At 45.5% G+C, this 288,358-nt stretch overlaps 9 protein-coding genes, 3 long non-coding RNA genes and 6 pseudogenes across 49 annotated transcripts in view; 12 read left to right on the forward strand and 6 right to left on the reverse strand.

Annotated features, from left to right (window-relative positions):
- Positions 1-33,073: 33,073 nt before the first annotated feature.
- LOC147957255 (uncharacterized) lies at positions 33,074-47,389 on the forward strand. Its single transcript, XM_087535467.1, has 6 exons — positions 33,074-33,098; positions 33,208-33,209; positions 41,744-41,896; positions 42,618-42,720; positions 46,227-46,307; positions 47,352-47,389. Exons 1-6 carry the CDS (start codon positions 33,074-33,076, stop codon positions 47,387-47,389), a joined length of 402 nt encoding a protein of 133 aa, XP_087391593.1.
- Positions 47,390-51,060: 3,671 nt separating this feature from the next.
- On the reverse strand, positions 51,061-51,597 carry LOC125518174 (prefoldin subunit 2 pseudogene; annotated as a pseudogene).
- Positions 51,598-67,444: 15,847 nt separating this feature from the next.
- On the forward strand, positions 67,445-78,289 carry LOC125521700 (disease resistance protein Pik-2). Of its 2 annotated transcripts, none has more exons than XM_048686756.2 (2): positions 67,445-68,402; positions 75,267-78,289. In XM_048686756.2, the coding sequence occupies exons 1-2, from the start codon at positions 67,519-67,521 to the stop codon at positions 77,305-77,307; spliced, it is 2,925 nt and encodes a 974-aa protein (XP_048542713.2). In that variant the 5' UTR covers positions 67,445-67,518; the 3' UTR covers positions 77,308-78,289. The 2 variants fall into 2 exon arrangements, with proteins under 2 accessions (XP_048542713.2, XP_087391264.1); XM_087535138.1 differs by lacking the exon at positions 67,445-68,402 and adding an exon at positions 74,521-74,669.
- A 4,891-nt stretch (positions 78,290-83,180) lies between these two features.
- LOC147957256 (disease resistance protein RPM1-like) lies at positions 83,181-89,285 on the forward strand (annotated as a pseudogene). Its single transcript, XR_015612398.1, has 6 exons — positions 83,181-83,513; positions 83,619-83,868; positions 83,943-84,194; positions 84,346-84,426; positions 85,892-88,731; positions 88,838-89,285. The product of XR_015612398.1 is annotated as a disease resistance protein RPM1-like (transcript).
- Positions 89,286-91,658: 2,373 nt separating this feature from the next.
- Positions 91,659-94,227, forward strand: LOC125521931 (disease resistance protein RPM1-like; annotated as a pseudogene). Its single transcript, XR_015612399.1, has 2 exons — positions 91,659-93,718; positions 93,830-94,227. The product of XR_015612399.1 is annotated as a disease resistance protein RPM1-like (transcript).
- Positions 94,228-103,013: 8,786 nt separating this feature from the next.
- Positions 103,014-116,137, forward strand: LOC147957257 (disease resistance protein RPM1-like; annotated as a pseudogene). Its single transcript, XR_015609680.1, has 12 exons — positions 103,014-103,258; positions 103,711-103,746; positions 103,837-104,009; positions 104,517-104,596; positions 104,697-105,685; positions 105,775-105,853; positions 105,942-106,000; positions 106,155-106,243; positions 107,399-107,649; positions 112,987-114,827; positions 114,891-115,533; positions 115,573-116,137. The product of XR_015609680.1 is annotated as a disease resistance protein RPM1-like (transcript).
- LOC147957258 (uncharacterized) lies at positions 110,382-111,158 on the reverse strand. Its single transcript, XR_015609900.1, has 2 exons — positions 111,096-111,158; positions 110,382-110,817 (listed from the first exon to the last, which is right to left on the reverse strand). It is a non-coding gene; the product is annotated as an uncharacterized LOC147957258 (long non-coding RNA).
- An 833-nt stretch (positions 116,138-116,970) lies between the features above and the next one.
- On the forward strand, positions 116,971-119,784 carry LOC147957259 (disease resistance protein RPM1-like; annotated as a pseudogene).
- Positions 119,785-129,914: 10,130 nt separating this feature from the next.
- Positions 129,915-133,330, forward strand: LOC147957260 (disease resistance protein RPM1-like). The gene is made up of 2 exons (XM_087536066.1): positions 129,915-132,835; positions 132,934-133,330. Exon 1 carries the CDS (start codon positions 130,056-130,058, stop codon positions 132,801-132,803), a length of 2,748 nt encoding a protein of 915 aa, XP_087392192.1. The 5' UTR covers positions 129,915-130,055; the 3' UTR covers positions 132,804-132,835; positions 132,934-133,330.
- An 814-nt stretch (positions 133,331-134,144) lies between these two features.
- LOC147957261 (disease resistance protein Pik-2-like) lies at positions 134,145-153,990 on the reverse strand. The gene is made up of 4 exons (XM_087535257.1): positions 153,092-153,990; positions 147,074-147,503; positions 139,435-140,956; positions 134,145-134,233 (listed from the first exon to the last, which is right to left on the reverse strand). The coding sequence occupies exons 1-4, from the start codon at positions 153,973-153,975 to the stop codon at positions 134,145-134,147; spliced, it is 2,925 nt and encodes a 974-aa protein (XP_087391383.1). The 5' UTR covers positions 153,976-153,990.
- Positions 153,991-163,995: 10,005 nt separating this feature from the next.
- Positions 163,996-167,645, reverse strand: LOC147957262 (uncharacterized). Its single transcript, XR_015611730.1, has 3 exons — positions 165,274-167,645; positions 164,882-164,926; positions 163,996-164,193 (listed from the first exon to the last, which is right to left on the reverse strand). It is a non-coding gene; the product is annotated as an uncharacterized LOC147957262 (long non-coding RNA).
- A 16,498-nt stretch (positions 167,646-184,143) lies between these two features.
- On the reverse strand, positions 184,144-213,070 carry LOC147957263 (uncharacterized). Its single transcript, XM_087531623.1, has 2 exons — positions 212,851-213,070; positions 184,144-184,634 (listed from the first exon to the last, which is right to left on the reverse strand). The coding sequence occupies exons 1-2, from the start codon at positions 213,068-213,070 to the stop codon at positions 184,144-184,146; spliced, it is 711 nt and encodes a 236-aa protein (XP_087387749.1).
- A 9,510-nt stretch (positions 213,071-222,580) lies between these two features.
- Positions 222,581-224,890, reverse strand: LOC147957264 (uncharacterized). The gene is made up of 4 exons (XM_087537184.1): positions 223,362-224,890; positions 223,186-223,284; positions 222,894-222,959; positions 222,581-222,803 (listed from the first exon to the last, which is right to left on the reverse strand). Exons 1-4 carry the CDS (start codon positions 224,720-224,722, stop codon positions 222,581-222,583), a joined length of 1,749 nt encoding a protein of 582 aa, XP_087393310.1. The 5' UTR covers positions 224,723-224,890.
- Positions 224,891-237,396: 12,506 nt separating this feature from the next.
- On the forward strand, positions 237,397-238,653 carry LOC147957265 (uncharacterized). The gene is made up of 4 exons (XR_015612265.1): positions 237,397-237,572; positions 237,724-237,800; positions 238,302-238,404; positions 238,563-238,653. It is a non-coding gene; the product is annotated as an uncharacterized LOC147957265 (long non-coding RNA).
- Positions 238,654-250,705: 12,052 nt separating this feature from the next.
- Positions 250,706-255,092, forward strand: LOC147957266 (disease resistance protein RPM1-like). The gene is made up of 5 exons (XM_087535363.1): positions 250,706-251,068; positions 251,188-251,479; positions 251,628-251,710; positions 251,885-254,861; positions 254,959-255,092. The coding sequence occupies exon 4, from the start codon at positions 251,965-251,967 to the stop codon at positions 254,818-254,820; it is 2,856 nt and encodes a 951-aa protein (XP_087391489.1). The 5' UTR covers positions 250,706-251,068; positions 251,188-251,479; positions 251,628-251,710; positions 251,885-251,964; the 3' UTR covers positions 254,821-254,861; positions 254,959-255,092.
- Positions 255,093-261,247: 6,155 nt separating this feature from the next.
- On the forward strand, positions 261,248-271,051 carry LOC125519134 (disease resistance protein RPM1). Of its 30 annotated transcripts, none has more exons than XM_087532074.1 (15): positions 261,248-261,424; positions 261,503-262,219; positions 262,325-262,644; positions 263,247-263,317; positions 263,379-263,512; positions 263,600-263,658; positions 263,782-263,873; positions 264,288-264,363; positions 264,473-264,517; positions 265,632-265,986; positions 266,138-266,214; positions 266,678-266,780; positions 266,939-267,024; positions 267,762-270,614; positions 270,700-271,051. In XM_087532074.1, exon 14 carries the CDS (start codon positions 267,842-267,844, stop codon positions 270,581-270,583), a length of 2,742 nt encoding a protein of 913 aa, XP_087388200.1. In that variant the 5' UTR covers positions 261,248-261,424; positions 261,503-262,219; positions 262,325-262,644; positions 263,247-263,317; positions 263,379-263,512; positions 263,600-263,658; positions 263,782-263,873; positions 264,288-264,363; positions 264,473-264,517; positions 265,632-265,986; positions 266,138-266,214; positions 266,678-266,780; positions 266,939-267,024; positions 267,762-267,841; the 3' UTR covers positions 270,584-270,614; positions 270,700-271,051. The 30 variants fall into 30 exon arrangements, with proteins under 30 accessions (XP_087388200.1, XP_087388197.1, XP_087388205.1 ...); XM_087532071.1 differs by having other exon boundaries at positions 263,782-263,863; XM_087532079.1 differs by having other exon boundaries at positions 263,782-263,851.
- Positions 271,052-275,269: 4,218 nt separating this feature from the next.
- On the forward strand, positions 275,270-279,762 carry LOC125520650 (disease resistance protein RPM1-like; annotated as a pseudogene). Its single transcript, XR_015609754.1, has 4 exons — positions 275,270-275,514; positions 276,190-276,341; positions 276,650-279,263; positions 279,378-279,762. The product of XR_015609754.1 is annotated as a disease resistance protein RPM1-like (transcript).
- Positions 279,763-279,901: 139 nt separating this feature from the next.
- The window catches only part of LOC125523352 (disease resistance protein RPM1-like), a 16,704-nt gene continuing 8,247 nt past the window's right edge, over positions 279,902-288,358 (forward strand). Inside the window, exons 1-5 of one of the 4 annotated variants that reach the window (XM_087532054.1) lie at positions 279,902-280,659; positions 281,156-281,213; positions 281,340-281,419; positions 281,513-283,580; positions 283,700-283,973. The gene's annotated coding sequence lies outside the window, so the exon portion shown is untranslated. Of the gene's footprint in view, positions 281,214-281,339; positions 281,420-281,512; positions 283,581-283,699; positions 283,974-288,358 lie in introns of all 4 variants that reach the window. The other 3 variants (XM_087532057.1, XM_087532055.1, XM_087532056.1) reach the window with 3 other exon arrangements.

The raw sequence follows: 288,358 nt of genomic DNA on the forward strand, positions 1-288,358 counted from the left end.
CAGCTGAGTCTATTCAATAGATTTACCACTCCGAGTGGTTAGCTAATGTTGTCATGGTTCCTAAGAAGGATGACTCACTTCGCATGTGCATTGACTTCAAGCATATCAATCAGGCCTGCCCGAAGGATCACTTTCCTCTCCCTCGCATCGACCAAATAGTCGACTCGACTGCGGGGTGTGAGCATTTGTACTTTTTGGATGCCTATTCCGGGTATCATCAGATCTGTCTGTACGAACCCGATGAGATAAAAACAGCTTTCATCACCCCATTTGGGTGCTTCTGCTATGTCACTATGCCATTCGGTTTGAAGAATGTTGGAGCCACATTCATGCGGATGATTCAGAAGTGCCTGCTCACTCAGATCAGTCAGAATGTGGAAGCATACATGGATGACATTGTGGTCAAGTCACGTAAAGGTTCCGACCTACTGGCTGACCTTGCTGAAACCTTTGCCAACCTCAGAAGGTATGATATCAAGCTTAATCCATCAAAGTGCACGTTTGGAGTTCCAGGCGGAAAGTTACTCGGTTTTCTCGTTTCCGAACGAGGGATCGATGCTAACCCAGAGGAAGTCGGTGCCATACTCTGGATGAAACGCCCTGTGCGTGTGCATGATGTCCAGAAGCTCACTGGTTGTTTGGCCGCCCTAAGTCGATTCATTTCTCGACTCGGTGAGAAGGCACTGCCTCTCTACCGACTGATGAAGAAGTTAGATAAGTTCGAGTGGACTCCTGAAGCTGATGCAGCATTTGCAGAGCTAAAAGCCCTGCTTTCCACCCAGCCGGTGCTAGCTGCTCCAATCAGCAAAGAGTCTTTACTGCTTTATATAGCAGCCACTGGACAAGTCGTCAGTACAGTACTTACGGTCGAGCGGGGAGAAGAGGGAAAAGCCTATAAAGTTCAGCGCCCGATTTATTATGTTTCTGAAGTTCTGACTCCATCAAATCAGAGATATCCACACTATCAGAAGCTTGTTTATGGGATTTACATGACCACGAAGAAGGTTGCACACTATTTCTCTGATCACTCTATTACAGTCGTCAGCGACGCTCCATTGTCGGAGATTCAGCACAACAGAGATGCAACTGGTCGAGTGGCAAAATGGGCGATTGAACTCCTTCCCTTAGATATCTAGTTTGAGGCAAAGAAAGCTATCAAGTCCCAAGCAGTGGCACATTTCCTCGCCGAGTGGATCGAACAACAACTGCCGACTCAAGTTCACTCGGAGCACTGGACCATGTTCTTTGATGGATCCAAGATGCTGAATGGTTCTGGTGCTGGGGTGGTACTGGTATCCCCCCACGGAGACAAGCTTAGATACGTCCTCCAGATTCACTTTGATTCCTCCAATAACGAAGCAGAATATGAAGCAGTCCTATATGGGTTACGTATGGTCATTTCACTCGGTGTCCGTCACCTCATGGTTTACAGCGACTCAGATTTGGTGGTCAATCAAGTGATGAAAGAATGGGACGTTAGAAGCCCAACTATGACTGGTTACTGCAATGAGGTGAGGAAGTTGGAAAAAAAGTTTGAGGGGTTAGAGCTCCATCATATAACCCGTCTAAAAAATCAAGCAGCCGATGATTTGATAAAGATAGATTCCAAGAGAGAAGCCATTCCCAGCAATGTGTTTTTGGAACATATTCACACATCGACAGTTCAGGAAGATCCTTTCACTGAAGAGCCCCCGCAGCCTAAGAGCACCACAGATCCGACTGAAGTCGAGGTCCCAGCCGTGGTCGATCTAATCATGGAGGTTCTGGTCACTACTCCCGACTGGACAGTGTCATACATTGCGTACATCCTTAGGAAGGAACTCCCAAAGGGCGAAGAAGAGGCTCGACAGATCGTCCGTCGATCCAAGGCCTTTACTGTGATAAGAGGACAACTATTCAGGGAAAGCATGACTGGAGCCAGTCAGAAATGCATAACGCCAGAAGAAGGTCGAATGATCCTCAACGACATCCACTCGGGGACCTGTGGTCACCATGCGTCCTCTCGGGCCATCGTGGCTAAAGCATACTGACGGTGTCTTGGACTAGGGGGTACTCAACACGTCATCTCCCGATCTGATAGATTGGGCCGAGGACCCCCGTGGCCGTATACTCATGGGCCAGTTCGGACAACTGCCGCATACAAGGAAGATTCCACAAGACTTGGCGATCAAGACAAGGACTTCTCCCCACCGGCGCATTCTGCTAGGACTCTTGTTAACCTAGGCCTCTGGTGCATTATATAAACCAGGGTCAGGCTAGTCGATAGATCATATATACATACAATCATACCATAGGCTAGCTTCTAGGGTTTAGCCTCTACAATCTCGTGGTAGATCAACTCTTGTACTACCCATATCATCAATATTAATCAAGCAGGACGTAGGCTTTTACCTCCCTCAAGAGGGCCCGAACCAGGGTAAAACTTCGTGTCCCCTGCCTCCTGTTACCATCGATCAAAGAAGCACAGTTCGGGACCCCCTACCCGAGATCCGCCGGTTTTGACACCGACACTGGTGCTTTCATTGAGAGTTACGATGTGTGATCGACAAAAGGATCGATGGCTCGCCTGCAGATCAACTGCGACTTCGGCATCTTCGTCACCAGTTCGATTGGTCACCTTGGTTCGACCAAGAATTGCGCCCCGTGTTCGGATCACCTTGTTCGGACAAGGGCCTTCATCAAACATCAACTCCGATCTCTATCAAGATCATGGAGGAATCGTCCATGGAGCTCGGGGGCTCAACGTCAACATTGCCCTCGGGCGACCGTACTATTTTTCCGGACAGCGAACGCGTATCCGCCGCCACCGCCTCCTCGAGCGTTGCTTTAACAATTGCTTCAGTGGAATTGTGCGGAATCGAGTCTACAAAAACCCTGGAAAATTTCGTCGAGTTTCGATGGAGGAATCTCTGGTAATCTATGATATACGGGAGCCCTGTCAAATTTGGACGGGAATCTGGATGAATTTAGGGCGTGGTGTCCAGCTTCTATCTCGGACGTCCTTTGAAAGATCCAACCGTTGATCGGCTGCGGAATTCCTATATCTACCACCTCTCAAAATTTCAGCTCGATCCGACCGTCCAAACTCCGGGAACCTTCCGATTAGTGCATCACTTTTCGGATCTGTTTTCTGCGCGAAAACGAATCCGACCCGAGTTCGTCTTTTTTATGAACAGGATTTCGGACATCCCTTTTGAAGTAAGTTTTGTATGGGGTATTGTGTTTTGTTCCCGAACAGATCCCACTAACTTTAAGATCTTTTGAACATGATCTTCAACATCATGCTGGTGTCAAACCAGTCCGGTAATATCACTCCACGGCTGCCGACCTGCGCTAACTTTAGCCGAGCTCAACTTCTTCGGATCATCATCATCTCGGCAAGCCGAACAAGAGTCCGGCATCGCGAAGGATAAATCATCATCAACATCGCCGCCCCACGGATTACACGGAGCGGGCATACCAGCATCTCCGCACGGTCGCTTCATCAAGCCGGCATCGACCACGTCACGACCTGCATCGACAGGGCCGCACTATTGCTTCTTCAAGCTGGTGTCCATCACGCCGACCTACTTCGACTCATTGGCTGACGTCGAGGCTTCGACATCTCGGCTGGACCGGGGGCTTCGCCATCTCTTCATCAACCTACTCCGGACACTTCGGCGTCACTAGCCGACCAGCTCCGTCACGTTAGTTGGGCCGAGGGTTTTGCCTCGGCGAGCCAACCTTTGCCAGCATTGCCATGCCATTGTTTTATCGCTCATCAGGCAATGGGTGTGCGGATCGAGTCCCAATTTTGGGAATCACCTTCCTTCAGATTGCTACAGCAAATAAACCAGGTGCTATTAATCCAAGTATTTTTTGCTTGTTTGGGTTCATTTTTCCCAAAGAATTATTACTCTGGTTTGTCCATCATATGTACACAGGTCTATCAAATGGTGGTCGCATTGACGACAGTCGCATGGTGGTTCGGTCAGTTTCCGTACATAGTCCGGCGAACGCCGCATCCGGAGCTCGGACCGACCTGCGAATTCAGGCTTTGCCACGCCTTTACCGCATCACGCCGATGCCCTGCATCGACATTGACTTCGGCGGCAGGCCATATTTCTTTTATTACTCACTTTGCATAAATTATTTATTATGAAATGATTTTTTTAATTATCATTATTACTATTATCTCTGGTTTGCACTATTTTTTGTGCACAGGAAAATGATCCGGGGACTTCGGCGTCACTCTGCCGGTCTGCATTGATTGTGCTATGTCACCACTTCGTCGTGTCGAGCTCTCCGCTCCGCCACCTCGGGACCGGCTTGGGGGATGGAACCTTGCCCCGCATCAAGCTCGGACCGCGTCATCAATTCCGAACACATTAACCAGCTAAGTCGCTTTCATGCTCAAAGCTTTAATTTCTAACTTGTGTTCGGTTCGACCAAGCATTATACTTTTTTGGAAAAAAGTTGCTTGTAAAAAATTTTCCTTGTCCAAACTTTGTTTGTGACACACAAATTCAAGGACCCAATTCACTTGGGGGCTTCCTTTATGAAGCTTTTCCTCTTGCATATGATTATACTTGTACGGCTTCGTTCCTTGTTTGTGTATTATGCCACAATATGTACCATATTGACTTAAGCGATTTTCAAGCTGGGTTGCCTCGCTCCTGTGTTTACCCCTACGTTCCCGATTGTTCGGCTAGGGAGTAAAAGGAGCACCTCTGCGATTGTCACGATCGGGTCACCCGAGCCGGACCTCAGACTGGGTGAAGCCGAAAGCTAGCGCTCTTATAGTTTTCAATGATGGTCGGCACACAACGGAACTCATGAGTACAAAAAATCTATTGCACAAGTCTCATAATAACAATGAGCACCGAAGAAAGGTATCGGTGGGGGTACTATTTTCTTCGAAGATGCTTCTTACACTTCATGGTAATATAGCATAAGTTCCCTGAGCGCGCTTTGTCTGTTACAGCCTTATGGCCTGATTGCCTGGTTATTGGAAACACCGTCGATATTCTCAACAGATGGAGTACATAACACTTTTCGGTCCTTGACCGAAGAAGGAGAAGCCGACGGTCGGTTAAGACGCGTTTAAAGTTCGGTTGAACATAGATATGATATAAGTACTTCGGTACATGTAATCATTCTTCTACCCAAGTCACTTGGGGGCTCTTAAGTTTATTTGAGCCGTTTTATAATAAGTGTTCTTCTTCTTAGTCGTTGCAAAGTTTTATTATTATTATTTATCACTCCTTTTTTCGACATGAGTGTGCGGTCACTAGCCGGGGAGCCTAATTTCTCTCTCAAAGCCGCTAGAGTTTAGTTTGCTAAACTGGCCTGATGAGAAGTACTCCGCCCTCGGGATAGGAGGTTGAAGCCGTAGGCTGACCCGCTCAAAGTCTTGAGATAGGATATATCATGTTAAAGCACGACAGAAGCACTTCTTTTTTCTAAGACCAACTTTCGGATTGGCACCAAACACTTGATATTGTTCGGACATCATGTTTTTACTGACGTTTCTTGGTTTTCCAAGCTTTTTGGCACTTTTAAACTATTTGTGCTTTTCCAGCATTAGTCTCGCAGTGCCACGCCAGACACCTTTAGGGATTCGGCAAAAACATTCTCAGATATTGCTATATATGCATCGGTTTCGAATTGTGTCTTCGGTCAATAGTTGGGTTGCCCGGCTCCTGCACTTGCTTCCTACGTTCCGTTTTGTTCGGCTAGGTGTGCAAAGGGAGAACCACTGCGATTGTGCTTCCAGCTCACATGGTTAAGCACCTCAGTGGAGAAAGCCGAAAACTGACTTTTACAATAAGCGTAAACTGGTCAGCGATCCGATGACTATGTTAAATGATGGGCCGTTCATAACATTGGCCGAAGTGTTTACGGCTTGACCCTGACTGTCGCCAAACACTACCGGGGGCTATTAACTGGCCTCCCAAACTAAATCCTCAATATTTTGCTCTTACATTAGAGCTGAGGTTTAATGATCATGCTTAGCATGACCACCCAAAGAAAGGAACCGATAGCGGGACTATTTTCTTTGGAAGACATTTCCTCTGTTAAACAGTAATATAACTCTCTGCGTACCTTTGTTTATAAAACCGTATGGCCAGATTGCCTTGTTTGTTGTAAATCTTTGCCCTCATAAAGGCTTTATAAAGTAGGACAAACACTCCTCAGCTACTGGCCGAGGAGGTGGAAGCCGATGGTCGGTCAACAAAGTTTTGTACAATGCGGATCTGAGAATTAATGACGTAAAGTACTTGGATACATAGAGTCATTACACATAATTTGTGATTTTACTATGGTTATTGATCCTTAATTCGGCCACCCGTGCCCGCATTAAGGCTCGGGGGCTACTGGGCTTCGGGCTTATTATTTACAAATATTAAAGGGGCACATTGATCCCCTGATCTGGTGTTACCACCCGACCAGTGTCTCGGGGGCTACTGCATTTCTTGTCCAATGCAGAAAATTTTATGTGCAATATAGTTTCTGAGGAGATTTTGATCCTCAGGTTGGTCGGCCACACCCAACCTGAGTCTCGAGGACTGAGCATGCCGCTTTTAGTGTCCCGAAGTATTCTGCCAAGCTTGGACTTGATCCTCAGGCCGATTTTGCAAATCAACCTGAGTTTCAGCGGCTACTGGGATCAGCGGTCTTACGTCATCCTTCAGGTGCATCTCGGGTTTTAGACCGATACACACCGTGAGGGCTACTGGCTATATATCTCGGCAGAGAATAAATTGCACCAATAAAAAATATTCACAAAAATCGGCCCACATTCGGGGTGGTGCACCACCTCGGAAGCAGCCCGGCATAAAGCTCGGGCACTAGTGGCTGGCTCCATAGAGGGCATTTCCGGCATTAAGCTCGGCTAAACTCCTTCAACTTTTTTGAACCAAGGTGATATGACACCACAGATATAGTCCGGCGTTGGAGCTTGGACATAGTCCGGCGTTGGAGCTCGGATACATTCCGGCGTTGGATCTCGGAAGCGGTTCGGCATTGGTGCTCGGCTGCAAAAGATACCTCGAATGCAGTCCGGCATTAGAGCTCGGACGCAAGAGGACACTGCCTCCCGGGAACAACTTCAAACCCGAGGTGTGGCATAAAAATAACAAGGCATTGATAAAGGCCGGAAACTTAAAGGGGCTCCTCGGATACCCGATGTATAAACTTGTCGAATTCATTTCGGCGATCCTCAAGATCGAAGATGAGAATTTTTGTTGAACCAGTTTTCAAGACCGTCAACCGAAGATGAAGAACAGTTTGGAAGAATCGAGGAGCGTCCCTAACTTGAAGACCGGTTCAGGGGGCTACTGACGGTGTCCTGGACTAGGGGGTACTCAACACGTCATCTCCCGATCTGATAGATTGGGCCGAGGATCCCCGTGGCCGTATACTCATGGGCCAGTTCGGACAACTGCCGCATACAAGGAAGATTCCACAAGACTAGGCGATCAAGACAAGGACTTCTCCCCACCAGCGTATTTGGCTAGGACTCTTGTTAACCTAGGCCTCTGGTGCATTATATAAACCAGGGCCAGGCTAGTCGATAGATCATATATACATACAATCATACCATAGGCTAGCTTCTAGGGTTTAGCCTCTACGATCTCGTGGTAGATCAACTCTTGTACTACCCATATTATCAATATTAATCAAGCAGGACGTAGGGTTTTACCTCCCTCAAGAGGGCCCGAACCTGGGTAAAACTTCGTGTCCCCTGCCTCCTGTTACCATCGATCCTAGATGCACAGTTCGGGACCCCCTACCCGAGATCCGCCGGTTTTGACACCGACACATACCGAGCCGGATTTTATTGGCCACGAGCAAATGAAATGGCGAAAGATATAGTTGACACATGTGAAGGCTACCAGTTTTACTCTGACATGTCTCACAAGCTAGCGTCAGCCCTGAAGACCATTCCCCTCATCTGGCCCTTTGCTGTTTGGGGATTGGATATGGTTGGACCACTGAGAACTGGTAGGAGCGGCTTCACTCATGTGCTCGTAGCAGTCGACAAGTTTACCAAATGGATTGAAGCTAAACCTATCAATAATCTTGAAGCCAGCACCACTGTCAGTTTTACCAGAGAATTGACATTCAGATATGGAGTTCCACACAGCATCATCACTGACAATGGGTCGAACTTCGATTCTGATGAGTTTAGGGCTTTCTGTGCTTCTCAAGGCACATGAGTCGACTATGCTTCAGCCGCTCACCCACAGTCGAATGGACAAGCAGAAAGAGAAAATGGCCTAATTCTCAAAGGACTGAAACCCCGACTGATGCCTGATCTCAAACACGCAGCAGGCACTTGGGTCGATGAACTCCCATCAGTTCTTTGGGGTTTGAGGACAACTCCTAGTCGGTCGACTGGACGAACTTCTTTCTTTTTGGTCTATGGAGCTGAAGCTATTCTACCAAGTGACCTGCTCCACAACGCACCCCGAGTCGAGCTCTTCTCTGAAGAAGAAGCAGAATAGGCTCGGCAAGATTCAGTTGATCTCTTAGAGGAGGAAAGAGAGATGGCCTTGATCCGGTCGACCATTTATCAGCAAGACTTGCGTCGATTCCACGCCAGAAACGTGAGGGGTCGAGCCTTTCAAGAGGGAGACTTGGTTCTTTGAGTGGATCAACAGAAGCCACACAAGCTCGCCCCTGCTTGGGAAGGCCCCTTCATCACCACCAGAGTTCTCCATAATGGAGCATACCATCTTTACTGTGTCGAGCATCAGAAAGACGAGCAACGAGCTTGGAATGCGGAGCTGCTCCGCCCCTTTTATACTTAAATACTCGTTCGAATAAAGTGTAATAAGAAATACCCTTGTAATTTGTTTGTCAAAGACAAGAGCTTTACAGTCCTCTGGCACAACTGTTGTTGCTTTTGTTTACGTCTGAAAACCCCCAGTGGGTGACTTAGCTGTGAATCCGTTTCGCCTAAGTTTTCAAACAACCTACCGAGTGGTGAGCCAGCCTCCCACTCGGGGGCTTAGCTGCGAACCTATTTCGCCTAAGTTTTCAAAATCCTACTGAGTGGAGAGCAACCCTCCCACTCGGGGGCTTAGCTGCGAACCCATTTCGCCTAAGTTTTGAAAATCCTACCGAGTGGAGAGCAACCCTCCCACTCGGTGGCTTAGCTACAGTCCAGTACTCGCCTAAGTTTGAAAAATCCTACCGAGTGGTGAGCTAGCCTCCCACTCGGAGGCTTAGCTGTAGTCCAGTACTCGCCTAAGTTTGAAAAATCCTACCGAGTGGTCAGCCAGCCTCACACTCGGAGGGTTAGCTGCAGTCCAGTACTCGCCTAAGTTTGAAAAATCCTACCGAGTGGAGAGCAACCCTCCCACTCGGGGGCTTAGCTGCAGTCCAGTACTCGCCTAAGTTTTAAAAAATCCTACCGAGTGGAGAGCAACCCTCCACTCGGGGGCTTAGCTGCAGTTCAGTACTCGCCTAAGTTTGAAAAATCCTACCGACTGATGAGCAATCCTCCCACTCGGGGGCTTAGCTGCAGTCCAGTACTCGCCTAAGTTTGTAAAATCCTATCGAGTGATGAGCAACCCTCCCACAAGGGGGCTTGGCTGCAGTCCAGTACTCGCCTAAGTTTGTAAAATCCTTTCCCTAAGAGCTGCACCACAAGTACAACGTGTGCTCCACCCTTGTACGCAAGGACGACGAGGCGCAGGTCGACTTCAACCCTCTTCTCCGAGCTATGCCACAAATACAACGTGTGCTCCACCCTTGTCTGCAAGGACGACGAGGCACAATTTGACCGAAGTCTCCATTTCAAGGCTGCATCTCAAACTCGAAGGTCACTCCAAGTAGGGAGCAGATCCCAAAGGCAATCATAAGCATAATCAAAAGCAGTTCGGATAAATCCTAAAGTTCCAAGCAACAAGTCAAAAGTATTCGAGCATCAAGCCCGAAGGAGTTTAATGGTTACAGCAACCACTCGGCATTCCGAGGCAAATTTAAGACATGTTTAAATCTCGTAGTTTGTTCACTCGGCAGGAGGAGGGCTGGCGGGTTCGACGAATTCGTCCAAGTCGATTCCATCTGCAATCCAAGTGGTAGCAGCGATGAAAGTCTCCATAAAGGACTGGAAGTCGTGCCTTTTGGTGTTGCCGACCTTGATCGCCGCCAGCTTGTCTTCACGAGCTTCCTTGCAGTGGACTCTTACCAAGGACAACGCTATGTTAGCACCACACCGGGCAGAAGACTTCTTCCATTCTTGCACTCGACCAGGAATCTCATTGAGTCGAGCCATCAGAGATTCCGGGTCATTTTGAAGCGTCGTTGTCGGTATCAAAACCGGCGGATCTCGGGTAGGGGGTCCCGAACTGTGCGTCTAGGCCGGATGGTAACAGGAGGCAAGGAACACGATGTTTTACCCAGGTTCGGGCCCTCTTGATGGAGGTAAAACCCTACGTCCTGCTTGATTAATATTGATGATATGGGTAGTACAAGAGTAGATCTACCACGAGATCAAGGAGGCTAAACCCTAAAAGCTAGCCTATGGTATGGTTGTTGTATGATGAAGTTGTCCTACGGACTAAAACCCTCCGGTTTATATAGACACCGGAGAGGGTTAGGGTTACACAAAGCCGGTTACAATGGTAGGAGATCTTGAATATCCGCATCGCCAAGCTTGCCTTCCACGCCAAGGAAAGTCCCATCCGGACACGGGACGAAGTCTTCAATCTTGTATCTTCATAGTCCTGGAGTCCGGCTGAAGGTATAGTCCGGCTACCCGAACACCCCCTAATCTAGGACTCCCTCAGTAGCCCCTGAACCAGGCTTCAATGACGACGAGTCCGGCGCGTAGATTGTCTTCGGCATTGCAAGGCGGGTTCCTCCTCCAAATTCTTCATAAAAGTTTGTAAACACCAAGAGTAGTGTCCGGCTCTGCAAAATAAGTTTCCACGTATTGCCACAGAGAGAATAATATTAACACAAATCTAATCCGCTGACGTATTCCGCAGCGTGACATCACACTACGGCCAAGCCTTTATTCGAATCGTTTTTACTTTTCCACCTCAGCGTGTTTTGCGAGGCGGTTTCCTTGGCACGTCTTGTCAAAGCAGAGATTGTGTCCCCTTTATTTACAGGATTCTCATCAATACGGACGTGGGTAACCCAATCGTGCCCTTTAGCATGTCTTCTCGATTAAAGGCGAGTCCCAAATGGTTACGGGGAGGGCTCCTGGTATTCAACCTCTTATAAAGAGACCAAGGCCTTACTCCTTTTCTCCAATCTCAAAACAAGTTCGCCCGTCACCTCGAGTTCCAACACCCTACGCTCCAGATTCCAGGCGCTTCGGACCTTCGACAATGTCCGGTTCCGACCTTCAAGGCCGATGGATGCCCTCCTCCGTCACGGGGGAGGACGTGCTAAAGTTGAGAGAGGCTAAGTTCTTGACCGCCGAAATTTTGCATAGGTTGCCTGCTCAAAGGCAAGCTATTCCCAGTCCCCAGCCCGGTGAGAGCGTAGTGTTCATGTCTCACTTCCTTCGGGGGTTAGGCTTCCCGATAGATCCCTTCGTGAGGGGGCTGATGTTCTATTATGGGCTGGAATTTCATGACTTAGCTCCGGAGTCCATCCTCCACATTTCCTCATTCATCGTTGTGTGCGAAGCATTCCTCCGTGTTACTCCTCACTTCGGATTATGGCTCAAGACTTTTGGAGTGGAGCCGCAGATGATCGAGGGACGGCACGCAGAGTGCGGAGGCGCTGTCATAAGTAAGAATGCTGATGCTCCATGGCCCGAGGGCTTCTTTCAAGAGGAGCTCAGCTTGTGGCAACGAGAGTGGTTCTATATCACCGCTCCCAGGGGCACCAAGTGGGTGGAGCCTCCTGCCTTTCGCTTGGGTCCCCCACCACGGCTAGCGTCATGGGTCAACAAAGGATTAGATTGGGGGTTATCCAAAGACGTGCCCTTGTTGCAGGGCCGCATTAGAGATCTCTTAGAAAGAGACCTCAACCTGGTCAAGGTGACACAGGTCATGCTGATTCGCCGAACACTGCCCGGCAAACGTCGCTCCCTTCGTCTGTGGGAGTTTAATCCGGAGGGACCACGAGCTCTCCAGCATTTTATGGGCGCAACGCCCGTGGAGATGTATAAAATGTTCTTCGGATCACAAGCAATGTGTCTGGATTTGACCGAGGATGCAGGTTTAAGCTGCAATCGCCCGGATACTCAAGTAAGTAACCTTGTGCCCGGACTCACTGTCCATAAAATTGTCATAAATTCGCCCCTAAAAGAGTTGTCCTTTTAAACAGGAGTGGATAGCGAAGGCAAAGCTGATCAGGTGTCCGGCTCCCCTTCCTGAGACCAGGCCGGATCCCGTGCTAGTCAGGATGTTGAAGATCGTGCCTTTGGAGGGAAGTGAGGGGGGGGACAAGGAAACTATGGCCTCCTCGAAGGAGGCTGCTCCGAAGGGAAGAACCAACAATTCCTCTCCTAAGGGGAAGAAGAGGGCCGCCTCTGACAACCCAGAGACCATGGCCTCAAAGTGGGGGGGAAAGTCCTCGTCAGAGGGTCCGACGTCCGGGAGATCCTCGGCCGAACTACGCCCTCAAAGGGATCTGCCCTCCAGCGAGCCGTAAGTAGAGAAAGATTTTCCTTTAGAGGGATGAGAGAAATCCTTGCTTTTTATCTGAGAAGATTAACCGAAATTTTACTTTGTAGCTCTGACCTCAGCCCTTCTCAGCTGAGCTCGTCTTCGGGGGATCTTCTTCCGGAGATGATGGAGAGTGGAACGCCTCCCCTTGCCGTACCGCCTAGCGAGGCGGGCGACCCTGAGGTGTCGTCGCGGAGGGCTTCTCCGAATCCGGCAGGGGTGGAAGGTAGCCATATGTCCCCCCAAGGTTCTCCGCGTCCGGCCTTCGATGGAGGTCATAGGATGAGTCCGGCATCGTCCGATGCGTGGTCGGAGGAGCTGATGATTCTGCTGGGGCGAGCTTCTATCTCAGAGGAGCACCGTGCATTGATGGGTACGGTGATTGGAAGGATTTCGTCCACGGAAAGCGGATTGCATGAGGCCGTCAGAAGTTTGCTGACGGGTTTTGAGGTACGTTTGATAATGTACTTCTTTGTCAATTGCGCATAAACAAGATGTGCCCTGTGTAGATAGTAGCCCCTGAGACTCTGTGCGTTGTCAAAATTGACGTCGTGCAGAGGATCATAATCCCAGGTCTAAAATGTCGCCTTTGTATACAGGTGGCGAAGTGTCCGGAATCGAGCCGAACTGATGATTTTGCCGAACTAAAGCGGCAACTTGACATGGCAGATGCCGACATCGCGCTCGTCAATGAGCGGCTTGATGAGGCTCAAGGTATGCAATTCCTCGGGCGGGCTCTGGTAAGAGGAGCTTTATGCCAGTATCTTACAATGTGTGTGCTTGACGCAGATGGTGCGGCCGCCGTGGAGAGCCTTCGGGCGGAACTTGCCCGAGCTAAGGAACAAGCCAGGAAAAGTGATGCGGCTGTCGAGAAGGCCCTTGAAGAGCTGAGAGCCGAACAGGCTGCTCACTGCCGAAGCAAGAAGGAGATGGCCGTGATGGCCGTGAAGTTAAAAAGTGCTGCTGACCATTGCAAGTTTCTTGAGAAAGAAGACCAGGCGAGACAGACGGACTTAGAGAAGGCCGTTGCTGATGCCAAGGACGCTCGCTCTGTGATGAGAGCTGCGAAGGAGGAGCTGCATCAGGCCGGACAGATTGCGGCTGGAAAGCCCTTTATGCTGCGGAGGAAGTTTTGCGATCCGAAGTTTGCTCCGTTGGACCGGATGTGGAGTGCGGAGGACACCTATCTGGATTTGGCAGCGAGTGCTGGTGATGCGACCGAATACTTTCGAGATCAAGAAGATCGCGAAGTGGAAAGGCTTTTCTGGTCGCAGTTCCAGAATCCAGAGCGTCCACTGGCAGTGGACGATCGTCTGGCTCAATGGGCCGAACTGAATAGATTGTCCAGACTCGCCATGAAGTACGTCATGGGTCATTTGTGGCCAGGGAGATCGGAGCCGAAGAGTAATTTCAGCTTGGTGCAGCAATTCCTTGACGCGGTGCCACGTATCAATGCAATGAAGAGGTCAGCATGCATAGAGGGCGCACGGATGGCTCTTGCCCGTGTCAAGACATACTGGGCAGAGATGGAGACCACCGTTGTTGCATCCCGAGATTCGGACAAAAGCCGAGTACCCTCCGAGCACTATTTTCAGGAAGTCCTTAAAGGCGCTCGTGTAATAGAGACGCAGTGCTCGAAGGATGCTATGTTCTGATAGCATATGTAATTATAAAGGAATATTTTGATGAATTGTAGTAGCCTTTTATACTTGTGCCTTCAAGTATTTGGAACACCTCCTGTGCGGCTGTTTTAAGATATATATACAAAATCTGAAAGATTGCAGTCGTTGGCTTCAGCCCCCGCGCACATAGTGTGGGGGTGCTCGCAGAAGGTGCATTTTCACACTTAATCCAACGTCTTGGTCCTACAAAGGAGGTGATAGCGCAGCGAGCTAGGAAACCGGACTATAATGCTTTAACACTTTCACTTAGCCATAGGAGCTTGACAATGGGACTATTTAGGTAGCCCCTAGTGGCGACTGCGCTCGCCCGAATTCGGGGCGCGTATGTGCCTGGCCGGGAAACGGCCCTTCGTTAATGCGGAGGAATCCTACAGATTCCGGAGAGTCATCGAGTGGTTGACCAGTCTCATGCCATATCATGGCAGTCGGTTTTCGGCTTTCTCTACTGAGGTGCTCGCCTGGCCGAACCAGGGCACAATCGCAGTAGTTCTCCTGGTGCCGCCTTAGCCGATAGAGCGGAACGTAAGGCGGCCAAACACAGGAGCCGGGCAACCCAACATTTGACCAAAATCATGACTCAGAGCTGATGCATATAAGGCCAAAATCGCGACGCCGAATACTCCCTAAGGTATTTGGTCTTTATGAGAACAGGCGAGGTAACGCTCTGAGGTATAAGCCCCTAGTGTCTAGGTACGTGCAAGAATTCTGACGTGGCCACATGCCAAGACGCCAGCCTCCTCCTTGGTCATAGAACCAGGGGATGTGTATCAACAAGAGACAGTAAAAAAGGTTTACGCAGGGTCTTAATCTGAAAAGAATCCTTGGAACGGGTCCCTACTGCACGTCTGCGCCTGTGTCTCCGTTGTGCCGTATCCTGGACGGGCGCAGCATGACGTTCATCTGTAAAAAAAGAGCAACTAAGTTGAAAAAGGGGCGTGCCGAACAAAAGTTATATGAAATAAACAAAGTGTAAAGTAAAATATGAAAAATTGAGCTTTATTGTCTCTTATTTTATATGTGTGAAGCCCCTAGTGCAGGGGTATATGGCCACTAAGCCTTTATCAACGATACTTTTGTGTCGGACTCGTCTATCCGTGTCCGTGGTCTTAATGACCTGTTCCGATGTTCTGGCTGGTGAAGCCATTGTATTGTGGGGCTGTTAAAGCGGCCGAACAATCCTCCGCTTGGGGGAGGTGTTCTCACTACTTCCCCTTTAAGGAGATGATGCCGTGTGGACCGGGCATCTTAAGCGTAAGAGTTGCATAATGCGGTATTGCGTTAAAGCGGGCGAAAGCTTCGCGTCCCAGTAGTGCTTGATAGCGACTTGAGAATGGGACGATGTGGAAAGTCAGCTTTTCGCGACGAAAGTTATCGGCAGAGCCGAAAATAACCTCGAGCCGGAGAAAACCCATGCAATGGGTGTCCGGACCTGGCGTTACTCCTTGAAAGGAGGTTTTGCTGTGGCGAATTCTTTTTGGGTCGATCCCCATGTGGCAGATTGAGTCCTGATATATCAGGTTGAGTCCGCTACCACCGTCCATAAGGACATTTGAAAACTGGAGTCCGCCAATTATTGGATCGAGTACCAGGGCAGTCCCGCCTGGGTTCCTGACACTTCTAGAATAATCCAGATGATCGAAGATGATTGGTTTTGACAACCAGTGGCGGGATTCCTTTGGGATAGGCCGTGGGGCGCGTACCTTTATGGGCGCCGCACGTTTTGTTATGTGGAGTAAGTTTACTGTTTTTACTTCTTGTCGGAAATTCTTTTGTTTCCTGGTACTCTTCTTTTGGGGTTCGTCCTCGTCTTCGCTTGGTGTGTCGAGCCCCTTTTGTTCGGCATTGAGTCTGCCGGACTGTTTGAAAACCCAACAATCCCTATGGGTATGGTTAGCAGGCTTTTCGGGAGTGCTGTGTATTTGACATATCCTATCCAAGATTTTGTTTAGGTTGGATAGGTCGCCCTGTTATCTTGGAGGGGCGGCTTTTTCTGATTCTGTCGTGAGCTTTTGAATCCGGCGTTGACTGCCGTGCTCTTCGGACTTTTTCCTTAGTCCGGTGACGGTCCTTATTGCGTCGCGGTTTTCCGTTTCCATCCCTAGTTTCGGATGTACTTGGGTCACTGGTGCTGCATCTTGCCAACCAGCTGTCCTCTCCTGCGCAAAAGCGGGTCATGAGGCTTGTTAGTGCGGCCATTGTTCTTGGCTTTTCTTGGCCGAGGTGTCTGGCGAGCCATTCGTCTCGGACATTATGCCTGAAAGCCACTAAGGCTTCAGCGTCCAGACAGTCGACTATCTGATTCTTTTTAGTAAGAAATCTATTCCAGAATTACCGAGCTGACTCTCCGGGCTGTTGAGTTATGTGACTAAGATCGTCTGCATCCGGAGGGCGGAAATATGTCCCATGAAAATTTGCTCGGAAAGCGTCCTCGAGCTCTTCCCAACTTCTGATTGTGTTTTCAGGAAGGCTTTTGAGCCAATGCAGGGCTGGCCCTTTAAGCTTGAGGGGTAAGTATTTTATGGCGTGGAGGTCATCTCCTCTAGCCATATGTATGTGGAGGATATAATCCTCGATCCAGACTCCAGGGTCTGTTGTTCCATCATATGCCTCTATGTTTACGGGTTTGAATCCCGCTGGTAATTCATAATCCAGGACCTCATCGGTGAAACATAGGGGGTGTGCGGCACCCCTGTATTTGGGTGTGCCGGATTCTGATAATGGCTTTATTGCATTGCTTACGAGAGCTTGCTTTCTTGGCCCCTAAATGGACCTGGCTGGGCCATGATGCGAATCCTTAAGTGGGTCGCATGCCGGCTTAAGTGCGGCGCTGCTTGCCGCTTTATGCTGGCCATGGGGTCGTCTATCCGACCGTGTGGCATTCTCACTTTTGGAATGCGAGGGCTCTAAGGCCTCCTCATCGAATTCAGGCAGTAGCTTTCACTTCGGATAGCTTTTAGTGCAGCGACTGTCGCCATATTTGTCTGCGGTATTGATTACTTTACTCCATCTGATCCTGAGTGCATATTCCGCAGTTTTTAGCTTCCGCTTCTGCTTTTTCAGGCTGCGTGCGGTTGCAACGAGCCGTTTGTGGAGGTTCTTCTGCTTCGTGGGCTTGTCCGGCGTAGGGTCGTCCAGAATGCCATTTTCGCCGGGGGAGGGATGTTCGGTTTCTCTATCCGGGTTGGCCTATTGGGACGGTTGCTCTAAGGCATGCTCATCGTCTACCGGCTCATCCTGCTCTATGGTTGGGTCTTTATCGAGGCGGGGCTTGGGTCGGCGTTTACGCTGATGCTTTGATTGTTTTTCGAGAGATCGATCCCTCTTTCCATCCCCGTTTTCATCGTTGTTGCTTCCTTTAGGGGTATCCACCATGTACACATCGTGAGATGAGGTGGCTGTCCAATGCCCTATAGGCGTTGGTTCTTGGTTGTCTCCTGCATCGTCGTCCATACCATTGATGTCTTCGGAGTCGAAGTCGAGCATGTCAGTTAAGTCGTCGACAGTGGCTACGAAGTGGGTGGTGGGTGGGTTTTGAATTTCTTCATCATTCGAACCCCATCCTTGCTGACCGTAGTCCGGCCAGGGCTCTCTTGATAAAGAGAGAGACTTTAGCGAATTCAGGATGTCGCCGAAGGGCGAGTGCTGAAAGATGTCTGCGGCGGTGAACTCCATTATCGGCGCCCAATCGGATTCGATCGGCAGGGGCGCGGGGGGCTCGGAGTTCGGAAAGGAATCCGGCTCGTCGGAGTCACGGACCATGCGGAGTGCGGGGCTGGAGTTCGACTCGATCGCCTCTGAGATCGCAGCCCCTAAGGCAGCGTCCAACCGCTGATCCTCGATCGGCGCAGTAGGCTCTGAATCAATGGTCGGAACCGATGCGTGTGCGGCCTCCAAGGCACTGTTCGGCGGCAGAGCTATATCATGCCCATCGAGATAGTGCGGCGCGCTTGGCTGTGGCTCGAATCCATCGAAGATCAAGTCCCCGCGGATGTCAGTCGTGTAGTTTAGGCTTCCAAACCTGACCTGATGGCCAGGGGCGTAGCTTTCGATCTGCTCAAGGTGGCCAAGCGACTTGGCCCGCAGTGCGAAGCCGCCGAAGACGAAGATCTGTCCGGGGAGAAAAGTCTCACCCTGGACTGCATCGTTGTTGATGATTGAAGGAGCCATCGGGCCTAAAGGCGACGACACAGAGGAACTCTCAATGAAAGCACCAATGTCGGTGTCAAAACCGGCGGATATCGGGTAGGGGGTCCCGAACTGTGCGTCTAGGCTGGATGGTAACAAGAGGCAACGAACACGATGTTTTACCCAGGTTCGGGCCCTCTTGATGTAGGTAAAACCCTACGTCCTGCTTGATTAATATTGATGATATGGGTAGTACAAGAGTAGATCTACCACGAGATCAAGGAGGCTAAACCCTAAAAGCTAGCCTATGGTATGGTTGTTGTATGATGAAGTTGTTCTACGGACTAAAACCCTCCGGTTTATATAGACACCGGAGAGGGTTAGGGTTACACAAAGTCGGTTACAATGGTAGGAGATCTTGAATATCCGCATCACCAAGCTTGCCTTCCACGCCAAGGAAAGTCCCATCCGGACACGGGACGAAGTCTTCAATCTTGTATCTTCATAGTCCTGGAGTTCGGCTGAAGGTATAGTCCGGCTACCCGAACACCCCCTAATCCAGGACTCCCTCAGTCGCACTTGGCCAGAGTGATGAGTCGATCTGTGAAACTGCCACCTTCAGACGTGCGAGTAACTTGCGACGCTGGCGAGACGGGATTCCAGTCGAAGCACATTCATAGCAGTTTTGTCGCAAACCGGAGAAACGATAGGGTCCAGACCCGTCTCGATCCTTCCGGTTTCCTCGTCAAAGTTTTGGCAGAATTCTGTGATCAAAGAGTTAGTGAGTCGACTGGACAGGATTAACTCGCAAGCAGCAAAGCAGTCGGATTAAAAGGAGTACCTTCCAGCATAAGATAGAGCTTTTTAGCAAGAGTTCTCAGATAAGCTTCCGTGTCATTTCTCTTACGGACCGCGAACTCCAGGTTCTCATTCAGGGCAATCTTGTCCTTCTTCAGACGACTCACTTCTCGGTTAGACTCATTGAGACAAGACTTCAGCTTGTTCACCTCCCCTTCCAACGCTCCGACTGAAGCCAGCTTCTGGTCTGCAAGGGCAGTCTTATCTTGAGCTTCCTTCTGCGCAGCTACAAGGTCCAAGTCCTTCTTCTCCAGAGCCAACCTCATTTTCTCTGCAAAAGAAGCAATCGAATCAAACAAGAGACCGAAGAAATATCTTAAAAGATGATCGACGTGAACAGTCAACAGGCAGTTACCTTCCATACCAGCAGCTTCATCTTGAGCTTTCTTCAACTTCTGTTGGGACAGTTCCAAGACGAGGTTGAGTTGCCTCTGCTTCTCCTCAAATTCGGCAAACTTAGAAATGAGAGTACAAGATTTCTACAGGAGGTAAAAGACGTGTCAAATGACAAGATCAAAGGTTATTTACTTCCGAGTGAATGAAACTTAAAAGTTTACTCAGACCCCAGCCGACTGCCCGCAGTCGACTGCGGTCTCGGGGACTACACCCAGCGGGTGCACTTGGCGTGCCCCCACTGATTCAGACCCAACTCGACTGGTCTTCCTGGGTCGAGTAAAAAAAGAGAGAACTATTCAGACCCCGGCCAACTGCCAGCAGTCGACCGCGGTCTCAGGGACTACACCCAGTGGGTGCACTTGACATGCCCCCACTGGTTCAGATCTCATTTGACCAGTCCGCCAGGGTCGAGTGGAAGAAAAGAAAGAAAAAAAAGAACTCAGACCTCAGTCGTCTGCCCGCAGTCGACTGCGATCGTGCACTTAGCATGCCCCCACCGATTCAGATCCCACTCGCCCAGGCCGAGTGGAAGAGCGCAAATACCAAAGACAACAAAACACCCAGTGGGTGTACAAATTCGATGCAAACAATAAGAGATTGTATGGAAGAAAATATTTCAGGTAGCATATCCTAATAGAACAAGGTCAGTCGAAAGTTTACTTACCTGGACATTGGCCCAGAGAGCAGCGCTGGCGTCGTAAGCAGCCTGGCTATTCTCGTGCACCGTCTTCATCCGCTCCATCATCACGTTAGCCTGACGGATGGCTTCCGCAGCCGCGTCCGACTGGTTTGCCGGAACATGGTAGTTGGTGAAGAAGGGGGTAGATGACCCAGGTGCGGCAGCTTGGAGCTCCGAAGCGTGAGGTTGGATGACTGAAGGAAACACCGGTACAATCGACGGTGCAGGGCGCTCACTCGACAATGGTACAGCGAAAGTTACAGACGCCTCGCCTGCGTCTTTAGACTGTCGGACGGTTGGTTTTGTCGTCGGTCCCTGCTGAGACGTCTTGCTAGCTGCTACCTTTTTGTTCTTTCTGGGCCTAGGGGCCGCATCTTCATCATCATCTGGAAGATCGATGATGTTGGGTGGAGCTGCAGGGAAATCAGTCGACCCCAAGTGAATCGCCAGAATTCAATTGACAAGTAATCAAAAGAACGAGATCATAAGAGTTTTTACCTGGGCTGGAGGTAACCGCGTCCTCCATCTCCTCGTCTCAATATTGGTAGGAAGAAGTTCCAGATGTAGCAGCACTGCAAATGTCAACATTCAGCCGGTTATGTTCTGTTGCTCGAGTCGACCAAAAGAACGGATCTGATGATTACCCGGAGATGGTGGGGACGGTCTCTTTGATTCTGGGCAAAGCCTTCGGTGGTTTAGAGGAGGTGGCTTTCGATGCTTTGGGCGCAGGAGGCGGCACAGTCTTGAGATGTTTAGATACCTTCTCAGTTGGCGCTGGGGAAGACGTCCGAGGGCGCTTCGAAGAATGCCGAGTCGGTGTGGCCGCCAGGACCGGGGTGCTTGCCGAGTCTTGAGCGTGCTTGGACCTCCTCTCTCTGCGAGGACGCGAGTCAACCTCTTCGTCATCACTCGAGTCGTCGCTCTCCTCGTCCTCCTCTGCATCCGAGTGCCACTCGCCACTCTCGCCCCCGCTCGCCCCTTCCTTGACGTCTTGCTCCTGCACTCCATTGGGCATCGAGTACATATCAATGAGAGCCTGAAAAGACAATGAACGAAAGAAATACAATCGACCGTCAACAAGGTGTTACACAGTGAATCGAGAAGATACTTGACAATGCAGAATCATACATGTTCTGGCTGGCGCGAATGGTCGAATGGAATCACCCTCCTAGACCTCCGGGGGTTATCTTTGTTGCCGGTGATTCCTCTCAGCCATTTCTCCATCGTGTCTTCACTAACGTCCTCCGGGTGGATCCGAGTGGAGTCCTCGAGTCCCGAGTACATCCACATAGGATGGTCACGGGCTTGGAGTTGTTAGATGCGTCGACTGGGGAAGACCTCCAGCAGGTCCATTCCAGTCACCCCGTCGCAGACAAGTTGGACGACCCGCTCGACCAACGCCTTCACCTGCGCCTTCTCTTCCGGGATCATCCTCAAGGAGGAGGGCTTCTCCACTCGAGCCAAGGAAAAGGGGGGAAGTCCAGTTGACTGACCCGGGGTCGGCTGGTCCTTACAGTAAAACCAGGTCGACTTCCAGCCCCGGACCGAGTCAGGAAGGATCATAGCTGGGAACGTGCTCTTATTCCTCATTTGGATTCCATGGCCCCCGCACATCTGAATCACGTGCGTCCTCTCGTCACTCGGGTTGGCCTTCTTGACCGACTGGGAGCGGCAGGTGAATATGTGCTTGAATAGACCCAGTGCGGTCGACAACCCAAGAAATTTTCGCACATCGACACAAAGGCGGTAAGATACACTATGGTGTTTGGAGTAAAGTGGTGGAGTTGATCCCCGAAGAAGTTCAAAAAACCACGAAAGAAAGGATGGGGAGGCAAAGAGAACCCGCGGTCGACGTGAGTGGCGAGGAGAACACACTCACCCTCCAGCGGCCGCGGTTCGGTCTCGTTCCCCGGGAGCCGCGCCGATTCGTGGGGGATCAGTCCCCCCTCAACCAGGTCGTCGAGGTCGTCCTGGCTGATCGTCGAGCGGATCCAGTCGCCCTGGATCCAGCCCGGTGGCAGGCCGGATCTTGACGAGGATCCACCCCGGCGGCAGGCCGGATCTTGACGAGGATCCACCCCGGCTGGTCCTTTTTCCTTTCGCCTTCGCGGTCGCCTTCTTTGCACGCTCCAACGCCACCGTCTTCTCCTTTCCCATGGCGGCGGATCGAGTCCGAGCGAGGCTACGACGCCGAGAGCGGAAGCGGGTGCAGCGGAGAAATCTGAGGAAGAAGGAGAATGAGGGTGCACTGTTCAAAAGCCTGATCCGGTGCCTTTTATAAGGACACTTTCGAGTGACTGACGTGTAGGCCCAGACGATCTTATCAAACCCCGCAACAGTCGCGCGCGCGATACGTGGCAAAAAAGGTGGCGCGGGAATCGAGGCGACCTGCCTAATCTGTCCCGATTACCACGGCCTCGCCCGTCCGGCGCGCTTCCCAAAATTCAAATCCCGCGAAATCCGCGGACAGCAGAACAACTTGTCAGACGAAAGACATCCTTCGCATCATCATTCGGAACTCTTCCGTAAAAGTTCACTCGACAAAAACTAAGAATGGACCAAGGCGACTGAAAAAGAAGTTAGTGTCATCCCCTCAGTTCATTGATCCAGAGCAAGATATACTCATAGCACGAAAAATGAGTCGGAAGTGTTCTCAACTCCTTCCTCACTCAAACCCTGATCCATTCGGGGGCTAATGATGAAGCTATGTACCTAGGGTAGGGTCATGGATCTGTTCAAGATACCCTCCCCAAGGACATCCCTAAAGGTACCAGGAGCATTCGAAGAAAAATCATCATCCACTCGACCATGAAGTTATGTTCCACTCGACAATCCTGAAGACACTCGACCGTATAGATAATCACTCGACTATCAGAAGATCTAGAGCCTCTCCACTCTGCAACGATTGGGAATTAAGTCATAGCTTTAATGGTCATTATGTATCTTTATTGCAGGCGTTACCAGTAACGTCTCCATCTTTATGTACCTTAAACCCTTTGTAATTGAGGGCGGGAGGGGTCTGGCGAACTCTATATAAGCCACCCCCCTCCTCAGGGACAAGGGTTTGCACCCCCTATAACACACACGCATATAATCCAGTTGACTGCCTACGGGCTTCGAGACGTGGGGCTGTTACTTCCTCTGAGAAGGGCCTGAACTCGTAAAACTCGCGTGTACAACTCCTTCATAGGTAGGATCTTGCCTCTACATTCCTACCCCCCATTCTACTGTCAGACTTAGAACCACGACACTATGCTCAATTCTGTCAATTGCTCAACAGTAATTCATCCACCCACCGTAAAATACTTATGCTCTTGAGAGAAGCCACTAGTGAAACCTATGGTCCCCAGATCTATCTTTATCATATTAATCTTTCAATACTTAGTTATTTCCTTTGCTTTTTACTTTGCTTTTATTTTACTTTGCATCTTTATCATAAAAATACCAAAAATATTATCTTATCATATCTATCAGATCTCACTCTCGTAAGTGACCGTGAAGAGATTGACAACCCCTTATCGCGTTGGTTGCGAGGAGTTATTTGTTTTGTGTAGGTACTAGGGACGCGCGCGGAACCTTCTATTGGATTGATAGCTTGGTTCTCAAAAACTGAGGGAAATACTTACGCTACTTTGCTGCATCATCCTTTCCTCTTCGGGAAAATCCAACGCAGTGCTCAAGGGGTAACAGTGCTCCATCCCACGACATCACCATTCACCACCATTCCTTTGCATGCAGATTCGGATCGCTGGCTTTAGATGCTTTGTATTAGGTTTTGTATCCCTAAAGTATCTCTAAACGTATATATTTATGTTACTGTACCTGCCTACCAGCTGGAACCACCCCATTAAATTTCCATTCCCGTGTTAATATTTGCAGCCGCCCTCTACTGTTTCTCTGTCCCCATCGTTATCTCCTCCCCCACGCCCACGACCCGCACCATCACGATCCCTCTGCCTTCCTCCGTCTCGGGCTCCCGGCGAGGAACCGCCGTGCTCCGGCCCGCGCCGCCGTGCCCTCAACACACAGGTCCAACCACGGCTACCCCTACCTCCTGTTCGGCCTGGCACCATCTCCAACACCAACCACGCGTCGCTGGTGCCCGAGACGAAGCTCCGCGGCCACATCGCCCATAGCCGCTGATGGACCGGACCTCTCTGCCACCCCGCACACGGCCACCGATGAATCCAGGTACAGTGGAAGCACGTTGCCGACGACCTGTCACTACAGATCCAGAACAGGCTGAAACTTCGGGGATGAAGGCCGGCGACAAGGCAAGGACTATCCAGCGAGCTCTTCTCCAAGTCATGTTCGTTCCTCATTATTTTTCTCTCTGAATATTTTCTTTCCTCGATTTTAAGTCCGATCAAAAATATAGAAACCAGCAAGTATTCATCCACGTTTTCTTACGAAAAGCCTCTTTCTTTTATTTTGAATATAATTCTACTTACCTTTTTCCAATCTTTTTCAAAAAATCTATTCCTGCTTTTTTGATCCAGTTTCTATTATTCTTCTCGATAGATTCTATCTTAAAACATACATTGTTAACACAATAAAACTTCCCATTTCTTTCTATTGAGATGAAAAAGAAAAGTTTCCTGGATTTTTTTTGTACGAGCGAGATCTTCTCGAAGTCATTTTCTTTCCTCTTTTTTCTCTCCAGATTGTTCGGTCCACCTCTTCTCTCTGAAAAGTTTCCTAAAATCCTTGTGTACAAGATTAGATTTGTGGTGTTCAAATCTGTTTTATCGACGGGGATGAATCTGGGAAATTAATAGTTTTTCGTTATTGTGATTTGCAATTTTCACATTCAGAATTTTTGGGACGAACTATCATGGTCTTATCCGAAATTTTGTCTATTAATCAGTGAATTTTCACTGTGTGCTTTTTGAGTTTGCCTGATTAATGTGTCTGCTAATGGATCTCTAATTATACTAATTATTTTTTGATGCATCATAGAACAATGTCATCAAGTACTATGACCGTCGATGTTGTAAATTACCTGACGGGTCTATCGTCTTGGAATGTATTTGCTGATGAACCATGTTATCTGAAATTTATGTGATGATGGTTAACCAGTGCATCAAGATTCAGTGTCAAGTTATTTCTGTGCATCGATGGTTCTGATAAAGAGAGTTGTTTGCAGCTAATCAAAATTAGGCAGTGAATTTTCCATGTGGTTGTTAGTCCCCATTCGCAGTGTTAATCCCCAGTTTGATTAGTACTCCCTCCGTCCCATCATATAAGAACACTCTTATATTATGGGATGGAGGGAGTACTTTCTAGCTAATTAACTACCCAGCAAGCATGGTCACTAATGTAAGCTTCGTTTTTCTGCTTTTCACTTGCTCACTGAACATATGTTGTCTGTAGTTAGCTGTTATGTAGCTGTCGGACAGGTCGCTCGACGGCGAAGCTATTTTAATTACTAGTTAAGTAATCAACCAGGAAGATCATGTTTTGATATTATCCAATAGCATGTTCAGTGAATCGTATGTATAGAACCTTGCTCTGCATGTGTTTTGCCAGCATGTATGCTTGACAATTCCCCTAGTCAGCGCTTAGTCATTTGGTTCATCTAATTTAGTACCCAGACCAGATTATCAGGCAACTATGGTTCATCTAATTAACATGATGTACCCAGACCAGATTATCCAGCAACTATGGTTCATCTAATTTAGTATCAAGTATCTCTGTTATGGTGTTGTCATCTTTGTGTAACGCTTGCTAATTCAGGTGTTAAATTCCGAACCTTCCTAGTGACACTGTCTCATTTGCTAGGTGATCAATAAATATAGAATTGTTCTCTGGAAGTCAGCTTTTGTTTTTGCTATTTGTACAGAAATTGACAGTTTTTAGATGGACCCACTAGGGATGGTATTTGGAAAGAAATTGTTCTCTGAAACTCAACTTTTGTTTTTGCTATTTGGACATAAATTGACAGTTTTTAATTCTAGAAGGTACTGACAAGTTTGCTATGTGATGAAAAACAGAGTTGTCTCTCTGAAAATTGATTTATTTAATTGCCGCATCAGCAAAAAAAATTGAAATACCCCCCTGAAACAGTGCCGGAGCCAAGGGGGGACGAGCAGGGGCCAGCCCCCCCCCCCCCCAAACGATCGAGCGAACATCACGTATCAACGGTTAATTAGCGATAGGATTTGCACGCACAACATTGTCGGCCCCCCCTATCCTTACGTTTTTTTTAGAATCTTGCAAAGCTTTATTACTGAATCATAATGTTCATAGGTACAAAAAGAAGATTGCCGGGTTGTCCTAGCCTGGTGTGTCGGCCAAACCCTAAAGATAAAGCATGCTTTGCGAGATTATGGGCCTCTGTATTGGAGGTCCTATACTCATGAGTAAACGAACATGAAATAAAGGTAGTTGCTCTAGCCTTGATTTCTTCGACAATGGCTCCAAAGTCTGCTGAGCTTCCTTGCCTGATTGCATCTACCACCACCTTGCAATCGGAGGCCACCAGTAATTGGTTGATATAGAGATCTTCTGAAAGAGCTAATGCCTCCCGAACAGCTAGTGCTTCTAGCACCTGGGGGTTGCGCAGTCCACTGATAACGAGAGCTGACGCTCCCATGAACAAACCCCTTTCCTCCCTGCAAACCACACCAACTGCGCCAAACGTGCCCGAGCATGACACAACCGCGTCCACATTGAGCTTGTAGTGATCTGTTGGTGGCGGAATCCACGTATGATCTCGTGGTACTGCTATCCCATGTGCTTTCTCCTTCTTCAAAAACTCTATATCTGATAAGTAAGCTTTGATGAAGTTGTCAGTGGCAAACGGAGTCTGGTATATATCTTCATGTATAGCTTTCCGCCTTGCACTCCAAATAACCCACATAGTACAATCATCAACTAAAATTGCTCTGGTGGAAGAGACTCATTCATAGCAAAGAGCCATAACCGTGCGTCAGGCTCCGAAGTTGCCAACATGTGCTCGACCATCTCGTCTTCTGAAAGTGCCCATACACACCTAGACGCATTACACTCCAACAAAGAATGTCGCCAGCTATCCTGCCCTCCACAGAGGGAGCAAGCACTCGTAGTGTCCATATGACGATGGTTTAGGACATCTCCCGTAGGGAGTGAGTGTTGCGCCAATCGCCAAGTGAAAAAACGCAGTTTCCGTGGCACTGGCATGTTCCATAGCGAGTTCCAACCCCTCATCTCATGTTCAGAGTTGGAAGGATCCTCCCTTTCCTCCAGCCATGCCCCGCGCCCAATCTTGATCTTGACAATCATCTTATAAGCTGAGCATACGGAAAAACACCCCCTTGGGTTAGCATTCCACGCCCAGAAATCGTCCACAAGCCGTGTACAGAGCGGGATTTGCAAGATGGCCTCCACGTCAATAGGTATGAACACCTGTCTGAGAAGGTCCTCTCGCCACGCAGCTCTAGTATGGTCGATCAGATATGAAACCAGTTGCGGTGGGTCAGCAACTAAAGAGGCAACTGGCTTCATCATTCCATCCCTTGGGATCCAACTATGTTGCCATATGTTCGTGGTAGTTCCATCACCAATACGCCGGATAGCTCCTTGGGGTGATAATATCTCTCCCATCAAGGATAGATTGCCACACCTGAGAAGGATGTGGACCTAGTTGAGCTTCCAGGACTGAACATTGTGGGAAATATGATGCTTTAGGGATTTGTGCACTAAGGGAGGAGGGATCATTCAATAATCTCCAAACTTGCCGAGACAAAAGGGCCAAGTTGAAGATCTCTATATCCCGAAAGCCAAGTCCTCCCAAACTTTTCGGTCGGGTCATCAAATCCCAAGCTACCCAACATGGTTTCCTCTTGCCTCTCTTACTTCCCCACCAAAATTGGCGAATGAGTGACGGAATGCTTTCACAAAGGCCTCGAGGTAATCTGAAGCAAGACATCGAAAAAACTGGTAAAGCTTGAGCCACAGATTTTATGAGAACCTCCTTTCCTGCCACTGGTAAAAGTTTCTCCATCCATCCCTTTATCCTTTCCCAAACTCTGCCTCGTAAATATTTGAAGGTGCCATTTTTGGACTGTCCAACATCGGTCGGCAGACCCAAGTACTTTTCACTCAAAGATTCATTATGCACATTAATAATATTCTTTATATCCACTCTAAGGGTCTCCGGACATCCCTTGCTGAAAAAGATGGACGATTTATCATGGTTTACCCCTTGGCCTGAGGCCAAGCAATATGCATCAAGTAGGTTTGAAACCTCATTTGCCCCCTGGACACTAGACTTGAAAAGCAGCAGGCTGTCATCTGCAAACAAAAGATGGTTCACTGCCGGAGCTGTGGGCGCCACCTTTATGCCACCGAGCACTAATGACTGAGAACTGTGTTTTAAAAGGCACGAAAGGCCCTCCGCTGCAATCAAGAATAAGTAAGGGGAAATAGGATCTCCCTGCCTGATACCTCTGGAAGGTGAGAAACTCTCCAATCTTTCTCCATTAAACAAGACCGAGAACGAAACAGAAGTGATCATTCTCATAACTGTATGGATCCAATCTGGTGCAAAGCCAAGCTTAACCATAATTGCCTTTAGATAAGGCCACTCTAGTCTGTCATATGCCTTCATCATATCAAGCTTAAGTGCACACAAGCTGTTTGTCTTGGATCTGTTTCTCTCCATGAAGTGCAAACATTCATACGCACATATAATATTATCTGTGATTAACCTCCCGGGAACAAAGGTTGATTGCTCCTTCGAGATAATATCTGGCAATATCAACTTCAATCTATTCGCCACCACTTTAGAAGCAATTTTATAAATTACATTGCAAAGGCTGATAGGCCTAAACTGGGTAAGGATAGTGGGGTTTTGTACCTTGGGTATCAACACGAGTACCGTATCATTAATACTTGCAGCAGTCTCCTCTCCACGGACAATCCGAAGCACCACTTTAGTTATTTCATCACCACAAATGTCCCAGTGGCGCTGATAAAAGTGTGCAGGAAAACCATCTGGGCCTGGTGCCTTCATGGGAAACATCTGAAACAGGGCCTGCTTTACTTCCTCATTTGAGTACGGGGCACAAAGCGAAGCATTCATCTATGGTGTTACTTTCCGAGGCACATGTTGTAATATGTCATCTACCCCCTGCACACCTTCCGTCGTGTACAAAGTTTTATAGAAATCTGTCACAAGTTGTTTCATCTCAGCCTTGTCATCTACTCGTATACCCAGCGCATTGTATAGAGCTCGAATCATGTTCTTCCTTCTCCGCATATTAGCTCTCATGTGAAAAAAATTTGTGTTGTGATCACCTGCAGTCAGCCACTGTATGCGAGATCTTTGTCTCCACATTATCTCCTCCCTATGATAGAGCTCAACCAGTCGTTCATTCAACTTTTGCTCAAGGTGATTTGGAGCAGTCCTAGACGGGACACTACGGAGCCTCTCTAGCTCCGCTTTTGCCTTCTTGATCTCTTTCCTAACACTTCCAAAAGTTGCATCATTCCATGCCGAGAGGTTCTTTGACAGCAGCTCCAATTTTCTGCGAATCCCCTCAACTCCTTGACCAGCTTGCAGTTCGCTCCATCCTGAGCTGATAGAGTCACGCCACGATTCATGTGACTCCCACATTACTTCGTACCTGAAGCTCGGTTTAGGACGTGGTAAAACCTCTTCAAACTGTAGGAGTATTGGTCCATGGTCTGAGGAGGCCGAAGTTAAGTTTGTAACCTTGTCCATAGGGTAAAGCGCAGCCCAATCAGCTGTGGCCATCGCTCTGTCTAGCCTCACGCGTGTGTAGGATCCCCCAGTCACTTTTTTCTCAAAGGTCCAAAATCTGCCATGATAACCCAAGTCCATCAACATGCAAACGTCAACCGCATCACGGAAACCTTGTATTTGTGCATTACTCCAATTAGCAACACCCTCATGTTCATCCGGACATAACACTTCGTTAAAATCCCCCAAACATAGCCAAGGGAGGTTGCTGAAAGACGCCAACCCCTTTAGAAGATCCCATGTTTGGTGTCTCAATTGTGTCTGGGCCTCGCCATACACACATGTCAACCTCCATGGGTCTTTTCCATCCTCTATAACCTTCGCATCAATATGATAAACAAAATCACCCAAGATCTCAATGTTTGCTGTATTATTCCAAAAAATTCCTATTCCTCCACTTCTTCCTTGACTATCTATCGCATAGGCATTATCATAACCCAAGGAGTTAGCTAAAGCTTCTACACGTGCACCTTTTAATTGTGTTTCAACAATACACAGCACGGTAGGGGTAAATTTCTTCACATAGTCACGAAGCTCACGAACTGTCGCGGCTTTACCCGCACCGCGACAGTTCCAACAAAATGAACTCATTGCGTCTGGCGGCACTCCTCGAAGGAGCCCGCTGATCCATCATCTTGGTCCTTGCCTTCTTCCACTCCATCTGTCCCCATACTCGGTGTCCCTGCATAAGACATGTCCTTAAATAGGGCTCCATTTTTGCCAACATCTTTCTTCGGTTGTTTCACCTCTTTCCTTGGAGATACATATACAGGCGGCATCGGTGGAACCCCGGCCGGCTTTATAGAGATTACAAGAGTTGTAGAGCTCACTGGGGCCACAGCCCCTTCTCTGCCATCGCTCGACTGAGTTGTCTCCAGGTGGTTCTTGTCAGAAGATTGCCTCTTGTTGCTTGCCATCACTACCCCCAGCGCTGGAGCACATGGTGCCTCGATCATGACCTGGGGCTCGCTTGGCCCCGATCCATCTGTGGTCATTGCATTGTCCGCTCTTACATCCTGCCTCTCAGCCTCCCTGCGAGGTTCATTCTGATATGCATTGAAGCGCCAGCTTTGATTGGGGTTATATTGCTCTCGTCCCCTACCTCTTCCTCCTGCATTCCTTGGGCCGCCTCGACCCCTCTGGTTACCAAAACCACCTCTGCCCGGTTGCCTGAAGCGAATATTGTCAGCTAGAACAAAGTCACCCCACTCAAATTTTGTCTCATCATGAACACCATCACCACACTCCTCGTGCCAATGCCCGCATTCACCACAATTAAAGCAAAAGACAGGTAATTTCTCATATTTTACTTGGTATCTGACTCATTCATCCCCCTTCTTTCCAGTGACAAACCTCTTAATTTTTGCGTTGATATCGATTTTCACCCTCACCCGGACAAATTCACCAAAAAAACCTGCCGGTAGCTTGAGCTGCACATCTTCCACCTCGCCAATTCGCGATGCCATCCCCCTGACTGCAGGTTCGATCAAAAAGTTATCAGGTAAACAATGGATTTGCGCCCAAACTGCCAGCTTATCCAACTTGATGCTATCAGGGTTTTTGAACCCATCATACTCCACCAAAATCACTGCTTGGTCTCTGAAAAGCCATGGCCCCTCTAGCATGGCCTTATTCCAATCCCATAGACAACCAAACTGAGCTGTGAACAAGTTGTCCTTCACCTTCCTCCAGACCATCGTCTTCGCTGGGTTCCAGGCTGCACGCATGTCCCCATAAAGAGCATTAGGGCTGAAAGTCCTTGTAGTGTGCACCCTGGCTATGGCTAGCCACTTCGCCGGCGCCCCCAGATCCGGCAATTCCTCTTCCCACACGAAATCATCATCTTCCTCCTCCTGCAGATTCAACCTGGCTAGCAGCTCCTCCGTCGTCTCCTTGCCCTGCCACCCCTGCGAGCTTGATCCCCACGCCATGGATAGAGAAGTCTAGTCGTTACCAACAAAAACCATAGATCGACCTGCCGGAGAAACCACGAGAACCAAGGCCGGGTAAGGTCACCAGGGCCTCCCTTGATCAGCCCGAGTCCAGGGGATCACCAGCAAGATCGCCGGGGAAAAGAAAGTAAGATCCGGCCGCGGCGCCGGAGTATGTCGAAACCCTAGGCTATCGCCGTCGGGGAGAGAAAAATCGTGCGGTCTTACTTGTATCTGAAAATTAACACAGGTTAAACCCCCCCCCCTATCCTTACGTGAATACTGGAAGAAAAGAAAAATGGTTCTATCATGCCAAGACGGATTGCAACATGGGCCCTCGCTAAATCTCCTGGCGCTGGGCATTATCTCTGTGATTAGCCTAAAAAACAACCTAAATTCTAAAAAGTGCAGCTGTGCTGTTTAGAGCTCCCGAGCACACATCCTTCTGCGTCGTCCGATCGAAATCGCCGCATCAGGTGCTGGGCGGTCGGGTCCGTGCCGCCCAAAGACCAATTCCTCTCTCTCGTCTCACAAGCTCACCCCCACCCCCCACTGTGCAGACCTGACACCTTCCTCCATGCCCCGGCGAGATCCGATGCGCCCCGCCTCCGTTGACCTGGCCCTCGTGCTGGCCCGCCTCCACCGAGCCAACCCTGCGCCGGAGCTCTTCCTTCCCTAGCCTTCTTCCCCGCTGACGCACCCACACCCCGACCGGCAGCAAAGCATCCCACCCGAGCGGACGCGCTCCTTGCCCACAGACCGGCGCCAATGCGGCCCCGCGCCCAACTTCTCCCTCCCGTCGTCGTCCTACGTCCCGCCGCGTTGATCCCTCGCCGGGTCGATGCATCCCGCGGCTGGGACCTTCGATCCCCGTCGGATCTAGGCCAAAGGCTGCGGCTGCTTCGGCTGGCCCCTGCTGATTCCAACAATCGACGACGCCCCTGCTCGTTGTGGACTCGTGGACCTATGAATCCACAAGTCAACATGCAGTGCCGGAGCATGGGCTGCATCGGCAAGGTCGACAAGGCCATCAGGCCATGGCCTTCGTGAGAACCTTCACAGGTACAGACATGCATAGCGTGGCCTTCCTGGTCTGACCCCTCTTGCTTGGTTTACTTGTTTTCTCCATGCACTCAGGGACATCCACTTCTCTTGATTTTTGATTTGACAGAGGTGTGTTGGGGAACGTAGTAATTTCAAAAAAATTCCTATGCACACGCAAGATCATGGTGATGCATAGCAACAAGAGGGGGAGAGTGATCTACGTACCCTTGTAGATCAACAACGGAAGTGTTAACTTGGTTGATGTAGTCGTACATCTCCACGGCCCGACCGATCAAGCACCGAAACTACGGCACCTCCGAGTTCTAGCACACGTTCAGCTCGATGACGATCCCCGGACTCCGATCCAGCAAAGTGTCGGGGAAGAGTTCCGTCAGCACGACGGTGTGGTGACGATCTTGATGTTCTACCGTCGCAGGGCTTCGCCTAAGCACCGCTACAATATTATCGAGGACTATAGTGGAAGGGGGCACCGCACACGGCTAAGAATATGATCACGTGGATCAACTTGTCTCTAGGGTGCCCCCCTGCCCCCGTATATAAAGGAGTAAGGGAGGAGGAGGCCGGCCCTAGGAGGAGGGCGCGCCAAGGGGAGTCCTACTCCCACCGGGAGTAGGACTCCTTATTTCCTAGTCCAACTAGGAGAAGGGGGGAAAGGAGGGAAGTGGAGAAGGAAGGGAGAGGTGGGCCGCGCCCCAAACCCCTTGTCCAATTCGGACTGGGCTTGGGAGGGGCGCGCGCCACCTCCTGGCTCCTTCCTACTAAAGCCCATTAAGGCCCAATACTCTTCCCCGTATTCCCGTAACTCCCCGGTACTCCGAAAAATACCCGAATCACTCGGAACCTTTCCGATGTCCGAATATAGTCGTCCAATATATCGATCTTTACGTCTCGACCATTTCGAGACTCCTCGTCATGTCCCCGATCTCATCCGGGACTCCGAACTCCTTCGGTACATCAAAACTCATAAACTCATAATATAACTGTCATCGAAACCTTAAGCGTGCGGACCCTACGGGTTCGAGAACAATGTAGACATGACCGAGACACGTCTCCGGTCAATAACCAATAGCGGGACCTGGATGCCCATATTGGCTCCTACATATTCTACGAAGATCTTTATCGGTCAGACCGCATAACAACATACGTTGTTCCCTTTGTCATCGGTATGTTACTTGCCCGAGATTCGATCGTCGGTATCTCAATACCTAGTTCAATCTCGTTACCGGCAAGTCTCTTTACTCGTTCCGTAATACATCATCTCACAACTAACTCATTAGTTGCAATGCTTGCAAGGCTTATGTGATGTGCATTACCGAGAGGGCCCAGAGATACCTCTCCGACAATCGGAGTGACAAATCCTAATCTCGAAATACGCCAACCCAACATGTACCTTTGGAGACACCTGTAGAGCACCTTTATAATCACCCAGTTACGTTGTGACGTTTGGTAGCACACAAAGTGTTCCTCTGGCAAACGGGAGTTGCATAATCTCATAGTCATAGGAACATGTATAAGTCATGAAGAAAGCAATAGCAACATACTAAACGATCGGGTGCTAAGCTAATGGAATGGGTCATGTCAATCAGATCATTCACCTAATGATGTGATCCCGTTAATCAAATAACAACTCTTTGTCCATGGTTAGGAAACATAACCATCTTTGATTAACGAGCTAGTCAAGTAGAGGCATACTAGTGACACTCTGTTTGTCTATGTATTCACACATGTATTATGTTTCCGGTTAATACAATTCTAGCATGAATAATAAACATTTATCATGATATAAGGAAATAAATAATAACTTTATTATTGCCTCTAGGGCATATTTCCTTCAGTCTCCCACTTGCACTAGAGTCAATAATCTAGTTCACATCACCATGTGATTTAACACTAATAGTTCACATCTTTATGTGATTAGTTCACATCTTCATGTGACCAACACCCAAAGGGTTTACTAGATTCAGTAATCTAGTTCACATCGCTATGCGATTAACACCCAAAGAGTACTAAGGTGTGATCATGTTTTGCTTGTGAGAGAAGTTTAGTCAACGGGTCTGCCACATTCAGATCCGTATGTATTTTGCAAATTTCTATGTCAACAATGCTCTGCACAGAGTTACTCTAGCTAATTGCTCCAACTTTCAATATGTATCCAGATTGAGACTTAGAGTCATCTGGATTAGTGTCAAAACTTGCATCGACGTAACCCTTTACGACGAACCTTTTTGTCACCTCCATAATCGAGAAACATATCCTTATTCCACTAAGGATAATTTTGACCGCTGTCCAGTGATCTACTCCTAGATCACTATTGTACTACCTTGCCAAAATCAGTGTAGGGTATACAATAGATCTGGTACATAGCATGGCATACTTTATAGAACCTATGGCTGAGGCATAGGGAATGACTTTCATTCTCTTTCTATCTTCTGTCGTGGTCGGGTTTTGAGTCTTACTCAATTTCACACCTTGTAACACAGACAAGAACTCTTTCTTTGACTGTTCTATTTTGAACTACTTCAAAATCTTGTCAATGTATGTACTCATTGAAAAAAAACTTATCAAGCGTCTTGATCTATCTCTATAGATCTTGATGTTCAATATGTCAGCAGCTTCACCGAGGTCTTTCTTTGGAAAATTCCTTTCAAACACTCCTTTATGCTTTGCAGAATAATTCTACATTATTTCCGATCAACAATATGTCATTCACATATACTTATCAGAAATGTTGTAGTGCTCCCACTCACTTTCTTGTAAATACAGGCTTCATCGCAAGTCTGTATAAAACTATATGCTTTGATCAACTTATCAAAGCGTATATTCCAACTCCGAGATGCTTGCACCAGTCCATAGATGGATCGCTGGAGCTTGCATATTTTGTTAGCACCTTTAGGATTGACAAAACCTTCTGGTTGTATCATATACAACTCTTCTTTAATAAATCTATTAAGGAATGCAGTTTTGCTTATCCATTTGCCAGATTTCATAAAATGCGGCAATTGCTAACATGATTCGGACAGACTTAAGCATAGATACGAGTGAGAAACTCTCATCATAGTCAACACCTTGAACTTGTCGAAAACCTTTTGCGACAATTCTAGCTTTGTAGATAGTAACACTACTATCAGCGTCCGTCTTCCTCTTGAAGATCCATTTATTCTCAATTGCTTGTCGATCATCGGGAAAGTCAACCAAGGTCCATACTTTGTTCTCATACATGGATCCCATCTCAGATTTCATGGCCTCAATCCATTTTGCGGAATCTGGGCTCACCATCGCTTCTTCATAGTTCGTAGGTTCGTCATGGACAAGTAGCATGACCTCCAGAATAGGATTACCGTACCACTCTGGTGCGGATCTCACTCTGGTTTACCTACGAGATTCGGTAGTAACTTGATCTGAAGTTACATGATCATCATCATTAGCTTCCTCACTAATTGGTGTAGTAGTCACAGGAACAGATTTCTGTGATGAACTACTTTCCAATAAGGGAGAAGGTACAATTACCTTATCAAGTTCTACTTTCCTCCCACTCACTTCTTTCGAGAGAACCTCCTTCTCTAGAAAGGATCCATTCTTAGCAACGAATGTCTTGCCTTTGGATCTGTGATAGAAGGTGTACCCAACAGTAACTTTTTGGGTATCCTATGAAGACACACTTTTCCGATTTGGGTTTGAGCTTATCAGGATGAAACTTTTTCACATAAGCATTGCAACCCCAAACTTTAAGAAACGACAACTTTGGTTTCTTGCCAAACCACACTTCATACGGTGTCGTCTCAACAGATTTAGATGGTGCCCTTTTAACGTGAATGCAGCTGTCTCTAATGCATAACCCCAAAACGATAGTGGTAGATTGGTAAGAGACATCATAGATTGCACTATATCCAATAAAGTACGGTTATGATGTTCGGACACACCATTATGCTGTGGTGTTCCATGTGGCATGAGTTTGTGAAACTATTCCACATTGTTTTAATTGAAGACCAAACTCGTAACTAAAATATTTGTCTCGGCGATCAGATCGTAGAAACTTTATTTTCTTGTCACGATGATTTTCCACTTCACTCTGAAATTCTTTGCACTTTTCAAATGTTTCAGACTTATGTTTCATCAAGTAGATATACCCATATCTGCTCAAATCATCTGTGAAGTTCAGAAAATAACGATACTTGCCGTGAGCCTTAACACTCATCGGACCGCATACATCAGTATGTATTATTTCCAATAAGTCAGTTGCTCGCTCCGGAGAACGGAGTCTTAGTCATCTTGCCCATGAGGCGTGGTTCGCAAGCATCAAGTGATTCATAATCAAGTGATTCCAAAATCCCATCAGCATGGAGTTTCTTCATGCGCTTTACACCAATATGACCTAAACGGCAGTGCTACAAATAAGTTGCACTATCATTATTAACTTTGCATCTTTTGGTTTCAATATTATGATTATGTGTATCACTACGATCGAGATCCAACGAACTATTTTCATTGGGTGTGTAACCATATAAGGTTTTATTCATGTAAACACAACAACAATTTATTCTCTTACCTAAATGAATAACCGTATTACAATAAACATGATCAAATCATATTCATGCTTAACGCAAACACCAAATAACACTTATTCAGGTTCAACACTAATCCCAAAAGTATAGGGAGTGTGCGATGATGATCATATCAATCTTGGAACCACTTCCAACACACATCGTCACTTCACCCTTAACTAGTCTTTGTTTATTCTACAACTCCCGTTTCGAGTTACTAATCTTAGCAACTGAACTAGTATCAAATACTGAGGGGTTGCTATAAACACTAGTAAAGTACACATCAATAACATGTATATCAAATATACTTATGTTCACTTTGCCATCCTTCTTATCTGCCAATCACTTGGGGTAGTTCCGCTTCCAGTGACCAGTCCCTTTGCAGTAGAAACACTTAGTCTCAGGCTTAGGACCAGACTTGGGCTTCTTCACTTGAGCAGCAACTTGCTTGCTGTTCTTCTTGAAGTTCCCCTTCTTCCCTCTGCCCTTTTCTTGAAACTAGTGGTCTTGTCTACCATCAACATTTGATGTTTTTCTCGATTTCTACCTTCGTCAATTTCCGCATTACGAAGAGCTTGGGAATCGTTTCCGTTATCCCTTGCATATCATAGTTCATCACGAAGTTCTACTAACTTGGTGATGGTGACTAGAGAATTCTGTCAATCACTATCTTATCTGGAAGATTAACTCCCACTTGATTCAAGCGATTGTAGTACTCAGACAATCTGGGCACATGTTCACTAGTTGAGCGATTCTCCTTCATCTTTTAGCTATAGAACTTGTTGGAGACTTCATATCTCTCAACTCGGGTATTTGCTTGAAATATTGACTTCAATTCCTGGAACATCTCATATGATCCATGACGTTCAAAACGTCTTTGAAGTCCCGATTCTAAGCCGTTAAGCATGGTGCACTAAACTATCAAGTAGTCATCATATTGAGCTAGCCAAACGTTCATAACGTCTGCATCTGCTCCTGCAATAGGTCTGTCACCTAGCAGTGCATCAAGGACATAATTCTTCTGTGCAGCAATGAGGATAAACCTCAGATCACGGATCCAATCCGCATCATTGCTACTAACATCTTTCAACACAATTTTCTCTAGGAACATATCAAAATAAACACAGGGAAGCAACAACGCGAGCTATTGATCTATAACATAATTCGCAAAATACTACCAGGACTAAGTTCATGATAAATTTAAGTTCAATTTAATCATATTACTTAAGAACTACCACTTAGATAGACATCCCTGTAATCCTCTAAGTGATTACGTGATCCAAATCAACTAAACCATGTCCGATCATCACGTGAGATGGAGTAGTTTCATTGGTGAACATCGCTATGTTGATCATATCTACTATATGATTCACGCTCGACCTTTCGGTCTCCGTGTTCCGAGGCCATATCTGTATATGCTTGGCTCGTCAAGTATAACCTGAGTATTCCGCGTGTGCAACTGTTTTGCACCCGTTGTATTTGAACGTAGAGCCTATCACACCCGATCATCACGTGGTGTCTTAGCACGAAGAACTTTCGCAACGGTGCATACTCAGGGAGAACACTTCTTGATAATTTAGTGAGAGATCATCTTATAATGCTACCGTCAATCAAAGCAAGATAAGATGCATAAAAGATAAACATCACATGCAATCAATATAAGTGATATGATATGGCCATCATCATCTTGTGCTTGTGATCTCCATCTCCGAAGCACCGTCGTGATCACCATCGTCACCGGCGCGACACCTTGATCTCCATCGTAGCATCGTTGTCGTCTCGCCAATCTTATGCTTCCACGACTATCGCTACCGCTTAGTGATAAAGTAAAGCATTACAGCGTGATTGCATTGCATACAATAAAGCGACAACCATATGGCTCCTGCCAGTTGCCGATAACTTGGTTACAAAACATGATCATCTCATACAATAAAAGTTAGCATCATGTCTTGACCATATCACATCACAACATGCCCTGCAAAAACAAGTTAGACGTCCTCTACTTTGTTGTTGCAAGTTTTACGTGGCTGCTACGGGCTTAAGAAAGAACCAATCTTACCAACGCATCAAAACCACAACGATAGTTTGTCAAGTTGGTGTTGTTTTAACCTTCGCAAGGACCGGGCGTAGCCACACTCGGTTCAACTAAAGTTGGAGAAACTGTCACCCGCAAGCCACCTATGTGCAAAGCACGTCGGGAGAACCGGTCTCGCGTAAGCGTACGCGTAATGTCGGTCCGGGCCGCTTCGTCCAACAATACCGCCGAACCAAAGTTTGCATGCTGGTAAGCAGTATGACTTATATCGCCCACAACTCACTTGTGTTCTACTCGTGCATATAACATCAACATATAAAACCTAGGCTCGGATGCCACTGTTGGCGAACGTAGTAATTTCAAAACATTTCCTACGCACACGCAAGATCATGGTGATGCATAGCAACGAGAGGGGGAGAGTGTGATCTACGTACCCTTGTAGATCGACAACGGAAGCGTTAACTTGGTTGATGTAGTCGTACGTCTCCACGGCCCGACCGATCAAGCACCGAAACTACGGCACCTCCGAGTTCTAGCACACGTTCAGCTCGATGACGATCCCCGGACTCCGATCCAGCAAAGTGTCGGGGAAGAGTTCCGTCAGCACGACAGTGTGGTGATGATATTGATGTTCTACCGTCGCAGGGCTTCGCCTAAGCACCGCTACAATATTATCGAGGACTATGGTGGAAGGGGGCACCGCACACGACTAAGAATATGATCACGTGGATCAACTTGTCTCTAGGGTGCCCCCCTGCCCCCGTATATAAAGGAGCAAGGGAGGAGGAGGCCGGCCCTAGGAGGAGGGTGCGCCAAGGGGAGTCCTACTACCACCGGGAGTAGGACTCCTTCTTTCCTAGTCCAACTAGGAGAAGGGGGGAAAGGAGGGAAGTGGAGAAGGAAGGGAGAGGTGGGCCGCGCCCCAAACCCCTTGTCCAATTCGGACTGGGCTTGGGAGGGGCGCGCGCCACCTCCTGGCTCCTTCCCACTAAAGCCCATTAAGGCCCAATACTCTTCCCCGTATTCCCGTAACTCCCCGGTACTCCGAAAAATACCCGAATCACTCGGAACCATTCCGATGTCCAAATATAGTCGTCCAATATATCGATCTTTACATCTCGACCATTTCGAGACTCCTCGTCATGTCCCCGATCTCATCCGGGACTCCGAACTCCTTCGGTACATCAAAACTCATAAACTCATAATATAACTGTCATCGAAACCTTAAGCGTGCGGACCCTACGGGTTCAAGAACAATGTAGACATGACCGAGACACGTCTCCGGTCAATAACCAATAGCGGGACCTGGATGCCCATATTGGCTCCTACATATTCTACGAAGATCTTTATCGGTCAGACCGCATAACAACATACGTTGTTCCCTTTGTCATCGGTATGTTACTTGCCCGAGATTCGATCGTCGGTATCTCAATACCTAGTTCAATCTCGTTACCGGCAAGTCTCTTTACTCGTTCCGTAATACATCATCTCACAACTAACTCATTAGTTGCAATGCTTGCAAGGCTTATGTGATGTGCATTACCGAGAGGGCCCAGAGATACCTCTCCGACAATCGGAGTGACAAATCCTAATCTCGAAATACGCCAACCCAACATGTACCTTTGGAAACACCTGTAGAGCACCTTTATAATCACCCAGTTACGTTGTGATGTTTGGTAGCACACAAAGTGTTCCTCTGTCAAACGAGAGTTGCATAATCTCATAGTCATAGGAACATGTATAAGTCATGAAGAAAGCAATAGCAACATACTAAACGATCGGGTGCTAAGCTAATGGAATGGGTCATGTCAATCAGATCATTCACCTAATGATGTGATCCCGTTAATCAAATAACAACTCTTTGTCCATGGTTAGGAAACATAACCATCTTTGATTAACGAGCTAGTCAAGTAGAGGCATACTAGTGACACTCTGTTTGTCTATGTATTCACACATGTATTATGTTTCCGGTTAATACAATTCTAGCATGAATAATAAACATTTATCATGATATAAGGAAATAAATAATAACTTTATTATTGCCTCTAGGGCATATTTCCTTCAAGGTGGAAATGGCAGTGGGAGATGTCGACACTGGAGTCGTGGCCGTGGCGGGGAAGACGAAGCCGGCGGAGCTATGCCAGTGGCTCAAGAGGAAGACAAGGAAGGATGTGAAGATTTTTTGTCCTCGTCCACCGGCTGAGAATCTTGTTAAGCAGGTATGCATCCCTCTTGTCTACTTGTACTACAGAATGAAGGCAATGTGTGTAATATCCAAATTAATGTACGTTTACTTTGCTATCCTCTGCAAATGGCGAGAAGAATCGTGTCTACTCTGTTCTTGCCAGAATGATGATACAAACACCAATTATATGAACCTACAGATGAACCTACAGGTCCAAGGAATACCTGTCCCGATAGCCTACCTAGCCATTGTTGCTTTGTTCCATTTTCTCATGGACAAGATGGATATGTAATGTATGGTAGTCTGTAGTTGCCCTTTCGTCAGACTCGTCGAGCAAAGGCGGCATTGTATCTCTGAATTTTGACAACAAGCAATTTTTGGGAGGGCTCGAGGTGGAAGTTGTTTGACGGTGGGGCATGAGTTGCCTTCTCATGTATATGTTATCTGAGAAACTGATAAGTAGAGTGCACAAGTTGGAGTGCCTCGGGAAAATGCCAAAAATTGCCCAACTTTGAGGAGACAGTTTCTACACATGCTGGTGCGAGTTGCCCAAAGTATTTTTTTCTAGAAAATGATAGGCAATCCTTGCTTGTTTTTTCTTACACAAATGTGTCGCTAGATTTTACATGAACCTTGATCATGTGTTTTAAACTTGCCTAACCATTTTTGTGAGTGTATTATTTGCCTCAAAATGATGCAAAACTTTGTCCTCAAAATGTAGTCCCCTGATAATTCAGAAAATACACACATATCAGGGGCTAGGCAACTTCACACTGCTAGACGAAGGAATTGACACACACAGTTCAAGCAACTTCAAAACTATTCTAGGCAAGTGGCAGACATCAGAGAGAAAGTCAGGTAAGTGACATGGTAGGCACACATTTAGGGGGTAGGAAGGGTTTTGGGTGTCAGACATTTTACGCATGTGGAAACAGACAATTCATAATTTTTTGTGTGGCGCTTGCTTGATCACTGTGTGGCGCTTGCTGTAGTTTTATGTGAGACTTGCCACTTAAAATATTTGTGGACTAAAATAGATTTGCGAAAAAGTCTGTTTCCACAAATCTGATTGATCCCAAAAAATTTCCCCACAGCCTAAAAATGTGTGCCTAAAGATGTCATTTACCTGCCTTTCACTTCTCTAAAAAATGCTAGATACTTAACACAACCCCCAAAAAATAGCAGGACTTGCTTGACAACTACATGGGGCTTGCAAAACACTTTATATATGTGTGGCTTACAACTACAAAAAATTAAGATCTGCTTGCCAAAAACTGCATGGGGTTGCTGGAGTTTTATGTGTGACTTGCCTACTATTGTATGTGATTTGCCTAGACTTTTTAATATGTGGGGACAGGTGGGCATTGTGGATTTTGTTGGAGATTCCGGGAGGGCTGAGAGGGGGGATCTGTGGTGTTGCTGTTGAACCGACCAGTGGTAGTGGTGTCGAATCTCCTCCTGGCGACGCACGCCGTGACCGGCAGGGCCTGCTGCCCCGGTCCCCTACGCCAGCCCGTTCTACCTCCCTTCGGTGTCGGTTTCCTCCTCGATCGTGCTTCAGCGTGCTGGCAGTCCAGTGTGCCGACCGAGCTCACCCCTTCGAGCTTCGACATAGAGGACTACCTAGGTCCCAGATCGAGCACGGCCGTAGCGAGTACGCACCACCTCTGCCTTGTGTGTGGTTCCATGGTTGGCAGTCCCAGGAAGAGCAACAATGAATTGCCACCCAAAATAGACTTTTTTCTAGTGCAAGCGGGGCAAGTTGCAACCAGCATTTAGGCAAGTGGGGATGCTTGCTTACACAGTGGCAGTAAGTTGCCTAAAAGATTCCAAACAAGTTGTTTTAGGTCTATATACAAGGTTCCTTAGTTTTTATTTCTCCCCACGTCACAAAAATGACGCAACTTGCTTACACACTGGCAGTAAGTTGCCTAAAAGATTCCAAACAAGTTGTTTTACGTCCGTATACAAGGTTCCTTAGTTTTTATTTCTCCCCACGTCACAAAAATGACGCAACTTGCTTACACACTGGCAATAAGTTGCCTAAAAGATTCCAAACAAGTTGTTTTAGGTTCATATACAAGATTCCTTAGTTTTTATTTCTCTCCATGTCACAAAAATGACGCAACTTGCTTACACACTGGCAGTAAGTTGCCTAAAACATACCCATCAAGTTGCTCTTTGTCATCCATATACAAGTTGCTTTTCCACAACTTTATCTTTTTCATTTCTTAGTCTGCACCACAATAATTGACACAACGTTTTGTTTACGCAGTTGCAATGTGTTTCCTAAAGGATACCCATCAACACGAGTAGTCAGCCCTATAACACATCCATTTAAAAATGACCAAATTTGCTTACAGCGGTGCAGTAAGTTGCCTAAAAGACACCGACAAATTGCTTATGTATCCCATATATAAGTTCCTTTTAGTTAAACCATATCTTTTTTGCTTATTCGACGCCTTACACTATTGGGGAACGTAGTAATTTCAAAAAAAAATCCTACGCACACGCAAGATCATGGTGATGCATAGCAACAAGAGGGGGAGAGTGTGATCTACGTACCCTTGTAGATCGACAACAGAAGCGTTAACTTGGTTGATGTAGTCGTACGTCTCCACGGCCCGATCGATCAAGCACCGAAACTACGGCACCTCCGAGTTCTAGCACATGTTCAGCTCGATGACGATCCCCGGACTCCGATCCAGCAAAGTGTTGGGGAAGAGTTCCGTCAGCACGATGGTGTGGTGACGATCTTGATGTTCTACCGTCGTAGGGCTTCGCCTAAGCACCGCTACAATATTATCGAGGACTATGGTGGAAGGGGGCACCGCACATGGCTAAGAATATGATCACGTGGATCAACTTGTGTGTCTAGGGGTACCCCCCTGCCCCCGTATATAAAGGAGCAAGGGGAGGAGGCCGGCCGGCCCCTATAGGCGCGCCAGGAGGAGTCCTCCTCCTAGTAGGAGTAGGACTCCTACTAGGAGGGGGAAAGAAGTGGGGAGGGAGAGGGAAAGGGGGGCGCCGCCCCCCTCTCCTAGTCCAATTCGGACCAGGGGGGAGGAGGCGCGCGGCCCACCTCTGGCAGCCCCTCTCTCTCTCCACTAAGGCCCAAATGGCACATTACTTCTCCCGGGGGGGTTCCGGTAACCCTCCGACTCTCCGGTTTTCTCCGAAATCACCCGGAACACTTCCGGTGTTCGAATATAGCCGTCCAATATATCAATCTTTATGTCTCGACCATTTCGAGACTCCTCGTCATGTCCGTGATCACATCCGGGACTCCGAACTAACTTTGGTACATCAAAACTCATAAACTCATAATATAACTGTCATCGAAACCTTAAGCGTGCGGACCCTACGGGTTCGAGAACAATGTAGACATGACCGAGACACGTCTCCGGTCAATAACCAATAGCGGGAACTGGATGCCCATATTGGCTCCTACATATTCTACGAAGATCTTTATCGGTCAAACCGCATAACAACATACGTTGTTCCCTTTGTCATCGGTATGTTACTTGCCCGAGATTCGATCGTCGATATCTCAATACCTAGTTCAATCTCGTTACCGGCAAGTCTCTTTACTCGTTTCTTAATACATCATCTCGCAACTAACTCATTAGTTGCAATGCTTGCAAGGCTTATGTGATGTGCATTACCGAGAGGGCCCAGAGATACCTCTCCGACAATCGGAGTGACAAATCCTAATCTCGAAATATGCCAACCCAACATGTACCTTTGGAGACACCTGTAGAGCACCTTTATAATCACCCAGTTACGTTGTGACGTTTGGTAGCACACAAAGTGTTCCTCTGGCAAACGGGAGTTGCATAATCTCATAGTCATAGGAACATGTATAAGTCATGAAGAAAGCAATAGAAACATACTAAACGATCGGGTGCTAAGCTAATGGAATGGGTCATGTCAATCAGATCATTCACCTAATGATGTGATCCCGTTAATCAAATAACAACTCTTTGTCCATGGTTAGGAAACATAACCATCTTTGATTAACGAGCTAGTCAAGTAGAGGCATACTAGTGACACTCTGTTTGTCTATGTATTCACACATGTATTATGTTTCCGGTTAATACAATTCTAGCATGAATAATAAACATTTATCATGATATAAGGAAATAAATAGTAACTTTATTATTGCCTCTAGGGCATATTTCCTTCATGCACATATATAAGTTCCTGTTAACCATATCCCACAACATCCATATATCTAGTAGCGGTTTATCTTTTTTGTACTTTTTATTTCTCTTGCATGATAGTATGCAAAAACACCCAACAAACACGTCATCCATATATCTACTAAGTTTTGAATTTTGATTTTTGTTTTGTATTTTTCGCAGGACCCCCAAACAAAACCTTTCCAAGCTATCAAAGTAATGCCCAAGTAAGGAAACCTCTACCAGCAATCACCTACTCTCCAGGTAATTTCTCACCCCCTGCTCCAGATAATCAGGTGTTTTTCAAAACAAATTCACTAAAACTTGCCTAAGGGATCCCCGGTACTTGACTATAGTTAGTTCCAGTGTGCCAGCAAATAACAAAAGTTTGCTTAATGGGTAACACTGGATTTTTGTTTAAACAAACCAACTACGTTTGCCTACAGTTTTCTTTTTATTGAGTCCAGCATGTCAGTACATGACAAAGAATCTAACCAAAATTTTGATTTTAAATCATAACACTGATTTTTTTCTTGAACAAACCAACTACTTTTACCTACAGTTTTCTTGTTTAGAGCCCAGCAGGTCACTACATGTCAACAAAATCTACATAATTTTTGCTTAATGGTAGCACTGGATTTGCTAACAACCTCACTGCTTGCCTACAGTTTTTTAGGGGGATACATGAGTAGCTCACTTCAGCCCAATTTCTTGCTTAAAAGTGCACAAGTAGTTGCTCACAAACTTTTTATTTCTGGACATAAAGTTTTCTAGCACCCATGAGCTTACTTGTAACACTTGTTTTCCCTAAATAACACCTATAAGTTGCTTCTTTTTTTATTTATTCCTAACACACTTCTTGTTCCAAAACAAATCTAAGGAAAAACAAGTGTCGTCCGGTAAGTACATAACAACAAATCTACAAAATTTTGCTTAATGGTAACACTGAATTTGCGTAAACAACCTCACGACCTTCCTACAGTTTATCAAGGGATACATGATTTTCTCACTTCAACCCACTTTTCTTTTGCTCAAAAGTGCTCAAGTAGTTGCTCACACTTTTTTTTGCACCCTGGAGAACATAGGAGTTGCTCGCTGGCAACACTGTTTTTGCTTAAACAAACCCTACAAGTTGCTGCTTTTCTATTCTAACATACTTCTGATTCCAAAGCAAATCTAAGGAAAACAAGAGGGGTTTCTCTGGATGTACAACAAATCCAGTAGTTGTCGGGATTTTTTTATTCCTCCCTACAAAAACCACTATAGCTGCTCACTTTTCCCCCTCTCCCTGTGTTTTTGTTGCAACAGGACGCAGTACAAAACATTGCAGGATATTAGAGAAATGAGGGAAAACGCAATGGGAGAAAAGTTTGCACCCACGATGAACAAAGGTGAGAAGAGATCACACTTTTCTCTCTTGTTCTCTCTTTTGGCTGTAAATTTGTAGATCAATATGTTCAATTTTTAAGCTCTAATGGCATAACCATTGCAGGTCCTTTCGATGGGGTGGATTCACTGCCCCCGTCCTCCTTTTGCATGTGGGAGAAGAAAAGAAGAAGGGCGTGGGGACAGGTGGGGAGAGAAGAAGAAAGGAGGGAGGGGCCAATGGGCGCAGGGGCAGTTGAGAGGAGAGAAGCTGGGTGGAAGGGGGGACATGGGAGACGGTCGTCCCTTTACTTTCCAAATCTGTATTGAGGGGGGACCGAAACATGCCTAATAGGGGAGGCTGCCAGGGGGCACTAGCGGGCAAACGATTGCCCACTAGACGCGTCCAAAAAACAAATCTCTGTGACTAGCGTGTGCGAGCATATAGCGCTGAGCCCTACTGTCCTATGCCTTCGTAGCCTGCTTCTGGTCTTCTTCTTTTTTGCGAAAGAGCCTGCTTCTAGTCTTTGATCTAAAGATGTGATTCATACGGTGACGCGGGTCGCTTCACCCACCAATTCTTCATGCTATGGCCAACGAACTAGCCGAGGCACCCGCAATAGTTTGAAAGCTTGGCCGAGCATCCGTAAACAATTATGGTTGTGGCATATGCCCGCCAATGATGACTAGCCGATCTACTTGGACCTAGCAGCAAAGGGGCAAAGGGGATCAGGAGGGGCGGATTTGGTTCTCTAGGTATGTATTCTAGCAACCTTGATCAATTTTTGCTAACTAAACGATAAAATTTCCTATACAACCAGTGATGATTTCTCATTCAAACATATATAAATGCAAGTTAAAAGCCAACCATGTGATAATACATGATTATTTTTGTTCGTATATCTTAAATTTCCATATGACAATGTTTATTAGCATGTCGTTTCATCTCGTATTTTATAGTAATTTGATTATCAACTTCGTCTTTTTGGCGCGTATGTGGAATTATTGACCAATATTAGCTATCACTACACACGCTCCAGCTGCCAAAAAGAAAACTTATGTGTCCAAGCTAAGTTTCATGCGAATGATACTTGAGTATAAACTATTGGGCAGTATGCGAGGCATAATATTTGCTGGCTTCGTCGCCGTTTGGCCCCCCTATGCCTAAATCCTGGCTCCGCCCCTGCTTATGTGTCCAAGCTAAGTTTCATGCGAATGATACTTGAGTATAAACTATTGGGCAGTATGCGAGTCATAATATTTGCTGGCTTCGTCGCCGTTTGGCCCCCCTATGCCTAAATCCTGGCTCCGCCCCTGCCCTGAAATTCATGGAAGGAATTGCTAGGGGAACACAAATAAGTCTCTGAATGTCAATGTCTGATGCATAATGCTAAAAATTCCAAAACGCCTAACTGTTCTGCATTTACTGCGTGGAATTTATAATCGTAACCTGGTTCTCACCCCAAAACTTCCGTGGTTCACAGCAGGTTTTCGCTGCAGCACCCCCACACCACTTCATAAATGCAGCTACTGACACGAGTCATTTAAAGATGGACCCACTAGTTCTTGGTATTTAGATGATGTATCCGGGGCGTATCTCTGAATTGTAAAATGATTTCAGCATTCAATGACATGATCTGCCTAAAGTAATGTGAGGCGTGGATATCAGTGTAATGTGAGGCGTGGATATCAGTGGGTGGAGCACCTCGGTGCCACAAATCCTCATCCTTAGTGCCTTGCGCTATATTCTTTTATCAGATCATCCAACAAACAACTAACAATTTAGCTCATGTCCTGAAGGAGATTCTTTGGTGAGTAATTTCCAACAAGTCGACTAGTGGCTCTTTTTATTTCCTCTTATAAAGCCTAACATTCCACTTCAGCAGGCAACACCCTCAGAATAAACCTAGAGTACATTCAGATGAAAATCTATAAGCAAGAGAATAACTACACACTCTATATGAGCACATAAATCATATCTTGAAATACGAGACTTACTGGGAACAAGGAATGATAGATTGCAATAACATCAATTGTGAACCTGAACATATGTTTGCGAGTTGAAGCAGCCAAAGACATCATGATATGTACAATCTCAAATGAACCAGGGTCTCCATCTCCTTTCTGCATTTGAATGAGGATGCCACCGTTGCAACCGGATCAACGCTTACAAAATGCCTTTGTTTGAAGTACGATGGTTTTCATCAGATAAGTTGTACTCCCTCCGTCCCAAAATTCTTGTCTTAGATTTGTCTAGATACGGATGTATCAAGTCACATTTTAGTATTAGATACATCCGTATCTAGACAAATTTAAGACAAGAAATTTGGGACAGAGGGAGTACATAAACAAGAGTGAGGCAAACGAGAAAAATATATGGGTCTAACACTGTTTTATCATTTTCTTATATTAGGGAGTTGTTTCTAGAAGAAACGGTCATGCAGTATGGAAGATTCTGATTTTGAATCGACAGCCTCAGCGCCACGTTAATTAAAAATAGTGCCTAAAATGCATATTAGCTGAATCCTCACAAGACTTTTCACCTAACTAAGAAATGTGGTAACCACTAATCAAGTACCATTGAACAAATAGTTAAGCTAGGGTTAACCTCTGAAACTAGTTATGAAGAGGCTGAAATACTGATATGGGCAAAGGATGTGGAGGAAGGCAGGACGTTATGAGCATCCCTAAGTCTGAACTAATTCAACCTTCTTCCGTGTGGTTGTGGTTCAGGAAAAAACAGTGTCAAGAAATGTACGTAGGATCCAGCAAAACAGCTAATTAGGAGCTACGAATATACATTCCATGCTTTGATCTTAAAAATAAATATATTTATTTACTTAAGGACGCACCAAGAATTTCTTTTTTACCACATGTGGCTAAATCTAATCAGTTGCATAGATTGTTATATGGATTAGTATTTTCTAACAGAAACGAGAACCTTGTACCACATATTTTTAAACTGTAACTAAATTCAGAAAACAAACATACTTTTTTCCTGTTCCCCAGTAGTTTCAGGTCCTCGTCAATTGAAGAGATCATCAATAGGTTTATCCTTGCACGGTTTGTCAGGTTTACCACTGATCTCTGTTGGTTTATCGGTGGCCTCTGTTAGTTCATCTGTGGACTCTTTTGGTTCTGTGTTGAGAAAGCAGAGGATCTTCTGCACGTTTCATGAGCAGTTTCAGTTGTCCTTGCTGGCTACTCCCAAGGTAACAAGCAATGCAAGTACCTCTTGTTGCTGCTCAGATGACTTGGCTTCACCTTTATCTGCATCATTCCAATTGCTAGCCTATCCTCCTCCACTTGGCGGTATACGGCTTATTACATGGAAAGTCTTATCAGGTCCTGTTCAACTCTGATCTAGAAAAAATCATCGATCTTGTCATTTATTTATTTAAACAACAGATCGAAACATTTGATATTGCCTAACATTTCATTGCGGTAAAATTTCTATGAAATTTATCTTAAACAAAACATGAAAAATTTCTCAAGCACAAAACCACAAACACGACCAAAGCTGTGCGAGTCATGCCACAACCTGCGCAAAATCTGCAGTTACCAGCATATAGCATAATCTCTAGTTTTACACATGAGGATTCGAGACTACCATCATAAGTGCAGCATGACAAAATACCGCGCTCGGAAACAGTCAGTCAGGTTGGTACATAGCAATCTGCCTTTGATAAACAACTATGCAAAAGTCTCCTTTTTGTCCCGTCGTTCTGCTGTACTGGCCTGCAGGGCCAACAAGAACACGCTGAGCAGAGGCTTCCTTCATGCTGCCTTCCTCGGCACCGCTTTCGCCCCCCTTCCGGTTCCTGATCTTGTACTTGAGCTCAAACTCGGTCATCTCTTTCTTCTTCATCTCCAGAGCCTCCTTCATGCGAGCCACCACCTCTTCAAGGCCCTCCTTGTTCCGGTGCACCGCGGGCAGCACTTCCTTGATGGTCCTTTCAACCAAGACTCCACCAATCATTCTGTAGCACCGCCTCATGGGGTCCAGGGGCTCTATGGCGCCAAGCACAAGAGAGTGCTCACTGACTTCCATTTCCAGCTCCGTGATCTTGGTGTAGAGCTGGTTCATTTCAGTGCCCATGTTTGCATAAGTGTTTGCAACCACTTGCTCGTTTGTGGGTTCGCCCCCTGCCCTGCTTACCATTTTCCCTGTGATGCACTAACAACAAACAAAGAAACCTGCGGGAGAAAATGAACATTCCTTTTAGAATCAAAACTAGGTAAAAAGTACTCCCTCCGTCCCAAAATTCTTGTTTTAGATTTGCCTAAATACGGATGTACCAAATCACGTTTTAGTATTAGATACACCGCAGAGAGTGATCCATCCAATATATGTTGTTAACTGTAACATGATGAAAACTTTGACTTGGCCTACACAAACAAGTACGCTCTGGCATATAACTGTTTCCGGAACCAATGTAAAAGATAGTTCACTAATATTTTGAGTTTATGGGCCCCACGGATCCTGATTGAGCTATAGAGGCCCACCACTAATCAGCCAACCAATACAGCAAAAAAATGTTTGAGCTAAGCAAGTCCACTGCGACTTCCTTGGAGCTCACATGATTATCTAGAACAAAAGCAAAACACCCAGCCATACATGACTATTATGGCATAAGCATTGTTCGCCTATGTATCTTGCATGACGGGCAATTTACACAAAACATTAGAGAGAGATAACATGCAATCAAGGGCAGCAATACATCTGGAGTGGTAAAACCTCTGGCAAACATGGATTCAAAGAAGAAGTTAGAAGTTACTCAGTAGACAACTTGGGGTCCATGAGAATAATTAAAAATGATAGCGGTGGTGGCAGACACGGTTAATAGGGAAAACGATGCAAAAATGTGCATCATTTTTTTGTCTCTTGAAAAGCTGTGCCACTGGCATGGTTAACCGTGTGCTTTATGGAATTTAGCGATGGTATTTGATTCCAGTAGATAAACTAGTTTAGCATCCGGTTTGGTCCCATGGTGGACACTGGACACGTTTTGTCATGTCAGTGGAAGCACCATCAATCGAGTAAATAGAATAATTCCCCTTGGCTAACACTGGCTCGAGATGGCAATGCAGCTTAACTAAGGTCAAGGCCGTGGATACATACAGAGAGTAATAAATTGGGAGCTTAATCTGGGGCAGATCTACTGGTAGTAAGTTTAAATCGTCGCTCACGTCCTACGAACGAGACAAAGGGGCATGGATATATACAAGGGCTCCCTAGCTTACCTCGCCGTCGCCGCGGCCTGCCGGGCAGGGAGGTCCTGTCGCCGCGCCACCGGGAGGAGGGGTTCTTCTACCCTAAGCCTCGCCCGCGGCGAAGCCGTCTGCTTGCCCCTGCCGCAGTCTCTGCTCTCTATTTTTTTAGGGCCGCTCTGCAGTCTCCAGTTTGGCGTTACTGTTAGAGTTAGATCTTGACCGGGTTAACGGACCGATGTACTATACACAAATTTCGGGGGTGAAAAAAGAAGAAGAAAAAAGGTTGGGTGATGGCCCAAATCGATGGGCCCGGCATGCGTCTGGTGCGAGGATTGATGAGGTGACCGGCATGCGTTGGTCGTGGTCGAGACTCGAGTCACCCAAGTGTGTTGAAAAATCTGGGCAAGAATCTAGTGTATCAGTACGCTACTTAGGAGTAAAAGCCCTCACAATTAATTGTGGTGTCCGACTGAAATTGGGTCATCCGATTTTGATCAACAATTTCTCAAAGCTCTTATTCAATTTTTTTATACTATACACTATGCTTCCTAATTTTTAAGTCCTCGCAATTAATTGAGGTCTTCAATTCAAAACTGGATAGGAGCAGCGACAGATGTTGCCTAGACGGTGGCTTTAGTCTTACTTTTGTATGACTTTGTAAGGTCTTCTGTGAATAATTAATAAAGTGACTGCATGCATCGTCCAGATGCAGGCCGGGGTCCTCCTCCATTTCTAAAAAAAAGAAGGGAAAAGCCACCCGGCTGAACTGAAACGTATGGAGGGGAACCAGATTAAGTTATATAGTTTGGGTTCCATGTTTTTCAGCTTACGACCGTATCTCTGTTTAAGCTACAGAATGCTAGCTAGGCAAACCTGATGCCAATAATAGCGCTCCAACTTTAAAACTGGAGCAAGTAGATATGGATTTATTTTTTTTCTCTCTTTCAGAATCATACCATCATCAATTTGCAACCTTGGATTTTTTACTTTGAAATGGACTTCTGATCAACTGGTTGGATATGAACCCTTATTTGTGCTAATGTGTTTATGGAGTTCTCCTACAGTTTGAGAATTTTTTAGGACCATTTGTTTAACTGAAACTAGAGGCGCGGTTATGACAATTTGTACTTAGAAGAGATCTTGAGAATACTAGAAACCTATGGACTGGAACCGGAGTAGATGAGTTCAGTTTATTGTTTTTTTTTTATCTTGGTAGCATGGGATGACCAGGAATGTTTATCGGTGCACTCTTGTATAATGTGGGATCCTTATAGTGAGACAATGTATTGAAGACAACTAACCAGACGAAACATATGGACTGAAACCGGAGTAGATGAGTTCAGTTTATTGTTTTTATTTATCTTGGTAGCATGAGATGACCAGGAAATTTATGGGTGCACTCTGTATAATGTGGGATTCTTATAGTGAGACAATGTGTTGAAGACAACTAACCAGACAGAATACTATGTTTTCTTATTTACTCTTTATACTTTATTTTTTCTATATTAAGTGTAATGTTTAGTAATTTACGGGTCTGAAGGTTGATTCTATTGTAGTTTATGGCTTCCCCGTTCTACAATTTTGATTCATATATGGTGAGCATGGCCTATTAGGAGCGACATCGTTCAAGGGAAGACGACAGTAGCTGCGTCGTTTAATGAATCAAGTGCCCAATGATTCTCATAAAAAGGGAAGGCCACTATAGTCAGGGTAAACCCTCCGCCTGAGAGTTCAACGGCGAAACTGAAACATGCATGCATTGTTCCAAGTGACAACTTGATTAAACTGAACGTGGATGGTTCTTTTATGGCGGCAACGGGACAAGGAACTAATGGGGCCATTGTAAGAGATTATCGTCCACGCATGGTTCTTTTATCTTGCGAGCGATGTCTGGAAAACTGCACAGAGGCATAAGAAACAGAAGTGGCTGCACTGTTACAGGGATTCAACCAAATACGCACCATATACCTGGGCCTGTCCTGGCTGAGACGATTGTGGTACCATGCTGATGAATTTAAATGAAAGAGCTACCAACGTGATTGAGATAGTGGGATGTTTATGGTCAGGTGAGCTAGGATTGCTAGCCGGGCGTCTGAAGGCTCCCAAAATAAGAAGGTTCATCGTGAGTGCAACTTGGGAACCCACGAGCTTGCTACCCATGCCAAACGCAACGGTGGTTTAACCTTTTGGGATGGTGACAATGACTTTATCCACCTGGTTAAATCCATGATTTATATACGTTCTGTTAAAAAAAAGGCTCGCGGTAGGTTCTTCAATAAATATTTGTATTTATTCATGACAACACACTACACATTACTAGATTTATCTAGGACGATAATGTACGTACTTGCAGACTTTCAGTTTGTTGCAATTTGTTGTGATTTTCGTATCTCCTCCACGCTCCAACCCAGTCCTCGTACATAAAGGAATGTGTCTCCGCAGTCAGCACTCACACACTGCCACAGTTGCTCGGAAAACAAAACAAAAAACACCACCACAGTCGAGAACCCCGCCGGTGCGCCGCCTCACGAGTAGGGACTGGTGCTATGTATCCTTCCTTGGCCCTAGATGAGTTAGAACTGCGGATACTTGCACAGCAAGCGGTTGCTATTTTTCTAGAAAGGCAGATTTTTTTAGGAAGTTGTATGATGCTATGTCTCTTATTTAGTTTTGAGAGAAGTGCATATTTCAACCCTGAACTCTTGCCCTAATTTAATTTACAACCCCGAACTTTAATACCGTCTAAATTACAACTCCCAAGTCTCAAAATCGGGCAGGATTCAACCCTCCCCTTTCTGTTGACCGGTTTTGACCTGGGGTGACCAGTTTTGACTAGTCAACGGGTCCAATCAGCATGCCACGTCAGATTTTTTTTTCAAAATTTCAAGAAAAAGTAAATAAAAATCTGTAAGATTAGGGAAAAAATATAAAAAAGCAAAATTCCGAAAAAATTGTTCGTGAAAAAAGCTAGGGAAAATAAAAAATGATTTTTTCTGGAAATATTTTTTTCCTGGAATGTGAGTTTTTGGGTTTTTTTTGGATTTTTTTTGGAAATTCGTTTTTTTATTTTCCGTGTTTTTCAGAAATTGGATTTCTTATTTCTTTTCCTGTATTTTTTTTGATTTTACAAGTTGTTTCCTTGGAAATTTTGCATTTTTTGCTGATGTGGCATGCTGACTGGACCTGTTGACTGGTCAAAACCGGTCAACCAGGTCAAAACCGGTCAACAAAGAGGGGAGGGTTGAATACTGGCCGGTTTTGAGAGTTGGGAGTTGTAGTTTAGACGGTATTGGAGTTCAGGGTTGTAAATTAGACTAGTCCAAAAGTTCGGGGTTGAAATATGCACTTCTCTCTTCAGTTTTTATCTTGAGTTTAGCTCTCTGCTCCAAGCAAAGCCATATCCTCCAACTAAGTGGTGCATATATGAATCAAATAGAAGGAGGAGCAAGTTATGCTTGCAACTTCACTTTTCAAGTATATTCTACCTCTCGATTAATCCAGTAGCATCCAATGATTAACTGTAAAAGAAAAGTACAATATTGCTTGACGTGCATAAGGATCCTCAAGGTATATATATATATATATATTGCACAATAAATATTGACAGGTGAATTTTTTTTTTCAGCAACGACAGATGAAAGAAATATGCACCCGTTGCAACGCACGGGCATTTTTGCTAGTATATTAAAAAGGCCCAGTGCATCAGGGTGGCCCAAGAGCAGTGCATCAGGGTCACTCCTCGTTCAGCTATAAAACTGGTCAAAACTTGCTTGCGCAATCGCCTCAATGAAGAAAGTTTGAGTGATGATGTTATTTGTTTTGTGGAGAAAAAATAAATGAAAAATGTCACCAATGCTCAAGTGGTTGATTATTTCATGGCTCAAAGGAATATAACGTTAAAGGTAATTTTTAGATTTTTAGCCATCTAAGTAATTTTATTTGGGCAGTTTATTATGTTCTACTAGTAAGTTTAATTCTATTTGTATCTTGCAGGTTACCGAACTTTCTTGTCTGACAATGTACGTTGGAATTTGGAAATGCAAGACATCCTTTTCAAGTAATTTTGTCCCTTGTTTTATCATCATTGTAAGCATTTTGATAGCTACATTTTGTGTTTAAAAATCTCTTTCGATTATATTCAATAATGTGTGCTAGAAGTAATGTAATACACCTTTTATGCAATACATCATTGCTTAAAAAATTTATCCCTTGTTAAAGTGGTGCATCGAGTAACAACTGCTCCAACTCCGCCCCTGTAGCATACTATCTGTCACCACTGGAATCATTGTTACTAACTGACAAATTGGGGTCCATGGGATTAATTAAACATGATGGTGGTGCTGGCAGGCACGGTTAACAGGGAAAACGGTACAGAGTAATAAGCAACTCAAGATGCTGAACTTAATTTGTTCATTGTTCACGGACGTACAGTGGTCACTAATGAATACTAAAATGTGCGTCATTTTCTTTTATCTCTTGATGAAAACCTGTGCCACAGGCATGGCTAACCGTGTGCTTTATCAAATTTACCGATGGTATTTGATTCCAGTAGATGATAAACTAGTCAGTATCTGGTTTGGTCCCATGGTAGCCACTGGACACGTTTCGCCATGTGAGTGGAAGCAACATCAATCGAGAAAACAGAATAGTTCCCCTTGGCTAACGCTGGCTCAAGCTGCGAATGCTTAACTAAGGTCGAGGCCGTGGATACATACAGAGAGTAATAAATTAGGAGCTTAATCTGGCGCAGATCTACTGGTAGTAAGTTTAAATCGTCGCCCACGTCCTACGAACGAGACAAAGGGGCATGGATATATACAAGAGCTCCCTAGCTTACCTCGCCGTCGCCGCCGCCTGCCGGGCAGGGAGGTCCTGTCGCCGTGCTGCCGGGAGGAGGGGTTCTTCTACCCTAAGCCTCGCCCGCGGCCCGTCTGCTTGCCCCTGCCGCAGTCTCTGCTCTCCATTTTTTTAGGGCCGCTCTGCAGTCTCCAGTTTGGCGTTACTGTTAGAGTTAGATCTTGACCTGGTTAACGGACCGATGTACTATACACAAATTTCGAAGATGAAAAAAGAAGAAGAAAAAAGGTTGGGTGATGGCCCCAATCGATGGGCCCGGCATGCGTATGGTGCGAGGATTGATGAGGTGACCGGCATGCGTTGGTCATGGTCGAGACTCGAGTCACCCAAGTGTGTTGAAAAATCTGGGCAAGAATCTAGTGTATCAGTATGCTACTTAGGAGTAAAAGCCCTCACAATTAATTATGGTGTCCGACTGAAATTGAGTCACCCGATTTTGATCAACAATTTCTCAAAGCTCTTATTCAATTTTTTATACTATATATTATGCTTCTGAATTTTTAAGTCCTCGCAATTAATTGAGGTCTTCAATTCAAAACTTGATCACCTGATTTTCATCTGGTCAATAATTTCTCAAGAAGCTCTCTCATTTAATTATTTTCATTCACCATATTCCTTAATTTTGAAGCTCTTTTATTCAATTGAGATATTCAATTTTGAATTTGGTTTATGATTTTGATCGGGCCAACAAGTTTTCAAATCAATCAACACCAACCGGCTAGAAAAACATATCAACCCTGTGCATCCTCTTACCACCTACAAAAAAGAAGTGCCACCATGCGATGATACTATAGCACCAATATAGTACATATAGCCACCGACGCAGAAATTTACCCACAAAAATATGAGTTGATTAGTGCATAACATAGAATCACATCATGAATGGCCCATCAAATAACCGAATTATAAATAAACATACAACACACTCCATCATCTCCCCCACCCGCCAAACTAATATTCCACCTGTTTCAAAATACAAGGGGTATTAGTTCTGTGGAAAGTCATTTTTTTTAACTTTGACAAGTTTAGAGCCAAAAATACCGACACCCATAATATTAAGCCAAAAAATTATGAAAATTCATTTCATTACGAATCTCATAACACCAATTTGATATTACGAATGTTGATATATTTCTTCATAAATTTGATCAAACTTAAATAGGTTGGGCTTTTCAAAAAAAGTAATACACCTTATATTTTAAAACAAAATGAGTATTTCTTTTCAGAATCTCATCAACACCAAGGATGCAACAAAGCGCGCCCAACCCTTCTAGTACATGATAAGGCTAAAGCCAGTGTACTTACATCATTAATTTTCATGAAAGAGAGGCAATCCATGGGTTCAATTTAAGATGCAATTTAGTTGATGTTCATTGTGGCATTCACTGTCTGAATGCTCCATGGCAAAACTCATCAAACCAAACGAACCGGCAAGAGAAGAAGTACCGTCGCAACTTTGGTATGGTGTGCCTTTCACTGGGCCGGTACAATATCAGCATTGTGAAGTGAAGGAAATGCAAAATCAGCTGGGAGGCCCCACCTCCACAAATTTTCTATGCTGTTAAGATTGCAATGGTCACCATGGTGTAAATTGAACACCTAAAAAACAGTGAATCTAAGAGACCTGTCCTTGGGAAAGAGAAGACGGAACTAGACTTTTAAGCGTTCAAAGTCTTACACAGGGACATAATAAAGACTGAACTTGTATGTTGCGTCACTTTGTGAAGTCACCCTTTCACCCATCGATCGAGATGGATCTAGGCCTAACAATGCTTACAGAAATTATTAATTCCAACTTGAGAGTAAGATAAGAACGAAATGGCCAAGCACCAAACAGTCCGATCCAAGTCATTACTGGGTTTTATCAACCGGGTGGGTCAAGATAAGATCAAATGATGAACAAGTTGGCTATCAGATAGATCTGGTCTTACCCTGTAATGTACACCAAATAATGTATGATCAAGTTGAGTGCTGACACGATTCCATCTGCCCCCGCGCCGCTCCCTCACCGGGGCGACACGGGCGGCGAACTCCCCCCGGCCTCTCCTCACCCCACCCATCCCATCCACCCCCTCGCCATCGCCGGTAGCCTCCGGCAGGCAAAGCCTGCATGGAGCCGGGGGGGGGGGGGGGCTCGTGCCCCTCGTCGGCTGCTCTTTTGATGGAGAGATCTCAGGCGGCTGGTGACTGTCCGGAGCTCGTATTCACGGCGGCGTCCTCGATCATGGCAGCGGTGGTCGCTGGCGCATGGCGCGGCGTCTCCACGATGGGAGATCTGTCGCAGGCATGCGGACGCGATCTTGGCCGCCTGTGCGGGCCCGATCTGGGTCCTCGCGGGCCACTGCTGGCGCAGGTGGTGGGGGTGAGATTTGGGCTCAGCCGGCGTGCTGTGCGCCGGATCTGGTATGGCGCGGTGTTGCGGCTCAGCACGTGGGCTGATGGTGGCATCGGCTGTAGGTATCGTGGTGGTGCCACGGTCGGTCAGGCAGCGGCAGCCTGGATCCTTTCGTCCAGGCCCTGACACAGATGGAGGCAGACCGTGCACGACATGCTTGAGGGAGTCTCTTCGAACAGATCCGGGTGAAAACCTGCTCTTAGCTAGCTGCCAAGGCCGGCGGTGGCGGCGCTGTCTGCGTCGTTCCCTTCTTAAAGGCATCGCCGTGGAGAAGTTCATGGCCACACTATGCTACCTCCGGGGGAAACCCTAGATCAGTAGATCATATGACAGCAATGCTCTGGTGTCGTTTCCCTCTTGGGGGCGTCATCCTTGGAGGTGTACACATGCCGAGGGACCAGTGGAAGGTTTCTTTGGTGGAGCGGTGCTTCAGCTTACGCATTGATGGCATCGGATCTCGGCAGCATGGCGCAGTGGAGATTAGGCGTCTGATGCGCGGAGATGGACTCGCGTAGAAGGAGGAAACGTCTGGCGTCATGGTGGTGTCGATAACAGAGAGGCCTGGCAAGGTCGGTGCATCAGTTCTGTTCTGAGGATGGATCGATGGAAGATGGAGGTGACAACCCTCGCAGCGTGTGGTGCTCACTGGGAGTGTGCCAGACCGGTGTGTGACCCAATCCAGGTAGTGGCCTGGATGGGGCATCCAGCTTTAGATGTTAGACTTTAGTGCGATGTCTGTTTGGTATTAGGCCTAGACATTCGGCACACCTTCATCAAACGGATAGGAGTAACAACAGCGTTGCCAAGATGGTGGCTTTAGGCTTATTGATGTATCAACTTGTATGGTCTTTGCGAATAATTAATAAAATGGCTGCACGCATCGTCCAGATGCAGAGGCCGGGGTACATCCTCCTTTTCTAAAAAAAGGTTGAGTGCTGACATTATTAGGGCTTCGGTTTGAGCGATGCATGTACTATATTTATTTATGATGATTAACTACCAAGGACCAATTAATGGTTATACTTGACTTTTTAAAACATAAAGACTTGAGTAGAGAACACTTAGGCTGGTCATAGTGGAAGTAACTTAGCAAGTAACATAGCGCATTTCAAGACAAGTTTGCTTATGTGGCATATAGTTAATGAGGAGAGATGTGTTTGGAGTAACATAATATGTTACTGTAACATAACGCAACCTAAAGTAAAATGAGTCTATAATGTAATAAATGTTATCATCTATGATACTACTTATATGTTATTTTGCATTATAAAGGTAGTAATAAAGATTAGTGTCATATGCATGACACTAGTCTAAGTTACTCTCCACTATGACTAGCCTTAGTCACTACAAATTAAGATCGCCTGCTGGTGGCTACCTCTATCAAGTCTTCCTTCAGACATGTAAGACAAATGTAATAATTTAATGGTATGCGCTAGGCTGGTCATAGTGGGGGGTAACTTAGACTAGTGTCATGCATATGACACTAGCCTAAGTTACAATCTTCATAATGCAAAATAACATAATAGTAGTATCTTATATGGCTTCGTTTATTAGCTTGTAGACTCATCTTGTCTTGGAAAGCGCTATGCTAAAGTAACATATTATGTTACCACCTCTCATTAATTACTTGCTACATAAGCAAAAATTTCTTGGAGTGCGCTATGTTACTATCTAAGTTAGTCCCACTATGACTAGTCTTATGTTTCTTTTAAAAGTGGTACCGTTAGAGCATCTCCAGCCGCGCCCCCAAGAAGGCCCCCCAGGCGATTTTTCGGCCGCCGGCGCCAAAAAATTGGCACAGTCGCGCCCCCAAGGGTCCAGTTTTCGCCGGCTCGGGTCAAAATTGGCGCCGGCGGACCCAACCCGAACTCGGCGCGCTGGGGGTCGCTCGGGGGCACCGGGCAAATCGCTTTTGGCGCGAAGAGCCGCGAGCCAGCTGCGTCAGCGATTTGACTCCCTTCTCGCCGCTTCGTCGTCCTCATCGCCTCGTTTCCCGTGGCGAATCAATGCCAAAGCCGGAGCCGCCGCCCCCCACCGGCCACTTCGTCCTCGTCGAGCCCAAGCCGGAGCCCGGCCTCCCCGTGGAGTACGAGGAGATAGCCCGGCGCGGCTTCTCAGACGAGGACGCCCTGCGGTGGGCGCGGGACGACTACCTCCGCGACGAGATGGTCCGGCAGCGCCGGGCCTTGGAGGAGATCGCCGCCCGCAAGCGTGGGCGCGAGGACGAGCGCGGCATCGTGGTCCTCGACAGCGACGACGACGACGACACCCTCGGACCGTCCAACCCGCCGCACCAACTGGGGAAGGGATGCAGCAGGGACGGCGGCGGCGGAGATGACGACGACGACGACGGCGGCGGCGACTACACGCGGTTCTACCGCCTCCTTGGCATGTAGAACTGCAAAGGCGGGCGGCGGGCGGCGAGCGGCGAGGTAGACGTCAAGGTAGACGGCGAGGAGCGGCGATGGAGACGGCGGGGGCAGCCCGTGCTAGTTTTTTTTTTGTAAAATATGTTTAAATTTGAACAAACTCGCCGATGTTTGCGTTAAATTTAAGCCGTATTTGCGCCGTATTTGACTTTTTCAAAAAAATGTGGGCGCCGCGACTGGGGGGTATCACGCTCCCAGTGCGCGGTTTAGCGTCGGTGCGCCCCAGGGGGCGATTTTTAGCCCCTCCTGAGGGCCAACGGCTGGAGATGCTCTTAGGAATATCTTTGAATGCAATTCTAATAGTATAATTTTTTGGGTATCTAACTCGTGTATTTTGTTAGTTAAAGTGGTTGTCAAATTTACTGTCAAAACACAAGGGGGGCATGTATATCGGATGGGAGTATAGCTTGCTGGAAATGGCAATTAGAGCTACCAAATGATAAAATTAATGTGTATTAATTAATTTAACGCCCATGGGACATGTTGTATGTGTTACAATTTGCTTGTTGAGATGCCATCTAGTGATCCATTCCATACTTGTTAAAGTAAAATGCTTAGAAGTTTTGCTGGGTAGGAGAAGTAATGCTTAACTAGATGTGCTCATGTCTAAGTTCATGGAGCATTTTTTGGAAAAGGAGGTTAAAACCCCAACCTCTGCATCAATCGATGTATACATCCATCTTTATTAGTTATTCAACAAAGGTCTGACAACAACATACATCAAGCCACCCGAATTCAGCATTCACACCTACAAACTTAATAATGTGGAGAGCTCTCACTCCGATATCTAAAACCGGTGTCGTCGTCAATCCATAGCAAAGCGTATCGAAACCTACAGCCAGTGCAGCAAATCTAAAGTATACACCACATGCACACGTTTTAGAAGTCATCATCATCATCGAACCGCTGACCCATCAAAAACAGATCCGCATCATCCTTACCAGTCCGGCCATCCATTGTGTACGCTAGAATAGCAGCACAGTTGTATATACTATAACAGCAGCGCGGCCTGACGGGCATAGCTATAACCACCAGAGAAACTATTTGTATAGATCAATATAGCCTACACTTAGCTGGTTCCATTTACAGGCAGGTACAAGGAAAATGGCAGAATAAGTTATCTCATGCTATATACATACATCGAAGTAGCGAACATCGGTAGCTACATAAAAATATAGCACAAAGTAAAGACGGAGTAGACAAAGGCCGTAGTGAAATAATTGGCAGCTATACATATAGTAGTCGAGCAAAGAGGGGAATATGTTACACACGACAATCATTATTCAGTTCTAGAGCAATATAGCCTACACTTAGATACACTTAATATGACGAGGGGCGGCCTCTTGTGAGGTTTGCCACAAATCAACCAAATAGCTATTGCTGTCACTTTCTAGGTCAGATAAATGCGGGGTTTCGATAACTGCCACACATGTGGTGTATCGGGTAGTTGTGTCACACGTCTCGTGTGACATGGACAGCAACCAGCTCACACACCTACGTGTGGGCAAAACAACTAATGCCCACACACATCTTTTTTTCCCTTCTGAACCCTCTCACACGCGTGTGTGTGGACGAAGTTGATAACGCCCACACGCCCGTATGTCAGGCCTCGTACTCTTCTGGTCCCGCACGCGACGCGTGACGCCCACCGCGCGCCCGCAGTTGCCATGGTCCAGACCCTCGTCCATGTTCGTTTATCTGCAGTTGCCATGTCACTGAACTACGGTTGCCATGTCGGACAACTGCAGTTGCCATGGTTGCTCAACTGGAGTTGTCATGTATGGTCTGATCTAATGTAGTTGCCATGATTTCATAACTTTAGGAGTTGCCACATACTAACACTAGGCAGTTGAGAGAGTTGTCATGTGCTAACAAGCATGCTAGGGCAGTTGCCATGTAAAAAGGAAGAGTTGCCATCTGCTTACGTGCACGTTAGGGCAGTTGCCATGTACGTGCACGTTGGGGCAGTTGCCATGTATCATGCAAAAACACATGGCAACTCGGTAAAAGACAGTTGACATCTGCTTACGTGCACACTAGGCAGTTGCCGTGTACCCTGCAAAAACACATGACAACTCGGGTAGAAAAAGAGAGTTGCCACCTGCTTATAAAGCACACTAGAGGCAGTTGCCATGTGGGCTGCAAAAACACATGGCAACTAGCAGCTTACGTGTGGGAGAGAAGACGGACGTGTGGGCGAGATGGCAAATGCCCACACACCAACCCTTGTGCGTGACTGAAAATTGGTGTGTGGGTGAACTGCTAAACGCGCACACACCGGCCCCTCCGTGTGGTAAAACGAATGTGTGGGCGAACTATGTCACACACCACACACACGCCTTGTCCTACGTGGCACAGAAAATCAGCCAGATTGTGTCAAGATTCGTGCATATAGTACTGGACGATAATGGATGTGTGTGGTCGAGATGGTCAACGCCAATACATGTGGGCGTTAACATTTTCGTAAATGTGAGGCCTTCTATGCATGCACATAGTAACTTGTCACAGGTTGTAGCACTTGAATGCAGCCAATTTTTATGTCAATCCCATTATTGCCAGAAAGGCCAGCGACCATCGGGCCATGGCCCCGTGCTCGCAAATCTCCAGCACTGCTATTGCTTCCGAGTCAACAAAGTTTCTTTTGCAGGGAATAGAAAATTTGCGTTGCATAGCAATACATTTTGGAAAGAAGAGGGAGTACACATAAATAAGAATTATATATTTGGTCACCCTATGACGGCTTTCTCTTTCATCATTGCTTGATATGTATCCAAGTCTCATGAAACAGTAATTCAAAATTGAGAGTAAGATATCAAAAATGCCAAGTGTATTGTACTACTCTTTCTTAGATGTCGATACATCTCCCCTTTATTTTACAGGAACCGAAACAAGTTGCCCTATTTGTGTATGCATGAACCAATTAGTTACAATTGACTGTACAAAATAGGGAAACGAGCAAAAGACGCACCTTCCTCGCTAAATATGTAGTCCTAAACAAGACAGCGCACCAGCAAAGTTTCTTTGTAAATTTAAGTCAAATTAATGTATATTGACCAAAAGATGCTAGTAGAGCCTACTGGCAATTGATGGCGATCGGGAGATGAGCTATATGTGCCAAATGAATGACGAAGACCACGGTACTATTTTTATGCCTACGAGATGTTGTCATCTAGCAACCACTAGGTATTTAGGACAAACTAGCACAGTGCATCACCCATATAAGCAAGGGCGACATCTTAGTTATCTGTTGTTTAAGACAAGGTACTAAGTATAAGAGCATGCACATTCTTAAAGCCATAGAGATATCTTAATTTCGCTATCATAGTTATGTAATTACTTCCTTAATAACTATATTGCTTTTACCATGAATTTATTTTGAAAAGTGATAGCACACTACACACTATTAAAAATACATCATTTTGTCCCAAATACCCTAAAAGAATCCAACAGATTGTACTACCTCTTTTTATTTCTTAAGCACGGTCCTCAACGGCTGATTCGTTAAAAAGGTTAGCAGAGAGTTGCCCAGTTAATTAACACAAACACGGACGAAGATCGTTACAACATTCCCACAAAGATAGGCAACCGGTCGATCTGGCTACCCACAAGACCCACCCACACACACACACCGTTGAAGAGAGGACTAGTAAATAGACAACTTTCTGAAAACCCGCTACATATCTTCCTTAAATGCCACGTCCTTAGTAATTTTCTTTGTGGAAAAGGAGTGTTCAATCTAGCCACATCTCATGTTGCACCGTATAGCATAGCAGTACATATTCAAAATTAGTAATGTATTCTTTATCTATTGTTTGTCAATTGACTCTACGGGAGATTTAGCCCTTGTTTGTATGGTAAAAGGCAATAGAAGAGGAATTGCATGAGAGGGACTCGGTTTCGTGGTTGTTCTCCGCAAGAAATACATTTGGAAGATCAAAATGCCGTTAAGAATAAAGATTTTCATGTAGTACTTAGACAGCGGTCTGATTTTATGAAGGAAAATCTGGCAAAACACCGAACGCTGTCTACTATAGGATATTTGAGTGTGTCATGTAACCTTATAATCGAATTATTGGCTTGGCCTTTTTCACTTAAAAAGTCAGATGGTTGCTATGTTGATTTCATAAAGTTTATTCCGCACATCGACTGATGCAGATGCAGGTCATGGGGTTTTAATCTCCTTTTCGAGGGGGGGGGGGGGAGGCTGATTCATGTATTATATTATGTTTAGAAATGGGCATGCTAGGGCGAATTGCCATGCTATGCAAAGAAGTTGCCATACATACTTAAGTAATTTCCAAGATGTTACGTAGAGAAGTTGAGAAGTTGTCATACATAGTTAAGTAATTGTCATGCTACATCAAATAGAGTACCATGCTACACATGGGATGTTCGCTTAGATGATGTATAAGAGCGAACATTTATGTATTTCGCTCAGGAGGGTGCATGGGAGCGAATGGTGCACCCACGGGGATTGCCACATGTATCACTGCTTTGAGATTCACGTGCAGGATTGGACGCATCAGAGAACGTTTCATTAAAAAAACTACTCAGAAGCTTAATAAATACGTATTAGACCTTATGTATTTAGATAAAGGTAGTACATGATAAACGATGATTTGCTAAGCCTAAGGGGTCGTCTTACCCTTCAAAATTGACAACACATATATGAAACTAGCGGTCGGAGTACAAAGAACGTCATATTATATATGAAATATGCCGCACATCGATCATCGAGGTTACTGTGGACCGGATGCATATGCTACTCCCAATAAAATTGCACCATTAGTTAATCATCTTGGTCAGTGGAAGTATTTTAATCACCTAAGGCTGCTTGTAGTGGAGAGTATATTGCATTAGTATCGTGGAGAGTATATTGCACTAGTATCATGCATATCATACTTCGTTGTGTATAGTATTATATATGTTACTCCCTCCATTCACTTTTATAAGTCATTTCAGACAACTTAAAATAGGCTGTTTTGTACATTATTTGGAATGTTTTCGAGGTTTTATAAAAGTGAACAGAGGGAGTAGTATTTTAGATAATCTTATTTATTGTTCTCTTCACGGAGGGAGTATCTATCACTTTTCCATCAAGCTAGGTAGCTATCCACAGCTACTAGTCCCGTCCCGACATCCAACAACAAAAGGCCATTGCCATGCCACCCTTCCAGAGAAACTAGCCAGAGAAAGAGGGAGAGAGGGGGAAAGAATGGAGGGTGTGGCGCAGGCCCTTGTGGGCAACCTTGGGCAGCTAGTGGGGTCGGAGTTCCAGAAGCTCCGCGGCGTCGGCAGCGAGGTCGCCCAGCTGAGGGACGAGCTGGCCACCATGAACGCCATCCTCCGCATGCAGTCCGAGGCGGACGACAGCGCCGTGGACCATTTCGTCCGGGAGTGGATGAAGCAGGTCCGCGAGCTGGCCTACGATGCCGAGGACTGCGTCGACCTCTACGTCTTCCGCATCCGCTGCCTCCTCAGCGACGCCTTCCTCGCCCGCGTAAGGCGCGTGCTCACCACGCTCTCCCTCCGCCGCCGCCTCGGCAGCGACGTCCAGGCCCTCCGCGCCCGCGCCGTCATCATCAGCGAGCGCCACGCGCGGTACGGCGTCAGCCGCGAGGCGCTGCGCCGCTCCCCGCACCTGGCCCCCGTCTCCACGGGGTCGGCTGCCTCCGCGCGTGCGCTGCGCGCCGCCAACCACCCCGACCAGTTCGTCGGCATGACGGACCAGGCTAGCACCCTGGCCAAGAGGGTGAAGGGCGCCGTGGACAGCAACGACGACCTCCAAGAAGGCGGCGAGCGGAAGCTCGGGGTGTTCTCCATCGTCGGGTTCGCCGGGCTCGGGAAGACCACGCTGGCCATGGAGGTGTGCCGGCGGCTGGACACACAGTTCCAACGCCAGGCGCAGGTGTCCGTGTCCCAGGCGTTCGACGGCAGGAACGACGTCGGGGGCCTCCTCAAGCGCGTGCTGCAGCAGATCGTCAAGCCCAAGGCGGGAAATGAGAAAGGCATCAAGGAAGAAGACTCCGCGGGTGACATCGACCACATGGATTTGGACACGCTCGCAAAAACGCTCAAGGAGCTTCTCAAGGACAAGAGGTACACACATACACATGCATGTCAACATTACTCTATTACTTTCTACTCCCTCGGTAAAGAAATATCCTTCAGTGATCTAAAATGTCTTACATTTGATGTTTACCGAGTTTTAAGTGTGCGTCAATTAATATGTGGATCTGAGATGTAGTACAGAAATTAACTCTGATCGCCAATGCATATTTAAAGCTGCCAGTACTTCCTCCATTTGAACTATAGTGGTGTATTAGATTTTTTTGAAGTCAATAATTGAAAATTTGGCCAAATTTGTAGAAAAATTAATCAATTTCTAGACTACCAAATCCATAACATTAAATTCATTTCTTTTCATATATTTGGTATTGTAGGTCTGGATAATTTCTCTAAACACTTGGTCATAATTTATTATGCTTGATTTTAAAGTTTTAACTTTTAATAAGAAAACCAGTGTGCCCAGTTCTCCGTGTTGTACTCCCTCTATGAACATGTAGTGTGTATAGATTTTTGCAGAAGTCAAACAATGTAGTGTTTGACCAAGTTTAAATAACAACAATAAGAAAGTGTGTCTCATAATATATATAGGGATATTTATTTGGCACTGTAGATGCACATATTTTTTTATAAACTTGGCTAACATAAAGTTGGCAAATCTTCACTTTTAGAAAAAAAAACCAATAATTTATGATAAAACAAGATTTTACGTAATAATTTATGATAATAAAACAGAGAAAGTATGTGATAATATATGATTTTAGGAGTGCAGTGTCAATTAATCTTTCATGATAATATAAGATTTTAGGAGTGTAATAATCTATGATAACATATAATTTGAATCATCAACTCATCAATCCTATGTCGTGTTTGACCCAACTTTAATTGCTATCGAGATTTTCTAAAAATGTATACATAGAGCCAGGATGAATCTAGGTCCAAGAAATGCCTGGGTTTTCATTTCCCTTTACATGTGACAAATACATGAGTTGAAGCCTATGTTGAAGTACTCACTCCGTTCCGACTTTGTTAGAGAATGTATAATAAGGGTTTCTCAAAAAAAAAGTATAACAAGGGATTATGGCCTACTTAGGTGATAGTTTTGTCTATATGAAGGAGGAAGACAATTAGGAACAAAATGAACGGAAAATGTGATCAAATTTTGACCCAAACTATGTTGGGGACTAATAAACAAGGACAAAGGTAGTAGATCCCACCCAATCAATGTGTTCTCCCTTTCTTCCCATGTGCCATATCTTTGGAGAGCTCGGCGTTTCAAGCGCCAAGTAGTCGCTATAATATCTGCAGCGCACACTAGGCCAGATCCATTAGGGCAGTAGCTTGTCACTTGCCTGCTCGTTGGCTCACAAGCCAGAAAGAACACCAGAGCTACTAGTTCTGGAAAAACAATCAACCCCGGTTTTCTAGAAAAAAATCAAGAATTTGAAAATGGTTCATAAATTTAAAATAATGTTCATAAATTCAACAAAATCATGAATTCAAAGAATGTTCACATATTAAGAAACAATCACGAATTAAAAAAATTCACTATTTGAAAAAAAAGGTGAAAATTTCCATGAATTTCAAAAAAGGTTCATGAATTTGGGAAAAAGTTCACAAATTTGAGAAAAGTTCATAAATTTTCAGAAAGTTAGTATATTTGGAAAAAAATCATGAATTAAAAATGGAAAACGAATAAGAAAAGAAAGTAAACCAAACAAAAAACTGGTAAAAACAAAGAAAAGAAAAACCGGTTGATAGCTTCATAAAAACAGATTAAAGCTTCTAGAAGCTTCAGAAAACTGGTTTGGAGCTTCATGTAAGGAGATATTACATGGGCCGAGCCACTAAAGAAAGTGAAATACGAGGTGTGAGGAGCACACTATGTCTGGCTTCTAGCGAGACGTAGTGGCCCCCTATTTGTCACTTTGAGCAAGTCTAACTTCCAGACTCACTGAAGGGGAGGTGGGCCGGCCCACTTGCCCGAAAAACCATACCCTGCTTTCTGGGTTTTTATGTTTTATGTTTATGTTTGTTGCTTTATCTTTTTCTACACTTTAAAAGATTATAATATATATTGAAAAACACTCTATAAAAATATTTTTAAAATGTTGAACAAGTATTTGGAAAAAGTTGAATTAGTATTTGAAAAATGTTGAACAAGTATTTAAAAAATGTTGAACAAGTATTTGAAAATATTGAATGAGTATTTGAAAAATGTTGAAAAGTATTTGAAAACACTGAATGAGTGTTTGACAAATATTAAACAAGTATTTCAAAATGTTGAATATGTATTTGAAAAAAGTTGAATAAGCACTGAATATGTTGAACAAGTATTTAAAAATGTTGAACAAGTATTTGAAATTTGTGAATAAGTATGGAAAATGTCGAACAAGTATTTGACAAATGTTGAATAAGTATTAACAATTGTTGAGCGAGTATTTAAAAATGTTGAACAAGTATTTGACAAATGTAGAATAAGTATTAACAATTGTTGAACGAGTATTTAAAAATGCTGGACAAGTATTAAAAAATGCTGAATGAGTATTTAAAAAATGTTGAAAAATTATTTGAAAAAAATGTCGATTGTGTATATAAAAGACGTTGAACAAGTATTTAAAAATGTTGTACTAGTATTTAAAAAGTGTTGAACAAGTATTTGAAAAAATGTTGATCATGTATATGCAAATGTTGAATAAGTATTTTAAAAATGTTGAACAAGTATTTGAAAAAATATTGATCATGTACATAAAAATGTTGAACAAGTATTTGAAAAAATCTTGATCATCTATATTAGAATCTAGAATGAAAATAAAAAACAAAATGCAAAAAAGAATGAGAATAAAGGAAAATAAAAAAGAAACAAAATGAAAGAAAGAAATCAGAGAATAATGAAAAGCCAAAGAAAAAAAATAAAAATCTGTGAAAACCGCATTGTACATTTGAACCATCGGTGCAGGGATCGATCCCTGACAGCGCCCTTTTTATTCCTCTTTTGTTGATATATGCAATATATAGTGGGCCGGCCCAATTACAGTTAATGCTTTAGCAAGAGCAAAAGTTGTCATCTTGCTTAAAGGGCGCTGATAGGCCCCGGCGCGTCGGCCAAACAGTTAGATGATTAAGCATTTGATTCAGCAAATTTGATCCGTTTGATCTGGGTCTCGTAAGAGAAAAGAAAAGTGTATCGTCGCTCCTCTTTTGACCTTGGTTCCCCCTTCCTCGTGGAAACGCAACGCTGCTGTCGTGGCCTGCAGCAGGCGCTCGTGTCTCGCGGTCACCGTCCCTCACCACCGTCATTTCCTGTGTTTCTCGGGCGGCTCCGTGCATGCAATAGCGTGTCCCCGTAGTTGCAGCTCCCCGTTATGACGGTCGCAACTCTGGTGGCGGCGGGCGCAGCTTCGGCGTGCATCGGTTGCAGGTCGCAGCACCTCCTCCGACAAGATCGTAGAAGAAACTGTACTCTCCCTCAGGTTGCCGGTAGCAGAAAAAAATCAGCCGATTGTAGCAAAAAAAGGATCGGTTCCAGAAAAATTTAGCTTGCCGGTGCCGCATGTGGTCGCCATTGTAGCAACATTTCCATGGCCTTCCCCAGATGTATCAATTGTAAACACCATAGTAGCGAAAAACTACAACGGTTGCAGCAAAAATACATCGTCACGGGTGTCGGCGTGTCATGAAAAATGAATGCAACAATTGACAACGCGGATAGTAGCAAAACTCAAAACGGTCATAGCCAAAAAGTGGTAGACTGTTTCCACCAAACAAAGACATGTAGCAATTTCTTTGATTGGTTCGAGCACTAATGGGTACACTGGTTACACCAAATAAAAATTGATGGTAGCAAATTTTGCGATAGTTCCAGCAAAAATTGAAGATGGTGGTAGCAGATTGGTACATTGGTTCCAACAAAACACACAACATGGTAGCAAAAAAATGACTGGTTCCAGCAAAAAGTGAAGATGATGGTAGCAAAAATCAGGGCTGCTTGCTGCAAAAAACTCGCCGGATCTCCAACACTTTTCGCCCTGAACGTCGGTCGCCGCAGTTCTCTGACACTTATCGCCACCGACTCCAGCACCGATGGCTACTGGTTACAGCACTTCTCGCCATCGTCTTGAGTATTGTAGCTGCCGTCCCGGCACCACGTAGCATTTGTCCCAGCACCAGGCGGCGCCGGTCCCCGCTCCGACACCGGCGCTCGGTTGCTCCTGGGAGGCAGGGATAAAGGAATGGAGGTGAGAGAGGGAAATTTGCAGCAGCGTGCGGTGCCAACGGCGCCCAGACTGATCTATCACGAGGGAAGTTGGGGTGTGAGGAGATGATAAGAGCGATAAGTGCGGAAGGAACAAGGCGAATTCTTCAGATCGTAACAGATAGGATGACGCGTGTGGTCCACTGGACATGTGTCTAGCGTAGGGTGCTGGGAGACGCACAACCTAAGTCAAATCCAACGTGGTACGCGACCGGCCGAACGCTCGGCCGGCGGGCCATACCCAAACATTTCCCTTGCTTAAAGCGAGAAATAGCTTTTGCGAACCTAGAATAGCCTTGCCTATAAGCAGCCTCCCAGAATGGGCCGGGCCAGCAAGGTCACAGGGTTTAGCGCTTCTTTCTTCTTTCGTTTTATTTTCAATTTTTTTACTTTTACTTAGATTTCAAAATATTCTAAGTGATATATATTATAAAGTCACTTTACGTAGCGAATTAAAAAAGATAATCATGTATTTAAAAATGATAAATGTGTATAAAGTCATGTTCTTGATGTATACAAAAAATGTACCAAGTGTATGAAAAAAACTACAGATCAAAATACATGTCTTAAAACATGTTAACCATTATTTCAAAAAAATTAAATGTGTATATAAAATGTTCTCGATGTATACAAAAAATAAAGAATATGTATGGAAAGAGTAGAGATAAAGAAGTGCAAGTTTTGAAAAATGTTAACCACATATTTGGAAAATGTTAAACGTGTCATGATGTATAACGAAAAGGTACAGTGCTTCCAAGAAAAGTAGACATAAAATATAAGTTTAAAAATATTAATAATGTATTTGGGAAATATTAACATGCATAAAAAGGTTCCTAATGTATAAAAAATATACTCCCTCTGTCATTTATTTTGAGACGAATGGGGGTACAAATGATGGACACATAAAAAGTATGTTTGAAAAAAATGCTAATCACTAGCCGTGGAGACGCATAGAAGTGTTCAACAAAGCGTATGAGCTAAGAGTAAGTTTACTCCGTTATATTGGCTAAGGTCCATCAAAATTTAATGGAGTAAAAATACTTCACTAAAGATTTACTTCACCAGAATATGCAAGTTCCCGCAATTTCTTTTACGGGATGAATTGTGAAATCTATTTGGGATGAAAAAAAATGTTCTCGTCCCATTAATCGACGATTATTTTGTCAGATGACCTGTTTTACGGGATCCAGTATAGGTGCTCTTGGAGCATCTCTAGCAGAGCCCGTATAACACCGACCCGCAAAACTGGTTTACAGTTCGCTGTAGATCCGATTTGCGGGGCGAATTCATGCGCTCTAGGTGCTCCTCCTGCCCCCAGAGGAGGTAGTCCTCAGGGCCGATTACTCCTCGACGCGACAGCGCGTCGGCCTCGAGCTTGACGGCGAGCGGCCCGAGCTCCTCCAGCTCTCTCTTGACCGCAGTGAGCCACGAGCTCGAGGCGCCCGCGGACGAGCTCCCCATGGCAGAGGAGCCGGATGAGGCATGGCGTCGGACCGCGAGCTTACGGTGTTCGAACGCAGGCAGTGGCAGGCTCCCGTGGTTGAGCCATCTCCGCGCCCCCCACTTCTGTGCAGCGTCGGATCTACGGGGCGGCGACGCTCCTCGTCATCCCCCGCTTTCGTAGCCATCCATGGATCGTTAGGCCTTTTTTAAGCTCGCTGGGGCGAGAAATTGGAGCGGAGAAGAAGGGGAATCATGACGGAGCGGCGGCAGAGGCGGATAGGGTTTGACCCGTATCCGGGAGGTGAAACCGTATATATAGCGGTGGTGAGGGACTTTTTTCAGGCCACGGTAAATTTTTTACGAGTCAGGCCACAGATACGGTGTCTATAGTGTGCTAGAGATGCTCTTAGACACCCGAAAACCAGAGATTGGGATCAAGATTCCCCTTAATACCTCTCTGTGATTATTCCCCGACCAAAAGCACTTTCCTCTTTGGATGGGATGGGATACTTCATCTAGTGCCGGCGGCTGGAGCGGCGCGGCGGCACAGCTCCCAACACAACCTGATTGCTGCCGCCGCGAGCCCCCTGTTCCTCTGCCAGGTACGTATGTTTCTGGATCGATTTTGATCTGGTGGTGTTTGCTACTGCGCTAGAACTCGAACCGCAAGACAGGGATGGATTTGCTTCGATCCGTTTTGATCTGCGCTTTCATCTGAGGCAAGTGGAGTAGTGAATCTCTGCTCTGCAAGAGTTGATATGCTGGACAAACCAAATTAATCGATTGAATCGAAAGCGGTTGGGGATGGGAAAACATTCTCTCTGTGTGTGTGCTCTGCAACGCCAGCCATGCTTGATCCATTTCTGGTCCCAACTACCACTGTAAGATTTAATTAGATTGAAATGCTATATATGAAACTTCCGAGCTGGGAAGAGTGGTTTTAGTTGCACTTTATTCGTACTAGTATCAATGTAGAACTTGTGTTGGAACTTGTCTTTATCACGAAATTGCAAAACAGTGTATTGCACAAGTATTTTCACCTTGTTAATCTAAATTTGCTTGTGGAAATACTAGTCAACAAAGTTCAAAGTAAGTATAACTACTGTATATTCTCTAAAATGTCAGACGTTTTAAGGTAATTTCCTTTCTTTTTTGCTCGTAAAACTTCTCTAACACTGGCATACTTATGTCGAAATCAGGTACCTCATTGTGATTGATGATGTATGGACAATAGCAGCGTGGGATGCTATCCGATCCACGCTGCCAGACAACAACCTCGACAGCAGAATCATGGTGACCACTCGGATAGAGGCCGTGGCCGTAGCATGCAGTGATGCTAGTGAAATTTGTGGAGACAACATCTATCACATCGAGCCCCTCAATTCAGAAGACTCCAAGAAGTTGTTCCTCAGCAGAGCATTTGGCTCCAAGGATGCCAGTTGCCCCACAGAGCTGGAAGATGAAATGAACAAAATTCTCAAGAAATGTGGTGGGCTGCCATTGGCCATTGTCAGCATCGGCAGCCTTTTGGCCAGCTATAAATCAGCGGAGCACAAGGATATGTGGGACAGAGTTTGCAAATCAATTAGTTATCATATGGATACCAATCCCACCCTTGACGGGATGAGGCAGATACTCACACTCAGCTACGACCACCTGCCCTATCACCTCAAGGGTTGCATGATGTATCTTAGTATTTTCCCGGAGGATTTTCTCATCAACAAGGATCGGCTAGTATACAGATGGATCGCCGAAGGATTGGTTGAGGAGAAGCGGGGGATGACCCTGTTGGAGGTTGCAGAAGCCTATTATGAAGAGCTGGTGAGCAGGGGCATGATTAATCCCGCTGGCGAAATAATCAGCCATGTCTATGGAGCTGTGGAGACATGCCGGGTGCATGACTTGATGCTGGAGGTCATGGTGTCCAAATCCTTGGAGGCCAACTTTGTCAGCCTGATAGGTGGGCAGTATGATGGGATGTCCTATGACACAATACGCCGCCTCTCCGTCCATGCTGGTGGGCAGAGGCCCAAGGAATCTCCATCCAACAAGGACTCTCCATCCAAGAAAACCAAGGAATCTACATCCAAGAAAATGGTTAAGAAGAATGACTTAAAAGACATTAATGTGCAGCATGTCCGATCACTGAGTATGTTTCAGCTCGAAGGGAACAAGCTGCTTGATCGTCTGGGTGACTTCACTCTGCTGAGAGTACTAGACCTGGAAGACTGCAAGGGTGTAGAAAACAAGCATATGAGCCACATCTGTCGGATGTACCTTCTAAGGTATTTGTCCCTGAGAGGTACAGATATCAGTGTGCTGCCTACAAAAGTCTGTGATCTGGAGCATTTGCAGACACTTGATGTACGTGCCACCGGCCTTGCTAGACTTCCAGAAACCCTGATAAAACTAGAGAAACTTGAGCGCTTGTTCTTCTCCCAGAAGGATGTTTGGTCTACCATGTGGAAGCCACCTCAGGGTCTTTGGAAAATGAAGGCGCTGCGGGAGGTGGGCTGGGTGTTGCTAGAAGATGATGCTGTTGAGGTTGCCCAAGAGGTAGGTGAACTAGAAAATTTGCAAAGGTTAAGTATCTACGTCGATTGTGAGCGGCTCAATGGTCCCAAGGTTCTTGAAGAACTTGCCCTGTCCCTGAGCAAGACGCACTCTCTCCGGTCGCTCGACATGGGCACCATGAGTTATGAGGCCAATGCGTTGAACTTTCTCCTTGAGCTCCCCTCGCCGCCACGCCTCCTCCGATTCCTCAGGATCGCTGGTGGCATTGACAAATTGCCCAACTGGGTCGAATCGCTCACATATCTTGTTGAGTTTCACATGTCATGGGCACACTTTATCGATGACCAACTGTTTGGGGTTCTGTGTAAGCTGCCCAACCTGAAGAGCATCTGGATGCAGCGGAACTGCTACACTGGCCGAGAGTTGGTTGCACGCGCTGCGCACAACTTTCCGGCGCTCAGGAATCTCAGAGGGACCTGTGATCAGGAAATGCCCAGAGTCTACAAATTCGAGGAAGGATCCATGACAAAGCTCGAGAAACTTTCACTGAATTTCGACAACTGGAGTGAGAAGAGCATTGTCGGCATTGAGCACTTGACGAGCCTTAAAGAGGTGCAGCTCGCAGGTAAGAGAGGGAACCCTGCGCTGGACCAGACTCTGGAGCTGCTAAAGTCGGAGAGTGGGAGGCACCCCAATCATTTCACAGTTGGAGTGAAGTACGACTGACCTCGTCGCTCTGCTTGCTGTAAGTTTGTTGTTTGTTACCCTTACTGTTTCTGTTGGTCACTGGTTCTTGTGTGGTTGGTTCTTGTGTTTTAAAAGATGGAGCTTCCAGCAGTTTAAGCATTGTGGTTTGTAATAAATAAATTTGGAGCATTTGGACTGTGGTCTAGGAAAAACAAAAACAAACTATCTGTTATGGTGCTGCTAGAAGGAGGGCGCGAGAGGGCCGGCCGGGGGCCTTTTTGCCCACGGCCTGACAAGAGGGAAGGGATTTCCTTCTTAATTCTTGCTTGATTAGATTGATACATCTCTCTCTTTATGTAGAGAGGTTTACTTGACTCCCAAGCAAGGCTTATTTACATGGCTAGCTACCTTTTGACAGATTAATTATTGATCCCTGTTCATTGGCCACACATTTTACAGGTCACTCCTGAATACATGTTTTTTCTGTTGCTCCGTGTCAACAACAGACCTCTGACAAAGGATAATCCAACACGTGTAGGCCCCTGTAGACCTGTCTTTTGTTTTCTTTGATGTGCCTGAGAGCGTTCACCATTTTTCGGTTTCAAGTTTTCGGTTGGTCACTCAAGTAGTCAACACGCATAGGCTTCTATAAGTAGTTCTCTGACATAATTACAGCCAACAGTCTGGAAAAAGGTTTCTTATTACTGGTTGCATAAACGAGCCCTGAAGCACTCACACCCTGATGGGTGATGTTGAGCGGTTGCAGTACATATGGCAGGGTTGGGCACCATCTGCCGAGGGATTACTGGCGTTGCTCGCCTCAGGCTGCTGCCGAGCAGCTGGAGTTCGTCTAATTGGCGTCACTCCTGACTGCGGCGGCCCATGTCCAGCTGTAGATTGGCGCGCTCGATCTTTTCTGCACCGGAGCGACACCTCTTAATTAATCAATCAATTAATTTGGGGATGCATTCATGACATTCAGAATATTTCTAGAGGAGAATCTTGAGACCGTTCCCTGTTATTCCTTTGCCATCCCTTTCTTGGATGTCAAATTTGACGAGTGTACAATTCATTAGAGCATACAACGGAGAGCAGGGCATTTCTCCCGGGTTGGTTTCCCAATTTAATGATTCTCTCTCTGGGAGACCTGCCTAATCTGAATCGGCTAGTGATACGGCAAAGGTGCCATGGCAAGCCTGGAAGAGTTTTACAGCAACATGACGGAGGTCCCAGCTGGCATTGAGTTCCTCCCGTCCCTCCAGTATCTAGGCTTCCACGAGATCAGCTGTGACTACTTGACGGTGCTGCAACCATGCTCTACAACTCGAGCGAAGTGGCGGTATGCTCTCCGCCACATCGCTCGTGAAGTGTGTAAGCTATAGCTACTCATCTACCAACTAGTACCATTACTTGATTGCTCCCCGTCGTCTCTAATCTTACTAGTCGTTTAACATGCTGATGTGATATGGTGTTAGTTATGCAGGTCACTAGCGGCAGGGAAGATGCTTCATTGTTTTGGTCAGCATGCTTCAGTGAGTTACAAGTTCGTGCCGCTGCTGTTATACTATGTTAGAAGGAAGAGAAAAGTTTGGTGGAATAGTTCGTTGTATTGCTTGAGCCTCATGGGCATATATATAGGAGTACATGATCTACTTGGAGTACAAGGCAAGCCGGAATATTTCCTAGTCTATCTCGTCTTTCCTAATAATCACGATACTCAACACCCATCCGCAGTCACAACGGTAGCGACGGAGACGGTGAGACTGGAGAAGAATCCGAAGGCTAGCCGTGGACACACCCCCACAGTCGTAATGGTCGTTGCATCGCGGAAGGCGTGGTTGGAGTGGAAACCGACGAGGTTGCTCAAGCAAAGCGGTAGCCCTTTGTGCCGTTTGTCGATGTAGCCGAGAGCGTAGGTGGTGTAGCCGTAGTCGAGGTAGTCGTGCGAAGAACGCCGTGGTCGGTGTCGAGTCAGGGGTCGCCGGTGTTGAGGTAGTCGCCGTGGTGCCGCGGAAGAAGAGCAGCGGCGGCGGTGGCCCAAGGAGGCGGCGGCGGCTAGAGAAGGAGTGCGGCGGCGGTGCTCGAAGTAGGCGATAATGAACCCGACAGCGTGACGAAGAACGGCGCGGACGGTGACGTTCCCGCGCCAAGGGAGGCGGCGCGACACATATCACGTGAAAGTCAACGCGCGTGGACGGCGGTGGACCGGTCGGGGCGACGGCGGAGAAGACCTCAGGGTGGTTGCAGGGATCGCGTGCCACGCTCGCTACGGCCCAACGGGGCGACTCAGCGGCAGCGCGAGGGTCGGTGCAGCCTCGGGGACGTCCTGGAGCGGACGGCCTCGGTGCGGCGGTTGACCGCGGGCCGTGGCACTACGGCCCGAAGGGGCGACACAGCGGCAGCGCGCGAGGTGATGCAACACTAGTAGAAAAAGGGTCAAATGTTCACCCCTTTAGCCCCGGTTTGTATTTGAGCCGACACTAATGTGACCATTAGTGCCGGTTCGAATGGCTATGCATTAGTGTCGGTTCGTAATGAACCTTTAGTACCGGTTCATGCCACGAACCGGTACTAAAGGGGTGGTGGCAGGCTGGCATCAGGCCAGGGCCCCACGAGCCCCTTTAGTGACGGTTTGTGACATAAACCGGTACTAAAGGTCTAACCTATAGTATCGGTTTGTGTCACCAACCGGTACTAAAGAGTCTTAACCTATAGTCCCGGTTGCAGACACAAACCGGCACTATAGGGCAATTTTCAAACTCTACCCCCCCTCCCCCACGTGTATCGCCATTTCAGTTTTGAAAAAAATCAAAAGAAAATGATAAAAACTTCAAAAAATAAAATCCTTCGAGAGGTAGTTATATTACTACATCTACTAGTTAGGAAAATTTGAAAACTTAAATTTGGACATGTTTTGCAAAAAGTATAGGGAAAATGTTAAATGGCTATAACTTTTGCATACAATGTCGGAAAAAAACGTATAATATATCAAAAAATTCAGCACGAAAATCAGCATCCGATGGAGACCGCCTACGGCCTGTTTGCAATTTTTTAGAATCCTCAAATTCCAAAAGGAAAAAAAGATATGGTCAAATTTCAGTTTTTTTAAAAAAAATTTGGTTAAATATGGTCAAACTACTTATTCAAGAAGTATTAATATTACTACATAATTATTCAAGAATATTAGTGTTAGTAAATAATTATTTCAATTTTTTGAATTTTGGTCAAATCTGGTCAAACTATGGTCAAACTATGGTCAAATTTATTCAAGAAATATTAGTGTTACTAAATAATTACTGTTTTTTAAAATAATAGTTTCAAATTCAAACGGTGAAACGTGTGACCTAATTCTCAAGCTAAACTGCTGAGGGTTAATAGGATTGACAGCTTATATTTGTCAGGAAAACAACAAGTGCAGACTTAGAATGTAGGGGGAATAGAACTCCAAAGTTAAGCGTGCTTAGGCTGGGGGAGTGGCACTTTAGCGCCGGTTCGTGCCGAACTGGTACTAAGGGGGGGGGGCCTTTAGTGCCCATCCTTTAATGCCGGTTATGGAACCGGCACTAAAGACCCTTACGAACCGATTTTAAAACTCCGTTTTCTACTAGTGCAACCACGAAAATGGTCTCAGGGCGGCGGCAGGGATCATGTGCCGCGACACTACGGCCCGAAGGGGCGACGCACCAGCGGCGCGGCTCGATGCAGCCACGAGGAGAACCACAGGACGGCGACGCTGCGGCCCGACGGGACGGCGCTGCGGCAGCCTGTTGCTCGGTCGGAGAGGGCGCTATACTCGGGGTTGATACGGTGTGCGGGCGGACGTAACAGACGCGTGCGACCAGACTCCTTGCAGACGCATCAGGGACGCGAATAACCAATACGGACGCAGTGGCATTCAGCCATCGACGCGTACATCGGTTATCCAGTTGATGTGCGTTGCGTGGAGTCTAACGCAGATGGGGTGCACATGTTGTGCCACCCAACCAGGTGCAAGCCAGCGTGGGGCACTGTACGCACAGGGGGCGCCTCCGTACACGAAGCGTAGCGAGGCAGCCGGTGCAGACGGGTCGGTGGAGAGTCCATGGCGATGTAGTGCAACGCGTGGATGGATGCGCGCGAACGACAGGCGTTCTGTCAAGCGCCGCATGCTGCACCAGACTGCACCGTTGAAGATGACCGGAGTACAGGCGCGGTGTAGATGACGAATGGCGGCGGGCGACGCAAGTCGATCTTAGGTCGGAAAACGAAAAAGAACCACTGATCAAAACGACCGGTGAGAGAGAGAAAAATCCGGATTAAGCGACCGGCGAAAAAGATTTTCTAGGGCAGCCGGTCAACACGACCGGCAGACGAACCCTAGGTACGGGCAGCGCGGCCCCCGCTGGCGGTCATGGAGGCCGACCGCCCCGGGGGCGGCGCGCAAGGCGGAAGCGGTGGCCGATGGATAGGGTTGAATCGGTTAGGCTGATATCATATTAGAAGGAAGAGAGAGGTTTGGTGGAATAGTTCGTTGTATTGCTTGAGCCTCGTGGGTATATATATAGGAGTACATGATCTACTTGGAGTATAAGACAAGCCGGAATATTTTCTAGTCTATCTCGTCTTTCTTAATAATCACAAAACATACTACAGTATGGTGTTTCCTCTACGTTTGCAAGACGCACTACTGCCTGTGTTTGCTGCTGCTACTCTGCATTTACCAGATGTACCTTGAGGGTATCCTCTGTTTTTTCAAGGCGTACGTACGGAGCTCTTCACTTCTGATGCCGCTACTACCTGTGTTTACCACTGCTCCTGTTACTTCTGATGCTGCTTGCTTTTATCTTGCTTACGACGAGGTAAGCCAGCCGACCAGCTAGCCAAATCCATGCCCGTCATGTGTTCTTCTTAGGACGCAGCTGAGATTCTAAACTTGTAGATTTGCTGAATCCGGACCGGCCTTAACTAAAGCAGCATTCTCTGTATCCCCAAATCATTCCCATCTTGAGCTGCTGATGAAGGGGAATTGTTTCATTTATTTATTTAATCGATTTAATGCTGCTTCCACTGGCAAAACGAAACATGTCTGATGGCTATCATGGGGGCATGGGGCCGAATCGGATGCTGCATCGAGGAAAGGCGCAGATATCGCCGCGAAAGAGACGCTGTCGATCTCCTTTATCCACTGGAGTCAAATACTTTCAGTATTTTTCACAAAGCACACCGCTTAGTGGGCAAAACTTTTTAATAAAAAAAATGCACACTAGCATTGATTAGTTAGTGGTAAACCGTCCTTGAGCAATGAACCAAGTTCAGCATCTTGAGTTGCTTCTTTTGTACTAGTTTACCTGTTAACAGGTCTCCCATCAGGATCAGGTTGTTCACATCAACCATGCCTGCCAGCACTAACTAGTAGTACCTGTAGCTGGGACATGCCTCCGGGCTGTTGGTTCTGAACCTGGAATTTGATCTCGTTTGATGGTTTCTTTAATGAAATCGGAGGGAAACCCCCTCTTTTGTTCAAAAAAAAAATTTACTGGCAAGGGTCCTAAGTTGTCTACTTAGCACTAATTTCAGTGGTGACCGGTGAGCAGATATGTTCGGTGGCTACATTTGATACTAAAGGTGCTTCCCGCTGCCATGCTTAATTCACACACACACACTGATAGCCACATCATCTTTTCCAAAGTTTAGATTAACAAATCCGAAGGGTTGGTAAGAGCAATTACCGGGTTGGTAAGAGAGACAAGAGCAATGTGAACCAGCCAAAAGCACATTTAATGCATTGGGCCTAGGAAAAGTTGGATGTGTACGCCACACAGGCACAGTAGTTTCAAGTAATGCAGCATGTGGGCAAATAATTGAGCTTCAGCCAGAGGAAGACTGTCACCGCGAGCATCAGCCACAGGAAGACAGCCATTGCTCTGTGACTCTGTCACCGCGGTGAGTGCATAAAGCCATGTACCATAAAGGTGGTTAAGCACCTTTGGTGCATCGGGTCCAGGAAAACGTTGGACGTGCTTTCAAATGATGCAGCATGTGGGAAAATAATTGAGCTTCAGGCACAGGAAGACTAGCATTATTGACTTGACTTGTAGGTCCAGTGGCAGTGGGCAGTGGCTGCCTCTTGAGATGGCTTTAACAAGCAATTGCATTCCCCACTCTAGCCAAGCCATGACACTGTTTTGGTGATTGTTCAGATCTTGAAGCAAGCGCAAGGTGCAGCTCTCACCAAATCCTTCCGGATCTTCATCGATTAAGGCCAGGTGTGTTGCCCTTGATTTTCTTTTTCGTTCCTAGTTCTCTTGTCGGTAACCTAGGAAGCTAGGTCGATGCAAAAATAAGCAGTTTTCCTTGCCCTTACAAGCCAGGCATGGTGGTTCTTCTCTGGTTTTGATGGGCCATCTCAAGTTGAAGAACAAATCCTTTATCAACAACTTGCTAGCACACTATCAGTCATACCAAATTACCCATGGCTCCATGAGGGTTCAGGATCTCCACTGTTAAGCTTCAGTTACCACAAGGCCAGCCAAGCGATCGATGAGGTCTCTTCATTTCGAGATTGTTGTGATGGTTTCAGATTCAGAAGTGCACATGGTGGTCTAAGCTATTACAAGCCAGGTGTGTGGTCCTTCTCTAGTTTTCTGGCGATCTTTCGTTGTACCCACAAGAGCACGCATTGACTTGACTTGCAGGTTCACTGGCTGGCTCTTGAGATGGCCTCAACAGCAACAAAATTAGCATTCCCTACTCTCGCCAAGCTCACAACGAGGAAGTCACTACAGGTCCATATCTAGCAGGATCTACATCGGTTACAAGCCAGGTTCGCTGCCCTTAATTTGGTTTTGTTCCTGGTGAGGATCCATCAGATTACTCGGACGGTTTCAGATTCAGAAATGCACAAGGAGGTCACCAACATCAGTCAGATGTAAGCCATTTCGAGGCAGGTGTGTTCTCCTTCCTAATTTTCTGGCTATCTCAGGTTGTAGTAAGAACAGTGTATCTCCCTTGGTGCAAACAGGAAAAACTCCTGATGTATCTTTTCAAGTTAACAAGCCTTGTATACTTTGTGACTTGATGCATTGCCATTTCTTCCAGCTTCGTATGCACAATAAAGATTTCTCCTGGAAAGCCGGTCTTCTTAATTTGTGACAACACCAAGGTCTGGCGAGCCTGAAGGTATGTTCAGGTTTTGGTTTCCATCCATCATTTCTCCGGGATTCACAAATAATCTGGAATTAATATGTATGTAGTGTTGTTGATGCACGTTACTGAGACAAACTTACCACATGACGAGCATCTACTCTTGCACTGAACTTACAATAATGTGGGAACTTTGGCCTCCTAAAGTCACCATACTTCTTGTGTGAGGATCCCCTAAAGTGAAATTCATGACTCCTTTATTTAAAGTCGTTTTAGTTACCACAAAATTTATTGGTTTTCCCTAATTAATGACAAATATGCATCACAGCCTTGTTTTGTCATTCATTTTCTTTTCTCTTTTGCGAGTGGTCTCATTCATTTTCTTGATTGGGATAAGTCTGTCTTGCAGCTTAATCAACAGCTACCTATTTGTTTCTCCATGCATCTGGAGATACTGTTAGATAGAGTTTTAACCAAGTAACATGGAGCTGTCACATTAGCCCACTCTCTGACATTTGAATATTCATATTGGTGAGCCGGCCTTGCAAGTAGATTGGTTCACAGTGTTTTAGTTGGTTAAATTTCAATATTCTGTGCATTTTAATTTGCTTTGCCCCTTGGGGAAGCAGAGCATACATTGCCAGTTATTTGGTCAAGTTCACACGTTCTTGTCAGCTAATAATAACATGAAGTTTTGCTTCTGTTGACTATAGCACAGTGCCAAGTGTTTTAAAATTCTCACAGGTGTGCATGTTGCAAGAACGATATTCTTTGCTTATTTGGGTTAGAGTTAGATAGGTTAATTAACAGTATGAAATAATACTGTAGGAGGATTACTTTGAAAGGTTCTTTTGAATTCACTTTTCTCTTGTGGTTGGAGAGTTTTGGGTAGTGCTTGCTACTAGCACAATGCACCGACAATTTGATTTAATTAAACAACTGTAGCTATTTGCTCCATACATCTGGAAATATTATTAGATAGATATTGAGAAAGTTACCTGACACATTTGGCAGCTAACTGAAAGTAGAATATTCATATCGGGCGAGATAACATGTATATCAGATATCTTTCCTCTTTGGCTTGCTCGGTTCAAATTTAAACATTTGGGCCATTTTAAGCTGAGCTGCCCCTGTATGGAAAAGCATGTAGAATCGGTTATTTGGTTCATTGTCACTTGTGGTGCCCAGTTAATAACATTAAGTTTGCTGCAGTGGACTATTGCACAGTCCCAAGTGTTTTAAATTTCGCACTGACCTGCCTGTTATAAGTACATCTTTGCTTGATTGTGTGGGTTAGAGTTAGTAAGGTTTTTTGCGGGTAAGAGTTAGATAGGTTAGCAACAACTAATAAGAGTTTGGGAGGATTTCTTGGAAATGCTCTTCTTATTTAACTTTTTCATTGTGGTCGGGAGTTCTGAAGTGTTTTGGCAAATGATTGGTAATAGCATAATGCACTAACGGTTTAACTAACACATCACTGATCACTCATTTCATTTTGCAGTGGTTGTTCTAATGATATTGAGAAGTATACAACTAGGCGACCACCCAATAATTCTTAGAAAGTAATGGCGGAGATTGTGATTCTACTAGCCATTAAGAAGATCGGCATTGCCTTGGCAAATGGAGTAGCACACCAAGCAAGCACGCAACTTGCGAAGTATGGGACACAACTATTAGAGCTACAAGCCAGCATGAATCGTCTTGTGCGGGAGCTTAGTGTAATGCATGATGTTCTCTGTCAAATGGACATACGAAACCACACCAATCCAATATATGAGAGCTGGTTGGAGGGGGTGCGAAAGGTAGCACATGATATGGAGGACATGGTGGATGAGTACTTGTATCTAGTTGGTCAGGAGCATGATATAGGGTGTTGCTTTTACCTGAAGAAAGGATTCCGCAAACCAAGCTCTCTTGTTTCATTGAACCGGATAGCTTTCAAGGTGAAGCAAATAGAGAAAGACCTTACACATCTGGCAGAGACAAAAAACCGTTGGGTTACCCAGATAAACAATGGGGATACTAACAACTTGAACTACATTGTCAGGACGGCCCAAGATCAGGCAAACATGGCACGTTCCCTTGATGATGAAGATCTAGTGGGGGTTTATGAAAACAGAGAAAAACTTGAGAAGTGGTTGGCAAATGATGATTTGGGACACTCTGTGATAGCACTGCTTGGGAGGGCTTGGTAAAACAGCTTTGGCTGCAAATGTCTACAAGAAGGAGAGGGAGAAATTCCAATGCCATGCCTGGGTTTCGATCTCCCAAACTTATTCAAAAGAAGATGTCTTGAGGAATATAATCAAGGAACTTTCCAGAGATAAAGTCAGTGTTCTATCTAACACTGCAGACATGGACATCACACGCCTTGAAGAGACACTTAAGACATTTTTGGAACAACAAAAGTGTTTGATCATTTTGGATGATGTTTGGGCTCCAGAAGCATTTAATGGTTTGTCTAGGGTGCTTATTCATAATGATAAGGGCAGTCGACTGGTAATCACAACAAGGGAAAGCCGTGTTGCTGCACTAGCCTCTCAAGGACACATCTTAACACTGCAAGCTTTACCAAAAGATAAGGCATGGGATCTTTTTTGTAAGAAAGCCTTCTCAAGAGATACAAATCATGAATGTCCGATGGAGTTGAAGCCTTTGTCTGAGGAAATAATTAGCAAATGCAAAGGCTTGCCACTTGTCATTGTGTTAGTTGGTAGCCTCTTGCGTGTGCGTGAGAAAACTATTGAAGAATGGAGAAGGATAAATGTCCAATTGAGTTGGGAGCTAATTAATAACTCAAGTCTCAGTGACATAAGGAATGTTTTGTATCTGAGCTTCATATACCTTCCAACACGCTTGAAAGGTTGTTTCTTATACTGCAGCTTATTTCCGGAAGACTATCTATTCAGAAGGAAACAACTTGTACGGTTATGCATCGCCGAGGGATTCATAGAGGAGAGGAGTGAAAGCACACTAGAAGAAGTGGCAGAAGGCTATCTGAAGGAGTTGATTGACAGAAACATGCTACAACTTGTTAAAAGGAACCACTTTGGTAGAATTAAGGAATTCAGAATGCATGATATCTTACGTGAATTGGCAGTTGATTTGTGCCAGAAGAACTGTTTTGGTATTACATATGAGAATAAATATGGAGGGTCTCATGAGAAGGATGGACGTCGATTGGTACTACACAAACTACAAGATGATATTCAACAACCATTTTCCAATATGCACCAACTTCGAACTATCATTACACTGGGTAGCAAGTCATCATTCACTCTACTACCTTTGCTGTGTAATGAGTCAAGATATATGACTGTGCTAGAATTAAGGGGTGTACCCATCGAGAAGATTCCAGATGCTATTGGAGGTCTTTTTAATCTCCGCCATTTGGGTTTGCGTGGCTCAAAAGTGAAGATGCTCCCAACGTGTGTCGAGAAGCTTTCAAATTTGCTGACATTGGATCTTTTTAGATCTGACATACATGGGTTGCCTAGTGGGATTGTGAAACTGAAGAAGCTTAGGCACTTATTTGCAGAGAGACTAATTGATCCAGGTTTTAGACAGCTTGCATATTGCTGTGGGGTGCATATCCCCAAAGGTCTTGGAAATCTGATAAACCTGCAGACACTACAAGCATTGGAAGCACATGATGATTCTCTTAGACTTTTAGGGGAGTTGAGGCAACTAAGAAGCTTGAGGTTATTGAATGTGAAGGGAATCTACTGTGGATGCATCAGTGAGTCTCTGGCTCGGATGCAGTATTTGTCCTTCCTAGATGTAAATGCAAGTGATGAGAATGAGGTTCTCCAGTTGAATGTTCTCCTGCCAAACCTGCAAAAGCTAACTTTGAGAGGACGACTAGCCGAAGGGGCGTTGGACGAGTCTCCTTTGTTCCAAGCTGTTGGCGGCCAGAACATGTATGAATTGTCTCTATATTGGTCACAGCTGAGAGAGGACCCTCTGCCATCCCTTTCTCGGTTGTCAAACTTGACGCATCTAAACTTCACGAGGGCATACAACGGAGAGCAACTGAAGTTTCTCACGGGGTGGTTTCCCAAGCTAAAGTTTCTCTATCTAAGAGACCTGCCTAATCTGAATCGGCTAGAGATACAACAAGGTGCTTTGGCGAGTCTGGAAAAATTAATCCTAACCAACCTCAGCAGCATGACGGAGGTGCCAGCTGGCATTGAGTTCCTCACTTCCATCAAGTATCTAGGCTTTCACCAGATCCGCAGCGACTTTTTGACATCCCTGCGCCAGTGGTGTGCAATTCAAGGGATAATGTCACGGGTGGGGTATTCCCTCCGAGATTGACCTGCTACTCTGGTCAGGAAACGTGTAAGTTATCGCCAATTAGCAAGTGTACCTTTACTTGCGTGCTTCCCCGTCTGTAATTAATCGTACTAGTTTGACATGTTGACATGATATGGTGTTGGTTCTGCAGGTCACCTGCCGGAAGGAAGGAAGGAAGATGCTTCACTTTTGATCTGCTTTACAGTCCGGGCTTCCTCTGCTGTTGGAAAATGTTGGACAGAGCTTCACTCCTGCACGACTACTGCCTGCGTTCACTACCGCCAATTGTGATAACAAGACAACACTTGTCATGAGACTGCGAGCGAGTTGTGTTTCCACATTAATTCAAACTACTTCACGTACTGCTATTCGTGTGTGCTTATTGTCAGACTGACTGAGTCGTGCTTCCTTTTTCAGACCTTTTTCTTTTTCTTTGCATTACCTGTGTGCTTCTATTCGTGTGTGCTGGCTGAGAAGTGAGAACCAAGTACGATTTCACATATTTCAGCCGTGGCTCGTAAATAAAAGCCTTTGTTAGTGATTCTTAATGTTCAGGCATTCTTTTACTTGTCCAAAAATAAAAATTTGGTTGTGATTCATTACTGCCCAGGTATTCATTCTCACTGTCATATGGTTACTGTCAGTAAACCCTTGATGCTATGGTCTGAATGCTATGCTGCGTGCCATGAAAAGAAAGGAATGTGATGGTGTTACTGCAAGCTTCAAGTTCTTGGGATTGTAATGTAGCGCGACTGGAAATTCTTGATGCAGGATGTTTACCATACGACGCTACCCTGTAAATACTTGCTCTACCTCTGCATAGGCTTTTGATCTGCCAACTAGTGCTGCTTTTGTCAATTTGTTGTTCTAGCTGTAGCTCTACAATTTGTTGTTTTAGTTATCGGCAGGAAGCATTCTGCAAGCGTACATCTTGATTGTGTTATTTAGCACCTTGGTGAGGGGGCACAGATTCTTAATGTATGTTGTGGGAATTGCACGATGTATTGCTCATGTGCAAACGCACGTATATATGATGTACAAAGGTGGGCCATGACCTCAACTATACAAGGCAACTAGGAGGTGGGCATAATACACAGATATGCACAACACCCCCCCACCCCCACCCCCTGCAGTCGAAGCGGCACCGCTGCTGACGCAAAGACTGGACCGGAACTCCTCAAATGACGCCGTAGGCAAGCCCTTAATCATGATATCTGCAAATTGTTGGAAAGTAGGAAGGTGTAGAACACGAATATGGCCAAGAGACCACCTGGTCCCGAACAAAACGAATATCCAACTCAATATGCTTGGTTCGACGATAATGTGCCGGGTTAGTGGAGAGGTAGACCGCCGAGACGTTGTCGCAGTAGACCACCGTAGCACGATCAACAGGGCAAGAGAGTTGTCGGTGTAAAAACCGGTGGATCTCGGGTAGGGGGTCCCGAACTGTGCATCTAGGATCGATGGTAACAAGAGACGGGGGACACGATGTTTACCCAGGTTCGGGCCCTCTCTATCGGGGTAATACCCTACTTCCTGCTTGATTGATCTTGATAACTATGAGTATTACAAGAGTTGATCTACCACGAGATCGTAATGGCTAAAACCCTAGAAGTCTAGCCTGTATAATTATGGTCGTCGCCTAAGGACTAAACCCTCCGACTTATATAGATACCAGAGGGGACTAGGGTTACACAATGTCGGTTACAGGGAAAGGGATCTTCATATCCGGTCGCCAAGCTTGCCATCCACGCCAAGGAGAGTCCTATCTGGACACGGGAGAGAGTCTTCGGTCTTGTATCTTCACAGCCCATTAGTCCGGCCCACGCATCATAGTCCGGACGCCCGAGGACCCCTTAATCCAGGACTCCCTCAGTAGCCCCTGAACCAGGCTTCAATGACGAGGTGTCCGGCGCGCAGATTGTCTTCGGCATTGCAAGGCGGGTTCCTTCTCCGAATATTCCAACACAGCCTTTGAACATGACGAGCGTGTCCGGATCTGCAAAACAAATACCACACACAACCGCAGAGAGTATAATATTCCACGAGTCCAATCGGCTGACAACTTTTAGCAGCGTGACATCACGAACCAGCCCGGTCATTATTTTGAACCGTCTTTTAGCCTCCCGTTCCAAGTTTCAAGATGCGGCTTCGTCGACACGTCCTATCAGAGCCGAGTTCGTGTCCCCTTATTAAGGGATCCTCATCAATATGAGCGTGGGCAACCCAACCGTTCCGTTGGCATAATCCCTTAGGAATAGGCAGGTTTTTCGGCCTGCAAGGAGGCGCTTGATATTCATCGCCGTTATAAAGGGGCACAGACCCGTCTTTTTCCTCAGCGCCTACTTCTTCCTCAGCCTTTCCAACTCCGAGTTCCACCACCCGGGTCTCGATTTAGTCGCTCCGAGTTTCCCAATCATGTCCAGGCCCAGCCTTCAAGGCCGGTGGGTGGCCTCCTCTATTACAAAGGAGGATATCGCGAAGCTCCGGGCGGCCAGATACCTGACCGCGGAAATCCTCCACAGGCTTCCTGCCAAGGGGCAGGTTATCCCTACTCCCTGATCTGGCGAGAAGGTCGTATTCATCTCCCACTTCCTCCAGGGGTTAGGGTTCGCTATCCATCCCTTCGTGCGCGGACTCATGTTCTATTACGGGCTAGATTTTCACGATCTGGCTCCGAACACCTTCCTTCATATCTCGGCGTTCATTGTCATGTGCGAGGCCTTTCTCCGTATTCCCCCACACTTCGGCTTATGGCTCAAGACCTTTAGCGTAAATCCAAATATAGTTGAGGGGAAGCAAGCGGAGTACGGCGGTGCTACGGTGAGCAAACTCACAAACATTCTTTGGCCAAAAGGCGCTTTCACGGAAGCTTCCAACTTATGGCAGAGGGAGTGGTTTTACATCACTGAACCTCATAGTACCAAGTGGGCAATCACACCTGCGTTCTGCTTTGGCCCTCCACGGAAGATTCCTTAAGGAACATAATCAAGGAACTTATGAAAGATAAAGCTAGTGGTCTATCTTACACTGCAGATATGGACATCACATGCCTTGAAGAGACACTGAAGAGATTTCTGGAGCAACAAAAGTATTTGATTGTACTGGATGATGTTTGGACTCCAGAATCACTTGATGACTTGTCTAGGGCGCTTATTCATAATGATAAGGGCAGTGGACTGGTAATTACAACAAGAGAAGCCCGTGTTGCCACACTTGCTTCTCGAGGACACATCCTAACACTGGAAGCTTTACCAGAAGACAAGGCATGGGATCTCTTCTGTAAGAAAGCCTTTCCAAGAGATACAAACCATGAATGTCCAATAGAGTTGAAGACTTTGTCTAAGGAAATAGTTAGCAAGTGCAAAGGCTTGCCTCTTGTTATTGTGTTAGTTGTTAGCCTCTTGCGTGTGCGTGAGAAAACTGTGGAAGAATGGAGAAGAATAAATGTCCAATTGAGTTGGGAGCTAATTAATAATTCAAGTCTCAGTGACATAAGGAATGTTTTGCATCTGAGCTTCATATACCTTCCAACACACTTGAAAAGCTGTTTCTTGTACTGCAGCTTATTTCCGGAAGACTATCTTTTCAAAAGGAAAAAAATTGTACGGTTATGGATAGCCGAGGGGTTCATCGAGGAGAGGGGTAGAAACACATTAGAAGAGGTTGCAGAAGGCTATCTTAAGGAGTTGATTGATAGAAATATGCTACAACTTGTTGAGAGAAACCACCTTGGTAGGATGAAAGGATTCAGAATGCACGATATCTTACGTGAGTTGGCAGTGGACTTGTGCCAAAAGAACTGTTTCGGTGTTGCATATGGGGATAAGTGTCGGCGTTCTCTTGAGAAGGATGGACGTCGATTGGTACTGCACGAACTAAAAAATGATACTCAGCAACCATTTTCCAATATGCACCAACTTCGAACTGTCATTACACTAGGTGATAGCAAGTCAACATTCACTCTACTACCTGTGATATGTAATGAGTCAAGGTATATGACAGTGCTAGAATTAAGTGGTCTACCCCTTGAGAAGATTCCAGATGCTATTGGAGATCTTTTTAATCTCCGTTATCTGGGTTTGCGTGGTTCAAAAGTGAAGATGCTCCCGAAGTCTGTTGAGAAGCTTTCAAATCTGTTGACACTGGACCTTCTTCTATCTAATATACATGAGTTGCCTCGAGGGATTGTGAAACTGAAGAAGCTCAGGCACTTATTTGTTGAGAGACTACTTGATCCAAAATGGAGAGAGTTTGCATGTAGCAGTGGTGCGCATATCCCCAATGGACTTGGAGATCTATCAAACCTGCAGACACTACAAGCACTTGAAGCACATGATTAGTCTGTTAGATGTTTAGGGGAGCTGAGGCAACTGAGAAGCTTGAGGTTACTGAATGTGAAGGAAATCTATTGTGGACGCATCAGTGAGTCTTTAGTTCAGATGCAGTATTTGTCCTTCCTAGGTGTGAGGACAAGTGATGAGAATGAGGTTCTCTCGTTGAATGTCTGCCTGCCAAACCTGCAAAGGCTTGCTTTAAGAGGACGACTAGCGGAAGGGGCGCTGGACGAGTCCCCTCTGTTCCAAGCTGTTGGGGCCCAGAACTTGTATGAATTGTCTCTATATTGGTCACAGCTGAGAGAAGACCCCCTGCCATCCCTTTCTCGGCTGTCAAACTTGACTTATCTACGTTTCACCAGAGCATACAACGGAGAACAGCTGGCATTTCTCACGGGGTGGTTTCCCAAGCTAAAGGTTCTCTCTCTAAGAGACCTGCCTAATCTGAGTCGTCTAGAGATAGCAGAAGGTGCCATGGCAAGCCTGGAGAAACTATTCCTTACCAACCTCAGTAGCATGACGGAGGTCCCATCTGGCATTGAGTTCCTCCTGCCCCTCCAGTATCTAGGCTTCCTGGAAATCACCAATGACTTCTTGACGGTGCTGTACCAATGTTCTGTACTCGAAGAGCAGATGTGGCGCTATTCTCTCCGAGACTGACCGCCATGCACACTGGCCAGGAAATGTGTAGGTAGGCACGTAAGCTACGCACTAATCTGCCAGCTAGCCAGTACCACTACTTCCCCCCTCATCTCTAATCTTACTAGAATGAAGATGTTGACGGTGATATGGTATTGGTTATGCAGGTCGCCGGCCGGAAGGGGGATGCTTCATTGTTTGGGCCGCATGTTCAGTGAGCGAAGGGGGTCAATGCATCTGAAGGTGCATTATATTCGTGTTGCTGCTGCTGATATACCATCCACTATACCGGCCACCTGCGTCTCCTCTGCTTTTATGAGACGTGCTACTGCTGCACCTGTGTGCTTTTACGCTTACTGTATGACAGCGAGCGGGCTGTATTCCCATATTCAGACTTGTTTTTGTGTTGTTTGTTTCTCGAATTAAGGAGCTCTCTGCCCCCTATGTTTATTTCAGAAACTGATGAACGCATGATTTGTTTCATCTATATATGTACTGATATTTGCGAGTGTGCTTGCTGTGAACTCATTTCAGCTGCGGCTGTTAAATAAAAACATTTGTTTTGTGATTTCATAATTATTGCTGGGGTATTCATTTTCATCGTCCTGTGGTAACGTATTGCCTTTAGCTGATGCTGTTTTAACTTACTTGCTGGCTGGGGGAATCCTTGAAAAATGTTGTACCAGTGTACACATGCCTGTCTGCTCTGCAGCTAGCCTTGCTGTGTTCCTTGGTTCTTATTCTGGACACGTGGGCATGCTACTTCCTTTCTGGATTACGTCCCGCGTTTCTTGAGCGATGCATAATTACTTGTTTACTTATGGATCATCATGCCAATACTGTACGTACATGCTAAGGCTAAGGCTAAGGCCAGTGTACTTGTGCCATTAATTTCCATGGAAGAGGAGGCAGTCGACGGGTTCAAATAACATGCGGTTTTACCAGGGACCAGTGCTACTTAGAATCTTATTAGTTGATGTCTATTATGTCATTTACTGTCTGAATGCTTCAGTTGCTAAAGACCACTTCTTAGGAAGGACGACCACCGCATAACACATCGAACCAAACCAACCTGGCTGTTTGACACCAAAAAAGTAATGACTTCACTCGTACAAAAAGATAGAGGTTTCGTATAAGCGTCTCCCTTTGACCCGGGGTACAAAGTGTTGCGGGCGTGCCAGTGTACATACTACACAAATACAAGAAGAAGAAGAAAGGAAAAAGACGAGGCCTGCTGGCGCGGCCAAGGGATCAAGCGATCATGGTCTCCTGCTTCCCGGGGGCCTCGGAAAGCCCCCGGTTAATTACTCCCGCGGATAGTGCCGCGGGACACCTCCGATTAAGCTGCGCAGTCGTCGTCTTTGGTCTTCACTTCGCGCTCCTCATGCATGGTGGTGGTGTGTGTGGCAGCGGCAGAGTCCGTGTACAAAGTGGTACGCGCGTCGTCGAAAACGTGGCCTTTGCTCCGGCCACGCCCGCCCACGCCGTCTTGCCTCGTCGGCCTTGAGCAGCGTCGATGTGGTTGTTGAAGTAGCATGCATGGTTGGGCCTGGCTTGCACGTCGTTGATGACATTGTAGATTCGCCGGGAGTGCGAGGGGTATGCCCCGCGGAAGTAGATGTCGAAAGGAGAAAAAGGGACGGATGGACATGCGACACATGATATGCACACATCCGTCGATGACCGCATACACCGCCACCAATTGCGGAGAAAGTCGCCACCTCGTGCCGCTCGGCACGTGTGACACGTGTTCGTGCCCACGAAGGGGGAGGCTGCAAGATACGCCTAAGCGTGTCCCGACCGTAGCAAAATGTTGTCTCCGCCGCCATAGCTACGACGAGTCATCGTGACTCGTCGAGCGCCGCGCCGCCTCCATGATTACGACAAGGAGAGGTGTCTCGTCGAACGCCGCGATGCGCCACCTCCATGGTTACGACGAGGAGAGGTGTCTCGTCGAACGCCGCGCCGCCACCGACGCGTCGAATGGACCATGTCGCCGAGTCCCGGCCAGCCCATGGCGCCTCCATGGACCGGCAAGACAGCGGCGAAGTAGACCTCGCGATGCGGCGGAGCCCCGCCCAGGCGTTGCCGATGGTGTAGGTAGAAGGGGTGGCGTCCTAGATGGAGTCGAGTCGAATGATGCGTGTCGACGAGTCCCGACCAGCCCATGGCGCCTCCATGGACTGGTGAGACGGGGCGAATATGACCTCGTGATGCGGCGGTGTCTCGCCTTGACGCCGCCGATGGTGTAAGTAGAAGGGGTGCGCCGAGTCGAACGAGGCGTGTCGCCGAGTCCCGGCACAATGAGGTTGCCAGCGGACTCGACGATGGAGGGTACACCGGGGACCGTGCATGGATGGCGGCCCCGATACGTTGCCGTCTTGCATGGAGGGTGCGCTGGGGGTCGCTCATAGGCGGCGGCCCAGCACGTTGTCGTTGTGAGTAGCGCGCCGGGGACCACGCACGGGCGGCAGTCCCGGCACATCGTCGTCTTGCGTCGGGGGTTGCGCATGCACGGCAACCCCGGCACGTTGTCGCGGTCCTCGCGAGAGTCGTCATTGCTGGGTAGTGTACCGGGGTCTACCCCTGAACGGCACCCCCGGCACGGCGTCGTCACCTCCAGCGGCCCGAGACGGAGCCGGCGATCGGCCAGTCTCAGGCTGTCCGGTCGTAGCCACCACCATCGAGAGAGAAGAGAGGGGATGCGAGGGATAGACTAGTTACGGTTCTCACCTTGAGAGAAGATGATCGGCATGCGGCTCCGGTGAGCCTCACCCGGCTGCGACGGAGTCTCGGCCGCCTGCACGAGCTCCCCGTATAGCTGTGTGCCGTCGGGAGCAGTCTGGGGTTCCTCCTCCTCTCCAGATGCGCGCGTGGTAGATGGAGATGAGAGATGGATGTATGCGTGGGTTGATGGATGGATGGTGCGTGGAGCAAGGATGGATGTGTGCGCCGTGGATGGCCGGCTTGTGAGTTGTGTGCGTGCGTAAGTCCCCCTGGGTCCTCTTTTTTTTTTTCCGGCCGTGCGTTGTGGCTCTGGTATTTATAGAACCATATTCGGCAGTTTTTCTTTATCTTTGGACTCGACTTCAAGACATTACTGTGATTTAACACTAATTTTATAAAACTATAAAACTGTGCATTATTTTCAGTGTCTGAACTGGATTTGGATTCTAGATGAATTTCGTTTGAATTGTGCCTCCGCCATCAAGTCTCCAGAATAATATTTGTGATTATATTGGTAGTATTTTAGTTTCAAGAATTTAACAAAACTTCTATTTTTTATATATGAGATTTATTTCTTCCATTTTTTTGTGGCATGGCAACCAACGTCAGCTGCCACATTGGCCTTCTAATGTGGATTTTACAAAAATAAATTCAGGATTTTTAAATACTTTTGCCTTCTTCAAAATTTTAGTGTCCCATTCAGGTGCATTAGGAACCATGTCCACCATAGCATTTTCAAGTGGTAGATTATACTCAACAATTTGTGAGTTTTTGCTACAGGCGTGAGTAGCGTTGCTTATCCTTTTCCAAATTAAAAATGTGCTAATTTCACAAGCTATATTAACCAAGGTGTAAATTGAGCATCTAAAATAAGGTGAATCTGAAAGACGTGTCCCTGGGCCAGGTAAGAGAAAGACGGAACATGACTTTTAAAAGTTCAAAATCTTGCACATGGATATAGACACTGAACTTGTATGTTGGTTTACGTTGTGAAGACTTATCCTTCCATCCATTGGTCAAGACGGATCTAGACCTAACTATGCTTACAGAAATTGTTAGTTCCAACTTGAGAATAAGATAAGAACGAAACTGCGAAGCACCAAACAGTTTGATCCATGCCTGAACAACTCTTTACAGGGGCTTTGTCAACCGGGCAAGTCTGTTTAACATTTTCAAACACACAGTTGTGTCTACTTTTTTTCAATAGACATGATACATTTTTCATATACATGTAAAACATTATTTGTATGCACATTTAACAATTATTTCAAATACTTTATTATTTATGAAATAATTATTTTTGATGTTTACTTTTCTCATATATATTGTTCATTTGTCGTATACATCTGAAACATTATTTTTCATGCACGTTAGACATTTTTCAACTCAATGATGTACTCTTATTTTTCTTAAATACATATTTTGATGTCTGTTTCTTACATAAACATAGTATATTTTACATATACATCTGAAACATTATTTTTATACATGTTTAACATTTTTTAGATACATGATCAACATGTTTTTCAAATACATTTTTTGATATCTACTTTTTCAATAGACATTGTACATTTTGCATATACATCTGAAACAGTACTGGTAAACACATTTAACATTTTTTTGAAATACGTGATTTTTTCAAATAAATATTTTTATGTGTATTTTTTCATAGACATTGTGCATTTTTTATACATTTGAGACATTATTTTAATGCATGTTAGACATTTTTCAACTACATGTTGTACTTTTTTTTCTTCTTAAATGCATGTTTTGTTGTCCACTTCTTTTCACACACATTGTATATTTTTCGTATAAATCTGAAACTTTTTTTCTCTAGAAGTTTAACATTTTTTAAATACATGATTCACATTTTTTTTCAAATGCATTATTTGATGTCTATTTTTTCAATAGACAATATTAATGTATATTTTCTTCATACACATCTGAAACATTAACTTTATACCCATTTAACATGTTGCAAATGCATGATTTGTTTTTCAAATAACTATTTTATATGAGTAGTTTTCCATACACATTATACATTTTTCGTATACACCAGAAACATTATTTTGATGCATGGTAGACATTTTTCAAATACATATTTAACATTTTTCCAAATACATGTTTTGATGTCTACATCTTTCATAAACATTGTACATTTGTTACATACATGTGGAACATTATTTTTCTTCATGTTTAACATTTTTCAAAAATATGACTAATATTTTTTTAAATAAAATTTTTGATGTTTATTTTTTAGTAGACTTTGTACATTTTTCATATACACTTAAAAATTATTTTTATACACCTTTATCATTTTTCAAATAGATGGTTTTTTAAATACCCTTTTTTATGTGTACTTTTTCATACACATTGTTCATTTTTTGTATACAAAAAATATTTTTATGCACATTTAGCATCTTCCAGTACATGTGTTTGAATTATTTTTGTGAATACACATTAAAATATTTTTCAAATACACACTGAAACATCTTTATAATGATACGGAAAAAATAAAAATTTCATGAAAATATTAAATTAACTTAAAATTTAATTAAAAAAACATAGTGGAAAAAATGAATAGGAAACAACTCCTGCTTATCGCCCGTTGGGGAACGCTTGCTCTCTTATCGCTTGTTGGGCCAGGCCACTCTACGCGAGCACTCACTTGTGCGGGAGCGGAATCATGAGCGATGCAACTTTAGCTACCGCGTTAAGCGACATAGAGTCATGCTCTATGATTCGGAACAACGCAATTTTAATGATCAGAAGAAGGTGTAGGAGAGTCGAGCTTGACCAGTGGGCGACCTTCGGTTCAATGAGTAACACCGCGAATAAGTTAAACGTCGATGCTGCATTCAATGAGAAGGCTGCAACCGAGGGAGCTGGCTTGGTTCTGCGTGACGAAAAGGGCCATCTCATTCTCATGTGTCTCTTCTTGTTGATATCTGTACACATGTAATAGCCCTCCTCGAAGCTGAGCTTGCTCCCTGTATGGAGAGCATTAGAGGATCTCTAGTAGTACCCCTAAACCCTCAAATTTGTAAAAATTATTGATTTTTTACAGTTTAGACAGAAAAAAGTGTGTAGACTAGACCCCTTTAACCCTTAGACCCTTAAATTTTTTTAGAGGCCCAACCCGGAAACACATCTCCAACCTGTAGAAGTGAGGGTTTGGGAGGAAAACATGGGTCGACTTGCAATCGTAGCAACAACGCGCGGGAGGGAAGTTTCATCCTCCCCAACCTCCATGCCGCCGCCGCCAAGTGGATCCGGCCGCCCGCCCGCCGCCCGCCGCCGTCCCGCCGGCGCCTCACGCCTTGGCAGCGTCCATCCCCGGCCCCGGACGGCCGCGCCTCCTCCTCTTCGCGCAGATCGCCGCCCCTGCCCGCCCTCTGCCCCGCCGCGATCTTTCCCGGCCCCGGCCGCCGCGCGTCCTCCCCAACCCGCCTCGGCCGCGCCCCCGCCACGCCTCGGCCTCCGCCCCGCCGTGTCCTCCCCAACCCAACTCTGCCGCGCCCCCTGCCCGCCTCGGCCTCCGCCCCGCCGTCCTCGCCCGGCGGCGCCGTCCACGCCACGCCTCGGCCGCGCCCCCGCGCCGCCGCCTCGGCCTCCGCTCCGCCTCGGCCGCGCCCCCGCGGCGTCCTCGCCTGAAGGTATGTTAATTTTTTCTTTTTTGTTTCATTTTCCTTTTTGTTTCAATTTGTAGCGCTAAAAATTGAATGCCTTTTGTAGATGGAGATGAACAATGATGACGTTGCCATGGACTCATTGTCCGATTCGTCGGGTTGGTCGTCATCCGACGATTCGGGCATCGACGAGTTGTTGCAAGATGACGACGTCGAGATGATGAGCCTCCTCGTCGACATGCAAGCGTTTGAAGACCGCGTGAAGCTTATGGATCAGAGTAGAGGGTCGAAGATGGGGTGAGTCACCATCTACCGGAACTGCGCTCTTGGGCACGAGCATTTGATGCAAGACTACTTCGCGGAGGTACCTACATACCCTACTCGTCTCTTCCGCAGAAGGTACCAAATGCGTCGTAGTTTGTTTGTGAAGATTGTCACCGATTGTGAGGCGGCCTCCTATTACTTTAAACATCGTAGATCCGCCGCCGGTATCATGGGGTTTAGTGCATATCAAAAGATATCGGCGGCAATGCGGGTACTCGCCTATGGCATACCCGCGGACTATACCGAGGAGTATCTTCACATTGGACAAGATACAACCACAGAGTCCGTCCGTAGGTTTGCAAAGTTGGTTATCAAGTTGTATGGTGAGAAGTATCTTCGGGCACCAAACGAGGAAGATACAAAGAGACTGATGGAAATCAATGAAAAAAGGGGATGGCCGGGGATGCTAGGTAGTCTTGATTGCATGCATTGGAGGTGGAAAAATTGCCCAAAGGCATGGCACGACATGTATTGCGGTAAAAACCGTGATGCTACCATTGTGCTTGAGGCCGTAGCATCGGAGGACACATGGATTTGGCATGCATTCTTTGGGTTGTCGGGAACACTCAATGATATCAATGTCCTCAATAGATCTCCTTTGTTCAAAAGATTAATTTCTGGGGATGCTCCAGCTTGCAACTACAAAATCATGGACAATGAGTACTCAATGGGATACTATCTCACCGATGGCATCTATCCCGAATGGGCAACTCTTGTGAAGTTCATCAAGGAGAAAAATGGGGTGCCCTTAACAAGAAAAGAGGCTCATTTCACCAAGGCACAAGAGGCAGCCCGCAAGGATATTGAGAGCAAGGTTTGCCATAGTTCGGGGTCCAGCTCGGTTTTGGAACAAAAAAACCTTAGTGAACATCATGAAATGTTGTGTGATTATACACAACATGATCCTAGAGGATGAGAGAGGGTTAAACCTCCCTTGTTTCTATGACAATATTGGTAGCTGTGTGCAACGGGAAAGAAACCCTTCTCGCATACACGCTTTTCTTCAAACACATCGTGAGATTGAGGATGCAATCACTCATGGTCGGCTCCGGGATGATCTAGTAGAGTACCACTGGCAGTTGGATGGGCAGCGCATTGGCCCATGATGTATCTTTGTTTTACTTTTCTATATCCTATTTGATTCGAACAATTATTGTAATTTGCTCAAACATTGTTGTAATAATTTGAATGATTATTGTTTTATTCGGTGGTGTAATAATAACTAGAATGATTATTGTTTTATATCAAATGTGATGGAATTTGTGATATGTCATATGATGAAATGTGTGATATGTGAAATGACAGTTTGAAAGGTTGGGGTTGAGGCAAAGACTAGAACCCTCAAATCCAACCCTTAAAGTAGTTTAAGGGTTGGGTTTGAGGGTTCTAGTCTTTGCCCCTATTTTTCAACCCTTAAAAGTGCCAAAAACTGACACTTCTCAACCCTTAAAACTACTTTAAGGGTTTGAGCATTTGAGGATTCTACTAGGCATGCTCTTACACCACCATATGTCACACTACCATATGCATGAAGCTCCAAAAACCTTTCGTCGCCGAGAATGATTCTGGCTGCCAAAGCGATCATGCAAACTGAAGTTGGATCGCCGAATCCTTCTATTGTTGGTGAGATCAAGTGACTCCTCCAATTAGATCATCAACATTTTTCCACGGTGGTGCGTCATGTGTGCAACAATGTGGCTCATTGCCTTCCTTTAATAGGACACCCTAACATGAGAACCGTTGTGTGGTTGGGTTCGTGCCAGAAGGAGTGCAATTCCCACAGTTATGCAATGTAGTCGTCTTTTCCTCACAAAAATGTTTTCTTTTAGTTTAAATAAACTCTGTAGCTTGGGGTTGGGCAAAATCACTAGTTAAGGGACAACCTAGGTGTTTCCAACCTTTTTGGCACTGACAAGTGGTAACCTAGGTGTTTTCTTTTTTTTATAGATTCATTTATTTAAAATGTTTTATTTCTTAAACCAAGCATCTAAATCACAAACCGCCTTCATCATTAGATTTTTTATGTTGAGATCTTCGAAACTAGATCCCATGTTAATAGGTTTCGACGAAGATCTTTTTTCACAACAAACCAAAAAAAATACCTAAAAAGTATATCCGGTAAAAAATGAAACCGAAAGTACTGGCAACAAAAAAATTTAATAAAAAAAAAGAAAAACCAAAGCCCGCAACATGTTTTTTTTTACTTTTTCTTGAGAAGCACCTTTCCTTTGCATTCTCACGGAAGCAAATCTGTGCTTCTGCTGGAAGAACATTTTTTTTCGAGAAGCATAATGCAGAAACAAATCTATGGTTCCACGAGAAGTAAATATGTGCTTTCTCAGGGAGCATAGTTTTTTTTTTCCTTTTTCAAGAAGCAAATTTGTGCTTCTCGCGGATGCAAATATGTATTTCCATGAGAAGCAAATCTATACTTCTCATAGCAGCACAAAACTTTTTTCTTTCCAAAAAGCACAACTGTGCATTGCCAAAAAAAATAAAAACAAAATCTAGGGATAACTAGATAAATACTGAAAATAAAAAAAATAAAAATAAAGGCCATCTAAAATCCGAAAACACATATAGAGAAATAAAAAACAAAATTCAGAAGAAGAGCCCAACACGCAAGGGGTAACCATTTGGGCCAGGGTTAACGATCTGACTATCAAAAACTGGTACCAACTGGGCTTGGGCCAGGCACTGTGGCACACCAACTGGGCCGGAGAGCGGATCGACGGAGGGGGGAGGCAGACGACTTGGCCGCCGGCGAGGGTTAGGGGTAGGACGATGCTTCCTCTCCGGCCGACCACCCACCCGCTGTACAGCGACTGGACCACCCTGCCCGGCCAAGCCCCCACCTCGCTCGCCGCGGCCGCCGCGAAGTGGAACCTCCGGCCCGGCGCCGGCGGCGACGACGAGGTAAACCAGCCAGCCAGCCAGCCATGATTTATCCTTGTAATCCATGGGCTACAATTAATCCGATCGAGAATTTGCACTCAGTAAATCTGAAGCGAATTTCTTCACCCATGAGCTCCACCTTGATATAAGCATCCCCACAATTATTTGTTCTGTTTTGATGCTGCCTCCACTGACGAAATGTGCGTCATTGCTTTTGGGGTTAGGAACTCGTGACATTGCTCACAGGCTCCTGACTTAACTAGTCAGTACCTACCTTTGATAGATTATTAACAGTCCCTGCATCTTGTTACTAGTATTACCGATGGTAGCTACCTGTGACAGACTCCGGATTTACCTTTGACACATTTGGAATCCCCGAATACATGTTTTTCTGCCGCTCCTTGTCAGTAACTGACCTCTGACAAAGGATAATTTCGACATGTTGCGGTTTCTCACTATTGGTTGCATAATAGGAAGCCTGACGTTGAGCCTGCACCTGCACAGATGTGGTAGGTTTTGACGCCATCATCACCGAGACAAATGATGTGGCTCCGTTTACTGAAGAAAGAGCTTGAATTCTGGCTGTTGCTTGCCTCAAGCTGCTGTAGGTTACTGGAACCATGCTGCTGCCGAGCAGCCGGAGATCGTCTCATTGACGTCACCCTTCACCTTGTGTGAAGTAGAGTGGCGCCAACAATCGGCGCCATATCAGTGCCAACGACCTGCGACAATGCCTGCCCCCTCCCCCCGTTGTCCTGAATGGAAATCAGAGGTAGTTGCTGATGTGCTTATTTTATTTTTCTGTTCTGCCATTAACTAGTATATATATCAGATTTGATGAAGGATTAATTTAGAGATGCATTCATGTCATTCCGAAAATAAAGCGCGTAAAAATCTTTATCCCTTCCCAATTATTGCTCTCAAGTTGCCAGCAACCATACCTTGGTAAGCTGTCCAGTCAATATTCTGAAGCAGGACACATTGTGTTTGTGTTATGGCAAATCGACTCTGAATTTCAGTCTCTCAAAAGTAATCAAATTTGGGTCTCAGATTTCCACCATTTCTTCTCAAAGTAATTTGCTTTTGGATTCTGTATGTATATAGCTTAGTTCATTGCTCCTGCATACTTTTCTGAATATAGCCTTATTTACCTAACAGTGTGTAATTCAGAAATCCTTGTAAGCCTCCATTTCTACTGCTCCTCATGATCAATATAGCTTAATTATCCACTATTTGTGCATACGTTGCCAACCTTCAGAATCTCTAAATCTTCTCCTAGAAAACAAAACCAAAGGAGAGCCCGCTATTTGAAGCAGAAAACTGAAGCAAGAGAAGTTGGTTGCCCGGAATTGCACATGGGTAAGCTGTCCAAGGCTTGAAGCTATTCCTCTGTGATTCTGTATCACTGTGTGCATGCCACAGTACGGATTGCACCTTTAAAGCATGACTTTTAATGCAGAGGTCCATGAACGAAGTGATTGGTGGAAAAATAATTGAGCTTCAGCCACCACGAGAAGACTGTCATTGACTTGAGATGGCTTGCCTTCCCTGCTCTCTATGTCTCTCCAAGAAATTAAACTATTTTGATCATCTCATATCCTGAAGTGCACAAAACTGTGAGTCCATAGTCCATACTAAACTGAGATTTCCACCATACTCTTGCTACCGCAGGTGCTTGGCTTCTGGAATGATCGAAAAGAGAGGGAGCAATAGACGAAAGAGTTTAAATACAGAGGTGGACAAGAATATAGTTGTTCCTTTGGATTAATGCTTGCTCTGTCAAAACATTCCTTTTAATCTCTGTGAGCATATATAGCTTAGTTTGCTGCCAGCGGGTAAGCTACTGTACTGCTCAGGCATATCTGAATATATCCTTATTGTTGTTATTACTTAACAGTGGGTGTTTCACAAATTGTATGTGCATGTGCTTAAAATTCTAAACATGCTGCCATCCATGTCTTTTCCAAACCTTGAGAATTACTAAATCTTCTCCTAGAGAATACCTTGTTAAAAACAAAACAAAACAAAATGAGAGACACATTATGGACTCTGAAGCAAGCAGGCAGAACCTTGGTATGTCCAACGGTTTTATGGCTCTGCTCTGGGCAGAACTCTGCTTGGTTGCACATGGGTAGGCAGCAGGCTGTTGAAGGCTGCATCACTCTATGCATGCCACACCGCAGTAGAGACTGCTATGAAGCACCTTCAATGCATGGGGCCCATTGAACGCTGAAGTAGTTGGATGTGCACAAGGAGCTTCAGCCACCACGAGAAGGCCAGCTTGCATTGACTTGACTTGGAGCTTCAGCTGGCTACATCCCCTCTCGAGATGGCTCCATTCTCTGTTCTCACCAAGCCATGACTCTGCTTTGGTGATTTCAGATCCTGAAGCAAGAGCACAAGGAGCAGGTCACCAACATCCTGGTCCAGATCTACATCGATTTACAGGTCAGGTTCGTTGCCCTTAATTTGGTTTTGCTCCTGGGTAGCTAGGTTAATGCAATAATCATCAGTTTCCCTTTGCCATTACAAGCCAGGTATGGTGGCCGTTCTTTAGATCTGATCGGCACACTCTCAGCCACACCCATGACTCCATGATGGTTCAGGATCTCCATGGTTAAGCTTCAATGACAACCTCAACAGCCCCAAGTCATTAGGTCTAATTTTTTTGTGAGGATCCATGAGATTATTCTGATGGTTTCAGATTCACAAATGCACTAGGAGGTCGCCAACATGGATCAGATCTAAGCCATTTCGAGGCAGGTGTGTCGTCATTCCTAATTTTCTCGCTCTCTTAGGTTGTAGTAAGAACAATATATCTCCCTTGGTGCAAGCAGAAAACACACCTGCTGTAACTTTTGAAGTTAGCAAGCCTAGTATATATACTTTGTGACTAATACATTGTCATTTATTCCAGCACCAGTAAGCAGGATAAAGATTCCTCTTGGAAGGACAATCTTCTTAATTTGTGACGACCCCAAGGTCTGGCGAGCGGTGAGAGGGAAGGTATGTTCAGGTTTTAGTTACGGTCCATCATTTCCCCTGGATTGACAAATAATCTGGCATTAATCTGTAGCATAGTTGTTCATAGTGCTCATTACTGGTGACATACTTGGCAGTTAGGAACTAGTTGCCGTCCATGATGGGCATATGCTCTTGCAGAATCATCATTCTTGTTTTTTTTTAACCTGGTGTTGTGTGTTCATTAGGAATTATAGTTTGGAACTTTGGATTCAATCACACAAAACTCCTGTCATAATAGCCTTGTTTGCCAATCACAAAAATATTCTTCTCTTGGCACACCAAGGTGTTGACTACCAAGCTGCAGTCACTCTGCACAACCACAGGGGTATTATAGATTACATTTATGCACCTATTCTAGACGTGCTAGAGCCTCGACTTCCTCTGCACTTATGCATCCGTTAACTGAACTCCAAGCAGAAAGGATTACTCTTGCGAGTAAAGCCTGGTTAAAAAAGGTGCAGTTTTCTGAACCAAGTTACACCTTGCTAAAAAAGGCGCAGTTTCCTGAACCAAGTTCCACCTAATTAAAGTCGTTTTAGTAACAGCAATAATTTATCGGTTTCTCCTAATGACCTCTATGCATTACAGCTTTGTTTTATCATTCATTTTCTTGATTGGAATGAATCTGCTTGCAGTTAACTCAACAACTCTACCTATTTGTTTCTCCATGCATCTGGAGATACTATTAGATAAAGGTTTAGAAAAATATGGAACCAAGTAACCTGGAACTGTCACATTAGCCATCTCTCTTAAAAGTAAAATATTCATATCAATGAGCTGGCAGCTATGTCAGATTAGTCCTTCTTTGTCATACTACGAAAAAGGGTTTCCCCCCGCTTTATATTATAAAGCAACATCGTAACATCCGAGTGCACCAATACAAACACACGCCAACACCGCACACACCCAAGTGATTTAAAATTCTCGTGAACCTGCTTGTCATAAGTACTGTTTTCATTGATTATGTGGGTTAGAGTTAGAGAAGTTAACAATACAAAATAAGAGTCTAGGAGTATTACTATTTTGATTTTTTTTGTTTTGCTTATTTCACTTTTCAATTGTGGTTGTAGAGTTTGAAGTGTTTGCTACTAGCAAAATGCACTAAATGTTTAATTAATGCATCACTTCATTTTGCAGTGGTCATTCTGATAAACTGAGGAGAATATAGAACTACACCACCACTCAACAGTGAGACATTAGCAATTCTCAAAGTAATGGCAGAGATTGTGATTTTTCTAGCCATTAAAAAGATCGGAATTGCCTTGGCAAAGGGAGCAGCAGACCAGGCTAGTGTGCAGTTTGCGAAGTATGGCACACAGCTACTAGACCATGGGCCGTGTTGCTAGTGAGCTTCGTGTAATTCATGATGTTCTCTGTCAAATGGACATTCGAAACTGTTAGGAATAAGCAACTTGTATTCCCATGAGGCCATAGGCCGATATATATATACATGTACAGGTGTGGAACATATGCAGGAAACCCCTCATACAACGGGATAAATACAAAAGGGGTACATGACTTATATTATAACTCTAACACCCCCCCTCAAACTCATGGTGGATGAACAACACTGAGTTTGGAGAGATAAAAGCCATGTTGTGCTCTAGTCTGAGCCTTCGTCAGGAAATCCGCCAACTGTAACTCGGAAGGCACATACTGAAGAGCAATAACCTGATCCTGCACACCAGCGCGCACATAGAAAGCATCAACACCAATATGCTTGGTGAGCTCATGCTTCACAGGATCGCGTGCAATGCTGATAGCACCTGTACTGTCAGATAAAAGCAGAGTCGGTGTAGTGACAGAAACACCAAAATCCTGAAGTAACCACCGTAACCAAGTCACCTCTGCCGTCAAAAGAGCCATTGCTCGCAACTCAGCCTGGCACTCGAACGAGAAACTGCAAGCTGTTTCTTCGTCTTCCAGGCAATGAGAGAACCACCAAGAAAAACACAGTAAGCAGAAAGTGAACGGCGATCGGAAGGATCACTAGCCCACGTAGCATCCGAATAGGCCTGGAGCTGTAAAGAATTGGAGCGAGGAAAGAATAGACGGTGAGAGATCGTGCCTCGAAGATATCGAAGAACACGAAGGAGATGACTATAGTGAACCGAGGTGGGGGCAGAGACAAATTGACTCAGAATATGAACCGGATAAGAGATGTCCGGACGAGTGACAGCTAGATAGACAAGACTGCCAACAAGATGACGATAACGCGTCGGGTCAGGGAGAGGATCACCATCAGTAGCACGGAGGTGAACATTGAGCTCCATAGGAGTCTCAACAACGCGCTCGTCAGTAAGAGCAGCACGAGCAAGAAGATCCTGGATATACTTTTCCTGGGATATAAAAAAGCCATCAGAGGTAGAAGAGACTTCAATCCCAAGAAAGTAGCGAAGGGGTCCAAGATTAGACATAAGAAACTGCTCACTAAGACGGGCCTTTACAAAGGCAATATACTCGGGGTCATCCCCCGTGATGATCATGTCATCAACATAAAGAAGAAGAAGAGTCCGACCACGAGGAGAAAGGTGAATAAACAATGCTGGATCATGAGCACTTGCTAAAAAACCAGCAGCAGTGATCACAGAGGCAAAGCGCTCAAACCAGGCGCGGGGGGCTTGCTTAAGGCCATAGAGAGAGCGACGAAGACGACATACCATGCCATCAGGAACAGAATACCCAGGTGGTGGCTGCATGTACACCTCCTCACGCAGCTCACCATTAAGAAAGGCATTCTTAACATCAAGCTGAGATATAGACCAGTGGCGTGCAGAGGCAACGGCAAGAAGTGTACGAACAGTGGTCATATGAGCCACAGGAGCAAAAGTCTCGTCATAATCACGACCATGCTCCTGCTGAAAACCACGAGCCACAAGACGAGCTTTGTGACGCTCAAGAGAACCATCGGAGCGAGTCTTAACCTTGTAGACCCACTTACAAGTGATCGGACGGACTCCGGGAGGAAGAGAAACAAGATCCCAGGTACCAGTGTGTTCAAGAGCAGCAATCTCCTCTGCCATCGCAAACTGCCATTCAGGATGAACAACAGCCTGACGGTAAGAAGTCGGCTCAAGAACAGCAGCACCAACGGTGGGAAATCCAAAGCGATCAACAGGCGGACGAGGACGAGAGCGCAAGCCATAAGTAGGCTGAGAGGAAGATGACGACCCATCCACAGAGGCATCGACTGGTCGTGGACGACCAGTGTAATGCTGAGGAAAAGATGGAATAATAGAAGGAGGAATCGGCAAGGTAGAATCAGGGGGTGGCGACGAAGAAGTCACCGGAGATGAAGGTGTAGAATCCGGTGACAGGCTGGGAGAGGAGACCGGGGAGGAAGTCACCGGAGATGAAGGTGGAGAACCCAGTGACATGCTAGGCGAGGAGACCGGGGAGGATGGTGGCTGCAAATCAACTAGATGTGGAGAGGGAGAGGAAGTGGAACGGAGAGGTACATTCTCGGCGGGGGTGATAGGTGAGTCAGGAAAAGTGAGGAAAGAGATATCCTGCACTGAAAAAGTCGAGGAAGATGGGCGTGGGTAGAAGGGACGAGACTCTTCAAAAGTCACATCTCGAGAGATACGCATCCGACGACCAATAGGATCCCAACAACGATAGCCCTTATGCTCATCACTGTAGCCTAAGAAGACACACTCAACAGACTGAGCGGTCAGTTTGGTGCGTTCGCGAGGGGCAAGAAGAACATAGCAAACACAACCAAACAAGCGAAGCATCGAATAATCGGGAGAACGATCAAAAAGTCGCTCGAAAGGAACACCACCCTGTAGAGCAGCGGAAGGCTGTATATTGATAAGATAGGTGGATGTGGAGACGGCCTCAGCCCAAAAATGAGGCGGGAGAGAGGCAGCAATCATCAATGCACGTGCCGTCTCAAGAAGATGTCGATGCTTTCGCTCAGCCACACCATTCTGAGCATGAGCACCAGGACAAGAGAATTGAGAGAGAGTCCCGTGCTCAGCAAGAACACCACGCAACATCTTAGAGATATACTCGCCAGCGGAGTCAGCACGAAAAACACGAATGGGTGAAGAGAACTGAGTATGAACCATGGCAGCAAAACGCTTATAAATAGACAACACCTCAGAACGAGAAGTCATGAAATAAAGCCATGTGTAACGAGAGAAATCATCTATGAAAATAATATAGTATTTATGACCACCTTTCGAAGCGAAAGGGGCCGGACCCCATACATCAGAATGGACTAAATCGAAAGGACGCTTAGACACTGACTCACTATGTGAATATGGTAACTGAATCTGCTTGCCAAGACGACAACCCTGACACTCTAAAGAGACATCTCCTGAGACAGACCCCAGAAGGCCTCGACGAACTAAAGAAGACAACCGAGAACCACACAGATGACCAAGTCGATGATGCCACTGCTGGAAGGAACCAGTGACGGAGGCAACAGAAGCGGAAGAACTGGCGATGGTGGTGGCAGCAGAAGGAACATGAAGCCAGTCCAACTCCCAAAGACCCTGAGAATCACGGCGGCGAGGGCCAGCCCCAACCAGAGTGTGCGTGTGACGGTCCTGGACAGAACAAGAGTCAACGTCGAGGATGACGCGACAACCAGAATCCGTAAGTTGACCAGCAGAAAACAAATTCATGGTAAGTCGAGGAACATGAGCAACATCAGGAACAGAATAAGAAGGAGTAGTAAGATTGCCTCTACTAGCAACAGAAAGTGGAGTACCATCAGCAGTGAAGACATGAATAGGAGAATCCAGCGATCGAAGAGAGGACAAAGTGGAGGAATGAGAAGACATATGAAAAGAAGCTCCAGAGTCCAGAACCCATGGGGATGTACCTGACTGTGTAGAGGGTGATTGCTCAGTGCGGGAAGCATCAGTCACAGAACCGGCAGTACCCGCCGAGGAAGAACCTGAAGCCGCGAGCAGACGCTTAAGTCTCAGAATATCCTGCTCAGTCAAAGCAATGGTTGAAGCTGTCGAGGTAGATGACGAAGTCCCTAAAGATGATGATCGAGCCTTGCGCAGGTGTTTCTTCTTCGTGTAGCACTGAGACTCAAGATGACCATCATTGTTGCAATAGGCGCAATGTGGACGGGGGCGACCTGAGCCTCCAGAAGGAGTGGGCAAGAGCGGCGGAGCACTCGAGCGAGAAGTGGTCGATGGAGCAGGTGGCGTAGGAGCACGAGTAGCAAGCACAGAGGGAACCTCCAGCAAACCAGCACCACGTAAGCGAGTCTCCTCAACACGAATCTCAGAAAGCGCCTCCATGAGAGAAATACGGCCACGAGCAAACAACTGAGCACGCCGGGGCTCAAAATCCTTACGGAGCCGAGACAAGAACTCATAGACGCGATGAAACTCCAAATTGGCCTGGACAACCTGGCAACAGGGGCAGGTACGACACCCAGCACTACGGAGAGAATCAAGCTGGCGCCAGATAGCAGAACTCTGTGCATAGAAGTCATCAACAGTAGAGTCACCCTGCTGAAGAGCATGCTCCTGACGGATCACAGAGAGGTATAAGGCATCACCAGAGGGCTGATAGCGCTCACGAAGACGGGTCCACATCTCAAAGACAGTAGGAAGACCTAGAAATTCAGAAGCAAACTGAGGCAGAACACTAGCAGTGAGAACAGCTGCAGCACGAGCATCATCATCAAGCCACTGGGTGTAAACAGACAGAGCACCATGATACGTCTGAAGAGCCTCCTCCTAAGCCAAAACCCTCTCATCATAAGCACGATCAGCAGCCTCATCAGCAAGCTTAGTCGCATCCTTGGCGGCCTGATTAGCATCCGTAGGAAGAACCGATGGAGTTGGCGGAGTAGGGGCCACCGGAGGAACTGGACGTGGCGGACAGCAGACCTTGCCAGAAAGAACACCCCAAAGACGGATGCCACGCATGTGAATGCGCATGAAGCCAGTAAACTCGGTGTAGTTAGTACCATCAAAGATCACCGGACAGCGAGGGACAGCAACATAGCCCGATGCAGCAGACATTTTTTTTAGAACCGACTAGACTTGGCGAAGTGCGCGGGGCTGGCGAACGACGGCTGTAGCGCGCGGGGCTAGCGATGCTGTGCACGCGAAGTGCAAAGCTAGCTAGACCAAACCTGATGGATTCTCAAGCAACAAACACGTAGACGTAGATGACGTATACGTGAATTTACTTGGCCGGCTGCTGGATCGGACGGGGCTAGCGGCGGCTGTGGCGCGCGATGGATAGAACGGAGTAGCTTGGGCGGGAGGGCGCTGGCGATTGGTGGAAACGGGCGACCGGATCGGGCGGGCGGCCGTCCGCTGGAGATAACGCCGGCGACTGGATCAGAACCAGGGAAATCACGGCGGTAGAATCCAGCAAGGGGAACGACTGGCGGCTTGATCCGGATCAGGGAGCATGGTGTGGACGCGATCAGGAGGAGAGGGAATCGCACGGGCGGGAGCGAAGGCAGCGGCCCAGCCTGGCGATCCACACGGCGGCGACGGAGAACAGAGCGATGGCCACAGAGGACGGTGGCGTCGCGAGGCAGATCAATCAGCACGAGTTGCGGCGTGCAAAAAAAAATTGACCTAGCTCTAATACCATGTTAGGAATAAGCAACTTGTATTCCCATGAGGCCATAGGCCGATATATATATACATGTACAGGTGTGGAACATATGCAGGAAACCCCTCATACAACGGGATAAATACAAAAGGGGTACATGACTTATATTATAACTCTAACAGAAACCACAACAATCAAGTATATGAGGGTTGGTTGGAAGAGGTACAGAAAGTAGCACATGTGATGGAGGACATGGTGGATGAGTACTTGTATCTAGTTGGTCAAGAACATGATATAGGTTGTTGCTTTTTCCTGAAGAAAGGGGTTAAAAAGCCAAGATCTCTGTTTTCCTTCAACCGGTTAGCTCTCAAGGTGAAGGAAACAGAGAAACACCTCACCCACCTGTCAGAGATAAAAAATCAATGGGTTACCCTGATAAATAACGGGGATACTAACAGCTCCAATTACAGTGTGAAGATATCCCAAGATCTAGCAAATATTTCACGCTCCCTAGATGAAGAAGATCTAGTGGGGGTGGATGAAAACAGAGGAAAACTCGAGCAATGGTTGGCAGGTGATGATTTGGAATGCTCTGTGATAGCTCTGCTCGGAATGGGAGGTCTTGGTAAAACTGCTTTAGCTGCAAATGTTTACAAGAAGGAGAGGGATAAATTCCAATGTCACGCTTGGGTCTCCATCTCTCAAACTTATTCTAGAGAACATGTCTTGAGGGTTATAATCAAGGAAGTTTTTAAAGATAATGCTAGTGTTTTATCTAGCACTGTGGCTATGGACATTGTGTGCCTTGAAGAGACACTGACGAAATTTCTGGAGCAACGAAAGTATTTGATCATATTGGATGATATTTGGACTCCGGAAGCATTTGATGATTTGTCCAGGATGCTTACTCATAATGATAAGGGCAGTAGGTTGATCATTACAACAAGAGAAGGCCCTGTTGCTGCACATGCCTCTCGAGGACATACCATAACAATGGAAGCTTTATCCGAAGACAAGGCATGGGATCTATTTTGTAAGAAAGCCTTTCCAAGAGAAACAAATCATGAATGTCATGCAGAGTTGAAGCCTTTATCCGAAGAAATAGTTAGCAAGTGCAAAGGCTTGCCTCTTGCTGTTGTGTCCGTTGGTAGCCTCTTGTGTGTGTGTGAGAAAACCATGGAAGAATGGAGAAGAGTAAATAACCAACTGAGTTGGGAGATAAATAATAATTCGAGGCTTGGCCACATAAGGAATGTTTTGCATCTGAGCTTCATCTACCTTCCAACACACTTGAAAAGTTGTTTCCTATACTGCAGCTTATTTTCAGAAGACTATCTTTTTACAAGGAAAAAGCTTGTACGGTTATTGACAGCAGAGGGATTCGTTAAGGAGAGGGGTAGAAACACATTAGAGGAAGTTGCAGAAGGCTATTTAAAGGAGTTGATCGACAGAAATATGCTACAACTTGTTGAGAGGAACTCATTTGGTAGGATGAAGAAATTCAAAATGCATGATATCTTGCGTGAGTTGGCAGTGGAGTTGTGCCAGAAGAACTGTTTTGGTGTTGCTTATGGTGGTGAACGCGAGGGATCTCTTGAGATGGATGGACGCCGATTAGTACTCCACAAACTAATGAAGGATAATCCCGAGCCAGTTTCTGGTGTGCACCAACTTCGTACTGTCATTACACTAGACAATAGCATGCCATCATTCACTCTACTACCTCTGCTATGTAAGGAGTCAAGATATATGACAGTGCTAGAATTAGGTGGTCTACCTATTGAGAAGATTCCAGATGCTATTGGAGATCTTTTTAATCTCCGCTATTTGGGTTTGCGTGATTCAAAAGTGAAGATTCTCCCGAAGTCTGTTGAGAAGCTTTCTAATTTGTTGACACTGGACCTTTATGGATCTGATATACATGAGCTGCCTAGTGGAATTGTGAAACTAAAGAAGCTTAGGCACTTATTTGCTGAGAGAGTAATTGATCCAACTTGGAGAGAGCTTAAATGCCAACGTGGTATTTGTATCCCAAATGGTCTTGGAAATCTAACAAACATGTAGACGCTACAAGCATTGGAAGCACAAGATGAATCTTTTAGGCATTTAGGGGAACTGAGGCAAATGAGAAGCTTGAGGTTATGTAATGTGAAGGGAATTTACTGTGGTCGCATCAGTGAGTCTTTAGTTCAGATGAGGTATTTGTCCACCCTAGATGTGAATGCAAATGATGTGGACGAGGTTCTCATGTTGAATGTCTGGCTACCAAACCTGCAGAAGTTGTTTTTGAGAGGACGACTAGCGGAAGGGGCGTTGGACGAGTCTCCTCTCTTCCAAGCTGTTGGGGGGCAGAACTTGTATGAATTGCATCTACGTTGGTCACAGCTGAGAGTAGACCCCCTGCCATCCATTTCTCGGTTGTCGAACTTGACGAGACTAGGTCTCACCAGAGCATACAACGGAGAGCAGCTGGCATTTCTCACGGGGTGGTTTCCCAAGCTAAAGGGTCTCTATCTATACGACATGCCTAATCTGAGTCGGCTAGAGATACAGCAAGGTGCCATGGCGAGCCTGGAAACATTAATCTTAGCCAACCTCAGCAGCATGACGGTGGTCCCAGCTGGCATTGAGTTCCTCCTGCACCTCCAGCATCTAGCCTTCCGGGAAATCACCAGAGACTTCCTAACATCGTTGCGCCAATGTTCTGCAATTGAAGGGAAGTTCCGGTATACTCGCCGACGACGTTGACTTGCCGCACTGGTCAGAAATGTGTACCTACGCAAGGTACAGCCACTTACCTTCAACGCGGGCGGCGCGGGGGCCTGGCATGGTGGTGATGCGGGCTTCTCCTTCACGGAGCCGGTGTGGCGCCCCAACGAGGAGCCCGCCTCGCGGTCGTGCTTCCCCTTGCTGTTCCAGAAGCCCATGGATTCAAGGTGGCTGGCCGGCGAGCTCGAGGACAGGGGAGGGCTAGGGTTTCGTGCTGTCGGGTTTCGAGGAGGCCGCGGGATGGAGTGGGCAGTGTGGACGACGACCGGTCCACAGGTTCCCCATTTAAGAAGGATGGCGACCTTCCACTGGGCCGATGACAGGTGGGCCCGGCCGCCCGTGCACATTGATGTTGGCGGGTGGGAGGTAGGTGGCCGCCCCGCCACGCGGCCAGACGCGGACGAGCGGCGCGTCCGTTCGGTGTCTGCGGCGACCCAAATCCGGCGCAAGTTTGCGTTCGAAATGGGTTGGCCCAGACACAAAACGGACCAGATGGGTCTGGGCCGTCGCGCGCTGGACCGACCTGTTTGTCCGTTTTACCCCAAACAAATGGGGTCGTGAGGTGGAGTTGTCCTTAGTCCTGGTTTGAGACACGAACCAGGACTAAAGGGCATCGCATGCTTTAGTCCCGGTTCGTATCTCAAACCGGGACTAAAGGTCTAATCTTTAGTCCCGGTTTGAGACATGAACCGGGACTAAAAGGCATCACCCTTTAGTCCCGGTTCATGTCTTAAACCGGGACTAATGCCTTTAGCCGCTCGAACCGGGACTAATACTCACATTAGTCCCTGTTTGTAATGCAACCGGGACTAATGTGTATATTACGCTGTGACCAAAGCCCTGTTTTCTACTAGTGTGAGAAAGTTATCTGTCACAGTCACATTAGCCAGTTATACGAAAGTAGAATATTCATATCGGGTGAGCTAGCATGTATATCATATATCTTTCCTCTTTGACTTGCTCGGTTCAAATTTAAACATTTGGGCCATTTTAAGCTGAGCCGCCCCTGTACGGAAGAGCATGTACGACCGGCCATTTGATTCATTGTCACTTGTCGTGGTCAGTTAATAACATTAAGTTTGTTGCAGTGGACTATTGCATAGTCCCAAGTGTTTTAAATTTCTCATCGACCTGCCTGTTCTAAGTACATCTTCGCTTGATTGTGTGGGTTAGAGTTAGATAGGTTTTTCGTGGGTAAGAGTTAGATAGGTTAACAACAACTAATAAGAGTTTGGGAGGAATTCTCGAAAATGTTCTGCTTATTTAACCTTTTCATTGTAGTTGGGGAGTTTTGAAGTGTTTAGGCAAATGATTGGTAATAGCAGAATGCACTAATGGTTTAGTTAATACATCACTGATCACTCATTTCATTTTGCAGTGGCTATTCTATTGATATTGAGAAGTATACAACTAGGCGACCACCCAATAATTATCAGAAAGTAATGGCGAAGATTGTGATTCTACTAGCCATTAAGAAGATCGGCATTGCCTTGGCAAATGGAGTAGCAGACCAAGCAGGCACGCAACTTGCAAAGTATGGGACACAACTATTAGAGCTACAAGCCAGCATGAATCGTCTTGTGAGGGAGCTTAGTGTAATGCATGATGTTCTCTGTCAAATGGACATACGAAACCAAAACAATGAAATATATGAGAGCTGGTTGGAGGGGGTGCGAAAGGTAGCACATGATATGGAGGGCATGGTGGATGAGTACTTGTATCTAGTTGGTCAGGAGCATGATATAGGGTGTTGCTTTTACCTGAAGAAAGGATTCCGCAAACCAAGCTCTCTTGTTTCATTGAACCGGATAGCTTTCAAGGTGAAGCAAATAGAGGAAGACCTTACACATCTGGCAGAGATAAAAAACCGTTGGGTTACCCAGATAAACAATGAGGATACTAACCACTTGAACTACATTGTCAGGAGGGCCCAAGATCAGGCAAACATGGCACGTTCCCTTGATGATGAAGATCTAGTGGGGGTTTATGAAAACAAAGAAAAACTTGAGAAGTGGTTGGCAGATGATGATTCGGGACACTCCGTGATAGCGCTGCTTGGAATGGGAGGGCTTGGTAAAATAACTTTGGCTGCAAATGTCTACAAGAAAGAGAAGGAGAAATTCCAATGCCATGCCTGGGTTTCGATCTCCCAAATTTTTTCAAAAGAAGATGTCTTGAGGAACATAATCAAGGAACTTACGAAAGATAAGGTCAATGGTCTATCTTACACTGCAGATATGGACATCACATGCCTTGAAGAGACACTGAAGAGATTTCTGAAGCAACAAAAGTATTTGATTGTATTGGATGATGTTTGGACTCCAGAATCATTTGATGACTTATCTAGAGTGCTTAATCATAACGATAAGGGCAGTAGACTGATAATTACAACAAGAGAAGCCCGTGTTGCCGCTCATGCCTCTCAAGGGCATATCTTAACATTGGAAGCTTTACTAGCAGATAAGGCATGGGATCTCTTTTGTAAGAAAGCCTTCTCAAGAGATACAAACCATGAATGTCCGATGGAGTTGAAGCTTTTGTCTGAGGAAATAATTAACAAGTGCAAAGGCTTGCCTCTTGCCGTTGTGTTAGTTGGTAGCCTCTTGCGTGTGCGCGAGAAAACTGTTGAAGAATGGAGAAGAATAAATGTCCAATTGAGTTGGGAGCTAATTAATAACTCAAGTCTCAGTGACATAAGGAATGTTTTGTATCTGAGCTTCATATACCTTCCAACACGCTTGAAAGGTTGTTTCTTAGACTGCAGCTTATTTCCGGAAGACTATCTTTTCAAAAGGAAACGACTTGTACGGTTATGCATCGCCGAGGGGTTCATCGAGGAGAGGGGTGAAAGCACACTAGAAGAAGTAGCAGAAGGCTATCTGCAGGAGTTGATAGACAGAAACATGCTACAACTTGTTAAAAGGAACCACTTTGGTAGGATGAAGGAATTAAAAATGCATGATATCTTACATGAGTTGGCAGTTGATTTGTGCCAGAAGAACTGTTTTGGTGTTACATATGAGAATAAATGTAGAGGGCCTCATCAGAAGGATGGACGTCGTTTGGTACTGGACAAACTAGAAGATGATACTCAACAACCATTTTCCAATATGCACCAACTTCGAACTATTATTACATTGGGTGATAGCAAGTCACCATTCACTCTACTACCTCTGTTGTGTAATGTGTCAAGATATATGACAGTGCTAGAATTAAGTGGTCTACCCATCGAGAAGATTCCAGATGCTATTGGAGATCTTTTTAATCTCTGCCATTTCGGTTTGCGTCATTCAAAAGTTAAGATGCTTCCGCGATCTGTTGAGAAGCTTTCAAATTTGTTGACATTGGAACTTCATGGATCTGACGTACGTGAGTTGCCCAGTGGGATTGTGAAACTGAAAAAGCTCAGACACTTATTTGCTGATAAAATAATTTCTTCAGATTGTAGACAGTTTCAGTCTTGGAGTGGTGTGTGTATCCCCAAAGGTCTTGAAAATCTAAAAAACCTACAGACTCTTCAAGCATTGGAAATACAGGATGAGTCTGTTGGGCCCTTAGGGGAGCTGAGGCAACTGAGAAGCTTGAGGTTATTGAATGTGAAGGGGATCTACTGTAGACGCATCATTGAGTCTCTAGTTCAGATGCAGAATTTGTCCATGCTAAATGTAAATGCAAGTGATGAGTACGAAGCTCTCTTGTTGAATGTCCGCCTGCCAAGCCTGCAAAAGCTATATTTGAGTGGACGACTAGCAGAAGGGGCGTTGGACGAGTCTTCCCTCTTCCAAGCTGCTGGGAGCCAGAACTTGTATGAATTGTCTCTTTGTTGGTCACAGCTGACAGAAGACCCCCTGCCATCCCTTTCTCGGTTGTCAAACTTGACGTGTCTAGAGTTCACCAGAGCATACAACGGGGAGCAGCTGACATTTCTCACGGGGTGGTTTCCCAAGCTAAAGGTTCTCGAACTAAGAGACCTACCTAATCTGAGTCGGCTAGAGATGCAGAAAGGTGCCTCGGCGAGCCTGGAGAAACTAACCTTAACCAACCTCAGCAGCATGACGGAGGTCCCAGCTGGCATTGAGTTCCTCCTGCACCTCCAGCATCTAGCCTTCCGGGAAATCACCAGAGACTTCCTAACATCGTTGCGCCAATGTTCTGCAACTCGAGGGAAGTTCCGGTATACTCTCCGACAACGTTGACCTGCCGCACTGGTCGGAAATGTGTACCTACGCAAGGTACAGCCACTTACCTTCAAAGAGCAAACTAGTACCACTACTCTTTGTTTCCTCGTTTCTAATCTTGCTACTTCAACATGTTGATCTGTTGGTTGTTATCTAGGTCACCGTCCGGAAGAAGGAAGCTTCATTAGCTGTACTGCATGCAGATTCGATGCAGCGAGTTGAGGTGTTTCCTCTGCTGTTTCAAAACGTACTACTGGACTGTCTACTGCACCCTTGTGCTGCTATATACGACCACTCCGGTGCTTCACTTGTGCTGCTGCCTCTGTTTACTGCTCTACTTGTACTGTTTGTTTGCTTTTGCTTGTCCTATTGATTATTGTAGGACTGAGACTGAGCCGTGTTTCCATTTTCAGACCTTTTTACTGCTATTCAGTGTGTGCTATTCCGTCCGATATTTCAGCTCAGGCTGTTAAATAAAAGACTTTGGTTTGTGATTCATAATGCCCAGCTATTCATTCCCTTTCGAATAATTAGCTTGTGATCCATTAACTCAGGTATTCATTCTGAATGTAGAACTGAGGGGCCATATATATCTGTTGAAGGCTACAGCATCATGTATGTCGCATCAATTATTTTTGGTATAGCTGCTTCTTACTTCTTAGTTGATGTTCATTACTACCTACCAAGTTTGTCTGAATGTCGTTTCAGCTGAGCGCCATCAGCTGTCCCAGATTATGCCTTCTCTTTGTGAGTAGCCAGGGATTGCCGGCCTGATTTGCGTACCTAAATGTCCTCCCCGTGTCGTCCATCTAAAGGCCTGATTGCCGGCCTGATTTAAGACGGTATGCAGGATGGGAGGCAGATTAGATGGCTAGTGCCAATGCAATCAGACGATGTTGGAAGCGACCGATTTGACTGCCTGGCCCGGTTGGCCGGCGCCGTACAGTATATGAACGTAACTACTGCAGAGGAGCCGAACCCTCACTTGGGCCCACCGTCCCGGCAACAATTTTGAAGTACGAGTCTGCTAACCCCGGTCAACAATTTACTTGTAGTAACTCTAACAGGCCTGTCAAACCACTGTTGAAGTCCATCCCCTCCCCTCCGATGGCACTCTAATTGTCACTGTAGAGCAGAGGGAAGTGGATTCTCTAATATGACCTGCTCCCTAACTTTCCTTCTTCACATTCATATGATTAAGCCTAAAATGATTTGAACTAATTTGTAAATCATAAATCTACTTTATACAATTACAAAGTTTACATACAAATAAAATTATGATGCAATAAAATTAATTTTAAATTTATTTATATCAACAGTAACTGTGTACAGTACCTGCTAATTAGATAACGAAATATGTATATGGCACACGATAGTTTTTTTGCATAAGTACCGTACGCATCAACAGCCACCCGATCGAGATCTCCTGTCACCTGCAACCTCGTCTCCCGCAACCGTCGCCCGCGCCCGCAGCCCGCAATGGTTCAACTGGCTCGCCAAGATCGGGGTCGTCTTCACCTTCTTCATCCCCAGCAGTGGTGGCAGGTTTTCGTAAAAAAAGAGCAGTGGTCGCGGGGGTGCGCCGCAAGGGGGAGCAGCAACCCGCCCCCATCAAGCTAGAGCCGCTCTGCACGCCAGGTCGCCACGCAGCCGTCGCCGAGGATCTTGTTCCGCTCCCTCTTCGTCGGCGGGAGCAAGAACGCCACGGCCGCCCGCTCCAAACCCTGCTTCCGCCGCCGCCACTGTCGCCGTCGCAGCCGATTGCTCCCACACTCACGTTCACGCCAGGTCGCCATCACCAGGTAGACATTTTGGTTTTAGGCTTTTAGCCCAGCCAGGTTCGACCTTCACCTGTGCACGGCCACACCCACTCCTTCCCGAATTCCTCCCCTGTACATATCCGTCGACTCCTTCCCAATTCCCAATTATGCCATCTGATGTCCACGTCCAACGACCAGTACAAGTGCAAGTGTTGGACGTTGTTGCCTACTAGTACTGGTTCCTTTTATGTTCAATGAATCTTGACTTCATGATGGACAGCAGTAGTGCAGAACTTGCACTTGTTCATGAATCTTGACTTCAGAGTGGACGGCAGTAGTGCAGAACTCACAGCACAAGCATAGTACTGGTCCTTTATGTACCTATATGATTCAAGGAAGAATGTGCAGAGGTGATGGCATGCTATTTCTAGCCGAGGTTCTTGGAGAAGGTGCTGAAGGTTATGCATGAGGCGGAGCAGCAGAACAAACAAGAGGAACTTGACAAGCAGCAACACAACTAGTAGAAACTTGAGAAGCAGCTGCGTCGTCAATGGCAATTGTGTTGAGTACTTCAGCGTTCCTAACCCTCAAGCAGAGAAGCATTCTCCTACTGAAACATCCCTTGACGAATCAACAGTATCCTTAGCCTAAGTATCGCCACTACTCATGAACATTCAGACTCCAACAGCCTCCGCCCAAAGTACTCCTAAAATTCTTGAAAAATCTCATTTTCCTGTCTATAGAATCATATTTTTTTTACCCTATCTACATCTCCTAATAAGTTCAGTTGTAGATCTATGAGGTCAAATTTTCTTGGTGGTACTATAAAACTGCTGAAAGTGAATGCATCTTTGTTCAGAAAAGTAAAGTTTAAAAATCAATGATATTTTTGTAGAGTACGCATCTGCGTCACAGCACGCTGCCTCTCGACGGTGTTTTCTGATAATTTTGTTACAAACACCGCAGTAACCTTGACCCGGCAAAAAACATGCTAGAAAACACACTCGATAATTTCTCTAGTGGTTAGTAGCAACAAATTTGTATGTGTCTTCTGATGACTGAAGCTATGGATGTACTTCTTGTAGGTAATAGTTGAACATTTGATCTAACTTTGAGTTGGAGGGAAAAAATGTTGAAAACATACCTCCTGTGATTTCTGTGAAAATAGCACGATAATATATGCCCCACGGACATGATAAATTAGATGCAAATACCATGGTATTTTGGACGCGAGGAAAAAGTTGCTAAAAGCATACACACGGTAAATTTTATGTAAGTAGCATGATAATATGTGCACCACAAACCTAATAACTTAAGTGAAAACACCATGGTGACTTTGACAATTGGGAAGAAAATTATTGAAAAGAACCCCCGTTGATTTCTGAGTAAATAGCGTGGTAACATACACACCGCAGACCTGATAACTTGGGTATAAACACCACGGTAACTTTGACCATGTTAAAACAAATTGTTGAAAAGGTATCCTTGATAACTTAGTGTAAATAGTATGATAACATACGCATCACAGACCCGATAACTTAGGTGAAAACATCGTGGTAATTTGGACATGAGCAAAAAAATTGTTAAAACATACCACCGGTAACTGATGTGTACATAGCATGGTAATATACGCACCACATAGTTGATAATTTATGTCCAAACACCATGGTAACTTTTCAACCCATGGAAAAAAGGTTGATGAAATATACCCCATAATTTTTGTGTAAATAGCATGATATTTTAAGCACCGCAGACCCGATAACTTACGTACAAACACCGCGGTAACTTAGGCCAAGGAGGGGAAAAAGTTGTTGAAAATATACCCCCACTCACTTATGTGAACATAGCATGGTAATAAACAAACGGCATACTCGATAATTTACATATAAATGATAACTTTGGCCAACGAGATAAAAAAGTTGCTAAAAACATCTCCTCCCTCCCCACCTTCGATAACTCATGTGGAAATAGCTCAATAATATATGAACCACATACTCGATAACTTATATACAAGCACCACAATAACTTTTACCAAGGAGAGAAAAAAATTGTTCAAACATATACCCCCGATAACTTATGTGGCGGTAATATACAAACCACATACCCCATACCGTATGTACAAATATCATGATAACTTTACTAGGGGGTTGAAAAGCATCCCCTGATAACATGTGAAAATACCATGGTAATATATCAACCGCATACCCAATAACTTACGTACAAACACCACGGTAACTTTGACTAAAGTGGAAAAAAGTTGTTGAAAAAACATAACCCGGTAACTTATATCAAAACAACATGGTAATATACAAATAGCATACCCGACAACTTATGTACAAACACCGCGATAACTTTTGAGCAAAGAGGAAAAGTTGTTGAGAAATATCCCCCGGTAACTTATGTGAAAATAACACCGTAATGTATGAATTTTCAGTTTCATTCGATCTCATCTCAGGAAGGTACAAGCAGTGTGCAAGTTGAAAGAAATCAAATGATGTGGTGTAGCCCAGTTGGTTGTTGTAGCTAAATTAATTGTGGGAGGTTGTGGGTTTGATTCCCCTCCCATTGCATTTTTTCGCTTTTTTCAAACTGCCTGCCCCCAACTGGGGGATCCGGGAGGCCCAGAAAATCGGGAGAAGGGAGGGGTTCGTGCCGGGGGATCGGGATGGCCCAGAAAATTGGGAGAAGTGATGGGTTTCGTACCGCATGAGGGGGTGTGGTGGTTTTTGCAATCTGGCACACGGTTGCCAGTTATCAGAGTCCATTAGATAAATACAGTGTTCGCTACTACAGTGTCCATGACTTTCCTTCTCTGTTTTACACTAACTTACACTGTAGTTTAGGTGACTTCCCTCCTTCATATTAGAGGATCCACTTGCAGAGCAGAGATGTAGATGGCTTCACCGCCCTCCGCCACCGATGCGGTGACTGGGCATCTCTGCCCGGCCAACACACACCCCTCTCTTGCCCTGGCCGCCGCGAAGTAGACCCCCGGCCGGCTGCGGCTACGGGGAGGTAAGCCAGCCAACCGCCATTACTGACATCGATGCCTCTCTTTGTGCTGTCCGTAGGACCTGGGTGACAACAATGTGAAAGAAATACTGAATCTGAACCCATCTAAGCCTGATGTGTTCTCTGAATTAGCCAAGGGGAAATGCCATATTTATCTGTTTCATTTGATTTGATCCTGCTTCAGCACTGGCAAATCGAGATGTAGTAAAGTGTGCCATATATTGCCCATATATTCAGGTTGTGCCTAGCAGTTATAGATAGGAATGCATTTGTATCATTGCTGTTGCCTCCCTTTGTAACCTTTACAGATTTATTATTATTCATATATGGTCCCTGCCTGCCTGCATACCTGCATCTTGTGGCAAGTTTTTCCCTGCCTCCCCAGATTACATGTTTTTCTCGCAATTATCTGAACAAGCTCAGGTCAACAGATTCGGGCTTATGCATAAATCTTTGACTTAACTATTGCTGATAGTCTCTAAAGAGTCGCTCGTTATTGGTTTGCATAATAAGAATCCTGAATGGCTCATGCCCTGATAATAAGCCTGCACCAATACAGATGGTAGTGTCTGATGCCACCCTCGGCCGGGGCAAAATGATGTGGCACCATCTGCTCAAGGAAGAGCTCGGATTACAGCTGTTGCTTGCCTCGGGCTGCTGCCGAGCAGTTGTAGTTAATATCGTTGGCTGTCGCCCTTGACCGTGGCCGTCCGTGGTGCGTACACACACGCCCTCGACGGAAATCACAGGTAGTTACTGATGCACTTAGTTTTCCCTCTTCTATTTTTTCAGTCTACATGATAAGGTTGATGGTTGATTTATACCTAGCACACTTAATTAATTAATTTAGAGATCATCCATGCCATTCATAAAATAAAGTGAGTAAAAATCTTTTAACCCTTCACTGTTACTGATCTAAAGCTTCCAGCAACCATATCTCGGGCCAGCATGAACTAGCCGTCAGGTCAATTTCGCATGTAAGCAAACATTTTGTTTGTGTCATGGCAAATCAACACTGAATTTCAGTCTCTCGAAACAGATTTCCACCATACTTGCAATATAGCTGCTCCATTGTGTTGGTGTGGATGTGCTGTCAAAGAAATTTTCTTTAGCTCTCAGTATGCATATAGCTCAGTTTGCTGCGGGTTTAGCTACTGTACTGCTCAAGCTTATCTGAATATAGAATTATTATTACTTATTAATAGTGGGTGTTTCAAAAACCCTTGTAAGCTTCAATACTACTGCTTCTTATTATCAAAATGCAAGAAATAATGCACTGTATCTGCATCAGTGCTTATGGTTAAACTCAAAAAATGTTACAATCTATCTCATTTTAAAGGTTTTCAACATGAACGCAGGGCCCCATAAGGAACATCCAACATCGTGTGACGGGTGATCCTCGCGGAAACAGAGCGGCCCTCGCGTCGCCCCCTGGGCGACTCTGGGGCGATCCGGTCTTTCGCCGCCCGGCCTCCCCTCATCCCCCTTCCGTCCCGCGCCGCCACCGGGGACGGCCGCCGGCAAAGCCCGCGCAGGCGTCGGGGAAGGTGGCGCCGGGGATCTCGGCGCCCGGATCGATCCCGTCGGCCTACGGGCCGGAGTATCGCATTGGTGGCCTGCGGATCCTTGGGTGGCGGCCCTGTCGGCGAGGCGGAGTCGTCCGGCGGTTGGCGACGCTGGCCAGCGTGCTCGGCCGCGCGGGCGGCGGGTCGCTGGTGGAGTCCGGTCGTGGCGCGGTGCTCCGTTGCGTCAGATCTGGAGGTTCCTCTTTCTCCTATTGCCTCTCTCGCCGTCCTGGTGGTTTGCGGCTACAGGCTCCGGTTATGCTGAGCCCTGGTGGTGTACTTTGGGTCCGGGAGAAACCTTGGCCGGCGCCACTTTCCTTCATGAAGGCGCAACTGAGGGCCCATTCTACCCACCCCGGTCCCTGGCCGGTTGAAAACGGATCTGGCTGCAGCGGCGCTATTCGCGTCGTGACCTTCCTGGAGGTGTCGTCAGGGGCACTGGGGCTCGGTTGGTAGTGCAGAGGATCTGCAGGTGGAGGGGATGGGACCAGTGGTAGCAGGTTGTGTTTGCGAAGAAGGAGCGGCGTTCATCTGACACGTCGGCAACATCGGGTCTCAGCGGCATGGAGCAGCGGGGTCTCGCTACTGGGCGTGTGTTGATGGACGAGCACAGGATGGTGGCGTTGTCTGTCGTCGTGGTGGCGTCGATGACAGCTAAACCTGGCAAGGTTGATGCGTCAGTACAACTCTGAAGATGGAGTGGTGGCACTTGGCGGCGGCAGCATCTGAGAGCGCGCCGGACCGATGTGTACCCCATACCCGGCAAGTGGCTTGGTTGGGGCCTCAGGTCTTAATTAGATGTTAGGCTTGGTTGCGAGGTCTGTTTGGTATTAGGTCCGGACTATCAGCAACCCTTCATCAACTGGATAGGAGTAGCGACAGATGTTGCCTAGATGGTGGCTTCAAACTTACTGTTGTATTTCTTTGTAAGGTCTTTTATGAATAATTAATAAAGTGACTACATACTTCGCTCAGATGCAGAGGCCGGGGTCTTCCTTCTTTTCTAAAAAAATGTGGTTGTGCTACATGCAGAATACTGATGTAGGAATATATTGCTTTCAATACAGTATGGAATATGGACTACCTACCAAGCATATGGACCCATCATGACAGTACCATGAAGCACCGTTAATTCGTCAAATTGCTAGAAGTGATCGGATTTGCACACAGACGCAGTGCTCTGTTTTCAAGTAGTGCAGCATGTCGGAAAAGGATTGAGCTTCAACCACAAGAAGATTAGCATTTGCTTGACTCGGAGGCTGTCTTTCTGGTTCTTGATGGCTTTAGTCACAAGTTAGCATTCCACATTCACGAAGCCAAGCATATGCTTGAATTGCAGGTTCTCTGTCTGGTTCTTGATGGGTTCAACAAGAGACCGGCTTTTCAAGCATATGTTTGGCTTCGTGAATACGGCTAGCATACCTCACTCACCACGCCATGACAGTGCTTTCTATTTTCAGATTCTGAAGGCCATCATAAGTCCAAATCTGTCCGGTTCTATATCTACAACTACAACTACAAGTCACAGGAGCGTTGTCCTTAATTTGGTATGTTCCTAGTTCTCTTGTCAATATCTTAGCTAGGTCAGTACAAATATCCGTTCCCATTTTGCGTTGTCGGTAGGGCATGGGTGAGAATTTGAACTTTTAATGTCACTAAATCTGAACCGAATTATGTTCTGTATCCATGGCCTTGATCTTAATTAAGCGTCATCCGAAGCCTTCACATCTTGAGCTGTTTGGCTTCGATTACCGGTGTTAGCCAAGTAAAATTGTTTTATTTATTTGATCTTATGTTGCTTCCACTGACGAAACAAAGTGTGAAGTGTGCTATTTCCTATATGTTCTGGTTGTATCTTTTGAGGTTGGCAACACATGCTATGTGCATATACTTAAAATCTTGACATCCATCACAACATTTCCAAGGTTTCAGAATTTCTATATCTTCTCCCAGAGATTACCTTGGTAAAAACATATAAGAAAAAAGAGTGCTAAGTAAGGTCCAACAGCAGAATACTGAAGCAGGAATCCTTTGTTGCACATCAGCTGGGTTGTTAAAGCTATTGCTCTGTGCTGTATGCAATATGCATGCCATAAAGCAACCTTATCCATGGGGACCGTAGGGAACTTTGAAGTGTCTATTGCTTTCTAATAATGCAACATGTCCGAGAACAATTGAGCTTTTTTAGATTCTCTGGAAAAAGAAAAGTTGAAATGCAATCACAAGAAGACTAGCATCAACTTGACTTTACTTGCAGGTTCTCTGGCTAGTCCTTTATTGGCTTCAACAACGATACTAGCATTATCCACTCACCAAGCCATGACAAATGACACAAGTAGGTTGCCATAGGTCCAAATCTAGCCGGATCTACGCCGATTACAATCCAGGTGTGTTGCCCTTAATTTGGTTTGTTCCTAGCTCTCTTGTTAATATCCTAACTAGGTTGCTCTCTAGTTTTGCTGGGTAAAAGGAACAAGGAGGAAGATCAGATCCAACTACTTGTCATCAGCAACAAGCTTGCATACTCCCGATCATGCCAATGACTCCATGACAGTTCAGAATCTCTCCGAGCAAGCTACAATGACAACGTACAAGACCAGCTAAGCCATGATGTCTCTTCTTTTTCTTTTTTCGAGAAGATTGTTCTGGTGGTTTCAGATTCAAAAGTGCACAAGGAGGTTACCAAGATCTATCAGATCTAAGCTATAACAAGGCAGGTGCATCATCCTTCACTACTTTCCTTGCTATCTTAGGTTGCACTCAGAGCAATCTTCGTCGGTGCAAATAAAACTCACTTTTGTTGTATCTTTTGAACTTTGCAAACCTAGTATAGTTCGTGGTCGTTGCCTCGTGGGTGACGCATTTCGATTTCTTACGACAACATAACAGATTAAGATTTCTTCTGGAAAAGGGCGAGTTTAATTTGTCGGTGCCAAGGTCTGGCGAGCTGGCATGTATGTATGTTCAGGTTGTAGTTGCCATCCATTGTTTTCCTGGATAACTAAAATATCTGGAATTAATCTCTAACGTCGCTGTTGGTAATGGGCAATTGGGCCAGGCATATGCTTTTGCATTGAAGATACAATATATTGACAAATATCTTGTGCCAATATATTGGCAAATGTCATATGCCCTTGTGGGAAATTCTACCCCCATAAAACGAACATTGTTGTTTTGCGAGGATCTCCTGAAATGAACATGATGGCTCCTTTTAATTGGAGTCATTGTAATTACGGGAGTATTTATTGATTTGCCTAATGACATCTATGGCACTATAGCTTTTCTTTCTCATTCATTTCATGATTGCCCTACAACTTTCTTTCTTGTATCTTAATCCACAGCTTTAGCTATTTGTTTCTCCATACATCTGGGAATGTTAATTACATAGATACCGAGAAAATATTGAACTAAGTTACTTGGAAGTAGAATAGGCATATTGGCAAGCTGCGAGGTATGCCATACTGGTTTCCTCTTTGACTTGGTTCAAATTTAAACATTTGGGGCATTTTAATCTAATATATTCCTATAGGTAAGAGGAACTTGCATGATAAGTTATTTGGTCAAGCGTCACTTGTTCTTGCTAGTTAATAACATTATGTTTGCCATAGTAGACTATAGCACAGTCCCGAGTGTTTTACAATTCACATGGACATGCCTGTCGGAAGAGCTATTTTTGTTTGCTATCTGGGTAAGAATTATATAAGTTAACAATATGAATTAAGACTTTAGGCGTACTTCCTGGGAAAGTTTTGCTTATTTTACTTTTTCATTGTGGTTGGAGAGGTTTTAAGTGTTTGGTGAGTTTCAAGTGTTTTGGCAAGTGCTTGGTAGTTGGTAGTAGTAGAATTCGCTAAATTTGTAATTAACACATCACTTCATTTTGCAGTGGTCATTCTGATAATAATGAGGAGAGCATACAACTAGGCCACCACCCAGCACCGAGACATTAGCATTTCTCGAAGTAATGGCGGAGATTGTGATTCTTCTAGCCATTAGAAAGATCGGGATTGCCTTGGCAAAGGGAGCGGCAGACCAGGCCAGCGTGCAGTTTTCAAAGTATGGCACACAACTACTAGAACTACAGGGCAGCATGGGTCGTGTTGCTAGTGAGCTTCGTGTAATTCATGATGTTCTCTGTCAAATGGACATTCGAAACCGCAGCAATCAAGTATATGAGGGCTGGTTAGAAGAGGTACAGAAAGTAGCACATGTGATGGAGAACATGGTGGATGAGTACTTGTATCTAGTTGGTCAAGAACATGATATAGGTTGTTGCTTTTTCCTGAAGAAAGGGGTTAAAAAGCCAAGATCTCTGTTTTCCTTCAACCGGCTAGCTTTCAAGGTGAAGGAAACAGAGAAACACCTCACCCACCTGTCAGAGATTAAAAACCGATGGGTTACCCTGATAAATAATGGGGATACTAACAGCTCAAATTACATTGTCAAGAGATCCCAAGATCTAGCAAACATTTCACGCTCCCTTGATGAAGAAGATCTAGTGGGGGTGGATGAAAACAGAGAAAAACTAGAGCAGTGGTTGGAAGGTGGTGATTTGGAACGGTCTGTGATAGCTTTGCTTGGAATGGGAGGTCTTGGTAAAACTGCTTTAGCTGCAAATGTTTACAAGAATAAGAGGGAGGAATTCCAATGTCACGCTTGGGTCTCCATATCTCAAACTTATTCTAGAGAACATGTCTTGAAGAATATAATCGAGCAAGTTTGTAAAGATAATGTTAGTGTTCTGTCTAGCACTGTGGCTATGGACATTGTGCGCCTTGAAGAGACACTGAAGGAATTTCTGGAGCAGCGGAAGTATTTGATCATCTTAGATGATGTTTGGACTCCAGAAGCATTTGATGATTTGTCTAGGGTGCTTACTCATAATGATAAGGGCAGTAGATTGATCATCACAACAAGGGAAGGTGATGTTGCTGCGCATGCCTCTCCTCGACAGACCATAAAAATGGAAGTTTTACCAGAAGACAAGGCATGGGAACTATTTTGTAAGAAAGCCTTTCCAAGAGAAATAAATCATGAATGTCCTACAGAATTGAAGCCATCGTCCAAGGAAATTGTTAGCAAGTGCAAAGGCTTGCCTCTTGCTATTGTGTCAGTTGGTAGCCTCTTATCTGTGTGTGAGAGAACGGTGGAAGAATTGAGAAGAGTAAATAACCAACTGAGCTGGGAGATAAATAATAATCCGAGGCTTGACCACATAAGGAATATTTTGCATCTGAGCTTCATCTATTTTCCAACACAGTTGAAAAGTTGTTTATTGTATTGCAGCCTATTTTCAGAAGATTATATTTTCCGAAGGAAACAAATTATACGGTTATGGATAGCAGAGGGGTTCGTCAAGGAGAGGGGTAGAAACACATTAGAAGAAGTTGCAGAAGGCTATCTAAAGGAGCTAGTTGGCAGAAATATGCTACAACTTGTTGAGAGGAACTCATTTGGTAGGATGAAGACATTCAGAATGCACGATATCTTACGTGAGTTGGCATTGGACTTGTGCCAGAAGAACTATTTTGGTGTTACTTATGATGGTGAATGTGAGGAGTCTCTACAGGATGTACGGCGATTGGTCCTCCAGAAACTAAAGAAGGATAACCATCAGTCAATTTCTGGTATACATCAACTTCGTACAGTCATTACACTGGGAAATAGTATGCCATCAACCACTATACCTTTGCTATGTAAGGAGTCAAGATATTTGACTGTGCTAGAATTAAGTGGTCTACCTGTCGGGAAGATTCCAGATGCTATTGGAGATCTTTTTAATCTCCGCCATTTGGGTTTGCGTGATACAAAAGTGAAGATGCTCCCAAAGTCTTTAGAGAAGCTTTCCAATTTGTTGACACTGGACCTTTGTAGATCTGGTATACATGAGCTGCCTAGTGGGATTGTGAAACTGAAGAAGCTGAGGCACTTATTTTCTGAGAGAGTAATTGACCCGACTTGGAGAGAGCTTAAATGTCGCAGTGGTGTATGTATCCCCAATAGTCTTGGAAATCTAACAAATCTGCAGACATTGCAAGCATTGGAAGCACAAGATGAGTCTCTTAGGCATTTAGGGGAGCTGAGGCAAATGAGAAGTTTGAGGTTATGGAATGTGAAGGGAATTTACTGTGGGCTTATCAGCGAATCTCTAGTTCAGATGAAGTATTTGTCCTGCCTAGATGTGAATGCAAGTGATGAGAACGAGGTTCTCTTGTTGAATGTCTGTCTGCCAAGCCTGCAAAAGCTAAGTTTGACAGGACGACAATCAGAAGTGGTGTTGGATGAGTCTCCTCTCCTCCAAGCTGTTGGGGGGCAGAACTTGTATGAATTGTCTCTATTCTGGTCACAGCTGAGAGAAGACCCCCTGCCATCCCTTTCTCGGTTGTCAAACTTGACGTGTCTACATTTTACCAGAACATACAATGGAGAGCAGCTGACATTTCTCACGGGGTGGTTTCCCAAGCTAAAGGTTCTCTCTCTAAGAGACCTGCCTAATCTGAGTCGTCTAGAGATACAGCAAGGTGCCATGGCGAGCCTGGAAAGATTAATCTTAACCAACCTCAGCAGCATGACGGAGGTCTCATCTGGCATTGAGTTTGTCCTGCCCCTCCAATATCTAGGCTTCCTGGAAATCACCAATGACTTCTTGACGGTGCTGTACCAATGTTCTGTACTTGAAGCGCAGATGTGGCATTATTCTCTCCGAGACTGACCAGCCACACTGGCCAGGAAATGTGTAGATAAGTACGTAAGCTAGCACTAATCTGCCAACTAGCCAGTACCACTACTTCCTCCCTCACTAGTTTTAAGATGTTGACGGTGATATGGTGTTGGTTATGCAGGTCGCGGGCCGAAAGGGGGATGCTTCATTGTTTGGGCCGCATGCGTGTTCGATTCAGTGAGTGAAAGGGGTCAATGCATCTGAAGGTGCATTATATTCATGTTGCTGCTGCTGATATACCACGATACCGCTGGTCACCTGCGTCTCCTCTGCTTTTGTGAGACGTGCTACTGCTACTTCTGCGGCCGTCTCCTCTGCTTTTGTGTCAGGCTGCCAGCAGGCTGTATTTCCATATTCAGACTTATTTCTTTCCGTGTTGTTTGTTTTTCGAATTTAGGAGCTCTCCGCTCCATATTTTATTTCAGAAACTGATTAACGCATGATTTGTTTCAGCTATATATGTAGTGATATTTCGTGAGTGTGCTTGCTCTGAACCTATTTCAGCTGTGGCTGTTGAATAAAAACACTTGGTTTGTGATTCATAATTCTGGCTCAGGTATGCCTGTCTTTCGTCGTCCCGCCGGTTACTGCTGTAACTCACTTGCTGGCTGGGGGAATCCTTGAAATGCTGTACCAGTGTACACATGCCTGTCTGCTCTGCAGCTAGCCTTGCTCTGATCCTTGGTTCTTGAGCGATGCATACTTGCTTGTTTACTTATGGATCATCAAGCCAATACTGTACATGCTAAGGCTAAAGCCAGTGTACTTATGTCATTAATTTCCTTGAAAGAGGAGGCAGTCGACGGGACAATTTTTTGTTTTGTCAGTAGAGGCAACACCAAATCAAATAAACAAGACAATTTCATATTTGCTAAAATCGAAGCCAACAACTCAAGATGGCAATGGTAGGCCGAGTTCACGGATACAAAGTTCAAATTCTCACCAACATGTTTCGAGCAACACAGAAAGGGTACATAAATCTGCATTGGGTGACTTATGGTTACTTTGCTAGGGAAGTTCGCTGGCTGCCTAACCTCTTTGTCGCCGGCACCATTCAAATATACATGAGACCAGAATTGAAATGCAAAAAAGTAAAACCTTCTTTGTAGGAACAGAGCATGCAGTTATAATGCAGGCTGGTACAGTGATCGCTTGTTTTTGTTTTTCCTAGACAATGGTCCAATTGGTCCAGGTTTATATTTATTACAAACCACAATGATTAAACTGCTGGAGACTCCAGCTTTTACAACACAAGAACCAACCACACCCCAGCGACCAACAGAAACAGCAAGGGCAACAGCAAACTTACAGCAAGCAAGCAGAGTGACAAGCTCAGTCGTACTTCACTCCCACTGTGAACTGATTGGGGTGCTTCCCACTCTCCGCCTTTAGCTGCTCCAGAGTTCGGTCCAGCGCAGGGTGTTAGAATTATTGTATAGGGATAGAAGAGGTGTTTAACTTGTATCCAACTCTATCTCATCTTCTCTTTATCCCTTGTAACGACCTTCTCCTGGTCGATCTCCTCCCAACCGATCTCCCTCTCCCTTGATCGATTTTCTCTCCGTAAACGTATGCACCAAGGCATTGCCTCAATATATACAACGCGGCCCGAGACAAAGGGTTCTACACTTTCCAAACTACTTTACATGGTAACAGAGCCTCTTCCTCATCAGATCAAAAGAGATCGCATCTAGCTACCTTCGCGACCGAGCCATGTTTACCACCTCCGCCTCCACGTCGCCCAGCACCATGGGCGCGATCACCACCACCTCCTCCACCTCCACCTTTGCTTCATCATCCACAGCCACAAACTCCTTCCTCGGATCGCCGCCCCAGGAGAAGCTGACCAGGGGGAACTTCCTCCTTTGGAAAGCCATCGTGCTTCCCCAGATCAAGGGTGCCCAGATGGAGCATCACCTCGACGCAACAAGCCCACCGCCGCCGGCCACCCTCACCATCACCAAGGATGGCAAGGACGAGCAAGTCGTCAACTTCGCCCGCACTCTCTGGTATGCCCAACAGCAACAACTCCAAGGGTTCTTGATGGGTTCTTTTTCCCGCGAGATTCTCTCTCAGGTGGCCACTCTCCAGACGCCGGCCGTGGTATAGCGCACCATCAACGACATGTTTGCTGCCCAGAGCCAAGCGCAGGCGATCAACACCCGCATCGAGCTCACCAACCTTAAAAAAGGTAATATGTCTATGGCAGAGTACCTCGGCAAGATCAAGACGCTCACAGATGAAGTCGCGTGCACGGCCTCGGCGCTCTCCGACCCGGAGATCGTCTCCAAGATCCTTGTTGGCCTTGACATGGAATATAACCCTGTCGTCTCTGCTCTTGCTGCACGCGTGGAACCAATCACGGTCCCAGAGCTGCACAGTCAGCTCCTCAGTTTTGATGCCCGCCTCACCCTCCTCCACGGCGGCGATCTCCGGCAATCATCTGCATACTCCGCTGCACGGGGTCGCGGCCGTGGCCGTGGTCACCAGGGCGGCAACCATGCCGGTGGTCACGGCCGTGGCTCCTCTTCGGGCGATGGCGCACGCTCTGGTGGCACCTACGGCCACAACATCGAGGGCGGCGGCTACGGCAACAACCATGGGGGTGGCGGCTTCAACTCCAACACTGGCCGCCGCCCCTCCTCCTCCCGTAGCCGTCCTCGTTGTCCGCTCTGCAAGAAGGCCGGTCACGAGGTCATCGACTGTTGGCATCGGTATGATGAAAACTTCGTCCCGGATGCTCGTTTGGTTGCAGCTGCTATGCACGAGCAAGGTGGGGATGGCGTTTGGTATGTTGACTCCGGCGCTACGGACCACGTCACAAATGAGTTAGAGCAACTTGCTCTGCGCGAGACGTACCATGGCACCGATCAGATCCACACCGCTAGCGTAAAGGTATGGATATTTGTCATATTGGTCAAGTTTCGCTTAATTCCCCTAACCTTCAACTTGATCTAGTTCTTAAGGATGTTCTTCATGTTCCTCAAGCTGATAAAAACCTTGCCTCTATGTCTCGCTTAGCCACTGATAACAATGTTTTCTTTGAGACTCATCCTCGCTATTTTTTTCATTAAGGATCGGGCAACGAGGGCACTTCTCTATCACGGTAGATGCGTTGGCGGCCTCTACCCCATCTCATCCGGAGCACTTCGCAACAAGCATCGTCGAGTCTACTCCGTCATCAAGCCCTCTTTGGCGAGGTGGCATCAAAGATTAGGTCATCCCTCATCAGTCATAGTTAGGGAAGTAGTCAATAAAGACAATCTTCTTTTGTCACTTAGTTCCAATAATGAGTCTGTTTGCGAAGCATGTCAATGTGCCAAGAGCCATCAGCTTCCCTATCCTAAGTCTACTAGTGTTTCTCATGCTCCCCTACAATTGATCTTCAGTGATGTATGGGGTCATGCCCGAGATTCTTTTGGTCGAAAAAAATACTATGTTAGCTTCATTGATGATTACAGCAAGTTTACATGGATTTATTTGCTCAAGTATAAATCTGAAGTTTTTTCCATATTTCAAGAATTTCAGAAACTTGTTGAGAGACACTTTGATAAGAAAACCATAGCAGTCCAAAGTGACTGGGGAGGGGAGTATGAAAAACTCAACTCCTTTTTCTGTAGTATTGGGATCACCCATTATGTGTCTTGTCCTCATGCTCATCAGCAGAATGGCTCTGCTGAACGCAAACACCGCCATATTGTCGAGGTTGGTCTCTCTCTTTTAACTCATGCGTCCATGCCCCTCAAGTATTGGGTTGAGGCCTTCATCACAGCTACATATCTCATCAATCGTCTTCCCAGTAAGGTTATTGGCAATTCTACTCCTTTAGAACGATTGTATAACCAAAAGCCAAATTATAATTATCTCAAAAAATTTGGGTGTGCTTGTTACCCCAATTTACGTCCATACAATCCTCACAAACTTGAATTTCGTTCCACACAATGTGTTTTTCTTGGGTACAGTAATCTTCATAAAGGTTACAAATGTCTTGAACCATCCACCGGACGCATCTATATCTCTCGGGATTTTATTTTTGATGAGACACTATTTCCTTTCTCCAAGCTTCATCCCAATGCGGGTGCTTTGCTTCGTGCAGAAATCGCACTTCTCTCCGACTCTCCTACACGTCCCTGATCACGGGGGTGAATTAACTGATCATGACCATGTGCAAAAATCCAAAGAAAATTGCGTTTCTAATACCTCTTGCGCAAATTCTACCTGTCATTTTATGTGTACACAGGATAAACTAGGACCGGACTCCGATGCTGATCCTGCTACCAGCGCGCGATCCGAGCCGGATTCGCGTTAGACTGCAGGCGCGCGATCCGGTGCAGATCCGCCCCTGCGCCCCCTGGTGGCCGACAGCGGCGCAGCCGACCAGGTGGGTCGCACCAGTCCAGGCGCGTCGCGCCAATCTCCGCGAGCGCGCCCTGAGACGCCCATCGAGCGAGGCGCGGGGGGAGCGAGTCCCTCGCCGCCACGTCGCCTTGGGCCCCACCGACCGGTCCTGCCAGTTCTGCTGCGACAACATGGGACCTGCCAGGCGGTTCTGATTCGCCGGTCGGCTCTGGCTGCGCGTCAGACGAGGAGCAGCGCCAGCAGCGTCAATCCTTCTCGGATCAGGAGCCCGATCTGCCTGGATCTTCTGTGCACAACACCGAATCAGCAAGATCTCCTGCGCCACAACCAACAGAAACTGTTTCTCTGGCTCCTTCACCTCTTCGTCGAAACACCAGGTCTCGGTCAGGTATTGTTAAAGAAAAACAATATAGTGATGGTACAATAAGGTATAATCCGACCAAGCATGCCTTCCTTGCCACTTCTGCTGAACCTATTAATCTGCATGATGCTCTTGCTAATAAAGATGGGAAGGAAGCCATGGATAATGAATATAATGCACTTATAAAAAAATCAGACTTGGCATCTAGTACCACCGCAACATGGTGCTAATACAATTGACTGTAAATGGGTATACAATATTAAAAAACATAGATGGCAGTATAGAGTATAGACAGATACAAGGCAAGGTTGGTTGCAAAGGGCTTCAAGCAAAGGTTTGGAATTGATTATGATGGTACCTTTAGTCCTGTGGTTAAAGCAACTACTATTCGTCTTGTTTTGTCCATTGTTGTTTCCAGAGGTTGGAGCTTAAGACAGCTGGATGTTCAGAACGCGTTTCTTCATGGTGTTCTTGAGGAACAAGTGTTCATGCGGCAACCACCAGGTTATGAAAATCACAGCACACCACATTATGTATGTAAGTTGGATAAAGCCTTATATGGCCTGAAGCAGGCTCCAAGAGCATGGTATTCTAGGTTGAGCATGCAGCTACAACATCTTGGCTTCACATCGTCCAAGGCAGATACATCCTTGTTCTTTTATAGCAAAGGCAATATCACTGTTTTTGTCCATGTTTATGTTGATGATATAATTGTTGCTAGCTCAAGTCAAGAGGCCACTACTTGTTTGCTTAAGGATTTAAAGCTTGAATTTGCTCTCAAAGATCTAGGTGATCTTCACTACTTTCTTGGCATAGAGGTAAAGCAGATCAGAGATGGAATACTTCTATCACAAGAGAAATATACAGCTGATGTTCTAAAGAGGGTGGGATTGGAGAATTGCAAACCAGCCAGTACACCGATCTCCACCTCAGAAAAGCTTACAGTTGACAGTGGAGAAGCTCTTGGTCCAGAGGATGCAACAAATTATAGAAGTGTTGTAGGTGCCTTGTAATATTTGACTCTTACACGTCCTGATATCTCTTATTCAGTAAACAAGGTATGTCAATATTTGCATGATCCTAGAACCACTCATTGGACAACAGTTAAAAGAATTCTAAGGTATCTTCAGTATTCTCAAGGACTTGGACTTCAGATTGTCAAGTCCCCTTCCTTGCTTGTTACTGCATATTCTGATGCAGACTGGGCAGGGTGTGCTGATGATAGGAGATCTACTGATGGTTTTGCTGTGTTTCTGGGATCTAACCTTGTGTCATGGAGTGCAAGAAAGCAAGCTACTGTTTCAAGATCCAGTACGGAGGCTGAATACAAGTCGTTGGCGAATGCTACAGCTAAAGTGATGTGGATACAAACATTACTTTATGAACTTGGGATTAAAGCTCCAAAAGCTGCACGGCTATGGTGTGACAATATTGGTGCAACTTACCTTTCAGCAAATCCTGTTTTTCATGCACAAACAAAACATATTGAAGTGGATTTCCATTTTTTCAAAGAGAGAGAGAGTATCTCGAAAGCTACTTGAGATCCGGTTTATTCCTACAGGGGATCAACTTGCGGATGGGTTCACTAAACCCTTGACCGAGAGAAGACTAGACGAGTTCAAGTACAATCTCAACCTTAGCAAGGCTTGAGGTTTAGATTGAGGGGGAGTGTTAGAATTATTGTATAGGGATAGAAGAGGTGTTTAACTTGTATCCAACTCTATCTCATCTTCTCTTTATCCCTTGTAACGACCTTCTCCTGGTCGATCTCCTCCCAACCGATCTCCCTCTCCCTCGATCGGTTTTCTCTCTATAAACGTATGCACCAAGGCATTGACTCAATATATACAACGCGGCCCGAGACAAAGGGTTCTACGCTTTCCAAACTACTTTACACAGGGTTCCCCCTCTTACCTGCGAGCTGCACCTCTTTAAGGCTCGTCAAGTGCTTGATGCCCACAATGCTCTTCTCATTCCAGTTGTCGAAATTCAGTGAAAGTTTCTCGGGCTTTGTCATGGACCCTTCCTCGAATTTGTAGACTCTGGGCATTTCCTGATCACAGGTCCCTCTGAGATTCTTGAGCGCCGGAAAGTTGTGCGCAACACGTGCAACCAACTCTCGGCCGGTGTAGCAGTTCCGCTGCACCCAGATGCTCTTCAGGTTGGGCAACTTACACAGAACCCCAAATAGTTGCTCATTGATAAAGTGTGCCCATGACATGTGAAACTCAACAAGATATGTGAGCGATTCGACCCAGTTGGGCAATTTGTCAATGCCACCAGCGATCCTGAGGAATCGGAGGAGGCGTGGCGGCGAGGGGAGCTCAAGGAGAAAGTTCAATGCATTCGCCTCATAACTCAAGGTGTCCATGTGGAGCGATCGGAGAGAGTGTGTCCTACTCAGGGACAGGGCAAGCTCTTCAAGAACCTTGGGACCATTGGGCTTCTCACGATCGACGTAGATACTTAACCTTTGCAAATTTTCTAGTTCACCTACCTCTTGGGTAACCTCAATAGCATCATCTTCCAGCAATACCCAGCCCACCTCATGAAGTGCCTTCATTTTCCAGAGACCCTGGGGTGGCTTCCACATGGTAGACCAAACATCCTTCTTGGAGAAAAACAAGCGTTCAAGTTTCTCTAGTTTTATCACAGTTTCTGGAAGTCCAGCAATGCCCGTGGCACGTACATCAAGTGTCTGCAAATGCTCCAGATCACATACTTTTGGTGGCAGCACACTGATATCTGTACCTCTCAGGGACAAATACCTTAGAAGGTACATCCGACAGATGTGGCCCATATGCTTGTTTTCTACACCCTTGCAGTCTTCCAGGTCAAGTACTCTCAGCAGAGTGAACTCACCCAGACGATCAAGCAGCTTGTTCCCTTCGAGCTGAAACATACTCAGTGATCGGACATGCTGCATATTAATGTCTTTTAAGTCATTCTTCTTAACCATTTCCTTGGATGTAGATTCCTTGGGTCTCTTGGATGGAGAGTCCTTCTTGGATGGAGATTCCTTGGGCCTCTGCCCACCAGCATGGACGGAGAGGCGGCGTATTGTGTCATAGGACATCCCATCATACTGCCCACCTATCAGGCTGACAAAGTTGGCCTCCAAGGATTTGGACACCATGACCTCCAGCATCAAGTCATGCACCCGGCATGTCTCCACAGCTCCATAGACATGGCTGATTATTTCGCCAGCGGGATTAATCATGCCCCTGCTCACCAGCTCTTCATAATAGGCTTCTGCAACCTCCAACAGGGTCATCCCCCGCTTCTCCTCAACCAATCCTTCGGCGATCCATCTGTATACTAGCCGATCCTTGTTGATGAGAAAATCCTCCCGGAAAATACTAAGATACATCATGCAACCCTTGAGGTGATAGGGCAGGTGGTCGTAGCTGAGTGTGAGTATCTGAGTGTGACCTGCGGGAGAAGGCGAAGAAGGTGATGCGCGCGAAGCAAGGGGGCAGATCCGAGCGCTTCCAAGAGGAAGAAGGGCGCGAGGGGGATTGGGGTCCCCCTCCCCCATGGTGGATTCAACAGCAAGAAAGAAAAAAGAAGAAGAAGGAGATGGCGCGTCGACGGGAGCTCGAGCGCAAGCCGATGGATCACCCCAACTGTGGTGGTGGCCACGGGGATCCTCTGGCCAAGAGATCCAGAGCGGCTGCCGAACCTCTGGCAGTGCCGCGCCGTTCTGGATCGAAGGGAACGGCGAGCGCCCCCATTCCGGTGGAGGACGCGACGGAGGCTCCGGACGTGGAATGCTTCAAGTGTGGGAGACTTGGACATTTCCAGTCTAAATGCACATTCCTGCCCTTGTGTGTGCTGTGCAAAGAAGAAGGTCATGCCTCTGCGCACTGCCCGACAAGGGGGCGGCAGCCGTGCTTGCAGATCATGGGTAGTGCTATTGCAGGGGAAGGATTCTTTTGCCTTCAGTTCGAAGAAGAGGAGGAACCCGAGGAGCCGCGACAACTTTCCAATGGCAACGCTGCCATCCTCTCTGCTGATCCGGGCCGTCTGAACTTGCGGGTCCGCAATCAAGAGCTCAAGCACATGGTCACGGGGGACTGGGACTGGCAAGTTACTCAAGTGGGAGAGGATGATTTTCTGGTGGTGTTTCCTTCTGCAGATCTGCTCCATATGGCTCGGACTAGTGGCAAATTGTTCCTTTCTATCAATGATATCACTGCTAGGGTGCGTGATATGGTACACGAGGTGATTCCCCCGTTGGTGATGCCAGAAGCGTGGGTGCGGCTCCACGGGATCCCAGAGAAACACCACAAGATGGAGCGCATCAAGGAGGCTTTCAAGATGCTGGGCCGCCCGATCGTGGTCGACGAGCTCTCACTCATCAAGTTAGGTCCAGTGAGGATGAACTCGCATGCAAGACCCCAGCAAAACTCAACGGCACTGTCGAGGTGTGGTTCAACCACGAAGGATACAACATCAAAGTGGAGCTGGAGCGGATGTCGCGTCGTCTGGGAGATGGCGGTGGGGCTCCTGGGGCGGGCCCCTCCGTTCCCCCTCCAGATGGCCAGCAAGGCAAAGGCGGGCCGCCCAAGCCCGGGTCTAATGTGGGCCTCCCCTCCAAGGACGCTGCCAATGGTGAGAAAATAGCCAAATCTTCGGCTGCGGCTCCCCAAAAGGAGGCGGATGGCTCGGGTGCGGCCTCGGCTGATCAAGATGTGGAGATGGGCGTGCCATTGGAGGAGCCAGACGACAGTATTCAAGACACCTCTATCGATACAGAGACATGGGAGAAGCTGGGCTTGATTTCCACTCAAGACACTGCTGTCAGCCTCCCGCCCCTCGCCCGCTCTCTGGATCCATCCTTCGACGAGTACGGTTCCAACTTGTCTGCTCCAATCTTGCCTCTTGCGGTGGCGACGAAGGAGACAGGCACCTTGCCCGTCTCCCCTGCGCGTGGTGGGGGTTCGGTGGCGGTCTTCGTTTCCAACATGGACTCGGATCTCACCCCGACCTCGGGCAGGCGCACGTCGAACGGTTCCGGTCGGCAGGCTAAGAAGACGGCTGGGAGGAAGCCTGGGATCAAGTCGCAGGCCAAGGAGTCTACGGGTTCGCTGGAGGCGTTGGGGGGTGAGCTTGGAGCAGCGTTGGTGGTGCCAGGGCCGGCTACCAAGGCCAAGAGATCCAGGGCGACCCCGGTGGCGACTCGGGCTCCCAGCGTGCGCGCCAAGGCCAAGCTCGGGGACTTGACTTCCATGGAAAGTGCCAAGATCTGCGCTGCAGACAAGAACATGGATGTGACAGGTAACCCCACCCCCTCTTTTAAGATTCTGAATGCTTTCTCTGACGATCACCTCGCCGAGATTTTGCGCGATAGTGGCGTTGCGTTAGACTCCTCGCCTATGGATGTAATTTCTCTAGTGCGCGTGCGTGAAGATGCCCAGGCCGCCCTTGCGGCGGCTGCCGCTCGCTGTGCGGAGGAACAGCTTGCGGAGGGATCGGTCGCAGCACCAGTAGGGGCTGGTGCAGACCATTTGCCCATAGAGGGAGACGAGGCTAGGGCGGCCTCGGACTTGCCTTCTTCCAGACGGGCTCCGGCTAGGAAGCGAGTGGCCAAGGCGGTGAGCTCCCGTGGAGTTCGCCTGCACAATCGTATAATTAGATGAGGTACATATTCTGGAATATTCGCGGATGCGGCCATGGGGGGCGGTGTACGCAGCTCAGAGAGTACATGTCCAGAGAGCATATAGACTTTGTAGCGCTCCAACAGACGATTAAGGCCGATTTCACGTACAGAGATCTTTTGGCTTACGACCCTCTTCAGCGTTTTGAATGGTTTTGGACTCCTTCCGCGGGTCATTCTGGTGGCCAACTGATGGGTTGTAATAAAGATATTTGTGAAGTTATTTTGTGGGAGCCTGGCTTGTTTTCCATTGCGGCTACGGTTAGACACCGGGTATCCCAGGCTACCTGGGTGATCGTCAGTGTATACGGGCCGACGGACCACGCAAGGTCTGGGGATTTCTTGGGGGAAATCACAACCTTGGTCGGGGCCAAACGAGCGGCCAACCTACCCGTAGTGGTAGGCGGAGACTTTAACCTGATCCGCTCGGGGGCGGACAAAAATAATGGCAATATAGATTGGGCTAGGGTATCCCTTTTTAACAACGCCATTGCGGCTGCTACTCTCAGGGAGATAGCACGCACGGGTGCAAGATTCACTTGGACGAACAAACAGCGAAATCCAGTTCGCTGTGTTCTTGACCGTGTCTTTTGTTCAAGTGAATGGGAGGCTTTGTTCCCCCTTTGCACCTTAGTGGCCGAGACGCGCATAGGATCAGACCATGTCCCTCTTATACTGTCATCAGGGGAGGACAGTGTGCACCGTAGCCGAAGATTCTTCTTCGAGACAGCCTGGTTCGAACATGAAGGCTTCTGCCAACTGGTTACGAACTGCTGGGCTTCGATAGCCCAGCAAGTGGGGTATCGGCAAGGACCAGTAGAATTCTGGTCTGCTGCGGCTGCGGCCTTGCGCGTATTCCTCAGGGGCTGGGGGACCAACCACAGCAGCGAGTCCAAAAGGGAAAGGGAACGCATTGTGGTCGAAATTGCGTGCCTTGATGCGCAGGCCGACACAAGACCTTTTTCTGGCGTTGAATGGGAGCACAGATATGCCCTAGAAAACCAGGTTTTGGCAATTCTTAGGGCAGAGGAGGAGTACTGGCGTCGCAGGGGCGGCATAAAGTGGGTTGTGAAAGGCGACGCCAACACTGGCTACTTTCACGCGTACACAAACGGGCGCAAGCGCAAGAGTTCAATCCTAAGACTCCAATCGGAGCACGGGATTCTGGTTTCTCAAAACGAAATCGTAAACCACATATACGAGTTTTTCGTACAGCTGTTGGGAACAGCGGAACCTAAAGGACTAAGTCTAAGGGAGGACTTATGGGGACCGACCGAGCGTGTGTCCCAACAGGAAAATGACGCCCTTATGGTGTCATTTTCGCCGCAAGAGATCGATTTAGCGCAAGCTGGTACGAAGAACGACACGGCCCCAGGCCCGGACGGCTGGCCGGTGGAGTTCTTCAAAAGGTTCTAGCCGCTCCTTAGAGACCTTTTCCAAGCTATTATCAACGACTTTGCCCTGGGTACGGTAGACCTCGCGCGGCTCAACTATGGGGCGATCTGTCTAATCCCTAAGGTCAAAGGGGTGGACTCTATTCAGCTGTTCCGCCCAATCACGCTCATCAACGTCCCCTTCAAGCTTTGCGCCAAAGCTTATGCCTCTAGGTTAGCGCCGGTGGCTCAACGAGCGATTCATCAGAGCCAAACTGCTTTCCTTAAAGGTAGAAACATTCTAGAAGGGCCTATTGTTCTCACAGAGATAATTCACGAACTTAAACGAATGAGAGGACATGGTATTATCCTCAAGCTAGATTTTGAGAAAGCGTACGACCGCGTAAACTGGGAGTTTGTGCGGGAGGTCCTCCTCAAAAAGGGTTTTGAGGCAGGGTTTGTCCATCGGATCATGCACCTGATCTCGAGTGGCAACACCTCGGTTATTGTTAATGGTGAAATGGGGAAGTTTTTCCGTAACAGGAAAGGGTTAAGACAAGGCGATCCCATCTCCCCACTCGTCTTTAACTTTGTGGCTGATGCATTGGCAGCTCTGATGACCAAGGCCAGGGAGGCCGGCCACATCAAGGGGCTAGTCCCACACCTCATCCCAGGTGGCGTGTCACACCTACAATATGCCGACGACACCTTGCTATTGTTTGAGCCAGACGACCATAGCGTGGCTTCGGTCAAGCTGATTCTTCTTGCCTTTGAGATCCTTTCTGGGCTCAAAATAAACTTCCACAAAAGTGAGGTCATTACCATGGGGATGGACGACCAGAAAAGCGCTAGAATCGCTAACCTACTTAATTGTAAGCTAGGGAGCTTTCCAATTAAGTACCTAGGGCTTCCAATTTCTCACCGCAAACTTTTGATTTTAGAGTGGGAGCCTCTTTACGGGAAAGTGGCCAATAGGGTTAGCCCGTGGCGCGGGCGCTTTATGTCCTCAGCGGCGAGGCTCATACTAACTAACTCGAGCCTCTCTTCCCTTCCCCTTTTCACTATGGGGATGTTCTTACTAGCTGACGGGGTGCACGCTAAGTTAGACACACCGAGATCCCGCTTCTTTTGGGAAGGAACGGGTAACAAACGGAAATACCACTTAGTTAAGTGGGCGGCCATGTGTAGGCCAAAAAAATTCGGAGGGCTGGGTATTCTTAACTCCAAACTAATGAACGTGGCCCTCCTTTCCAAATGGTGGTGGCAACTGGCCCAAAACGAGTCGGGTCTTTGGGCGCAACTGCTCAAAGCTAAGTACTTCCCGAATGGCACGCCATTCACGGCCTCGGCCAACGGCTCCGCATTCTGGAAAGGGATCCAAGCGGTTCGCCCTGCTTTTGCTATTGGGGCAAAATTTCAGATCAACAACGGCCTCTCCACTCGGTTCTGGCTCGATCACTGGATGGGTGCCTCCCCTCTTTGGCAAAGCCACCCCAACCTATACTGGATTGCTACTGACACTGACATATCAGTAGGGGAAGCGCTCCGTGCTGAATCCCCGGCGATTCACTTTATGCGGGCCCTTTCCACCGACGAGCGCGCATCCTGGGAGGGCCTGCTACAGATTATAGGCGACATCCGCTTAGGAACGGGTGCCGATTCGGTTGACTGGAGCTTGACTGCTTCTAGGAAATTTTCGGTTAAGTCCCTATATAACAAGCTAACCGCAGGCACAACGCTTGACATAGCTAGGGGGCTATGGCAGGCCGGACTGCCCCTGAAGATTAAAATCTTCATGTGGCAAATGTTCAGGAACCGGCTGCCCACCTCGGACAACGTGGCAAAACGCAACGGCCCTGCGGACGGTACTTGCACTGTATGCGGCCTTGGCGAAGACGCAAACCATCTTTTTTTTAAATGCCACCTGGCCAGGTTTGCATGGAGTGCAGTAAGGGAAGCTTTCCATACGAATTGGAATCCAGCTTCGGGGAACGATCTGATCTCTATTCTCAAAACTACGAAAGGGACTAGTAGTAGAATCGCTTGGCGTTGCGTAGGGGCGCTGCTCTGGGCAATATGGACGACGCGTAACAAAATTACCATTGAGAAAAAATTTCCTAACCACCCCGCGGATGTGATCTTCAAATGTCATCTTTTCTTACAGACGTGGATTCCGCTGGGGAAGGAGCGCGATGCTGAGCGTATGTCGAAGGCCATGACGCGCATTAAGAATATCCAGGTGTTGGCAAGACAAGCTCCGCCGAGCAGCTGAAGCTTCTGAAGATGGTGTGGGAGTTTCATGTTAGCTCAGACTTCTAGATGGCTGCTGTGTTTGGATGTAATAGTGCCGCCGCTTTTGAACCTTTGCAGTGTTTTGGATGTCGGTCGTGGACCGAACGTTTATGTTTATGTCTTCAGTTGTACCTCGTTTGAACCTGATGCCTGAGGGCTTTATTAATTTAAAGCCGGACGCTCCTAGCGTCTTCGTTTCAAAAAAAAAAAGTATCTGCCTCATCCCGTCAAGGGTGGGATTGGTATCCATAAGATAACTAATTGATTTGCAAACTCTATCCCACATATCCTTGTGCTCCGCTGATTTATAGCTGGCCAAAAGGCTGCCAATGCTGACAATGGCCAATGGCAGCCCACCACATTTCTTCAGAATTTTGTTCATTTCATCTTCCAGCTCTGTGGGGCAAGTGGCATCCTTGGAGCCAAATGCTCTGCTGAGGAACAACTTCTTGGAGTCTTCTGAATTGAGGGGCTCAATGTGATAGATGTTATCTCCACAAATTTCACTAGCATCACTGCATGCTACAGCCACAACCTCTATCCGAGTGGTCACCATGATTCTGCTGTCGAGGTTGTTGTCTGGCAGCGTGGATCGGATAGCATCCCACGCTGCTATTGTCCATACATCAACAATCACAATGAGGTACCTGATTTGGATATAAGTATGCTAGTGTTAGAAAGCTTTTACGAGAAGGAAGTTTCCTTAAAATGTCTGATATTCAGCTAATTTAGATTGACTAGTATTTCCACAAACTAATTTAGATTGACAAGGTGGGAATAATGCCAAGAAGAATTTCGTAAAAAATAATGTACAATATATCGTTTTGCATTTTTTTGTGATAAAGACACAACATCACAACAATCACCACTGAAACCACCCACCTTGATAGGAATTAAGAGCAAAGATAATTACGCTTCCCGTCTCTAACCCAAACCAAGCTCGGTGTGCTGCTACATATAGATAATTAAATCTTACAGTGCTGTTAACACAGAGAGTATTCTCACAGGCTATATCAATCAAGCATGAAGCATGGCTGGCGTTGCTGCTAACATACAGAGTATTTTCCCGTCAAAAAAAACATAGCGAGTATTTTCCCCATCCCTAATCACTTACGATCCAGTCAAAAAAATTGGTTGTCCAAACTATTAACTCGTGCAGAGCAAAGTTTATCTACTCCTCTTGCCTCCCCGTGCAAAAAGCGCAGATCAAAACGGATCGAGAAACGAAGCAAATCCATGCCTAACTTGCGGTTCGAGTTCTGGCGCAGTAGCTAGCAATCCCTAACTTGAGATGAAAATCGATCCAGGAACATACCTGGAAGAGGAACAGGGCTCTCGCGGCGGCAACGATCAGCTTGGGTTGGGAGCGGTGCCGCCGTGCCGCTCCAGCCGCCGGCACTAGATGAAGTATCCCACCGAAAGAGGAAAGTGCATTTGGTCGGGGGATAATCACAGAGGAGGGAACGGGAATCTCTTAGTTCCTGTAGTGCTCAACGAGTTGCTTTGTAGTATACTTTTTAGTTTTTCTAAGCACTCGTGCTTTCTCCATGAGGTGTTAATCAAGCGTCTATCATCTACGAATAAGCATCAATGCTTAAAAAATGGTTTAAAAAAAACTCCCCCTTCGTCTCGCCGCTCCCGCGAGCGGGGAGGCGAACCCTAGCGCCTCCACTCCCTATATCCCCCTCCCTCGCCGCTGCTGGCATGCGCCGCCGGGCAAAGCCTGGCCGGCGTCGGTGGCGGTGGGGCCTCTTCCCCTTCCTCGCGGTGGGCTCGCGCGGGACAGCAGCACCGAGCGGAGGTCCGCGGCTCTGCAGGGCAGTGCGGCGCGGCGGCAGCCGGGCGGTGGCGTGGGCGGCTACACGTCGGGGTGCGACGTGGTGTGCCCGCGCTAGGTGGCGGTGGTGGATGTCCCCGACCAAGATCTGGCTTGGGCGACTTCTCTGCCTGGAGGCCAGCGGGCGGTGCGGACTGAGGGTGATGCGGCCTGGCTTTCATGGGTGTCGGGTGGCGGCTGCTGGCAGCGAGGTGACCGGCACTGAGGCGTCTTGGTGGCGGTGGTCGCGGTGCGTGCCGGCCGGATCTAGCGTTTTCAGGCGGGCGGCGCGGGTTGGGGCATCGACCCGGCGTGGCTGCTGATCCGGCTATGGGCGGCGACAGCGGCGACTTGGTGGCTCGGCCCTCTAGGAGTGGCGGCTTCCATTCACCATGCCGACATCACGGTGGCTCGGCGGGTTGGCTGCTGCGGCGGCTGGATTTCCGGCATCGGCTCATCTGTAGGCGGCCCACTTCGACCTTTGAACCCTCACCTGGTCATCCGGCCGCTATCTTCGTCGATGGGTTGGCGCTCCCCCAGCTGCGGTCCATCACTCTTCTCGCACCCGGCAACAGGACCGAGCTCGTCTCGCGCCCGTCAATAGGACCATGGTCGTCTCGTGCCCGCCGGCAGGACCGAGCTCATCTCGCGCCCGATGACGAGGACGGGTCAATGGAGGCCAGTTTTGGCCAGCCTTGCGGGTCTCGGCACTGGGTGGGTGGGGGGGGCGCCCATAGCTGCAAAAGGCGGATCCTTTCCGCTAGTATCTTTGGTTGGGGTAGCGGCGGGTCTCGGGTAAGGTGGTGTCAAGGTGTTGGATGCCGGGTCGGCGGCCTTGGTGGTGGTTCCGTGGTGCTCATGGTTAGAGCCCGTGGCTCGGTGCTACCCGGTGGCCATGGCCGTATGGGCGGCGTGGTCGCCGGTGTGTGGCGTTTAGTGGCAGTGAGTGTTGGCCAGGGTGAAAACCTGATCTATCTTTGGACGGACCGGTGGCGGAGTAGCTCGTTCCCCTATTGAAGGCATCGTCGCGTCTCTCATTGCCCATCGTCTTGGTCCGAGGGAAACTCTAATCCTCGGGTCGAGCGGTGGCGGCGCTTTGGTGTTGTAACCTTTCTGAAGGCGCCGCCTTGGAGCCCACAGTTTGTCGTATGCGCCTTCATCTCTTCGTGGTGACGTGTTCATGCTTGAGGACACCGGTTGCTCTTGTAGTGCTAGGGGTGATGTGGGTACGCTCAACCCCTATGTATCCTGCCTTGGATGTGTGCCTGTGTTGTGGTCGCGTGCGTTTGTACCAGGTTGTGGATGCTCGTTGATTTATATATAAAGCAGGGCAAAAGCCTTTTTTGGTAAAAAAAATGATTTATTTCTCCAAGCATTATCCTTAAGCATCATGTATTGTATAAGGTTTTAGGGTTCTTTGTTTCAAATAAAGGTTTTAAGGTTTCTAAATCTAAGAGCATCTGTAATATTTTTCCTATCCTATAAAAAATTGCTTATTTTTATGGTATTTGCTAATCTTTCAATCGTCCGGGGGAAAGAATCAGATCCGTTGAAACGTTAGTGGCGTGATGAGACCTTGGACAAGAACGGCCAAGAGACTGATACATCCTAGGCTAGGTTGAGGGGAGTTAGAGGTTGACTGTTTTTGTGTGGGAGGTGTTGTCGAAGCCGGAGAAAAACATGAGTTGAGGCAGCGATAGACCAATGTTGGAAGGCTTTTGGGGGGTCGACATTTCGTTGAGAGTCTGTGGGCGCCATTAAAGTGGAGGACACGGTAGAAACCGGCTAGGGATGCTCTAAAGTTATCCATTTGGAGCTAATGCAATTTAGAAGGGATTGGACGTGGGAGTCTAGAGTCTAAAAATCCCACCATTTTATTTTACAGGGGAGGGGTGAGAACTCAGAGGGAACTGATTTACATAAAACATCTTGACCCTTCATCGTGACTTATGTTGTCATCGTTTGGGTAATCCCTTTTATGAATTCCTACGGCCATTGATGTTTGTGTATTTCAGTTTTAAATCTAAAGTTAATCTCCTGAATATGCCATGTTCAGTGGATGGTAATTTTGTCATGGGTGCTAATGCCTGTGCTTGCATTGATCTGTGCGACTATTTATGTTCGCTGTAAACAATGGATGTGAGCAAACTATAGCGCTCTTTGATGCTAATAAAAGCCTCTGTTTATATGTTATTTTCCATGTCATCTCATGTTAGCTAAAATACTTACTCCCTCCGTAAACAAATATAAGAGCATTTAGATCACTACTTTAGTAATCTAAACGCTCTTATATTTCTTTACAGAGGGAGTAGTTGTTATTCATCTCATGTGCACAGGATGTTGTCATTGCATTTTTTTTTTCAAAATACATGGTAAATGTTCAGTTATATGCATTATCAATCTGTCTTGTACCATTGACGGAAGTCAAGATGCTAACACTTTTGAGATTTTGATGATTTGAATGTCTCATGTTGTTTCTTCCGAATACATTCTAATCGTTTATTATCCCAATGGTATATCATATTATTTTGTCTTTCATCTTTTAGGGAAGTATGATGCCTAGGGTTCAAATATTTTTCTACACGTTTCCTATTTAACAACTTCCCTGATTTCTCAAAATCATGTCTAATGGAGTAACCTCTGCAGGTAAATTTACTCTGAGCAATGGAGCAACTTGCAGGTTGTATGTGAATGAAGTTCTTCCATATATTAATTAATTAATTTAAAAAGATCTGGTCCTAAAGATTTATTTTCCTATGAACTTATTCTATCTGCTTTGATGTGCCCTGACAGTTTAGTCTGAAACATTACCTGTGTAATTTTTGGTCTGCTAAATAATACAGTACAAGTTAAAGAATGCAAAAAAAATTAGTTTGTTTATTCTTTGCTTCGCCTTACTGGATTTTACTCAGCTAGATAGCTACCCCATACTGAAAGTATATATGCTTGTTTCTGTACATAAGCAGGGCATGCTCCATCCTCCAGAAGTCCTCCATCCAGGATATGAATTGTTAGGCAAATCTATGTAGAGTGTGGCAGACAGTTATACATAGAGGTACCTCTGGTGACGACTGATCCATGACAGGATATTATTGTTGTTATGAAAGAGACATGTTATAAGGAAAATGTAAATTCGTTTATTTCAATGGTTGATGGTTAACATGATTCTCTTGCTCTTCTCCTTAATCATGTCATATTTCTTATACCTTTTCTTCTCTAACATTCTTGCATGATAGCTAGCTAATCACAATGATAATAGTATCTAAAATTCTAAATGTTCTTTTATTCCAAATCTATTAGAGGTCAAATGATATCCTGTATGTTTTATTCCTGTATATGTGCCAAGTTGTAGGAAAACTTTGTTATTTCCTAGGCTTCAGACATGCCCCAAAGCCCCTTTCTAATGGGTTGCACATCTTATTGCTTCAGATAGAAAATAGGGTCACACTCACGTAAACTTAGATTATTGCAGAAAAACAGAAAATTAAAAACTGTCGCCAATATGTGCGCACAATACCTCTTCAAGAGGTGCGCCCGGGGCGCACCCCAGCCACTAGTGCTCTTTAATATGGAATGGAGTGAGTAGTACATGTAAAGAAAAAAACTGAGGTGTTGTTTGGCTCTATATATAATTTTTTAGAATCTCGATAGCAATTAAAGTTAGGTCAAACACGACATATGATTGATGCATTGATGATTTAAATTATATGTTCATTAAAAATTGCCACTGTACTCCTAAAATCTTATATCATCATAAATTATTACTCCCTCCAATCCATATTACTTGTCTCTCAAATGGATATATCTAGCACTGAAAAACGTCTAGATACATCCGTTTGAGCGACAAATAATATGGATCGGGGGAGTACACACTTTCTCTGTTTTAACATGCAGGTGTGTACATATTATTCTAAAAGTAAAGATTTGCAAACTTTGGCCAAGTTAAAAAAATATGTACATACAATACCAAATAAATATCACTAGATATATCATGAGGCATACTCATATTGTTCTTATTTAAACTTGTTCAAACCCTACATTGCTTGAGTTTTGTAAAAATCTATACACACTATATTATGGATAGAGAGTGTACGATACGGAGAACTATGCACATTGGTGTTCTTATAAAAGTCAACCTTCGTAAATTATGACCAAGTGTTCAGAGAAATTATCCACACCTACAATACTGAATATAAACTATATGAAAAGGTATTTCATAATGAATTTAATGTTATGGATTTGGTAGTCTAGACAATCATTAAGTTTTCTATAAATTTGGTTAAAAAAATTCAGTTCTTGACTTAATAAAATCACTATAGTTCAAATGGAGGAAGTACTTTTGGCAGCTCTAAACATGCATTGGCGATCAAAGTTAATTCTGGTAGTACATATTTTGAGTAGAGAAAAAAGTAGATGTACCTCTTGTCCTTGAGAAGCTCCTTGAGCGTTTTGGCGAGCGTGTCCGAATCCATGTGGTCGATGTCACCCGCAGAGTCTTCTTCCTTGATGCCTTTGTCATTTCCCGCCTTGGGCTTGACGATCTGCTGCAGCACGCGCTTGAGAAGGCCCCCCACGTCGTTTCGGCCGTCGAACGCCTGCGACACGGACACCTGCGCCTGGCGTTGGAACTGTGTGTCCAGCCGCCGGCACACCTCCATGGCCAGCGTGGTCTTCCCGAGCCCCGCGAACCCGAGGATGGAGAACACGCTGAGCTTGCGGTCAGCGCCGTCGCCGACGATGTCGTTGCTGTCCACGGCGCCCTTCACCCTCTCGGCCAGGGTGCTAGCCTGGTCCGTCATGCCGACGAACTGGTCGGGGTGGTTGGCCGCGCGCAGCGCACGCGCGGAGGCAGCCGACCCCGTGGAGACGGGGGCCAGGTGCGGGGAGCGGCGCAGCGCCTCGCGGCTGACGCCGTAGCGCGCGTGGCGCTCGCTGATGATGACGGCGCGGGCGCGGAGGGCCTGGACGTCGCTGCCGAGGCGGCGGCGGAGGGAGAGCGTGGTGAGCACGCGCCTTAGGCGGGCGAGGAAGGCGTCGCTGAGGAGGCAGCGGATGCGGAAGACGTAGAGGTCGACGCAGTCCTCGGCGTCGTAGGCGAGCTCGCGGACCTGCTTCATCCACTCCCGGACGAAATGGTCGACGGCGCTGTCGTCCGCCTCGGACTGCATGCGGAGGATGGCGTTCATGGTGGCCAGCTCGTCCCTCAGCTGCGCCACCTCGCTGCCCACGCCGCGGAGCTTCTGGAACTCCGACCCCACCAGCTGCCCAAGGTTGCCCACAAGGGCCTGCGCCATGCCCTCCATTCTTTCCCCCCCTCTCTCTCTCTTTCTCTGGCTAGTTTCTCTGGAAGGGTGGCATTGCAATGGCCTTTTGTTGTTGGATGTCGGGAGGGGACTAGTAGCTGTGGATAGCTACCTAGCTCTAGCTTGATGGAAAAGTGATAGATACTCCCTCCGTAAAGAGTTTTCTAAACGCTCTTATATTTCTTCACAGAGGGAGTAATATAAAACGCTTTGATACTATGAGACGATGAGAGTAATATATTACTATGTGTCATGCATGACAACAAATAAGATTATCTAAAATACTAACGTATATAATGCTATACATGACAGAGGTAGTACTTCCAAATGTATTTCTTGCGGTGAACAGCCATGAAACTGAGTCTCTCTCATACAATTCCTCTTCTATTGCCTTTTATCATACAAATAAGGGCTAAATCTCCTGTAGAGTCAATCGACAAACAATAGATAAAAGAATACATTACTGATTTTGAATATGTACTGCTATGCTATACGGTGCAACATGAGATGTGTCTAGATTGAACACTCCTTCTTTTCCACAAAGAAAATTAGTGAGGACGTGGCATTTAAGGAAGATACGTAGAGAGTTTTCTGAAAGCTGTCTATTTACTAGTCCTTTCTTCAACGGTGGGTGTGTGTGTTGGGGGGGGGGGGGGGGGGGGTCTAGCGGGTAGCCAGATCGACCGGTTGCCTATCTTTGTGGGAATGTTGTAATGATCTTCGCCCGTATTTCTATTCATTAACTGGGCAACTCTCTTCTAAACTTTTAATGAATCAGCCCCTGAGGGACGGCGCTTAAGAAACAAAAAGAGGTAGTAGAATCTGTTGGATTCTTTTAGGGTATTTAGGACAAAAGGATGTATTTTTAATAGTGTGTAGTGTACTATCACTTTTCAAAAGAGATTCATAGTATCAGCAATATAGTTATTAAGGAAGTAATTACATAACTACGGCAACGAAATTAAGATATCTCTATGGCTTTAAGAATGTGCATGCTCTTATACTTAGTACCTTGTCTTAAACAACAGATAACTAAGATGTCACCCTTGCTTATATGGGTGATCCACTGTGCTAGTTTGGTCTAAATACCTAGTAGTTGCTAGATGACAACATCTCGCAAGCATAAAAATAGTACCGTGGACTTCGTCATTCATTTGGCACATATAACCCATCTCCCAATCGCCATCAATTGCCAGTAGGCTCTAGATAGCATCTTTTGGTCAATATACATTAATTTGACTTACATTTACAAAGAAACTTTGCTGGTCCGTTGTCTTGTTTAGGACTACATATTTAGCGAGGAAGGTGCGTCTTTTGCTCGTTCCCTGTTTTATACAGTCAATTGTAACTAATTGGTTCATGCATACACAAATAGGGCAACTTGTTTCGGTTCCTGTAAAATAAAAGGGAGATGTATCGACATCTAAGAAAGAGTAGTACAATACACTTGGCATTTTTGATATCTTACTCTCAATTTTGAATTACTGTTTCATGAGACTTGGATACATATCAAGCAATGATGAAAGAGAAAGACTTCATAGGGTGACCAAATATATAGTTCTTATTTATGTGTACTCCCTCTCCTTTCCAAAATGTAGTGCTATGCAACGGAAATTTTCTATTCCCGGCAAAAAAAAAACTTTGTTGACTTGGATGCAATAGCAGTAGTGGAGATTTGCAAGCACGGGGCCATGGCCCGATGGTCGCTGGCCTTTCTGGCAATAATGGGATTGACAGAAAGATTGGTTGCATTCAAGTGCTACAAACTGTGGCAATAATGGGAGTATGTGCATGCATGGAAGGCCTCACATTTATCTGACCTAGAAAGTGACAGCAATAGCTATCTGGTTGATTTGTGGCAAACCTCACAAGAGGCCGCCCCTCGTCATATTAAGTGTATCTAAGTGTGGGCTATATTGCTCTAGAAGTGAATAATGATCTTCGTGTGTAACATATTCCCCTCTTTGCTCGACTACTATATGTAGAGCTGCCAATTATTTCACTACGACCTTTGTCTACTCCGTCTTTACTTTGTGCTACATTTCTATGTAGCTACCGACTTTCGGTACTTTGATGTATGTATATAGCAGGAGATAACTTATTCTGCCACTTTTTCTTGTACCTGCCTGTAAATGGCACCAGCTAAGTGTAGGCTATATTGATCTATACAAATGGTTTCTCTGGTGGTTATAGCCATACCCATTAGGCCACGCTGCTGTTCTAGTATATACAACTGTGCTGCTATTCTAGCGTACACAACGAATGGCTAGACTGGTAAGGATGATGTGGATCTGTTTCCTCAAGATGGGTCAGTGGTTCGATGATGATGGTGGTTTCTAAAACATGTGCATGTGGTGTATGCTTTAGATTTGCTGCATCGGCTGTAGGTTCCGATACGCTTTGCTGATGGACTGGCGATGACACAGGTTTTAGATATCGGAGTGAGAGCACTCCACATTATTAAGTTTGTAGGTGTGAGTGCTGGATTCGGGTGGCTTGATGTATCTTGTTGTCAGACTTTTATTGAATAACTAATAAAGATGAATGTGTGCATCGATTGATGCACAGCCTGGGGTTTTAACCTCCTTTTCCAAAAAAATGCTCGATGAACTTAGACGTGAGCACATCTAGTTAAGCATTACTTCTCCTACCCAGCAAAACTTCTAAGCATTTTACTTTAACAAGTATCGAATGGATCACTACATGGCATCTCAATAAGCAAGTTGTAACACATACAACAAGTCCCATGAGCGTTAAATTAATTAATACACATTAATTTTATCATTCTGTAGCTCTACTAATTGCCATTGCCAGCAAGCTATACTCCCATCCGATATACATGCCCCCCTTGTATTTTGACAGTAAATTTGACAACCACTTTAACTAACAAAATATACGAGTTAGATACCCAAAAAATCATACTATTAGAATTGCATTCAAAGATATTTCTAACGGCAACACTTTTAAAAGAAACATAACGCATAGCGTTAGATTATTACAGTTGTCTTACATGTCTGAAGGAAGACTCGATCAAGATAGCCACCAGCAGGCCATCTTAATTTGTAATGACTAAGTGTTCTCGACTCAAGTCTTTCTGTTTTAAAAAGTCAACTGTAACCATTAATTGGTCCTTGGTAGTTAACCATCATAAATAAATATAGTACTCCATGCATCGCTCAAACACTAGTAGAAAAGGGGGCAAAGGTTCAGGCCGGGTAAGCCCATTAGTCCCGGTTCAGTCCAGAACCGAGACCAATGGGTGCATTGAATCCGGTTCGTGAGCCCAGTGGGCCGCCCGGGCCACGTGGGCCATTGGTCCCGGGTCGTCTGGACCTATTAGTCCCGGTTGGTGGGACGAACTGGGACCAATGGGCCTCGCTCCTAGCCCACCACCACTGGTCCCGGTTGGTGGCATGAACCGGGACCAATAGGTCCCCTTTAGTCCTGGTTCATGCCACCAACCGGGACTAAATGGTCGGTCCTCGTTGCGATTCACAGTTTAGTCCCACCTCGCCAACCGAAGGGCGCCCACACTGGTTTATAAGCCCGTCCCTCTCTGCCTTGTTGAGCTCCTCTCAAAATGAAAATAGATGCCCCTATACAGGAAATTTGACCTAAATTCATAATGAATTTCTCTGAAATTCATAGAAATTGATTATGAATTTAGGTTGAATTTTCTCTATAGGCGCATCTATGTTCATTATTTTAGTAAAGTTAATCACAAACTTGAGATTCACACAAATTTCAAAGAATTCAAATTTTAACTATTCAAATTTGAAAACTAATGGCACTAACAGAAAGTTTATAATTTTTGGTATCTCTGTGGTAACATAGTAAATATAATACACAAAGTGTTTTCAAATTTGAAAACTAATATCATTAACAAAAATTTAACTGACTCCATGTTACCCTAGATCCCCCCCCCCCCCCCCCGATGTCTATATAAACCGGAGGTGTTAGTCCGAAAAGGAGATACTCATTACCATAGTCATACAGGCTAGACTTCTAGGGTTTAGCCATTACGATCTCGTGGTAGATCCGCCGGTTTTGACACCGATTGTGGTGCTTTCATTGAGAGATCCACTGTGCCGTCGACGAAAGGCTCGATGGCTCGCCTTGTCCTTAAAGACAACATCACCTCCGGGGGAGCTCTGGCCCCAGGCCAAACTTTCCGGCTGGGCGGCTTTATTATGATCGCTCGTTCGGCCGTTGAGCCGACGATGACCTCTCGGGCCATCGAAAACCCCCTTCGCATCAACTCTGAGCACTCCAAGTAGATGGATCCGGCAGAGTTTTCGTCTTTGAACTAACTCCTAGATCGCATCGCCGCTTTGGGCCAGATTCCTCCTTATCAAGGACAAGATAAAAGATTGCCATGACGAGGGCGTAATATCAGCGTTCTGCAACAATTACGCGGACAAGATAAAAGATTGCCACTAACAGAAAGTTTATAATTTTTGGTATCTCTGTGGAGAAAGATTGTAGATAGTAAATATATTACGCAAAGTGTTTTCAAATTTGAAAACTAATGGCATTAACAAAAAGTTTATAATTTTTCTAAAACTAAAAGCATAAAGAATTAAAAATAAAGCAAAAAACAAAAGAAAATAAATAATGCAGAAAACAAAACAAAAAATCTAGAAAAAATACTTATATTAACAATAAGTATTTTGTTATAAGTAGAAACAAAATAAAATAAATAAAGCAACAAAGAAAACAAAAAAAGTGTTTTCAAATTGGAAAAAATAGCAATAGTTAGTATTTTGTTGTAAGTAGAAACAAAATAAAATAAATAAAGCAACAAAGAAAATAAATAAATAAAGCAACAAACAAAACAAAAAACTGGAAAAAAATAGCAACAATAAGTATTTTGTTGTAAGTAAAAACAAAATAAAATAAATAAAGCAACAAAGAAAAAAAAGGTACCACCTACTTGGCCCCCACGGCCTGAATACGACTAGAAACCGTACCATGGGCCAGGATTCAGGCCCGCAGGAGGCCTAGTAGGCCCACAGGCAAATCGCACAGGGTTAGGCCCGAAAGCCTGCATTTGAGAGGAGCTCGAGAGGGAAGGCGCAACAGCGCTTATAAACCACTCTCGAGCTCCCTCAGCTAGCGAGGTGGGACTAAAGATTTGGCGCGGGGCAGCACAAGGCCTTTGGTCCCGGTTGGTACCACCAAGCGGGACTAAAGGGAGCTTTGGTCCCGGTTCGTGGCACCAACCGGGACCAATGCCCGCCTTTAGTCCCGGCTGGTGGCACCAATCGGGACCAAAGGCCGCCGCTTCCCGCCCTTTGGGCTGCCGAAAAAGTGGCCTTTGGTCCCGGTTGGTGGCACCAACCGGGACTATAGGTCGCATTCGTCCCGGTTTCTGTCACGAACCGGAACCAATGCTTCGTCTATATAAGTAGCACTTGTTAAAATTTTCATTTAGTTCGTCTTCCCCGCCCGACGACGCCGCCAGGCTGCCCCTCTGTGCCTCGCCGTCGCCCCTGCCTCCGACGCCGTCCCGCGCCGCCTAGACGCCGTCGCCGCCCCGTGCCCCCCTGCCTCCTCGCCGCCCGTCGCCGTGCCCCTCACCGTCGCCGTCGCCGCCCCCTGCCTCCTCATCGCCCCTCACCGTTGCCGTCTCCGCGCCTCTCACCGTCGCCCCCGTGTCCTGCCTCCTCGTTGATCGCCGCCCCGTTGCGCAGTGAGCTCCATATATGAATTTCCTAATTTAGATGTGTAGTTAATTTAGATACGTAAGTTAGATGTATAGTTAATTGAGTTGTTGTAATTTGTTCATAAATGAATTATATGCAAAAGTTAGAATTTTTTCTGTTCATACATTTTTTTGGTGATATTATTGTTGCATATGCAAATGTTTGTGTGTTCATATATATGCAAAGAATATGTCAATTTGTTCATAGAATTTTTATGATTTTTTTCTGTTGTAATTTTGTTCATAGATTTTTTATTTTGTTCATAGATTTTTTATGATTTTTTTCTGTTGTAATTTTGTTCATAGATTTTTTATTTTGTTCATAGATTTTTTATGATTTTTTTTCTGTTGTAATTTTGTTCATAGATTTTTTATGATTTTTTTCTTTTGTAATTTTGTTCATAGATTTTTTTAATTTTTTTCTGTTGTAATTTTGTTCATAGATTTTTTTGATTTTTTTCTGTTGTAATTTTGTTCATAGAATTTTTATTATTTTTTTCATAGAATTTTCTTTGTCAATTTACGTATATGTTCATATTGTGTAGGAATCTGAAAATTATGTATGATCAAAGTCATTTATGTATATGTTCATATTTAGAAGAAAAAGAAGGAGAGAAAAAAGGAAAATAAGAAGAGGAAGAAGGAGAAGAAGAAGAAGAATAAGAAGAAGAGGAGAGGAAGAAGAGGAGAAATAAATAAGAAGATGAAAAAGAAGAAGAAAAAGAGGAGAAGAAGAAGGAATAGAGGAGAAGAAGAAGGATTCTTCTCCTCTATTCCTTCTTCTTCTCCTCTTTTTTTCTTTTTTTTCTTCGATCTCCTCCTCTATTCCTTTCTTCTTCTCCTCTTTTTTTTCTTATTCCTCTTCTTATTTTTGTTATCGGGTATGTCGTTGTCGATATACCCCCCTCCCCGATAACTTTTAGTAAGTACTTCTTAGAAAGTGTTTAATGGAATTAGTTAGAACTAGGTAAACTTGTTTATTTTTAGTAAGTACTTAGTAGTTGAACTAGTTGATTTAATAAAACTGGTTTATTTTACTATAGAAGTAGTTTATTTTTAGCAAGAAAATTAATAAAACTAGTTTATTTTTTTAGTTAAAGCAATTATTCCCGCATCGACGTGGACGATGCCTATCCCGCATCCTCGTCGTCGAGTCGGCGGAGGACGACACCTGCTTGACCAGATGGGCCATGTCCGGGACTGGGCTCCGCCGAGGTGGTACTGGGAGGCGCTACCTTCCGGGGGGCGTAGCTTGGTGAGGAGCCAGCCTGTCGTTGACCCGATCCTTGTTTGGTGGCGGTCGCGTGGGCCAGTGACGGTGCCGAGGCTTCCGGACACCGCGGAGGTGGTACGTCACCGTGTCAGCGAGGAGGACCAGCACGTCCGTCGCTACATGGTTGCGTTGGAGGGCAGGTTCGAGAATACCTGGCAGGTTCTTCAGGGATCTCACTGGAGCTATGATCCTGTGATGGTTCCTTCCCTTTGGGTGTCCACCGCCCGCGCCGATACCCGTCGGGCGCTACGGTTCTAGCTGTACTGGCGATATGTATGATAGTATTCGACGTGTATTAGTGATAATATTCGACGATGTACGGACACATGGAGATGATGTAGTTTTTCTTATAATTGAATGCATCCTAATTTGAATACTACTTTATTTTGCGATTTGATTTTTCTTATTGAATGCTCAAATTGGAGAGCACTATGCAAGGCATATGCATATGATTAGTTGAATAATAATGATCTAATTTAGTTTTTGTAGTACATATATATATATATATATTTAATTGTACATGTTTAATCTTTGAATTATGAACGTAGGAAATGTCATCATCGGACGACGGAAGTCTCCCGGGGGAGTGCGACTGGTGCCACGACGATCGAGGTCTGTGCGACAGGCCTCACCTAGACGATGATCGGCGCTTCAGCATTAAGCTCGAGGAGACCTTCGAAGTTGAAATGGTACGCAACGACGACAAGTGTTTTTTTCATAATTAAGCATGACTTCAACTATTTCAACGTGTAATTTTCATCTTTTACAATTCGAGTATAGTTTATCCCATGTCATGCAAGACGCTATGTCTTGGAGAGGATGGATTTTGAAGACCATGAAAATTTTGAAACGAAGAAAATTCACCTAAGGACCCATCATGATGTGGATTTTGAAGTAAAGCTGTATAATGCTGAGAGCGTAACCCATTTTGGTTGCAAAAATTGGGAAGCATTTTGCAAATTGTATGGTTTTGATGAGGGTATGCTTGTCACCATGGATCTTGGTGATCCTGAAATCGAGCAAGACAATATGGACATTTGGGTCCTTGTTTATACGCCTCCAGTTCTACCGCTATGTGAGTTTCTCAAACATAGTTAATTATTAACTAATTTATATTGTTCATTTCAAAATAGTTGACAGCTTATTTCCATTGACAGCTTATTTTGAAGTATCAAAGAATGTGCAGAAGATGGTAGATAGAACTTACTACACCGATGGCTCTGAGTTAACTTACAAGGAGAAAAATCATCTGGTTGGATTTTGTAATGATCTTGAGAATTACAATATCTACAATCGAACTCCTCAACATTATGGTCAATACGTGTCACTAGTGCACGTGTCGAACTACGGTAACTACTATGGAGATACCCTGGTAAGATTTTTTACTATTACGACATACGTGCATCTTTTGCATACTTCTATATAAAACTAGTACTTCATTGCTAAATATGAAGTTATTACTATGTTTTTCAACAGATAATCCCAGAGGATTGTGTGCCTCATCTGATGTATGAGCATGGTCGCCTTGATGTTTTGAACATATATCCAGGTCATCCTACGAATCTCAACTGTCCATACTGGATTTCTAAAAGAAGTGGAGACATGCAAATCAGAGAATGGAAAAAATGTATGAACACTCGTAAAGAGGTTCTTGGACGCAAAAGGAAGCGCGGCGCAAGAATTGGAGACAAGATGATCTCCATTCTCCATAATGGAGAGTCAGGGTCTATACTGTTTTATGCTATTTTACCTTAAAGAGGGTATTTAGGTCCTACCTAATACTGATGATCATGTGCTAAGAATAATTAAGTAGGGTTGGGTTCGATGACTATGAGGATGATGATCGTATGACTTGTTATTAATAACGAGTAGAAGTTCTATCATGATGATTAGTAAGACTTATTATTATGATGATGCATGATGTGAGCATGAAGAGTTATTATATATATATATCAGTGGGTGAAATGAACATGGATTGGATTGAAGTGAAGGCAACATGCATGTGGTGCATGTCGAAAGTAGTACTAATCCAAACTTGATCAAGTTAGGATTAATTAGTATTACTTTCGACATGCAACACATATGTTGCCTTCACTTCAATCTAAGCCATGTTTAGGCATAGCATAGCGTTGGTACAAATCAAGCACGGAGATATAAGAGAGGACACTTCTCTCTATTAGCTAGCTAATAACAAACTAAATTAACCCTCAAAACCCCTAAACAAGCTGATGAAGCTATGTACCTAGGATAGGGGCATGGACCTGTTCTAAGTACCCTACCCAAGGACATCCCTAGAAGAAATCACCTTTCAATCGACTTGGAGGTATCCCACTCGACAGATTCAAGACACTCGACCACGAAGCAATCACTCGACTGCCAGGAGATCTAAAGTCACCTGCACGCAAACGGTCGGTCATTAAGTAGCTTTTATGGTCATCATAGCACTTTATTAGGGGCGTTACCAGTAACCCTCAGTCTTAATGTACTTTAAACCTTGCATTATTGAGGGCTCGAGGGGCCTGGCGAACTCTATATAAGCCACCCCCTCCTCAGTATAAAGGGTTCGTACCCCTGTTATTCATACACACATAATTCAGTCGACCGCCTCCGGGCACCGAGACGTACACTACACCACAACACAGATGTAAGGGCAGTCAAACTGCCAGGACAAGGCACTTACAGGGGCAGTCAAACTGCCGGGAATGTTTTTCTCCCGGCAGATAGAACTGCCATGAGAACGGCTGCCGGGGATTATAATTCCCGGCAGATAGGGATGTGTCAGTAGTTTATATGCCATCATGCTCAAACTTCTCCCGGCAGTTCCTGTTCTCCCGGCAGATATTTTTTGCGAGCAATCATTAGCTTTCCCGGCAAATGGTGGGCCAGGGGTGCCAAGTATCCCAATTAATAAGGCTATTAGACTCTAGTATTACATTTATTTCACATTTACATACACACCCCAATTCAAAAGATGACATCCATTCAAATAAAGCAAAAAGATTATGCAGATGCACATCGCATATATATTATAAATTCTGATCATCAAACATTTTACAATGTTTTCAATTCATTGGTTACACATGAAGACTTCCCTCATAATTTAGCATCTTTAGTCTCTAGACATCCGACAGTACAAGATGTAACAAACACAAAGAGTAAAGCCTGTAAGTTCTTCTGTGTGAGCTCAGAGCATATGGTTACGGCAAGGCGTCTTAACGAATCTTACAGGAACATTTTCAACCTGGACAGGAAGACATCAAATCACAAGTCATGTATTAGAAAACATTATATCCATTACATTTATTACGATACTCAGAATCTACAAAGATGCACCGCCCAACATTTTCTCAACAAATTTCCCTTCAAGGCATCGAGTGAATATTCGATTTAATAAAAAGCTAAAAAATGTCCGCAGTTTCAAGCCCGGGCACATGAATTAAGCACATCTAGTTGCCCTTCCTGGAAAGCATGACAACAGTTTCAGGTCTGGACAAATAATTAAACCCGTAATGGCATAGTGTGATTGCCTCTAATATTAAGATTAGTTTCCTGATAGTGAAGACTCATCAAACTCTGTTTGAAAAAACTGCACATAAGACAATAGGAACAACGTTCGAGAAAAAAGAAGGGTCATCCACAACCTGTATGAATTTTTGACATCATAGGATCTAGTATTTTTGTATGAGCACACAAAGGCAACTAGTACAACAAAAAAAATTCAAACATTTTTCCAGCATTAACTGACAGAAGTATAGAAACTAAAATGTTTGGTGTTTGGTTTAACTCAAAAGAACATACAGAGTTTTCTTAAAGGCATATATCATGATATTCAGGTGTGAGCTTCTGAGAGGTCAGAGGAAATAAAAGAACATTTTCAATGCTACTTTATATAGAGAGAAAAAGACAAGTCGGATATGAGAGAACCGTACAAAATACCCTTTCACCAATCAGATCACAAAGTAGTATCATGATTCCTGAAGAACACACACAAACATGCAAATTAGATTGCAAGTAAAGATCAATCTGTAACCATTGCAGTCATAGATACAGAAAATTAATCAAGAAATTCCAGAGTTTACTACATACAACTCTACTGCCGATTAAAAGTTTACTTCTCAAATAATGATAAAGATCTGTATTGAAGTGTAGTATCTTGGACCTTCAATCTCACAACACTGTAGGAGCAGTATACTGTAAGTTTAAAAGCTAAATAATGTCCGGGCTTTCATCTTACAACAACGTTATGTATGGCCTTGTTAGAGTGGAAGAACTAGACAAGACACACAAATTAAGCACATCTAGTTGCCTAGTAAGAATTTACCAGTACTAGCAGGCAGAGGCGTGGCGGACCACCGACAACTTTTTACATACGCTGTAGAGGGGCCAAATAAGATATGAGAAGAAGATTTTTTTTTTTATATGTATACAATCATGATCTTGTGAAGAACTGTTTCATGTATGTCTGAAGAGAGAACCCGACATCAGGTAAAGCATTTGACTCAGAAATCAGAAAGTGAGGTGCCTTACTGTGGTACAAATGGAAAAATATAACCAGAGTAAGAAAGGTCATTGTGAAGTTATATCAGACATTCAACTATTCAAGGTCCACTGAGTTGAATAATTTGTTCTTAAAAGAAGTCATACAGCAGCACGTTTGGAAAAGAATGAAAGGTGATATATAGCATACCTGATTACACATATGTAGCCTTGTACAGGAAGACTTTATGTTTTGACACATTAATAGAGTTGTTCAAGTTCGCCAAAGAAAAGAAGAACCAGGAAGCCAAGAGAAAATCCTAACATGAATGACGATAAACTGAACCAATGAAACAGGGTAGTTCGTGTACTATATAGTAATCTTGAAAATAATAAAGATATGAGAAGAGCATACAACCATAGGTGTCACGGTGATCCTTGGCAATAAATAAAATGATGTTCAAAATCACAAGTTCCAACAAAAGGTGAAAAACTTGATTCCTTTGCTAGAGACCTTGAGTTTAATTCATTCACCAGAAAATCGGCTTGTAGTGAAGCTTTGTTTTTATTCACAGGACAAAAAACAGGAAGCCAGGTTAAGTTAAAAAATTGCATTCATTGTCTTTAAAATTTCAAGAATAAAATATCGATAAGTTTGAACATTTTTACAGGTCAGATTTGTGATCCAGATACTCCAATATTTTGTAGAAAACACAATGTGCACTACGAACAAATCTGGTGGGCCTTCTTCCTTTTATGTTTAGCTGAGATGACGATTGTTAAGGTTCATAGACAGCATATTATTTCATTAGAGGAAGTGTAAACACATTAAGAGGGTAAAGGGACCTTGCTAATTCTAATCATAAACAATTATAAGGTCATATACTCACTGTATTCGAAACAAAGTTAATTTTCACTGTATCTTGTTAGCATAGCAACCATTAATCTAAGCAGGCATAACTCTGAGGCAATGACTTCCTAGGTTCAAAAGCTTATGTACTATTAAAGAGTAATAGATATACACATACTTCAGGCTGGTTATGTTACTTTCTACAGTGGAGCTAACTATGGTAGTATAATCTCCATTTTTTATCGAGGGCTACATTTAACACCCCACCATTTAACATCAAAGATTCTGAATACAAAATGATAACAGTATGAGCACCATACTCATCTCGACAACATCATCAGACCATCCCTCGTCTCGTACTGCACTGTATGTTCCTTCCATGATTCTATCAAGCAGCTGAAAAATTAATGTTGGCAAAAATTGTGGTAGCATGAGGAAAATAATTGCACTTAACATTGCATATTATCCTGGAATAACAGTTAGCCATAGTGAGTAAACTTTCTCGAGCTATATAACAAATGTCTTCAGTTGTGCAATGTCTGAACCTGAATAAAAAAAGATGGATCCATGTACCTAAAAAGGGTGGATACAGACACACGAAATTTTACTAATCATAGGAGGGTACACGTACACTAACTTGGCTGAAACCCTTTGCAAATCACGAGCACTAGGAAATTCTCGAAAAATCTACCACTGCTAGAACCAGTCTCCAATCCTTTCACTAATAGCACCTCCATCAATTTGGCAGCAAAAGAAAAAAACAGCAATACGGAGACTGGGGATGTAGGAGGGAGGGGAAATCTGGCTTCGTACTTACAACTGGACAATACCCACCGTCAGTTCTCATCGAGCAGAAAGAGAGATTCACTACATTGGCAAGGAAAATCTCACCTGCATCGGGTTTCCACCGGCACGGATCTAAGTGGAGAGGCACCGTGCTCGCCGCCATCGGGGAGGAGGGCGTGGTCGGGAGCCCCCCATGCTCGCCAGCGTGAACGGCCGCGGAGAAGAGGAGCACGATGCCATGGTGGACCCTTGGGAAGGCACTGCTTCCTCTTGCGCTTTCCGTTGCCGACGACGGCAATGGTCTGGGTGGAGGGCGGCCGACGGCCCCGACCTGGAGTGATTGGCGGCTGCGGTACTTGGGTGCTCGGCGGCGCCGCTCTGGAGCGGTGGAGGGCGACGGCAGCACGGTTCGGCATGGAGGGCGACTGCGGCACGGCTCGGCATGCAGGGCGACGGCGGTACTGCTCGGGATGGAGGGAGGTCGGCGGCGGTGGGATGGCTGGGGGCGGCGACGGCGGTGGGGATGGCTGAGGGCGGCGGCGGCGGCGGCGGTGGTCTGGTGGGGGGCAGCGGCGGCGGCGGTCTGGTGGAGCGGACGAAGGATTTGGGCGTCGATTTGGGGGCGGCGCTGCTATCTGGCTTTTTCTGGGGGCGCTGCTATCTGGTGGAGGGCTGGCGCGTAGGCGTTTGTTTTGGGCCAAAATTTGGTCACTCGCGCGCTTTCCCACCGTGCTTAGGCCCCGATAATTTTCGGTCTCGCGGCCGGTCCCGGCAGATTCTAAGCCGTGGTTTGGTTGTTCGGGCAGATAATGCACCCTAAAATGTACCGGCAGTTCGTGTGCCGTCATCGCTTAAGTTCTCTCGGCAGTTTCTTTGCCCTGACATGTTTGTACCGGCAGAAACAAATGTCCCGGCAGTTCTTTTGCCCTAGGTTGGATATTTCTCCCGGCAGTTAACTGCCCCCAATCAAGTGTTGTGGTGTAGTGGTAGGGCTGTTACTTCCTCCGAGAAGGGCCTGAACTCGTAATCCTCGTGTGCTTATAACTTCTCCATAGCTAAGATCTAGTCTCTCCGTACATACCCCCCTACATTACTATCAGAGTTAGAACCACGACAGTTGGCGCCCACCGTGGGGCTAGGAGTCTTAGCGCCTAGTTGGAGAAGTTGCGATTTTTTCCGATCTCTTTGATCATGGTTTCGGGCGGAGCTTTGATGGAGGGCCGCCAGATCCGTCTCGGCGCGCTCACGTTCATCGCCGATGACTCCGCCTGGCTTCAGGAGGCTCCACTCGACGTCGACGCGCTCCCCATCCGCGGGGCAACGCACTTTCGCGCATGCGTCCGTGGTGTCCTCCTGCGGCAGCCGTCGACCCAGTATCGGTCGGCTCCTATGGCATCTCCCCGCCCTGTTTCTCGCCGGCGCAAGCGCTCCGGTCGGTCGAGGCTTCAGAGGTGGGTGAGGCATGCGGTGGCCCGCCAGTCAACCACCCCACAAGTCGCGGCAATCGAGCCCGACGAATCCCTCTACGGCCTGTTCGACCTGTCGACTGGCTCCGCAGAGACCACATCCGAATGCGACAGCAGTGACCCAGCTGCAGAGGTTCTGGTGATCGATGGGCCACACAGTCCTCCCGGTTTTCCCCGCGCTGACGGAGGCGCGGATGGGGGCGACCCGTCGCGTCCTCACGAGGAGTATCTCCCCGAGCCTCTCACGTCGTTGCAGCAGGAGGAGCTTCGCCGCCGGAATATGGATGCACTCCACACTCCTATCGTTGGAGAAATCCCCGAGGCCCGAGCCTTGGAGGACGCGCGCTTGGCTAACTTGGCCGAGCGCACTTGATTGGAGAATCTCCAGCGAGTACTCGACGAGCGAGCACGTCAACGGGCTCCAGAATCCAGTCGACGTCAACTCCTTCCGCCCCCGCAGGTATATTGTACTCCGATTCAGAATTTGGCGGCTGCGGCCCGTATAGCAGAGTCGATTCAGCCCTCCCAGTCAGAGGCTGGCAGAGGCTTGTTGCAAATCAGAGCGTTGCTCCGGGCAGCGGGAGACCAGAATTCCGTTGTTTCTCAGTCGCGGAACAGGATCCACAGTCGATCCGTTGCAGCGGATACAGTCCAGTCGGCTCACAGCCCAAAATCGCCTCCGAGGCATGAGGGACGTGGAGACCGGCGTGATCAATACAGAAGGAATGAGCAGTATGATCACCGATTCGATCGTGATGATCGGCGTCGAGTGCCAACCCCTCCCCTGAGGAGTGGATCATATGTGTCTCGACAGCAGGTTGACAGACGCCCTCATAGTGTTGGGCGGAGAATTCCAGTCGACCCCAGGGAACCAGGCTTTGATGCGAGATCCATTCTCGTTCAAGGTTTGGTCGACAGGAATAGAGCTCACCGAGAAGGCCACAACAGAGATGCGCCTACCAGTAGCAGACTACATGTTTCAGGGCCGGAGTGTTTCAGTCGAGCCATCAGAGCCGCTGTAATTCCTCCCAACTTCAGGTTGGTGATTGGAGTTAGTAAGTTCACCGGTGAGTCCAAGCCCAATACTTGGCTCGAAGATTACCGAGTGGTTGTCCAGATTGGCGGTGGGAACGATGAGGTAGCCATGAAGGACCTGCCTCTCATGTTAGAAGGCTCGGCCAGAGCGTGGCTGAATCAGTTAGCACCCAGCAGCATTTACACTTGGGAGGATCTCTCCCGAGTGTTTGTCACCACATTTGAAGGAACATGCAAGCGACCTGCAGGCCTTACGGAATTGCGGTCTTGCGTACAGAAACCGAATGAAACTCTGAGGGATTACATCCAGAGGTGGATCACATTGCATCACACAGCTGAAAATGTACCAGATCATCAAGCAGTTTGTGCCTTTAAAGAAGGCGTTAAGTACAGAGAATTGAATCTGAAGTTCGGTCGAACCGGAGAGATGTCTCTGAATCGGATGATGGAGATTGCCACCAAATACGCTAATGGTGAAGATGAGGATCGACTCCGGAGTGGCAAGCATAGAGCAGTCGCCCAGGAAACCAGAGGAAATTCCAGTCGGAAACAGAAGCGGAAAGCCGAGCCAGCCGCTCCTGGGGAGGCCCTGGCCGTAACCCAGAGAAAATTTAAGGGAAAACCCAAAGGACCTTGGAACCCCAAGAAAGTTAAAGACCAAGATGGAAATGATGTTTTGGATCTACCGTGTCACATCCACACCAAGAAAGATGAAGAGGGTAAACTCATTTACCCAAAGCATACCACTCGACAGTGTCGGCTTCTGATCCAGCAGTTTCAGGGCAAGCAGTCCAAAGATAAGGAAAAGGAGTCAGACAAAGTTGAGAACAAGGAAGATAGTGACGAAGGGTACCCCCAGGTCAATTCCACCCTGATGTTTTTTACTGATGTTGAGAGCAAAAGTCGACTGAAGGTTATTAACCGTGAGGTAAATATGGTTGCCCCAGCAACACCCAATTATCTGAAGTGGTCCCAGACTGCCATCACATTCGACCAGTCTGATCACCCTACACACATTGCCACCCCTGGGAGGCAAGCTCTGGTGGTCGACCCAGTTGTCGAAGGCACTCGACTGACCAAAGTCCTGATGGATAGAGGCAGCGGTTTGAACATACTATATGCAGAAACATTGAAAGGGATGGGCATTCCGATGTCCAGGCTCAGCACCGGTAACATGAGTTTCCATGGAGTCATTCCTGGGAAGAAAGCCGAGTCACTCGGCCAAATTGCTCTTGATGTGGTTTTCGGTGATTCCAAGAATTACCGCAAGGAAAAGTTGACATTCGAAGTTGTGGATTTCCAAAGTGCTTATCACGCTATTTTGGGCAGGCTAGCTTATGCACGCTTCATGGCTCGACCATGTTATGTGTATCTCAAATTGAAGATGCCTGGTCCCAAAGGTGTGATCACTGTTACAGGCAATCGGAAGAAAGCAGAAGAGTGTTTTCAGAAAGGCTCAAAGATTGCTGATGCTCAGATGGCGGTGGTCGAGCTGCAAGAGTATCAGAAGACTGCAGATCCGAGTGAGTTGGTACGAGCTAAGAAGCCTGCTTCAGAATCAGCTTTTCAGTCGTCCGGTGAAACGAAGACAGTTCACATTCACCCGACCGATCCAAACGCTGCTCCGACTCACATCTCAACGATGGTCGACTCCAAATAGGAATAAGCGCTCATCTAGTTCCTCCGTGAGAACTGGGACATCTTCGCATGGAAGCCTGCTGACATGCCTGGAGTTCCCAGGGGGCTGGCTGAGCACTGTCTATGAGTCGACCCAAAATTTAAACCTGTGAAAGAACATCTTCGACGGTCCGTCGTCCAGAAGAGGAAGGCCATTGGCGAGGAGGTGGCTCGGCTCTTAGCAGCGGAGTTCATCCGAGAAATTTACCACTCCGAGTGGCTCGCCAATGTTGTCATGGTCCCCAAGAAGGACAAGTCACTTCGCATGTGCATTGATTTCAAGCATATCAATCAGGCCTGCCCGAAAGATCATTTTCCTCTCCCCCGCATCGACCAGATAGTCGACTCGACTGCGGGATGTGAGCGTTTGTCTTTCCTAGACGCTGTTGGGTTTTGTAGTAATTTCAAAAAAATTCCTACGCACACGCAAGATCATGTGATGCATAGCAATGAGAGGGGAGAGTGTTGTCTACGTACCCACGCAGACCGACTGCGGAAGCGTTGACACGACGTAGAAGAAGTAGTCGTACATCTTCACGATCCAACCGATCAAGCACCGAAACTACGACACCTCCGAGTTCGAGCACACGTTCAGCTCGATGACGATCCCCGGACTCCGATCCAGCAAAGTGTCGGGGAAGAGTTCCGTCAGCACGACGGCGTGGTGACGATCTTGATGTACTACAGCAGCAGGGCTTTGCCTAAACTCCGCTACAGTATTATCGAGGACTATGGTGGCTGGGGGCACCGCACACGGCTAAGGAATAGATCACGTGGATCAACTTGTGTGTTCTAGGGTGCCTCTGCCTCAGTATATAAAGGACTAGAGGGGGGGAGGCTGGCCGGCCAAGGTGTGGCGCGCCAGGAGAGTCCTACTCCCTCTGGGAGTAGGATTCCCCCCCAATCCTAGTTGGAATAGGATTCGCAGAGGGGGAAAAGAGAGGGAGGGGGCCGGCCACCTCTCCTAGTCCTAATAGGACTAGGGGAAGGGGGAGGCGCGCAGCCCATGTAGGGCTGCCTCTTCTCTTTTCCACTAAGGCCCATCATGGCCCATTTAGCTCCCGGGGGGTTCCGGTAACCTTCCCGGTACTCCGGTAATCCCGATTTCACCCGGAACACTTCCGATATCCAAACATAGGCTTCCAATATATCAATCTTTATGTCTCAACCATTTCGAGACTCCTCGTCATGTCCGCGATCACATCCGGGACTCCGAACAACCTTCGGTACATCAAAATGCATAAACTCATAATATAACTGTCATCGTAACCTTAAGCGTGCGGACCCTACGGGTTCGAGAACAATGTAGACATGACCGAGACATGTCTCCGGTCAATAACCAATAGCGGGACCTGGATGCCCATATTGGCTCCTACATATTCTACGAAGATCTTTATCGGTCAGACCGCATAACAAAATACATTGTTCCCTTTGTCATCGGTATGTTACTTGCCCGAGATTCGATCGTCGGTATCCAATACCTAGTTCAATCTCGTTACCGGCAAGTCTCTTTACTCGTTCTGTAATACATCATCCCGCAACTAACTCATTAGTTGCAATGCTTGCAAGGCTTATGTGATGTGCATTACCGAGAGGGCCCAGAGATACCTCTCCGACAATCGGAGTGACAAAACCTAATCTCGAAATACGCCAACCCAACATGTACCTTTGGAGACACCTGTAATACTCCTTTATAATCACCTAGTTACGTTGTGACGTTTGGTAGTACCGAAAGTGTTCCTCCGGTAAACGGGAGTTGCATAATCTCATAGTTATAGGAACATGTATAAGTCATGAAGAAAGCAATAGCAACATACTAAACGATCGGGTGCTAAGATAATGCAATGGGTCATGTCAATCAGATCATTCTCTTAATGATGTGATCCCGTTAATCAAATAACAACTAATTGTTCATGGTTAGGAAACATAACCATCTTTGATTAACGAGCTAGTCAAGTAGAGGCATACTAGTGACACTTTGTTTGTCTATGTATTCACACATGTATTATGTTTCCGGTTAATACAATTCTAGCATGAATAATAAACCTTTATCATGATTATAAGGAAATAAATAATAACTTTATTATTGCCTCTAGGGCATATTTCCTTCAGTCTCCCACTTGCACTAGAGTCAATAATCTAGATTACACCGTAATGATTCTAACACCCATGGAGCCTTGGTGCTGATCATGTTTTGCTCGTGGAAGAGGCTTAGTCAACGGGTCTGCAACATTCAGATCCGTATGTATCTTGCAAATCTCTATGTCTCCCACCTGGACTAGATCCCGGATGGAATTGAAGCGTCTCTTGATGTGCTTGGTTCTCTTGTGAAATCTGGATTCCTTTGCCAAGGCAATTGCACCAGTATTGTCACAAAAGATTTTCATTGGACCTGATGCACTAGGTATGACACCTAGATCGGATATGAACTCCTTCATCCAGACTCCTTCATTTGCTGCTTCCGAAGCAGCTATGTACTCCGAAAGTCTGTATAAAACCAAATGCTTTGATCACACTATCAAAGCGTTTATTCCAACTCCGAGAGGCTTGCACCAGTCCATAAATGGATCGCTGGAGCTTGCACACTTTGTTAGCTCCCTTTGGATCGACAAAACCTTCTGGTTGCATCATATACAACTCTTCTTCCAGAAATCCATTCAGGAATGCAATTTTGACATCCATCTGCCAAATTTCATAATCATAAAATGCGGCAATTTGCTAACATGATTCGGACAGACTTAAGCATCGCTACGGGTGAGAAGGTCTCATCGTAGTCAATCCCTTGAACTTGCCGAAAACCTTTCGCGACAAGTCGAGCTTTGTAGACAGTGATATTACCGTCAGCGTCAGTCTTCTTCTTGAAGATCCATTTATTCTCAATTGCTTGCCGATCATCGGGCAAGTCAACCAAAGTCCACACTTTGTTCTCATACATGGATCCCATCTCAGATTTCATGGCTTCAAGCCACTCTGCGGAATCTGGGCTCACCATCGCTTCTTCATAGTTCGTAGGTTCATCATGATCTAGTAGCATGACTTCCAGAACGGGATTACCGTACCACTCTGGTGCGGATCTTGCTCTGGTTGATCTACGAGGTTCAGTACTATCTTGTTCTGAAGTTTCATGATCATTATCATTAGCTTCCTCACTAACTGGTGTAGGTGTCATAGAAACAGTTTTCTGTGATGTACTACTTTTCAATACGGGAGCAGGTACAGTTACCTCGTCAAGTTCTACTTTCCTCCCACTCACTTCTTTCGAGAGAAACTCCTTCTCCAGAAAGTTTCCGAATTTAGCAACAAAAGTCTTGCCTTCGGATCTGTGATAGAAGGTGTATCCAATAGTTTCCTTTGGATATCCTATGAAGACACATTTCTCCGATTTGGGTTCGAGCTTATCAGGTTGAAGCTTTTTCACATAAGCATCGCAGCCCCAAACTTTCAGAAATGACAACTTTGGTTTCTTGCCAAACCACAGTTCATAAGGCGTCATCTCAACGGATTTTGATGGTGCCCTATTTAACGTGAATGCGGCCGTTTCTAGAGCGTATCCCCAAAACGATAGCGGTAAATCAGTAAGAGACATCATAGATCGCACCATATCTAGTAAAGTACGATTACGACGTTCGGACACACCATTACGCTGAGGTGTTCCGGGTGGCGTGAGTTGCGAAACTATTCCACAATTTTCAAATGTACACCAAACTCGTAACTCAAATATTCTCCTCCACGATCAGATCATAGAAACTTTATTTTCTTGTTACGATGATTTTCAACTTCACTCTGAAATTCTTTGAACTTTTCAAATGTTTCAGACTTGTGTTTCATTAAGTAAATATACCCATATCTGCTTAAATCATCTGTGAAGGTGAGAAAATAACGATATCCGCCACGAGCCTCAATATTCATCGGACCACATACATCTGTATGTATGATTTCCAACAAATCTGTTGCTCTCTCCATAGTACTGGAGAACGGCGTTTTGGTCATCTTGCCCATGAGGCACGGTTCGCAAGTACCAAGTGATTCATAATCAAGTGGTTCCAAAAGTCCACCAGAATGGAGTTTCTTCATGCGCTTTACACCGATATGACCTAAACGGCAGTGCCACAAATAAGTTGCACTATCATTATCAACTCTGCATCTTTTGGCTTCAACATTATGAATATGTATGTTACTACTATCGAGATTCAACAAGAATAGACCACTCTTCAAGGGTGCATGACCATAAAAGATATTACTCATATAAATAGAACAACCATTATTCTCTGATTTAAATGAATAACCGTCTCGCATCAAACAAGATCCAGAAATAATGTTCATGCTTAACGCTGGCACCAAATAACAATTATTTAGGTCTAATACTAATCCCAAAGGTAGATGTAGAGGTAGCGTGCCGACTACGATCACATCGACTTTGGAACCGTTTCCCACGCGCATCGTCACCTCGTCCTTAACCAATCTTCGCTTGATCCGTAGTCCCTGTTTCGAGTTGCAAATATTAGCAACAGAACCAGTATCAAATACCCAGGTGCTACAGCGAGCATTAGTAAGGTACACATCAATAACATGTATATCACATATACCTTTGTTCACCTTGCCATCCTTCTTATCCGCCAAATACTTGGGGCAGTTCCGCTTCCAGTGACCAGTCTGCTTGCAATAGAAGCACTCAGTTTCAGGCTTAGGTCCAGGTTTGGGTTTCTTCTCTTGAGTAGCAACTTGCTTGCCGTTCCTTTTGAAGTTCCCCTTCTTCTTCCCTTTGCCCTTTTTCTTGAAACTAGTGGTTTTGTTGACCATCAACACTTGATGCTCCTTCTTGATTTCTACCTCCGCAGCTTTCAGCATCGCGAAGAGCTCGGGAATAGTCTTGTTCATCCCTTGCATATTATAGTTCATCACGAAGCTCTTGTAGCTTGGTGGCAGTGATTGAAGAATTCTGTCAATGACGCAATCATCTGGAAGATTAACTCCCAATTGAATCAAGTGATTATTATACCCAGACATTTTGAGTATATGCTCACTGACAGAACTGTTCTCCTCCATCTTGCAGCTATAGAACTTATTGGAGACTTCATATCTCTCAATCCGGGCATTTGCTTGAAATATTAACTTCAACTCCTGGAACATCTCATATGCTCCATGACGTTCAAAACGTCGTTGAAGTCCCGATTCTAAGCCGTAAAGCATGGCATACTGAACTATCGAGTAGTCATCAGCTTTGCTCTACCAGACGTTCATAACATCCGGCGTTGCTCCTGCAGCAGGCCTGGCACCCAGCGGTGTTTCCAGGACGTAATTCTTCTGTGCAGCAATGAGGATAATCCTCAAGTTACGGACCCAGTCCGTGTAATTGCTACCATCATCTTTCAACTTTGCTTTCTCAAGGAACGCATTAAAATTCAACGGAACAACAGCACGAGCCATCTATCTACAATCAAACATAAACAAGCAAGATACTAATCAGGTACTAAGTTTCATGATAAATTTAAGTTCAGTTAATCAAATGAATTAAAGAACTCCACTTAGATAGACATCCCTCTAATCCTCTAAGTGATTACGTGATCCAAATCAACTAAACCATAACCGATCATCACGTGAGATGGAGTAGTTTTCAATGGTGAACATCGTTATGTTGATCATATCTACTATATGATTCACGCTCGACCTTTCGGTCTCCGTGTTCCGAGGCCATATCTGTATATGCTTGGCTCGTCAAGTATAACCTGAGTATTCCGCGTGTGCAACTGTTTTGCACCCGTTGTATTTGAACATAGAACCTATCACACCCGATCATCACGTGGTGTCTCAGCACGAAGAACTTTCGCAACGGTGCATACTCAGGGAGAACACTTCTTGATAATTTAGTGAGAGATCATCTTATAATGCTACCGTCAATCAAAGCAAGATAAGATGCATAAAAGGATAAACATCACATGCAATCAATATAAGTGATATGATATGGCCATCATCATCTTGTGCTTGTGATCTCCACCTCCGAAGCACCATCGTGATCACCATCGTCACCGGCGTGACACCTTGATCTCCATCGTAGCATCGTTGTCGTCTCGCCAAGCTTGTGCTTCCACGACTATCACTACCGCTTAGTAATAAAGTAAAGCATTACATCGCGATTGCATTGCATACAATAAAGCGACAACCATATGGCTCCTGCTAGTTGCCGATAACTCGGTTACAAAACATGATCATCTCATACAATAAAATTCAGCATCATGTCTTGACCATATCACATCACAACATGCCCTGCAAAAACAAGTTAGACGTCCTCTACTTTGTTGTTGCAAGTTTTACGTGGCTGCTACGGGCTTAAGCAAGAACCAATCTCACCTACGCATCAAAACCACAACGATAGTTTGTCAAATAGACTCCGTTTTAACCTTCGCAAGGACCGGGCGTAGCCATACTTGGTTCAACTAAAGTTGGAGAGACAGTCGCCCGCAAGCCACCTATGTGCACAGCACGTCGAGGGAACCGGTCTCGCGTAAGCGTACGCGTAATGTTGGTCCGGGTCGTCTCGTCCAACAATGCCGCCGAACCAAAGTATGACATGCTGGTAGGCAGTATGACTTATATCGCCCACAACTCACTTGTGTTCTACTCGTGCATATAACATCAACATAAATAACCTAGGCTCGGATGCCACTATTGGGTTTTGTAGTAATTTCAAAAAAATTCCTACGCACACGCAAGATCATGTGATGCATAGCAATGAGAGGGGAGAGTGTTGTCTACGTACCCACGCAGACCGACTGCGGAAGCGTTGACACGACGTAGAAGAAGTAGTCGTACGTCTTCACGATCCAACCGATCAAGCACCGAAACTACGGCACTTCCGAGTTCGAGCACACGTTCAGCTCGATGACGATCCCCGGACTCCGATCCAGCAAAGTGTCGGGGAAGAGTTCCGTCAGCACGACGGCGTGGTGACGATCTTGATGTACTACAGCAGCAGGGCTTCGCCTAAACTCCGCTACAGTATTATCGAGGACTATGGTGGCTGGGGGCACCGCACACGGCTAAGGAATAGATCACGTGGATCAACTTGTGTGTTCTAGGGTGTCTCTGCCTCAGTATATAAAGGACTAGAGGGGGGGAGGCTGGCCGGCCAAGGTGTGGCGCGCCAGGAGAGTCCTACTCCCTCTGGGAGTAGGATTCCCCCCCCCCCCAATCCTAGTTGGAATAGGATTCGCGGAGGGGGAAAAGAGAGAGAGGGGACCGGCCACCTCTCCTAGTCCTAATAGGACTAGGGGAAGGGGGAGGCGCGCAGCCCATGTAGGGCTGCCTCTTCTCTTTTCCACTAAGGCCCATCATGGCCCATTTAGCTCCCGGGGGGTTCCGGTAACCTTCCCGGTACTCCGGTAAAATCCCGATTTCACCCGGAAAACTTCCGATATCCAAACATAGGCTTCCAATATATAAATCTTTATGTCTCGACCATTTCGAGACTCCTCGTCATGTCCGTGATCACATCCGGGACTCCGAACAACCTTCGGTACATCAAAATGCATAAACTCATAATATAACTGTCATCGTAACCTTAAGCGTGCGGACCCTACGGGTTCGAGAACAATGTAGACATGACCGAGACATGTCTCCGGTCAATAACCAATAGCGGGACCTGGATGCCCATATTGGCTCCTACATATTGTACGAAGATCTTTATCAGTCAGACCGCATAACAACATACGTTGTTCCCTTTGTCATCGGTATGTTACTTGCCCGAGATTCGATCGTCGGTATCCAATACCTAGTTCAATCTCGTTACCGGCAAGTCTCTTTACTCGTTCTGTAATACATCATCCCGCAACTAACTCATTAGTTGCAATGCTTGCAAGGCTTATGTGATGTGCATTACCGAGAGGGCCCAGAGATACCTCTCCGACAATCGGAGTGACAAAACCTAATCTCGAAATACGCCATCCCAACATGTACCTTTGGAGACACCTGTAATACTCCTTTATAATCACCTAGTTACGTTGTGACGTTTGGTAGTACCGAAAGTGTTCCTCCGGTAAACGGGAGTTGCATAATCTCATAGTTATAGGAACATGTATAAGTCATGAAGAAAGCAATAGCAACATACTAAACGATCGGGTGCTAAGCTAATGGAATGGGTCATGTCAATCAGATCATTCTCTTAATGATGTGATCCCGTTAATCAAATAACAACTCATTGTTCATGGTTAGGAAACATAACCATCTTTGATTAACGAGCTAGTCAAGTAGAGGCATACTAGTGACACTTTGTTTGTCTATGTATTCACACATGTATTATGTTTCCGGTTAATACAATTCTAGCATGAATAATAAACCTTTATCATGATTATAAGGAAATAAATAATAACTTTATTATTGCCTCTAGGGCATATTTCCTTCAGATGCCTATTCCGGGTACCATTAGATCCGTCTGTACGGGCCTGACGAGATCAAAACAGCTTTCATCACTCCATTCGGGTGTTTCTATTATGTCACCATGCCGTTCGGCCTCAAGAATGGCGGAGCCACGTTCATGAGGATGATTCAGAAGTGTTTGCTCACTCAAATCAGTCGGAATGTGGAGGCATACATGGATGATATTGTGGTCAAGTCACGGAAGGGTTCCGACCTGCTGACTGACCTTGCTGAAACCTTTGCCAACCTCAGGAGGTATGATATCAAGCTCAATCCGTCAAAGTGCACGTTCGGAGTTCCAGGTGGGAAGTTACTCGGTTTTCTCGTTTCCGAACGGGGAATCGATGCCAATCCTGAAAAAATTGGTACTATACTCCGGATGAAACGTCCTGTGCGTGTGCATGACGTCCAGAAGCTTACAGGATGCTTGGCCGCTTTAAGTCGATTCATCTCTCGCCTCGGTGAAAAGGCATTGCCTCTTTACCGACTGATGAAGAAGTCCGACAAGTTCGAGTGGACTCCAGAAGCTGATGCAGCATTTACAGAGCTCAAAGCTCTGCTCTCCACCAAGCCAGTGCTTGCTGCCCCAATCAGCAAGGAGCCTTTGCTGATTTACATTGCAGCCACAGGACAAGTGTTCAGTATAGTACTTACGATCGAGCGGGAAGAAGAAGGAAAGGCCTTCAAAGTTCAGCGCCCAGTATATTATGTTTCTGAAGTTTTGACTCCTTCAAAGCAAAGATATCCTCATTACCAGAAGCTTGTATATGGGATTTATATGACCACGAAGAAGGTTGCACATTACTTCTCTGATCATTCCATTACAGTCGTCAGCGACGCCCCACTATCAGAGATTTTGCACAACAGAGATGCAACTGGTTGAGTGGCCAAATGAGCGATTGAACTTCTTCCCCTAGATATCAAGTTTGAGGCAAAAAAGGCTATCAAGTCCCAAGCAATTGCAGATTTCGTCGCCGAGTGGATCGAACAGCAACTTCCGACTCAAGTTCACTCGGAGCACTGGACCATGTTCCTCGATGGATCTAAGATGCTGAATGGTTCCGATGCTGGGGTAGTTTTGGTTTCCCCCCGAGGAGATAAGCTCAGATATGTTCTCCAGATTCACTTAGATTCCTCCAATAACGAAACAGAATATGAAGCACTTTTGTATGGGTTGCGCATGGCCATTTCACTCGGCGTCCGTCGCCTCATGGTCTATGGCGACTCAGATTTGGTGGTTAATCAGGTGATGAAAGAATGGGACATCAGAAGTCTAGCTATGACTGGTTATTGCAATGCAGTGAGAAAGTTAGAGAAGAAATTCGAGGGGTTAGAGCTTCATCACATCCCCTGACTGGAAAATCAAGCGGCTGATGATTTTGCAAAGATAGGCTCCAAGAGAGAAGCCATCCCCAGCAATGTGTTTTTGGAACACATCCACTCGCCATCAGTCCAAGAAGATCCTTTTATAGATGAATCCCCGCAGCCAAAGAGTGCCACAGATCCGACTGAAGTTGAAATTCCGGCAGTGGTCGACCTAATCATGGAAGTTTTGGCAATCACCCCTGACTGGACGATACCGTACATCGCGTATATACTGAGAAAGGAACTCCCGGAGGACGAAGAAGAGGCTCGACAGATCGTCCGTCGATCCAAGGCCTTTACAGTTATAAAGGGACAGTTGTATAGAGAAAGCGCAACTGGAGTCGGTCAGAAGTGTATAACACCAGAAGGTCAGATAATCCTTGATGATATCCACTCGGGGACCTGTGGTCATCATGCGTCCTCTCGGACCATTGTGGCTAAAGCATACCGAGCGGGATTTTACTGGCCAAGAGCGAATGAAATGGCGAAAGAGATAGTCGACAAGTGTGAAGGGTGCCAGTTCTACTCCAACATGTCGCACAAGCCTGCATCAGCCCTGAAGACCATTCCACTCGTCTGGCCCTTCACTGTTTGGGGACTGGACATGGTTGGCCCATTGAGAACAGGCAGGAGCGGTTTCACACATGTGCTTGTGGCAGTCGACAAGTTTACCAAATGGATTGAAGCTAAGCCTATCAAGAATCTTGATGCTTGCACTGCTATCAGTTTCGTCAAAGAGTTAACATTCAGATATGGAGTCCCGCATAGCATCATCACCGACAATGGGTCAAACTTTGATTCAGACAAGTTCAGAGCTTTTTGCGCCTCTCAAGGCACACGAGTCGACTACTCATCAGTCGCCCACCCCCAGTCAAATGGACAAGCAGAAAGGGCAAATGGTCTGATTCTCAAAGGACTAAAGCCTCGGCTGATGCCTGATCTCAAGCACGCAGCAGGCGCTTGGGTCGATGAGCTTCCGTCACTTCTGTGGGGATTGAGGACCACCCCGAATCGGTCGACTGGAAGAACTCCGTTCTTTCTGGTTTACGGAGCGGAAGCAGTCCTGCCGAGTGATCTACTTCACAATGCACCCCGAGTCGAGCTTTATACCGAAGATGAAGCAGAACAAGCCCGGCAAGACGCAGTCGACCTCCTGGAAGAAGAAAGAGAAATGGCTATGATCCGATCGACCATTTATCAGCAAGACTTGCGTCGATTCCATGCCAGAAATGTGAAGAGTCGAGCCTTCCAAGAAGGAGATTTGGTCCTCCGAGTGGATCAACAGAAACCACACAAGCTCGCTCCTACTTGGGAAGGCCCCTTCATCATCACCAGAGTCCTCCACAATGGAGCGTATCACCTTTACAATGTCGATCGCCAGATCGATGAGCCACGAGCTTGGAACACAGAACTGCTCCGCCCCTTTCACACTTGAATTCTCACTCGAATGAGATGTAATAAGAAAAACTTCTGTAGTCTATTCATCAAAGACAAGAGTGTTACAAATTTTCCTATAATTGTTGTTGCTTTTGTTTGCGTGTGAAATCCCCCAGTGGGTGGCTTAGCTGCGAATCCGTTTCGCCTAAGTTTGTAAAAAAAATCCTACCAAGTGGTGAGACAGACTCCCACTCGGAGGCTTAGCTGCAGCTCAGTGCTCGCCTAAGTGTCTAAAAATCCTACCGAGTGGTGAGCCAGACTCCCACTCGGAGGCTTAGCTGCAGCTCAGTGCTCGCCTAAGTGTTTAAAAATCCTACCGAGTGGCGAGCCAGACTCCCACTCGGAGGCTTAGCTGCAGCCCAGTGCTCGCCTAAGTGTTTAAAAATCATACCGAGTGGTGATCCAGACTCCCACTCGGGGACTTAGCTGCAGTCCAGTACTCGCCTAAGTTTGAAAAAATCCTACCGAGTGGAGAGCAGACCTCCCACTCGGAGGCTTAGCTGCAGCCCAGTGCTCGCCTAAGTGTTTAAAAATCCTACCGAGTGGTGAGCCAGAATCCCACTTGGGGGCTTAGCTGCAGTCCAGTACTCGCCTAAGTTTGAAAAAATCCTACCAAGTGGAGAGCAGACCTCCCACTCGGGGGCTTAGCTACAGTCCAGTACTCGCCTAAGTTTGAAAAAATCCTACCGAGTGGAGAGCAGACCTCCCACTCGGGGGCTTAGCTGCAGTCTAGTACTCGCCTAAGTTTGAAAAAATCCTACCGAGTGGAGAGCAGACCTCCCACTCGGGGGCTTAGCTGCAGTCTAGTACTCGCCTAAGTTTGAAAAAATCCTACCGAGTGGAGAGCAGACCTCCCACTCGGGGGCTTAGCTACAGTCCAGTACTCGCCTAAGTTTGAAAAAATCCTACCGAGTGGAGAGCAGACCTCCCACTCGGGGGCTTAGCTGCAGTCCAGTACTCGCCTAAGTTTGAAAAAATCCTACCGAGTGGAGAGCAGACCTCCCACTCGGGGGCTTAGCTGCAGTCTAGTACTCGCCTAAGTTTGAAAAAATCCTACCGAGTGGAGAGCAGACCTCCCACTCGGGGGCTTAGCTGCAGTCTAGTACTCGCCTAAGTTTGAAAAAATCCTACCGAGTGGAGAGCAGACCTCCCACTCGGGGGCTTAGCTGCAGTCCAGTACTTGCCTAAGTTTGAAAAAATCCTACCAAGTGGAGAGCAGACCTCCCACTCGGGGGCTTAGCTACAGTCCAGTACTCGCCTAAGTTTGAAAAAATCCTACCGAGTGGAGAGCAGACCTCCCACTCGGGGGCTTAGCTGTAGTCCAGTACTCGCCTAAGTTTTTAAAATCCTACCGAGTGGAGAGCAGATCTTCCACTCAGAGGCTTAGTTGCAGCCCAGTGCTCCCTAAGTACGGAACACATCCCAATCCGCAAGGACGATGAGGTGCAAATCCACTGCTACCTTCTCCTTCGAAGTCGCACCACAAATACAAAGTTATTTCGAGTGAAGAACAAATTCCACTCGACAGATAATTCATGAAGATATTCAATGATAAATCAAGTTCAGAAAAGATCCAAATGTTCTAGACCGCAGATCAAAGTACTCGAGCCTCCAGGTCGACAGAGTTTAACGGTTACAAAATCCACTCGGCATTCCGAGGCAAATTTAAAGTGAAGTATAAAAGTTTTTATTCCTCATGCGGAGGACTGGAAGGGGCGACGAACTCGTCCAAGTCGATCCCGTCTGCAATGCGAGTGGCAGCAGCAATGAAAGTCTCCATGAAGTCTTGAAAGTTGTGCTTCCTGGTATTGGCAACTTGGATGGCGGCCAACTTTTCTTCTCGCGCCTCCTTGCAGTGGACGCGGACCAGAGACAGAGCGACGTCAGCGCCACATCTAGGAGAAGATTTCTTCCATTCCGCCACTCGACCTGGGACTTCATTCAGTCGAGTCATCAGGGACTCAAGGTCATTCTGAAGCGTCGTCCTAGGCCAGAGCAACGTGTCGATCAGTGACATCGCAACCTTCAACCGAGCAAGATAGTCAACAACGTCGGCAACACGAGATTCCAGTCGGAGCACGTTCATAGCAGCCTCGTCCTTCACTGGAGAATTGATGGGGTCCAAGTCTGTCTCCACTCGACTGGTCTCCTCTTCGAAGTTCTGGCAGAATTCTGTAAACACAATTCAAGGATAAGTCAGTGGCTCTACGCAGATTTGGTAACTGCAAGTCAGTCAGGCTGGAGTAATTACCCTCGAGCATGACGAACAGCTTCTTGGCGAGTCCACCGAGATAAGCCTCCAGATCGTTCCTCTTCCCCGCCAGTTCACTTGCCTTGTCAGTCAGAGCTATATTGCCATTCTTCAGACGGTTGACCTCTCAATTAGCCGCGTCGAGAGCAGTTTTCAGCCTGGAGTTTTCCTTTTCAAGAGTACCGACTGAAGCCAGTTTTTCTTCAGCAAGCTTCGTTTTGTTCAGGGCCTCCTTCTGCGCTTCGGCAAGGTCTTGATCCTTCTTCTTCAGAGCCTCCTCCATTTTTTCTGCGAAACAGCAAGTGAGATCAACATCGAGGACGGCCAGAAAAAAAGGACAGTCGACAAAAGCTCACCAGCCATACCTTTTGCTTCGTCCCTCGCCTTCTGCAAGTTCTCCTGAGCAAGCTTCAAGTCAAGGTTCAGCTGGATCTGTTTGTTCTCCAACTCAGTGTAACGAACCACAAGTTCGCAGGATTTCTGCAAAAAATCAGTCGACAGACATCCAAGATAAGTTGCTTCTGAGTAACCAAGAGACAATGATGGCGTTTCTAAGACTACAGCCGAATCAAAAACATTCGACAGTAGTCTCGGGGACTACACCCAGTGGGTGCACTCAGCGTGCCCCCACTGGTTCGACCAAAAAAATCGACTGCCCGCAGTCGACCGTGTACAGTTCCATTCGACATGGCCTGACCAGACCGAGTGAAGAAGTTCAGCTAAAGCAACACAACATAAAGACTACAGTCGACTGCCAGCAGTCCACCGTAGTCTCGGGGACTACACCCAGTGGGTGCACTTAGCGTGCCCCCACTCGCCAAAAAGATTAATAGACACACCCAGTGGGCATACAGATATAAAGATCTTCGGAAAAGAGACTCTTCAGATAGCATATCCTAACAGAACAAGCGGTGAATCGACTGACCTGGACGTTGCTCTGAAGAGCTGAGCTCGCGTCATAAGCTGCTTGGCTGGCTTCCCGAACCACCTTCACTTGCTCCATCATGATCCCCGCCTGGCGTATAGTCTCTTTAGCGGCATCCACTTGGTCCTCAGGGACGTGGTGTGTGGCAAAAAGCGAAGGCGGATTTGCAGTCGACGTCGAAGGCCGGACACTCGTCAGAGGTTCAGCGAAGGTCACAGAAACCCGAGTGGTATCACCACCCTCCCAGACTGCGGCCTCAGGCGCCGGAGTAGTTTGTGGGGTCTTGCCAGCCGGCGCCCTCCTGTTCCTTCGCGCACTCAGCGGCACTTCGTCGTCATCATCAGGGAGGTCAATGACATGAGGAGGAGCTACAAGAAAAATCCAATCGACCGGAATTATAAGAAATCGTCAGTCGGCTAAAAGCAGAGCATCAGTGATCGTACCGGGGTTGGAGGTAACAGCGTCTTCCATCTCTTGATCATCATCCTTGGCGGAGATCTCCGAGGTGGCAGCACTGCAAATTTCGAAAGTCAGTCAGCTTATTCAATGAGTCGACCAAGAGTCCGTCACGTTCGACAAAGGAAAACAAATTCTACTATTACCCAGAAATGGTGGGGACAGTCATCCTCATCTTGGGCAGAGCCTTGGGTGGCTTGGACGGTGTCGCGCGTGGGTGCTTGGGAGCTTTTTCTGTCGGCGCTGGAGATGAGGTCCGAGAGCGCTTCGACGACTGCCCAACAGGGACAGTCGCCTTACCACGTTCCCGCGCAGGGTCGTGTGTAAGCTCGGATCGCCGTTCCGAGCAGGGAGGTTCGACTTCTTCCTCCTCCTCTTCAATGGAGTCGTCGTCGTCATCCCCCTCTCCTTTGCCGTCAGATTCCCACTCTTCTCCCTCGTCTCCACTTTCGCCTCCGCTCGCCTCTCCTTCCTCGTCCTGCTCCTGTGCTCCATTGGGTGTCGAGTACATCTCAGTAGTGGCCTAGAGGACAACAAACGAGACAAAAGTCAATCGACTGATCCAAAAAGAACAAATAAAGAAAGCAAGATCACAGTCGGAAATGCAAGGTCAGACCTTGTCCACTTCGTATGTTTGGTCGAGTGGAGGAATCCTCCTGGCTCCTCGGGGGTTGTCCTTGTTCCCTGTGATACTCGACAGCCACCCTTCCAACATCTCGTCAGTGACCTCCTCTGGGTGAACCCTAGTGGTGTCTTCAAGACCCGAGTACAGCCACATCGGGTGGTCACGAGCCTGAAGCGGTTGGATGCGCCTCCGAAGGAAGACTTCCAACAAGTCCATGCCAGTCACACCCTCGCGGACAAGCTGAACCACTCGACCGACCAGCACCTTGACTTGCGCCTTTTCCTCTGGCGTCACTTTCAGAGAGGCAGGTTTTTGTGCTCGGTTCAGAGAAAAAGGGGGAAGCCCAGTCGACTGTCCTGGGGTCACCTGGTCTTTACAGTAAAACCAAGTCGACTGCCACCCACGGACTGACTCGGGAAAAGTGATAGACGGAAAGGAGCTTTTTCCCCTCATCTGGATCGGCAGGCCCCCGCACAGCTGGATCACCTGCGTCCGTTCGTCACTCGACTTGGCCTTCTTGACCGACTGAGAGCGGCAAGTGAAGATGTGCTTGAAGAGTCCCCAATGGGGGCGGCAACCCAAGAAGTTTTCACACAAGGAAACGAAAGCAGCAAGATACACAATAGAATTGGGAGTAAAGTGATGGAGCTGCGCTCCGAAGAAGTTCAAGAAGCTCCGGGAAAAAGGATGAGGAGGCAGAGAGAATCCACGATCGATATGGGTGGCGAGGAGGACGCACTCACCATCAAGAGGCTGGGGTTCGACTTCTTTCCCCGGGAGGCGCGCAGATTCGTGGGGAATGAGTCCCCCCTCGACCAGATCATCGAGATCATCCTGCCGAATCACCGACGGCATCCAGTTGCCCTGGATCCAATCCTTGGGCAGAGCAGTCCTCGAGAAAGATCCGCCCCGAGCGGACTTCTTCCCCTTCCCCTGCACCGCCGCCTTCTTCGCGCGCTCCAGAGCCGACGTCTTCTCCTTCACCATCGTCGCCGGCGAAGCTCGAACAGACCTACAGCACCAAGGTGGGAGCGGAGGTGGCGGAAGATCTTGTGAAGAAAGGGGGAAAAGTGAAGGCGCACTGTTCGGGGGTCCCAAGCCGGCAGCTTATAAGAGGTCGCTTCCGAGTGGCTGACTGGTAGGCCCAGGCAATCCCGTCAAATCCCGCAACAGGCGCGCGCGTGGTACATGGCGACAAAAGGTGGCGCGGGGATCGAGGAGCTTCCGTCCTATCCCATCCAATTACTACGGCCGCCCCCATCCCGCGCGCTTCCCGAAATTCAAATCCCGCAAAATCCGCGGGCCGCAAAACAACTCGTCAAACAGAAGATCCCTTTCACACCATCACTCGGAAGTTCACAAGTAAAGAAATTCACTCGACAAGAGGCCAAGAATGGATCAAGGCGACTGAAAGAAGTTGACGACGTCATCCGTGACAATTGATCCAAAACAAGACGTTCATATAACATGAAGAACCAGTCGGAAAGATCCCTAACTCCTTCCCCACTCGAACCTCGATCCATTCGGGGGCTAATGATGAAGCTATGTACCTAGGATAGGGGCATGGACCTTTCCTAAGTACCCTACCCAAGGACATCCCTAGAAGAAGTCACCTTTCAATCGACTTGGAGGTATCCCAGTCGACAGATTCAAGACACTCGACCACGAAGCAATTATTCGACCAAATTCCAACCACTCGACTGCCAGGAGATCTAAAGTCACCCTGCACGCAAACGGTCGGTCATTAAGTAGCTTTTATGGTCATCATACCACTTTATTAGGGGCGCTACCAGTAACCCCCAGTCTTAATGTACTTTAAACCTTGCATTACTGAGGGCTCGAGGGGCCTGGCGAACTCTATATAAGCCATCCCCTCCTCAGTATCAAGGGTTCGCACCCCTGTTATTCATACACACATAATTCAGTCGACCGCCTCCGGGCACCGAGACGTAGGGCTGTTACTTCCTCCGAGAAGGGCCTGAACTCGTAATCCTCGTGTGCTTACAACTCCTCCATAGCTAAGATATAGCCTCTCCATACATACCCCCCTACATCACTGTCAGAGTTAGAACCACGACACAAGCCCCTTTCAAAAAAAACCCCAGCCACAGAAATGCTGACGCGTGGATGCCTATTGGTCCCGGTTGGTTTCACCAACCGGGACCAAAGGCCCTCCTGCCTGGGCTCGGTGCACCGGCCACGTGGAGGCCCATCTGTCCCGGTTCTGGTTAGAACCGGGACTAAAGGGTCAGGGCATTAGTAACGACCCTTTAGTCCCGGTTCAGGAACCGGGACAAAAGGCCCTGACGAACCGGGACAATAGGCCCGTTTTCTACTAGTGAAACCGAAGCCCTAATAATGTCAGCACTCAACTTCTCTATTTTAGAAAAGGAGGATGTACCCCGGCCTCTGCATCTGGATGATGCATGCAGCCATTTTATTAATTATTCACAAAGACCATACAAGGTGATACATCAATAAGCCTGAAGCCACCATCTTGGCAACCCTGTTGCTACTCCTATCCCTTTGATGAAGATGTGCCGAATGTCTAGGCCTAATACCAAACAGATATCGCATCAAAGCCTAACATCTAAAGCCGGATGCCCCATCAAGGCCACTACCTGGATTGGGTCACACACCGGTCTGGCAAACTCCCACTGAGCACCGCACGCTGCGAGGGCCGTCACCTCCATCTTCGATCGATCCATCTTAGAGTAGAACTGATGCACCGACCTTGCCAGGCCTCTCTGTCATCAATGCCACCATGACACCAGACAATTTTCTCCTCCTTCGCGAGTCCATCTCCGCGCATCAGACGCCTAATCTCCACCGCGCCATGCTACCGAGATCCGCTGCCATCGATGCGTAAGCTGAAGCACCGCTCCACCAAAGAAGCCTTCCACTGGTCCCTCGGCCTGTGTACACCTCCAAGGATGATGCCCCCAAGAGGGAAACGACACCAGAGCGCCGCCGTCATCGGATCTACTGATCTATTGTTTCTCCCGGAGGTAGCAGAGTGTGGCCTGGAACTTCTCCACGGCGATGCCTTTAAGAAGGGAACGACGTAGACATCGCCGCCACCGCCGGCCTTGGCAGCTAGCTGAGAGCAGGTTTTCACCCGGATCTGTTTGAAGAGACTACCTCAAGCATGTCGTGCACAGTCTGCCTCCATCTGTGCTGGGGCCTGGATGAAAGGATCTAGGCCGCCGCTGCCTGACCGGCCATGGCACCATCACGATACCTACAGTCGGTGCCACCACCAGCCCGCTTGCAGAGCCGTAGCACCGCGCCATACCAGATCCGGCGCACGGCACACCGTCCGAGCCCGAATCTCGCCCCCACCACCCGCGCCAGCTGCGGCCCGCGAGGACCCAGATCGGCCCCGCACGGGCGGCCAAGACCGCGTCCGCATGCCCGCGACGGATCTCCCATCATGGCGACGCCGCGCCGCGCGCGAGCGACCACAGTTGCCATGATCGAGAACGCCACCGTGAAGACGAGCTCCGGACAGTCATCAGCCGCCTGAGATCTCCCCATCAAAAAAGCAGCCGACGAGGGGCACAAGCCCCGCCGCCGCCGGCTCCATGCAGGCTTTGCCTACCGAAGGCTACCGGCGACGGTGAGGGGGTGGATGGGATGGGTGGGGCGAGGAGAGGCCGAGGGAGTTCGCCGCCCGTGTCACCTCGGGGAGGGAGCGGCACGGGGGCAGATGGAATCGTGTCCGCACTCAACTTGATCATATATACATTATTTGGTGTACACTACAGGGTAAGGCCAGATCTATCTGATAGCCAACTTGTTCATCATTTGATCTTATCTGACTCGCCCAGTTGACAAAACCCTGTAATGACATGTTCAGACTTGGATCGGACTATTTGGTGCTGGGCCGTTTCGTTCTTATCTCACTCTCAAGTTGGAATTAATAATTTCTGTAATCATTATTAGATCCATCTCGACCGATGGGTGAAAGGGTAAGACTTCACAAAGTGACCCAACGTACAAGTTCAGTCTTTATTATGTCCCTGTGTAAGACTTTGAACGCTTAAAAGTCTAGTTCCGTCTTCTCTTTCCCAAGGACAGGTCTCTTAGATTCACTGTTTTTTAGGTGTTCAATTTACACCTTGGTGACCATTGCAATCTTAACACCATAGAAAATTTGTGGAGGTGGGGCCTCCCAGCTGATTTTGCATTTCCTTAACATCACAATGCTGATATTGTACCGGCCCAGTGAAAGGCACACCATACCAAAGTTGCGATGGTACTTCTTCTCTTGCCAGTTCGTTTGGTTTGATGAGTTTTGCCATGGCCGTCCTTTGTAAGAGCATCTCCACTCGTTCGGCCCCCCAACGCATAGGCCAGCGCTATTTTAGGCGCCCGCCCGACGCTTTTTAGGCCCTGGAGACGATCTAGCTTCCAGCCACGCCCCCAGGCGCCGCCTTTCAAGTCGTGGCAAATTCGAACTTGGTCATTCCCGCTTCTAAAAAACGCCACAAGTCCGGCGATCAGCGGCCCAGTTCGGCAATCATCTTGCCACAGTTCGGCGATCAAATGAAAAGTTTAGCATACATAAAAATGCAAAAAAATGAAAGGACGCGTGGGCCACTACTAGGAAAAGGGCTATAGATAGGATTGACACTAATGGCGCACCAGGGAAGTAGTGCGCCACTACTATATACTAATGGCGCACCAGTTGGTGATGCGCCATTAGTGTGGAAGACACTAATGGCGCATCAGAAAACTGGTGCGCCACTAGTGATATATTTTTTTTCATTTTTACATACATACAAGTGACGCATCCTACCTCTGGTGCGCCTTACTAGTTAGTAATGGCGCACCAAACATGGAGTGCGCCAATACTGAATTTTTTTTATTCTTTTTTTTGCAAAACTACTAATGGCGCACCGCCTCACAGTGCGCCATTACTAGTTTAAACTACTAATGGCGCACCCTGTAAAAGTGCGCCATTAGTATATATATATATATATATATATATATATATATTTTTTACTTTTCTGCAAAACTACTAATGGCGCACCACCTGCAGGTGCGCCATTAGTAACCTGGGACCCCAACAAGATATTTTGGACAGCCCCACACCTACCTATTCACTTTCCCCACTTCATTCCCTCCACCTCCTTCTCCAAGCTTTCGGCTGCCTCCTCCTCCTCACCTCATTTTCACCATAGATTCATCAAAATTAAGTGGTGAAATTACCTTTTTTTGATAGGTAAGTAAGGGGAAAGCTATCTTCATGATGTAGATCTACTTTTTTTCTCCCTAGCTCGCTCCAACAACGTGCACATGCACTTTTTGTGGCCTAGCTAGATCTATGTTTGTGGTGTTGCATGTGTTTGTGGTGTTGCATATATGTTTGTGTTTGCAGGTACCGGTATTTGAAATGCGATATTTGCCAATATTTTGCCGGAATGTTGATTCATTTCCGTTTCGGCGAGAATTTTGGCACTATGCATTCTTTTTGGTCCTATTTTTAGGGAAGGTCATGCCAAATTTTTTCTTGGTTCTAAAATATCGTTTTGCTCTATCCCGCAGGCGACCATGGTCCGCACGATGACCGAAGGCATCGTGAATAGGTTTTTGAGCTCCGCGAAGGCCGAGATGCTTCAAAAGAACGAGACGGAGATAAGATGTCCGTGTCGAAGATGCAAGCTGAAGAGCCTTATTGCGGACCCGGATTCCGGGCAGGTGCGGGACCACCTGCCCTTGCGTGGTTTCATGAATGGCTATCGGTGGCAAGGTGATGAAGATGACTATGAAGTCGTCCATGGGGGCCGGGCAAGAAATGAGGAAGGGCAACAAGACAAGTACCACCGCGGCGAGGGCGGGCGAGAAGACGAAGAATCTCCAGGACATGATCACAACGGTGATGCTGTACACAGTCATCATGTAGAAGATGTCGTACATGATGATGAGGAAGATCAAGACGAAGGGCATGATCATGAAGATGAAGATGCCGGAGCAGACGACGATGGAGGCTGGGTGCAGGACCCTCATATTCAAGAGCTGCTTCTCAAGCAGACGGATAACGCAAGAGCTGCCGCCCGAGAGAAAGCCAAGCTGGATCAACTGGAGATAGACGCGGTTACTCCATTGTATGAAGGATGCAGGCCTGAGAATACCCGCCTGAAAGTAACGCTCATGGATCTGGAGATGAAGGTAAAACACAAAATGACCGACGCATGCTTTGACGAGAACATGTCATTCTGGCACAAATGTCTTCCCAAGGGGAACAAGTGCCCGACCAGTTTCGAGGAGGCGAAGAAAATCGTGTGTCCTCTGGATTTACCGCACGTGAAATACCATGTGTGCATGAACAATTGCATCATTTATCGGGACGAGCACGCGGAGTCTACCATATGTCCGGTGTGCGGAGTCACTCGATACAAGAAGAGGAAGAAAGCTCCTCGAAAATCGGTGTGGTACTTTCCGATCACTCCTCGTCTGCAGCGGTATTTCGTGGACCCTAAGGTAGCAAATCTCCTGCGTTGGCACGCGGATAGGGAGGAGAAGAAGCGGGAAGATGACGGAAATGATCCGGAGATAAATAAAAAAGACAAGATGCTGAGTCACCCTAAGGATGCGAGCCAATGCCAAGCGTTGAACTTCGAATACCCAGAATTTGGGAAGGATCCAAGAAACATCGTGCTGGGCGCGAGCACCGATGGAGTCAATCCATTTGGCAACCAGAGAAGCACACATAGCACGTGGCCTGTGTTTGTGTGGATGTACAACCTTCCCCCCTGGTTGTGCATGAAGAGGAAGTACATTCACATGAGTATGCTAATTAAAGGGCCGAAGCAACCAGGGAACGACATCAATCTGTATCTGGGGCTGCTGAAAGAGGAGCTAGACACGCTGTGGAAAACGCCAGCCAATACGTGGGACGGTGCAGAGAAAGAATATTTCCCTATGAGAGCCGCACTGCTCACGACGGTGCACGACTATCTCGGTTATGGATATCTCGCGGGGCAGGTATGAAGGAAATATGCCCTAGAGGCAATAATAAAGTTATTATTTATTTCCTTATAATCATGATAAATATTTATTATTCATGCTAGAATTGTATTAACCAGAAACATAATACATGTGTGAATACATAGACAAACAAAGTGTCACTAGTATGCCTCTACTTGACTAGCTCGTTAATCAAAGATGGTTATGTTTCCTAACCATGAACAATGAGTTGTTATTTGATTAACAGGATCACATCATTAAGAGAATGATCTGATTGACATGACCCATTCCATTAGCTTAGCACCCGATCGTTTAGTATGTTGCTATTGCTTTCTTCATGACTTATACATGTTCCTATAACTATGAGATTATGCAACTCCCGTTTACCGAAGGAACACTTTGGGTACTACCAAACGTCACAACGTAACTGGGTGATTATAAAGGAGTACTACAGGTGTCTCCAAAGGTACATGTTGGGTTGGCGTATTTCGAGATTAGGTTTTGTCACTCCGATTGTCGGAGAGGTATCTCTGGGCCCTCTCGGTAATGCACATCACATAAGCCTTGCAAGCATTGCAACTAATGATTTAGTTGCGAGATGATGTATTACAGAACGAGTAAAGAGACTTGCCGGTAACGAGATTGAACTAGGTATTGGATACCGACGATCGAATCTCGGGCAAGTAACATACCGATACAAAGGGAAGAACGTATGTTGTTATGCGGTCTGACCGATAAAGATCTTCGTAGAATATGTAGGAGCCAATATGGGCATCCAGGTCCCTCTATTGGTTATTGACCGGAGATGTGTCTTGGTCATGTCTACATTGTTCTCGAACCCGTAGGGTCCGCACGCTTAAGGTTACGATGACAGTTATATTATGAGTTTATGCATTTTGATGTACCGAAGGTTGTTCGGAGTCCCGGATATGATCACGGACATGACGAGGAGTCTCGAAATGGTCGAGACGTAAAGATTGATATATTGGAAGCCTATGTTTGGATATCGGAAGTGTTCCGGGTGAAATCGGGATTTTACCGGAGTACCGGGAGGTTACCGGAACCCCCCGGGAACCATATGGGCCTTGATGGGCCTTAGTGGAAAGGAGAAAGGGGCAGCCCAAGGTGGCCGCGCGCCTCCCCCCTTCCCCTAGTCCTATTAGGACTAGGAGAGGTGGCCGGCCCCCCTCTCTCTCTTTCCCCCCTCAAGGAGTCCTATTCCAACTAGGATTGGGGGGGGGGAATCCTACTCCCAGAGGGAGTAGGACTCTCCTGGCGCGCCTCCTATGGCCGGCCAGCCTCCCCCCCTCTAGTCCTTTATATACTGAGGCAGAGGCACCCCAGAAACACACAAGTTGATCCATGTGATCTATTCCTTAGCCGTGTGCGGTGCCCCCCGCCACCATATTCCTCGATAATACTGTAGCGGAGTTTAAGCGAAGCCCTGCTGCTGTAGTGCATCAAGATCGTCACCACGCCGTCATGCTGACGGAACTCTTCCCCGACACTTTGCTGGATCGGAGTCCGGGGATCGTCATCGAGCTGAACGTGTGCTCGAACTCGGAGGTGCCGTAGTTTCGGTGCTTGATCGGTTGGATCGTGAAGACGTATGACTACTTCCTCTACGTTGTGTCATCGCTTCCGCAGTCGGTCTGCATGGGTACGTAGATAGCACTCTCCCCTCTCGTTGCTATGCATCACCATGATCTTGCGTGTGCGTAGGAAATTTTTTGAAATTACTACGAAACCCAACAGTGGCATCCGAGCCTAGGTTATTTATGTTGATGTTATATGCACGAGTAGAACACAAGTGAGTTGTGGGCGATATAAGTCATACTGCCTACCAGCATGTCATACTTTGGTTCGGCGGTATTGTTGGACGAGACGACCCGGACCAACATTACGCGTACGCTTACGCGAGACTGGTTCCCCCGACGTGCTTTGCACACAGGTGGCTTGCGGGCGACTGTCTCTCCAACTTTAGTTGAACCAAGTGTGGCTACGCCCGGTCCTTGCGAAGGTTAAAACGGAGTCTATTTGACAAACTATCGTTATGGTTTTGATGCGTAGGTGAGATTGGTTCTTGCTTAAGCCCGTAGCAGCCACGTAAAACTTGCAACAACAAAGTAGAGGACGTCTAACTTGTTTTTGCAGGGCATGTTGTGATGTGATATGGTCAAGACATGATGCTGATTTTTATTGTATGAGATGATCATGTTTTGTAACCGAGTTATCGGCAACTGGCAGGAGACATATGGTTGTCGCTTTATTGTATGCAATGCAATCGCGATGTAATGCTTTACTTTATTACTAAGCGGTAGTGATAGTCGTGGAAGCATAAGATTGGCGAGACGACAACGATGCTACGATGGAGATCAAGGTGTCGCACCGGTGACGATGGTGATCACGACGGTGCTTCGGAGATGGAGATCACAAGCACAAGATGATGATGGCCATATCATATCACTTATATTGATTGCATGTGATTTTTATCTTTTTATGCATCTTATCTTGCTTTGATTGACGGTAGCATTATAAGATGATCTCTCACTAAATTATCAAGAAGTGTTCTCCCTGAGTATGCACCGTTGCCAAAGTTCGTCGTGCCCAGACACCACGTGATGATCGGGTGTGATAAGCTCTACGTCCATCTACAACGGGTGCAAGCCAGTTTTTGCACACGCAGAATACTCAGGTTAAACTTGACGAGCCTAGCATATGCAGATATGGCCTCGGAACACGGAGACCGAAAGGTCGAGCGTGAATCATATAGTAGATATGATCAACATAACGATGTTCACCATTGAAAACTACTCCATCTCACGTGATGATCGGTTATGGTTTAGTTGATTTGGATCACGTGATCACTTAGAAGATTAGAGGGATGTCTATCTAAGTGGGAGTTCTTAAGTAATATGATTAATTGAACTTAAATTTATCATGAACTTAGTCCCTGATAGTATCTTGCTTGTTTATGTTGATTGTAGATAGATAGCTCGTGCTGTTGTTCCGTTGAATTTTAATGCGTTCCTTGAGAAAGCAAAGTTGAAAGATGATGGTAGCAATTACACGGACTGGCCGGGTCCGTAACTTGAGGATTATCCTCATTGCTGCACAGAAGAATTACGTCCTGGAAGCACCGCTGGGTGCCAGGCCTGCTGCTGGAGCAACACCAGATGTTATGAACGTCTGGCAGAGCAAAGCTGATGACTACTCGATAGTTCAGTGTGCCATGCTTTACAGCTTAGAATCGGGACTTCAACGACGTTTTGAACGTCATGGAGCATATGAGATGTTCCAGGAGTTGAAGTTAATATTTCAAGCAAATGCCCGGATTGAGAGATATGAAGTCTCCAATAAGTTCTATAGCTGCAAGATGGAGGAGAACAGTTCTGTCAGTGAGCATATACTCAAAATGTCTGGGTATAATAATCACTTGATTCAATTGGGAGTTAATCTTCCGGATGATTGCGTCATTGACAGAATTCTCCAATCGCTGCCACCAAGCTACAAGAGCTTCGTGATGAACTATAATATGCAAGGGATGAATAAGACTATTCCCGAGCTCTTCGCAATGCTAGAAGTTGCGGAGGTAGAAATCAAGAAGGAGCATCAAGTGTTGATGGTTAACAAGACCACTAGTTTCAAGAAAAAGGGCAAAGGGAAGAAGAAGGGGAACTTCAAGAAGAACAGCAAGCAAGTTGCTGCTCAGGAGAAGAAACCCAAGTCTGGACCTAAGCCTGAAACTGAGTGCTTCTACTGCAAGCAGACTGGTCACTGGAAGCGGAACTACCCCAAGTATTTGGCGGATAAGAAGGATGGCAAGAAAGGTATATGTGATATACATGTTATTGATGTCTACCTTACTAGAGCTCGCAGTAGCACCTGAGTATTTGATACTGGTTCTGTTGCTAATATTTGCAACTCGAAACAGGGACTACGGAATAAGCGGGCACTGGCAAAGGACGAGGTGACGATGCGCGTAGGAAACGGTTCCAAAGTCGATGTGATCGCGGTCGGCACGCTACCTCTACATCTACCTTCGGGATTAATATTAGACCTAAATAATTGTTATTTGGTGCCAGCGTTGAGCATGAACATTATATCTGGATCTTATTTGATGCGAGACGGTTATTAATTTAAATCAGAGAATAATGGTTGTTCTATTTATATGAGTAATATCTTTTATGGTCATGCACCTTTGAAAAATGGTCTATTTTTGATGAATCTCGATAGTAGTGATACACATATTCATAATGTTGAAGCCAAAAGATGCAGAGTTGATAATGAAAGTGCAACTTATTTGTGGCACTGCCGTTTAGGTCATATCGGTGTAAAGCGCATGAAGAAACTCCATACTGATGGACTTTTGGAACCACTTGATTATGAATCACTTGGTACTTGCGAACCGTGCCTCATGGGCAAGATGACTAAAACACCATTCTCCGGTACTATGGAGAGAGCAACAGATTTGTTGGAGATCATACATACCGATGTATGTGGTCCGATGAATATTGAGGCTCATGGCGGATATCGTTATTTTCTCACCTTCACAGATGACTTAAGCAGATATGGGTATATCTACTTAATGAAACATAAGTCTGAAACATTTGAAAAGTTCAAAGAATTTCAGAGTGAAGTTGAAAATCATCGTAACAAGAAAATAAAGTTTCTACGATCTGATCGTGGAGGAGAATATTTGAGTTACGAGTTTGGTGTACATTTGAAAAATTGTGGAATAGTTTCGCAACTCACGCCACCCGGAACACCACAGCGTAATGGTGTGTCCGAACGTCGTAATCGTACTTTACTAGATATGGTGCGATCTATGATGTCTCTTACTGATTTACCGCTATCGTTTTGGGGATACGCTCTAGAAACGGCCGCATTCACGTTAAATAGGGCACCATCAAAATCCGTTGAGACGACGCCTTATGAACTGTGGTTTGGCAAGAAACCAAAGTTGTCGTTTCTTAAAGTTTGGGGCTGCGATGCTTATGTGAAAAAGCTTCAACCTGATAAGCTCGAACCCAAATCGGAGAAATGTGTCTTCATAGGATATCCAAAGGAGACTGTTGGGTACACCTTCTATCACAGATCCGAAGGCAAAACATTCGTTGCTAAGAATGGATCCTTTCTAGAGAAGGAGTTTCTCTCGAAAGAAGTGAGTGGGAGGAAAGTAGAACTTGACGAGGTAACTGTACCTACTCCTTTATTGGAAAGTAGTACATCACAGAAAACTGTTTCTGCGACACCTACACCAATAAGAGAGGAAGCTAATGATGATAGTCATGAAACTTCAGATCAAGATACTACTAAACCTCGTAGATCAACCAGAGTAAGATCCGCGCCAGAGTGGTACGGTAATCCTGTTCTGGAAATCATGCTACTAGATCATGATGAACCTACGAACTATGAAGAAGCGATGGTGAGCCCAGATTCCGCAAAGTGGCTTGAAGCCATGAAATCTGAGATGGGATCCATGTATGAGAACAAAGTATGGACTTTGGTTGACTTGCCCGTTGATCGGCAAGCAATTGAGAATAAATGGATCTTTAAGAAGAAGACTGACGCTGATGGTAATGTTACTGTCTACAAAGCTCGACTTGTCGCGAAAGGTTTTCGGCAAGTTCAAGGGATTGACTACGATGAGACCTTCTCACCCGTAGGGATGCTTAAGTCCATCCAAATCATGTTAGCAATTGCCGCATTTTATGATTATGAAATTTGGCAAATGGATGTCAAAACTGCATTCCTGAATGGATTTCTGGAAGAAGAGTTGTATATGATGCAACCAGAAGGTTTTGTCGATCCAAAAGGAGCTAACAAAGTGTGCAAGCTCCAGCGATCCATTTATGGACTGGTGCAAGCCTCTCGGAGTTGGAATAAACGCTTTGATAGTGTGATCAAAGCATTTGGTTTTATACAGACTTTCGGAGAAGCCTGTATTTACAAGAAAGTGAGTGGGAGCTCTGTAGCATTTCTGATATTATATGTGGATGACATATTACTAATTGGAAATGATATAGAATTTCTGGATAGCATAAAGGGATACTTGAAGAAGAGTTTTTCAATGAAAGATCTCGGTGAAGCTGCTTACATATTAGGCATAAAGATCTATAGAGATAGATCAAGACGCTTAATTGGACTTTCACAAAGCACATACCTTGACAAGATTTTGAAGAAGTTCAAAATGGATCAAGCAAAGAAAGGATTCTTGCCTATGTTACAAGGTGTGAAGTTGAGTAAGACTCAATGCCCGACCACTGTAGAAGATAGAGAGAATATGAAAGATGTTCCCTATGCATCAGCCATAGGATCTATCATGTATGCAATGCTGTGTACCAGACCCGATGTGTGCCTTGCTATAAGTCTAGCAGGGAGGTACCAAAGTAATCCAGGAATGGATCACTGGATAGCGGTCAAGAACATCCTGAAATACCTGAAAAGGACTAAGGATATGTTTCTCGTATATGGAGGTGACAAAGAGCTCATCGTAAAAGGTTACGTTGATGCAAGCTTTGACACTGATCCGGACGATTCTAAATCGCAAACCGGATACGTGTTTACATTAAACGGTGGAGCTGTCAGTTGGTGCAGTTCTAAACAAAGCGTCGTAGCGGGATCCACATGTGAAGCGGAGTACATAGCTGCTTCGGAAGCAGCGAACGAAGGAGTCTGGATGAAGGAGTTCATATCCGATCTAGGTGTCATACCTAGTGCATCGGGTCCAATGAAAATCTTTTGTGACAATACTGGTGCAATTGCCTTGGCAAAGGAATCCAGATTTCACAAGAGAACCAAGCACATCAAGAGATGCTTCAATTCCATCCGGGATCTAGTCCAGGTGGGAGACATAGAGATTTGCAAGATACATACGGATCTGAATGTTGCAGACCCATTGACTAAGCCTCTTCCACGAGCAAAACATGATCAGCACCAAGGCTCCATGGGTGTTAGAATCATTACGGTGTAATCTAGATTATTGAATCTAGTGCAAGTGGGAGACTGAAGGAAATATGCCCTAGAGGCAATAATAAAGTTATTATTTATTTCCTTATAATCATGATAAATATTTATTATTCATGCTAGAATTGTATTAACCGGAAACATAATACATGTGTGAATACATAGACAAACAAAGTGTCACTAGTATGCCTCTACTTGACTAGCTCGTTAATCAAAGATGGTTATGTTTCCTAACCATGAACAATGAGTTGTTATTTGATTAACGGGATCACATCATTAAGAGAATGATCTGATTGACATGACCCATTCCATTAGCTTAGCACCCGATCGTTTAGTATGTTGCTATTGCTTTCTTCATGACTTATACATGTTCCTATAACTATGAGATTATGCAACTCCCGTTTACCGGAGGACACTTTGGGTACTACCAAACGTCACAACGTAACTGGGTGATTATAAAGGAGTACTACAGGTGTCTCCAAAGGTACATGTTGGGTTGGCGTATTTCGAGATTAGGTTTTGTCACTCCGATTGTCGGAGAGGTATCTCTGGGCCCTCTCGGTAATGCACATCACATAAGCCTTGCAAGCATTGCAACTAATGAGTTGGTTGCGAGATGATGTATTACAGAACGAGTAAAGAGACTTGCCGGTAACGAGATTGAACTAGGTATTGGATACCGACGATCGAATCTCGGGCAAGTAACATACCGATGACAAAGGGAACAACGTATGTTGTTATGCGGTCTGACCGATAAAGATCTTCGTAGAATATGTAGGAGCCAATATGGGCATCCAGGTCCCGCTATTGGTTATTGACCGGAGACGTGTCTCGGTCATGTCTACATTGTTCTCGAACCCGTAGGGTCCGCACGCTTAAGGTTACGATGACAGTTATATTATGAGTTTATGCATTTTGATGTACCGAAGGTTGTTCGGAGTCCCGGATGTGATCACGGACATGACGGGGAGTCTCAAAATGGTCGAGACATAAAGATTGATATACTGGAAGCCTATGTTTGGATATCGGAAGTGTTCCGGGTGAAATCAGGATTTTACCGGAGTACCGGGAGGTTACCGGAACCCCCCGGGAACCATATGGGCCTTGATGGGCCTTAGTGGAAAGGAGAAAGGGGCAGCCCAAGGTGGTCGCGTGCCTCCCCCTTCCCCTAGTCCTATTAGGACTAGGAGAGGTGGCCGGCCCCCCTCTCTCTCTTTCCCCCCTCAAGGAGTCCTATTCCAACTAGGATTGGGGGGAATCCTACTCCGAGAGGGAGTAGGACTCTCCTGGCGCGCCTCCTATGGCCGGCCAGCCTCCCCCCTCTAGTCCTTTATATACTGATGCACAGGCACCCCAGAAACACACAAGTTGATCCACGTGATCTATTCCATAGCCGTGTGCGGTGCCCCCAGCCACCATATTCCTCGATAATACTGTAGCGGGGTTTAGGCGAAGCCCTGCTGCTGTAGTGCATCAAGATCGTCACCACGCCGTCGTGCTGATGGAACTCTTCCCCGACACTTTGCTGGATCGGAGTCCGGGGATCGTCATCAAGCTGAACGTGTGCTCGAACTCGGAGGTGCCGTAGTTTCGGTGCTTGATCGGTTGGATCGTGAAGACGTACGACTACTTCCTCTACGTTGTGTCATCGCTTCCGCAGTCGGTCTGTGTGGGTACGTAGACAGCACTCTCCCCTCTCGTTGCTATGCATCACCATGATCTTGCGTGTGCGTAGGAATTTTTTTGAAATTACTACGAAACCCAACAAGGTAGTCCACGGATTTTCTGGATGTGTAAGGTGCATGGATGACACAACGTATCGCCAGCTAGATAGAGATCTCGGATCTTCGAAAACCGTGTTCATGGGACATCGAAGGTGGCTTCGCGACGATGACCCGTGGAGGAAACGCAAGGATCTGTTCGATGGTGAAATCGAACCCCGAAAATGCCCGCGTACGAGGAGCGGCGAGGAAATAGACAGTTGTTGAAAAATTGGAAAGATTGCCCACTGCCGGGAAAGAAGCAAAAGGTGCCAGAGCCGGGAAAGAAGCGAAAGGCGCCAGAGCCGCTGCTGAAGGTATGGAAAACGAGGTCTGTTTTCTGGGACATGCCGTACTGGAAGATCCACCGTGTGCCACACAGCCTTGATGCCATGCATATCACGAAGAACTTGTGCGAGAGTCTGCTTGGTACCCTGCTCAACATGCCAGAGAGGACCAAAGATGGGCCGAAAGCAAGGGCAGACTTGAAATCAATGGGCATCAGGCAGGAGCTTCACGCTAATGATGATGATGATGATGATGATGATGAGGCGAAGCAGGACACAGAAACTCGTCACAAAGGCAAAAAGGCCAAGAAGACCGGAAGTGACTACCCTCCCGCGTGCTTCACTCTAAGTCAGGAGGAGATCGAGCAGTTTTTCACCTGCCTCGTAGGAGTAAAACTTCCTTACGATTACGCGGGGAAGATAAGCAGATACCTAGACCCAGCGAAGCAGAAGTTCAGCTGGATGAAGTCTCATGACTGTCACGTGCTGATGACGCAGATACTTCCAGTTGCAATCCATGGGATCATGGACGCGCACGACCGTGAAACGCTATTTGGCCTATGCAACTTTTTCGACGTCATCTCTGGGAAGTCGATTGGCGTGAGGCAACTCAGAAGGCTACAGGAAGAGATCGTGGTGATACTATGCGAGCTTGATATGTACTTCCCGCCCGCATTCTTCGACGTTATGGTGCGTCTGCTGGTCCATATCATGGAGGATATCATCCAACTCGGGCCGACGTTCCTGCACAGCATGATGCCGTTCGAAAGGATGAATGGTGTCATCAAAGGATACATTCGCAACATGTCACCTCTAGAGGGAAGTATAGCCAGGGGCTTTCTGACCGAAGAGTGCATCTCCTACTGCACGAATTATCTAGGCATCGAGAACCCCGTTGGTCTGCCCGTCAACAGGCACCTCGGCAGGCTCGCTGGATGGGGTCACCGTGAGGGTCGCCGCGAAATGCATGTCGACTTCGAGGGTCGACTCGCCGACTTTGAAAGAGCAAACCTAGTCGCGCTACAACACATAGACGTGGTCGATCCTTGGGTGGTAGAGCACAAAACCTTTATTGAGAAGACGTACAATGACCGAGGCCAACAGAGGACGGACGGAGATATAATCAAAGAGCACAACTCATGTTTCACGCGTTGGTTCAAGCAGAAGCTTCTGTCGTACCCTTTACATGAGGATTCTTCCGCGGAAGAACAACTCATATTCGCCTTGTCACAGGGCGCCGAGCACAACCTGATGACCTATGAGGCGTACGATATCAACGGCTACACATTCTACACCGAGGACAAGGACATGAAGAGCGATGGTTATCATAACTCCGGGGTAATGATGGAATCCTACACCGGTAACGACAAGGACAGATACTACGGAAGGATCGAGGAGATCTGGGAGCTGAGCTACGCTGGAGAGAAGGTCCCGATGTTCCGTGTCAGATGGGCCAAGAGCGTCCTAAAAGAAGACCGGTATTTCACCACCATGGTTATACTCGAAGCCAAATCCAAGACCACGGGCGCGAACGTCACTGCGAAAAATGAGCCATGGGCACTGGCTTCCCAAGTGGACCAATGCTTCTTCATTACCGACCCGTCAAAGCCCAGTCGTGTTGTCGTGAGGAGAGGCAAAAGGAAGATCATCGGGATGGATGGAGTAGCCAATGAGCAAGACTTCGACAAGTACGGCGACCCGAAGATCGAACATGACAACGACGATGAAGTAGTAGCACACACCACAAGAAGAAGCAGGACCACCCTACCTAAAGGACGTCCGTTCCACAGAAGAACTCCATTTGCGAAAAAGAAAGGCAAGAAGATTGTGAACAGATAGCTAGCTAAGATCGATTGTATTTAAACCGTAGTCTTCATTTCTTGATTGTATTTCATGGGCACTTTTTGATATCATGAATATTTTTAAATTTCACGGGCACTTTTTGAATTCATGAGGACACTCGATCTCGATCCCCCTCCACCGCCGCCGACGAGCACCCAGCCCCCCGCACCCTTGCCCGCTCCACCGCCGCCAACGGGCAACCCCCGCACCCTCCCCCGCTCCACCGCCGCCGCCGATGATATTTTCAAGTAACAAGTTTGAATATATTTTTTACAAAATTATTACTGTTTTTATAAAAATAGTTACTGTTATGATTTAAACAAGTTTGAACATATTTAAACACAAATAAATATCAAACAACAGTTAAAATGCAAAAAAAAATATTGCGAAGCCTGGGAATCGAACCCAGGACCTCATGGTGTGTGTGCTGTGTGCTGACTAGTCGGGCTAGTGGGCGGGTTCTAATGTGGATTGGGTTAGGTGCAATATAACCTGTGCTCGAACTGTAATAAAATTTTTTTAATGGCGCACCGCTGTGGGGTGCGCCATTGCTATCTAAAAAAAAGATTTCTAATGGCGCACCGCTGCGGGGTGCACCATTGCTATCTAAAAAAAGATTTCTAATGGCGCACCGCTGCGGGATGCGCCATTGCTATCTAAAAGAAAGATTTCTAATGGCACACCGAGGTCTGGTGTGCCATTAGTAAGCTTCCCCCTAGCTATCTCCTTCGACCCTCTCTCCCTCGCCACCAGATCCCCATCGATCGACCCACCCCCAACCCAACCCAAGAAGCGAGCGAGCGACCGCCTAGGGTTTCGACCGCCGCCGTCCGCCGCGCCTCATCCTCCCGTCCGTCGCCTTCGCCGCTCCGTCGCCCCGTCGCCCTCGCCGCTCCGTCGCCCCGTCGCCCTCGCCGCTCCGCCCCAACCAAGGTGCTCCCTCCACCCCGCCTGCCCCTGCCGTCCTCCGCCACCGGCCCCCTGCTCTCCTTCGACCGCGGCGAGCGAGGAACCGGACGAGCTCGGACCCCGACCCTGACCCCAACCCCTCCGGTGACCAGGTACCTCTCCTCCTTCCTCCTTCCTCCCTCTCTCCACCATTCCCCATTCCCTCCCTCCCCTCGACCGTGGTAGTCTATGGTTGCAAGATTGGGGAGGGCCTCCTCCTTCCTCCTTTTCCACTGCTGGTGGCAACATCCTCAACCCCCCGTCTTTTTTTCATTTTTGTTAGTTTGATTATCTGTAAATTGATGTGCCATGACCCAGTAGAGGCACATCTGAATTTTGTGTTTAGTTTTCTCACCCCAAATTGCATCCCATGACCCAGTAGACTAGTACAGATGACATGCCATGACCTAGTGCACTAGTAGAAATGTCATGGAAAATTTCACCACCATTCTGTACCATGGTATTTTTGTGATATGTAGTTTTCGATCTGGTTCAGAACTGGTAGGGGTATTCTAGGGCAATTTCCAATATGCAGTGAATGGCAAATTTAGATTCGTTCCACCACAATTTTTCCATTTTGTTTTTAGGGAGAACCAAATTTTGCCGTGGCAAATTCATACATTCTGCCATCACTACATATGAGTTCTTTCTTGCCATGTCGTAGTTGCCATCAATTTACATTTCTGTCATAGTTTTGACGTGTCAATCGCATTATTTCTTCGAGCTGATGCATTGATTATGCCTTTGAGGCAGTTAGTTAACCTCTCACCTATGTTCATGCAGGGATATTATTCTTGGAAAAGCCACTGTTGGTGACGGAATAGAAAGATAAGCAGGTACCTATCTTCAGTCCCAATCTAACAGGGTAGTCCATGGATTCAAACTAGCTAAAGGAGATTCAAACTGCCGAACCTTTAGGTTATCAACTCAACACAAACCAATCCCTGAAAGCAAAAACTCAACACAAACCAAGTGCATTATTTTTGTGACTGTTTTCATGTTTGCAGAACCAATATTTTTGTGCCAACAATCAGTTTACTCCCTCATGCCAACAACCACTCATTTTTCAGTTAACTCCTTACAGTTCAGATCATATTTTGATTGTCAACAATAGTGGACTTTTAAGGCTTTTTTAGAGGCAATACTAGTGGATATTAGGCCTTTTTACAGGCAATAATAGTGGAATTTTAGGCTTTTTTGGAGGAGTGTGTTTCATGCTAGCCTACAGTGATGAATTAGTCAGAATTGTGTATGATTGTGCCTAAAGTAGATAATCTAAAGATACAGACAAAATAATTAGGGGAGCATGTGTGAATCTGAAGTATATTGTCAACTTCCAACATTTGCTCTGTTGTCCATGTGGTTGAAGCAATGAAGTTGAGTGTGTCATTCTTGAGCTGAAATAGAACTTGACAGCCTGTATAGTGAATATATGCAGTGAACAGAAATTGACAGGTTTTCTTGACTGAATCCAGTCCTGTACAGTGAATATATGCAGTCAATATACAATCATTGTAATTTTTGGGAGTAATTTTTGGTGTCAAATCACTCAAGCAGTAACTGAATTTTCAAACTGAACTTGACACAATACTATTCAGTTAATTTGCTTGGACAGTAGTATGTATGCTCATCACTTTATGTATGGTGTTATGCCCTATTATCTCTGTTCAGTTAACTAATGAAGCACTAGGCTCATCCATGGTACAAGTTCACCTGTGAACACTTGAAATTAGTTAGGACATCCCGTACTAATAGATGTAAATTGTGTCCAGTAGACTTTGCAGCACCGGTTTTTCCTGTTTCTAACTCTGAATTTGATATAAACCATACTGTTGGCATAAGTGGTCTTTTGTATATGTGCTGATGCTTTGTTAATATAAAGCTATAGATGATGTTGTACTTGTGATGATGCTACTTGTGATCTTCTGAAATAACCCATTGGCGACTTCATTACGCGGGGATAATGATATTGCAGGTCTCCCAAGAGGCCCTTGAGTTTGCCGGAATGTCGATTAACTTCCGCTCCGGCAAATTCGGGTACTCCATATGTCCTATTTTCAGCAAAGGTCATGCTGAAATTTTCCGTGAATTTTAGCATGACTTTGCTAAAAATAGGACATATGGGGTACTTGCGACTAATGCATGGGCTGGGGTATCTTAGTACTTAGTTAAGTAGGATCAACTGCCCCGCCATTCTTGCTGCATAGGTGGCAATAGAGCCAAGTGATTAGTGCCAAGTGATTAGGCCCAACCTAGGGTGCCTCGGCATCGATAAACCCTAAATGATGAAAACTTAACTTAGCATTTAGGGTGCCTCGGCGTCGACAAACCCTAAATGATGAAACCTTGGCTTCTATAGGGTGCCTCGGTGTCGATAAGAACCTAAATGATGTACGCTTAGGCTTTTAGGGTGCCTCGGCGTCGACAAACCCTAAATGATAAAAGCTTAGCTTTTAGGATGCCTCGGTGTCGACAAACCCTAAATGATGAGACCATGATCTTGTTCCTTGACAATAACCAACTTTTTGACCAAACTTTTTTCCTATTTAGAGAGAAACATGGCCCACAACGATGAGGCCGGCGGTTCGGGCGGCAAGCAATTCTGGGAGCTGTCCCAGGAGTTGGAGGAAGAACCTCACCACTATGAGGACGCCGCGGAAGACACCGATCCTGACTACAAAACCCCTAGTGGCGTCAAGGATGACACCACTGATGATGGCGCCGCGGATACCACCACTGATGATGGCGGCGCATGCACAGATGGCAGCCAACCGAAGAGGCAACGGAAGGACCGGCGCCCGAACGTGCTCGGCATCATCAGGGAGGAATTTACTGAAGTGAACTCCGACGGGCATCCGACGGCGCCCAAACACGTAGTCAAGGGGTACTCGATTCAGTTCGAGTGCATTCTCCGGAGCACCGCCTCGATCAACACCGAGAACCTAAGGCATAAGGACCGAGGGAATTTGCGCAGCCTCCTCTTCACGAAGCTGCACAAATGATACAAGTTCCCCGCTGAGTTCGCAAACACACGCCTCTCGGGTAATAAAGTGAACGGTGCCGCCCTCACGACGATGAGCACGACCCTGTCTACTTGGAAAAGCACGGTGAAGGCAATGATTGATAAAGGTGATAGTTATGAGAAGATCAAGGCGAAATATCCTTTGATGAGCGAAGATGACTACAAGGAGTTCAAGATCAAATGCGGGAGCCCCGCAACCTCCGAATAAAGTCAGTGGGGGAAAGAAATGCGGCAGTTGAACATAGGGGTCCACCAACTCGGTCCCGGCGGTTACAGAGTGGCGGAGCCTGTATGGGACAAGGAGGACGCGGAGCGTGCCGAGCAAGGCCTACCGCCCCGCTTCGAGAAATACAGTGACAAGCAGACCAGGAACTTTCTCAAGGCCCGGTACAAGGAGGACCCGGTAACAAAGGAGCTTACCACGGATCCGAAGACCAAGGAGCTTGAGCTTGTTCTGGTAAGGAATACACCCCCGCGTAATTAGCTCCATATGGTTGCATTCTAATTAATCCCCAATATTTCTAAATGGTTCACGTTCCTTCCGCAGGACAAAGAAAGCAGTAGCGTGGGGTCGTCTCAGAGCTCCCCTTTCGACACCCCTTTGAATAGGGCATTGAACGTAATGAAAAACAGGGATAAGCTCAATAAGCCGACGTCAGCTGGTCGTGTGGCCGGCAAAGGCTTGTCCACAAAATGGTCATCATACTATGGCGCTGGTGGGCGAAAGGAGAAAAAGACCAGCTCGGAAAGCCAGTCGCGCGAGGTTGAAGCACTCAAGGTGCAAGTGGCGCGGATTCCGGAGATGGTCCAAGAGCAAGTGCAACAACAACTGGGATCGACGCTTACCGGCATTATGCCTACCTTGATTCATGGGATAACGACGTGGATTGCGGGTGGCCAATAGGGGCCGCCCCCGATTCCCAGCTTCACGGCCAGCAACTCACACAACGCGCAGGCGGCGCCATTGGTGTCTCCGGCGGCGGCGGTATTGGTGTCTACGGCGGCGACGCCATTGGTCTCTCCGACGGCGGCGGTATTGGTGTCTCTGACGCCGGCATTGGAGCTTAATGCACCCGGGTGTACGCCGGCCGCCACCTCGCCAGCAAGCGGCCCCTCCGTCAGTTGCACGCCCGCCGTTGGCGGTGCCTCGACATTAGCCGAGCTCGACGGCATCACGGTAACTAAGCCTCTCGGCCGAGGACTTCATCTCCTTGCCTTTGACTGGGCATCCCTAACGCCCTACATGTTTTCGCAGGGCGCCGCTAACGTTCCTTGCACTCTCCTGCACTTCGTGGGCGGCGAGTTGGTCGATGTCGCCAAGGGCAGAATCGTTCAACCGGGCAACCCCGTGTTCCACGGTAATCCGATGCCACCCACAATGTATAGGGTTGAAGTGGTTCGGGTGCTGCCAGGCTGCGACGAGCTGTTACCTCCGATTCGACCCACTGGGGCCGACGAAGAAGATGAGATGACCCTCAGCGCCTGCGTAAGTTGGCCTCTGCTTTGGCCGAAGAGCCAGATTCGTTTGGGGGCGGGGGACACCACCCCACAGACAAGACCGCCAGTCGTGCCGGCGCCAAGCCATGGCAAGAACGCCGCAACGCTACCGGACATGCCGGACATCCCTATGGCACAGGATCCGGACATGCATATGGCACAGGATCCGGACGACAACGACAACGACGATGGTACATTTACCAACGTCGATAAGTACTTTGCCGAACATGGGTACGGTGACGAGTTCTGCGGGCCTCCTACTCAAGAACCCAAACAAGACGACCGCGATCTAGCTGGTACGACGGAGAAACCCAATTGCAACAGGCGTCGTCTGGCGTTCAGTTCTCAAGAGACGCCTCTAGCTGCCGCCTTCACCGAGGCTCAGATAGCGGAGGTGCCAAATATTATCAGCCCCAACACACTCAAGAAGGCGGTCTGTGAGCAGAACTCGGTCCCATTACAACAGATCAAGAAGAAGGGCCGGAAACGGCCGACTAAAAAGGCCGCCGGTGCGAGCCAGCCGGCACCGAGTAGGATCCGTGCTCAGGACGGGCCACCTTCACCTAAGGATATCTCAAGGAGGGTGCATGTGGCGGGTAGGGCGATGCTACCGGCAAATATGCTCAGTGCTGCAACCGGTGCTATGCGGAGTCTGCACGACAGTGTTTTTCTTTGGAGAAGCGGCGTCTCAGAGAGAATGATGTAGCATACCCGGTTTTCGTGGCCAAGGTGCCAGAGGGCAAGGGCTTTGTGGATGGCGCCATCGGGGGTACGATCGTCCTGCGGTTTGATGACATCTTTGCTATGTTCAACCTTCATCCGCTGCACTACACCTTCGTTCGGCTGTTTTCGCTCAGTATGGAGATGCGGATCATTAGAGACAAGACCCCGGACATCGTGATCGTCGATCCCTTCTACATGCGTGCCAAGCTCTTGAGCAGCGCTGGGGACGGCCAAGTCGCGAGTTCACACCTCGAAGACGTCATTCTGGCAAACCCAGATAAGGATAACTTCCTTGTGCCTTACTTTCCTGAGTAAGTCATCCCTTAACCGCCCCGTAACATATGATTTCTTAGATTTCGATCGTTCTTTTTTTTCTAACATTCCATGTTCTGTGCAGTGACACACATTGCACACTCATCCTCTTAAGCCCGAAATATTCCATGGCCACGTATTTCGACCCAAACCGTAACTCCAAGATAGACTACACAAATATCAAGAAAGTTCTTGATGATGTTCTCCCTGGCTACGCCAAATCTGGAGGCACCTTCATCAGGGCAGTTCGTAAGTACGGCAAGCACGTGTTCGCCCACAATACGACGTTCTGCTGCGTCAAGCAGCCGCCTGGCGGTCAGAAGGATGCCTACTACGCCCTCCATCACATGCGGGCGATCGTAAGGGACCATCATCACCTTCTGCTACCAAATAATCTCAAAGATTGGGCCCCGAGCTTGTCGGCAATCCAGGACGCAGACATTAGACAAGAATTCTTTCGCATCCAGTCGGAGTTTGCGAACATCATCCATCAAGATGTCCTTCATACCTCGGGGCAGTTCTTCCTCAGATATCAACCGTCCAACATTGAGATAGACGGAATGCTACAAATGCAGGCTGACAACGCCCGCAATTTCATGACCATCACGACAGACGGCGGCTTCATCCACGCTCTTGTCCATGAGTTGAGTCGAAAGTAGTGATGAGTAGTTCTGAAACATTGATTGGCTCATGTTGTAATTAAACTTTAATGAATTGTATGTCTCTTTGGTTTGGACAGTCGTTCAACTTAGATGTAATCGATGCTATTTATTAGTAGGACCATGAATCGTGCTATTAATGTCTTGCTTTTCTCTTCCGATCCTTTTGTTGCATACTTATATATTGCTTATGTATGTATTGTCTGTTGTTTGGCTTGTGCATAGAGATGCCGTTGTATGTCGTGTACAAGGGTAAGGTTCCCGGAGTCTACGACGACTAGGAGGAGTGTCGGAGACAGGTTCATCGTTTCAGCGGTAACAGTTACAAAGGGTACACCACTAGGGCAGAGGCCGAATCTAGATACGCCCGCTATCTAGCGGGAGAGAGGAGGGAGCGTTGGAGGAACCGGATGAAGACCAGTTTGATCGCGATGATGCTCATCGTGATGACCGCAGCTCTCTTCTATGTGATGGTAGTTTAGATGATTGATATCGACTTGTAATGTGAAGACAAACTCGATACTCGCGGTCTCGAGACTTGTAATGTTTTATCTTTGTTCGGTCTTTTGAATTCGGAGACTAATATGATGAATTGTATTCGGAGACTAATCTTCTATTGTATTCGATGAATCTACTGTTGCTGTGTGCTACTGTCTATATTCTATCAAATAATATATTTTGTAACCTGCGCAAAAATCAGAAAAGTAAAAAAAAAACAAATATTCATACTAATGGCGCTTCACCACAAGGTGCGCCATTAGTATGCCAAAGGATACTAATGGCGCATCAATACAGAGTGCGCCATTAGTATGCCAAAGGATACTAATGGCGCATCAAGACAGAGTGCGCCATTAGTATGCCAAGTATACTAATGGCGCATCTATCCACAGTGCGCCATTAGTGTGCCAAAGCACATGGTTAAATATGGCCCCTGGGAGGCACACTAATGGCGCATGGTGTTATATACTAATGGCGCACTGGATGGTGCGCCATTAGTATACCAGATACTAATGCGCACCAGTGGTGTGCCATTAGTAAAAATTACTAGTGGCGTGCTACTAATGGCGCACCGGTGATGCGCCATTAGTAGGCAAAACCGGTGCGCCATTAGTAGGCCTTTTCCTAGTAGTGGGCAACGCATCAAACGGCGGGGTCGGCCTCCGGCGTCGGCGGAGTCGGCGTGCGCGGGCTTGGCGGCGTCGGAGCGGCTTTTGTGCTGAGCGGCGTCTGTGCAGCTTCTATGTTGCTGGGCATCGTGGAGGCAACACCGCTCGGGCTTGGCGGCGGCGTCGGTGTGGGCGTGGGAGTTGGCGGCGCCGTCGACGGCAGCTGGTTCAGGATGAGGCCGCACTCTGCCAGGTACCATGCCTTGAGCTAATCATTGTTGCTTTAGAGCATGTCCGCCCCGCCCATCAGGAGAGTCAGGTCGGTGTTCTACTTCTTCGGGGCGACGTTGGTCCGGAGTAGGTCGAGCTTGACGGCACTGTTCGTCATCAACGCCGACCATCGCGCCTTGGTCTTCTTTACACGCAGGGTGGCCCAGGCCTTTGCATCGGCAAGGCAATGTTCAATGGACTCTTGCACTCGCGCGGTGGCTGAGTCGGCGCGCTTCCCCTTCTTGGCCCCTTTGTTGCTTTCCGGGTGCCCGTCGCCCGCGCCCGGCATTGGCGCGTCCGACTTGTAGGTCTCCTTGGCCTTGGCGAGGGTGCGTCGGGTATCCGCCCACTTCTCGCACTCGTCGATACGCTTGAAGACGTGGAGGTACTGGAAATCTTGGTCACTGCTGTCCTGACGATACATGGTGAACATCCGCGGCAGTTGCGCCGAGGAACAAACAGTTGGCGGGCGCGCACACGGCGAAAAAAAGTGGGAGACCGACGTGCCATACCTGATCCTCCATGCTAGCACCGCTCTCCGGGCAAGCCGCGGTCTCCTCGACGATCGCATGCCATTTGTTGCATGCCGTTTGGATGAGCCCCCAATGGTTCGCCACTGCCTTCGATCCGCGCTGCTGTAGACGCCTTTGAAGTAGGGGTCGATGAGTTTGCGCTCGTCGAACTCGGCCTTGATGCGCTCCCAATACGTGTCGATGCTCTGGTTCGTGCCGGTGATCGGGTCGAGGCAGATGACTTTCCACCCTTCGGCAGGACTCTCCTTCTCCTTGGATGCCCACTTGATGCGCGGCTCGCTGGTCCTGGCCGCCCCCTTTCTTCTTCTTCTTCCGTTTCCTCGCCGGAGCAGGTGCTGGCTCCTCCTCCTCCTCCGGCTCCTCCTCGCCGTAGTCGAGCTCGCCGTCAATGTCGCCGTTGAGGTACCGATCGCGTCAGTGTCGCCGAGATGCGACGTGGAGGCTTGTGAGAAGGACAGCACGCCACGACGGAGAAAGGGCATCGGGGGGGATGCGTAGGCCGACGGTGAGTAGGTGTACAGATGGTACTGCACGCCGGCGAACGCGGGCGAAGGCGTGCGCTGGGCCGAGTGACCACGGGGAAAGGTGATGTTGGGGTTGAACCCGCCGTGCGTGTCACCGTCGGCGTAGCCCAGCGACGGCGTGCAGCCCCAGGGTTGCAGCGACGACGAGAAGCCGGCCGGAGAACCGACGCTCCCGCGCAAGCCGCCTCGGCTTGTTCGGTCGAGCTCTCCGCCTCCACCACCGCCGCAGCCGCGAGCGCCGCGCTGTCCCGGGCCTTCTTGGCGTTGGCCCTGTTCCGCTGGTAGGTGGTGACAGCCTCTCGGCGCTGAACTTCCGCCTTCCAGTCGGCATTGGACATGCATGGGGGCTTGGACGGTGGCGCCCTCGGCTTCCTCTGCTTCGGCTGAGCGATGGCCGCGGTCGCACCCGTCGCGGCGCGAGGGACCACGTACTTCTTCGGCAGCATGGCGGTCGGCTGGTAGGGGAGGAGGAGGAGGAGATTGGCGGGAGGAATGAAGAATGAGCGGGAAGCCGAGGGGGGAATGCGGGAAAAAACGGCAGGAAAAGGCCCTCCTCTCATTGACGGAGCGGCCCCACGCCATTTTTCGCTTCTGCCGGCCCCAGGCGGCCCCCGGGCACTTGGGTTCGGCTCGAGTGCGCCGGCTGTTATTTCGGCCCAAACCGGCGCTAAATGGATCCTGGGGACGCGACTGGACCAATTTTCGCCCACCGGCGCTACAAAATCGCCTGGGGGGCTGTTGGGGGCGCGGCTGGAGATGCTCTAAGAAGTGGTTTTAGCAACTGAAGCATTCAAACAGTGAATGTCATAATAAACATCAACTAAATTGCATCTTAAATTGAACCCATGGATTGCCTCTCTTTCATGGAAAGCAATGACGTAAGTACACTGGCTTTAGCCTTATCATGTACTAGAAGGGTTGGGCGCGCTTTGCTACATCCTTGGTGTTGATGAGATTCTGAAAAGAAATACTCATTTTGTTTTAAAATGTAAGGTGTATTACTTTTTTTGAAAAGTCCAACCTCTTTAAGTTCACTACAAGAAATCTGTTAATTCATGACAAATTTCCGATGACGTTCCTAAAAACCATCATGACGGTTTTCTAAGATCTGTCATGGGTTCCGTCATGAATCCACGAGTGGCTGACTGCACCTGAAACACAGAGTTTTGTCTTTCATTTTTACAGTGTCTAAACCGTCATGGATTTATTGTTGTTTTTTTTAGCATCAGTACAGACGCAAGCGCTCATATACACGCGCATACACTCACCCTTATGAAAGCACACACGCACACCCTACCCCTATGAGCACCTCCGAAAGACTGAGCCGGCACATCATCTTGAGATTTACGAAGTCGCCGTAGGCGCCTCGTCGTCGACGGGAACGTCTCCTCCCATTGAAAGCGCATCGCCGGAAATCCTGAAATAAATCCAGGAATAATGCGAGCACCAGGATTTGAACCCTGGTGGGTTGTCGTGATGGGGTTGGTCTAGGTCATGGACCAATTTTCTCACTACACAGCCGTGAACTGGCTCGGCCGAACTTCATGGGTTCCGTCATGAATCCACGAGTGGCTGACTGCACCTGAAACACAGAGTTTTGTCTTTCATTTTTACAGTGTCTAAACCGTCATGGATTTATTGTTGTTTTTTTTAGCATCAGTACAGACGCAAGCGCTCATATACACGCGCATACACTCACCCTACCCCTATGAGCACCTCCGAAGTCGCCGTAGGCGCTTCGTCGTCGACGGGAACGTCTCCTCCCATTGAAAGCGCATCGCCGGAAATCCTGAAATAAATCCAGGAATAATGCGAGCACCAGGATTTGAACCCTGGTGGGTTGTCGTGATGGGGTTGGTCTAGGTCATGGACCAATTTTCTCACTACACAGCCGTGAACTGGCTCGGCCGAACTTCATGGGTTCCGTCATGAATCCACGAGTGGCTGACTGCACCTGAAACACAGGGTTTTGTCTTTCATTTACGAAGTCGCCGGCTCGGCCGAACTGACGGTCTTGTGCGCCATTGGGCTCTACTTTTTTTCTCAAACTATGTCCGGCTGGGACACTTCGTGACCCGGGGCCACACCGACGATTGCTGAATTTACAAACAAAAATTTGAGTTGCCGGCGGAGGCAATCGAACACGTGACCTCTCGGGTGAGGTCTGAGGTGTGCGCTCATTTGCCACTGACCTACAACCGCACAAGCATGGCAGAACTCCACCTTAATTTTATTAGTACTATATACAAGTTCAGCCTTAAATGGCTTGTTGTTTTTAGTTCGGCCTTATATCGCTACTTAAAAGTGAAGTACCATCCCTTCAAAAGAAAGTGAGGCAGCCAGGTTCGAATGCTGGACCTGTAAATTGAGGTGTTACTCACTTACCTGCGATGCTCAACTAAAAAAAAAACTTGCCCGTGATGTTAGCTAAGTTGCGGTTCATCAACTGAAATTTCACGAATGTTGCACATTCAGTACTACATACACCTATATAGACTATTTCTGTCTATTGCTCACATCATATATTTTTGGGCACCCTGTACGTGAGCCACGTGGTTTTCTACTAGCTTTCAGTATAGTTTGTCTAAGTTCATGTTTAATTTTCCCTTTTTTCAATTTTTTTCCACATATATAAAAGTTACAATAATTATTATTGTACAAATATTGCGTATCTTAATTCTCTATTCTATTTTTTTATTTTATACCTTGAAGAGGTAAACATGAACTTTTTCTAAACTCATGTGGATTCAATTTTTTTTGCGTGGATTCAAATAGTTCAACGTGTTTTTTTTGTAAAATTGCGTATCTTCAGTCGAGACCAAAATCACGCAATTATTTTATGTCTTCATGGTATTTTTTGAAAACACACAATTATTACAAAGTTGACGACAACTGGTTCGAAAACTATCGAACTTGTATTAAAATTTATTATTTAATAATAATAAATTTTTGAAATGTATTAAAAATGTTAAACATGTGTGTAAAAATATAATGATAATTTTACACAATTATATTTTAATGCAAAGTGAACATTTTGTAAAAACACACTGAACATTTCTAAAAATTTTCATTTTTTTCAATGCATGATGAACATTTTTTAAAACATGTTGGCAATCTTTTAGTTCTCGAAAAATGCAAACGAAGTCCGAAAAACATGGAACTTGGCATGGTGCCCTGTTATGACAGGCTCTCATAAAAAATTGAGAAGGTTTCACAATAGTTGTAATGTGCGCTGCTTAGAAACCGGCCATCTTCGAGAAAGAACCTATGTTTTGCGAAGGAGCGGGTCAGTTTCGAAGGCGAAACGACCGTTGCTTCGTCCGCTGACATTAAAATGTGTGTACATTTGACATACACCATTACATGACCCATCTCAAAATTTTGAATTTTTTCAGTGTCCGTTTGCTATATTTAAGTTATTTCATGCATTTCTTGGCATTTAATAAATATAACCAAATTTTGAACTGCAAGTGCATGAAAAAGTAAGCAAAATTGGTTTGAAAAATCCTACTTCTGTTACTGAGTCTATGTTTGTGTCTTATACAACAAAATGAAGGGAATTACAAGCATGAGGGTGCCAAACTCGGCCTCAAACATTGAGTTTACTGACTTCTTTAATTCTAAAAAATGTGAATGAAGTCTATAAAAATGGAACTTGGCATGCTTCCCTTGTATGACACCTAAAGTTCGTGGTAAAAAATTGATAAGGTTTTACAATACTTGTGACGTAAGCTGCTTCGAAATCGGCTCATCTTTGAGTAAGAATCTAGATTTCGGGAGGGAACGAGACTAATTTGAAGGCTGAGCGGCTGTTGCTTTTTATCCGCTGGCCTTGATTATTTTCCAACACTCAATATACACCCTTGCACGATCCTTGTCAAAATTTTGCATTTTCAAGCTCTGTTTGCTATATTTAAGCCATTTAGTGTATTTCTAAGCCTTTTTCTATAGATAATTCAATTTTGAACTGCAAGTGCATGAAAAGGTTGGCAAAATTGGTTTTAAAAATCATATTTGTGTTAATGAGTCTATGTTTGGGGTCTTATACAAGAAAAGGAAAGGAGCTCAAAACATCAGGTTGCCCAGACTCAACCCCCGAACATGGAGTTTGTTGATTTTTTTTTATTCTGAAAAATGCAGACGATGTCTTAAAAACATGAAGCTTGGCTTCGAGATTATGGTGAAAAGATGAGAAGGTTTTGCAATAGTTGTGACATATGCTGCTTAGAAATCGTGCCATCTCCAAAGAAGAATATCTGTTTTGAGAGGAAACGAGTCGGGTTTGACGGCGAAACGCTTGTTGCTTCATCCCTTGGCCTTGAATATTTTTTCTACACTCAATACACAGCATTGCATGATCCATGTCAGAATGTGACATTTTTGGATCCGTTTTCTATACTTAAGTCATTTTTGTGCATATCTAAGCATTTAACAAATATAATTTAATTTGGAATGGCAAGTGCATGTAAAAGTTGGAAAAATTATTTTAAAAATCATATTTGTATTAACGAGTATATGTTTGGGTCATATCCAAGAAAAGGAAAGAGATTCCAAACATCAGGGTGCCAAGACTCAACTCTGAACATGTAGATTGTTGGTCTTTTAATTCCAAAAATGCAAACAAATTATGGAAAACATGAACCTTCGCATGTTGTCATAAATGATCCCTAGAGGTCGTGGTAAAAGTTTGAGATGGTTACTTACACAATAATTGCTAAAATTCTAACAGGAGTTAGTACAAAATGTTTAATCATTTAACTAAAATCCATAAATTAAATTAGCAAATGTTCACTCGAAAATATGAGTAATATCAAAATATTTACCAGTGATAAAAATATATTTTAAATTTAGAAAGACCATATGTGTAATATATCAAAATATTCCGAAAAGTGTTCTTTGGGTATTCTAATGGCTGGAAATAATAATGTTCAACCTATTTAGGATAAATAACTAAATAATACTTTTAAATATATGTAGTATACTTGATGTAAAAAGTGTGCTGGGGTATATGTGATAAATATTTTTTTTTGCAAACTACATTAGAAGGGTGCTTATTTAGTTATTTGCAAAACAGAAAGAAAATTAGTTGAAAATCTGAGCTACCGTCCTCGCTGCTGGGCTGAGGTCAACAAAAGCCCATTAAATTCCTAGTTGAGCTTCCATGTATCCTGGGTGAGGAAAAACGCGGCTTCTGATTGGTTCACTCTACCTTCACACGGATCGCCAGTTGCAGCCGTCAAATCCTCGGACTGGTTCCCATCTCTCCTGTTTCTTCCCCACCCACGAGGAGTCATCGCCTTTATTCTCCTCTTTCTTCCGCCGAGCATCCCGCTTGTGGATCCTTCCAGATCTTCCCAGCTCCCTCCTTTTTCCATCCCCTAATCCACATCTCCCTTCTCCCAGCAACTCAACTTCCTCCATCCCCTCACCGAAGGCAAGAATATCCCCAACGAGTCCACGACACCGAGGCCTCCATTGAACCCGTTGCGGTTGCCGCGCTGGGCCGCCGAGGGCTCTGCATGGACCGGTCGCCGTGGAACAGCGCCGTGCTGGACGCTGCCACCAAAGGCCAAATGGTACGACAGCGAACGTGGTCTACGGCGCCAGCAGGATGGCTTCCCGTTCAACCGCCACCGGTGCCCATGAAGCTGCAGCCTGCAGGGCGCTTGCCGCGTATGCCGCCTCGACGACGGCCTCGTCCATATAGGCGGCGACGCTCGTGAAGGCCGACCTGGCGCCGGTGTCGTTGCTGTGTCCTGTGCCTGAGTCGCTGCAGGGCGCGAGCGGCTCCCTCGTGGTCGTGTGACGGGCTCGGGGACTTTGTCTGGCGCGGCAGTATACTCGACGGCCGTGCTCGAGGTCGCCACTGTAATGGGTACTGCGGTGGCAACGAGCTCGTGATCCCCTCCACATCCACTCATCCATACTATAGGCCGGCGCTGACGGGAGCTAGATGGCGATGGACACCGAGGCGACGGCGTGCTCGTGATCCTCTCCCATGCATTTTTGAATCCAGGGGCACCTCAGGCGGCGAGATCCCATGCTAGGCGTCCTTTCGTGGAGGAAGATGATGGCTCTTAGTGGATCTGGTGGATCGTAGCCCAATAAAGTAATTAAAGCTCGGCGCGGGTGATGTTGTACTCTGTTTTCCTATGAATACGACTACACTTTCTCAAAAAAAAAAATCAACGAGCTTGACTTGGCTGTAATTTGTGTTTGTGTAATTTTTTAGTGGGTTTCATTTTCCATTTTTACTTTTGGCTATAATTTATGTTTATGTGATTTTTTTAAATTTAATTATATGAGCAGAAAACTTAAAAAGTGTATGTGCTTGAAATGTTAACAGACAAAATAATAGGTATTGGTCTAGACTATATATAATTAGTGGGTTACAAATTACTAATTGGGCCACAAATATAACTAGTGGGCTGAGATTTTAAGTGGGCTGAGATTTTGAGTGGACTGAAGCTCGCATGGGCTGGAACTGAAACAATGGGCCAGAATCTATGGGCCGCCATGTCAGCTGCCATGTCAGATGATGATGTGGCATGCGCGTTAACGTTGTTGTTAGCACGTTAGTTAAGTGCCACCTATGACGGTCAAGGGCCGTCATGGATCCATGACGGTATTGGAAGATCCGTCAAGGAGCGCAAGGTGGTGAAATTATGACGCGATATACATGACGGATTCCAAATCCATCACGCATGGCCACCCATGATGGTTTTGTGTACATCCATGACGATTGAAATCCGTCATGTATTAACTAATTTCTTGTAGTGGTTTGATCAAATTTATGAAGAAATATATCAAAATTCGTAATATCAAATTGGTGTTATGAGATTCGTAATGAAATGAATTTCCATATTTTTTTGGCTTAATATTGTGGGTGTCGGTATTTTTGGCTCTAAACTTGTCAAAGTTAAAGAAATTTGACTTTCCAACGAACTAATACCCCTTGTATATTGAAACGGGTGGAATATTAGTTTGGCGGGTGGGGGAGACGATGGAGTGTGTTTTATGTTTATTTATAATGTGGTTATTTGATGGGCTTTCATGGTGTGATTTTAAATTATGCACTAATTAACTCATATTTTTGTGGGTAAATTTCTGCGTCGGTGGTACATGTACTATATTGGTGCTTATTTTTTGTAGGAAACATAATGTATAGTATAAAAGAACTGAATGAGAGCTTTAAAAAATTGTTCAATTGTCACAATTTTAATTGGACACCTCAATTAATTGTGAGGCCTTTTACCCCTAGAGAGGTTAGTGATATAGTAGATTCTTGCCCAGATTCTTCAACACACTTGGGTGTCCCGAGTCTTACCACGACCACGCATGCCCTCATCAATCCTCGCACCACACGCATATCCGGACCTATCGCTCCAGGTCATCACCCAACCAGTTTTCTCTCCTTTTCCCCCAAAAAATTGTGTATAGTACTCCCTTCGTTTCTTTTTACTCCGCGTATAAGATTTGGTCAAAGTCAAACTACATAAAATTTGGCCAAATTTATATAAAAATATATGAGCAACCACAATACTAAAACTATATAGTATGAAAATACATTTCATAACGCATCTGGCAATATTAGTTTCATATTGTGAATGTTAATATTTCTTAATATAAAATTAGTCAAACTTTATAAAACTTGACTTCGACCAAACTTTATATGCAGACTAAAAAGAAATGGAAGGAGTACATCGGTCCGTTGACCCGGTCAAGATCTACCAGCCGAACTGCAGACTACAGAGCGATCCTAGTAGGAAAAAAATGGAGAGCGGAGGCTGGGCCGCCGGTGACAGGACCTCCCTGCCCGGCCAAGCCCCCTCGCTCGCCGTGCACACTGCCCATCGTGAAACAGAACCCTCGGCGGGCGGCGGCGGCGACGGCGAGGCAAGCTAGGCAGCCAGCTTCCCTGATACCCAAATCGCCCCTACATACTCTACATTCATGCCCCTTTGTCCCGTTCCTAGGACGTGGGCGACGGTTTAAATTTAGAGAGAATTCCTTATTTGACACTACCTTAAAATGTGGTTCCCTATTTGGCCCTGAAGAAAATTTTCTTCCTTGTTTGACACATGCACTAAATTTCTTTCCCAATATGACACTCTAGTGCATTTTGTTCACTAATGGTGTTAAACATAGATGTGAAAATACCTTTTTACCCCTGGTGCATAAAGTGAGCAAAAATATGTACATGACTAGACACACACACACACACACACACACACACACAATATGCATCACGACATGAACAACAACCAGAAGCAGCAATGTTCACACATACATCACATTTAGGTTCACATTCACCACATACATCAGTGCTAGTTGGCATGCATCACTTACTGTTTCACACATGAGGTCAGGTCCACAAGTACATCACATGAGCAGCACAAAAGGACATCCAAAAGTAACCATGTCATTAAGGAAAACATGAGAATCACAAACTAAGCCGCCTTTTGCTTCTTGTGCTCATTGAAGGGCTTGCAGAGTTAAATTTTTTGCTTCTTATGCACATTGCTGGGCTGTCTTGTGGCACCATAGGAATATTTTCAGTGCACTCCTTACTCTTTCCCCTAACCTTCACAGGAACATTTGTTTCATCACCGGGCATAGGAAACTTGATGGAAATTGGCTCCAGCAGTTTTGAGCTGGTTCTTGATCTGCACTTAGGCATGTAAGGCAGCAGTAGTTTTTAGCAATTGAAAACAAAAAAATATTCATAACATGTCAACTAAAAAGAGAAACAATACCTCTTGGATCGAACCGATTCAGATTCCCCCCCTTTCCCCTTTTTGTTTGTATTCTCCAAGCTTTTGCTATGGTGAGAAGAAAGCTATAAGAATACAGAACAAGTTTTAATTTAACTAAATCTCAAAATCTGAACTCGTTGTAATCACCTTTTTGATGCTCCAGCACTACAGTTAACATTTTCCCCCCTTTTTTTGTTGTACTTTTCAAGCTTTTGCTATGGTGAGCAAAAAGGTACTTAGAATTCAAACATTGTTTTCATGTATTTATGAGCACAAGTGTAAAATTATGAACCTTGGGGGAAAACACATTCTTGTTGGTACTCCATCTTCGCAAGGCACAATGAATAACTCAGCTGTTTTGGTTGTCTTTGTCCTTTTCTTTGGTGGTTCTCTACACACAAGAGATAGGAAAGTATTGAACATGTATAGTTGGAAGAATAATGCAAAAAATGAGTAAATCTGTATTACCTCACAACCATCATTGCAACAATGTCCTCTGGGTTTCCCTTCTTACATTTGTGCCAATGATGCCCATATTCCTTACAAATAGGGCATAAGTGTTGACCACTTTTCCTTTTCTTCTCACTGCAACCTTTGTACCTCTCAGTTTTACGCCTACCAGCCGTGGCCTTCAATAGTGGTGGATGCATGAAGAATCCATGGTTAGATTTAGGCCATTGGGTCTTGTCCGGCATAGCAGGAATTAGTTGGGCATAAGCTGCTCTATATTTGTCAATGGAGAAATACAAGTCCACATAGTGTCGTATATGTGCATTGCTAAGTGACGTGATGAATGCAAGAGCATGTTTGCAAGGATGGCCAGAAACTTGCCATTGTCGACAAGAGCATGTCCCCTCTTGCAAGTTGACCACAAACCTAAAGCCACTACCACCTAATGCAGTTACTTGAGCCACTTCTTCTGAGCTTTCTACCACCTCCAAGTTTAATTCCCTGGTCATTGCATTCAGCTTCTTAATTATGTGGGGCAGAATCAAACCATCTAACCCCTTTGCTACTTTTCTCCTTCGGTTCCACAATATCATAATCAATTGTCTTGCCTTATCAAAGAGGTCATCCAAGTTCAAGGATTTGTGGTGCTTAATCCAGTTGTTAAAGCTGTCAGCCAGGTTGTTGGTCACATAGTCTACCTTGCATATAGTTGAGAATTGACTCCTGGACCACAACCTATTTTGCCACTTCCTTATATATGCAGTTGCAGCTGGCTTTGTTGTCTCCATAGCAACCCAATGTTTGTCAAATAAATATGGGTTCCATGAGTAAGCAGCAGCCCAAAGGTGGTCATCAAACACCTTCCCATGGAACTTCTTCTTGAAGTTGGTCACCAAGTGAAACATGCATTCCCTATGTTCCACCTCTGGAAACACTTCTTTCACCCCTGTCATTACTGCTTGACCAGCATCGGTGCATATGGCCAACCCATTTGGTGATCCTATGGCCTCTCTTAGCAATTGCATGAACAAAATCCAATTCTCATTAGTTTCAGAATCAAAGACTCCAAAACTAATCGGATACATCCAATTATGGCCATCAACGGCGGTAGCACTAGCCAGCTGCCCCTTGAACCTGCCCATCAAGAATGTGCTATCTATTGCCAAATATGGTCTGCAACCACTAAGGAACCCCTCTATGCAAGGTTTCATAGCAACAAAAATTCTTCTAAACCTGATTTTACCATTTATTGTGTGATGATCAATCTGCACTATGCTACCGGGGCAACAACTTTCAACTTGTGCCTTAAACCTATACAAATTGTCAAAGCTGATATCCCAATCACCATATAGTTGCTTCAAGGCTAGCAACTTACCCATATATACTCTCTTGTAGTTGATTTTGACCTTGTGGTGTTCTTTAAGCTTCTTTCGCAATTCCTTTGCTCCTAGAGTTGCATCTTCAATGAGCCAGTCCTTCACCTTCTCACATATCCAGTACTTAGTTGCATTCTTCACCTTCTTTTTCCTTCTTGCACTAGAGTAATCATGACCAAAGCGGGTTTTTTTTTCACCTACAAAAGAAGAATATAATTAGTTAGCTAAAAACTCTCAAACAATCATGCAAGAAATGTTTACAAACGAGCAAAGTTAGACAGCTACCACTACGGTACACAAATCATCCGTTGTAGAAGCATGTATCCTCCATGGACAATTATCTTCATCTCTTCTTTTACAATAGCCCCTGAACCTACATGGTGCACTCTTCTCCGTGTTATACTCAAATTCATGTTTGATAGCATGCTGAGAAAGGGCCAACTTAAACTCCTTCATATTGGGATATATGAAACCTTCAGTCATAGGAGGGTCATCCTTATCATACTCTATATCTGGGGCATGATTTACCTCATGCAACTCCTCATCCTCCTCTACTTCAGTCTCGTCCTCGCTCTCATGCATCCTTACTGTCATCCTGACTCTCATCCTCACTCTCACCATCAGCAACATAGTCTTGGTCCTTTTCTTTATCAGAAAAAAGAACCACATCTAGAGCTTTAGGTTCTTCATTCAAATACATATTATGTTCATCAATACCAACATGTTCATTCTCCGGTATTGGGTTGCGAAGATAACTATCATCATCTTGGTCTGCATTGTTGTTGGGTTGGATATGCACATCGCTAAAATACTCAATGATAGGCTCATATGGTTCAGAGGGTTCCCAATATACAATGAACATTTGCACCATCTTTGACTTAGCGTGTTTCTCAAACATATACATAAACTCTTGGTCTGATTTTATTTCTGGAAACGTTTTCAGAACTTCATCACAGTAGTGAACATGCGCAACTTCCAAATAACGTGGCTGATATTGCACTATAATTGATTCAACCAAATCTTCATAATTTGTCAAGTCGGAATCAATAACCTTCTCGAAATAAAAAGCACATGGGCTCTTTTCTTGCTTTTTTTGGGTTGCCAAGCAATCTAATTTTGAGCACATAACAAGAATTTGGATCCATCCTATACATAAAAGAGAAACTTATGCATGACCATTGCTACTGGATATGGGTCAACCTGCTCCTCCTTCTAATCCTGCATTTGAAGAGAAATTGTGGAAGGAACTCACCCTTCTAAGTCTGCAGCCGCACCGTGGCCCAAGCCCGCATCCACGCCCAACCTTGCAGCATCGCCGGCAGTCGAGCCATGGCCTACACCGCCCGCAGCATCGCCATGGCCTGTGCCCGCAGCTGAGCTCACCGACGAGTGCTGCATAGCCGCGCCATGGAGGGCTCCAGCAGCTGACCTCGCCAATGAGCCATCCCCAGCCCCGCCTTGTGTTGGAAATATGCCCTAGAGGCAATAATAAAATTATTATTATATTTCCCTGTTCATGATAATTGTCTATTATTCATGCTATAATTGTATTATCCGGAAATCGTAATACATGTGTGAATACATAGACCACAATGTGTCCCTAGTGAGCCTCTAGTTGACTAGCTCGTTGATCAACAGATAGTCATGGTTTCCTGGCTATGGACATGGGGATGTCATTGATAACGGGATCACATAATTAGGAGAATGACGTGATGGACAAGACCCAAACCTAAGCATAGCACAAAGATCGTGTAGTTCGTTTGCTGTAACTTTTCTGAATGCCAAGTATCATTTCCTTAGACCATGAGATTGTGCAACTCCCGAATACCGTATGAGTGTCTTGGGTGTGCCAAATGTCACAACGTAACTGGGTGACTATAAAGGTACATTACAGGTATCTCCGAAAGTGTCTGTTGGGTTGGCACGAATCGAGACTGGGATTTGTCACTCTGTATGACGGAGAGGTATCTCTGGGGCCACTCGGTAATGCATCATCATAATGAGCTCAATGTGATCAATTGGTTGATCACGGGATCATGCATTACGGTACGAGTAAAGTGACTTGCCGGTAACGAGACTGAACAAGGTATTGGGATACCAACGATCGAGTCTCGGGCAAGTAACGTACCGATTGACAAAGGGAATTGAATACGGGATTGATTAAGTCCTCGACATCGTGGTTCATCTGATGAGATCATCGAGGAGCATGTGGGAGCCAACATGGGTATCCAGATCCCGCTGTTGGTTATTGACCGGAGAGTCGTCTCGGTCATGTCTGCTTGTCTCCCGAACCCGTAGGGTCTACACACTTAAGGTTCGGTGACGCTAGGGTTGTAGAGATATGAGTATGCAGTAATCCGAAAGTTGTTCGGAGTCCCGGATGAGATCCTGAACGTCACGAGGAGTTCCAGAATGGTCCGGAGGTGAAGAATTATATATAGGAAGTGTAGTTTCGGCCATCAGGAAAGATTCAGGGTCACCGATATTGTACCGGGACCACCGGATGGGTCTCGGGGGTCCACCGGGTGGGGCCACCCGTTCCGGAGGGCCCCATGGGCTAAAGTGGGGAGGGGAACCAGCCCATAGTGGGCTGGTGCGCCCCCCCCCTTGGGCCCCCCTGCGCCTAGGGTTGGAAACCCTAGGGTGGGGGCGCCTCCACTTGCCTTGGGGGGCACTCCACCCCCCTTGGCCGCCGCCCCCTTGGGAGATCCCATCTCCAGGGCCGGCGCCCTCCAGGGGGCCTATATAAAGGAGGGGGGAGGGAGGGCAGCCGCACCCCAAGCCTTGGCGCCTCCCTCTCCCCTGCTACACCTCTCCCTCTCGCAGAAGCTCGGCGAAGCCCTGCTGCGATCACTGCTGCATCCACCACCACGCCGTCGTGCTGCTGGATCTTCATCAACCTCTCCTTCCCCCTTGCTGGATCAAGGAGGAGACGTCATCCGCTCCGTACGTGTGTTGAACGCGGAGGTGTCGTCCGTTCGGCACTTGGTCATCGGTGATTTGGATCACGGCGAGTACGACTCCATCATCCCCGTTCTCTGAACGCTTCCGCTCGTGATCTACAAGGGTATGTAGATGCACTCCTCTCTCCCTCGTTGCTAGATGACTCCATAGATTGATCTTGGTGATGCGTAGAAAATTTTAAAATTCTGCTACGTTACCCAACAGTGGCATCATGAGCTAGGTCTATGCGTAGTTACTATGCACGAGTAGAACACAAAGTAGTTGTGGGCGTCGATATTGTCAATTTGCTTGCCGTTACTAGTCTTATCTTGATTCGGCGGCATCGTGGGATGAAGCGGCCCGGACCAACCTTACACGTACGCTTACGTGAGACCGGTTCCACCGACTGACATGCACTAGTTGCATAAGGTGGCTGGCGGGTGTCTGTCTCTCCCACTTTAGTCGGATCGGATTCGATGAACAGTGTCCTTATGAAGGGTAAATAGAAATTGGCAATTCACGTTGTGGTTTTGGCGTAGGTAAGAAACGTTCTTGCTAGAAACCTATAGCAGCCACGTAAAACTTGCAACAACAATTAGAGGACGTCTAACTTGTTTTTGCAGCAAGTGTTTTGTGATGTGATATGGCCAAAGGTTGTGATGAATGATGAATGAAATATGTGGTGTATGAGATTGATCATGTTCTTGTAATAGGAATCACGACTTGCATGTCGATGAGTATGACAACCGGCAGGAGCCATAGGAGTTGTCTTTATTTATTTATGACCTGCGTGTCAACATAAACGTCATGTAATTACTTTACTTTATTGCTAAAGCGTTAGCCATAGTAGTAGAAGTAATAGATGACGAGACAACTTCAAGAAGACACGATGATGGAGATCATGATGATGGAGATCATGGTGTCATGCCGGTGACAACGATGATCATGGCCCCGAAGATGGAGATCAAAGGAGCAAATGATATTGGCCATGTCATGTCACTGTTTGATTGCATGTGATGTTTATCATGTTTTACATCTTATTTTCTTAGAACGACGGTAGCTTAAATAAGATGATCCCTCGAAATAATTTCAAGAAAGTGTTCCCCCTAACTGTGCACCGTTGCGAAGGTTCGCTGTTTCAAAGCACCATGTGATGATCGGGTGTGATAGATTCTAACGTTCGAATACAACGGGTGTAAGCCAGATTTACACACGCGATACACTTAGGTTGACTTGACGAGCCTAGCATGTACAGACATGGCCTCGGAACACAGAAGACCGAAAGGTCGAGCATGAGTCGTATAGAAGATACGATCAACATGAAGATGTTCACCGATGTTGACTAGTCCGTCTCACGTGATGATCGGATACGGCCGAGTTAACTCGGATCATGTTATACTTAGATGACTGGAGGGATGTCTATCTGAGTGGGAGTTCATTGAATAATTTGATTAGATGAACTCAATTATCATGAACTTAGTCTAAAATCTTTACAATATGTCTTGTAGATCAAATGGCCCATGTTGTCCTCAACTTCAACGCGTTCCTAGAGAAAACCAAGCTGAAAGATGATGGCAGCAACTATACGGACTGGGTCCGAAACCTGAGGATCATCCTCATAGCTGCCAAGAAAGATTATGTCCTAGAAGCACCGCTAGGTGACGCACCCATCCCAGAGAACCAAGACGTTATGAACGCTTGGCAGCAGCGTGCTGATGATTACTCCCTCGTTCAGTGCGGCATGCTTTACAGCTTAGAACCGGGGCTCCAAAAGCGTTTTGAGAAACACGGAGCATATGAGATGTTTGAAGAGCTGAAAATGGTTTTTCAAGCTCATGCCCGGGTCGAGAGATATGAAGTATCCGACAAGTTCTTCAGCTGTAAAATGGAGGAAAATAGTTCTGTCAGTGAGCACATACTCACAATGTCTGGGTTACATAACCGCTTGACTCAGCTGGGAGTTAATCTCCCAGATGACGCGGTCATTGACAGAATCCTCCAGTCGCTTCCACCGAGCTACAAGAGCTTTGTGATGAACTTCAATATGCAGGGGATGGAAAAGACCATTCCTGAGGTATATTCAATGCTGAAATCAGCGGATGTAGAAATCAAAAAGGAACATCAAGTGTTGATGGTGAATAAAACCACTAAGTTCAAGAAAGGCAAGGGTAAGAAGAACTTCAAGAAGGACGGCAAGGGAGTTGCCGCGCCCGGTAAGCAAGCTGCCGGGAAGAAGCCAAAGAATGGACCCAAGCCCGAGACTGAGTGCTTTTATTGCAAGGGAAGTGGTCACTGGAAGCGGAACTACCCCAAATACTTAGCGAACAAGAAGGCCGACATCACGAAAGGTATATGTGATATACATGTAATTGATGTGTACCTTACCAGTACTCGTAGTAGCTCCTGGGTATTTGATACCGGTGCGGTTGCTCACATTTGTAACTCAAAGTAGGAGCTGCAGAATAAGCGGAGACTGGCGAAGGACGAGGTGACGATGCGCGTCGGGAATGGTTCCAAGGTCGATGTGATCGCCGTCGGCACGCTACCTCTACATTTACCTATGGGATTAGTTTTAAACCTCAATAATTGTGATTTAGTGCCAGCTTTGAGCATGAACATTGTATCAGGATCTCGTTTAATACGAGATGGCTACTCATTTAAATCCGAGAATAATGGTTGTTCTATTTATATGAGAGATATGTTTTATGGTCATGCTCCGATGGTGAATGGTTTATTCTTAATGAATCTCGAGCGTAATGCTACACATATTCATAGTGTGAATACCAAAAGATGTAAGGTTGATAATGATAGTCCCACATACTTGTGGCACTGCCGCCTTGGTCACATAGGTGTCAAACGCATGAAGAAGCTCCATGCAGATGGACTTTTAGGGTCTCTTGATTACTAATCATTTGACACGTGCGAACCATGCCTCATGGGTAAGATGACCAAGACTCCGTTCTCAGGAACAATGGAGCGAGCAACCAACTTATTGGAAATCATACATACAGATGTGTGCGATCCAATGAGTGTTGAGGCTCGCGGTGGTTATCGTTATGTTCTCACCCTCACTGATGACTTGAGTACATATGGGTATGTCTACTTAATGAAACACAAGTCTGAGACCTTTGAAAAGTTCAAGGAATTTCAGAGTGAGGTTGAGAATCAACGTGACAGGAAAATCAAGTTCTTGCGATCAGATTGTGGGGGAGAATACTTAAGTCACGAATTTGGCACACACTTAAGAAAATGTGGAATAGTTTCACAACTCACGCCGCCTGGAACACCTCAGCGTAATGGTGTGTCCGAACGTCGTAATCGCACTCTATTAGATATGGTGCGATCTATGATGTCTCTTACCGATTTACCGCTATCATTTTGGGGCTATGCTTTAGAGACTGCCGCATTCACTTTAAATAGGGCTCTGTCGAAATCCGTTGAGACGACACCGTATGAATTATGGTTTGGGAAGAAACCTAAGCTGTCGTTTCTAAAAGTTTGGGGATGCCATGCTTATGTCAAGAAACTTCAACCTGAAAAGCTCGAACCCAAGTCGGAAAAATGCGTCTTCATAGGATACCCTAAAGAAACTATTGGGTATACCTTCTACCTCAGATCCGAAGGCAAGATCTTTGTTGCCAAGAATGGATCCTTTCTAGAGAAAGAGTTTCTCTCGAAAGAAGTAAGTGGGAGGAAAGTAGAACTTGATGAAGTATTACCTCTTGAACCGGAAAGTGGCGCAACACAGGAAAATGTTCCTGAGGTGCCTGCACCGACTAGAGAGGAAGTTGATGATGATGATCATGAAACGTCAGATCAAGTTGCTACTGAACTTCGTAGGTCCACAAGGACACGTTCCGCACCAGAGTGGTACGGCAACCCTGTCTTGGAAATCATGTTGTTAGACAATGGTGAACCTTCGAACTATGAAGAAGCGATGGCGGGCCCGGATTCCGACAAATGGCTGGAAGCCATGAAATCCGAGATATGATCCATGTATGAAAACGAAGTATGGACTTTGACTGACTTGCCCGATGATCGGCGAGCCATAGAAAATAAATGGATCTTTAAGAAGAAGACAGACGCGGATGGTAATGTGACCATCTATAAAGCTCGGCTTGTCGGTAAGGGTTATCGACAAGTTCAAGGGGTTGACTACGATGAGACTTTCTCACCTGTAGCGAAGCTGAAGTCCGTCCGAATCATGTTAGCAATTGCCTCATTCTATGATTATGAAATATGGCAAATGGACGTCAAAACGGCATTCCTTAATGGTTTCCTTAAGGAAGAATTGTATATGATGCAGCCGGAAGGTTTTGTCGATCCTAAGAATACTGACAAGGTGTGCAAGCTCCAACGCTCGATTTATGGGCTGGTGCAAGCATCTCGGAGTTGAAACATTCACTTTGATGAGATGATCAAAGCGTTTGGGTTTATGCAGACTTATGGAGAAGCCTACATTTACAAGAAAGTGAGTGGGAGCTCTGTAGCATTTCTCATATTGTATATGGATGACATACTATTGATGGGAAATGATATAGAATTCTTGGAAAGCATAAAGGCCTACTTGAACAAGTGTTTTTCAATGAAGGACCTTGGAGAAGCTGCTTATATATTAGGCATCAAGATCTATAGAGATAGATCGAGACGCCTCATTGGTCTTTCACAGAGTACGTACCTTGACAAGATATTGAAGAAGTTCAAAATGGATCAGTCAAAGAAGGGGTTCTTGCCTGTATTGTAAGGTATGAGATTGAGCACGGCTCAAAGCCCGACCGTGGCAGAAGATAGAGAAAAGATGAGTGTCGTCCCCTATACCTCAGCCATAGGGTCTATCATGTATGCTATGCTGTGTACCAGACCTGATGTAAACCTTGCCGTAAGTTTGGTAGGAAGGTGCCAAAGTAATCCCGGCATAGAACACTAGACAGCGGTCAAGAATATCCTGAAGTACCTGAAAAGGACTAAGGAGATGTTTCTCTTTTATGGAGGTGACGGAGAGCTCGTCGTAAAGGGTTACGTCGATGCTAGCTTCGACACAGATCTGGATGACTCTAAGTCACAAACCGGATACGTGTATATTTTGAATGGTGGGGCAGTAAGCTGGTGCAGTTGCAAGCAAAGTGTGGTGGCGGGATCTACATGTGAAGCGGAGTACATGGCAGCCTCGGAGGCAGCACAAGAAGCAATCTGGGTGAATGCGTCGGGGCCGATGACTCTCTTCTGTGACAACACTGGAGCTATTGCCCTTGCCAAGGAGCCCAGGTTTCACAGGAAGACCAGGCATATCAAGCGTCGCTTCAACTCCATTCGTGAAAGTGTTCAAAATGGAGACATAGAAATTTGTAAAGTACATACGGACCTGAATGTAGCAGATCCGTTGACTAAACTCTCCCTAGAGCAAAACATGATCAACACCAGAATTCCATGGGTGTTCGATTCATCACAATGTAACTAGATGATTGACTCTAGTGCAAGTGGGAGACTGTTGGAAATATGCCCTAGAGGCAATAATAAAATGATTATTATATTTCCTTGTTCATGATAATTGTCTATTATTCATGCTATAATTGTATTATCCGGAAATCGTAATACATGTGTGAATACATAGACCACAATGTGTCCCTAGTGAGCCTCTAGTTGACTAGCTCGTTGATCAACAGATAGTCATGGTTTCCTGGCTATGGACATGGGGATGTCATTGATAATGGGATCACATCATTAGGAGAATGATGTGATGGACAAGACCCAAACCTAAGCATAGCACAAAGATCGTGTAGTTCGTTTGCTGTAGCTTTTCTGAATGTCAAGTATCATTTCCTTAGACCATGAGATTGTGCAACTCCCGGATACCGTATGAGTGCCTTGGGTGTGCCAAACGTCACAACGTAATTGGGTGACTATAAAGGTACATTACAGGTATCTCCGAAAGTGTCTGTTGGGTTGGCACGAATCGAGACTGGGATTTGTCACTCTGTATGACGGAGAGGTATCTCTGGGCCCACTCGGTAATGCATCATCATAATGAGCTCAATGTGATCAATTGGTTGATCACGGGATCATGCATTACGGTACGAGTAAAGTGACTTGCCGGTAACGAGACTGAACAAGATCTAAGTCTAACAGTGATGCCAACACATCTGTTCTGACTTACCAATCAAATTGGAGACTGCAGAGCAACCCTAGTAGGAAAAAAAATGGAGAGCGGAGACGGCGGCAGGGGCAGGCAGACGGCTTCGCCGCCGGCGAGGCTTAGGATGCAGCGACAGGACCTCCCTGCCCGGCCTAGCCCCTCAGCAGACACCCCCCCCCCCCCCCCTTATCTTGAGCTGCTTACTCTGTATCGTTTTTCCCTGTTAACCGTGCCTGCCAGCACCGCCATCATGTTTAATTAATCCCATGGACCCCAACTTGTCTAGTTAGTAACAATGATTCCAGTGGTGGCAGATAGTATGCTATGTGCAATAGCACAACGGTAACATTTTTTCATTGTTACTCACTTGTCCTGTTCTCCAATGTTTATATTAGCAAAGATGCTTCCTGCTGCCTTCCTTCAGTTGCTCACTTGTCTTGTTGTTCTCCAAAGTTTAGGGTAGTAAATCTCAAGAGCATTGGTAAGAGCAATTGTTGGGTTGCCAGAACGCGGGGTGTGTATGTAAGTCTAAAGGGCTCTCAGAAACACATGAGCATTGCAAGAGCCTTGGTTCCTTCTTGTTGGCTTCGACAACTAGACTAGCATTCCCCACTCTCACCAAGCGATGACACTGTTTTGGTGATTTCAGATCCTGAAGCGCACAAGGAGGAGGTCACCACAGGTTCAAATCCCTTTGGATCTACATCGACTACAAGCCAGGTGCGTTCCCCTTAATTTGGTTTTGTTCATAGTTCTCTTGTCAATTTCCTAGATAGCTAGTTCGATGCAAAAATAAGCAGTTCTCCTTACCATTACAAGCCAGGTATAGTTGTTGTTTTCTGGTTTTGATGGGTAATAGGAGCAAGGAGGACATCCAAAGTTGAAGTTCAGATCCAGCTTATTGTCAACAGGAACAAGCTTACACACTCTCGCCCGTACAAATGACTCCATGAGAGTTCAGTGTCTCTACGATTAAGCTCCTATTACAACAAGACCAGCCGAGCACAAGGTTTCTTTATTTTTCTGCGAGGATCGGTGAAACTATTCTGAAGTATCTTTTGAAGTAAGCAAAAGAAGTATACTTTGTGATTAATGGATTGTCATTTCTTCCAGCACCGTACGCAAAATAAATTTTCCCCTGGAAGGACGAGACTCTTAATTTGTGACGACGACAAGGTCTGGCGAGCAGGAAGGTATGTTCAGCTTTTGGTTGAACGTCCATTATTTCCCTTGGATTCGCAAATAATCTGGAATTAATCTGTAGCATAGTTGTTCATAATGCTTGTTGCTGCTGACATATTTTGCAGTTAGCACATGATGGGCACATTAGTGATCTAAACGCACTTATATTTCTTTAGAGGTAGTAGTTACCACAATGTTGGGATTTCTAGCCTTGCAAAGTCAACGTTCTTGTTTCTCTTTGAATCTTCTGTTGTGTGTTAATTAGGAAATATAGTTTGGGTATTACAATCACAAAGGTTGGAACCTTGCCCTGCAATACACCACCAAACAACACCTTCCTACCATACTGTCCTAGCTCGCGCGCTGCTCCATTTGCTTGGCGATGAATCTTCTCAAATCTGAATCGTTGCAACTCCTGGAGTAACAGCCTGTTTCCTATATATAATGCAGCCGGTCGCAGAAAGATTTCTCTTGGTACACCAACGCGTTGACTACTGGGCTGCAGTTGCTCTGCGCAACCACAGGGGTATTGTCGACAAGTCAGAGCCTTGGCTTTCTCTGTACTTACGCAGCAGCTAACTGAATTCCAAGCAGACAGGGTTACTCTCGCGAGTAAAGCCTGAGTAAAAAGGCATAGTTTGCTGAACCCAGTTCCACCGTGATTCTTATTTCCTGATCCACTTCTCTCACCCGAGCCAGTGAGTATCGCGCTTATCTCCTTCCTCACCCCACCAGAACAATCCAGCTGAAAATTTGAATAGGCTCATGGCGTAAGTCGTTATGGCCTGGACTACACACTTATCGACACCTCTTTCCCACCTATAGATAATTACTTGTCGGACTAGACTTGAAGCCCACTGTTTCCACTGTTGAAATAGACGCCACCGCCGCTCCTTCAGCTTCCGAACATTTATTTCCCAAAAACAATGAGCATTTTCTGAGGATTAACAGCACATCTGCAGGAGATTCTGGATCAATTATTGTTGTGTGAGGATCTCCTAAAGTACCTTTTACTAAAATCGCTTTCGTTGATGACTCCTATGACATTATATCATTTCTTTCTTATTCATTTTCTTGATTCGATACATCTTTCTTTCTTGCAAATCAATATAGAACTCTAGCTATTAGGTATATGTAAAGGAAAGTAGGGAACTGTCAAATTAGCCAACTCTCTGAAATTAGAATATTCAATATTTATTGGTGAGCTGGCCTGTTGTCACATTACCCAACTCTCAGCTGGCCTGGCAAGTAGATTGGTTTGCACTTTCTTAGTTGGTTAAAATTTCAATATTCTGTTTTAACTTGCTATGCCCCTCAGGGAAGCAGAGCATGCATTGTCAGTTATTTTGTTAAGTTCACTCGTTCTTGTCAGCTAATAACATGAAGTTTTCTTCCATTGACTGTAGCAGAATGCCAAGTGTTTTAAAATTCTCACAGACGTGCATGTTGTAAGAACGGTTTTGTTTGATTATGTGGGTTAGAGTTAGATAAATTAACAGTATGAAATAATATTGTAGGAGGATTAATTTGAAAGATTCTTCTGAATTCACTTTTCTCTTGTGGTTGGAGAGTTTTGGCAAGTGCTTGCTACTAGCACAATAAACTAACAGTTTGATTTAATTAAACAACTGTAGCTATTTTCTCCATACATCTGGACATATTATTAGATAGATATTTAGAAAGTAACCTGTTACACTCACATTAACCAGCTATAAGAAAGTAGAATATTGATATCGGGCGAGGTAGCATGTACTCCCTCTGTCTCATAATATAAGAGCGTTTTTGAAAACGCTCTTGTATTATGTGATGGAGGGAGTATATCAGATTTATTTCCTCTTTGACTTGATCGGTTCAAATTTAAACATTTGGGCCATTTTAAGCTGAGCTGCCCCTGTACGGAAGAGCATGTACGATAGGTCATTTTGTACAATGTCACTTGTGGTGGTCAGTAAATAACATTAAGTTTGCTGCAGTGGACAATTGCACAGTCCCAAGTGTTTTAAATTTCTCATTGACCTGCCTGTTCTAAGTTTGCTGCAGTACATCTTTGCTTGATTGTGTGGGTTAGAGTTAGCTATGTTAACAACAATTAATAAGAGTTTGGGACGATTTCTTGGAAATGTTCTGTTTATTTAACTTTTTCATTGTGGTTGGAGAGTTTTAAAGTGTTTCGGCAAGTGCTTGGTAGTAGCAGAATGCACTCATGGTTTAACTAATACAGCACTCACTTCATGTTGCAGTGGTCATTCTATTGATATTTGAGTAAGTATACAACTAGGCGGCCACCCATCATAAGCCACGTATGCTGGTGGTTCTCTGGTTTTGATGTGTAAAAGGAAGGAGGATTCTTCAAGTTGAAGATCAAATCCAGCTACGTTTCATCAACAACAAGCTAGCACGCTCTCAGTCGTACCTATGGTCCCATGAGGGTTCAGGAGCTCCATGGTTAAGCTTCGATGACAAGTTGACAACCTCAACAGCCAAGTCATGAGGTCCCTAGTTTTTTGTGAGGATCCATGAGATTATTCCTATGGTTTCAGATTCAGAAAAGCACAAGGAGGTCCCCAACATTGATTGGATCTAAGCCATTACGAGGCAAGTGTATCGTCCTTCCCTCATTTTTTGGCTATCTTAGGCTGTCCTCACGACAATTTCCCTTAGTGCAAACAAAAACCACTCCTGCTCTATCTTTTAAAATCAGTAAAAAAAGTATATTTTGTGACTAATGGATTGTCATTTCTTCCAGCACCATAAACACAATATAATTTCCTCCTGGAAGGACGAGCTTCTTTGTGAGGACGACAAGATCTTTCAAGCAAGAAGGTATGTTCAGGTTTTAGTTGCTGTACATTATTTCCCTTGGATTCACAAATAATCTGGATTTAATCTATAGCATAGTTGTTCATAATGCTTGTTACTGCTGGCATACTTAGCAGTTAGCATATGCTCTTGCATTGTAGTTACCATAATGTGGGGATTTCTAGCCTCCTAAAGCAACATTCTTGTTGTGTGAGGATCTCCTAAAATGAACAGGATGGCTGCTTTTAATTGAATAATTTATGTCGTTTTGATTATTGAAATGATATATTGATTCCTCCTAAAGCAACATTTTCCTCAATAAAGTGAACAGTGGTTTACTTATTCATTTTCTTGATTGCGATACATCTTTCTTTCAACTCAATCAACAACTATAGCTATCTGTTTGTCCATACATTTGGAAATACTATTAGATTGATATTGAGGAAAATTTGGAACTGAGTTATCCATAACTATCACACTAGCCAACCCTCTGAAAGTGAAATATTTATTTCGGTGATCTGGCAGGTATGCGGAGTAGTTCCCTCTTTGTCTTGGTTCAAATTTCAGATTGAGAAACGAACAAGGCAGGTTCACCAACACCGATCAGATCTAAGCCATTTCTAGGCAGGTTTGTTGTCCTTCCTAATTTTCTGGCTATCGATCTTAGGTTTGATTAAGAACAATACACTCCCTTGGTGCAAACAAAAAAACTCGTGATGTATCTTTTCAAGTTAGCAAGCCTAGTATACTTTGTGACTTAATGCATTGCATTGCCATTTCTTCCAGCTTCCTAAGCACAATAAAGATTTCTCCAGGAAGGTCTGGCCGATCTTCTTAATTTTTGACAACACCAAGGTCTGGCGAGTGTGAAGGTATATTCATGTTTTAGTTGCTGCCCATTCTTTCCCTTGGATTCACAAATTAATCTGTAGCATAGTTGTTCATAATGATTCCTAATAGAATATAGCTTTGTTTACTTATTCATTTTCTTGATTGCAGTACATATTTCTTGCAACTTAATCAACAAGTATAGCCATTTATGTGTTTGTCCATACATCTGGAAATAGTATTAGATTGATAATATTGAGGTAAGCATGGAACTAAGTTACCCATAACATTTAGATTAGCTAACTCTCTGAAAATGAAATATTTATTTTGGCAATCTGGCAGGTATACCGGATTGGTTCCCTCTTTATCTTGGTCCAAATTTCAACATTTGGGGCAATTTAACCTGAGATGTTCCTATACAGAAGCGTTGAGTTTGGGGCATTTTAACCTGAGATGTTCATATACAGAAGCATGGCTAGTTATTTGGTTGAGTGTCACTCTTGTCTGGTAATAACATCAAATTTGCCGCAGTTGACTATAGCACAGTCCCAAGTGTTCTTAGATTCTCATGGGCCTGCTTGTCATAAGAACTGTTTTGTTGGATCATGCGGGTTAGAATTAGATAGGTTCAAAACATGAAATAAGAGTTTAGGAGGATTACTTTAACGGCTTCTGCTTACTCTTTTCCATTATGGTTGGAGAGTTTTGAACTGTTTAGGCAAGTGCTTACTACTACTAGAATGCACTAGCAGATTAATTGATACATCATTTACTTCATTTTGCAGTGAACTTTCTGATGATACTGAGGAAAGTATACAACTAGGACGCTACCAACAAACAAGGCATTAGCAAACCTCAGAAAGTAATGGCAGAGATTGTGATCCTTCTAGCCATTAAAAAGATTGGAATTGCCTGGGCAAAAGGAGCGGCAGACCAGGCCAGTGTGCAGTTAGTGAAGTATGGGGCACAACTATTAGAGCTACAGGGTAGCATGGGTCGTGTTGCCAGGGAGCTTTGGGTAATGCATGATGTTCTATGTGAAATGGACATTCGAAACCGCAGCAATCAAGTATATGAGGGCTGGTTAGAGGAGGTACGCAAAGTAGCACATGTGATGGAGGATATGGTGGATGAGTACTTGTATCTAGTTGGTCGAGAACATGATATAGGTTGTTGTTTCTTCCTGAAGAAAGGGTTCAAAAAGCCAAGATCACTGCTTTGTTTGAATCAGATAGCTCTCAGAGTGAAGGAACTGGAGAAAGACCTTTACACCTGTCAGAGACAAAAAACCGTTGGGTTCCCATGATAAACAACGGGGATTCTAGCAACCCCAGTTACATTGTCAAGAGATCCCAAGAGCTAGCAAACATTTCACGCTTAATTGATGAAGAAGTTCTAATGGCGGCGGAGCCCTTCGGCCGGAGGCGTTCCGGCGCGGATCTGGACGGCGACGATGCGGAGGCGTTGCCCCTTGGCGGCGGTGACGGCCCGTGGCTTGCGGCGGCCGGCGGCGCCCGGCTGGCCCAGATCTTGGCCCTACGGGCCCGATCTGGGTCGGGGCGGGCCTGCTGGGTGGCCGCAGTGGGCTGTTCTCCGATGGTTCCGGCGAGCTCCTCGCGACAGGGACGGCGGCTCCTGTGCCGCGACTACTGCAGCACGGCGGCGGAGCTTCACGGGCCCACTTTGGGCCTGGCCGGACAGGGGGTCTGGTGTGCCTCTGCTGCTATGCCCGGTCTGCTACCGCCTATCACTAGTAGAAAAGGGGTCAAACGTGAAGCACATTAGTGCCGGTTTGATTTTGGCCCGGTACTAATGGTACCATTAGTGTCGGTTCGAACGGATTTGCATTAATGCCGGTTCGTGTTGAACCTTTAGTACCGGTTCGTGGCACGAACCGGTACTAAAGGGGTGGTGGCAGGCTGGCGTCAGGCCGGGGCCCCACGATCACCTTTAGTACCGGTTCGTGGCACGAACCGGTACTAAAGGTCTAACCTTTAGTACCGGTTCGTGCCACGAACCGGTACTAAAGGGGTAAGACCTATAGTACCGGTTTGTGACACAAACCGGCACTATAGGGCAATTTTCAAACTTGAAAAAATCATAACTAAATCATCCTAATTCAGAAAAATACATATAATATATCAAAATTTGCAGAACAAAAAGATTGATCCGCTGGGTTCATGAAAGATAACTGTTGGCTTTTCTTGTGGGTGCTGACAAAGATCGCCCAATTCCCCAACTCCTCCATTTTCACCAACTTTGGACGATTACTTGACTGGTCAAGGAGAAATGCTTCAAAGGTATCCCCCCTTGCCAAAAACAACCACCACCCGACCAAGACAAGCATATCACCACACGCTACCAGATATATGTTGGCAAGATGGTGAATGCTGATTTCTCCGTGAACCTGCATTCTCAGTATGTGAATCCGAGGTGTCCAGTGCACAGCAAAGAGCACGCCACAAAGATCCCATGCTAAAGACTTGGCCTTTGAAGGTCACGATTTGCTTGACCATTCTTTTATTTAGGGGAAGGCCTTCAGGCTAGCTTTATTAAAACTTAAATAATGGATACATCATCTGCTAAAAGTTTAACAATAAAGATGGAGACTCATCCGCCCATACAAATGGGTGATCAACACGACCACATTTAGCTAGCTCATGAGCAACTATATTAGACTCTCTATTACAACAGTCAAAAGTAACCTTCCCGAACTCGGCCAAAATAGAACGACAATCCTCAATAATAGGAGCCGCCACCATGGGATGACCTTCATTGTGCTTCAGGGCAGCGATGGTAACCAAGGAGGAGGAGGATGAGGAGAAGTCGCACGTCCGGAGCGGTTACTCGCGTGCGACCAAAGACGGGAGGTGGTGGCTGGAGTGTGGCAACGCTAGGATCTTTCTGGAGAGAAGAGGAGCACTCGGGAGATTGGGAGGACCCGGTAACCCTAGCGGGCCGGAAAAACTGTTCGCACAATCTCAACTTTTCCCTTTTTTTTGCAAAGCCAAACAATGTCACAAAAATTTGAAAAACTTTCATAAATTTGAAAAAAAACATGTTCATGGAACCTGAAAAATGTGATTTTAAAATATTTTCGCAATATCAGAAAATGTTTGTGATTTTGAAAAACATTTCATGAGTTGAAAGAATGTTCAGGAATCGAAAAAATGTTTACGAGTGTTAAAAATATTTCTTAATTTCATAAAATGTTTGGATTCAGAAAATGTTCATCGATTCAAGAAATTATTGTGCATTGAAAAATGTTATTGAATTTCAAAAAATGTTTCCAAATTTGAGAATGTCATGAATTTGAAAATGTTTGTGAATTATTTCTTTGGAATTCTAAAACTGCTCACGAATTGTAAAATATGCTCACATATTTAAAAATATTTTCCAAATTTCACAAAATGTACATAAATTTTAAAACTTTCACAATGTCAAATATTGTTCCCAAAATTAAAAAAATGATTAAGAATTCTAAACATGTTTACAAACTAAAAAATATGTTTCCAAATTTTAAAATGGCAAAGTTATTTTTGTTTTGGAAAAACCAAAAGAAAAAACTGGATATGGAGTCTTGGGAAAGTCTACTTGGGCCATACTTGGGCCGGCCCATTGGCGCTCGCTTCAGGTCTCCCTTGTCTTCGGCACCACAGCTGGGCACTTTCGCTCAAAAAAAAAACTGGTCACTCTGGACACTCTGGACTGGAGAGCGGACACGGAGGCAGGCCACCGGCGGCGAGGGTTAGGAATAGGAATAGGATAGGAGGGAGAATGCTGCGAATCCTCTCCGGCCAACCCCACCCCCACCGATCGACGCCCTCTGCCGACGGTGCGGCGGCAGGGCCTTCCAGCCCAGCCAAGGTCACCCCACTCGCCGCGGCCGCCGCGGATTGGACTCATGGCCGGTGGCGACGACGACGAGGTAATCCAGCCAACCGCACTTACATACATACATGCCGTCCTTGTGTTCTCCGTCCTACGTGGGTGGCAATTTGAAGAGCTTGCTACTAAATCTGAACTGAATTTATCCATGCACCCCCCAAAAAGCGTTGGCATCTTTGATAGGAAGGCATTTGCATCATTGCTATTGTCTCCCTTTGTTATCTTTACAGATTATTTCTTTATATGGTCCTTGCTTGCATGTTCTTTCTGGCAATTATCTGAACAAGCTTAGGTCAACAGATGCGGACTTATAGATAAATCTTGGACTTACTATAACTGATATAGTCTCAAAAGAGTCTCCCATTATTGTTTTGCATAGTAAGAATCCAGAATGGCTCATGACCAGATAATGACCCTGCACCAATTAATACAGATGGTAGTGTCTGATGCCACCCTCGGCCGGGTCAAAATGATGTGGCACCATCTGCTCAAGGAAGAGCTTGGATTACGGCTGTTGCTCGCCTCAGGCTGCTGCAGGCAACAGGCGGCATGCTGCTGCCGAGCAGTTGGAGTTGATCTCGTTGGCTGTCGCCCTTGGCCGTGGCCGCCCGTGGTACATATATAGACTGGTGCCCTCGACAGAAATCAGAGGTACGTAGTTACTGATGCACTTAGTTTTCCTCTTCTTTTTATTAATCTATATGATTGATGATTGATTTGTACATAGCACACTGTTAGTTAACTAATTTAGACATGCATTCTCATGTTATTACCAAAAGTGAGTTAAATCTTTAAATGCTCCCCTGTTATTCCTCTAAAGTTGACAGCAACCGACCATATGTCGGGCCAGCCTGAACTAGTTGTCGTCTTGTCGAGTCGAAATTCTGATGCAAGCGAACATTTTGTTTCTGTCATGGCAAATCAACACTGAGTTTCAGTATCTCAAAACAGATTTCAGCCATACCTGCAATATAGTTGTTCCATCGTGTTGGTGGATGTTCTGTCGTCAAAGTAATTTACTTTAGCTCTCTGCATTCAAATAGCTTAGTTTGCTTCTAATTGGTTGGCTACTGTACTGCTCAGGCTTATCTGAATATAGCCTTATTATTAAGTGGGTGTTTCAGAAACCCTTGCAAGCTTCAATGCTACTGCTTATCATGATTAAAGTACTATATGTGCATCAGTGCATATGCTTAAATTCAAGAATTAAATGTTACCATCCATATCATTTTAAAAGTTTCAAAATGTCTAAATTTTCTCCCAGAAGATACCTTGGCAAAAAAGAACCAAGAAAAAAAAACAGTGTCATGTTCAACAAGAACGCAGGGGCTCATAAGGAACGTCCAACATCATGTGGCTGTGCTACATGAAGAATACTGAAGTAGGAATATTGCTTTTAATACAACATGGAATATGGCCTACCAAGCATAGGGACCTATACAGTACCATGAAGCACCTTTAATTCATCAAATTGCTAGAAGTGATTGGATGTGTACACAGACACAGTGCTCTGTTTTCAAATTGTGCAGCATGTCGAAAAATGATTGAGCTTCAAGCCTTCAACTGCGAGAAGATTAGCATATACTCCCTCCGTCCGGAAATACTTGTCCGGAGAAATGGATACAAACGGATGTATCTAGAACTAAAATCACAAAATTCCAAAGGGAAAATAGAGTTTTTGGGCGTTTTAGACGTTTTTTTGGAAGTTTTTAGCGTTTAGTGCTAGGGTTTAGATTTCAGCGTTTAGGGTTAGGTTTTATGGTCTAAACCCTTAGTTTTTACTGTTTAGCATAGAGTTTCCGACGTTTTAAGTCCCGGGTTTAGGGTTTAGGATAAGTTTTGAAATGACAAATTGTAAAAGGAAAAAAAGATATGCTCTAATTTATGTTTTTTTGAATTTTGGTTAAATCTTGTCAAGCCGGTCAAACAACTGATTCAAGAAATATAGAGTGTTACTAAATAATTACGCAATAATATTAGTGTTACTAAATAAGTATCTCAGTTTTTTTGAATTTTGTTCAAATCTGGTCAAACTATGGTCAAACTGTGGTCAAACTATGGTCAAACTACTTATTCAAGAAATATTAGTGTTACTACATAATTATTCAAGAATATTAGTGTTACTAAGTAATTATTTCAATTTTTTGAATTTTGGTCAAATCTGGTCAAACTATGGTCAAACTGTGGTCAAACTATGGTCAAACTTATTCAACAAATATTAGCGTTACTAAATAATTACTGTTTTTTTAGAATAATAGTTTCAAACTCAAACGGTGAAATGTGTGACTTCATGCTCAAGCTAAACTCCTGAGGGTTAATAGGATTGACATTTTACAATTGTTAGGAAAACAACAAGTGCAGACTCGGAAACGAAGGAGAATAGAACCTGAAAGTTAAGCGGGCTCGGGCTGGAGTAGTGAGAGGGATGGGTGACCGGTCGGGAAGTTAGATGATTTGGAATGAGTCATCCACACTTGAGCAGTTAAGAGAGGTGATTAGAGACTAAATCATCAAATAATTCAGAAAAATAAAAAATAAAAAAATCAAATTTTTTTTCCAAAATTTTCAAAAAAAAATTAAAAAAAAAACCTTTAGTACCGGTTGGTAACACCAACCGGTACTAAAGGTCCCCCATACCAGGGCGCGAGCTCACGCCACGTGGTGGCACTTTAGCGCCGGTTCGTGCCGAACCGGTACTAAAGGGGGGGCCTTTAGTGCCGAAACGTTAGTGCCGGTTCCATAACCGGCACTAAAGGCCCTTACAAACCGGTACTAATGGTCCGTTTTCTACTAGTGCTTATACCCATACCTTCACCACTGGCCGTATGAATTTGATCTTTGCCACGATATTTCTCCTTCATGGTGACTTTCTCGAGTTCATTGGTGATGTGGTTTGTGGCACCACTGTCAACGTACCAGTTTGTGTCAAGTCCATAGGAGCCATCAGCCGCCCCAGCAACTTTCTCTTCATCTTGTGAGGAGTCGCCGTCATCTTCTTCGTAGCGGTACCAACAGTCCTTTGCCGTGTGGCCAGGCTTGCCGCAAATTTGGCAGCGGGGCAAGTCCGGACGAGACCGGTTGGAACCACCACTGCCACCACCACGGCGCCCTTTGGAGTTACCAGAGCGCCCGCCGCCACGTGAATTGTTGGAGTAGCCACTTCCGCCGGAGCCGAACCTCCCCTTGCCACGGGAAGATGAACGCGAGCGAGAGCCACCACCGCGGCCTCTGGATGCAGAGTTGGCCGACGATTTGAAGCCACCTCCGGAGCCATGATACTGCGCCATGCGTTGATCAAAATTACTGAGCATGGCAAAAAAATAGACCACAAACAGAGTGGACATCAGCCTAGATGTGACATAACTATGTCACATCTAGATGTGTCCTAGACATATCCTTACAAATAAGTCCTAGTCCATGATTACATAATTTTCATACAAAGATTTCAGAACATTCTCACGCACTTTTATACTATATAATATAAGTCGTTCCAGCTAGCAAATAATAGCCGTGCACAAGAAGAATGCACAACCATCACAGACATAGATCAGAGAACATGCTAGGGACAACCCACATAGGCTGCATCACCCCTGCCACGGCTCATGAAAACAAATATGTTTCCATTGGAGACGGGTTGCCCAGCTCAAATGCAGCCCAACGCTCAGACTCATGGGAATAGCTTAACACGTAGTTACTCTTACCTCCCCACCTCTCTGGGTTCATGAAAGATAACTGTTGGCTTTTCTTGTGGGTGCTGACAAAGATCGCCCAATTCCCCAACTCCTCCATTTTCACCAACTTTGGACGATTACTTGACTGGTCAAGGAGAAATGCTTCAAAGGTATCCCCCCTTGCCAAAAACAACCACCACCCGACCAAGACAAGCATATCACCACACGCTACCAGATATATGTTGGCAAGATGGTGAATGCTGATTTCTCCGTGAACCTGCATCCTCAGTATGCGAATCTGAGGTGACCAGTGCACAGCAAAGAGCACGCCACAAAGATCCCATGCTAAAGACTTGGCCTTTGAAGGTCACGATTTGCTTGACCATTCTTTTATTTAGGGGAAGGCCTTCAGGCTAGCTTTATTAAAACTTAAATAATGGATACATCATCTGCTAAAAGTTTAACAATAAAGATGGAGACTCATCCGCCCATACAAATGGGTGATCAACACGACCACATTTAGCTAGCTCATGAGCAACTATATTAGACTCTCTATTACAATAGTCAAAAGTAACCTTCCCGAACTCGGCCAAAATAGAACGACAATCCTCAATAATAGGAGCCGCCACCATGGGATGACCTTCATTGTGCTTCAGGGCAGCGATGGTAACCAAGGAGGAGGAGGATGAGGAGAAGTCGCACGTCTGGAGCGGTTACTCGCGTGCGACCAAAGACGGGAGGTGGTGGCTGGAGTGTGGCAACGCTAGGATCTTTCTGGAGAGAAGAGGAGCACTCGGGAGATTGGGAGGACCCGGTAACCCTAGCGGGCCGGAAAAACTGTTCGCACAATCTCAACTTTTCCCTTTTTTTTGCAAAGCCAAACAATGTCACAAAAATTTGAAAAATGTTCATAAATTTGAAAAAAAAACATGTTCATGGAACCTGAAAAATGTGATTTTAAAATATTTTCGCAATATCAGAAAATGTTTGTGATTTTGAAAAACATTTCATGAGTTGAAAGAATGTTCAGGAATCGAAAAAATGTTTACGAGTGTTAAAAATATTTCTTAATTTCATAAAATGTTTGGATTCAGAAAATGTTCATCAATTCAAGAAATTATTGTGTATTGAAAAATGTTATTGAATTTCAAAAAATGTTTGCAAATTTGAGAATGTCATGAATTTGAAAATGTTTGTGAATTATTTCTTTGAAATTCTAAAACTGCTCACGAATTGTGAAATATGCTCACATATTTAAAAATACTTTCCAAATTTCACAAAATGTACATAACTTTTAAAACTTTCAAAATGTCAAATATTGTTCCCAAAATTAAAAAAATGATTAAGAATTCTAAACATGTTTACAAACTAAAAAATATGTTTCCAAATTTTAAAATGGCAAAATTATTTTTGTTTTGGAAAAACCAAAAGAAAAAACTGGATATGGAGTCTTGGGAAAGTCTACTTGGGCCGGTCCAATATCTCTGCATAGCGACCACTTGGTGATGTTCTAGAACTTTTCCAAAACCAGAAGTATACTTTAGTCAACTCGATATGTCCGTTTAGTTACCACATGGTGCGTGCTTGGTCGATAAACACCGACCTACACGCTGAATAGGATTTCCCTGCTTATTCCAGCATGGCCACGAGACCATATGGGTTGACCTCGACATAACTTCGAAGAGCCCGTAAAGGTTACCAAGCATTGATATTTTGGTTTAATAGAGCTCATACAGGTAGCCACGTCTCATTTCCGCTCCTCTTTCCCCGGGCGCACTCGTCCTTCGCAAATCAACTTCATGGTGAGACTTAGGTCTTGGTTTTTTGGGCCAGCACAAAGCATAATTCTTTTAATAGGTTCCTTTTTTTTCAAATATATGAATATGTTTTGGAATTCAAAACATTTTCCAAATTCAAGAACAATTTTCAAATTTGTGCTCTTTTTTTGAAATTGCAAATACTTTTTTAAAATTTGCAAACATATTTTTAAATTTGGAGATTTTTTCAAATGCATGATTTTTTTTGAATTCCTAACATTTTCCAAATTTGCGAACATTTTTCAAAAAATTTGGAACAATTTTCATATTTATGTATTTTTTTAAATCCAAGAAAAATTTCCAAGAATTTTTTACAAAATTTCAGTCAAATTTGTGAACATTTTTGGGAATACCGAATTATTTTTTAAATCTGAAAAAAATGAAAGAAAAAAAGGAAGCGTAAAATATTGCGCCATACTTGGGCCGGCCCATTGGCGCTCGCTTCAGGTCTCCCTTGTCTTCGGCACCACAGCTGGGCACTTTCGCTCAAAAAAAAAACTGGTCACTCTGGACACTCTGGACTGGAGAGCGGACACGGAGGCAGGCCACCGGCGGCGAGGGTTAGGAATAGGAATAGGATAGGAGGGAGAATGCTGCGAATCCTCTCCGGCCAACCCCACCCCCACCGATCGACGCCCTCTGCCGACGGTGCGGCGGCAGGGCCTTCCAGCCCAGCCAAGGTCACCCCACTCGCCGCGGCCGCCGCGGATTGGACTCATGGCCGGTGGCGACGACGACGAGGTAATCCAGCCAACCGCACTTACATACATACATGCCGTCCTTGTGTTCTCCGTCCTACGTGGGTGGCAATTTGAAGAGCTTGCTACTAAATCTGAACTGAATTTATCCATGCACCCCCCAAAAAGCGTTGGCATCTTTGATAGGAAGGCATTTGCATCATTGCTATTGTCTCCCTTTGTTATCTTTACAGATTATTTCTTTATATGGTCCTTGCTTGCATGTTCTTTCTGGCAATTATCTGAACAAGCTTAGGTCAACAGATGCGGACTTATAGATAAATCTTGGACTTACTATAACTGATATAGTCTCAAAAGAGTCTCCCATTATTGTTTTGCATAGTAAGAATCCAGAATGGCTCATGACCAGATAATGACCCTGCACCAATTAATACAGATGGTAGTGTCTGATGCCACCCTCGGCCGGGTCAAAATGATGTGGCACCATCTGCTCAAGGAAGAGCTTGGATTACGGCTGTTGCTCGCCTCAGGCTGCTGCAGGCAACAGGCGGCATGCTGCTGCCGAGCAGTTGGAGTTGATCTCGTTGGCTGTCGCCCTTGGCCGTGGCCGCCCGTGGTACATATATAGACTGGTGCCCTCGACAGAAATCAGAGGTACGTAGTTACTGATGCACTTAGTTTTCCTCTTCTTTTTATTAATCTATATGATTGATGATTGATTTGTACATAGCACACTGTTAGTTAACTAATTTAGACATGCATTTTCATGTTATTCCCAAAAGTGAGTTAAAATCTTTAAATGCTCCCTGTTATTCCTCTAAAGTTGACAGCAACCGACCATATGTCGGGCCAGCCTGAACTAGTTGTCGTCTTGTCGAGTCGAAATTCTGATGCAAGCGAACATTTTTTTTCTGTCATGGCAAATCAACACTGAGTTTCAGTATCTCAAAACAGATTTCAGCCATACCTGCAATATAGCTGTTCCATCGTGTTGGTGGATGTTCTGTCGTCAAAGTAATTTACTTTAGCTCTCTGCATTCAAATAGCTTAGTTTGCTTCTAATTGGTTGGCTACTGTACTGCTCAGGCTTATCTGAATATAGCCTTATTATTAAATGGGTGTTTCAGAAACCCTTGCAAGCTTCAATGCTACTGCTTATCATGATTAAAGTACTATATGTGCATCAGTGCATATGCTTAAATTCAAGAATTAAATGTTACCATCCATATCATTTTAAAAGTTTCAGAATGTCTAAATTTTCTCCCAGAAGATACCTTGGCAAAAAAGAACCAAGAAAAAAAAACAGTGTCATGTTCAACAAGAACGCAGGGGCTCATAAGGAACGTCCAACATCATGTGGCTGTGCTACATGAAGAATACTGAAGTAGGAATATTGCTTTTAATACAGCATGGAATATGGCCTACCAAGCATAGGGACCTATACAGTACCATAAAGCACCTTTAATTCATCAAATTGCTAGAAGTGATTGGATGTGTACACAGACACAGTGCTCTGTTTTCAAATTGTGCAGCATGTCGAAAAATGATTGAGCTTCAAGCCTTCAACTGCGAGAAGATTAGCATATACTCCCTCCGTCCGGAAATACTTGTCCGGAGAAATGGATACAAACAGATGTATCTAGAACTAAAATACATCGATACATCCATTTCTCGGACAAGTATCTCCTTCGACACGACCCCCTCAAACCCTTCCAGTGACAAACCTCGCCGCCCATATTACTAGCTGGTGTTCTGCTTCCCTTCCAGTGACAAAACAAAACATGTCCTATGGCTGGCCAACTTGCGGTCAGACTGGATTGGATCTAGATGCTATCGATCTTGTTTATCTATTGGAGTCAACTACTCTCAGTGGGGACACTTTTCAAGGAAAAAAATTGCACATTTTTGTATTCGTTAGCAACCGCTGACCCTGAATAGTGAACCAAATTCAGCATCTTCAGTTGCTCATTTTCTATAGCTTCACCTGTTAACCATGCCTACCACTGCCGGCATCAAGTATCATGAATTCATGATTAATTACTGGCAACAAGGATCCCATGTTATCTGCCCCTATTTAACAACAGTTTCAGTGGTTTGCAGCGACAGATATGGATCGTATCATTTTATACTAAAAAGATGCTTCCTGCTGCCTTCCTTGAGTTCCTCATCTTGAGTTGCACCCCAATGTTTAGCTGGAAAAATCTCGAGGATTGATAAGAGCAATTATTGGGTTGGTAAGAGAAGCAAGAGCAATGCTGACCAGCCAGAAGGTGTGTCTGTAAGTCTAAAGGGCATAATGATTGCAAACGCTTCTGCTGGTTCTTGTGGGCTTCAACAACGAGACTAGCGTTTCCCCAGATCCGGCCGGATCTCCATCGATTAATAGCCAGGTATGTTGCCTGTAATTTGTTTTTTGCCCTAGTTCTCTTCTATATACCAAGTTATACTATTAGAAGAATCAACCTACCTATGTTGATGCAAAAATAAGTAGTTTTGCTTACAAGTACAGGCCAGTAGGTTGTTGTTCTTTGGTTCTGCAAAAAAAAAGGAACAACAAGGATACCTCAAGTTGAAGATCAAAGGCAGTTAGTTTGTCATCAACAACAAACTCTCAGTCATCAGTCATACCTGGGCTCCATGAGAGTTCAGTATCTCCACGATTAAGATTCAGTGACAACAAGATCAGTAAAGCCATCAGGTCACCTTTTTTTGCTAGGATCCATCAGGTTTATTCCGATGATTTCAGATTCAGAAGTGCAAAAGAAAGTCACCAAGATCAATTGGATCTAAGCCATTATGAGGTAGGTGCACAGTATTTCTCTAGTTTTCTGGCTATCTAAGGTTGTACTCCGAACAGTCTCCTTTGGTGCAAACAAAAACTACTGCTGTATCTTTGGAAGTTGGCGAGCCTAGTATACATTGTGGGTAATGGATTGTGATTTCTTTCAGCACCATATGCACAATAACTATTTCTTTTGGAAGAAGGAAGCGCTTGTTAATTGTGATACTACCAAGGTCCGGCGAGCTGGCAGGTATGTTCAGGTCTAATTGCCATCCATTGTTTCCCTTGGATTCGGAAATAGTTTTGAATTGTTCATTCCTTGTTTTGGATTTTCACGGCTTATGTCAATTTTCTATCGTGGTGCTTGCAACTAGCAAAATGCATTAATTGCTTAACTAACAGATGTACTTACTTCATTTTGCAGTGGCCATTCTTATGGTATTGAGAAAAATATACATCTAGGCCACCACCCAACAGTGAGACATCAGCATTTCTTATAAAGTCATGGAAGATATTGTGATTCTTCTAGCCATAAAAAAGATCGGAATTGCCTTGGCAAAAGTAGCGGCACACCAGGCCAGTGTGCAGTTTGCGAAGTACGGGACCCAACTACTAGAGCTTCAAGGGAGCATGGATCGTCATGTGAGGGAGCTTCGTGTAATGCATGATGTTCTCTTCCAAAGTGCCATTCGAAACCCCAATGATGCAATATACGAGAGCTGGTTGGAGGGGGTACGAAAGGTAGCACATAATATGGAGGACATGGTGGATGAGTACTTGCATCTTGTTGGTCACGCACAAGATATAGGATGTTGCTTTTTCCTAAAGAAAGGGTTGAAAAAACCAAGATCTCTGCTTTCTCTGAAGCGCATAGCTTTCACTTTGAAGGAAATAGAGAAAGACCTTTCACACTTGTCGGAGACAAGAAGACGTTGGGTTCCTTTGATAAACAGCGGGGATTTTAGCAACTCAAATCACATTCTCAAGAGGTCCCAAGATCTAGCAAACATTTCACGCTCCCTTAATGAAGAAGACCTAGTAGGGGTGGATGAAAACAGAAGAAAACTTGTGCAGTGGTTGGTGTCTGATAATTTGGAATTCTCTGTGATAGCACTGCTTGGAATGGGAGGGCTTGGTAAAACAGCTTTAGCTGCAAATGTCTACACGAAGGAAAGGAAGAAATTCCAATGCCATGCCTGGGTCTCCATCTCTCAAACTTATTCTCGAGAAGATGTCTTAAGGAACATAATCAAGGAACTTACGAAAGATAAACTCAGTGGTCTATCTTACACTGTGGCTGTCGGCAACACATGCCCTGAAGACAAACTAAAGAGGATTCTTGAGCAACATAAGTATTTGATCGTATTGGATGATGTTTGGACTCCAGAAGCATTTGATGATTTGTCTGGGGTACTTGCTCGTAATAATATGGGTAGTAGACTGATAATCACAACAAGGGAACACAATGTTGCTGCACTTGCCTCTCAGGGACATATCTTAACACTGGAAGCTTTAAGAAAAGACAAGGCATGGGATCTCTTTTGTAAGAAAGCCTTTCCAAGTAGTGGCTGGCCGATTAACAGAGAAAGGAAGGGGCTCCTTGGTTACATGGACCGGATTGGTGGTACATCCCTCCTAGCACCGGCCCTAGGTATGTCCTGGCTTCCAAGAGATACAGATCATGAATTTCCTGTGGGGTTGAAGCCATTGGCGGAGGACATAGTTAGCAAGTGCAAAGGCTTGCCTCTTCTCATTGTGTTAGTTGGCGGTCTTTTCTGTGCATGTGACAAAACTGTGAAAGGATTGAACAAAATGAAGGCCCAATTGAGTTGGGAGCTGATTAATAATTCGAGTCTCGATCATATAAGGAATGTTTTGCATCTGAGCTTCATCTACCTTCCAACACACTTGAAAAGTTGTTTCCTGTACTGCAGCTTGTTTCCAGAAGACTATATTTTCAGAAGAAAACAACTTGTACGGTTATGGATAGCAGAAGGGTTCATCGAGGAGAGGGGTGAAAGCACAGTAGAAGAAGTGGCTGAAGGCTATCTGAATGAGTTGATTGATAGAAGCATGCTGCAACCTGTTGACAGGAACATTGATGGTAGGATCAAAAAATTCAGAATGCATGATATCTTACGTGAATTGGCAGTTGACTTGTGCAAGAAGAACTGCTTTGGTGCTACACATGAGAATAAGCGCGGGCAGTCTCTTGAGACGGATGTGCGTCGACTGGTAGTGCACAAACTAAAGGAGGATATTCATCAGTCATTTCTTAGCATACACCGGCTGCGAACTGTCGTTACACTAGACTATAGCATGCCATCGTCCAGTCTACTACCTGTGCTATGTAAGAAGTCAAGATATATGACAGTGCTAGAATTAAATGGTCTACCCATTGAGAAGATTCCAGATTCCATTGGAGATCTTTTTAATCTTCGCCATTTGGGTTTGCGTAATTCAAAAGTGAAGATGCTCCCAAAGTCTGTTAAGAAGCTTTCAAATTTGTTGACACTAGACCTTTTTGGATGTGACATACATGAGTTGCCTAGAGGCATTGTGAAACTGAAGAAGCTTAGACACTTATTTTCTGAGAAAATAATTGATTCAACTTGGAGGAAGTTAAAATGTTGCAGAGGTATGCGTATCCCCAATGGTCTTGGAAATCTGACAAATCTGCAGACCCTACAGGCATTGGAAGCATGTGATGACTCTGTTAGATGTTTAAGGGAGTTGACGCAACTGAGAAGACTGAGGTTATGGAATGTGAAGGGAATCTATTGCGAGCACATCCGTGAGGCTCTAGCTCAGATGCAGTATTTGTCCTTTCTAGAGGTGAATGCAAGTGATGAGGACGAGGTTCTCTCATTGAATGTCCCCTTACCAAACCTGCAGAAGCTACATTTGGGAGGACGACTAGCGGAAGGGGCGGTTGATGAGCTCACCCAAGTTGACAAGGAGCACACGTTGTATTCATTGATTCTACGATGGTCACAGCTGACAGAAGACCCCCTGCTATCCCTTTCTCGGCTGTCAAACTTGCAGTATCTAAATTTCAGCAGAGCATACAATGGACAGAAGCTGAAGTTTCGCAAGGAGTGGTTTCCCAATCTAAAGGTTCTCTATCTAGGCGACCTGCCTCGTCTGAATCAGCTAAAGATAGACCAAGGTACAATGGAGGGCCTGGAAAAATTGTATTTAGTCAAGCTGGACAGCATGAAGGAGGTCCCATCTGGCATTGAGTTCCTCTCGGCCCTCCAATATCTAGAATTTGGTGAAATCACCGCTGAGTTCTTGGTGTTGCTGCAAGGGTTTCCAGCAATCAAAGGTAAACGCTGGCAGCATACTCTCCGAGATTGACCTGCCACACTGCCTGAGAAGTGTGTGCGTACTTACCTAAGGTAGCAACTCTTGCCTGCCAGCTAGCTATTTGCTTCCTCTGTTGTTTCAAATCTCATCACTTTAACATGCTGATGTGATATGATGTTGGTTATGCAGGTCAACGGCGGAAGGAAGATGCTTGATTGTTTGGGCAGAATGCCGATTTGAGCAAATCGGTTAAGGCGTCGATGCATCAAGAATTCAAGATTCATATCCAGTACTGGTACAAGTTTGTACTGCAGCTAATATCTAGTACACATCGCTTTGCTGCTGATACCTTCACCGTTTGCTGCTAGTTCCACCCCCAGCTGTGGGATATGGCTAAGAGACGGCCCTCTTCACTTCTCCAGCTGTGGGAAGACCCTTGCTGTGTCTCATTACTGCTGCGTGTGTTTACTACTGCTGCTACTCTTCGTGTGCTTTGCTTGTAAAGTGTAATAATATTGTCTATTGATTGTAACACTGAGACTGGGTCGTGTTTTCATTTTTCAGATTGATTTTCGACTTTTCGTCCTAACTTATCTGAACTATGTACTGGTATCTGTGTGTGCTTGTTTCAGCTGTGGCTGTTAAATAAAAAGACTTGGTTTATTATTCATACAGCGGTTTGTTTTCATTTCGAAGAATTGGTTCTCAGCTGTTTATTTTCTTTCCAAAGAATTGGTTCTCAGTGGTTCCTTGTTTTCGTGAGCAACGTATGATGCAACGAAGATATTTATACACTCAATGGAGGAGTGGTAAATACACGCTTCTCAGTAACTTAGTTGGTGCTTAATATTTGTGCTATTGGCTAGTTTGTCGGGATGACGATGCATGCATAAGTGATGTGTTCACCGTTCAATAGAACAACAAAGTAAGTTCTGTCAGTTGTATGAGTGCGTGGGGCGCGCTGTTCAATTTGAAAATGCATTGGGATCAGAATTGATTTACTGGATGAGCTTGATTTCCTCAGGTTTTCTGGTTTCTCTTTTTCCCTTTTTGATTTCATCGGGTTTTTCTGATTTATCTTTTTTTGGATAATCACTATTTGTTTTTCTTCTTTTTTTAATTTCCTTTTTCATTTTTAAAGTACATGCTGATTATTTTCATACACGTTGAACACTTCTCGTTTATATGTTGAACCTTTTTTAGATGGGTTAATTGGATAAATGCCACCAGAATTATGGCGATTTCGAGAAATATCACTGCAATTTTCAAACTTTAAAAAATGCCACTGCAAACTTTGAAAAACGCCACTCCAGACTTTGAAAAAATGCCACTGAAAATGGCATTCAATGGCATTTTTCAAAGTCTGGAAATTGCGATGGTGTTTCTCGGAATCATTAGAATTGGAGTGGCACTTATCATTAGATTGAGACGAGATTCCGCGTTTTTGAACCACGAAAGGTTTGGTTTCCATTTGGCAACATTTTCTCAATACATGTTCAACATTTGTAAATACACATTGAACAATTTCAAATACACCTTGAACATTTTTCAAAAAATAGCAGTAACATTTTATTAAATGAGCAAACAGTTAGTGTTAGAACCTCTTTTCTATAACATCACAACTCTTTTTATATGTTATGAACACTTTTTCAAATTGTGCGACTAAATGTTAAGTTTCATCAACAACTTTTTAAGATGTCTCGGATCATATTTTCAAACACTCAAAACATTTTTTAAATGTAATGATTTTCCTTAATGGCATGAACATTTTTTTGCAAATTACACGAATATTATCAAAACAGCATGAATAAATTTTAAATTATGTGACCATTTTTTAGTTGTCATGATTCTTTTTTCTGAATTTCACAAACTCTTTTCCAAATATTACAGGAACAAACTTTTTGCTACATGAATTTTTTTAAATGCACAGTGAATGTTTTATAAAAAAGTAGGATTTTTTTTGAATTCATATATTTGGAATAATTCAAAATGTAATAAAACTAAAAGGTAAAAAAAGGTCACTAGTTTTCGCCTAGAGGATTTCCGCTAGAGCATATTGGCCCATGCCTATGCAAGCATGTTGTGGGGGTCATTCCCATAGCCTTCGCTACAAGCGAGTTATAGCCGCACTCCTAAAGGCATGACCCAGTGGCAAGGCAAGGCCATGGAATTTCCAATGGTGCCTTATGATCGAGAGCTATATCTCGATTATAGTGAGATTTTTTTGGGGACAAGATTATAGTGAAATAAAGGGAGCTGTCTTTTTTTGAGGGAAATATCTGAGAGCTTTTATTTAACAAAAACATTCTTGGGGCAGTCTGCCAACAGGCTGCTAACCAAGAACGAGGGAGGTGAGTTCAGACAACTGTTAGTAACCAGTAACCAGGAGTGTGCAAGCTCGCTTTGCACACAAATGGGCCGACATATTGGCTGTCCTTAATACATGTTGAATTACGAAATAATCAAAAACTAAAGAGAGCTCTCCAATTTCATCAAGAATATGTGCCACAGCAGATCGTTCTGCATGACGAGAATTTCACAAATTCACCAAAGCCAAGCAGTCAGTCTCCATCGTCAGTCGTCACTCGCTTTAGGCCTCGCAAATTGGCGAAAATGACTCCTTCCCGGAGGGCTAGTGCCTCCATGATCAATGGGTCTGTCACCCCATCATGTGGCTTGCACCACGTACCCAGCAGACTTGACACCGAGCGTGCCACTCCGCCCGCTCCTCCCTTACCAGAGAGAATATCAATGGCTCCATCACAGTTTATCTTCACACTGTCGTCCTCAGGTGGCCGCCATCCATAGCCTGGTAGGACTGAAACTTGCTTCCTAGGCAGCTCCCATAAAAGGGAGCTATCGCCTGAAAGCTTCCCACTCCCGTCATTCCGGGCCAGCCCGTTTTGAAGTAGTTTTCGTTCACTAGCTCTCACTCGCCGAATTGTGTGCTATTCATTTGTTTGGTCCGGTATTCTTCTTTTATTTTCCTTTTCTGACTTTTTTGGGGATTTTTGTTTCTTCATGATTATCTTTGGTTTTCAGTTTCCTTTGCTTTTTATCGGATTTCTTCATTTCTTTGTTTGTGTACTGGTTTTATTTTTTTATTTCCTATTTATATGTTTTCTTGGTTCTTTATTCCTTTCTCAACTTTTTTTGGTTTTTTATTTCCTTTCTTTTTCCTACATTTTTCATTTTTTGTTATTTTTGGTTGCCTTTTTTGTTTCTTTATAGTTTCTATTCTTTTTCATTGGTTTTTAAAGTCTATGGTTTTTTTTGTCTTCCAATTTTTATTGGTTTTTCTGTGTCACTTTTTAGATCAACACATGCCTAGTTTTTCAGTACACAATATAAGCTTTTCATGTACACATTTCTTTTATACACGTTGAACAATTTCTAAATACACGATGTACATTTTTATAAATACAAGTTTTGATGTCTACTTCTTATCATAGACATTGTAAAATTTTCGTATACATCTAAAACATTATTGTTATAATGTTTAACATTTTTCAAACACATTGTTATCATTGTACACTTTTCATATACACATTTAACAATTATTTTAAATACAAAAGTTTTTCAAATAATTATTTTGATTTGTATTTTTCTCATACACATTATACATTTTTCGTGTACATCAGAAATATTATTTTCATTCACGTTAGACATTTTTCAACTAAAAGATCCACATTTTTTCTTCAATATATATTTTTATGTCTACTTCTTTTCATACACATATTATATTTTATGTATACATCTGAAACATTATTTTGATACATGTCTACATTTTTTAGAAACATGATTAACATGTTTTTCAAATACTTGTTTTGACATCTATTTTTTCAATTGACATTGTATATTTTTCATCTACATCTGAAACATTATTGACAAGCACATTTAATTATATTTTTGCAATACTTATTTTTTTCAAATAACTATTTTTTATGTGTATTTTCCGTACACATTGTAGATTTTTCTTATACATTATTTTCATGCACGCTAGACATTTTTCAGCTAGATGTTGTACATTTTGTTCCTTAAATACATGTTTTGATGTGCACTTCTTTTCACACACTGCATATTTTCATATAAATCTCAAACATTATTCCTATGGAAGTTTACTATATTTTCTTCAAACACATTATTTGATGTCTACTTTTTCAATAGACATTATATATTTTTCATATACATCTGAAACATTAACTTTCCACACATTTAAATTTTTTCAAATACATGATTTGTTCTTCGAACAACTATTATTGATGACTACTTTTTTCATACACATTGTACATTTTTCGTATACACTGTAAGCATTATTTGGATGCATGGTAATATTTTTCATCAAATACATAATTAGCATTTTTTTAAATACATCTTTTGAGGTCTACTACTTTTCATACACATTGTATACTTTTATATACAACTGGATTATTATTTTTCTACATGTTTTCCTTTTTCAAAAACATGATTAGTATGTTTACAAATACATTTTTTGATGTCTATTTTTCTTCAATATACATTGTAGTTTTTTAAATACATATAAACATTATTTTTATACACATTTATAACTTTTCTAATACATGATTTTTTTAATAATTATTTTGATGTGTACTTTTCATACACATTGTATTTTTTGTATACGTTTGAAACATTATTTTTATGCACATTTGGCATCTTCAAATACATGTGTTTGAATGATTATTTATGAATACACATTAAAGTATTTTTCAAATACACATCGAAGCATTTTTATAGTGATATGGAAAAAATAAACAAATTCAGGAAAGTCTTAAATTAAAATAAAATATGAACAAATATAAAAAACATAGTGAAAAAAATGAAAAGGAAACTGCTCCCACTTTTTGGTCATGTGGGGACGCTTGCTTGCTTATCGCTCGTTGGCCAAGCCCGTGTATGCGAGCCCTCGCTTGTGCAGGAGCGGAATCATGAGCATGTTAAGCGACATATAGTGGTGCTCTGTTACGCAGAACGACACAATTACAATGCTTAGAAGAAGGTGCGGAAGAGTCGAGCCTAACCAGTGGGCGACCTCCGGTTCGATGAGTAACACTGCCATCAGGCTGGGACAAGTTCAATGCCGATGTTGCGCTTGATGAGAAGGCTGGAGCCGGGGGAGCTGGCATGGTTCTGCGTTACGAAAAGGGCCATCTCATGTTCTCTTCTTGTTGATATCTGCACACATGTAATAACCCTCTCGAAGCTGAACTTGCTGCCCGTATGAAGGCATCACACAACCTTATGTTACACTACCACATGAATGAAGCTCCAAAACCTTTCGTCGTCGAGAATGATTCTGACTGCCAAAGCGATCATGCAAACTAAAGTTGGATCACTGAATCCTTCAATTGTTGGTGAGATCAAGCGACCCCTCCAATTCGATCATCAACATTTTATATCGGCGATGCGTCGTGCAAGCAATAATGTGGCTCATCGCCTCGCTTGGACAGGACACCGTAACATGAGAACCGCTTTGTGGTTGGGTGCAGGAAGAACGAGTGCAATTCCCATTGTTAAGCAATGAAGTTCTCTTTTCCCCATAATTTTTTTTCTTATAGTTTTAAAAAATCTCTGTAGCTTGGCATTGGGCGAAATCACTAGTTAGGGGGCACCCCTTCCAAAGGCCACCCCTACCTTTTTCAGCACTGACAAGTGCCACATTGCATGTGCGCCACTTGTCGCAACCCAAGTTTTTTCTTTGTAGATTTGTTTTATAAAAAAGTTTTATCTCTTAAACGATGTGTCTAAATCACGAACATTCTTCACCGTTAGATTTCTCACATCAAGTTTTTTGAAACTAGACCACATGTTAATAGGTTTCGTTGAATATTTTTTCATGAAAAACCAAAAAATAGAAATAATACCAAAAATATATCCAGTAAAAAACATGAAAACTAAAAGTACTGGCATAAAAAACAGAACAACGAAAAAAGCTGAAGAAAGAAATCAGATCCCAAAAGCTCAGTTGTTGTTTTTTTACTTTTTTTTTCCTTTTCGAGAAGGACATATATATTTTTTTTCATTCTTGCGGAAGCAAATCTGTGCATGTCTTGAAAGAATATTTTTTTTTTGAGGAGCACAACGCAGAGAAAACATTCGTGGTTCCACGAGAAGTAAATTTATGCTTCTTGCGGAAGAAGATCTGTGCTTTCATGAGAAGCAAATTGATACTTCTCGTGGAAGCACAAATCTTTTTCCTTTTTGAAAAGCACTACTGTGCTTTGGCAAAAACAAAACTCCAATATCTAGGGATAACTAGTAGACAAAAAAAGAAAAGACAAAAAAATAAAAACCATCTTTTTATTTGAGGGGGTCAATAAAAACCATCTAAAACCTGAAAATACGTACAGAAAATAAAAAATCAAATTTAGAAGAAGATCCCAACCATTTCGGCCAGGGTTAACGATCTGACCATAAAAAATAGTACCATCTGGGCTTGGGCCAGGCAATGAGGCAGGCACACCAACTGGGCTGGAGAGCGGAGGGAGTGAGGGAGGGGGCGAGGCAGACGACTTTGCCGGCCGCCGGCGAGGGTTAGGGATAGGACGATGCTTCGCCTCCGGCCAATCCCCAACCTCGCACGCCGCGGCCGCCGCGAAGTGGAACCTCCGGCCCGGCGCCCGGCGGCGACGACGAGGTAAGCCAGCCAGTCAGCCATGATTTATCCTTGTATTGTAATCCATGGGCTATAACTAATCCTATCTAGAATTTGCAGTCAGTAAATCTGAAGCGAAGTTCTTCACCCATGAGCTCCACCTTGATTAAGCATCCCCAAATAATTGCCATCCTGAACCGTTGGCTTCGATTGCCAGCGTCAGCCAAGGGAAATTATTTGTTCTGATTTGATGCTGCTCTCACTGACGAAATGTGCGTGATTGCTTTTGGGGTTAGGAACTCGTGACATTGCTCAGAGATGCATTCATGTCACTCCGAAAATAAAGTGTGTAAAAATCTTTATACCCTTCCCAATTATTGCTCTCAAGTTGCCAGCAACCATACCTTGGATCAGCTAGCTGTAAGCTGTCCACTCAAGATTCTGAAGCAGGACCACGCTGTGTTTGTGTTATCGCAAATTGACGCTGAGTTTCGGTCTCTTATAAAACTAATCAAATTTGGGTCTCAGATTTCCACCATTTCTTATCAAAGTAATTTTCTTTTGGAATCTGTATGTATATAGCTTAGTTCATTGCTCCTGCATACTTTTCTGAATATAGCCTTATTTACCTAACAGTGTGTAATTCAGAAATCCTTGTAAGCCTCCATTTCTACTGCTCCTCATGATCAATATAGCTTAATTATCCACTATTTGTGCATACGTTGCCAACCTTCAGAATCTCTAAATCTTCTCCTAGAAAACAAAACCAAAGGAGAGCCCACTATTTGAAGCAGAAAACTGAAGCAAGAGAACTTGGTTGCCTGGAATTGCACATGGGTAAGCTGTCCAAGGCTTGAAGCTATTCCTCTGTGACTCTGTATCACATCACTGTGTGTATACCACAGTATGGACTGCACCTTTAACGCATCACTTTTAATGCAGAGGTCCATGAATGTCCAAGTGATTGGATGTGCAACTGTGCATGCCGGGAAAATAATTGAGCTTCAGCAACCACGAGAAGACTAGCATTGACTTGAGATGGCTTGCGGTCCTTGCTCTCTCTAAGACAGTAAACTATTTTGATCATCATACTACTAAACTGAGATTTCCACCATACTTGCTATGGCAGGTGCTTGGCTCCTAGAATGATCGAAAAGACAGGGAGCAATAGATGAAAGAGTTTAAGTACATAGAGGTGGACAAGAATATAGCTGTTCCTTTGGATTGATGCTCGCTCTGTCAAAACATTCCTTTTAATCTCTGTGAGCATATATAGCTTAGTTTGCTGCTAGTGGTTTAGCTACTATACTGCTCAGGCATATCTGAATATATCCTTATTATTGTTATTACTTAACAGTGGGTGTTTCACAAACTGTATGTCCATGTTCTTAAATTCTAAACATGTTGCCATCCATGTCATTTCCAAACCTTCAGAATTACTAAATCTTCTCCTAGAGAATACCTTGTTAAAAACAAAACAAAAGGAGAGACACATTAGGGACTCTGAAGCAAGCATGCAGAACCTTGGTATGTCCAACGGTTTTATGGCTCTGCTCCGGCAGAACTCTGCTTGGTTGCACATGGGTAGGCAGTAGGCTGTTGAAGGCTTCAAGGCATTAGCTCTGTGCCGCTGTATCACTGTGTGCATACCGTGCCACAGTATGGAGACATATATCACCACAGTGCTATGAAGCAGCACCTTTAATGCGTGGGGCCACGGGCACACGGGCGCAGGGCCGGAAAATAATTGAGCTTCAGCCACCACGAAAATAATTGACTTGACTTGGAGCTTCAGATGGCTTCAACAAGACTAGCTTTCATTCTCTGTTCTCACCAAGCCATGACTCTGCTCTGGTGATTTCAGATCCTGAAGCAAGCCCACAAGGAGGAGGTCACCAGCACCACAAGTCCAGATCTACATCGATTACAGGCCAGGTTCGCTGCCCTTAATTTGGTTTTGCTCCTGGGTAGCTAGGTCGATGCTAATCGATTACAGGTCAGTGCTGTTCTTTAGATCTGATGGGTACCTCAAGTTGAAGATCGAAGCCAACTACTCTACTTGTCATCAACAACAAGCCCAGCACACTTTCAGCCACACCCATGACTCCATGAGGGTTCAGGATCTCCATGGTTAAGCTTCAATGACAACCCCAACAGCCCCAAGTCGTTAGGTCTAGTTTTTTGTGAGGATCCATGAGATTATTCTGATGGTTTCAGATTCGCAAATGCACAAGGAGGTCGCCAACATGGATCGGATCTAAGCCATTTCGAAGCAGGTATGTCATCCTTCCTAATTCTCTCGCTATCTTAGGTTGTAGTAAGAACAATATATCTCCTTGCTGCAAACAGAAAAAACTCATGCTGTATCTTTGTGACTAATGCATTGTCATTTATTCCAGCACCAGTAAGCACGATAGAGATTTCTCTTGGAAGGACGAGCTTCTTAATTTGTGACGACGCCAAGGTCTGGTGAGCGGGAAAGTATGTTCAGGTTTTAGTTACCGTCCATCATTTCCCTTGGATTCACAAATAATTTGGAATTAATCTGTAGCATAGTTGTTCATAGTGCTCATTACTGGTGACATACTTGGCAGTTAGCACATGCATGCTGGGCATATGCTCTAGCATTGTAGTTACCATAATGTTGGAGTTTCTAGCCTTGCAAAGTCATCATTCTTGTTTTTCTTTGAACCTTCTGTTGTGTGTTAATTAGGAAGGATACTTTGGATATTATTACAATCACACAGGTTGGAACCGAGCCCTGCAATACACCACCAAACAACACCTTCCTACCAATACCATACTGTTCTAGCTCGCGCGCTGCTCCATTTGCTTGGCGATGAATCTTCTCAAATCTGAATTGGGCCAACTCCTGGAGTAACAGCCTGTTTCCTTTATAATGCAGCCGATCGCAGAAAGATTTCTCTTGGTACACCAACGCGTTGACTACTGGGCTGCAGTTGCTCTGCACAACCACAGGGGTATTGTAGATTACACTTTATGCACCTCTTCTAGACAAGTCAGAGCCTTGGCTTCCTCTGCACTTATGCACCAGTTAACTGAATTCTTGAACAATGAGCATTTTATCAGGCTTGACAGCACATCTCCAGCAGATTCTGGATACATTCTAGTTGTGTGAGGATCTCGTAAAGTACCTTTTAACTAAAATCGCTTTCGTTACAGTTTATTGATTTCTCCTAATGACTCCTATGACATTATAGCATTTCTTTCTTATTCATTTTCTTGATTCGATACATCTATCTTTCTTTCAACCCAATCGACAACTAGCTATTAGGTATATGTTGAGAAAGCTATGGAACTATCACATTAGCCAACTCTTTGAAATTTGATATTCATTGGTGAGCTGGCCTGGCAAGTAGATTGGTTGCCACTCTCTTACTAGGTTAAAATTTCAATATTCTGTGAATTTTTACTTGCTAAGGAAGCAGAGTATGCATTGTCAGTTATTTGTTCAAGTTCACTCGTTCTTATCAGCTAATAACATGAAGTTTGCTCCTGTTCACTATAGCACAATGCCAAGTGTTTTAAATTCTCACAGACATGCATGTTATAAGAACAGTTTTGTTTGATTATGTAGGTTAGTGTTACATAGGTTAACAGTATGAAATAATACTGTAGGGGGGTTACTTTGAGAGTTTTGGCAAGTGCTTGGTACTAGCAAAAACGCACTAACAGTTTGATTTAATTAAACAACTGTGGCTATTTGCTCCATACATCTGGAAATAATATTAGATAGATATTGAGAAAGTTACCTGTTACAGTCACATTAGCCTGCTATCTGAAAGTAGAATATTCATATCGGGCGAGCTAGCATGTATTTCAGATATCTTTCCTCTTTGACTTGCTCAGTTCAAATTTAAACATTTGGGCCATTTTAAGCTGAGCTGCCCCTGTACGAAGAGCATGTACGATCGGTCATTTGGTTCATTGTCACTTGTGGTGGTCAGTTAATAACATTAAGTTTGCTGCAGTGGAATATTGCACAGTCCCAAGTGTTTTAAATTTTTCATTGACCTGCCTGTTCTAAGTACATCTTTGCTTGATTGTGTGGGTTAGAGCTAGCTACGTTAACAACAATTAATAAGAATCTGGGACGATTTCTTGGAAATGTTCTTTTTATTTAACTTTTTCATTGTGGTTGAAGAGTTTTGAAGTGTTTCGGCAAGTGCTTGGTACTAGCAGAATGCACTAACGGTTTAACTAATACAGCACTCACTTCATTTTGCAGTGGCCATTCTATTGATATTTGAGTAAGTATACAACTAGGCAACCACCCATCAGAAGCCAGGTATGCTGGTGCTTCTTTGGTTTTGATGTGTAAAAGGAAGGAGGATTTTTCAAGTTGAAGATCAAATCCAGCTACGTTTCATCAACAAAAAGCTAGCACGCTCTCAGTCGTACCCATGGCTCCATGAGGGTTCAGGATCTCCATGGTTAAGCTTCGATGACAAGTTGACAACCTCAACAGCCAAGTCATGAGGTCCCTAGTTTTTTGTGAGGATCCATGAGATTATTCCTATGGTTTCAGATTCAGAAAAGCACAAGGAGGTCCCCAACATTGATTGGATCTAAGCCATTACGAGGCAAGTGTATCGTCCTTCCCTCATTTTTTGGCTATCTTAGGCTGTCCTCACGACAATTTCCCTTAGTGCAAACAAAAACCACTCCTGCTCTATCTTTTAAAATCAGTAAAAAGAGTATATTTTGTGACTAATGGATTGTCATTTCTTCCAGCACCATAAACACAATATAATTTCCTCCTGGAAGGACGAGCTTCTTTGTGAGGACGACAAGATCTTTCAAGCAAGAAGGTATGTTCAGGTTTTAGTTGCTGTACATTATTTCCCTTGGATTCACAAATAATCTGGATTTAATCTATAGCATAGTTGTTCATAATGCTTGTTACTGCTGGCATACTTAGCAGTTAGCATATGCTCTTGCATTGTAGTTACCATAATGTGGGGATTTCTAGCCTCCTAAAGCAACATTCTTGTTGTGTGAGGATCTCCTAAAGCGAACAGGATGGCTGCTTTTAATTGAATAATTTATGTCGTTTTGATTATTGAAATGATATATTGATTCCTCCTAAAGCAACATTTTCCTCAATAAAGTGAACAGGATGGTTTACTTATCAACAACTATAGCTATCTGTTTGTCCATACATCTGGAAATACTATTAGATTGATATTGAGGAAAATTTGGAACTGAGTTATCCATAACTATCACACTAGCCAACCCTCTGAAAGTGAAATATTTATTTCGGTGATCTGGCAGGTATGCGGAGTAGTTCCCTCTTTGTCTTGGTTCAAATTTCAGATTGAGAAACGAACAAGGCAGGTTCACCAACACCGATCAGATCTAAGCCATTTCTAGGCAGGTTTGTTGTCCTTCCTAATTTTCTGGCTATCGATCTTAGGTTTGATTAAGAACAATATACTCCCTTGGTGCAAACAAAAAAACTCCTGATGTATCTTTTCAAGTTAGCAAGCCTAGTATACTTTGTGACTTAATGCATTGCATTGCCATTTCTTCCAGCTTCCTAAGCACAATAAAGATTTCTCCAGGAAGGTCTGGCCGATCTTCTTAATTTTTGACAACACCAAGGTCTGGCGAGTGTGAAGGTATATTCATGTTTTAGTTGCCGCCCATTCTTTTCCTTGGATTCACAAATTAATCTGTAGCATAGTTGTTCATAATGATTCCTAATAGAATATAGCTTTGTTTGCTTATTCATTTTCTTGATTGCAGTACATATTTCTTGCAACTTAATCAACAAGTATAGCCATTTATTTGTTTGTCCATACATCTGGAAATAGTATTAGATTGATAATATTGAGATAAGCATGGAACTAAGTTACCCATAACATTTGGATTAGCTAACTCTCTGAAAATGAAATATTTATTTTGGCAATCTGGCAGGTATACCGGATTGGTTCCCTCTTTGTTTTGGTCCAAATTTCAACATTTGGGGCATTTTAACCTGAGATGTTCCTATACAGAAGCATTAAGTTTGGGGCATTTTAACCTGAGATGTTCCTATACAGAAGCATGGCTAGTTATTTGGTTGAGTGTCACTCTTGTCTGGTAATAACATCAAATTTGCCGCAGTTGACTATAGCACAGTCCCAAGTGTTCTTAGATTCTCATGGGCCTGCTTGTCATAAGAACTGTTTTGTTGGATCATGCGGGTTAGAATTAGATAGGTTCACAACATGAAATAAGAGTTTAGGAGGATTACTTTAACAGCTTCTGCTTACACTTTTCCATTATGGTTGAAGAGTTTTGAAGTGTTTTGGCAAGTGCTTACTACTACCAGAATGCACTAGCAGATTAATTAATACATCACTTCATTTTTCAGTGAACTTTCTGGTGATACTGAGGAAAGTATACAACTAGGACGCCACCAACCAACGAGGCATTAGCAAGCCTCAGAAAGTAATGGCGGAGATTGTGATCCTTCTAGCCATTAAAAAGATTGGAATTGCCTTGGCAAAAGGAGCGGCAGACCAGGCCAGTGTGCAGTTAGCAAAGTTCGGGGCACAACTACTGGAGCTACAGGGTAGCATGGGTCGTGTTGCCAGGGAGCTTCGGGTAATGCATGATGTTCTATGTGAAATGGACATTCGAAACCGCAGCAATCAAGTATATGAGGGCTGGTTAGAGGAGGTACGCAAAGTAGCACATGTGATGGAGGATATGGTGGATGAGTACTTGTATCTAGTTGGTCGAGAACATGATATAGGTTGTTGTTTCTTCCTGAAGAAAGGGTTCAAAAAGCCAAGATCACTGCTTTGTTTGAATCAGATAGCTCTCAGAGTGAAGGAACTGGAGAAAGACCTTTCACACCTATCAGAGACAAAAAACCGTTGGGTTCCCATGATAAATAACGGGGATTCTAGCAACCTCAGTTACATTGTCAAGAGATCCCAAGAGCTAGCAAACATTTCACGCTTAATTGATGAAGAAGATCTAGTGGGGGTGGATAAAAACAGAGAAAAACTCGAGCAATGGTTGGGGGGTGATGATCAGAAATGCTCTGTGATAGCTCTGCTCGGAATGGGAGGTCTTGGTAAAACTGCTTTAGCTGCAAATGTCTACAAGAGGGAGAGGGAGAAATTCCAGTGCTACGCCTGGGTCTCCATCTCTCAAACTTATTCTAGAGAAGATGTCTTGAGAAATATGATCAAAGAACTTTTTAAAGACAATGCTAGTGCTCTATGTAGCACTCTGTCCATGGACATCATGAGCCTTGAAGAGACACTAAAGAAATATCTGGAGCAAAGAAAGTACTTGATCATATTGGATGATGTTTGGGATCCAGAAGCATTTCATGATTTGTCAAGGATGCTTACTCATAATGATAAGGGCAGTAGAGTGATACCTACAACAAGGGAAGCCAGCATTGCCGCACTTGCCTCTCAAGGACATAGCTTAACATTGAAAGCTTTACCAGAAGACAAGGCGTGGGATCTCTTTTGTAAGAAAGCCTTTCCAGGAGATACAAATCATGAATGTCCTACAGAATTGAAGCCATCGTCCAAGGAAATAGTTAGCAAGTGCAAAGGCCTGCCTCTTGCTATTGTGTCAGTTGGTAGCCTATTGCGTGTGCGTGAGAAAACTGTGGAAGAATGGAGAAGAATAAATGACCAACTGGGCTGGGAGATAATTAACAATTCAAGGCTGGACGACATAAGAAATGTTTTGCATCTGAGCTTCATCTACCTCCCAACATACTTAAAAAGTTGTTTCCTATACTGCAGCTTATTTCCAGAAGACCACCATTTTAAAAGGAAACAACTTGTACGATTATGGATAGCAGAGGGGTTCATTGAGGAGAGGGGTGAAAGCACACTAGAAGAAGTGGCAGAAGGCTATCTGAAGGAGTTGACTGACAGAAACATGCTACAACTTGTTGAGAGGAACCACTTTGGTAGGATGAAGAAATTCAGAATGCACGATCTCGTACGTGAACTGGCAGTTGATTTGTGCAACAAGAACTGTTTTGGTGTTAGTTATGAGGATGAGTGTGGGGGGTCTCTTGAGATGGATGGACGTCGGTTGGTGCTTCACAAACTAAAGAAGGATATTGAGCAGCCATTTTCCAATATGCACCAACTTCGGACTGTCATTACACTGGGCAGTAGCAAGTCATCATGCACCTTACTACCTTTGCTATGCATGAAGTCAAGATATATGACAGTGCTTGAATTAAGTGGTCTGCCCATTGAGAAGATTCCAGATGCTATTGGGGATCTTTTTAATCTCTGTCATTTGGGTTTGCGGGGTTCAAAGGTGAAGATGCTTCCGAAGTCTGTTGAGAAGCTTTCAAATCTATTGACACTGGACCTTTATGAATCTGATATACATGAGCTGCCTAGTGGGATTGTGAAACTGAAGAAGCTCAGACACTTATTTGCTCAGAAAACAATTGATCCAAGATGGAGAGAGCTTGCAAGTTGCAGTGGTGTGCATATACCCAATGGACTTGGAAATCTAATAAACCTTCAGACGCTACAGGCATTGGAATTACAGGATGAGTCTGTTAGACATTTAGGGGAGCTGAGGCAATTGAGAAGCTTGAGGTTATTGAATGTGAAGGGAATCTACTGTAGAAGTATCAGCGAATCTCTAGTCCAGATGCAGTATTTGTCCAACCTATATGTGAATGCAAGTGATGAGAACGAGGTTCTCTTGCTGAATGTCTGCCTGCCAAGCCTGCAAAAGCTACTTTTGACAGGACGACTAGCGGATGAGTCTCCTCTCCTCCAAGCTGTTGGGGGGCAGAACTTGTATGAATTGTCTCTATACTGGTCACAGCTGAGAGAAGACCCCCTGCCATCCCTTTCTCGGTTGTCAAACTTGACGCATCTAGATCTCACGAGAGCATACAATGGAGAGCAGCTGGCATTTCTCAGGGGGTGGTTCCCCAAGCTAAAGGTTCTCTGGCTAAGGGACCTGCCTAATCTGAATCGGCTAGAGATACAGGAAGGCGCCATGGCGAGCCTGGAAATATTAGTCTTAAGCAACCTCAGAAGCATGACGGAGGTCCCAGCTGGCATTGAGTTCCTCATGCCCCTCCAGTATCTAGCCTTCTGGCAAATCACCGGTGACTTCTTGACGTTGCTGCGTCAATGTTCTGCAATTCAAGGGACGCAGTGGCAGCATACTCTCCGATGGTGACCTGCCACACCGTTCATTAAAGTGCATGCAGGTAACATGTACCACTACTTGCTTCCTTCATCGTCTCTACTATTACTACTTTACCATGCTGATGTGATGCGATGTTGGTCCTGTAGGTCACCGGCTGGAAGGAAGACGCACGCATGCAGATTGGTCGCAAAGGAGTCAGGGCGTCAATGCATCCATCTCAAGATGCATCATATCATATGCAGTGTTGGTATACGTCAGTGCAGCGGTGCAGCTGATGTAGTACTGTACACCATTTCAAGGTTTCCTCTGCTTTTTTCAGGAAGCACCATAAAACTCTGTTGGTGGGCTTCCTCTACTTTATTTCAAGGCACACTGCCTCTACTTTGCTTACCACTGCTCCTGCTACTATATATTTGTGTGCTTTTGCTTGTAGTAAGACTGCACTTATACTGTTGTAATAAGACCGGAACCAAAGTCGTGTTTTCATCTTTGAGACTATTTTTCATTTTTGCATTACCTGTTTGAACTGTGTGTGTGTACTTGTCCATTCGCGTCTGTGTGCGCTAGTTGTGAACCATGTATGATGGCGCCTACGGATTTCAGCTGTGGCTATTAAATAAAGGATTCGACCGTGTTGTGATTCATAATGCTCAGCTATTAATTTTCGATTCAAAGAATTGGCTTGCGATGCGTCAGTGCTCGGTTAGTGGCTGCTGCTTTGGACATCCGTGCGTGTTGTTTCCTGATTTCCCCTCTTTACAACTAACTGCAAAGAGGAACTGCTCCGCATAACCGGTCGTCATTTCCGTGCTGGTCCGTCAAGTGAGTTCATTTTGGCATAGGGGTTGGCTCCTAGCAGGGACTGGAAATTCTTGATGCGCGCAGTATGTCCCATACCTGATACCATACGCTGCCATCCTGTAAACATTTGCTATAGCTCCGCAAGTGTTGAAGGTGCCCGTTTCACGATCCAGAGGCTTTTAATTTGGGTACTGGAGCACCATGTAGTTGCACGCAGTTGAGGGGAACTGTTGGCGGCTAATTTTCTACTAGTATCTTCCCATGTTCTCACATAAACATGCCTCTTCATATATAGTTCACTTTTTCAGTCATCAGCAGGAATTCTGCAAGCGGTTACAAAAAAGTAAAAATAAAAGCCTATGCCCAGCTCAGCAGTGCAGGGAGCACATCTGAAATACAAAATGGAAAGGTTATATCCAGCACTGTGACGCCAGAACATAACTGATGCAGAGGACGGAGGGTTTAAAAAAATACACCAAATGACAACTCATAATTTGACGGGATTCTTTGGAGACTACAACATATCATACCCCAGTAACACATCCGGGCTTACAAACAAGTCCAGGTCGATGATTACATAATTAAGAAAAAGGGGTTTCCCTGCTTTGTATTACAAAGCAACCACCGATACATCTAACGATAGGTGCTGGGGCTGCAGCACAAACAAGCCCAAGGAAAAAACAGAGAAAAAAAGGAAGAGAAACAAATGCCAACAACGGCAGATCGACGAAGCGAAGATGACCGGCGACCGCTGCACCCTCCGGAGAAGTACCACCACGTTCCCAGCACCCGAAGCGCCGCATACCAAGCAACACCTTCAAGAAGGAGGAGGCGACGACGCCGCTGCTGCCCGGACTAGTCCTAGGGTTTCCCTCGGTACGCGGGGGGCAGTGAGGGGAGGGGTGTACCCGACGCCCTTCAGGAAGGTCCGGCAGCACCCACAGGCGTCGCCGCGTCGGGGCCGGACGAGCCGCCAGAGATTTTCCAACCCAAACCCCCACCACCACCCCAGACGAATCATTGTGCACGACCCATCGCGCCGCCCACCAACATGTGCCACCACGGTCACCGAATCAACTTCGCCGCCTCCCTGAGGTCACCGACACGAGACCTGGAGGATGCGAGAAGGGAGAGTGGCCTTGGGGGCATCCGCAACATCGCCGACGTGAGGGGACAACCACCACCGCCACCGCGGAGCCGACCGGACGCGCGGACAAGAGGCCTGCCAGGCACCGAGGCCCGGCCGAACCCAAAGGGTCCGGACAGCCCCTGCCGTCACGCTGCAGCTCGCCAGCCGACGAAGCCGCCACCGCCCACAGACCACCGCCACTTCACCACCAACCAGGGAACAACGTCGCCACACACCGAGTCGCCGGCCCGCCCTAGCCCAGATGGAGCCCGAACCCCACCGCAGCGGCCGAGCTGCACCGCCGCCATCGGGAGGCCCCCGAGCCCCCCATGAGCGTGCGGGGAAGGGACGGCCCGCCGCCGCCAGCGCTGCGCGGGCAAGGCCCGGCGGACCCGGCCGGCGGCGGCGGGGAGGAAGATGGACGGGGAGGAGGCCGAAGGAGAGGAGGTAGGGGGCCGCCCGTCGCCCGCGGGGGTGGGGGGGGAGGGGGAGGGGGAGATGGAGGCTGGGAGCGCGCTGCCAGCGGCAGAAGGGGGCGGCGGCGGGGGGAGCGGGGGGAAACCCTAGTCGGCTATGACAGGAACAACACGGGAAGGCCGACTGTCCCACACCCAGTTAAGTTTGATCGAAGATTACATAATTTCCTTATAGGGATTTCAAAAACATTCTCATGCTTTCTTAATTTTCTTATAGAATACGTTGCTCTAGCTAGCAAATAGTAGATCACAGACACATATCACATATCAGAGAACATGCTGGGGAGATCCCACATAAGTTACGATTTGCTTGACCGTTCCATTGCAAGGAGAAGCTCTCGACCTTATAGGCCTAGGTGTTCAGTCATAGCCTTATAGGCCTAGGCCTGTAAAAATTTGACTGTTCCCTGAAAAAAGATAGAAAATAAAGATGTTTGACTGCTTCACCTTGGTAGTTAAATTAGAAAATACCAACTATATAAAGATATACAAACTGTAGAGAAAATAAATTTACTGAAATTATAAGTGCCACATGTCACGTCAAATGACTGGCACTCCGGCCCTGGCGTTTTTCGATGATAATTCTAATCACATAACGATGACAATTTACCAAAAAGGCTTACGCCTCGCTTTAGATATCAAGCAAACCATCAGAGCCACAAGGTCCACCAAAGGTTCACACCGCACGCGCGCACACACACACAAGTAGCGCAACCAAGTATCTCTTCCGTTGAGGGCACATCTCAACAAGCCCTAAATAAAGCCAAAAAGAAGAGGCACATGGCACCAAGTGGCTAATCTGGCTCGGGTGGTGGAGGAGGGAGCGGCGGCTCCAAGCGGCGAGCCAACGCTCGAAAATCGGCGATGAGGATGTTGATGGCGTCTCGGTCCTGAGGGCGGCTAAGCGGCCGCCAAAGCTGTAAATATCCACATATTTTGAAAACCGCGTCAGTAGCACGTCGAAGAGGCACCCGCTGGATCACAAGTTTATTATGGCCCATCCAAAGCATCCAGGCAAGAACCCTAATACACATCCACCTAAGGTGGCGGAGCCGAAGCAGGGAGCTAGGATTTCCGCGAATAGGTCGGGGAAGTTGTTGGTGCACCAACGTCCGCCGGCCACCTCCCGAAGGCAACTCCATAGGAATTGCGCGGACACGCAAGAGAACAAGATGTGATTCGAGTCCTCCGCCGTCGTGCACAGAGGGCACATCCCATCACCCGTTCAGTTCCTTTTGAGTACCTCCACCCCTGAAGGCAACCGGACCCAGATCCATTGTCACAGGAAGATGCTAATCTTTAGAACCAGTCGGATCGCCCAAATCACAGTGAGGGATCTCTGGGCCAAGAGGTGCCACAATGGCTTGGTACAACGATTTAGTGGCGAAACGTCTCGATGACTCGAGGTGTCAGGAGATGCGATCGTTTGGCTGATCCACATATGGCTCTTGGAAGGCGATGCACTCAAGGAGCCCGTGCTAGCGTCAAGTTCCGGAGGTCCAAATGGCCGCCAGAATGTGAGGCACCCTAAGTCAATAAGGGCCACCTCTACGGAGATCTTAGGCTCCACCACGATGGCGAACAAGTCCGGGAAGCGAGATGCAAGAGGGTGATTGCCAGCCCACCTGTCAAACCAGAAACCAGAACAGAGTTGATGCGCCGCATCCCACTGATATGGAAGTCCCGATGCGAACAACCGGAAGAAGCTGAATGATGGATTGACAGAACTGAGATCCACTAGACTGTTGACAGAAGGCGAGCGGTTGTCCTCGAAGATATTTGTTCTGAATGATGTCAAGCCGAAGCCCGCCCTCCCCATTCGCAATCCGCCATAACCAGCGAGTCAGTAGGGCAATGTTCATGCGTTTAGAAGACATGATCCCGAGCCGCCCTGGTCACGCGGTTTGCAAAACTCAGGCCAGCGAACCATATGGTACTTCTGATTGTCACCCTCCTCTGCCCAGAAGAATCTCGTCTGATACTTGACGAAGGATGACAAATTACAGTGACGCCCGACAAGTTTCTGTCAAAAATAAACTGAAACATGAAAGTCGTCATCCTCACGTTATTAAACTTGCCATCAAAAACGTTCGGAGTTGATATGTACTCATACTAACATTCGGTACTTATTAGGGTTCTAATTCTAAATTTAACTGGGACTTGGGTTACTATTTTAGAGGCTTCTCTATTTAGGAGATGTTTCCATTAACTACGAGACGTTTGTGGTGCGATTGTACTGTGTAAGAAATCTTTTCTTTTCTTTTCTTTTTGCCTAGATTTGTTAGCCAAGCGTGGGTCAACGATCTATTTCACACTTGCAGCGACGACGCCAAGGCCAAGCTTTGTCCTCTTCTGCTCACAAGTTGGGAGCGGAGATAGAAGGATACGGTCCTGCCGCCGGCGAGGGTTAGGCTCCTCGTCTCCGGCCAAGCTCCCGCCCGAGTCCCACCCGGCGGTAAGCGAGGCGACGGTGCCTCCCTGCCCGGCGCCCCGGCCAAGTTCCCCCTTTGCTCGCTGTGGCCGCCGCGAAGTAGATCCCCGGCGGCGACGACGAGGTAAGCCAGCCTGCAGCCAAATACTAGTATGATTTATTCTCCGCGTACATGAGCTTAATCCTCAATTAAGCATTGCCATCTTGAGATAATGGCCTTGAAATTGTCTGATTTGTTCTGATGTTTGGATCTACTGACGATGCGACGAGATACCTATACATATTCTGTTGTGCCTAGCAGTTAAATTATAAGACATTCGCGTGATTTAGTCTGCAGTAATATAGTGTATTAGTTATGCATTCCTCCTTTATTACGGCAGTAATATATTGATGTTCCCTGCCCTCCATTGTTTTCACAAAATATCCGGAATTAATCTGCAGTGTAGTTGTTGGTTATCTTGCTAATGGTCAGCTTAATCAACAACACTGCCTATCTGTTTCTCCATATATCTGGGATGCAATTTGATCGACATTTAGGAAAATTTGGGGCATTTTTCAAACCTCGGATACCCATATACGGAAGCAGAGTATGTATGTTCAGTTTTTTCGAGGGCCACTTTTCTTATTGGGTAAGGGCACTAAATTGGCACAGTTGGCTACAGCAGTCACAAGTGTTCTGAACTTGCACTTTTCCATTGTGGTTGGAGAGTTCTCAAGTGTTTTGTTGGTGCTTAGTGCTTACTACTAGCTAAGTGGACTAACACAGTTTTGCTAATACATCACTTATTCCATTTTGCAGTGGTCATTCTTATAATATTGAGGAAAATATACAACTAGGCCACCATCCAATAGTGAGACATTAGCAATTCTCAGAAAGTAATGGCGCAGATTGTGATTCTTCTAGCCATTAAGAAGATCGGAATTGCTTTGGCAAGTAGAGCGGCAGGCCATGTAAGTGTGCAGTTTGCAAAGTACAAAGTACAATTAGCAATTTAGGAAAGTTGGGGTCATTTTTTGACCCTCTGATACTCCTATACGGCAGCAGAGTATGTATGTTCAGTTTGGTTCAGGGCCACTTGTTCCTATCAGTTAATACCACTTAATTGACACAGTTGGCTATAGCACTCACAAGTGTTCTGAACTTTGTACTTTACCATTGTGGTTACAGAGTTTTCAAGTGTTCCGGTAGGTGCTTACTGCTAGGTGCTAGCTGAGTGGACTAACAGTTTAACTAATACATCACTTATTCCATTTTGCAGTGCTCATTCTGATTATATTGAGGAGAGGCCACCATCCGACAGTGAAACAGCAGCAATTCTCAGAAAGTAGTAATGGCGGAGATTGTGATTCTTCTAGCCATTAAAAAGATCGGAATCGCCTTGGCAAGTAGAGTGGCAGACCATGTCAGCGTGCACTTTGCAAAGTACAAGACACAACTATTGGAGCTACAGGGCAGTATGGGTCGTGTTGCAAGGGAGCTTCGCATAATGCATGATGTTCTTTGTCACATGGACATTCGAAACCGCAACAATCAAGTATATGATGGCTGGTTGGAGGAGGTACGGAAAGTAGTACATGTGATGGAGGACATGGTGGATGAGTACTTGTATCTAGTAGGACAGAAGCATGATATAGGGTCTTGCTTTTACTTGAAAAGGGGGTTCAGAAAACGAAGTTCTCTGCTTTCTATGAACCAGATAGCTGTCAAGGTGAAAGAAATAGAGAAAGACCTTACTCACCTGTCAGAGACAAAAACCCGTTGGGTTCCCATGATAAACAACGGGGACAGTGGCTGCACTAATTACATTGTCAAGAGGTCCCAAGATCTAGCAAAAATTTCACATTCCCTTGACGAAGAAGATCTAGTGGGGGTGGATAAAAACAGAGAAAAACTTGAGCAGTGGTTGGCAGGCGATGATTTTGGACACTCTGTAATAGCCCTGCTTGGAATGGGAGGTCTTGGTAAAACTGCTTTTGCTGCAAATGTGTACAAGAAGGCAAGGGAGAAATTTCAGTGCCAGGCCTGGATCTCCGTCTCCCAAACTTATTCTAGAGAAGATGTCTTGAAGAATATAAGCAAGGAACTTTTCAAAGATAATGTCAGTGTTCTTTCTAAAACTGCAGCTATGGACATCACATGCCTTGAAGAGACAATGGAGAGTTTTCTGGAGCAACAGAAATATCTGATCATATTGGATGATGTTTGGACTCCAGAAATATTTGATGATTTGTCTAGGGTACTTCCTAATAATGATAAAGGTAGTAGAATTATAATGACAACAAGGGAAGGCCATGTTGCTGCACTTGCCTCTCCAGGACACATCTTAACACTAGCAGCTTTACCAGAAGATAAGGCGTGGGATCTCTTTTGTGAAAAAGCCTTTCCAAGAGATACTGATCATGAATGTCCTGTGGAGTTGAAGCCTTTGTAACATAATTAGAAGAAGGGGTTGTGGATAGCAGAGGGGTTCATCGAGGGAAGGGGTGATAGCACATTAGAAGAAGTGGCAGAAGGCTATCTGAAGGAGTTGATTGATAGAAACATGCTGCAACTTGTTCAGAGGAATAATTTTGGTAGGATGAAAAGATTCAGAATGCACGACATCTTACGTGAATTGGCAGTTGACTTGTGCCAGAAGAACTGTTTTGGTGTTATATACGAGGATAAGTGTGGTGGTTCTGTACAGATGGATGGACGTCGATTGGTAATGCATAGAGTGAGGAAGGACATTCAGCAATCATTTTCTAGCATGCACCGCCTTCGAACTGTCATTACACTGGACGGCTGCATGCCATCATTCACTCTACTTCCTCTGCTATGTAAGAAATCACGATATATGACAGTGCTAGAATTAAGTGGTCTACCTATTGAGAAGATTCCAGATGCTATTGGTGATCTTTTTAATCTCCGCCATTTGGGTTTACGTGATTCAAAAGTGAAGGTGCTCCCGAAGTCTGTCGAGAAGCTTTCAAATTTGTTGACACTGGACCTTCATGGATCTGATATACATGAGTTGCCTAGTGGGATCGGGAAACTGAAGAAGCTTAGGCACTTATTTGCTGAGAAAACAATTGACCCAGATTGGAGAGAGATTCAATGTTGCAGTGGTATGTGTATCCCCAAAGGTCTTGGAAATCTAACAAACCTACAGACATTACAAGCATTGGAAGCACAAGATGAATCTGTTAGACATTTATGGGAGCTGACACAACTGAGAAGTTTGAGGTTATGGAATGTGAAAGGAAACTACTGTGGCCGCATCGGTGAGTCTCTAGTTCGGATGCGCTATTTGTCATACCTAGATGTGAATGCAAGTGCTGAGAACGAGGTTCTCTTGTTGAATGTCTGCCTGCCAAGCCTGCAAAAGCTGTATTTGAGAGGACGACTAGCAGAAGGGGCTTTCGACGAGTCTCCTCTCTTCCAAGCTATTGGGGGGCAGAACTTGCATGTATTGAATCTATCTTTATCACAATTGAGAGAAGACCCCCTGCCATCCCTTTCTCGGTTGTCAAATTTGACGCGTCTACAATTCACTAGAGCATACAACGGAGAGCAGCTGACATTTTGCACAGGGTGGTTTCCCAAGCTAAAGATTCTCGTTCTAAGAGACATGCCTAATCTGAATTGGCTAGAGATACATCAAGGTGCCATGGCGAGCCTGGAAAGATTAGTCTTAGCCAACCTCAGCGGTATGATGGAGGTCCCACCTGGCATTGAGTTTCTCATGCCCCTCCAGCGTCTGATCTTCCAGGAAATCACCAATGACTTCTTGACATTGTTGCGCGAGTGTTCTGCAATTCAAGGGGCCCATGCGGTGTATTCTCTCCGATATTGAAATGCCCAGACTGGTTTGGAAATGTGTATGTACATAAGTAAGCAGTAGCTACTCACTTGCCAACTAGAACCAGTGTACCACTATTTGCTTTCTCCCTTGTCTCTTATAATCTTCTACAATGTATTGATGTGATCTAATGTTGGTTATGTAGGTCACTGGCGGAAACGAAGATGCTTCGCTATGAAGTTCATTATAGTAGATCAAGGAAAAAGAAGTATCTATCCGATTCCAGTGTTAGTGTACGCTCGTGCTGCTGCTGATTGTGCATACTTTCTGGGTTTCCTCTGCTTTTATTCAAGACGCACCATTTGTTACTTGTTCCACCTCCGCCACTGTTCATGCCATGGTGTCCTTTTCCTTGTCAAGTGTGACAATCTTTCGTATTGGTTTGTTCTGGTTGTGGCTACAGGCGAGTGCTGTTTTCATATTCAGACTAATTTTCACATTACTTGTTTGAACTGTATACTGCTATTTCGTGTGCATTCTTGTTGTGAACATATTCCAGCTGTGTCTGTTAAATAAAAGGCTTAGTTTGCGATTCTTAGTTATTGCTCGCGCATTCATTTTTATTGTCACTATGGTTGTTGCATGTCTGTTTTATTGCTAGCCTTGTTGTGTCCCGTTTTATTATCTCTTATTTTGGACATCTGTGAATGTTGTTCCTTTGTTGGATTACGTTCCTTGTTTTCTTGAGGAATATGCAGTGAAAATGTTTTGGAAAGGCCACGGCATGTTTATGCATGTCCTTATGATTTCCCTTTATAAAATCGTGAACACGCGGAGGAGGCGATGGGTGAGCTGATGTAATCAAACTACTTTCTACTCCTAGATGATATGGGGAGTTGCAGTTCAAGCTGTACCAAACCACTTTCTGCCTCATTCAGCAGCGATGATTGGAGCTGACCATTTCCATGAAGAAATATATTAATCAAGGCATAAGCTAGGCACGATTCATTCAGCAGCTTGATGTATGTAAGATTGGTCTCACTAAATTGTCCCTTGGTGCTTATTGTTTCATTAGATCACAGGACATGCATGTATCATTAGATCTCAAGCGCTAGCTGGCTGATGATTTCATCAGAAAACATACTGTATTTAGTTAGCAACAGTATGCCGCTGTTTACTGGGCCAACGGCGGACGGCTTTGCTCTTGTTCCTAGTTGTGTACGTCCTGATGACACATATGATTAGCAACAGTATGTCTGCATACTCCTCATGCTCCCACTCAAAAACCAGCAATTAGCATTGTTTTAAGCTACTTCCTCTGTTCCAAATTATAAGATATACTCTGGTTGTTCCCTACAGTTATATATAAGAAGAAATTTGCCACTGTACTTCTGATATATATTGCTCAGATTTCACTCTATGACTCATGACACATATGATGGCTTCCTTTCCGTCGTTATTCTGACATAACTAGCTATCTTTGACAGGTAATAGTCCCTGCATCTTGTTAGCTGTATTACTGATGTTGTGCATTATTTATCCCTGTGCTGTCACCACACATTTCGAATCTGAAAGGGTCACCCTTGATCCTGAATACATTATACATGTTTATTTATCTGCTACCTACTCCTGTCAATAACAGACCTCTCACAAGGATAATTTGAATAGGCCCCTGTAGACCCGTCTTTTATTTTCTTTCGTTATGATTTCCAAGTCAACAGATGATGGCTTATAGATTGATATTTGACTTAACAAAGCTGAAAGTCTGTAAAGAGTTTCTCATTACTCTAGTTGCATAATAGGAATCCTGAAGCGGCGTGATGCTGAGCCTGCATGATCTTTAGTAATATACGACTGATATTTGATTTCTACATTGCACACCTCTTAATTAGTTAATCAGTTAGTTAGGGGATGCGTTCATGTCACTCAGAAAAAAAATATTGAGGGGAAATCTTGAAACACCTTCCCTGTTATTCCTCTCAGGTTGCCAGCAATCATATCCTGGGTCAGCACAAACGAGCTCTCCGGTCAAAATTCTGAAGTAAGCAAACGTTCTGCTTGTGTTGTGGCAAATCAACACCGAGTTTCAGTCGAAATTAACTGAATTTGGCTCAGAGAAGTGTGAGTACATACTAAAATGAGATTTCCACCATAATTGTGATCGCAGGTGCTTGGTAGCTGGATTGAACAGAGATGGAGTACTGCCAATCCATTAATAGGCAACAAAGTGAACAAGAATTTGTGCTGGTAACATAACTCTTCCTTTGGATTGATGGGTGCTCTGTCAAAGTAATTTCCTTTAGGTCTCTGTATTTATGTAACTTAGTTTGTTGCTCGTAGGTTGGCTACTGCACTACCCAGGCTTATCTATTACACCCAATATACCCACATATTGGATGTAATAACGTCTTATATTATTGGGACAGAGGGAGTATTAATTAACAGTGGATGGTTCAGAAGCCCTTGTAAGCTTCCATGCTACTGCTCCTTGTGATCAAAATACAGCAGACGTTCTGTATAAGCATATGCTTAAATTCTAAAGACATTGTCTTCGATGTCGTTTCCAAACCTTCAGAATGTCTGAATGTTCTCCTATAGAGTGCCTGGGTGAAAACAACATATGAAGCCAGAGCCCCATAGGCCATAGGGAACATCAAACAACGTATGGCTATGCTCCAAGCAGAGTACTAAAGCACGAGTACTTGCTCGCACATGGGATGCGCTATCAAAAAAAAAAGGTATTACAGTGGAGGAGGCAGTCGATCAGCTCATGTAACAAGAAGTTTTCCAGGGGTCAATGAGCTCAAGTAACCGTCTGTGAGCATAATACTTTCTAGATGATGCATGGAGAGTTGCAATAGAAGCTAAACCAAAATACTTTGTACATAATTTTCTAGAGCTGAACGAAAATAGTTTCTAAATAATATGCTAGAACTGAAGGAAAATTCTTTCTAGATAATATGCTAGAGAATTAACTTAGAAAACTGGGGGTAGCCTCATACACCCTTTCCCAACAGAAATATGCAGACTTTCGACATAGATATATTAATCGAGGCATAAACTGAAGTTGCACGTCCATGCATGCATGTATCGCTAAGCTTAGTTACACACAGACTTCAAACATAATTACCCACGACAGTAAGCTTGACAAGTACGTACTACTTACCAATCAACTATGCTTATGACCACATACATTTGCACCAACATTGATTGTGCTTTGGTAGCCTAGCGAGTGGATTCAGCAGAAGCCTCCACAAGATGCCGGTTCACCTTGGTGGCATAGTCCAGTCATCGCTTCCTCCTTGGATTTCCCTGTGGGCCACATAAAAATTTGCCGAAACTTGTGTGCACATCAGTCTCGTGTTCACCCATAAAACAACGAATACTAGGGTTTGAAAAACTAGAAGGAGTTGACGCCTTCCAAGCATCCTATTTGGCCTTCTCCATGCTGAAAAACCTGGGATGGTCCGAGAGATAAGATCGGACTACATGGTTAGGCGTGATAAACCGACAGTGAGAAAGAAAGCGAGATTCAGAAAGGTGATGCATCTCAGAGAAAGAAGTACAAGAGCAGTATGTATCTCACTTTGTTCCTTGGAGCTTGAAGGAGAATACACACAAAGAAAATCATAGTACATGTATCATTAAATCTCAAGTGCTAATGCTTTCATCAGAAATCATGTTCAGATTTAAAGAGTATCATCAGTTAGCACCATGTGCAGCGATTAACCCATTATTAACAGCAAGCAGGCCTGATATATTTACTGGTGTGTTGATTGGGCCGACAGTGACCTGCTTGAAGCGATCATAGAGTGCCAGCTTGGTCTCGTTCGTGGTTTGTGTCAGGCAGCGTCTTGGCCTCCTTTGTCTGTGTGTACTCCTCAAAATTCCTACCCAAGAACAACCAATCAGCAATTCGCATCTGGAGTTGCTCATTTTGAATATGTAGCTCCAACCTGTTAATAGGTCTCCATCAATTTGTTCATATCAAACATCTCTGGCGGCACCAACTATACATGACTATTTGGCAAGGACCCCAAGCTGTCTATTTAAGAACAATTTCAGTGGTGAGTCATGAAAGATATAAAGATAAATATACTAGGATGACAACATTGTATACCAAAGACGCGTCCTGCTGTCTTCCTTGAGTTGCCCACTTGTGCGTTTCTTTTATCCTAAGTATAGATTAAGATATCTGAAGAGTTGGTAAGAGCAATTACTGGGTTGGTAAGAGGAGACTAAACTTAAGAGACTGAGTATTTATGTTTAAAGAGTTGGTAAGAGCAGTTACTGTGTATGTAAGTTTAAAGAGCGTGAGGATCACAAGAGCTTCCGCTGGTTCTGGTTGGCTTCAGCAGCAAGACTAGGGACCCCAAATCTGGCTGGATCTACATCGATTACAAGCCAGGTGCGTTGCCATTAATTTGGTTTTGTCCCTAATTCTCTTGTCAATATCGCTAGTTGTACTACTAGAACTATCACCCTAACTAGGTAGATGCAAAAATAAAGTTTTGATTGCCATTACAGGACAGTAGGTGGTTGTTCTTTGGTTCTTAAAAAACAACAAGGATTTCTCAATTTGATGATTAAATCCAGTTTATCGTCGACAACAAGCTAGCACACTCTCGGTCATACCATGACTCAATGACAACAGTTCTGGATCTCTACGATTAATTTTCATTTACAAGACTAGTGGAGCATGAGGTCTCTATGTTTTTCTACGAGGATCCATGAAACTATTCTGATGGTATCAGATTGAGGACTGCACAAGGGAGTCACCGGGATCATTGGATGTACGCAGGTTCGTCTTCCTTCCATAGTTTCCTGGCTATCTTAGGTTGTACTTAGAACAATCTCCCTCTGCGAAACCAAAACCATTCCTGAAGCCTATTATACTTTATGAGTCCTGCGATGGGATTCCTTCCAGCCCCATTTGCACAATAAGATTTTATTCTGGAAAAAAGACAAGTGTCTTAATTTGTGACAGCGTGAGGCAAGGTCTGGTGAGCTAGCGGATTTTAGTTGCCATCCATAATTTCCCTTGGTTTAATAAAATATCAGGAATCCGTCTATGCTTGTACGGGGGATATACTTAGCATGTGATGGACATATGCTCTTGCATTGAAGATACACTGACATGTGAATTTCTTGCTTCCTAAAGCCAAACATTCTTGTTATTTGAAGTTATCATAAAGTGAACATGACTGCTCCTTTTAATTATGGTCGTATTATTTATGGTATAATATATCATTTTTTTCCTAATGACACCTACAACATGACAACTTAAATGAGACATGAGGGTGAGGTCCAACAATCTTTCTACACAGCCACCGGAGCCCCTACGTTGCTCCCGGGTGAAAGTATCGAAGCGGTCAAACTAGAGAGGTGTTGGGGGGGGGGGTGGATTTGAGGATAAGTGTGGATAAAAATAAGTTCTCTAAATATGCAACTATGTGAGAACCACCTATATGGTGTCAAAACTATGATGAAGCGTCGCTGACCCCCATACACTGGGGGTCCACGGTATTTGTATTGATTGTTTCTTGAGTTAAAAGGTTCAATTGAAGATCTCCTTCAGCCATATATAGAGATGAATACAACTTAAACAACCTGCTATCTCCTAACAAACCCAATGTGGGCCGCAACACATGCGTCGCGACATTATGTTTAACACTCTCCTGTTTTTTGATACGCAAGTTTAGATTACGCTTAAACTCTTCAAAGGTCTTGGAACCAAGGCCTTTGTAAATCCATCTACAACTCGATCTTTGGAAGGAATGAAAGAAATGTCCAACTCTTTACTAGCAACCCTCTCTCGTAGAAAATGATAGTCAATATCAATATGTTTGGCCCTTGCATGAAACACAGGGTTAGTTGATAGATATGGAGCACAAAAGTTATCACACCAAAGACATGGGGTTTGTATGTGATGTATGCCAAGCTCCTTGAGCATGGATCTGACCTAGATAATCTCTGGTGTTGCATTTGCTAGTGCTTTACATTCTGCTCCAGTGCTTGATCTTGAAACTGTTGCCTATTTCTTTGCACACCATGAGATCAAGTTAGGTCCAAAAAATATTGGAAATCCACCTGTTGACCTTCTATCATCCAAGCATCCTGCCTAGTCAGAGTCAGAGACGACACTAACAAGAGTGCAAGATGACTTGTTGAGAGTTAATCCAACACTCAATGTACTCTTTACATATCTCAATATGCGCTTGGCCGTTGTCCAATGAGATGTGGTTGGTGCATGAAGGAATTGACACACTTTATTGACTGCAAAGGAAATATTAGGCCTGGTGAGTGTCAAGTACTGGAGTGCACCTACTAGACTTCTGCACCTAGTGCCATCCTCTTGATTCAAGGGTTCACCCTCTACAAGAGAGAGTTTTCTCTGAACTAGACAATGATGTTGATGATGGTTTACAACCTTGTAGGCCAGCTTTACTCAATAGATCACTTGCATATTTCTCTTGGGAAAGATGAAGTCCACCTTCTTTCATTTTCTTAACTTCAATGCCAAGGAAAAGAAATGCAAATCCCCTTAGTCTTTAAGAGCAAATTCTGAGTTCAAATCTTTCAAAATTGTTGTTAGTGCTTCATTTGAGGAACTGTTAACAATGATGTCATCAACATATAGAAGTACAAAGATGGATGTATGTGACTAGTTATAAATGAACAATGATGTATCAGATTTTGAGGGGGGGGAAACCAAGTGTTTGTAACATAGAGCTAAAACGAGAGTACCATACCCTTGAAGCTCGTTTCAATCCATAGAGAGACTTATCAAGCCAGCACACATGAAATGGTTTGTTGTTATCTTCAAACCCAGGAGGTTGCCTCGTGTAAACTTCCTCTTCCAGAACACTATGAAGAAACACATTCTGTATAGTCTAAGATTCCATCCTCTGGACACAGCAACAGATAAAACAAGACGAATTGTGGCAGCTTTAACAACATGGCTGAAAGTGTCCTCATAATCTATGCCATACCTCTGCTCGAACCCTTTTGCAAAAAATCTAGCCTTGTAACGATTTATGGTACCATCTGTTTGCAGTCAATCACATTTTTACCTAGATGTGAAGGAACCAGATGCCAAGTGTTGTTTTTGTGAAGAGCATGAACTTCTTCATCCATAACCTTTTTTCCATTTTGGATCAGCAAGGGCCTCATTGACAGTGCGTAGTTCTCCTGTAGAAGTGTTTGAAATAGCCAAACCATGGATAGTTTTATAGTTAGTTGCATGTATAGCACTTGTTTGGAGACGTGTACGAGGCGGTGCAGCAGGTGTATGCGTGTGGAAGATCCAGCGTCCTGTTGTACACAAGAATCAACAGATCCACTTGATCCACTCGATCCCCAGGAGGAAGAGCAGCCTGCGCCCACCCGATCCTTTGTGGCAGATGAGAGGGACGCAAAAGATCCGGGCGAGTTGGCCGGATCTGGATCGATACACGCACTGGGCCCTCCTGGCATGGGCGTGTCAGGGCACGTGGACCGCATGGAGTAGATGCGAGGGACCGACGCGTAGCACCCGGTCATTGGGTCCCGTGTGGTTGGGCTGTCCCCTTGTGGAGTTTGGTGCGACCCGCCACCAGGACGCGTGCTCATCTTGGGCAGCACTGATGTGGTGAGCAAGGAAAGAGTCATTTTCCAACCTCAAATCTTCATGAGACCATTTCAACTTCTCAAGCTCTTGCTTCCTTTTCATAAACTCAAAAGTAAGCTTATGGTCTATGAAAATGCCTCATGACAAGAGGAAAGTTCCTCAAACTTAGACTTCAGAAGTTCATGCTCATTAGTCAAAGTTAATTTGGTTCTTTTCCATTTCCATGATTAGCAAGTGTTCATGCGTTTCAGTTGTCTTTTGTTGCTTAGCAAGTGATTTTTATTGCGCATAGCAGTTGAGGCAAGCTTAGAGTCGCTAGGCTTCAAGTTATCTAAAAGTTCGTCATCACTTGAGTCAAAGGAAGGTTTATTTGAAGATACCTTTGCGGCCTTTTCCATGAAGCAGTAAGAAGGACCATAGTCCTCACTATCAGCATGTCTATCATTGTTGTTTAAGAAGGAACGATGAGCAGAAGATGCAGCGAGGGCAATGCCGACAATAGCTTAGTCAGAGTTAGAGTCCTCGCTAGATTTAGTTTTAGATTTCTCGTTGGAACCAGAAGCTTCTTCTTTGAAGTCCATCTCTTTGCCCATGTAAGCATGCACCTTGCATAAGTTTTTTCGTTGAAGACTCTGAAGATGAGCTTTCCTTCTTCTTGGATTTTTTTCTTCTTATCAGAATTGCCAGCTTTGCTCTTGCTCTTGGTTTGCTCTTAGCTTCAATTTACCATTGAGGACAAATACGGATGAAGTGGCAGTGTTTCTGCATTTGAACCATTGACTCTTTTGCCATCAGCTAAAAGGTGTTTACCATGGTGCATTTTTGGAGTCATTCTTCCTAAATCAAGGCGAGTAGCCAAGATATCATTTGGAGATACAATGTGAAAGTCTGTCCTCTGATGGATCATCATCCCCAGGTGGTGTCTGATGGAAGCATAGCTCTACGGAACTTGCTCACAATGAAATTTCCATCCACCAATTCAACTCCATAACCCTTCAAAAGTAGGACTTGTGACTTTAATCTTTAGAAAAATTATTCTGGGGTCTCTCCATCTTCTCTCACAAACAAGTTGAGCTCTTGCTTAAGCAACTCCAACTTTGAAATTTGAATGCCGCCATCACCATCAAACGTGACATTGAGACAATCCCAGTTTTCCTTTGTGGTCTTGAAGAGCGCAATGGAATTTGTGTACCCGTCGATCACGGATTTTCGAATCATGTCAAGGGGTGTAGCATTGAGTTGATAGTCAACAATTTCCCTTGCTGTGAGGTTGCTTGGATCTTAAGTGTCGAAACCAAAGATGACGACACTCCACAATAGTGTTGGCACCGCGAACATAAGATTCCATAGCAGGTTTCCATTTAGCAAATTTAGTAGTCCAAAGTGTCTGCTGGAAGGTGTGGTTGATATGAGTATGAGTTATAGGTTCAGGTGTGTAGGATGGAGCTACGACATTGTAGGAGAGTGCGGTGGTAGGTTTGGGGGTATACCCATTTCCAAGGTTCCATCCACATCAAGTGCTTCATGTGGAGCAACGAAGTGGGCAACAGAGGTGGATGGTAGTTGGCTCGTCCCCA

Source organism: Triticum urartu, chromosome 7A (genome assembly GCF_056163025.1).
Source record: "Triticum urartu cultivar PI428250 chromosome 7A, HENAU_Tu73, whole genome shotgun sequence".
In the NCBI taxonomy this organism is placed as follows: Eukaryota; Viridiplantae; Streptophyta; class Magnoliopsida; order Poales; family Poaceae; genus Triticum; species Triticum urartu.

Bases quoted from the DNA above. Each gene is read 5' to 3' on its own strand.
- LOC147957255 (XM_087535467.1), top strand. From the start codon at position 33,074: ATGGCCTTCGTGAGAACCTTCACAG. The intron at 41,897-42,617 runs GTATGCATCCCT...CACACATATCAG, and splicing joins CTGAGAATCTTGTTAAGCAG to GGGCTAGGCAACTTCACACT. The intron at 46,308-47,351 runs GTAATTTCTCAC...TTGTTGCAACAG, and splicing joins AGCAATCACCTACTCTCCAG to GACGCAGTACAAAACATTGC.
- LOC125521700 (XM_048686756.2), top strand. From the start codon at position 67,519: ATGGAGGGTGTGGCGCAGGCCCTTGTGGGCAACCTTGGGCAGCTAGTG. The intron at 68,403-75,266 runs GTACACACATAC...TGTCGAAATCAG, and splicing joins GAGCTTCTCAAGGACAAGAG to GTACCTCATTGTGATTGATG.
- LOC147957260 (XM_087536066.1), top strand. From the start codon at position 130,056: ATGGCGGAGATTGTGATTCTTCTAGCCATTAGAAAGATCGGGATTGCC.
- LOC147957261 (XM_087535257.1), bottom strand. From the start codon at position 153,975: ATGGAGGGCATGGCGCAGGCCCTTGTGGGCAACCTTGGGCAGCTGGTG. The intron at 140,957-147,073 runs CAGATACTTTTT...GCAGGTCACACT, and splicing joins CCACCCTTGACGGGATGAGG to CAGATACTCACACTCAGCTA. The intron at 134,234-139,434 runs ACCCTGTGTAAA...AATAATTCTAAC, and splicing joins GCTCGCAGGTAAGAGGGGGA to ACCCTGCGCTGGACCGAACT.
- LOC147957263 (XM_087531623.1), bottom strand. From the start codon at position 213,070: ATGGTACCTGGCAGAGTGCGGCCTCATCCTGAACCAGCTGCCGTCGAC. The intron at 184,635-212,850 runs GTTTGATGCGTT...CTTGAATTGTGT, and splicing joins CGCCGGAGGCCGACCCCGCC to TTACAGAATTCTGCCAGAAC.
- LOC147957264 (XM_087537184.1), bottom strand. From the start codon at position 224,722: ATGGGTAAGTTGCTAGCCTTGAAGCAACTATATGGTGATTGGGATATC. The intron at 223,285-223,361 runs GTAATACAGATT...TCTTGTGTGTAG, and splicing joins GTTGCAATGATGGTTGTGAG to AGAACCACCAAAGAAAAGGA. The intron at 222,960-223,185 runs GTTCATAATTTT...TTCTCACCATAG, and splicing joins AGAATGTGTTTTCCCCCAAG to CAAAAGCTTGGAGAATACAA.
- LOC147957266 (XM_087535363.1), top strand. From the start codon at position 251,965: ATGGAAGATATTGTGATTCTTCTAGCCATAAAAAAGATCGGAATTGCC.
- LOC125519134 (XM_087532077.1), top strand. From the start codon at position 267,842: ATGGCGGAGATTGTGATCCTTCTAGCCATTAAAAAGATTGGAATTGCC.